The sequence below is a fragment of the Chroicocephalus ridibundus genome, chromosome 3, assembly GCF_963924245.1.
Source record: "Chroicocephalus ridibundus chromosome 3, bChrRid1.1, whole genome shotgun sequence".
NCBI lineage: Eukaryota > Metazoa > Chordata > Aves > Charadriiformes > Laridae > Chroicocephalus > Chroicocephalus ridibundus.
In genome coordinates, this window is record NC_086286.1 from 78,564,331 (window position 1) to 78,773,599 (window position 209,269).

General features: G+C 39.4%; 5 protein-coding genes across 12 annotated transcripts in view; 3 read left to right on the forward strand and 2 right to left on the reverse strand.

The window, feature by feature from the left end:
- GPR6 (G protein-coupled receptor 6) overlaps positions 1 to 1,030 on the reverse strand; it is a 1,517-nt gene extending 487 nt beyond the window's left edge. Inside the window, exon 1 of the mRNA XM_063331101.1 lies at positions 1 to 1,030. This exon is cut by the window's left edge and continues 487 nt beyond it. Within this exon, the coding sequence (XP_063187171.1) occupies positions 1 to 877 (877 nt within the window). The 5' untranslated portion in view covers positions 878 to 1,030.
- Positions 1,031 to 28,451: 27,421 nt separating this feature from the next.
- FIG4 (FIG4 phosphoinositide 5-phosphatase) lies at positions 28,452 to 101,220 on the reverse strand. Its single transcript, XM_063329807.1, has 23 exons — positions 101,065 to 101,220; positions 89,894 to 89,992; positions 88,738 to 88,861; positions 85,552 to 85,708; positions 84,160 to 84,210; positions 82,324 to 82,472; positions 79,358 to 79,486; positions 77,724 to 77,824; positions 77,139 to 77,301; positions 76,402 to 76,499; positions 73,996 to 74,129; positions 71,889 to 72,005; positions 70,338 to 70,383; positions 68,543 to 68,691; positions 64,524 to 64,690; positions 58,382 to 58,520; positions 55,488 to 55,546; positions 54,759 to 54,906; positions 53,789 to 53,872; positions 50,795 to 50,990; positions 47,308 to 47,390; positions 42,828 to 42,917; positions 28,452 to 30,628 (listed from the first exon to the last, which is right to left on the reverse strand). The coding sequence occupies exons 1-23, from the start codon at positions 101,128 to 101,130 to the stop codon at positions 30,451 to 30,453; spliced, it is 2,727 nt and encodes a 908-aa protein (XP_063185877.1). The 5' UTR covers positions 101,131 to 101,220; the 3' UTR covers positions 28,452 to 30,450.
- Positions 101,221 to 101,376: 156 nt separating this feature from the next.
- AK9 (adenylate kinase 9) lies at positions 101,377 to 176,022 on the forward strand. 6 transcript variants are annotated; one of them, XM_063329806.1, is made up of 38 exons: positions 101,377 to 101,702; positions 102,927 to 103,056; positions 105,436 to 105,499; positions 107,896 to 107,948; positions 108,033 to 108,129; positions 111,996 to 112,108; positions 114,892 to 115,062; positions 115,766 to 115,891; positions 118,191 to 118,265; positions 119,709 to 119,807; positions 121,727 to 121,866; positions 121,951 to 122,131; positions 122,559 to 122,703; positions 124,840 to 124,959; positions 126,565 to 126,698; positions 127,386 to 127,542; positions 131,487 to 131,592; positions 132,013 to 132,077; positions 137,469 to 137,570; positions 145,709 to 145,915; positions 146,865 to 146,989; positions 147,975 to 148,187; positions 148,803 to 149,069; positions 152,696 to 152,814; positions 154,472 to 154,691; positions 156,892 to 156,954; positions 157,752 to 157,955; positions 160,215 to 160,433; positions 163,226 to 163,439; positions 165,483 to 165,684; positions 166,849 to 166,995; positions 168,575 to 168,795; positions 170,008 to 170,204; positions 170,740 to 170,909; positions 171,627 to 171,725; positions 171,807 to 171,909; positions 172,478 to 172,592; positions 175,733 to 176,022. In XM_063329806.1, the coding sequence occupies exons 2-38, from the start codon at positions 102,940 to 102,942 to the stop codon at positions 175,933 to 175,935; spliced, it is 5,373 nt and encodes a 1,790-aa protein (XP_063185876.1). In that variant the 5' UTR covers positions 101,377 to 101,702; positions 102,927 to 102,939; the 3' UTR covers positions 175,936 to 176,022. The 6 variants fall into 6 exon arrangements, 2 of the variants coding, with proteins under 2 accessions (XP_063185876.1, XP_063185875.1); XR_010070373.1 differs by having other exon boundaries at positions 126,574 to 126,698; positions 171,807 to 172,592; XR_010070374.1 differs by lacking the exons at positions 101,377 to 101,702; positions 102,927 to 103,056 and adding an exon at positions 104,813 to 104,854 and having other exon boundaries at positions 171,807 to 172,592.
- Positions 176,023 to 176,177: 155 nt separating this feature from the next.
- ZBTB24 (zinc finger and BTB domain containing 24) lies at positions 176,178 to 188,417 on the forward strand. Of its 2 annotated transcripts, XM_063329808.1 has the most exons (7): positions 176,178 to 176,237; positions 178,896 to 179,895; positions 180,317 to 180,484; positions 180,639 to 180,722; positions 181,415 to 181,498; positions 183,752 to 183,833; positions 184,745 to 188,417. In XM_063329808.1, the coding sequence occupies exons 2-7, from the start codon at positions 178,923 to 178,925 to the stop codon at positions 185,556 to 185,558; spliced, it is 2,205 nt and encodes a 734-aa protein (XP_063185878.1). In that variant the 5' UTR covers positions 176,178 to 176,237; positions 178,896 to 178,922; the 3' UTR covers positions 185,559 to 188,417. The 2 variants fall into 2 exon arrangements, 1 of the variants encoding a protein (XP_063185878.1); XR_010070377.1 differs by lacking the exon at positions 184,745 to 188,417 and having other exon boundaries at positions 181,352 to 181,498; positions 183,752 to 183,816.
- Positions 188,418 to 190,931: 2,514 nt separating this feature from the next.
- On the forward strand, positions 190,932 to 201,160 carry PPIL6 (peptidylprolyl isomerase like 6). Of its 2 annotated transcripts, XM_063331102.1 has the most exons (8): positions 190,932 to 191,063; positions 192,376 to 192,471; positions 192,918 to 193,106; positions 194,377 to 194,439; positions 194,607 to 194,754; positions 196,090 to 196,146; positions 199,390 to 199,525; positions 200,932 to 201,160. In XM_063331102.1, the coding sequence occupies exons 1-8, from the start codon at positions 190,977 to 190,979 to the stop codon at positions 201,041 to 201,043; spliced, it is 888 nt and encodes a 295-aa protein (XP_063187172.1). In that variant the 5' UTR covers positions 190,932 to 190,976; the 3' UTR covers positions 201,044 to 201,160. The 2 variants fall into 2 exon arrangements, with proteins under 2 accessions (XP_063187172.1, XP_063187173.1); XM_063331103.1 differs by lacking the exon at positions 192,376 to 192,471 and having other exon boundaries at positions 190,963 to 191,063.
- Positions 201,161 to 209,269: the final 8,109 nt, after the last annotated feature.

Genomic DNA, 209,269 nt, shown 5'->3' on the forward strand with positions numbered 1-209,269 from the left:
AGTTGTAGGTAGCGGGTAGAAGCGTGGCGTACGTGTACACGGACGGGTAGTCGGGATCCCCCACTACACAGTAGATGGCAAAAGGCAGCCAGCTGGCTCCGAAAGTCCCGAGGATTATAGCGAGGGTAGAGACTCCCTTTTTGGTGGCCACATAGTGGGAAGCAGTCAGAAAGTGCTGCTGGAGAGCTATCTGATGGGCATGCCTGCAAACGATCTTGCAGATCTCGATGTAGAGATGGAGCATGATGAGGAAAATGACAAAGAAAGAGGCGGACAGCAGCGTCACATTGCTCTTGGTCAAGGGTCTGACGACGCTGCAGGTGGCACGGTCATGGAGGCAGTTCCAGCCCAGGACGGGCAGCAGCCCCAGACAGAGGGAGACCCCCCAGGCACCCGCCAGCATGGTATGGATGCAGAGCACCGTCCTCTCCGAGTAGTAGGTGAGGGCATTGTAAAGGGAGAGGTAGCGATCGACCGTGATGGCCAGCAAGCTACTCACGGAGGCGGCGAAGGAGGCGACGAGGAAGCCCACCGTCAGCAGGCTGACCGTCTCAGAGCGGATCACGTACTGGAAAACGAAGTTGAGGATGAGGCCGAGGCCGGCCAGGAGGTCGGCGGTGGCCAGGCTGCCCACCAGCACGAACATGGGGGTGCGCAGGGCGGGCGAGTAGCAGATGATGGCCACCACCAGGGCGTTCTCGCAGGCGATGGCGGTGCCGGAGACGCAGAGCATCACATCCCAGGGGTTGAGGGCGGAGGGCGCGGGGGGCCGCGACGACAGCTCCAGCGAGGCGTTGCCGCCGCTGCCGCTGCCGCTGCCAGCCGGCAGCCGGTGGGCGGCCGCTGCGCTGTGGTTCAGCGCCGCCGGTGCGTCCATGGCCGCCCGGTCCGGCGCGGCGGCGGAGCGGGGGCAGAGGCGGCGCGCGGGGGCGGCGGGGCGGCGGGGCGCGCATCGCCGCGCCCGCCCCTGCGCTGTCTCTGGTGCTGAACCCGCGGAAGTTTCCCGCCGGTCCGGACACCACCCCCTCCGCCCCCCGCCTCTCCAACGGTTGCCCCGCCCCTCTGACGTCACAAGGGGGGGAGGGGCTGGCACGGACGCGGAGCACCGAGGGGTGTTCGTTCGCTCCGGGAGCGGAGAAGGTGGGAGCGAAACTGCCGCCCGGGACGAGCTCTCCCTCCCCGCCGTCCCCCGGCTCCCTCCTGCCCCTGCGACTTTTCCTCGCGCTGGGCAATAGGTTTTTCTCCGCCTCGAGGGACACCCGAACCCCTTTTTGGGGGGAAGATGGCAAGTTTTGTGTTCGTACAGCACTTGCCGTAATGGCTCTGAAGCCGCCGGGGGGCTTCGTACGCCACCGAATGTAAACGTTTCCAAACAGCGCTGTGAATTGCTGTGGAAAAGCCCCCTTCACGCTTATCCTCCCCGAACGACGTAGACTCTAGGGTTAACAAGCTGTTTGCCAGTGCAAGCATCCGCATGATTTCTTGAGGTCCCCCCAGAATATTTCCTGAGGTCCCCCAAAGTGTTAAGGTCAAACCAGAGAAGACACGATTGCATGGGCATAAAAATTACCAGCTTTCTCTTCGTCTCACCCGTTGCACCTCGCAAAGAACCAGCAGCCACTGTTATTTTCCCCTCTAAAGCACACAAAACGAAGCAGCAAAGGACACCTGCCTTGTGCCAATTGCCACCAAACCCAGTGCCAAATGGATGCAGGCAGCTGGCAGTTTCCATCTGCAGCAAACGTGGCTCCCCTGGCACTGAGGGGACAAGCCAAAAGGTGCTCTCCCCAGCCTGGGAGAGCGTTTGTGCTGTAACTGCTGATCAAAAGAATGTGGAAATAAATTGACCTCTTGGTTATGGCAACAGTGTGCAAACCATTTAGACGCAATTTTGAAAAACTCATTAGAAGAAAATGTGTTTAGTGTCTTGGGCAGTCCAAATGAAGATGGCACACAGGTGGCGCCATGGTGAAAAGTGGGCACATTCAAAGGGAATTAGAGTGTCAGCATCCATCACATCGATCCCCATCTCTGTCCTCCCGCAGGCTAAACACTATCAAGACAAGCTGCAGACACCTTGTATCTCTGTAAACAACCAAAGCTATTTCTTCTGAGGATTTCTGAAACATGAAGCTCAAAACAGTTTAATTTGGAAGGGGCCCATGGAGGTCACGTCTGGGGCACCTCTTTGGTCCCATCACTGGCTCAGAGCAGGGGCAGCATCAACTGTGCAAAGGTTTTCCTTGGGGTCTCGTTCAGTCAAGTCTGAATATCTCCAAGGAATGAGATTGTACAGCCTCTCCAGACAACCTGTGCCTCAACTGTGAAGATTTTTCCCTTTTATCTAGTGGGACTTTCCTTCACTGCAACTTGTGCCCGCAGCCCTTGTCCAGTGTGGCATCCCGCTGCTGTACATTCTCCCATGCCTATGCAGGCATTACACCACCATTTAAAGCTGCAGCAAAACCACTTGCAAGAAGGTCTAAGAGGGTTTGCAAGTCTGCATGGCTCAAGCACTTGGTCAGGTACCCCACTATTGTTCAGAAAATGCCGTGTTATCATCTCATTCCCTTTGCCAAGTGGAGAACAGGCTGGGTATGGTCAACCTTCACTTGGATTAAGATTAAGATTAAGACTGAGACCACAAGAATCCCAGTGCAGAAACGGGTGCTGCGGAGCAAAGCAAAAGAAGGCAAGGTAAAATCCAAGGTAAAGTAAAATTTTCGATTTGCCCAGAGGAAATCCCCCAATCTAGCCCCCAAACAGAGGTGACTTATTTCAACACTAATTAGAATGGCTGTGACAGAACAATTTATTCCAAACATTTTTCAAAATGGATTAAAAATGGTGCCATTCAAACGTAGCAAGTCGGGTTTATAAACAGGAACCAGTTGGGCTCCACAATGAAACCGTAAGATATGCAGTATTTTTGTGTCATCCATAAAGCATAGAGGGAAACATGTACCTTATCTGCTTTTCAGTAATGAGATGTGGTACGGAAGGTCTCAATTGTGGGTGACTTGCCACATCTTTGACCAACCTGTTACCTCTGGGAAACAAGTGTGTGGCAGGTCTTTTCTATAATAGCATGTATATCGCAAGGTAGTGGATGCTTTTTAAATTCTGGATATAGGTCATTTTAAACCTCTATGTTCTCGAATACTTTTTCCTTAACTGAAAACATTGAGAGCCCATGCTATCAAGGGAGAAGTCATTTCACATGTGGTGAAACCTTGTGAGAGCATTAAGATCTCAGAGTAAGACGTAAGAAGAGTTTTCGACCTATGAGCCAGCCCAGCCTCACAGCCCTTGCCTGTCGTCACCCATTTCACTCAGGGAAAGAATTGTTCAAGCATTGCAGTGTGCCTGTGAAAGGGAGATGCCTGTGTCCAGCTTGACTTTGCTCCTTGTTGTCAGGTGTTTTCTGAGTTCTTCTGGCTGTTTTGTCCCTGTGTTTCTCTGGGCCTTTCCCCTTTCAAGAGGAGGATGCTCTTACAGTCCGCGTCAGGTTCTCACTGAGCGCAGCAAGCGGCGCTGTGCATCTCCCTCATCTCCCTCATCTCCCTCACTGTGCCCAGTAGCAATTGGCAGGGTTAGTGACCAGCTCCCCACTTATTAAAATGGTTACACCTTCTTGGGAACTGTTTATATTTCCAGAGCTATCGTTAAAGACCTTTTATCATCTCAGTACATCTTCTTGCATCAGTCATCCCAACAAAAGGTGAGCCATCTGGATTGCTCTTGATTTTAACCGTTTGAGGGAAAAAGAGGATTCAAAGAGCAGCTAAAGCTGGCATCTGACAGCCACGATCATTTACCACGGCGCCATAAGGAGCAGCGGAGAGAGAAGTCTGGCCAGACCTCCTGCACCGGCACCAAGATGTTTTCACCTTGGTTTCCTAACTGAGACTGAATCCGCAGACCTCACCATAAAAATAAAAAGGCCATAAAAATAAAAAGCTATGCTTCAGCAGCGCACACCTAAGCACAGCGTATGATGTAACTCAGTAATCATCTTAGCGAATTTCTGAAAATTAAGCAGCAACAAAATTAAAAAGTTGCTGAAATAAATGATCTGAAAGCTCTCTGCTTGACTTCTCCATCTGTTCTGAGGGCTGAGCAATATTGTGGTGTAATTTTAATATGTGATTATTTAATTTCGGTTAACTATGGATTATTTTGATAGTTGGTATTCCTTAATGATTAATAAGTAGGCTGAGTAAATGTTAAGTATTATTATATGTGCTTTACATAGCATGAGTTGGAACCAAAAAAAAAGCACTTCAAAATTTATCTTTCCAATAACACGCTGAAAATATTGAGGAGTCATTTTTCTTCTGGCAACATAAAGAAGCCTTAAAATAAAGGCAGGAGGAGGGGAAGAGAGAGGGGGATAACACAGATGGTGAGCTAACCAGCGCTGGCATTTCGGAGATTTCTACACAGCTGGCGTGAAAAGATGTTTTAAACTCTTAGCGTTCCATTTAGGCACCTCTTCAGGTTTGTCATTTTCCTGACTCGGTGAACTCAGCCTCGTCATCTGGTGTCACCGATGACTAGGTCCTCACTAACGATACCTCCCTGGCTGATCCGTCCGATTTACACAGGTGTCCACCTGCAAACAGGCTGTATTGCAAAACCTACTGATGACATAAACCTCAGAGGGGTTCAGGCACCATTTAGAATTTCAGTCGCGTCCTACACAGTCCCGTTTCTCCGCCACACGCTGTGTTTCTCACACGGTCCTTGACTGGGTTTCTTGGTGGAGCGCTCACCGTGCCATCAGTCCCCTTGGGATGAGTGTTCAGCTGCCTGGCCGCTCTGTCCCTCGCACACATACTGTCCAGAAAACAGCCTGCATGTCTGTAAAATCTATTTCACTTGCACCCTGAGGCTATATGGGACCGCAGAAACACATGAACACAACCGCCGTGCTTTTTCTTGGGATGCTTGGGATGAAAATCATGGTTTACTCTGTTGCATTCACAAAGCTGCATTGCGCCAGTGGATTTTATGGGTGCTTTGGAAAGTGGAACTATGTCTTATGTAGTCTCTGAATCACGAGTAGAAAGTGCAGGGACAAACTTTACATAAGCAGGTGCAAATCTGCTTTAAATAGCGCAACAAATACTTATTGTCAGGGATGAATTCAGACTGGACCTTAAGTTGAAAAGTGCAGAGTTTGAGCTATCGTGCATTCCGTTTTCACTGAGAAGAAAATATAAATGCAGGTATGTACGGAAAAACAGACAGAAGCACAGTGAACACTATTTTGAGCTTTCACTTGTGGCTCTCAAAGGACTTTGCAACAATTTAAAGTGAGAGCCTTCCTCCAGCCCTTTTCCTTCGGGGGGTGGGATTCCCACCCAGCCTCCTCTCTCCCTGTCCCATCCCACAGCTTCGGCAGCTGCCAGTTCTGCCTGTGGATGACAGTGGCAGGGTCCCAGGCTATGAGCCCTTCTCCTCCTACCGCTCCCTCTTCAGATGGGATAACTTTTTGATGCAGCTTTGACCGCTTAAGCTTAGTCAGGCAGGGACTCTCCCCTGGGAGGCGCCTCTTCTGAGTGCTCACCACCCAGAGAATTCTTTTTTTTCAGGTGCTTGAGCTTTCCTACCATCTTTTGGTAGGGACCCAGTGACTACGAGAGCAACCTACACATCTGCTTAGCAATCTCCACATCTGTCAGCCCGCTTCCACCAGCCAGCTAGGCTAAGCCAAAGCACCTGGCTTAGCTTCCGAAGGAATAACATTTGCCAGCAACACTTGGATGCTAAATGAGCTCCACATGGGTTTGTAGAGAGTTTGTTAGGAAAGGCACAGTCATTGCTTACCTTTATTAAAAAAGATAGCCTCTGGTCCACTCTGTTTATTTCTAGAGATTAGTGATGAATATACTGAAGCTAAATACACATATTTTGCAATTTTTCCTTCCTTACCCCGCTTGTTCTGTTGATGGAAAGAAATCAGCAGCGGCAAAGGTCATTCATTGTTAGATGTGTCATCAGGTGCAATGGAACAAGGTCTTTTATTGGTTTCATTCTTTTAAACTTTTCCAAAGCACTTCTCCTCAAGTTTTTAAATGGCTTCAAACTAGCCTTTAAATTGTTCAAGGGCTTTTCTGCACATCCAAGTGAGGGAGTCCTGAGTTTACCTAACCAATGTCTTTTTGCGGCTTTGTAAAAACAAGCTGCAAATTTATTTCACTAAAATGTTTGCGTTGTTTCATGTGATCCTATAAGTTGCTGATTAGTTACTACACAGGAGGCCATAGATATATTTTTTTCATTAAAGTTAACAGCGAGTTTGAGAACTTTTCCAGATACTAGAATGCAAACGATAATGCAAATAATACTAGAATGCAAACGACTAAACGATAAGAAAACATAGAATCACAGAATCAGTTAGGTTGGAAAAAACCTTTAAGATCATCAAGTCCAGCCATTAACCTATCACGCCAAGTCCACCAATAAACCATATCCCTAAACGACACATCTACACATCTTTTAAATACCTGCAGGGATGGTGAGTCAACCACTTCCCTGGGCAGCCTGTCCCAATGCTTGAGAACCCTTTCAGTGAAGAAATTTTTCCTAATATCCAATCTAAACCTCCCCTGGCACAACGTGAGGTCATTTCCTCTTGTCCTATTGCCTGTTCCTTGGGAGAAGAGACCGATCCCCACCTCTCTACATCCTCCTTTCAGGTAGTCATAGAGAGCAATAAGGTCTCCCCTCAGCCTCCTCTTCTCCAGGCTAAACAACTCCAGCTCCCTCAGCCTCTCTTCAGAGGACTTGTTCTCCAGACCCCTCACCAGCTTCACTGTTCTTCTTTGGACATGCTCCAGCAACTCAGTGTCCTTCTTGTAGTGAGGGACGTCCTAGACATCAGAGAAGATTGCGTACGAAAAAGACACAGAAGAAAAGACAGGATTTTGTTTGTTAATGGCAAGAAAGCGGGTGAAGAGCTGCTGCAGAGAGGAAGGCTGTACCTTCAGTAGTGGGGCACAGTATGAGGAGAAAGCAAGGTCCCTGCCCACCAGTGGGAATGCTGTCCTGGGGGGCTTGGCCTGGGAATTTGGCATCACAGGCACAAATCCGTACATCCCAGCCAAATGTATTATATGTGAAAGTAGACATTTTCCAGAGACATTAATGACTCAGGTTGAAACCAATACCCTCATTATAATAACGTTGAGTGCTTTACATGTCTTATTTGAGTCTTCCAGATATGAATATAGTTTTGTGTTTCTTTACATGTCAGCTTGGCAACACTTAGCAAAGACATTTCTTCTAAGAGAACAAATTAAAGCAACTTCAAAACAAGCCTGTTATTGCTCAACAGCCTGGGTCTCTGCCAGCAAGAAACAAATTGGTGATTATTTAGCTGTGGCAGTAAAAGAGAATTGTAAATTCTCAGAAAACTTTTTTTTATTTTTTTTCTGGTGGTGTCAGCTTTAATATAAAAGTGAAGGTGGCAAGGTTGAAGTTATTAGCATCGCAGGGTGCCTCCAGGGCAGAGCGGAGGGGCCGGGACGGTTACATCTCCCAAGGCAGCAGCAAAAGCTGGGGAGGATCCAGGGGCAGAGCGACGCTCGGGTGTTGGCAGCAAGCAAAGCCCATGGCTGTCCCGCGGGCACCCAGCCCAGTCCCCTCCTCCTCACCCCATACAGGAGCACACGCTCGGCTTCGCAGCAGCAAGTGCAGGATACTACACCCAGTGGGGTAATAGCCATTTGTCTGGGACCGCCCCCGAAAAGTGTTCGTACTGATGTAGATCACAAATGAGTAGTTTTTCCAGGCAGAAGGAAAATTGCTTAGTCTCTGTATCCCTGCGGAGGGGCCTGTTTCCTGAGGTGAACGCCAGAACGACCTTTTAATATACGCTATCCCGTTTTCACTATTATTTCCAAAGAGTCCTGTGAGATAGCAGAATGGGTTTGAAACACAGTGCTGGAATATAAAGAGCTTTAAATCTGAAATTATGGGTTGAGTCACTAGCTGGAAGTTCAGGAAAAAATGAGGGAGTCTGAAGAGCTGAAGGTAGCAAAGTGCTCTGGGGAGGGAGGCAAGGAGCAAAACGCAGGTCGAGCATCGATACTTTACTCAGCTGTTGATATATGTGCTAATTGGTAGCATCCACTTTTTATCTAATCAAGGAAGTGTGTATATGTGCCATAAAAAATAAAAATCGATTGCTCCCTGCTATGGCCACAAGCACAGTGTCATGGTGTGTAGCGGCTGAGCTGAGCCTTCGGTTCCTCTCCTTGGGAATCCCAGGGTAGGGGTTGAGCCTCCCTAAGAGACTGCTCCCCTTGTGAACATCAGTATTTCAGCCCGGAGAAAATGTAGAAAATATCACTTGCCACCAATAACAATGGCTTTCGGTGTCTAAAAATAGCAAGAAGGCCTTTTTAACCCCGGCTATATTCAGCTAGAGATAATTTGATGGTAAATTATGTTCTGACAAAGAAGAGTTAATCACTGACCTAAAAATTAGCTGTTGCCTAGGTATCCCTGGTCAGGCTCTGTTGACATTTACCTTGTGCAAACAGAATGCAATACCAACCGCTCAGATGTATATTTAGGCCTTTAAAATGGCCGGTTTTCCAAAGTGTAATGCAACGGCTGGGAACGTGAGTTTAACGGTGGAAACCTTGGTGCCCCCCCGCTTCTGTTCACAATATTGTTTCATTCACGTAACTTCTGCATTCGAACTGTTGGTTACCCTTCGAAGCACGCTCCTGGGGGGCTTGCAAGGCAAGGCCCTGTGTCAGAGCCTGGGCAATCTTCAGTAAGATTGTCGTAAGATTGTCATAAGATTGTAAAGAGATTGTAAAGAGATTATAAAGAGAGTGGCAAACCCAACGTGATGGAACATGATTTTGAAAAACAAGTGATAAAGAACGTTTTGCAATGGGTCCAGCAAGTCAGTTACACTTTTCTTTTTTTTTTAGCTGTTGACTTGATTTGATGCTAGGAACCATATTTTTATTAATAACAAATTATTTAAAGGCAGTTGCCCTGCTAAAGGGACAATCGGCCATTTCAATGTTTTTCATGTGCTTCCCTAAGAGCCCCGAACCTTTTCTGAGCACAATGGCTAATACCTACTCAATGTGCCATAGTGGGGACGGTCGGCGCAGGGAAAACTCTTCAAAACAAAGCTGTCCCCACAAATATCCCACAGCAGGCAGGGCGGTGGCCGGTGTCCCCGGCTCCAGCTCAGGCTGCCTGTCTGGGGCTGCTGGCTGGACGTGAGCCGCACCATGCTCAGATTTGGACTAGAAATCAAAAGAAAGGAGAAAAAAGGTCCTTCCACTTAGAGGACTTGTGGTCCTGCTGTGACCATGGAAAGGAAGAAAATGTCCCTGAGGCGACCTGCCCATCTCAGGAGGAGGGCTCTAAGCTGTGCATGCCAGAAAGACAGCCATATGGCCCTGCTGGTGAAGTTATGGGTGAATACCGCGCTCTCTGCTGCGAACAGAGAGGAGGAAGCTGAGATTGCTGCTCTGAGACGCCCCCCAGCCCCTCAGCGCGGGGGTGGTGGTGGTGGTGAGGGCAGAGGTTTCCTTACCACCAGACCATTTGGACCACAATGCCTCCAAAACAGTGCCCATCGGTGGCGGGGGGATGGTTGCGTGCACATCTGCCATCCACCATAGGGACACTGATTTGAGAGCACCGATAGCCCAGGAGCAAACCCCACCTGGCGTGGAGGAGCGTGACTTTGGGACCCTTAGCCACCCTGCAAGCCTCTGCTCCTCAGGTGGGTTTCGGGGCTTGGGGTTTTTTTTCTCCCCCAACCCAATGAATCACTGAGAGGCGTTGAAAGGGCAGATGCTTTGTGCTGCCTCCTCCTGCCAGCCCACCGCTCCTCTCCTTGGGAAGCAGCCCCAGGTGCAGGCTGGCATGCCAGGTGGGGCTTGCTAATATTAGGTGTGAAGATTGGTTCGTTTGCAAGTTAGGAAAAGATCGCCGGTTCCCCATTTGCACCTGTGGGCTTCAGGCACTCCAGTCTGATTTTTTCCTGGTCTGCTTTGAAAAAGGAAATGTGTTAGAAGATCAGCCCAAAGATCTGCTCCGACGTCGGCCTTGTCACTTACCTCTGCAGCACACGCTTGATGCAGTAGTAAGTGTGTGTTCCCATAGCAACGGGAGGAATTAATTATATGATATTATTAGGCCTTATTTATATGCGCACACACACACCTGCACATTGTGCACCCACACATGGAGAAAAAGAAAATGCGCAAGTCCTACTCTTCAAGAAGATCCCTATGAGAAGTCAGTCCTGTAGATGAGGTTCGCAATGACCACAAGATCCTGATTTTCACCTTACAGGTGGAAAACCAAAAGCCGACCTGCCAGCCAAAACAAATTCAGCAGCACAGACCTACGGCAAGGGGGTCCAACCCCATGGCAGCGCTATGGCTGGGAGGGGGAACCCCATCATCTGGAGGCTGGAGGTCCCCCCGTCTCGTTGCCCTCCCCACATGCCACCTCTCGCCGTGCAGGTGGTGCCAGGCAGGAGGCAAAGCCCCACTCTGCCTGCGCTGCCCACGCAGGAGTGGATTAGCAGTGACATTTCTGTCCCGTCCGAGCCCCCTTTGCGCTGCGGGAGGACGTTGCGCACTGAGCTTCACAGTGTCTTGTCTACTCCATCCCAGTGCCGGTGGCTTTGGGGCAACCTTTGTACCATCAAACACGAGACAGAGATTTCCATAAGCTCTGAAGCACTTCTTGACTGTTGCCCTCCTGCTCCTCGCAGTTACACATTAGCCAAATAAAATTCAGGTAGAGCCTAGTCTCTCTTTTCATGTTAAACCACTGGTACTGTACCTCAGACTATCTCACAAAGAGCTATTCGTTGATGGTAAGAACACCACCGTTTATTCTCAGATACCATTCCCTGAGCAAATTGTTCAGTAACTTTGGTATTGGAACTAAATTGTTCAGAAAACCTTGTTGTGAATTCTTCATGGGAGTCAAGAGATACAAAAAAGCAGCTTACTTGGTAAGAGTTTTCAAAAAATTATGTTCCCCTATCTTTTTGACATTTAAAATGCTAATGTGGCTTTGCTTATATTTATTGTCTAAGGGTGTACAAATGTTTATTTTAAAATGTCCAAAGGGTCAGAGTTCATCTCTAGGTAAAGACATTTTGTAGACCATCAAGACAACTTTCTAAATTAGTTGTCACTCTCAAGGTGAAAAGATTTATCTGAAAGTATTCCAGTACAATTTGAGAGATGAGCCACTCCTGCATTCCCACACATCCCCGTGCCGTGCCCAGCTGCTGCCCTGCTATGGGAGCAGGGGAAGGTTTCAGGGCTGGCTTGAAAAAGACGTGAAGCTCATTTTCAGGGGAGCATCCCTTCGTGTGTTCGCAATGACCTCCTTGTTGCTGGTTTGGAGTTGATGTGCAGTGCCAAAATCAAGCACAAGCTTTTTGTGTGTGTGCGTGCGTGTGTGTGTGTGTGTCACTGATAGACTACGAATGGTGTTTTCTTCATTGGTTATCTCTCAGCTTTCTCCAATAATATTCACAGTTAAAGAACTTTTTTTTTTAATCTACCCAAGTAATGATCTAACTGATCTAATCTCTAGTAGTGGGGATATGCACCTCTATTATGTATCTGAACATTATCAGAGGTGCCGGTCCAACGATGCTCTCACGGGTTGCATCAGATGTCTCCATTTCTAACCTCCCCATTTGCTCCTTTCCTTTCTTGTGCAGCACCAGGGACCTTTAAAAAATCCTGGAAGTGAACAGCTGAGCGACTGGAGAGGAAAGCACAGTTACTGGGCAAGGGGAGGAATGTGATGCAAAGGTGACCAGCACAGAAAAATCTTCTACTTCCTCGGGGACTCGGGCTTTTCACCCCTTGGACCTCCTCAAATGCAGGAGCTGCTCCTCGGCAGCCTGTTGCGGATGGACAAACAGTGCCAGAAGTGCACCTGTACACAGGGATTTCATCCTTCGCTCACGCCGCATTGCTTTTGTACCAACCAGAGGAGCCTGCGCTGTGCTGCCCCTGCATTTTCAAGGAATTGCCTGAAATCCCTGTACAGGGATGACTTGATCTCCATCCCGGCAGAAGCGAGCTGAAAGACAGCAAACCCCCACAGCCAGCAGCTGTTGGTAGGGCAGAGGCAGGTGGATGATAAAAATTACAGCTATAGAGAGAAATGCAGTGAGTGGGATGACAAGAGAAGGTGGGGAGGGTGTCGCAGGGCACGTGCCCTTTGCAAGCCTCTGGCCCAGTGGCTGAGATTTGGCACAAACAGGTCTGGGATTTTATTTGCAGGACGTAGTCTCATGGACTGAAGGGAGCACGGGTTTTTCCCAGGTGGGAGTTGATTTTGCGTTGAAATATGTCTAGGTAGGTCCTTTCTCTGGATCACAGCCCCATGTCCGTGCACGCGCAACAGAGCTGAATGCCTGCGGCTCACGGGGAGCCTCAGTGCCCAGCGGCAGCAATGGCTGATACCAAGAGAGATCTTAAATAAAGGGCGTTTAACTGCAGGACTGGGCATTTCAGCGGACAAGACGCGACCTGGGAGGCTATAGACCCTGGCAAATGGCACTAACAAGCCCCAAATCCCTCGGCACTGGGCTAAGCAGGGACAGGCAGGGCTGGGGGCTGTGCCGGTCCTGGCGGGAGCAAGCAGGCTGCAGCCCTCGTGGCCTCAAGATGAATCAGAACAAGAAGGAACAGCTCGCTCCTGCCCACGGCAAACAAAAGGCTGAGAAGAAAATGTGTTGAGAAGCTTTGCAGCTCAAGAAATCCAGATTATTCCTGATCATTTGGGGATTGTGGGGAAGGAAGGAGAGATGTGGGATGAATTTGAACACCCAAAGGACTTCATAAAATAACTCTGCGCCGTACCAGCAGGATCCCACACAGGTACCATTGCCTTAATCATACTGTGGCTGGTGTGGAGTCTCAGTCTCTGAACCATTTAGGGGTTTAAAACTTCAACCCCAAGAAGCATTAATAAACCATTTGTCCCCGGTGAGTGGAAATAACGATTGTATATTTTTAAACACAGAAGCAGACACGGGATCATCAGTCCTGTGGGTCTGCACCATGGATGCCAGCTATCCAAGCAGCAGCACAAAGGCACGGGGAGCAGAGATTTGGGGATGTAGCTATCCCAGGGCAGCTTTTCAGGGGGCTTGTGCCTTGCTGCATGACACGGTGCCCGAGTAGGGCAGCACAGGCTGCAGCGGGAGGAGGGAGCTGCAAATCCTCGCTCAACAGCACATGAGAAAAAGCAGCGTGTCCCAGCCACTGCTGCTACACCCTTCTCTTGGGAGAGCAGGGAGTCGAGATGCTGAGGCACAAAAGATGGAACCATCTTCATCAAAGCCGCCAATATAAATTTGCCTTTATTTCGGTCCCTTCCCCAACCTGCTGTTACCGCTTTTGTCCTGACTAAATGGAGACTTCATACTTGGAATTCATCCATGCTCCGAAAATATCTGGATACAGAGAGAAAAGCACTGGATGAGTCACCAAAAATCCAAGCTGAAGAGTTTAAGAATGCATTTTAATTATGTTTAGCATCAATTTAATGCTGCCTACAATGCCTTTCATTACAGAGTCATTTATTTTTAGCACCAAAATGCAGAAAAATATGCTTTCCTTTATTTTGGAGTACTTGACTTTAGCATATGCAAGATTCAAAAGGGAGACCCAACTGTAACCATCATAGAATTGTTGAGGTTGGAAGGGACCTTTAAGATCATCGAGTCCAACCTTTAGCCTACCCTGACAAGAGCCATGTCCCTCAGTGCCCCATCTACCCTTTTTTTAAACACCTCCAGAGATGGTGAATCCACCACCTCCCTGGGCAGCCTATTCCAATGTTTAATAACCCTTTCAGTGAAAAAATGTCTCCTAACATGATACAGTTTATAATATTATTATTCCCCAAAATCAGTTGGGTCTTGCAAAGTCACAGGTGGGACACCTGAAAACCTCGAACAATTACTTTGAAGAGTAATGGGAAAGGACGGCAAGGGTTGAGGACGTCAGTGCTCAGAAATGAACTTGGTTCCTCATGCTGCTGAATACAAGGCAGCGCACAGCGAAAAGGCAAAGCTGCTGAGTTTCAAAAAGCTGTTTGCCGGTCACTTTTAAAAAACAACTCTGGTCATGCCTATTTCTAAAAATCTACTTTTGAACCTGATGGCTTAGCAAATAATCGTCTCATATCAAATTTTCCTTTCAAAGCCTTAATGCTGGAACATGCAGTGCTGATATGGCTGAATATAAGCACTTAAATAAAGGTTATTATTTCCAGGACTGTGGAAAAAAAATATGCAGCAATAGGGCAGCTGTGTTCAAAAGATGCTGAATAAACTTATTAAATGCTGATTCTGGTCAGCTGTTCCCCTTTATTATGTTGCTACAAGCCCATGAATCTCTCCTTGCTCCAATGGTGCTGACAGCACCTTCCTTGATGGTCCTTCAGGGGCAACCATACCCCGTTCCCGGGGGTGCCAGTCCACCCCATTCTCTGCTTACAGTACCAGGACGGTGCTACAAGCACCCAGTGTCAAGACCCATTTACGTAGTCAGCTCAGAGAAATCAGAATTTTGTGGTCTAGCCTCTCACTTTAATGCAGGTGGTTTTACCCCCTGTTAGGAAATTTAAAAAAAAAAAAGTCCTGATACTGTCCTCTTGTGTGTTCACTGAAGCCAGAAGCAGCTGCAGGGGGGTTTCAATGCTCCTGTCATTTCAAGCTGTTGCTACACACTGCATTACATTGCATTAAACACCTTTGAGGTCTGCGCATGGTAACTCTCTTGTCTCTTGATCGAGGAAACCATCCCCAGAAATACATGTGTTGGTGTGCAGGGAACCCAACCCATGCCAAACGCAGCCGCTGTGTGCCCTTGACATTTTTTTCTTCTGATGGCCAAATAGTCAAATTCCTTTCTTCCATCTAAACAAGATTCAAGGCAGGGTATGAAGAAAAAGGTATGCCCCACTGGCCTGGTCTTCAGGCCTGTAGTCTGGATCTTCAGGGTTGTGCTGGGTTTTGGACTTCTCTATAGTCATCTTCAAGTTACCTTCAGTCAGTTCATACCGTAGCTCTTTACCTACCCTATGAATAATCTATGAGTGTATACACTGCTTTTAGCCACGGCCACAGTCTGCTAAATATATGCCACAGAGCATCTTACTCCATTGAAATCAATATAATTGCTAGGACATGACCAGCTAATTGCTAGAAGCACAGCCAGCAGGTCGAGGGAGGCGATTCTGCCCCTCTACTCCACGCTGGTGAGACCCCACCTGGAGTCCTGCGTCCAGCTCTGGAGCCCCCAACTTAAGAAGGACACGGACCTGTTGGAATGGGTCCAGAGGAGGGCCACAAAGATGATCAGAGGGCTGGAGCACCTCTGCTATGAGGACAGGCTGGGAGAGTTGGGGCTGTTCAGCCTGGAGAAGAGAAGGCTCCAGAGAGACCTTATTGGAGCCTTTCAGTAGTTAAAGGGGGCTTATAAGAAAGATGGAGACAGACTTTTTAGCAGGGCCTGTTGCGATAGGACCAGGGGTAATGGTTTTAAACTAAAAGAGGGTAAATTTAGACTAGATATAAGGAAGAATTTTTTTACAATGAGGGTGGTGAGACACTGGAACAGGTTGCCCAGAGAGGTGGTAGTTGCCCCAACCCTGGAAACATTCAAGGTCAGGTTGGACGGGGCTCTGAGCAACCTGGTCTAAGTGAAGATGTCCCTGCAGGGCGTTTGGACTAGATGACCTTTAAAGGTCCCTTCCAACCCAAACTATTCTATGATTCTGTGATGTAAAGATGGTCGAAGGAGGATAAAGGTGATAGAAGTCACCCTTCAAGGTGTTCCATTGCCTGTCGGTTGGTTTGGCTTCATTCTCTCCCCTCCCTTGGATTTTTTTAAGTAGTTATGGCTGAAGGGCATAGTTGAACTCCTTCCCTCCCAGCGCCGTGCCTGGCAGAGAGGAGAGGGAGAGGCTCAGCCCAGCAAGCTGCCAAGTGCTCTGGCCCTCCATCGGCAAAGCACTTAAGCACATGCTTGTCTGTAAGTATTTAAGCAGGGCCATTGACAGAAAGCCCATAGTACGGAGCCCTCAGGATCCTAATCAAGGCTAAACGACACGTGTGGGATCTTAAAATACCTTTTTTTTTCTTCCCAACAATGGTGAAATACTTGCCCAAATGAAGAAACAATACTGTCCTATTAAAAGGCTGCTCATCTGGCTCCTCTCCTAGGTGTACTAGGGCGAACAATACGGCTTATCTAGCTTGGGTGGTTATTATATAAACATATGATATTATATGATAGAATATATATAATGTATATAATATGATATGATATATATGATATATTTTATATATATAAAGGGTGGGCCATATCTTTATAGCAGACAGTAATATGCATTGAAGGGAGGGCATGAGAACAACAGCTCTGATTTTCTGGCTGCTCTGCCATGAAAAGCTTCAGCCCAAAGAGTGAAGCTCAGCAAAGGCATAGCAACCAAAACCAGGGTTCTGGACATGGTCAGGGAAGCGCAGTGGATACCACCGCCACCTATGCTGCCCCTGAGAAGCAAAGCTGGAAGCGCAACCACAATCTGAGGTGCACGTGCCTCTAAGTGTTCCATAAATGCGCACGATTCCTGGGATACATTTCAGAGGAAAATGCACAGGGGCTGTGACGGGTTGCATGGTCTGGTAATTATTATGCCTGTGTGCACCATGTGTGATGTATGATGGATAATGTGTTACAGATTCTGCAGGATAAACACTCTAAACTAGGCGTATTTTCAGCTCAAAATAAGTGAAGGGTAAGCCAAACCACTCAAAATTCAAACCAAATGTAAGTCAGTGCTTTCCTATTGAGTAACCTTAAAAAATAAATATCATTAACTCTTGATGATTCATCCTTAACCTGCACTATTTCATCCTGGGTTTTACTGACATTTTCCGCAATGGCCTTTGTCTGGTTGTGGCTAGGTCAGCAATGCCTGTACTCCTTGAAATTATTTGTTAACCTATTGACCAGACCTTATCTTCTCTGTGATTTTGAAGTCACTAGAAGTCAATTTATCTAAGCAGATGGGCCTTCAGTGGTAACGGAACTCCAGTTCAGAAAAACATACCTCCTCTTTTCCTGAAGTTAAGTGATTTTGTTCTCAGATCAATGTGTGGTTTATTGAACTCTCTGCTCTGAGAGCAAGTTAAGTTCCTTATTGCTTAAGCAGAAAGTTCTTTCATGCCTGGTCAGACTGAGCCCCAACTCATTCGACTCAAAAAATACAGTGTTCCTGTAGCGTTAGTTAATGGTTGGGTGGGAAGAAATAAGAAATTTCTCTTGCAAATCCATGCTGGATTCTCCATCAATCTAAATACACAAGCCATCAGCAATGGCCACCTAAACTACCTAACTATGAGCCCAAGACCATGCTACTGGTCTCCTTTCCCTGTGCCCTCTTACAGCCCAGATACATCGGTGTGCCCCAACTTCTGCAAGCCCCAGGCCAGGGATGCAAGGGGCCACCATCAGTTGGTGGAGATGTAGAGAACAGAACAGCAGGGAGATGTTAGGACAAAAGACTGTAAATATGTGAGTGAAAGCAAGTGGGTCATCAACACCAGGCAGATGAGAGGAAGCTGTGGTGAAAAGAGGATGGGGAGAATGATTACAGCACATTCCCACCAGCACCTGAAATAAACACAGGATTCCCTGGACTTGGTGCCCCTATGCCAGGGAATACCAGGGAAACATCTGATTTCATGTTCTCCTTGCAGTTAGTTGGTGCAGAAGGTCACATCTGGCAGTGCTGTTGGTTGCTCTGTGGTCTGAAGTGGTAAAGGCTGAGGCCGTGAATCCACTGACTAAATCTTGGCCATGGACCACCTGAACTGTCAAAATTGCACTGTTGGAAAGTCAACAAAATTGTCAATTGAGGGACAACATGAGCAAAAGCACAGAACAAGAGCAGAGGTGTTTGTTAGCAGGAGAAGCAGCAGGTGGGACTTTGGCCCATGTATAACACCACCCACCTCCTGGCACTTGCAGGTCCCTAAGCAGTAACCCAAGGCAGGCAGACGATGTGAACCTCCTTATACATACCTGAAGTAGCCCCATAACATACACAGAGTCTTTTATGTGGTGGGGAGTGAGCTGGGGGTTTGGGATGGCCACAAACACTGTAAAATGCTGTTCACTTAGCGCTTATCTCAAGCAGCATTGTTACAGGTTGGATGCTGTGGCACATCCCAACCATCACCATGAAAGGCAGCTTCTAGAGAGCTCCCTTGTGCGTGTCTGTGGTGCAGGATCCATGTTTGATACCAGGAGACATTCCTTACTTATTTTTCTAGATCATTTACAGCATCTTTGTACAATGTGTTATCACTTACCTAGACTCCTTCTATTCCATATGCCAAAATATTTACAAAAGTGATTTTATCCATCCCTGCGAATTAGCCAGCACCAGCACTGGGAACCAGAGAGAAGATCCCCAAGTCCTACCCCAGAACCATTGCCGGACCACATCATGTCCGACAGGAATCCCAGCTCAATAAAACCGACATTAAAGTCTCCATGTTGCTTACTGGCACTAAAAAGAAAATATTATCCAAACATCTAAGAGGTGCTAGAACACATGGTACCAACACATAAGCAATGGTGCAGGCTTCGTTTCACTGCCCGAGGAATGTGGTGCCTGCAGGCACAGCACCGGGACTCCGGGCAATTGCTTTTGCTTCCTTCTGGTTCCCACACTGGCTTTCTTCCCTGCCTACATCCCCACCTAGAAATGATGGCTTCGGTATCTAGCTGCTACGCTCTGCCCACAGGTGAGTGTAGCAAAGAAACTGTTGTTAGATGGGGAGGTAGGAAGAATCATAGAATCATAGGGTTGGAAGGGACCTCCGGAGATCATCTAGTCCAACGCCCCTGCCAGAGCAGGGTCGCCCAGAGCAAGTTGCACAGGAACGCATCCAGGCGGGTTTGGAATGTCTCCAGAGATGGAGACTCCACCACCTCTCTGGGCAGCCTGTTCCAGTGCTCTGCCACCCTCAAAGGAAAGAAGTTCCTCCTCATGTTTAGGTGGAACTTCCTCTGCTCAAGTTTGTGCCCGTTACCTTTTGTCCTGTCGCTGGGCACCACTGAAAAGACCCTGGCCCCATCCTCCTGACACCCACCCTTTAAGTATTTATAAGTGTTGGTAAGATCCCCCCTCGGTCATCTTTTTTCCAGACTGAAGAGACCCAAATCCCTCAGCCTTTCTTCATAAGAGAGGTGTTCCAGTCCCCTGATCATCTTCGTGGCCCTTTGCTGCACCCTTTCCAGCAGTTCCCTGTCCTTCTTGAACCAGGGAGCCCAGAACTGGACACAGTGCTCCAGATGCGGCCTCACCAAGACAGAGGAGAGGGGGAGGAAGACCTCCCTCCACCTGCTGGCCACACTCTTCTTGATGCACCCCAGGATGCCATTGGCCTTCTTGGCCACGAGGGCACATTGCTGGCTCATGGTCATCCTGTTGTCCACCAGGACTCCCAGGTCTCTTTCAGCCGAGCTGCTCTCCAGCAGGTCAGCCCCCAACCTGTACTGGTGCATGGGGTTGTTCCTCCCCAGGTGCAGCACCCCACACTTGCCCTTATTGAATTTCATAACAAGGGCAAGAGAGGAAGAACAAGATGGGAAAGCGAAGCGCGCAGAGAGCAATTACCAGAGAGACCAGAGCCTGGACAGGGAAGAGGCCGCTTCTTTTACAAAGACATTTCTGAGGGAAATGGGTTTTGTTGGTTGCATTTTCTAGAGTACTGAGTAAATGAAAGACAGAATTCACAGTGTATTCTTTCAGTTATTCTTGCCTAACACAGGCTGAAAAATCAATGCTGTTACAGCTGACAAAAGACACTATAGTCCGGGGAATCTTCAGGGTGTCACTGAAGATGCCCCTGGTTACACCATCACCTCGCTGCTGTTAAATGCGGTGCTGCTGGACAACGTGAGAAAAATACTGTGTGTATACAGTATGGCATAGTTCTATCTGTGTACCACAGGTTTTAGAAAGTTTTTATGGTCACATTTTAGACCTGATGCTATTCCCGCTGAATACAAAGCACTATTCCCACAAAGCTCCATGTGAGAAAGACTTGGCACTAGATATCAACGGCCTTAAAAATGAGTTCTTACTGATGAAGCAGAGACAAAGTTATGTGTACGCTTTCCTTCTGCCATCCTGTTTCCAGAGTTGAAACTCCACCGTAGTCTTCGTAGCTGAAGCAAAAAGCACCTCCTGTCACGTTGGTGTCATTTGAAATGAAGGATGCTCTGCGCAGACTGAAGCGAGAGCAACAGCTTTTAGGCACGTTAAAGCGAGTAGCAAATCTCCAAAAGCCACTTGAGGTTATTGGAAGACTATCTGAGACGGAGCCCGTGGCGGAGCGTGGCATGCCAGGAACAAACCGCTGCAAAAGAGAGGAGGGAAAAGGGAGTAAGAGGGAGGGAAAAGAGAGGAAGGGAGCGTGAGTGCGAGGAAGCTTACCGGCCGTGCTGGCAAAAGGCAGCCTGTCAGCAGAGAGGATGTTTACAGTCTTGAAGTTTGGATTCCAAGAGCAAAAGCCTGGCATGAGTCCGCACTCCGGCCCCTCAAAGCAGGGGAAGGCAGAGAACACAAACCCCTGGGACCGGCTCTCGGCATAGAAGAGAACTGGAGACTTCCTACTTGTGCTCCTGGCTGTAGATTTGTTGAGTTACAAACCGGTCAACGTGCAAAATGACCCAAAGCCAAGTGCAAATGCATGCTCTAAAATCACAGCACTTACAAGGAAAGCACTGGCAAATCTTTTTTTTTTTTTTTGCCAGTAAAAAAGGAAGTGAGAAATAGAGAAATATTCATTACATCAAAGTACATTAATTTCTTTATAGGGGTGCTTGTGATTGCTCCCTAATTAGAAGCTGAAAAGCACCCTATGCTTATGAAGAATGCATGCATATCCTTCCCAGAGTCATAGCACTTACATTGAAGATAAACATTTTTCGGAGGATTTACAGACTGATCCAATAATCAGCTCAAGTTAAATGGTTCCTTTGAGAAAATTCATTGGGTACCAAACACTTTGTACTACTGACAGTGTTTTAATGATATTTTTATTTTGTACTGGAAAACTTATCCTCTAACAAAAAATAAAGCCCTTTAGCTTCAGGGGATTCTGTGGAAAATGCAACGGTCTTTCAAAATGCCTCCCGCTGTGACGGGAACACAAGCCAGCCCGCGCTGGCCCGGCGCCGTTGCCTGTGCCCAAGTGTTGACGTACAGCTGCGCAGAGACCCAGCGATGCTCAGCCCGAAACACATTCGAGCAGTTGAGAAGGACGGATGGGATCTGGGAACGTTTTCCATCTTCTGCAGGAGCGGACCGGCGGGACCACCTGCCTGTGCATGGGGGTGAAGAGCTGTCAGAGATTTCAGGTGGTGGCAGGAGCTTTTGATGAAGTTCAAGGGGGAAAAGAGACATTTTGCTTTTATGTCTTCTCAGGCTTTTTCTGAATAACCTTTTCTCTTACGAGGATGTAATGAAGTGTCCCTAGAAGGGTATTTCAGGACTGCACCCTCAGCACTCGCTGCAATTTCAGCCCATGACAACCTGTTGAGAGCACGGAAAGGGTGTTAACTGCCTTCATCAACTGCAGCCTCTATTTCTACAGGCACAGCTCACAGCCTCTGAGCCTCTGATGAGGAAAATAAAAAATTAAACAGAAGGAAAATATTAGGGGATAGATATAACCAGAGACATCTAGTTCCAAGTCTGCCCAAATCTTGCAGTCCAGAAACAACAATGAAGAAGCAAACTAACGCCTCAAGGAAGAATAAGCAGGAAACACACCCTTGAGTAGACTTCCCAGCTTCAATCTTCAACTACAGAGCTGGAAAGGCGAAGGGCAGTTTTGTGATTGCTTTCGAGCAGGAATCGTGGCCCTGTGCTCAGCCCCATGATACTCGAGATGTGCAGAAGGACTTCTAAAATCAGCAACGGCAAAGATATGTAGAATGAAAGCAGTAAAAAAAAGATGTCTAAGTAAGTTGGATGTTGTAAGTAAAAAAATGTAAATGGCCCCTCTGGGAAACAACTAAACCAATGTAGTATTTGTGCTACCACAGTATACTCTGCAGCCAACATTTAATAAATGGGAGGATGGAGGAGATGAGTGGTGATGATTAAAACAGACCAGCAGATTCAGTGATCTGTTGGACACGTTCAATATTGAACATCCAAAAACGGGATACATGACGTCAGGTGGTGTTTATATTGGCAGGTAAGTGAAGATTCCCAGTTGTGACCAGTTACTTCTGACCGAAAAAAAGCAGGTATCCTTGTCTTCAGGCTGTGGACCCTTTCCTGTGCTTAGGGCAGAGTGATGCTCCCCCAGGCCGAGTGTGTGGCTTTTGCTCAGCAGGCTGCAGTGCCAACTAATTCTATCCAAACCCAGCCTTCGAAGGCAAAGCATTTAATGAGTGGGAAGTGGATGGGTCTGCGGACTCTCTAATGGTGTAAATGTTACTGGAAAAGCCATTCCTTAACATAACGTTTGTCAGAGATCCAAGCCAAGGCAGCAGATGGAGAATATGCTGGCAGCAGGCAGGGGAGAAGCAGAGGTAAGCTTTGCGAGTCTCAGAGGAGTCAGGGAGAGCTGGTCCCTGGATGAGGCTCCAGACATGGGTAGAGAAGTGACCACAACCCATCAGCAGTGGAGACGCAGACAAGTCCTGTTTTGGTCAAAGCCACTGATGACTGACAAGCTCTGTCTGCTGACCCCAAGCAGCTTGTTCTCTGCACTGGCTGGTGATAGATCAGAAGTCCCATGTACTCCTCACAACATGGAGTAGACCTGAAGTGGCATATGCCCATATTTTAGTGAAGCATTGTACCAGAGGTGTGTCTGGCTGGAGTGGTTGAGCCAGAGGTTAAAGCCATAAAATCATTTTGTAAGGGACCCGTTGTCAACTATGATGTTATAGCTCTGGTCCCTTATCTCACAACTCTGCCAGGTTTTATAAAGGCTACCAAGGGACTTGTCTAATTTTAGTTTTTTAAATGCAGGTGTCTTGGCTAAGCCAGTTGTGTAGGTTCCTCCGAGGCGGCACAATGGGGAGCAATAAGCACCTGCAGAGGGGTAGCTCATCCTATCCTAAGACAGGTGAGCTGACTCACCTCTGGAAGCACTCCTCTCTGTTTACAGCCTACCTGGCTCTGATGCCACTGCCATCAGGTAAGATGGACTTTAATCAGGTGGTCCTACAGACCAACCTACATCTCCAGAGAGGTGCTCTATGGGTTTCATGCAACACCCAGCAAGATGGGCCCGCTAGGTCAAAATCTGATCACCTACACAGTGTGTCCAGTACACAGCCCCCTCTCCTACGACACCCCTTAAGCAGAGAGCAGAGTAGACGAGCCCGAGGCCTCGGTGGTAGCCCTGTGCTGCACCGCTTGGTTACAACAGCACGTCCCGAGGCCATTGCACAGGACCAGCTGGAGACACTTGTTAATGAGAACGCCGCTACACCGAGAATGACAAATGTGACCTTTGGAAATTCAAATTAGGCTTGGCACATGTATCTTCCAAATGACTGCTGTGACTCCCGTCAGGGTTCATGTGGATATGGGGTATGTCTCAACTGCAGGCTCGCTGCTTGTTTTACACGTGCTGCGACCCAGCCTCCTCCCCACCACGGCAGCACAAGCCCTTCGCTCCACATGTCTCTGTGCGTGTTGGACCCATGCTCACACGCTCAGCTGGGGCTCTGCGACACGGTGTGCTCCGGCTTTGTAATACCAACCTACACACTTGCCTGACAACGTGAAAGCAAACGAGGTGCGTGTGCCCAGGCTCATGCACGGCTCTTCTGCAGTTCCTAGCAACTAAATTACGGCCTTCTCACCAATCTACTCTTCCCTGCACATCAGCTTCACTGTTCAAATACAACCCACTGAGGTCCAAGCCTCTGTTTTCACTCAGACAACTCTAGCTCTTCCCTTGTTTGCCTTTTTCCCTTTCCTTTTCCCCTTGCCTCACTGAGATGCATCCTAGTTCTGCTCCCTAGTGTTAAGTCCACCATAAGGGACTGCGGTTTACAGGGAGAGAAGGGAGAGCAAAAGGAAAAATACCTAAAAAGCTCACTTAGGCTGTGCTGTGGAAAGGTTAGGAGAGTTTTGGGGAAAAAGGATTCTCTACCAGAGGATAGGTCTAACTCCTCCTTAAAATCCTGCCTCCGTTAGGAGAAGTTTCACTGAATTGTCCCTCTCTTGCTGAGCAGGGAGTTCATGATCCTACAAAACGTCTTTGTAATCTGGGGAGGAGGAAAACAAAACTTCTCAAAATAGAGTGCAGAGCCTTAAGCCCAGCATCAGGCTTCACAGCCAGGACTTGTGACCATCTGAGTCTATTATCCAGTAGTTTGATCAGGGAAAAAACTGGGAAGAGAGTGGCACAGAACATTTATCGTTATTACGGGAGAAGTCGTTACAGGATTTCTGAGCTGTGGAGAATGTTTGAACTTCAGTGGGATTTTGAGCACCAGCACTTCTGCAAAACCAGCTCAACACACGCTGTTGATAACTACGTCTGGATGCCCGAATTTTGAAAGAAATGTTGGCAGCAGACACAAGCTAGTGCCACCTCTGCGAACCTGACACAGCATGAGCTCATGTCACCTGTCACCTTACTGGCGTGCGTTAGTGCTGGAGGGTGTGCGGGGGGGTGATGATTGAATTCCACTTTGCACAGGAAGTTCTGTGTCACAGAAAAAAAATGGCTCCTGATGCAGCGTTAAAGTAATGTGTTGCTTATCTTCGGAAGAATAAATAACACAGCCTGTAAGCGGCTTTTTCTTATATCTTAGAGACGCTTTAACCCTATTCAATCAAGATATCTGAGAAACAATAGCACATGCTTTAAGGAATGGATGCAGATAAATATTTTCTGGAAGCACTCAGATGAAAGTCACCAGAGGCTGATTTTAAGCATGTGAAGCTGCTTTTCAAACTGAGCTTTTACTCACACAAGTCAACGCGTACCACCCATCCTCCCCAAAGCCAACAAAAGGCATTCTAAGTATATTCCAGGATTAAGAGAGTGGGTATAATTAGGCAATAACATAATCAGCATTCGTTATCTTCCTTCTTTGAGAAACAACGGAACCCTCCCCCATGTAACCACAAGGGCTGTCACGTTTTGCGTGTGCGTGGGGTGCCCCCTGTGTGTCCCCTGTGTCCCCCGCCCGGGGGGGTTCTGGGGCAGAGCAGAGCCTGTGCTTGAGCTTAACCCTGCGGCACGGCTCATGCCGGTTCGAGCACGGGTGACAGCCACAGGGGATACGAGTCCCATCCCTCTGCATGTCCCAGCCCAGTGCTAATGCCGAGGAAGAGGCACCGGGAGGGAACAGAGGCATCAGAACCCCTACGGGACCCGAGCCAGGCTTGTCACTGCAAAAATCTCTCTCTCACTGGGCACGCCAGTGAACTTTGACACGTGCCAACACTATCTAATTCAAACGGGCTGGATCCACTTTCTTGTGAGTATGAGCAAAAAACCTGCCTCCCTCCCCCTTGGACAACTCCAGGCAGCAGGTTGCAGAGTGCTGTCATAGCAAGACTAGAGACAATCAGAGGGGACCACTTTAAATGCTCTCTTACTTTCTTAATCAGAGCGGCACTTGGCTTTCTCTAGAGGAAAAGATTTTTAAGTGATGTCTACAATTTGTTCAAGCACTAACATCCTGTACCCAAGCAAAGCACTTCTCAAGAATACGTTACCAAGACACAGAGAACCCAAGAGAGACAATACACGCGTCTGTCGCCACCGCAGGAGGCAGGGAATTGGGCAGGGCCGAGGATGGCACAGCCTGCATTGAAAAAGGAGGGCTATGGGTTGCCAAAGAAAGCATTAAGGTTTTTCAAGAAAAGGATAAAATTTCCTTCAGGAAGTGAAACCTCCAAAAGGATATGGATATAGTGGGCCAACTGCAACTTGTGGCACAGCTCTGGCTAGAAGAAAGGATTCTGAACCACAGGTGGTGAAGAAAGGGGAAGGGAAATCAAACAAACTACCACAAAATCAGAGGAAAAAGAAGGGAGACAGAATAACAAAAGATAATCATTACCGAAAAAAAGAGTACCTGAGCTGTTAGGGAATAGAAAATAACAGTGCTCTCTCAAGGCCTAGTGTTTCTGAGAGGACTTGGAGGCTGTGATGGGCACGCTATAGCGTACGTGCTGCATGCTAAAAATGGGAAGACGATCACAAATGCATATTCTGCAGCTACTGTAATATCTAAAAACCACACCGGGCTTTACTGCCAGCAGCATAGCTACACCTAGAATGGGAAAATGCAAATGAACCATCAAAGATGGGTCATTACATGCTGCTTGCCCGTCCTACCTTTATTACGCTCTCTCTTTATTCTTCACAGATTAATACATTCAAAAGAATGGAATTTATATATATTAAAACCCTGGGTCGGATGTGGCAAAAAGCATGAATTGCTCCTCCAGAAATATATAGTTATGTTGAACATTGTTTTTCGTGCCTTTTCACAGTACTCTCTCACTTGACTCTAATAGATTAGCAGCTGTACTAGTTTTCTTTGTAGCATACAGATTTAAGAACTCCAGTAGGGAACTGACGCTTACCAATATTTGCAAGGGTTGCAATTTCAATGTATGAGATTTTTTTTTCCATTAATAACATCTTGCATGTAACACATTGCACTAGATCCACATTACTTTTAAATCACCACCAGAAGTGACAACTTGAATTAGATTTTCTAACTATACAGAAGACAGAGGGAGGCATTTGGGAGCCAAGCACATTGTATTTTTTCCCTACCAGGCTCCAGGTGATCAATCTGATCCAATCTATGCAAGAAAATGGAACAATACTTTATACATAACTTAACACTCATGCAACTATTGAAGTATGCACTGTATTTGTATGTGTAATTATTCAGGCGGCACCGATAGGGTGAAAATCCTACGGAGAAGGAAATGATCTCCCAAGTGAAATGGGTATTTCCTCTTACTGTAAAACATGAGTATTTGACAGGCCACCTTCTTTGGAGTTTATACAAGTGAAGGCTGGCCTGAGGCTGTGAAAGCCAGCAGAACCTCCCTGGGATCCTGTGCAAAAATCTCAAAAACTCAACACCAAAACAAAGAGCTGCCACAAATGTCATCCCTGAAGTACGTACAGCGCTCTCACTTTCTCCTCTCTGGTAGCTGCAGCTGCGTGCACATCAAAAGGATCCTATTTCAGGGTCACATCTGAGTCTTTCTGGAAAGGAATGAGAGGGAGAGAACAAAAAGTCAGTGGGTTTTGCAGGTGGAAGCAAAACTCACAAGGACGGCAAACTACCAAAGAAAGTGTTGGGGAATGACTGCTCCGAAGAGGAGAAGTATCAATCTGAAGAGGCTCATAGAACAGAGCTTAAGCTGTTGGACTGGCATCAAAGAACCACTGGCTCAGAAATGATGGAGACCTAACCTGATGTCCGTGCCTCCGTGAACCCACAAGAAACGGACCCAAAGTCGATATTCTCCAGATGTACATTTTAGCATTGTATTTCAGTGTAACCTTCAAACACGCTGAAACAAACTAAATATATTTTGGAGGAAAACCAACACATTTCTCATAAATGTTTTATTTGTCCATATAGCTTAATCATTAGCACTTAAGAGTCAAAAAGAGCACCATGTTAGTCTTCAGAGCCAACATGGACCATTCTTTTTGTGTTTATACTTATTTTACACACTTTTTCCTCAGCTTCTGAAAGGGAAATACAGGCATTTATTCTGAACTTCTGGCACAATTGAGAACTGAAGCATATTATCACAAGAAAAGAATCAAATAGGTAGATACAGAGGCAGCATCTCTGGAGCTGAACTTGTTATATGGGTGATGAGAGTATTTTCTTTTTAAAGTAACCATTTACATACATTAGGCAGTGGATCAATTCAGCCTGTTGAAAGGTTATCACTCAGGCAGTGCTAAGCTGGAGTCTTGGTTTGTGTGTTATTTTTTTTTTTAAACAAACCTAGTAAACAGTTGACTTTAGCACCCCGAGTTATTCTTAGCAGCTGTTAAGAGTACACTGATGGTAGATCATAGAAGCTATCACCCGAATATTAATACTCAAGCACGTGAAGTAATGCACATGGCTTAAATCCCCATAAGCGGCTAGGAGAAACGAGCAGCAGTCACACACACTAAGATTCAAGGGGACACCACGACAGGACTGTCATGGCACACATTTACAGAGACACTGAAAAGCCTGGCATTATACTACAGAGAATGGACCAAGATATCATTCATCTCTCAAAACTTTGTAAAAATGAAACCCTTTAATCCTCTTTTCCTGAGGACTCCGAATTGCTGAAGTGTGCACGTATTTTCTCTTAGAGCTGTGAAATTATTACAGTTTCATATTTTGCAACATTAGACCTTGAAAAAGAAAGCATCACCTTCTGCCTTATCCATGGTTACGTGGTACGCTTTCAAGAGCAACTTCTATGTATGACCAGTATCCATGAAAAACAAAAGGATTGTGACAGTCTAGAAAACAAGCTTTGAAATAGTTTAAGTGCAGCAAGAAAAGCATGCATTTGCCTTATTAGAATAAGGACTCCAGCTCTACATTTTTCCAAAGCAAGCATTTATTCCTTCAAATTATTTTTCATATTACACAAAAGAATTCAGTACACTTTTTTCCAGAGAAAAAAAAACATCACAGTTGCAATGAAGTATTATCTAAAGTGACAATTCGTTCTTGCATCTCCTAAAATACATTCCTTTCTCTCAAAACAGGATTAATCAATTAAAAAAAAAAAAAGAGATTGGTCACCAAAATTTTTTAGTAGCTTGAGGTACCATGTTCTCTCACTGTGTACAAGTCACTCCCTGAAACAACATACTTTTATCACAAGAAACTTCTGTCTTTTCCCTTTACCCACTGCATCTTTTCTCTCATTGAATTACTGATGAAAATGCAACTTACTGGATAAAATATGCAAACATATTCAGAATATGTTTGCAGCATGCAGACAAGAATCTGGGGTAGCTGCCCGCAAGCAATTTACTAGGAATACAAACATGTTCTCAACATCTAGCACATGAAGCTGGCTGACATTCCTAAAAGAGTTATTTAGTTATTCCAGAAAATCCCCAAATATGGTCTGTACAAGCTTACAGAATAATGTGATTTGTCAAGGATGCTGCTGACACTGTCAGTACATTTCAAGGCAAAGGGCTAGAAAGCAGTGTTGGGAATTTGGGAATTTTAGCTTGCAATAGCAAATAATAGGGGTTTCAATCCGTCCCCTCCCCTTTTTTTTTTAATTTGAGAAATGTTTTAATAACAAGCCCAAATTAAACAACCTATTTTCAGATACCTGCTGCCTCTCCACTTCTTACCTAGCACTGGGCATGATATTCTTGCCTAACCCATATACTGCTTCCTCTTGCATGACCACCCCAGCTGATCCAGTCCCTAACCCTCACTCACCCATACTGGTATCTTGGGAGGCTGTAGGCTTGAACCTGAAAGCATCTCGCAGGAGCACAAATACGGGGATGGAAAGAGCATGCTGCAAAAAGGGTAACGCCTGTCATACAGAAAAACGACAGGAGGGTTTTGTGCCCTCTAAGAATTTAAACTGAGTAAAGCGGAGCTCATTCCTTCATTTGCAGAGTCAGTCAGTAAGCAGTTCGCCTCAGATTCCTACTAGAAGCCCATGATAATTAGTCACAAGCCATTTTCACCCTGCATGTGGCACAGATTCTGTAACTACTAGCACCAGTGAGATTAGTTTTGACACAAATTAGGGTTACAAAGTTTGTTAGTCTAGAAGCAAATTTTTATTTTGAAATAAGCCACACATTTTCCACTTTTGTTTAAGAAAGCAGTAAATTACAAGCAGTCATTTTAGCACTCGGTTTGCTAAAAATGTCAAGAAATATCAGAAAACATTCTGTTGTAAAAAAGATTGTTTGCTGTCATGGAACAAAGAGGAAGAAAAGTATTATCTTCTGATTTGTATGTACAAATCACTTCAACTTTACTAGCAAACATAACAAAGTAAGAAATTAATAAAAAAAGCCTAAAGATGCAGTATTTTCTTTCCCATAAATTGCTACTTACTCTTCAGTGACTGTAGGTGCTCTGAATAATCACTTAAGATACACTTTCTCTTTCAGCCGAAGAGCAGATATTAAATCACTTTTTTCCTGTAAAGCACTATACTGTAAATGTATAATAGTAAAGCATAATAAATAGAAATGTTAGATAATAAATTTATTACTGCAAAATACCAAACTAGTTTTCCTTTCTAAAATTATTTTTATGACCTATCAGTGCAGTAGACTTGTCAGGAAAATCCAGCTTGTGTTTACAGGTATCTGTTTCGAATGTACTCTCTGTACATGAGGAAGTCATCTTTTCCCAGTGGTTGCATGTTTCCTCTTCCAGCCTGAATGTGTGCATGAAAAATCTCTATTGATTTCCTATCGGCTCTTGGAGGCTGGACTTCATAAATATTGTCTTGAGAAAAGGAGGAGATGGGTATTCTGGGAAAAAAAAAAACAAACAACAAAACAATGAAACACAGAATATTTGGAATTTTAGGTAAAAATTTTCCACAGAGATAGGAGTATTTCTTTTCCTTCATATATATATATATATATATATATATATATATATATATATATATATATATATATATATATATATCAGTCAATGAAAGGGAAACTTCCCACTAGATAATTCATTTACCTAGATTTTTATCACTACTGCAGACCTGATCAGACCCAGCTTTCCAAGTAGGGTAATTAGGTAAGTTGTCACTAATCACATTACAGAATACTTTCTCACTTCCCTCCAGACTCTGTCCTCATTTCTTCATCCTCCCTCACATCTGCTACCGTCAGTAAGTACCCAAGCTGAAAAAGATCTGTGCCATGCATTATAGCCGGTAACAGGAAAACTTTGAGCTATCCACTTAGTGGTAATTATGACAAGCAAGTTATCATACTCTGAAACAACATATAGAAAGGATTTATCAGATAAGAATTTTCTATCTGATTACTGGGAAACACCCAACTTACTACCAGCAAAGAGCACTCTGTACACTGGTACAGCTCATATTTTATGAAAATGTTTTTTTAAATAGCTGTGTACCATAAATGCTGTCTTTGTATCCTAATATTTAAATGTACTCATCTTATGAGAAAAAGATGTAGTTTGGAAGTTTACGAGAACCTGAGAATGTCAGACCTTTGCTAAGCACTATTGTAAATCACGCTCCCTCATAAAGTAGAAACTGGCCTTTTAACTGCAACTCGTGAAAACTGCATAGCCAACAGGTCAAGTAAAGCGATTGTTTCCCTCTGTTCAGGGCTTGAGCTACCACATGTGGAGAACTGTGCCCACTCTTGGGCTCTTCAGTACAAGACAGACAAGGAAGTACTTGGATGAATCCAGCAAGGGTCACCGAGATTATTAGAGAGCTGGAACACATGGCATAAGAAGAGAGGCTGCAAGTGTTGGGTTTGTCCAGCCCAGAGAAGAGAAGCTAAGGGGGACCTTATTGCTTTCAACAGCTACCTAACGAGAGGGTATGGATAGTGAAAAGCCAGACTCTTCCTGGAGTGCGTGATTAAAAGACAAATTTCAAAAATGGAATACATATTGCAACATGGGACATTCTGATTAGGTACAAGGGAACTTTTTTGCACCGTGAGGGTGGTTTACCACTGGAACGGGTTGCTCAGAGAGGCTGTGGAACCTCCCTCCTTAAGGATAATCAAAATGCAAGGGTATGTGGCCATGACCAGCCTCATCTAATTTGGTCCTCCTCTGAGCAGGGGGCTGGATCAGATGACCGCCACGGTCCTTTCTAATTTATAATATTCTACAGTTCTAAGCCAAACACTTCAGTAGTAATGTCTTCTCCACAAACAATTGCAAGATAGCAACAGAACTATTTATACACAATACATAATAAATTAATAAACACTAGAAGTATCGTGTAGTAAATCACTTCAATTTTAAAGCACTTTAGCTATTGTGAAAGCTGTATTCAGAAATACACTATGTACATTTCCCAGCAGTATTTTAGTAATTTATTTATAAAATACTCCCAGAGCGGAACAGTATAGATGTTTAACCTGTGTAATAGCAGATCATTTTGGATTCCACAACAGAATATTCAATGACTAACACATTGCCATCTGAAGGTAACTTATGCATTAACTTCTCCTTTTGTCGATACAGTTTGATTTAGAGGAAATCAAAGTTTGAAATGAACTCCAAGGAAAAACGATCTGACAGAGCTATGATTATCTAGACCAGTGGATGCAATGCACCTATAAACGCTAAACAGGAAAAATAAATTCCTTCTCAATTACAAAAAAAAAGAAAAGACATCCATGTTTCAAAGAACTCTCTAAATCATCAGTGTCATACATTTTTAGTTCCTGTTTCAGCTGGAAAAGCTAATTTCCTTTCTAGCTAGCTACTAAAATACTGCTGCTTTACAAATACTTCATATAAACAAAGCTGCCCAAGTATTCAGTACAACACAAAGATCTGAATTCTAGAGACTCACTTTCCTACCACCACGTACACCGAACGCTTCTCTAAATCTCAGATCTTTCTTTCCAGGTTGAACCAAAATTTCATGGGGCCAATGAGCCTGTCTCATGGAGTAGCTACCAGCAATTTTTAAGGACAGATTATTAAAATAGAACAGGTACTTTGCAATCCCTTCTCCAGTATACCCTCCTGTATTTGAGCAACCAGGATTTATGATCTACCTTGGGCAAAATTTGAAACCAGACTACTGTTTCATGAAAAGTCATTTCCACAGGTTTTCACTGTTTCTTCTAGGATTTGACACTCACAGAATCCTGTGGGAATAAATTCCGTTACTTGTGTCTGATGTGACATTCCTGTCATTTGTTATCACGAGCCTGGTTGCTTGTAATTCTTACATTGGGAGAAATGTAAGAATTGCCTCCTCATCATCATTATCATACAACCAAGCGTATTTCATCTCTCTTCATACACTAGGTTTTTTTTGATAAGCCTTGTCACCTTCCTATTTATGCAGAGTTCCAAGGTCTTCTCCGTCCTCCTCGATAATGCAGTGAGGACCAAAACTGCATTTAATACCTGGGATATTTTTTTTAACTAGCTTTTCATTTGCCATCTACTGTTTTAGCTACCGAAGACAAATTTTCTAAATACTTTACATAATAGCATCTTGAAAGAGTAGCCAGCATCAGTGCCTAAAAACCAGTCAGAATGCTATTGTTAAATATTGTATAAGCATATGCACATATTTTTGCGCTCAAAAATTCTCAGGTAAGAAATTACAGCAGCAACTTACTGTCAAAGCTCACTATTTCCAAAAGCAATCATCGACCAGCCCAAATGCAATGAAGATTTCATAGACAGATACTAGCATCATTGCCATATTCCACAGAAGCCACAGTTATGACTCACTATCTGGGTGCTCTTCAAGAGATGAGAAGTTATTTTTGTGTGTATAAACTCCTCTTTTAAAGGGAAAAAACAAGGAACGATGCCTTTGAAGAACTGGAACACTCAAACGATGTCAGAGCCCTTCTATAAATGAAACGCAGTAATAATCTTTTAGTTGCATTATGAGCATAAACTAATGTTTGTCACTGTTTGTAAATCAGGATCTCTATTAAAACGCAAAAAAAACTTGCGCCCTTATTTTGTAGCCTTTTATTTTATTAAAATACGATAGATTTTGGATGTTTCATCACGTGATGGTTTGTCAGTTTCATAAAATGACTGCAACGTGTTATGTAATATAGTACGCCTAATATTCCACTATAGCTGGAATATTGTATAAAAAGATTTCCATCTTAAAGTCATATTTTTCCATTTTACACAACAATAAATTCAGTTGATTATACTTTGACTGCAATGACAGAATTACTTACAGAGGTATACTATTGAATTTGAGACAACAAAATCACTGGTCACCCACAGAGTTTGGCTGCATCCTTAAAACTAAGTTACATTTTACGAGGCTGTAGACAGAATTTGCTAGGTTATGTCATAGAAACATTCGACCGTTCTAGAATTAGAGAAAAAAGTAAAGCTAAAGAGTTTGCAAAAAAGTGAAGCCTTACCGCATAGAATACATTTTTAATTTTCCTTATTTTAGATTGTATGACAATTCCTGTTTAGGCTTCTTAGTCATAGAATTCTGTGGCACTACACTGGAAAGTAAACAAATACTAAAAAATGTGAGCAAGTTACCTGCCTGTATAATTAGGATAAAATTTCTAAAATGCTTACCATTTTTATACTTTTCTTAAACAAAACAAAACTCTTATTTCTAAAGAGTTGAAACCCTTCTGAAGAGTCCAACCTCTGCTATTATGCTCTCACCAAATCAGTGTTTTATTTTACTTTTTGTTGGTAAACTGTATGACTAATACTATGGAAATTCTACCATATTTAACCTTTTCTTTCTATTTTTTTTTTTCCCAACAGAGTGAGAGTTTCTTCTCTTTATAACTATCATACTCTTCTCGTTTATTATAAAACATTAAGCTGGGTGTTTGCAGAACTGGTACCGAACCTTAGACTATCTAAATTTATATCAAGATGCTTTAACAGTAGATTGCTTTTCAAAGCACCCACATCTTCTGCAGATACTTATTTATTGAGTTTTAAGCACTCAAGCTGGGACTCTAGCAATGGCATTCGACACTAGCACACTGTATTAATTTACCAATGTCACTAACAGCAAAAGACGTCACTTATTCAAATGTAGCTGGCCTGTCTAGTCCACTAGCAAGTGAACAATTAAGTAAAAAAAAAAAAAAAGAAAAGAAAAGCCATAGCACTAATTTGATGCCTTCTCTATTTATTGATTTGTTTCTAAAGACATGACATTTCTGAAGCACTAATGAGTCAAAAGTAATTTCCGTAGGCACAACGGAAACCGGACAGCAAAGCGTATTTAATTTTGAGCGTTTAGTAACTAAATCTCAATTTTCCACCTACTTGCTTCAACATGATAAAAATATATTGAAAGAACCGCATGTTCGCGCATGCCAGTTTTGATTAATAACCCTGTATTAAGATGTAACTATTTGTAAAGTGCTTGTATTATCCAGTCATTTAATTAAAGTAATTTCTCTAACGCTATTCATGTAAAAATCTAATCCTCTTAATAAGTTGAGTATCTTACAATACAGTCATGAAGGAGAGCCCATTATTTATGACTTAGCTATCAGATCTCCCTAGAGACCTGTAGCTCTAGGGCTTTACAGTGAAAATTACATAGATAGGAACATAAACACTATGTCATGAAAGACAGCACCCTTGACATGCAAAGTAGAGTTATTTTCATCCCACTTGTGAACAGGCTTCACGGTGTTATGGTTTCACCAAGAGTACCATTCCCTCTGCAGAAAAAGAGGACACAGCTAAAATCTTCAGTTACAACAAAGATGTTCCACACTTTGAAGGAAAAGTGTGTGGTGATCCGCTTAGCTCTCAGAAATAATAGCAGTCACTAGAAAGCCACCACATTTGTTTCAACACTGATTAGCTCTCCTCAAGTGTCTAAAGTATATCTAAAGGAGACAAAACGTACTCTGGTGCCTCCTTTCAATCCTAAGCAAATATATCTGACCTACAAAACCATGGCAAGTCCAGAGTTTTTGTTTGGGTCGTCCATCCCCACTAAATGATACCCCTTTAAATTACTTGCTGTGCTCTTGAAAGAGCCTTCAGCAGAATTTTCCTTCTGTATCTTACAGAGGCGACGAGCAGCAAAACCTGGACTGTATCCAGGTCCCACAGCAATCACCTGAAACTCCACCGGCATGTACAGTTTCAAAGGTCAAAGAAAGAAGAGACTCGCTTTACACAAGTATACATCTAAATGAGCATTTTACAATCCAAATTAGAAGCCGCTTCTCTACAGTGCGGACAGAGGGAATATGAGCGAAGGTCAGAACATCTGATACAGAAAGGTGATCTCCGAGGAAAGATAAATCTTAAGTAGGGATAATTTATGCTGACCACAAACTAATTCAAAATTTAAAGATTGAACACAGAAAGGAACCTAGGGGTAGTACAGGACAAAACACAAGTACCAAAAGAGCTCTCACACACACACAAAAGAGGAATATTGTGTTTCTTTTTGGAAAGGAAAAGCTTAGACTTACTTTTTCAAACAGGATTATTTGAGGAAGACAGTTGTGTTAAATGGATGAACAGAAATTTATCACTTTACACAGAAGACAATGGGACAGGCTGAAGAAGGGTCCTGAGAATTTTCATTAACAAGTCTAAAAGTGGATGAGCTAAGGTTGCATATAGTTTAGTACTTCCTGGTTTTTGCTAGAGACTGCTAATACTACAAAATCCCAAATTCAACAAAACCATAATATATAATGTAGAAATAGCTAGATTTCCTGTCATATTTCACAGGAATTCGTTACAGTCGCATTTTTAGAGGATATGACTTCAATGCTGCTGACATTAGGATCAAAATGAGACTTCACAGGCAAAAGTGAGAAACACCAGCTCACTAACCCCAAAATAAAATTAAAAAAAAAAACAAAACAACAAGTTTCAAGCCACCAAACTTCTGAAGCATTTTAACAGCGATCACTGTAGTAAAGGATGCAATAGCTCTTTATTTAAAATTTGGAAAAAGGCAAATTTAATAACAGAACATATTTCAACACATTAAAAAACAGGATCTAAGACCAGTTATAAAACTCAAAATGTGGTTTTTTTTCTAGTCTTGTGAGACTATTGCATTATCTTTTTAATACATGACACACAGAAATGCTAAACCAGGCGGACAGCAGATACAGACAAATTAAATTTTTATGTATGTTGCAGTGACAAGAAGGTCCCCATCAAGTCAGAATTGTACTGAACTATTGTTTTATAGCTCAAAGTGTTTTTTCAGGTAAAAAAAAGGCCTTTTTTAAAAAAGGGTTTTCAGAGACAATGGCTAAATTTCATCACAACAGACATTTCATTGTGAAGGTATGCATGCCACTATTACAGGCTTTTTTTTTTTTTTTTTACATCAATGGATGGCATGAAACTTGACATGTAAACTTTTGTTCAGGATTCAGTGTAGATAGGGAGGAAATGTGGAGGATGCAGAGGTCAAGTGTGAACATTTATGTAGTTAAAAATGCATTTATGGTTTTTAATTTCAAACAGACATAAATAAATGAAAATTATGATCTAAATCAGTATGAGGCGGATGAATGCTAACAGTTTTGTAATATGGAGTATCTCAGTTGACAACTCTACCAAAAAATGCTAGGCACATAAGCTTTTTAATCTGAAAAGCTCAGAGCTCAATATTGACAGACCAGATGAATGGGAAAAAGATAATTTTTCTACATACACATGGAGCTGAAGCACAAGGAGTTCAAACCATTTTCCCAAGATCCCTGGAAAAAGTGCATGCTCTGCTCCCCAATCTGTCAAAAGGGTGCTATGCAAGATGACTGAGCCAATCTAACAAGTTGCCACCAACCACATAAGAAAGTGCTGCTGAGTTTGACCCTATGGATCTGCCTCTCTAGTGCTGGCCCCGCTGACAACCGGGACTTTCACTGGTCTAAATAATCTCATTAATCTAACAGGAAACTATTTGCTTTTTTTTGCTGAATTAGTTTTCTGCAGAGTGATAAACTGAACTGATTTATGGAGCAGTGTAACAAGTAGCAAAGCTTGCACAAATAACTGAAAAAGTACAAGATAAAGAAGGAAGGAAAGAGCAGGACCTCCCCCTTTTGGTGGCAATGAGCTGTTCAGAATTGGCTCAGCTCTTTTGTTAATTCTTCCATCAAATCCAGTCATGCTGTTACTATAATACCAAACCATTCCACCTGTCAAACTTCAGTAGAGCATTTTATAAACCATCACAACATGGACTTACTTATTTCCTTCAGTCCCCAGCCAGCTCTCTTCTGGAGAGCTCTACAACTCTGATCACACTATTGCTTTTCCCCAGACCCTTCCCAGAAGTATTCTTTTTGAGATGTGTGACTAAAAATGAACAGAGCATTCAAGCCCAAAATGACAAAATGATTCCTTTCACGTGGTGTTGATTCCTGATACTCTTTTGTCTTTTCTAGACAACATGAAGTACCAAGTACTTTCAGGGAAAATGCACACAATGACTTTAAAACCACTTCCCCAGAATATAAAATGAAGATACTCTCAATAACAGTCAGCTTAGTCGCTACTACTATTTAGAGATTTTGCATGTGTTTAATGTAAAAAATAAATATACTTAACACTCTAAACATACTTTATTCATTTACTTCTGCCTTTCAACATAATGAACCCCCCCAAGAACTCTTCTGATGTGAATACACAGTAAGATGACAAGTTCAATACTAACCTTTACTTTAGTATGGTTATAAATAAGTGATAATGCCATGTTTACAAATATAAAGCAATTGTTTATCTAATCCTCCAGGAAATAGACCTTATACTAACAGCCATATGGAAGTATTGAATGAACAAGAGAATTGCTCTAAACTGAGGTAACAGCTTTCAAACGTAACTAGGGTTGTAAAACACTTCATTAAAATTTGAAAATGTACTGTTCTATTTTTACTTTTACATTTTAAAGTGGTGTCATAGATTACAAATACTTCAGCAGAGCATTTAATTAACATAAATGGAAAACACAGGGTGCTTCACCTCACTGAAATGCGCTTCATTACTTTTATTTTGGTGAGAAAATAACGTATATAATGTGCATGTACACGGAAAAAAAACAGTAAAAGCAGCACACATCCTACTTGTACATAGATGATAACTTGTAGATTGCTAGTTGCCACTCAATTTTGATCACTACTTGGATGATCAGCAGAGTCTGGGTAGTCTTGATTTAAAAAAAAATAAAAATAAAGATTACACATTTAACACCAAGGGAACTTTTGAAAACATAGACTATATGACTTATCTCTTAAGACGGGGCATGTTTTTTAAATATTTAAAGAGAAGATAGCCCTGGACCATGCTGCAGGTATCACTCACTAATTTGTTCTCCTGCTTGAGCATCATCAGTGCCCCGCAAAATCGAACTGGAGAGTAGCACCACTGTATGAATTAAAGTTGTTTCACAAGCACTGTCGCTATATTGCATAGGCCACAACGGGCACAGGCACAGCACTCATCAAGAAGTGGTGCAGTGAATCAGAACACTCAATTCCCTGTTTGGGAGGCAATCACATTTCTCATAGTCCTAGATGCAAGAAGTACATTCGGAAAGTGATTCAGAGTGTATTTTTCCACAGTATTATTTATACCACACCACAATGAGTACTAGGGAACTAGGAACAGGTGCACTGCATCAGCCAACAGGAATTATACTACAGTACTCAAAGTCTTTCTTCACATACACAATAACAGATCATACTAAAAGTAGTTAAGCTCTGTCTAGCTCCATTTAGCTCTAACTAAAATTCTACCTTTTTTTTCGTTCACAGAATTTCTATGAACAAAGAGAGGAACTTCAATATCCTTCCACATTCTTCACTCCTCTTCAGTATTATTTCACTGCATCACTGTAGTCCCTGTTCAAGCATCCATTTTTTGCTTCTAAGCTATACTTACAGTTTCTAAATTTAGGCCAGAAGCTTCTCTTCAGTATTTCTACAACGTATATTTGGGTTCATAAATATCACTGAAGTGACATTGTAAAAATAGGAAATATTTCTTTTCATATTGGATTTATGTATTTGACAAAAAAGGCCACAAGGTTTAAGGTTGTGAGGTGTTTTGGTTTGGGTTTGTTTTATTTTTTTTTTTTTTTTTTTTTAAGATCAAAAAAGTATATAAAAAAAAAGATTTTCTTGAAAAGTGTGGAAATAACAGCAACTAACCTAAGCCTAAATTATATCTCACTGCTGATGAGAAACCAAAGTTTTAGATTGAGTACTTCACTTTACTATGAAAAGGACTGGGGTTTAATTGCATTTGTATCTAGAAGGAACTACTGGAGAATCAAATTTGCCAGATTGTTTTCAATTTAAAATGCACCTAACATCAAATTAATACAAGTTACCATAAATTTTCAATTTCTTCAAGTGCCCCTTGAGAAACAAGGAAATACACAGTCCAACAAGTGCAAGATGTGCCTCAGCTGCTCTTACTGAAAACTCTCTCAACCTAATCTTGAGTATTGTATGTTCATGCTATTTTATCTCTAAAAAGTTAGTATATTCTCCAAGGAAATTCCTGATTCAGAGCAGTATTTCAAACTCAGTAAGAGAACGCTTCTTTGTTTCAACATCGAACAACATGCCTTTAAAGAATGGCTACATTTATGAGTTTTCTTGAAAGAATAATCTGTCATCGTCCAAACAGTTTCTAAACATTTTTTAAAAGTTGCAGAACAAAAGCTGAAGAAAATTTTTAAGCTGTATAAAGATATATTTTCAGAAAAAAAGTTACTGACTATAAGATACCGTTTCCTCTCAGATCTGCACAGAAGAGCACATTTGGTAGAACTGGTAGGGAAAGATGATCTACGTGACTTCAAAAGGAAGAGTGACAGGAGGCACAGATTTGTGTGCTCTATGACTTTTACACTTGTGCTATTCAAAAAACACATGGAAATTACACTTGGGAAAGGAGAAAAATGAACATCTGACTACCCAAAACCCATCGGAATTATGTGTATAGTCTCTCTTTAATGTGTTAATTTTGCAGCAGCGTAGCATGGGGAATAATTTACTCTACTTTAAGGGGGCAAGAAACGAACTATTATCTCCTATACTATCAAACATGCTGAGAGATTTTGCAAAAAGGAATCGCCTTTGTTCATAGCAAAAATATTCCTATTATTATAAAACAATTTCTTAATAACCATTTCCCTTCAAAACATTCAGGGTTGTTCCTTCATATTTAAAAACCGTAAACTATAGCCACATTTACCTACAAAGTGTAAGCTTATCAATGACGAACCATGCGCAGTGGTATCACCACTTTAAATGTATATAATGCCAAATATCAAATATTAGGTAGTATTGTCTCATACACAATTTTAAATCTGCTTCATGTTATCCTGCTCCCTCAGTGCCACTGAGACATCCCCAGGTTCTATCCTTACTTGGGTAAATGCTATATTCAAGGTTCCCTCACTTCATCAGCACAGAGGGGGTAGACGAGAGGCAGTGCAGGAAACAAAGCTGAGGGTTAAGAGATCACGTACCCCAGAGATAAAAGTAAATAAAAACCTACCTTGATAAAACTTTAAGCTGCCTACAGTATATAAGATGATGTCAACTGGGAAGTTAGGACTTGATCATCTAAATTCTAAGACTTGCTTCAATAATACTATGACATTTGGATAATATCATGACCCTTTTTTTATACTACTACTACTAAGAAAAGATTCACATGATCTGGCCTATCACTAGAGGCCATTCTTGTACAGCAATAATCAATCCATAATCACACACAGTTAAATTCCTTATTTCATTATAAATTAAATATGTGCACCTATTGTCATTTTAACATTAGAGTTATTTTTCATATTAATGGAAACTTACTCCATTCACAACAGAATACATAGAAGTTATTCCACATGGCAGATGTCCCTGGGGAGCAATCCTCCTAGAGTCCCAGGGACACAACTGGCTTTGTTGAATATGGCTCCCATACTTAACTCTTAGGATTAAAGTATTCAAGAAGTACTTCATTGACAAGAAGCATTTGGAGCTTGACCTTCCCTTACAACCTACCATCATCTCCTTACCTGTTTGGAACAAGATGCAAAAGTTATCTATAGTAACAAACAAACTGTTTAAAAAATTGCCTCCTCAGCTCAAAGCATCACTGACAAATGCATACAACCAGTATGTAACAAAGACCAGACAACCAAAAAAACCCAGGGAGATACTTCTGAGGAAAATGTATCAGACTTTAATTGTTACAAAACATGTATGTAAGATTCAATATGTTCTCTTCTTCAGTTAAAACACTGCATGCTGATTAAAGCTAGGCTAGATCCTCTGACTTCAGTAACACAGATGGACATCAAGTGCACAAAACAAAGCAGGAATCAATTCCCACTTTACCCTACTCTCTCCAACACTCACCAGAAAAACAAAAATAAAAAAATGTCCTGCTTGACCTCTCCAAACTCCTCAAATGTCCACTAAAACAAATATAGCACACTTGTAGCCTTCTCAGAACAACTAAATTCAGATAACTGCACACTACAGACTGAATTGCAACTTTGAATGTTTTTTAACGAAGAATATGCAAGTCAACCAATCCTTTTCAAACTACCTCTTTCAAAAGTAATCACTCAGTAGCTGAGTACCAAGTAAACTCAGTAGCTTCAGCACTTTGTGTTGTGATAACTCAGCATTGCTAAGAATTTTGAATCTTGGCACTAAAAAAACAAACCCACCAAAAACCAAACCAAAACACCCCCAAAACCACAAATCAAAAACAAACAAGCAAAAAAAAAAACCTAAAAAAATAGCCCCAACCCCCCAAAACCCCAACAAACAAAAAACCACAAAAAATACACTTTAAGTTACAAGGGTGAAGTAGGAACCCAATTCTTCTGCTATGCATTGAATCCCCTTATGCACTAAATGCAACAGAAGTATGACTCAAACAATTTAACATCAAATTTACCTGATGATTTTTCAGGCCTAATGACAAAAGTAAAAACAGGCTAAAGGGAAAAAGAACAAGAATACTTACAAATTTATAACCTTATCGAAGTGGTGTTTTGAGCAAAATTGCTGGCTGCTCTTGTCTTGTTTATGCTGACTCTGTCCCAGCTGAACAAACCTGTGAAAAGCAATAGACAGAAGAATAAATCAAAGAAATAAAAGAACTAACCCAAAAAAATTCATCATATGAAAGAAAATGGCACCAAAAAATGAGTCTTTAGGTCATGTTATATAAGTCACCAATCACGATCTACCTGCCTGGTAAGTAAGAGGGATTTCTAAAACGTTACAGTGAGTGTATGTGAGAACTCAGCAGCTCCTTTCAGCTTGAAAAAGATTTGCCTGTTAATTGGTGTCACCTAGTATGTCGTGGGATAGAAACAGGCCTCCGCTCCTACGAAACTGGCAGCCCGCTACAGTCAACTTCCTATGTCTTTTTCAAAGCAATCAGTCAGATGAATAGCCTATGGGAAAAGTCAGCACAAGAGATAGAAAGTCTCTCAAGTTTCAGATTTAAGTCAGTCCTCAGCCAAATTCAATCTAGTTTATTCAGCTGAAATGCTGTTTGTCCAGATCGCTTATTTACAAGCAAAACCTTTTAGACGAGTTCCCCCATCTCCAAATATTTGCTGGAAGACACTGAAGATGGAAAATACTCTTATGGCTTTTTTTCTTGGCAATGAATTGGAGCAAAATTAAAAAAAAAAAATAGTTAATCACTGATCTTATTCACTCAATCTAAGAGGAAAAGTCAGAGGGTTTCAATACATGTATATGCAGTTCAATTTGTTCACTCTCCAAACATCTGAAAACAGAAGTAAGTGTTAGTTATGATTTAACACTTTAATTTTCTGAGGCAGGGGGGGTTTCTTAATAGTTAGCTTCCATTTAGCTTAAAAACAGTCCTATTTGTGTATTTCAGAAATATTTACTACATTTTAACAGGGGACAACTAACAGTGCAAAAGCAATCACATGGAAGAGTGTACAAAATACAAAGGAACAATACATTCCTAAACAACTTATTGTGGCTTTTCTTTCTGCTCCATTCAGATTCTATACTGCAGAAACAAAAGCCTCAGAAACATGCAACATCACTTTGGATGCGAAGGAACAAATACTTACGTTTCTAAATAAGAGAATTATAAGTGGAAATTAAGATAATTAAAATCTAGTACAGGAGCTTGCTATTGAAACAAGCTTAAAAAAACAAATCAAGCTAAACTAAAGGTGTAAGTATTTTTATTAATTGCTTCAAATTATCCAATATTCTGAAACAAACAAGGCCTAAATTAACACAAGCAAGTTACCAGACATCAATAAGATACCATGCACAGTTTATCTGCAGTACATATCCTTAAATTATTTGAGGAACCTCCTTGTCCCTTCCAATCTCAACCAAACTGCGCTTCTGTGATTTCTATTTTGATGAGAATTAACATAAGTTACCCCCAGCCATCAGTGAAAATGGGCTGAACAGATTCAAATTACTTTTCATTTGCATAGAGACTTAATATAGATCAGTTGACGTAAAGTAATTTAACCTGAGGCATTTTAAATCTATGAGTGCCTGATGCTAATAAAGAAAAAAATACATAACATGTCCAATGATGTCAAGTAGAGTCATGACCATATATCTCCATTTCCCTTATTACAATAATAGAAAAAGACTTAAGTGAGAACTGTAATCATACTGTGAAATAAATTGCTGCTATTTTCAAGCGATGTACATTGTAATGAAGGACGTCAGTACAATCTATACTTTCCACATAAATCAGCACATCAGACCATAAATAGCACTACGTCTTGATAACTAAAAGAGGTAAGGAATTTATAATTGTTATATTTTTAAAACCTGCATTGCTTGAGGGAAATTAAATAAATGCAAGCTTTTTTTTGTCCTGAAAAGGATATGAATAGGGACCTTCAAAGCCCCCATGGAGTTTACAGTGCTACTGTAACAATAGACTGAATGGTAGGTCAGCCTAAGAAATTGTAAAATGGGAAGTAGTTCCAATTCTGGATGTTACCACAGAGTTGCTCATCTGCACAAAGTGACTTGTAGTAGACACCAGCTCACACTGTGCCATTTCCAGAACAATAACTATCCGGTGTACCAAAGGGTAATTGTCAAATTGGCATCCATTTTCTAGAGGTTAACATAAAGAACCAAAATTAGAGGCACAGGTGAAGTCAAAAATTTCAGAAATAATGAGAAACATCCTCCTCAACCCTTGTCAAGTGTACTATCTTCAAATTACTCAGCATGTAGGAAATAGGTAGAAATAGGAATTTCAAAGAACCAAAGAGTGCAAGAGAAGTAGCTACTCCTAAAGAAAAAAATAATAGAAAAAACCTGTTAAATAAAAAGGAAAAAAATAAAGCTTTGAGAGGATTAATGAACTAAGTCAGGATTAATCATCACATATCAACAAATGAGAATGTATCATAGTGAATTAAAACTTCCCTCACATTGAAGAGGTTTCAAGTATAACTGCTATTACATATTAGAAAATCAAAAAAATGCACACAAGCCCATTTCAATGCATGCCTCACAGGTATTCACTTCGACATACACAGTGTTTTTCTGAAATGACGTATAGTTTTCTTAAGCCCCTTTTCCCAAACTCCATTAATTCCACATTCTAAGTAGGTGTTTGAAACATTAGTTTATTAAGCTAATGTAATTGATTTGCACTCCTGGTGTCTTGGATAAGCAGTTGCTCTCTTGGCAACAGCACTGTAAGTCTTCAAAACTAAGACGGTCTTCAATTTGGATCTAAATTTCTCCAACTGATCTCCAGTACTGAATTCCCATTATTCTGTCTAGTTTTCAAAGAAAAAGACTGCAGTTTAGGAAAGAATCTTCTCCATCAGGGAGTTATGTAACTTTTCAGTTCAGTTCTAGTTCATCTATAACTGAAATTATTCTAGTTCAGTTTTGGTTTGAGTCAAGAAATTAATTTGAACCTTTTGAAATTTTGTGATTCAAGAAAAAAAAGATTTGAACCAGGTTCTTTTTGGCTCCAGTGTTATTGTGTGATATTGAGGAGAGAATTTGAGAACAATAGCATAAGTGCGTGTTTTTTCACAATGGCAACACGTAGTAGCTAGTGCTCTGTGTGGGGTTACGGCAATTCAGAAACGGCATTCCCAATACAACGGAGTCACTGCCTTTCGTTGGAGAAGCATACTATTAATTTGCTGTTCGCTCTTGGGGAGCTGGTAGTTCATGGCTCCTGTGGAGCAGTGACCACTGTCTGGTACAGGATAAAGAACAAGTTATCCTTGAATAGAAGCAGAAGCTTTCGTGTAGTCAATACTGGGAGGCGATAGCTTGATGCTTGCCCACCAAACTCCTACCTCCGGCTGCTCACGATGAGGCAGCAGCTCCAGGCTCCTGAGGAGAGCCTGCCGGCGCTGTGCAGCACGCTGCCTCACATTGCAGCGGTTTACCTCAAAGTGCAGGAGCTGAGTGAGAATTTGCTGGACCACCCAAGGAGCGGTAGTTTGTCTTGCACCATGCTCTGACTTACTCATTTCCTGTACGTATGGTTTGAATGCACAAAACCATTTATTAAGAACAAGTGGCAGTACGATGCTGTTCTACATGCAGCATAGAAGAGCACATTATTACACATCCTGCATTTAGTGCTGTGCATACAGACACACACACAAACCCGCACACCACGTACATTTGCATGTCATTATTTCATGAAACTCTGATAACGGCAAGGGCCAAACTGACTTCTCCCTCTCCTGAAACTTAAAAGTACAAATATGTGTCACTTAGATATCCATGCTTCTACAGCGTGAGGTATTCTGACCTCTTTGCTCAGCTTTTCTCCTCATAGTCTATACCAGACTTAGCAATGGTCTCCCTGTCTCCCTATCAAACCCACAATTTTTTTATTTCAAGCTCAAAAGACCAAGATGTTTCAAGAAAAAGGCTGAACAGTATTCCGAAAAATAATTGTCCTTGAACGCCAAAAGCCACACAACTATTTAAATTTGAGTAAAAGGTAACAGTTAACACGTACCTCTACAAGACATTATGTTAAAAAAAGACTTCTGTTGTTTTGTATGCATTTTTACAGAAGAGGCTATTTCACTTATGACTGATTTGAATTAGCGTAATTAGCATAATTCAACATTTGAAAAATGCAAAAAACACAGATTACATAGCTTAAAACCATGAAACCACTCCTAGTACGGAATTTGCTTATTCATTTCTAGGACTATAGTAAGCGACAGGTATTTCTGCTGATGCATCTTTCATTCGATTTAAGTTCTAAATTTTGCATTGAGACATCTGCATAACTTCCACTGAAACCAGAGCTGACAGAGACTTCCAAAACCAGTTTGATTTAGAAACCAGAATAGCATATATAACCAAATATCTCTAAGATTTATAATTTAAATAAACTTAATCAAAGGCAGCACTTTGACAAGCTGTATTTAACTAGCTCCAATTATCTTTTACTGATTACCACTGGAAATTTATCTCACCTAGCATATATTGCAAGATCATCTTCTGAAGGAACATCTGAAAGATTGACTCCATACACATCTTTTGTCGATTGCACTACATTCTGGAACATAAGAAGAAAGATTCAGACCGAGGATACAGTAACATCCAAGGAAAAGTTTGCTTTTAAGCAAGGAATTCTAAACTTGAAAATAATTTCTAAAGAGCAGGCAAAACCAACCAAGTTTGTCATATACATAGTAATTTTAGCTTGCGCATGTTGGTTTTTTTTAAACTAAAAAATAATTTATTAAAAACATTCTTCAAGACATTTGTTCAACAAGGAAAGAATTCTTGAAACACAATGTCAGATAAAACAACATATTAGGATAATAAATTATATTTATAGGACATATAATGATGTAGGTATTAAATTCTGTTCTGTGTTCAAATTTAATATAGAATAAATCATACTCGTCCCACATTTGCTCTCACATTTCCTGCTGTCAATTCTGAAATAATTACAAACTTCAGGTTGAACAAAACTATTTTTATTTTATACATTACACAATCATGTCAGTCAACTATAACAAGGAGCTAATGCACATGCAATACTTCACGAACTGTGTCTAATGATTCAGTGTTAAACTGAGGGCGTTTACTGACGAGACACACGTGACTGCAAGTCAGTCAACTATAAAAATAGTTTTCTTTTAGTTCAAAAAGATCCAAAGTCAAAGAAGAACTTCGGAAAGATATGTCCTGACCAGAAGTATAAAAGCACTTTATTGTTAACTTCTGAGAGATGTGAATAGAAAGGACATAGCAGTTGGGGTTCCACCCTACCCGGCCCCATAATCGCACAATTTTTCTCTACTCTACCATTGCTGATGTAAAAAATACCAAAATTCAAATCCCTCACCAAATATCCTTGTTTAGCTAACAGAGACATAAAATAGAATATTTGTAAGCTTAGGCTTTTAAATGCATTCTTCCTTAAAGTTTCTTTTTTAAGTTAAGCTTAACTTGAAAAAGAAAAAAAAAGTGTCTGAAACATTTCTATGGTTTACCTGTTCTAGAAAGTAGACGTTTATTTAATCAACCGGACAACTGGATATAGTATCACCTTTTCCAGTCATAGTTCTTTTGTTTCTTGTTACATTATTCAGTTTCGCCATCAAGTTTTTAAACCCTCCATTACAGGTTTTCTTTTTAAACTTTTACTACATGTGTAGACACAACAAATAATTGCCATTTCCAGAGAAATAATTCCAAAACATTTATTGAAAAGCCTGTATTTGATGCTCTGCTTTTTCCTGGTAATGGAAAAATAACACTTCACAAGCTAAATGAAGATCAGCTGGTGAGCATGTTAAAATCTGATGTCTAACACAGTCCTTAAGACTACTGATTTTTATGTTTGCTTTCTGAACAGAATGTTTCCATAAACATCATACCCTCAAAAATAATGTATTTAAGAGAAGCTTTGTACTTTTGAAGAGAATAAACAAATTTGCAATGGTAGGCAGACATTAACGACAACCCAAGTTAATTGCTAACGTAGTAATTCAGCATAACCGAACAGGTAATTCTTTTCAGCACTTTTAATTTTAATAAGCAATGACACAAATTAACAACGCAAATTATGACTAAAATCCAATGCATGAAAAGGTGCTAATAAAATGGAAAATACTTCACGTGCATTACTAAAAGAATCAGAATAGCTCGCCCAATTGTAAGTCTTCAAAGTCAATACGATCTTAAACCATATTTTCTGTTACGTGCATCTTTCATTTAAGCATCTTAAAAATCTTAAAAAGATATCTTTGGTCTGAGTATTGAAGTGTGTTCAATACACAGACAGGAAAACTGAAGTGAGGTAACTTGTGCAACGGTAAGAATCAAGAATAAAATTTCAGGTTGGATTTCTGTTATTAACCCTGTAGAAGCAATCTGTGTTGCTGGAAAACAGGTACTCTTATTCAGAGATAATGGAAACTTTTCAGATAAAACATCGTGCATAAGCAGAAATAAATGCACTTGTACTGACATAACAATCTGAATTGTCCAAAATTAATACCTTTGATTGTCCAAAATAAATAACTTCATAGTTATTTTATTGAAAATGCTTCATTTAGGTTAGGAAGAAGACAGTGCTGTATAGAAGGCTGAAAATCCATTATCTGAGAACAAACAACCCTAGGCTAAAGAATAAATGTAATGAAAATTTGAATTGTAGCAGAAAAAAGAGACAGTTCTATTCTCTGTTGCCTATTAGGCACTATATTTTATACTGACTAAGGTCATAGATACTGAAGTTTCTTCAGAAGTGATAACATGTACAAGCACAACACTGTAACCATCTAAATTAGCTGTGACTAAAAAAAAAACCCAAACAAACCAACCCCCCAAACCAACATAATTATTTTGCAAATTTGTATAATCTCCATTAGCATATCCTTTTGCTAAGACATTTTCAGTGGTACCCAAAATGGATATCTACAAGAAAGAATTTGAAGACATGTTACATGAATTAATAAAATAGATATTTCCATAATACTTCATACAAATTAATATTTTCATTAAATTAGCACCGAAGGGATTCGAACAGAATTAGAGTTATGCTAGCAAAAAAGATAAGTAGCACACAACTGAGAATACACATTCTTTTAATATGACTGTGCTTTCACGATTTCACTATTATCCTGCCATTATCTTCAATCTTAGTAGCAGTAACAGCCTAGAACCAACGTGACAAAATTATCATCCACGTTTTTTGAGTTAGTTTACTTTCTTTTTTTTTTTTTTTTTTTGAAATGTCAGACCATACAATTATGAAACAGCAATTTAAAAATCTTCACGTAAATCAGGTTGGAATTTAGCCAGACTGAACATTAATTTACAGTTATATCCACAGTGGTAATCATTCAGAAGGAACAGATTTCTAATTGAAAGAGGTGGTGCTCAGGACCTCAGAGCTATACATGTCTTTCATGTGGCTTGCTCCAGATATTAGCTCCCATGGACTAAATGTTGATTAGGTAAGTAGATCAGGTACATTCCTGGAGAAGCACCCAGGAATGCGGGATTTAGTTTCATCCAAACGGAATCCCATTTGTATGCTGCAAGACCACATCATGATGCAAGCCAGAACATGGTAAGGACCAATGATCAGAAGTGCACTACTGCTCTGAATTAGCACACTAACATATATGTATTTTATGGTTAATATTATGGACTACACCTGACCAGAGTACCTTTCAAATGCCATAGGTTTCCAACAGTATTTTTCATTTCTTGAAAATGTTATTTTTCTGTTGTATTTCACTATTACATGACAAGAATAATAGCAAAGTTTTACCATCAGTTTTGCTAATATCTACACAAAGAAAATACGTTGGATGCTCTTTTCGCTTAATTTCTCAGTGCTTTACTTCTGACTGTTCCATAACATTTACTGGTTCTTTTAAGGAAATGTAAATTTTAAGTCCACGATTAGCCTTCTTGCCTACCACAGTCATTTCTTACCTCTGTGATTTTTGTATTATCTCCTGTATCAGTAACCTTTACTGGAGTTGAACGCTGAGAAACTGCACCTTCATCTTCTTTGTCTGTCCCAGAATCATCTTCAGAACTACTTGAAACTGCTTCCTCACTTGGGGGTGGTGGAGCACTAGCAGCTGTTTTGCGCTGCAGCACGGTTTCTTCTCTATTACTTTTGTTCCTATTATGAAAGGCAATGTGTATTTATGAAATCAGCAAGATATTAACAACAAGTATTTAAAATTCCTAATTTTTATTACAATCTTACTGAGAAAAATGAATTCTATCATCTGGAACAACTTATTACTCATCTTTTTAATCCCCCAATTGATTTACTGTTCATCAACCTCTTCTTATTCCAGAGCAGCTCACAGGATTAATGCCAGCTTTTCTCAACCAATTCTCTGACTCGTTACTTAAATCCCTCCCCCAGAGGGACTGACTGATGAAAAGGAATAAAAATTAATTGAGGCATATCATCTTTGGTTTTGATCTGGGAAAAAGTTTCACTTTCTGATTAACATTATCCACTCCACTTTCTTATTCTTGGGCCCCAAAATGTTAATCATAATGTCACTTTTTTCCCTTCCTTTTCCGTACCTCTCCCCTCAATTTAGTTCTTTAATCATCAACATCTCCTTATGCAGCATCTTTGTATTTCTTACTCTATAAATTCTAGTCAATATAAAGGGGTGCTTTAATTGTAAAAATTCTTCAAGATACAGCATCTGTATTTTCATAGGCTAGCAGCGGGTTTAGCCATACAAGCTCTGAAAGGTATACGTTACTTTACCCATCAGAAATTGTACCATCCTTACATCCTCTGTACCCTTTCCTGCTGGCCACAGAAGGGTATGTGGTTGCAGTTTCCCCTCAGACACTGTCACAATCTTTCAGGGACTCTGAAGGAAGAGGGACTGGAAGGCAGGCAATGAATATGTTTATAGGCAAATCAGTTCTGGAAACAGGGAAGCAACATCTCCTTGCTGAGGTGACTGTCTGTACATACACTGACACTGTGTGTGACCTACCCTGAAGGAAGGCCCTAGAGGAAGACAGCAGCATGCTAAGAGGTTTTGACAACAGCATGTTGTTTGGTGCAAATGCTATTTTGAGTTGCAGCTCTAGTGTTCTCATCAGCAAAGGCATGGAGGTCACCAGTGTCACTTGAGGTCTAGCGGAGCACACCATGACTATCACAGAGAGTTCTGCCTTTTACAGTCAAACTCATACAGCAATTTATCCCTGTGGCGAATTAGCTAACCTTTACATGTTTTAGGTACACATATAAACAAGCAGGAGAGTCCTCCCAAAGGTTCTTGATGTGAGAGCATACCCCACCCTCAAGGACATTAATATAGCAGAAGAATTCTTACAGCTGTAACAAACGCCTTAAGGGAAAAACAATAAAGGTAAGTTTAATTTCCAACCCAGCAGAAACTGACGTGTCCTTAGAAATTTACAGTAAGTTATGAAGACATACTGCATTCTTTTTAGAGAAAATTAGAGTTATCTTCCCTACTTTTCTAAATGAGGTGAAGGTTAAAAGAAAAGCAGTCCTTTCTGAAAGGTGAAGTATAGAGCAAGTAGCCAAACTCTGATATGAATGATATCCCCACCCCTGACACATACTTAGAAGAAAGCCACGATCTAATTGTCCTAGGGGACCAGAACACTTATAGACGAGAACAGATCACCAAATCCTCCAGAAATGTCATAGAGGTCAAAAGATGATGACAAATGTGCAAGGCAAAGATACCACCTCTACCACGGGCTAAATACAGGGAAGGTGACTGAAGACACCTTTTACCCCACTACACAGCCAAAGCATGGGAAGCCTTATGAGCAATATCCAGGGAGTCCTGGAACATGGCTTTGATCCAGCTGATCTCTTAGCAAGCCCTAAAAGTCACTTGCTTGAAGCAAAGTGCTGGAGAAAAATGTGTAACAGTCAAGGATTTAATGAAATGTCTGGACAGAAATTAGTTAATCCAAAATCTGACATTATACCACAGTGGAAGAATAAAGCTTATCCTCAAAGGTACCCATAAACTCACAATTCTTAGCAGAGGTAAACTGTATAACTGCTGAACAGTCTTTCTGCTTATTCCCAGGGAACATCCGTAGCATGAAATCAGGTTCTACTAGCGATAAGCATAGTCTACTCTCAACATTTATTGACAGTGAGTCCCCCAGGGTCAAGGCCCAATGGATGTTATTTATGAGACAGTCAAATTTTGTAGCTTTTAACAAAATGGCAAGTTTTCAGAAGAACTCATAACGTTGTAACAGCACAGGTTTAGTCATTACTGACAATTTTTTTCCTTAATATGTGGTATCAAAGAGAGAATGAAGTGGTTCAGAAGAAGAGTCCCCATAGGCCTTGTGTGATAAAGCAGACCAAAGACAACAATGGAATAAATGAAGTAACAAAGCAAGTCCGGGGTGCAAAAACAGATAATTTGTCCCAATGACTGAATTGTTTTATATAATTTCATCTATAAATATTTCTAATAACATTATTTATCAAAAACTATGCTCAGATTGGATTTATTGCTGTTTCAGGATATGTTTTATTTATTCAAAATTTATTCATTTATTTTTAAAAAGACAACAATAATATATGCATTCCTGTCATCTCCAATGGAGAAGACAGTTGCCACTGGTACAAAGAAATGATCAAATTTTAACAACCTCTGTATCTTTATTCTAGATAAAATTTTCTCATGTGTGTCACTTAGAGGAGTAGAAGAAAACAGAAAAGATTAAACAAGTCTGAATAAAGAATTCACAGTGTTAAATAAAAATCACAAATTAGATATGATTTTCAAAGTGTACAATTCCACAGTATAACACCAATGATTTTTTTTCCCTATGTAACAGAGAATATACTACATAGGCATACACACAGAGTTTATATATTTGCATTACAATTTCACTATTATTAAACCAGAACAAAATTTAATATTTCAGACTTACCCCAACACTGATTTTCCAGTTTCTTCGGGTTTACGAACAGTAAACGGACTTGGATCAATCCCCACATTCTTAGGCATAAAATCTCTGTCAAAATAGAAAGGAAAAACTGTTCATAAGCAATGTTCAATACATAAAATTTTTAAATATTATGGAAGAATCACCTCTAACATCTACCTTACAATTAAAAAAAAATCATCATAAAAAGAAATATCAAGTTCTAACTTCATCATTACAAGTTAAAGTCATGTAAAGATAAATACCAAAGTATTTAAAAAGCTTTCAATTGCATTATTTAGTTGCATAACACAGCTGCAAACATTACTACTTGCCGAGAAGCCTAGAGCAATGTGCTCCATTCCTGTGCTGAAGAAGCACTGTAACACAGCTGCATTGTTTTCAAAATGCTGCCAACACTCATATTGGGTCAAAAAGCTACATGAAACATAATCTGCCTGGAAGTCTTTAGCTAAAGTGTGATTAAAGATTATGCCTACAATATCCAGCTGATTGCTGCCAAAAAAAAAACAAAATAAAAAAAATTGTCTGGCCAGCTGTGAGAACCTGATGAACTGAAGAAAACAACTGTAACACAAAAGCAGAATAATCAGAAAACAATTGTTTTGAAGGTAGCCTCTGTGATCTAATGAGTCCACAGAGAAAAGCCCACTTCACAGACTTCAAGTGCCCAAACTTTTGACACCCCATAATGGAAAATAATTGGAAATTTAAGTGCTATCTTAACCGATTTTTTTTTTAGAGTTGCATTTCCGTTTTAGTATTGTGATTTAGTTTCTAGAACTAAATTTAGTTGCTAAATTTGAAGCTTAAAAAAACCCCAAACCCCCAAAACCAACACCCCATAAAACCTACAGTGTTACACAGATTTAATGAAATAAGTCAAATGTAACTTTAATTCACACTAAATCAACTTCCAGTTAAGGATTTATAGTCCCAGAAGATCCCAATATACCGTGTAGAATTGGTCATTGCCAAGCAGAAAGTCTCATCAAAACTGCTCAACTCATATGGCCGGAAAAACTCATTGTGGATATCAATTTCCTCTTCATACTTGTGGAACTTCTTCACTGTCAACTTGTGCCTGTTTTCAGCACATGTCACTGGGGAAAATAAGAAAATAATCTTTTTACTAACAGATAGTGACTCTGCAAAAATCTAAACAAACACTAGCCTGCTTACCTAGGCACCCTACCAGGCATTTTTCTACAGCCATACCCCCTCTAAGATAAGAAAATAAGATATGAAGAAGATGATGCACTACACATCTTTAATAAATATGCATTATCAATCACCTTTGATTTCCCTTCATGACGACAATTCCTAATAAAACATGCTCCACAGTGTCCCAGAGAAATAAGACACACTAGCTATAACCTGTCATCTGCAACAGGACTGTAACCACCAGCATAGAGTATAAATGTATGTCAATAGGCAAGGGGAAAAAAAACAAAAAGTGTGCCCTGGCACATAAACATATGGAGGTCAGGTTTCATCAAATTAGGTGTCTCTTGCATCCTGCAGTTGAAAAATCATAGCTCATTGCGGCAGGAAAGTATTTCGTAATCATTATGGAAACTTTTTTTTTTTCCAGATTTGGGATCTAAAACAGTTAAAAAGCATTTATGACTAAAACTTCTTTTTCAAGATACTCTGTAAGATAAGGAGCAAATATAAATCCTACCTTCATCAAAAGGAAGAGGTAAATGCTTTAGCACACCTGTGGTCCACCAGTAAGTATAGCTGTACAGGAAAAACAGACACACAATTGCTACTGATCTTGTATCCAGTATCATGATTTGGTCTTGTATCCAGTCTAAATGTTTGCCCATAACGGTTACCCAACGATACAGTGTCACTTTACTAAATATTTCTTTATAATTCATTTGTGGAAGAAAGTAAAGAATTATCCTTGGATCTAAGATTTCAACAGGCCCCTACCCTACTACTTGGCTCTCAGGACACGAAAATTAAACATGTGAAGCTCAATACAGGTATGGAGGGAGGAGTGGGTTTTTTTTCCATTAAATAAAACACATTTCAGGTGCTGACCTCTACAGCACTGAAAATTAAGGTCTTAGTATGTATAGAAGGTATTTATGTTTTTCTCTTGTTCTGGTCTAAAAAAAAACCAAAACAAAACAAAAAACCACCAAAACCCCCCGTCAAGCCCCACCCAGCACTTGTTATTCAGCACTTGTTATTCCTATTCAAATTTAGGAAAAGGGTATGAAGATATGAAGGTCAATGATAATAAAATCACAATATTGTCAAAGCAGTTGAATTCCGCACATAGAAATACATTTTGATGTGACAGCTAAGGACAGATGTCCTAAGTCTGAGAACTGTATGTTGGCATAGCTAACAGCAAAAACCAGGCTCTGCTGGAAGCTTACTCAGGATTTCCGAAAAACAACAAAAAGAAGTTAAGCAACATTCATTAAATAAAGCATGTTTTATCTTTCATTCATGTTTACATATTTTTATTTTCCCTTCTCAAATATACTTTAATTTCTTCTCTAAATTGTTCTGATAGTTCCTTCTATTTCATTACTTGGGATGAAAAGACATTTATCTGCATTGATTTTTATTTCAAATATGTGTGTATTCACAACACTGTAAGGGCTGTAATCAGAGCATTAACGCGGTTATCTCCTACTCATGTCTACGTAGCCATCTGGAGCAGAAACAATGAGTGTATTTCCATGCCCAGGGTTAGACTTGTTAGTGGGATTTAGCAAACGGTGCAGAACAGGCAGGGCAACATACTTCAGTTCCAAAAACCGTGTATGTCCTAAACAAAAAGGACAAAGTTGTGCCTGACATTCACATCTCTTCCTGAAGTATTGTATCAGGCCATGTTAGCAAGCCATTTTCTCCAGTGCCTTCAGAAACTGTGCAGACACAGTTTTGCTGCATGCATAAATGATATTAATTCTGCAGCAACAGAAAGTCTCCTTTTCCATATTTACTGTCCTTTCCTGTGAATCACAAATTACATAAAAGTATATATGAAACTCATTATGAAATCTCTTCTTTCTGATGGAGAGGTAAATAGAATATAGGAAAAGCACAGACAGTCAAAAGACGTTTCAATTACAGGAAACATCTTCCTTCTCTTCCTATATCCTTGATTATATTATGAGTTTTCATTATTTCCTTTGCTGCTCTGCCCAAGGAATCCAAAAGAGGCACTGCACAGAGAGGCAGGAAGAAGTTATACCAAGAACTTGTCCAATAGTTTGGTACAATCAAAAAAATACTTAGAAGATTTTTTTTCACCTAACTACTTATTACATGGAGGTGTCATGTTGTTCACATGAGAAAACATCTTGGTTGTATATTATAAGTGCTCAGAAGAAATTCTGGCCAGAATGAAAGGTAAAACTAATTAACAAATAAATGAAGATAACCAACATATTTTTTTAAAATGTTCCATCTCATTTGAGGACAGTATCTGTGACAAGAGACAGTTGTTTAACAGGGTAACAGATGAAAAGGAGACCAAGACATTTGTATATTTGCCATGTATCAGCTGAATTAATTTTTGACATACAATAATGTTCAGAATCAGCAGGCAAGAAAATTGATGTTGCCTGTTTCACGTGTGTCTGAAATAGCACTTGGTTGTACGGCTGATATGGGCTAGCATTAAGAGAAGTCTCAGGAGACAAAAAAAAGGACTGAAATTTAGAAACAGTCCTATCACATGCCAGCTGCCGTGACGGGTTAATGGAATAAAGAGCCAACAGGGACTGAATACACTGCTTAAACACTTGCAAGTTTTCCCCAGACAAAAATCTACATGCAGATATTCAGATCTACCATTTGTGATACAGAGCCTTAAGACTCACAGAACGAACAAAGATACAAACAGTGAAATTCCTAAAAGATATCATTTACTTAACAAGTCTAGTACTGCTGTTATTATTAATTTTTTTTTCTGGGGGGTGTGGAGGGGTTTAACACAGTATTTATAATCCTTAACAAGCTCATTCCACATTGTGAAGCACTCTGAAATTACTTTAAAGTTTTTATGCTTTAGCTCTATTATTTCTATATATTACTGTGCAACTACAATGGAATGCAAATGAAGCCTAGACATGGCTGAAAGGAAAGCAGAAAACCATGGGCTTCTTGGTATGTACAGCTGCAGACTAAGCACACAAAAAATAAACAAATGTTATTCTCATCACCTAATCTCAAATTCAACACTTAATAAATCTGACCATCAAAAATACAACTGTACGCTGCTTAATGAGACAGCAGTAACTGTACTTCAGTAAAATAGTGAAGCATTTCACACTGCAAGCTTCTTTCTTAGAACAACAGGAAAATAACATACTAAAGCAAATCCCTCAAAACAACACTATGCAACATTTTTGATAATCTCTTGAAGGTTTTGGGTTGGGTTTTTTTGGTTTTTGGGTTTTTTTCAAGTTTTTGTAAAAACTTAAAAAACAATAAGCAAGTTTTTGACAGGCTGGCAAAATTATTTGGTTAACAGTATGCATGCATTTAAATTTATTAGAGCAATACCAAACAAAATACCAAAAAATAAAAATAACAGCAAAATACCTTCGCCTGGTCTGTGACAGACTGAGAGTGTTCTTGTGATGCAAATAAAAATCAGTGGGAAGTTCCCAGAGATGAGGTTTTCCTTCTGTAGGCTTGAAAACTCCCAGAAAGAGATTGATAGAATCTTGCCTGTCCGCATCTGTTAGACAAGAGGTTACATTACGCTTAGCGCCAGGAACATCGCAGAGCCCAAACCCATTCAGACTTGTCATGTTTGCTCCTCACGGACGGAGCGTGTATGTCCTACGACTTCTACAGGGCCCTCTGGGCTTCAACCACCGTCACGAAACTTCATTTAGCCCTGACCTTCTGCCACATTGCAGCACGCATTGGGCTGGTACCAGCGCTGCCTCTTTCCTTGGCTTCTCTCACCAAGGAGCCGAGGCAGAAACTCTGCTTAGAGGCTTTGCAGAATCAGATCTCATGCTGCAGCTTGGTCTCCCACCTCTGCATATATGTGTATGCATGAAGCACGTGTATGTATTTATGCATGTGCCAGGGAATCTGACATATCATGATGAATTTACTGCAGTCTAAACAACAGGAGAATGATGTACCCACACAATACACAAGTTTCCCACATGACACACAAATTATGAATTCTTTAGGTTTTTCTAGCCAAAATGTAATCAGTAAAATGATTAAACTTCACAAACATCTTCCAGTAATTTGGACTTTTTTTCCTATTTGCTCACATCATCAATTTCTCTTGCCATAATCTAAGCCTCACCAAACCAAATAAGGCAATTGCTAAAATCCAGTAGTTACATACCCCTGCAGATGAAGCACAAAAAGAAATGTTGTTGTTCACTCACATCTTTAAAAACTCTCCTGCTACCTATCTGCAGATAGGATGAGTTACAACAGATATGAAGAAAAGCTGGAGTCAGATGAGGGCTTTGGGATAGTGAACCGTGATAAAGAGGGCTTTGCAAGCAAAGCCACAGGGGCAGAGGAAGGATCTTCAGATATGGGGGAATATGTGGAGAACTGAGCTCTCTTTGTGCCCTGAGGAATTAGCATGTGGAAGGCTCTCGTCTCTACTCGTTTGCACTTCAGTAATCATCAGACAAGGAATAGTTCGGACTAGTTCAATAGATAGCGTTACTCCTTCAGTTCTCTCCACATTCCAAAAAGAGTATTGTGAGAGTTGAGCGTCCCTTTAGCAACACACTGCATCAAAAAAGTCAAACTGAAGTCTCAGTACACCAGAAAGCAGGTAAAAAAACAGGCAGAATCCACAAAGCGGTGACATGACAGCAAGGACAAAGTTGGTTCCTGGCCACCACCCAAGTTTCAGTCAATACCTCCTTCTCCCCAGAATTCAAGTGTCTCTTCCCTCCGTGCAACATCTATTTTTTACAGGGAATCAAGACACACAAGCAGCTGACAAATGAAGTACTGTGTAGAAATTTGGTGACAACAGGATTACAGAAAAGTATGGCACTTTACAGAAGCGTGCCTAAGTGGAGGCCAATATTTGGAAGTGGGATCTTCTGTATAAACATTCACGTGGTGTAACAGGGCAAGGCACCAAGAAAACGGAAAGAAAGGGGAAACCTCTTGATGTTGCGTGACTCCCCTTCCCTACTTAGAGGCCTTTCATCTGGAACCTGCCTTTTTTCTTCCTTTTCTATCCACTCGTACTCCCTCTAGATATTTACTGTCCCTTCAGAGCACTCTTACAAAAAGATATATTATTTTTTACCCTCTTTCTTGCTCCTCACCTTCACAATTTTCTTACGAGGATCAACATATAAACACTAACTCTTCTACACAGTAATACTCAAAAGCATGTGTAGGTCCTTATGGTTTGCAGGCCATATTGTTTCTGCAAAATAGTGTCACAGTTTAACCAAGACATAAGGAGAGAATGAGAAAGGCCAGAAACAGTGCAAGAAAGCTACACAAAACTCAGTAAAAAGGTCTGAAAAAAGAAACACCAAAAAAACCCTTGTTGAGGACACTGAGAATTAAAAAGAAAGGAAAAGTCACAAGCAATAACATGTATTCTTTCTTCGTGGTAAGTTATTTAGTTAGTGGTTTAACAAAAGTATTGAACAAAACCCAAGAAAGCTCTCTAAGCATAGAAACTGGTGGAGCCCTAAAGACAAAATTAGTTAACATGAACAAATAGGTTAAAATTGGTGGCAATTTCTGAAAGTTAAAGGCAGAGATCAGCCTCCTTTGTTCGTTTTCCATTGTTTCGCCTGCCAGGAACAGAAGGTATACTGAAATTGTTAATTAAATAATTGTAAAACAATTAGATTAAAACCAGATAATTCAGTTAACAAACTGTCACTACATATATGACAGATGCTAAAATGAAATTAAATGAAATGTGTTGTATGACAAACAGCTGGAATTTAAACTCATACTAACTGAATTAACCAATTCACTGCCTGAAACAGTCTATAGCAGCAGTTCATTAAAATATTCTTACCTTTCTTCCACAGCAAAAAAATGACTGCTGTTAAATGTGACCTCGCAAAGAGACTCCAACTCTCTTTACATTTATTGTTTCAGTTGTGCAGTGGTGTTTTAAACTTAACAGAAATACAGCACATTTATTAGAAAATTTCTTTCTACTGTCTTACTTCTCAACTCATAATTTGAAAGTAGGTAAAAAAACATATTACAGATTCTTGGTGCATAAGTCTTCAAGCAGGCACAAACACACACAAGCGACTGGGGAAGCAGATCGTTAACTTCAATCCTCCCCTCACCTTACTTTAAGGGTTGAACAATTTTATGACTTAATTTTGAACAAAAATAATGAAAACTTTTGTCTTTCTTTGAAACACGGGCCAGAGAAAACGGGATATTAAGCTTTTCAGATCAATTTTCTTAGCTAGATAGAAAAATCTCTCTTTTCAAAAATAAATAAGAATATCAATGCATTGTGGAGCGCAGACAAAACAGCAAAGAGGTTTTCTCTCTTCATTGTTAGCACTGAATGTTATTATTGTGTACAAGCAAGTAGAAAGACTGCACTGATTTTTCAAAAGATACTGCAATGTACGTGTATACTAGCACATTTTTGAGACCATTTGAGAAAACAGGAACTGAAAGGGCCATTTAATTGAATTAGCCTACAATAATCTACTGCTTTCAATCTGAGTTTGCAACTGCACTACATGACAAATTACTAAATCATGAGAGATTCAACACAATTGGGACTATACCATCCCATGACTAAAAGGTTATAGTAATTAAGTTTACTTTCATACAACACTAAAAGGTAGTTTACTACGCCCAGTCCTGTTTGTGGATAAATAGATTATTCCAGATTCCAGAAGCTTATTATGCATGTTGCAACTCTAACACTGAAGTTTGCAATGTTACATTACTTTCTAAAAGGCATAAAAGCTAGAAAAATATTATTTGGAATACGATTTTCTAATTTCACTGATAATCACAAATGAAAGAAAAATGTTAGAATTCAACTAATCAGAATGCCTGTCAGAGAGGGCATTGAAGGAACACTTAATTCTTATCTGGATGATGTTGTTCTTTTCTGGTACAATTCGTTTGCTTACAACCAGGGTACTTCGAACAGTTGACTTCTCAAACTACACTGCACCCTCTACTTTTTTCAAATGCTAGAATTAAAAATATGCATGAACAAATTTTTTTACCTAAACCTGTAAGGTTTTTTCAAGTTACTGTAAAATTAATTGCCTTGTATTTCTATGTGGAAACCTTGGTTTTCTTCTAAGTTTTAGTTACTAACTTGATCCTGAGAACATTTTTTTAATTCTTCACTCTTCGATTACCTAGGTAACATATTACAAGTTTATAGGTACAGAAAATCTATAGAAAAGCTAAGCCACTTATCATGAACTAGGGTGAAACTGCATTCAAAGTTATCTCTCCTACAAGTCCAAGTCTTATCTACTGGATCAGTATCTCCAGGCAAGTCACTTAACCGATACATGTCCTACTTCTTCTCATCTGTACAACTTAATTAGTAGTGATTATCCTAAGAGCTTTGAGGTCAACAGATGAAACCATTTTCTTAAAAGTATAAATTCTTTTTAGAATCATGTATTTTTTATGACTGACAAACAGAACAAGTGTGGCTAAGTGATTTATTTATCAGGCACTGTTAGAAGGCCACTTGTAATCTTGTTCTGAATCTGATATACAGTATGACTTCAAGCAAATCACTAAAATTTTCTGTGTCTGCTTACTATGGGTACACAAAATTCATACACATTAAAAGAAGTTTCTCAGATCATAAACACAAGGCAATGCTGGCTCGTGAACTGGCTAGCCCTCACGTTTTTATTTGTATTTTAAACACTATGTGATGGGTAGTAACAATAAGTACAGCATAGCAAGTCAGAATCTTGTTCTAAAAATGCTTCCTTTATCTCTGCTTTCTGAGAAAACATCAAGAATAAAATGATCTCTCTCAAAGTGCCACATTAACAGCCTTGCAGATGCCACGTTTAAATTTCACTGAAATGAATCTTTTAAAATTTCATACTAAAAATGCTGTAAATACAACATTGAACGCTATATTTCAACAACGTCGTCTTCAAACATGAGGAATGCATAAAGCACCAAAAATGTTTGGCTCAAATGGGATTAAATACCAAAACCATACGTAAACTGGGGAAAGCGTGCAGCACCTTTATGAAAGTTTCATTTTTCCTATTGACTTCAGTAAATACTAACATTTGTTCGTGTACTCAACTACCAGTTCGCCTAGGTGACAAGACGGCCTTTTTTCAGTCAGTGTTCTTTCTTCTTTTTGTAAGATCTTTTTCAGAACAAATTATTTTATTACTCAAACACGTGCATATCTGGACTAGCCTTGCGAGCAGACCACATCTCCAAATGTGGATGTGGAACTTTGCTCAAGCTTCCACCTAACCTAAGTGGCTGGCATAACAGTGAACAGCTTCAGAGATTGGTTCCATCCCGTACTTATTGGTACAGGTGATACTGCAAGCATGCTGCCTTTTAGTCCGAGGAATTGATGAAGCCATACCTTATTGCCACTGCAAACAATGAGACCATATCACCGAAATAAACAGGTTCTCCATTTCTCATTTAATTTGGGCAAATATGATACTCAAATTACATTAATTACATTCAGAAACAGTACTTTAAATGCTGCGCTCTCACATCTTGTTACATACACAGAATTGTCACTAACAAAAGCAGCAACTTCAGCCAAAGAAACCAGAGATGATTTAAGTATTTCTAGCCAGTGTCCAACTCTCCGTTTTAAAATTTACATACGTTTCTAAATAATCGCTGTCTACTAGAAAAAAAAAAAAAAAGCAACTTCCCTCCCTGGCTATGCAGCTTTTGTGAAAAAGAGTCATAGAGAACTGGCAAAGTATTTAGAACACAGCAGCACTCACTGTTTCTCAGCCTGACATGTGGTAGACTGTCCTTTGATGATTCTTTTAGATCTTTCTCATGACTTCTAAAAACACTACGCATTTTTTTTTCAGTTATTTTGCATAAGGTATGGCTCAGCATTTTTCAATAAGATTTTTTCTTAGCAATGCTGTCCAGGAGAAGTAGAACAGTATCAGTGATTGATACAAGCTAGTGAAGGAGTAAGCTAATATTTTACAACTTTTTTCCTCAAAGAATAGCTTGTTTACTTGGTGTGCCTTTCTTTTTAGATTAAATTTTGTCTTTTCTAGCACAGTTAGTAGCTTCTATTCATGCAAGACAATTACATGCATCAGAACTTGCTTTTTGTTTGAAGTCCTCAGGAACACCACAAGAAATACTCCACTTGAAGCCTTCTACTTGGATTTGCCAGTTTCCTTCTATTTGTTGAAGCCATTCTATCCATCTTTTTAACGGCTCTATTACAGCTACCTGTGTCTCTATTGATCTACAAATGTCACTGGAAATTTCAGCGTTACATGTGTACATTTTCTAAACACTTCTTACATCAGTTCACTAACTTTTATCAAATGAGGCCTGCACAGGATATGAGATAAACACTTCATCAGATCAGAATACTCATTTGATATCCACCAGATTTTACTGGATTATTTGGAAATTATCGTATCTCTGACATAAAATCATAGTACTGATTATTGAAGCATCACAAGTAAGATGTTTTTCAAATAATGGCTTAAAAGAAAGCACTTAAAACTAAATTTACCTGAGAAAGCATTACTATAGTATCTTGAGAGTGTTTGCATAATATCTTTGGAATGCTGAGTCCACGGAGCTATCTTTCTATAGGTTTTTACTCTGTGGACAAGCTGAGAACCTCCGTATTGCAGAGAAAGCGTGTCTCCATGATCTTCATATAATTCTTCAAATAATCTGAAGAAAAAGAAAAATGTGACAACTATGAAACTGCTAAAAAGAGGTTTTAAGGAAAAAAAAAGTATTATAATAACAAAGTCTCTGTTTAACGAGCAGTATGTTTTCTTCTCCTAAGTACTTCTCACAGTTAGAAAAACAAGTATTTCATTAAAACATGCTATTAACTTACAAGCACTAAAATTTAAAGCTATGTCTCTATTCTTTAGTCAGATAAATAGTGGAAATTTTATTCAAATACAATAATCACTAAGAAGGATTAGATTGTAAGATTTTAATTGATTTGTAATATATCAGAATGCATTCACACTACCGAATATGCACTTCTGCAGATTCGGGGAGATTAACATGTCGTACTAGCGTGCAGGGAGAACAGAAACCATATACCTTCACAAACTAAGATATTTTAAATACACTAAATGGGATAGAACATGTCAATATCTCAAGGCTATGTTTTCTGTCAAGTCCACGGGGAATGAAGCTAACATCAACATATCTTTCAAAAAGTCTCCCTAGTTATGACAATGATGGACCAAAAGTACAAAGAGAATAAACATGACTTCTAAGAAGTATGAAGGGCAGTCAGATATCATTAGCTGGGACTGGAAAAACATGATCAGCATCAAGTAGTTGTCAGTAGACTCCAAATTAAGAACAGTCCAAATAACAAAAATTATCAAGAAGCACCCCATCAACGGCAAAACCAAGACAACGGTCTCAGAAAACATGGCTACCCTAAGGAGATGACATCCAGTCCAAAAGATAACAGATTGAAAAGTGCTTCTCAGAAATGGGGACTATGGCCTTGCTGCAGCAAGGCAATGGATGATGTCTTGCTAAGAGACTGAAAGTGTAGTTAAGAGGCAAAAAAACAAAATAGAAGAAATCAAAACCCAAAAAACAACCAACCACTAAACCTGTGGAAATGTACTTCACATCAGTATATCAAGACACGATAACTCAGGCATCTGCATGTGATACACTGTAATAACGGAGAAGTGGAGTGGAGAGGAAGGCAGAAACAAATAAAACAGCACAACAGCAGCAACACCACAATCACCATAAAAAAAACCAACAAAAGCATTCCTTTAAGAAAGTTTCCAATAAAGGGATAGTGCTGCATAAGTAACCCAGCAACCATCTGACTGAAGTCCTCCTCAAAAGGTTCTATATGACGAACACTTATCTGAGCAGCAAATCTATTTCTGTAAAGACAAAGTGGCATCCAGCAAATCTTCTGCCCATGGTCAAGTATGAAAAGCTCCATTAGAACGACAGAGCTGCTTATTAACTTAAAAAAAACGACAAACAAACAAAAAAACCCCAAAAAAACCCAAAAAACAATACCACAAAACCACCACCAAACCAAACAAAACGAAAACCCCCAAACCACTTGCCTCCACACAAATTGTTAAGAGCTCATGATGCCATGGATGAGAATCTTCTGTTTGTTTCTTCGGTTTTACTGTGTTGTAGTTGTTTTGAAACAAGGGGAAAGACAGTAAGTAAATCCTGGTCAACTAAAAGCTAGAAAACCAGTTGAAGAAAACAACTGGTAGGTAAAAGGATGATACCTCTCAGAAATTTTCCAGTAAACCATGGGGGATAGATTAACAGAGTTGCAATGACCCTGCAATAAAGGTTCAGAGAAAGCAGACAACATTAAATTCATTAAGGATGTTGATCCACTTGATTTGGAAAGGACTTGTAGAATTAAATTATCCTTCCACAGCCCCAAAATACTAAGCCTGCAGTCAAAGACAGACTAGTCTTCTGTAGAGAAAAAAGTAGTTAACTACATATGATGAAATGAGCTGCTAGGGGACACTTTGTCTAGGAAACTTCCTAGATAGGACAATAATTACACTAAAGGAATCACTAAGAAATATAGCTCGCAGAAATGGCCCTGTGTGGCAAAGTCATTAAGAAGATTAATCTTGCTAGACACAAAATTGGACTGATCAAGATGCATGGTTTTTTCATCCTTCAGAATGGCCCAGTGAAATTACATACTGACTTCAGAAATCTATTTCAATAGAAATTCTGGACTGTAGCCAGCAGTGAGACCATATGAGAAAAATCAGAAGTATAGGAAGGACGGTCAAAGAACGTGATGAAGAAAAGTTAGTATTTCAGACACATTAGCTAAATTACGGAATACAGACGGCTACAGGTTACCCTTTTGGCCAACTAGAAGAGCGTAAATGAAGAGGCAGAGTATGCAGGAAGCAGATATTAGGTGTGAGACAATGCAGGAGGTCAAAGTGAGAGACCACACAATGGAGAGAAAGTACAACACATGCCTGTCTTCAGATTTTGTTGCACTTTGAAGCAGGATTTTTTAATTATTCTGAATTCAGTAATTCAGAAACAAGTCTTAGCAGATGACAAAACCAGTTTCAGCCAGGCATACAATCTAGTGCAATAGAGAAGAAAAAAAATAAATAAAATGCGGCCAGATAAAAGTAACCTCTTAAGCCAGACTAATAGCTGCATTTCAGAGAGATAATGACAAATAAAGTATCAGGAAAATAAGAGACAAAGCAACTACTATAATCTTAATAGATGATGGTAAGAGATGGAAATTTGTGTGGTTGGGGCATAGAGGGAAGAGGGGGACGGAAGAAGGGACAGGAAATATGGAACACTTGCAGCAGGAAGGAACAGAGGAAATTTGGGAGGGTAGAGGAAGGGCAAAGGTGGTGAAGCTTAAGGAAAGATAGCAAAATGCAGCCTGATGTGCTGAAATGAGTGGTAGCTGTAGAGGACACTACAGAGAACAGAGATAAGCGACTTGTCCATCTCCTGATCCCCTCTAGTTAGCATCCAACAGTCCTGATTGCCAAATCCCCAGGGGGCTGCACAGCAACTGGTATTTAAAGCAGCAGATGCTTATTCCCAGAGGTAAGCATCCATCACCTAGCAGCCGGGACATGGTGGAGGAGAGGCACTGCTAGCGCACTAAGCGCACTGCTAGCGCATCCACCTTCTAAAACTAATAAACTACTAGTCAAAAGCAGCAATGAAGTCATGAGTTTCACAGTCACAACAGGTATAAGGAATAAAAACAAATCAACTCAAGGACTCTTACATTAATTTCTGAAGCATATTCACAAGTTAGGTAGCTTAGGTCCCCCTGACCCTCAGAGCATTTCAATTTAAATGCTGGGTTTTCTTAAATGGTTTGAGGATGCTTGAATAAGTATTGCTGATACTTGGTTCGAGAGAACAACTTTGCTGAAAACTTTTCTTCAATAAATCAAAAAGAACAAAATTATTCCAAGGGAAAAAGTAGGAAATAGCAAGGTAAGATGTACTTCTACACAAATATCGGTTTGGCATTCTCCATAAAAGCATGCATTTGTTTCAGGATTTTTTGGGTTGTTTCTTTTGTTTGTTTGGTTTCATGTTGGTTTTTGCGGGGGGAAGGTGGAGAGGGGATGGGGTGTTCTTGTGGGTTTTTTGGGGTTTTTTTTTGGTTTGTTTTTTTTTTTTTCCCATTTTGCTTCAAGCAAGTGAAGTAAGTGTAAGAGACTGGGGCAGGTTTTTTGTTACATTTAAAACGGAAACTCTTTGCTTTAAGTTTAGGCATACAAGTAGAATGAAGTCAAGCAGTTATCTTGCAAGAAGCCTGATTAACATACTTTTCCAGAAGAGCATGTTTTCAGCATGACTGAATTTTCTCAAGAAAATTTCAAGTATGGATGATTTTTGAAACATGCACACATAAACATTTTTAAATCATTCCAAAAGAAAGAATTGCACTCTTCTACATAGACATATTTTTTCCTAAAAACCTTGACACTTTATTAAAAAAATAAAAATATTACACACTTTATTAATATATCTTACCTAACAGCATCCGTATCAAATTGTAAATTAGGTTTATCAATCAATCCCAATGAATAGAGTTGGTATGCCAAAGCACATTTTCCCACCATAAACTGGGCTGTGTTAGTGCGATCCAAACAGTCCACACAATTGGTTCGGAGAACTCCGGTCTGGTAAAGCAATCCAAATGAGACTTTTCTTAAACAACAAATTACTACACTCATAATTATTACTTTTTTCCCCTACTGGCCCAAGACTTGTCAAATCTCAAATACTGAATTTTATATCAGTTCACAAAAATTTAAGCAAAGACATTTTTAAAAAACATTAAAAAGCAATTTATCTCTAGCGAGGTACATTAGACTGCTGCAAGCCCTACTTTCAAAATATTGTGGCTTCTAGCATCACACAAACCGCAATCTCCTTCAACTTACAAACAGCCCTAAAGATTTAACTTAAAAAGAAAGACTGTGTTATTTCAGTAAAGAAGGTCTTATTTTCAACTATGTTGTAACTACTGCAAAAAATAAAGAACGCTTTCAGCCTGCTGTGGTTCTACTGTGATGGTGCTTTTATTTTAAGCTTTCCATATCTGGAGTAACACACGTGAACATTTTGTTGAAGATCTCCATCATGCACACATTCTTTTATGCTGCTTGCATCACCATTTTTCAATTCTGTAATGCACATGGGAAGTTTTTTTACAATATGAACAGCTGCAAGAATCATATTTTAATATAGCAGCATGGGGGATTCTTCTGCTCAAATACATGAGCATATACTCATACTTCAGACTACATACAAGCTAGCTGGCTAAACTTTTATTATCTTAAAAAAGAAGCATTTTTTGGGTGCGAAGCACAAGATATCTATTCCAAGACAAGAAGAACTGTGATCCAAATGCTTACATAGTATGCCTATGGTGACTACCTCATATAATTAAGTGGAAAGATAGAAAAAATAATTATACCCCTAATACAGTTAAACCTGTAAGACTAATATTAAAAAAAATTAGCTAGCGTTGATATGTTTTAAAATAAAACAGATCAAAATCTGTCTACTCTGCTGTTTATCTGCCCTCAAGAAACATATCCCAGTGATCAGCTAGTAAAGGAATGGTCACATGCTTTCCAACTTACATGAACCACAAAATTGAACGGCAAGTCAAAAGCAACTAATGCTTCTTAAGAATACACCGTGTCCCAAGCATGCAATCATAACATTCAAGTATTACTTGAATGTTATATTCAAGTTACTCTATAGTCCAGTCAGGACTTTTCTGACGTTAAAGAATGCAGTGTTTCAGTTGTATTTTCTTTTTAGTGATGGAAATTACAACAAAGTACAGAATAGTCAGCAGTGGTGAAAATTCTTTTAATAACCCATTTTCACGTGTATGAATATGTCACCAGACTTAAGCATGTTTACTCCACATCTCTTCTATCTAACATTGTATTATGCTGTTCGTTAAAATGCTGTTGCCGTTAGCTGTAGTGCGACTGGTGCTGCTACACTGGTAGCACTACAGACTAAGTAGCAGTAGAAAGTAGTTTAAAATATGAGCATTTCTCAGACTACCTCCAGCAAAAATACAGTTTCAACAGCATAAGGTTTTGCGGTACCACCTAAGAACCTTAAGCCCTATTTCCCAGTTGGGTTTCTGGGATGGACCGCAATAATGCTGTTACTATAAACATTAATTTAAAAGCAATCTGTGAATCACCAATTGGATATTTAAGCGAAATGGTTCACTGGTCCTTTGGGAGAGCTGATCTACATCACTGTAACTATGAATTAGTAAAGTATATTTTAGTACCTGCAAGCGACCAGTGGAAACAACATAACCTCCCAGTTCGTTCCACCTGAAAGGGAAACAAAACAGAATTACTTACAAATCTTTAAAAAAGCAAAAAACAGATCATACCATGTATTGATCTGCTCAGTGAAAAAGGGTGACAATTAAAAACCTGACACAAAGCAAATCTGATATCCCTGAATAGCAAAAAGCAGTGAAAGCTCTATGCAATAGTAAGATTTTGTATTTAAACTGCATTTCAAAAAAAATCTAGCCTAAAGCAGAAATATTCTAAAGCCATACAAAATATTTCCTTTGCTCTCCATAAAACAGAGTTAGAGCAACAGAAGTGTTGCTAGATCGGCTCTTGAGTACACAAAAATTGCAGCAGGTACAATGCCAATGGCTGGAAGGTAGAGCCATAACATACACTGTAGCACAAGCTGGTTGATTTAAGTCTTGCCCTCATACTGATTTCTAGACATACACGCTGAATACATACACACACATTGTCCAGGCCTTGCAATTCTATACAGGCCTTAGCTGTACCCCCGAGCTAGAGAACGTGAAGTTAATGACATTTTGAGGCAGAGGAGCCATTATGCTTGGTGCAAGTAACCACTGAACTACTGAATATTTTCAAGTTAGTAGAGTGACCCAGCCTGACCGGAGCACTGCTATGGCAAGCCTATATCTACATTCGAGACTCACGGGACTATCTCTACAGAACACAGCATTACATGGATGTATTGGATCTTGTTCGTGCTAGATTGCAGTGGCCACATTTGCTGCACTGCATGGCAGAAACAAGCTCTAAGAGAGCCTACGAAAGTTTTAGTTCAGACTGTTTCTAAATGAAGATAAGCTAAAAAGACAAGGATGCTCTTAAAGTAAAATAGGAATGCCCATTTGGGTAGTGATGAATTAGGTCCCTAATGTGAAAACTTGAATCAAAAACTTACTGAACTTTTAACGTGGAAGTTATTTTTACTTCTGGATTTTCAGGACTGATAGAATTCAGCTGAATAAATAACTGTACTTCAGCAGCAGTCTAAGCAAATACAGTTTTTATTTAAAAAAAAAATTTAAATTTTGTATGCATGAATACCATAAAATCCACTGGAAGACACCGGACTCTGTAACATTTAGATCATAGTTATCTTATTAGTATGCCTGAAAAGAAGCCACTTATTAAATTCCAGATGATGTTTGCTTTGTTAAATTTATCCCCAAATTTAGAATTACTTTGGTTAAAGTGAAAAAAAACTCCAAAACTTTATATAAATACACATGGCACAAATTACAAGTAACAAATAACGGTTTCAAGTAAGAATTCATTATAAGTAGAACAGCAGCAGCATGATTGTACTCTCTATAGATTTTTCACTGTATTAGTATTTCTTAGAACATGCTTCTGACTGCAATCCTTTTAGCTATAACTTCGTAACTAATTCTGTTTTTTCATATTAGTTTAAGCCTTAAAATAAGAAATAATGTATTAGACGTAGAAATTCCAGTCAACTTTCCAAGGAATAGATATTGTTCATTATGCATCGATTAAATTACACATACTTTTCATCTGGCCGCAAGATACTGCAGTAGGAATCAGGTCGATTTACAAAAAATCCAGTCTTCTTTACTACACTTTCTGCAATCACATTGAGTCTATCAAGAACATTGCAAAGTTTGCTGAGGAGAGAAAATAAACAAACCACACGGTCAAGATACATTAATGATAACAAATTTTCACTGCTTGGAAAGTCTTTTAATAACAAAAATGATTTAAAGGAAGACTCACATCACAGTTTCATTTATCCAACAGTAATTATGTCTATTGTTTTCTTAGATTTTACAGACTTGGGAAACAGACACTGATGGTATCCCAGCAATTTTGTTTATTTATTAATAAAACATACTCCATAAACTAGAAGTGAAAGACTTCAAAAATCTAAAATTCCTTGACTTTTATATCACATTAATTTTCCTCTACCAAACTTTGTGATTCACAAAATAAGAATGAGGCAGAAAAGGATATACAATTATGCTAAATCATACTCCTTCGTTTTGTTTGCAAGGTGCTGTTTTGTTCAGTAACATTTGTTTCTGTGGGTGGCCTTCACAATGTCCTGCATCTCCTGTTCAGATCAGGGCACCCATCCGTTCATTGTTGGGGACTTTAACTTCCATTTACTCATAATTTTACTCTCAAAAGATTTCACTACAGTGTTTACATTTCAACTAACAAAAACAATTATCTATTTTTTAAAGATTGCTTATACTGAGATGGAAGCAGTATTTTGGAACATTTCCACTGGTACTACTTTCCAGCAAACTTACTTCAAAACTACATGTTAAAGCAAACACGTTCTCAGTATTCCTGAAACTGTCAATTCCTTAGACAGACATATATATTATCTTCCAATCTCAAATATCTCTTGCTTGCATAAATAATTAATCTTGTTCAAGGTCATCAGGTATCCTTTTTATTTCTGTATTAAGGTGGGTATGTATATAAATACACCTCGAGTTTACAGCAAAAAGGGGAATCCTTTTATCACCTAGTATCATTTCCCACATAGGGCAGACGACTAAACTTCATCAGCCTCACTCCACATGAAACCCAAGAACTTGTATCTAGCATATCTTCTGAAAGGAAATCTAGCCTTATTTTAAGACTTGCTATTTAATCATAACACAAACAACTGCATATACACCTAGCTGTACACAATACCATTTTAGAATAAAAACACAGCGTGAAACCATGTCAAATTTTAAAGTAACAGTTTCATACCCACATGACCAACTGCATCAGCCAACCTGTAATCTCAAACAGTGAATAAGGATTGTTTTCCAAAGCTTTTTTCATAAAATTTTAATCAACAAACATTAATTATGTTCCTGCCCTTTGATCTAAACCAGGTTTTCCATTGTTACTGACATAGTAACAGATACCTGAAAGGTGATCCAACAATTCTTACCATTCTTCTAGAATTTTCGGCATTATAAAATACAGTAGACATACGCAGGTCAGAGAACTTCACAACCAAGTTGTGTGTTACTTAAGAATAGCAAACTATACCTATAGATTTAAAATGTTGGTGTCTTGTAAATATTTCTACGTTTAGGAAAACATTCAACCTTTTCACATGTAGTAGTACAGCATTCTATTGTCCAAAATTACAGAATAAAAAGTTACAGAACACATTTGCCTTTCTAAGATACATGCTTCTAATAATCTAATTGTTTTATAACATTGAAATTAATGCCCTCATTTCCTTTTGGAAGAGGAAATGAAAAAGACAGATTGATATGAAACCCCTTGTTTTCCAAAATTTTCTAACTCAATACATTCAATGACTGAAATGTAAAACCTGACAAAATGCAGTATTTTGACTAATTCAAAATAAAACTGAATGTTGATAGGGGTTTTTGTGGCCTTTCTCTAAAATTTTCCTTTGCAGAGAATTTCAAAGTTTTCAGGTCTTGCTCCACTTTGGTAAGAAACCAAAGAAAACATTAAAAATCCTTCAAAAAGCTGAGGTTTTATTCTGTCCGTAAATCTTAATAAAATTCTCTCATCATTCCTAATCTACATTCAACTGAAAAGAAAGATACTCAGTAGCATGCAGTTATTTGTACTGTGGCTAAGAGCGCTATTACAAAGAAGGATCTTTTCTACCTTTTAGTGTATTTGGCCATATCCCAGGGTATGTATATAATTGCATGCTCTGGGGGTAAAAACTGGTTGAGATATGTCACAGCAGCAACAAGTTCTTCACTAAGAATCCGTTCATGCTTTCTTTTTTCACGTTCCTTTAGCAAGAAGAAAAGGAAGGTAACATTACAATTTTTGTTAACAAATCTATGTAACCTGTATACATGTACATATAAGAGAAATTAAACGTGGAAGCCCTAACAACAGCAGGCAGAACTTCGTAACTAGTACAAATAAATTAAGAATGGAAGAGACAGAAAAATCTAAATGTTCTGGGTTTTTAATAATTGATCTATATTAATAGCAAAAGTTACCCATCTCAACTGTGAATAATCATTGTCTGAAAAATGGAATTCCATAAAAGCAAAGAAGAGCATAAGGAAACTGCCCAGGGAAGTGGCTGAATCGACACTCCTGGAGGTATTTAAAAGACCACTAGACGTGGTGCTTAGGGACATGGTTTAGTGGTGGTTTTGTCAGTGTTAGATTGATGGTTGGACTCTATATCACAGAGTCCCTTCCAACCTAGATGATTCTATGAAACAAAGTGCTAATATGGAGGAAATGGACAAAGACAAAAGAGAAAGAAAAACACAGGCAAAAAGGAAAATGTCTCATTCAATTCTGGGATACAAGAGGACCCAGGCAAATTTTTCTCCATTACTGACAGGAGATGCGGAACAGCAGCTTCCATCTCCTAGCCTTGCAATAATTTAAAAAAAATTTGAATTATCTTGACATTCTCTGAATATACAATACGTTTTGGCACTCTATGCCAAAACATGTATGGCTTTCCTCTCAACTTCATCCAAACTAAAACCCGTTCTGAACTTACGTTACAGAAACTGCTTTAAATATGTAATAGCAGTCACAAATAAACAACCCCAAAGGAAGCCTAATACATTCAGTACTAGTTAACAAGTTTCTAGGATAAAGGAGGTCATAGATTTATGTTTTATCAACACTTACGAAATCAAATAATAAAAGGACTGGAGATAGAAGCACTTAGCATTTGTGTAAAAGCAACCGCAACATCCAAACAAAGGTGTTCAGGTTCGGGGGCTCCGCCCCCTGGCAACTTTATTAATTTTTTGATTTTATTTTTGTTTTTAAGTGGTACATGAAGTCAGAAAGGAACATGAACTTTAGCATCTTAATATTGAGCATCTACAGAGATGGAAAGAAAGAGATGCATTTTAAGCCACCATATCAAAAGCCCTGTGAATAAAAGCATATAATAATTCATGTGTCAAGGTCATGTGAGCCCAGACTCACAGTATAACAATGGCTTTTGAAAGCTATGGCTGCAGGAGATAAATTCATTTTCTTGTCAACAAATGCCATCCCAAGTTGATTCCACAGACTATTGGAGAGTCTAAAAAGCACTCCTATACAGGAAAGCTTCTAGAAATAGAAAACAGGTTATATAGTTGCCATTTATTACAACTTAAGAGTTTTAAAAGCCTTCCTTTTATATTTTCCCTATTTTTTATAATAGGAACAGATCCTACATGCACATAAAAGATCCTTTTTTTCTACTGAATACAGTTCAACAACATGATAAATTAAGTATTTTTTTAAAGACAAAAAAGGACTAAGAGACGATTCAAGCAAAACAAATCAATATATTAAACTCAAATATGCAAATAGACACCACCGCAGAAAACATCTGGATCAGAACAGAAAAAAAAAAAACAAAACAAAAATCTGCAACACAAATACAAGATGTAATAACCAAAGTTACAGTGCCACCCAGAATACAGGCTTTGTACCACAGCCTCTCACACAGCAGTGAACTGAACTACTGCAGCGATCATGAAGCTCCCCCCGTTAGTCCAGCCCTGCTGCCAACGGCACTGCCCATTAGCTACATCAGATGCTTCAGTTCCCTCTCCCACTCATACTTCCATGACTCTACCAAACCAAGCAAACAACAGAAGATAAGTCTTTATCTTCAATATTTCAATTGTAATATTTCAAATAACTCGGTCATCCGCCTCAAGAAGCCTACAAACTTCACTTTGCACGGAATTGCACATATTTTAGCATTTTTTAGTGCTAAATTAAATTTAGTGGTTAATTTATTTGGACTTACTCACATCTAAGGGGTAATAACAAAAACCTGAAAAAAAAACAACAAAAGGATGCTAGAAGTCTATCAACATGGAAGACTTCTTTTTTTGAAGGGCTGTTGTGGAAGCAGTTAGGGAGTTACACACTATTCCATGAAGGATGAGATTTATGGAGAAAATACATAATTTACAAGGTAGTATTAGTTCACAGGACAACCAAAATTACACAGAGACTGTACAGAAATAAGCATCATATCAAAAAGTAGAAAACACATAAAACACATTCAAAATATTGTACCTTCACAAGATTCAAAATAATAATGGGAGAGCCAAATCTCTGAAGCATTTGGTCAAAGTGAAGAGCAGCAACATGCGCAAAAGGATCTGCTTGGTCCACTGCAACAAATACATATATTCAGGACTCTATTAAGCAAGCTGTAGTCACTTAAATCATTTTCCCTTAAAAATACTCTTCACAAAATACATACTAATTCTGCAACAGTTATGATACAATTACATGGTCTCTCCTCTTCTCATGCAAAAGCTGTTAAAAAAATCTTCCCTTTTCCAAACTGGAAGTGACTTAACCAAAACTTTCATGCGATGCTTACAAAGTGAAATTATTCTGGCCCCATTAAACTTAGCCCAGATGCTTTCCACCATTTTCAACAGGTTCAAAATTGTATCCACAATACTAAGATAAAAGCAACTAACTTTGTATACAACATAATAAGCACAAAGAAAGCGGACACCTTCAAACAGAAGTTCTTTGTATTCCATTTCTGAATGTGAAGTCTAAGATGGAGATTTTTTTCTATTCCATTTCATCAAATGCAGCTTTTTATATGGTTGAATGTTTGTATGCCATCATGTTTATCATGAAGAACGCTGGTTTACCTTAAATTATGACTTCTCCAAAACCAAATGCATAGGCAATTTGTTCATTTTTGCAAATTTAGTTTTCACTTATGCTTGCAGGTATTGCTTTAGGACAGCGCCAACCACAAACTATCACAAAGAATAATTTGTACATACACGTTATGGGTGGCTTAGGCATCATAGTTGAAATATCTTGAGACCAGTACAGAGGGACAGATCCTCGAACCTGAACATAGGAAGAATAACTTCCTGCAGAAAATGACATAACTGAAGCATCATAAAGTATTTGTTCGGTTTCCACTTCATTAGCAACATCTCCCTAAAACAAACAGAAATACACACCATGTAGACATGACACTTCAGAGCTGCATGCATTACAGAGAACTGATCATTACAAACAGGGTACAATTAAACTGTAAAACACCAAATCATTGTAGTGAGAACACCATGAAGCTTAAATTCCCATTTGTCTCCCTAAATGTATATTATTAGATTATTTTTTTCCTCTATTTAGGAAATAACATTATCTCTAAGCGTAAGAAAAAGAACTGCTGGTTAAGACTTATTATTTTAAAAACAGCTTTATTATCTGAATTAAAAATGTAATGATAGCTGTGATAACATTACCTAATAGCATAATTTACAACGAAAGCCCTAACAACCTTCGAAAACATTTCAGTTCTCCAGTCAGTCAAGCTTAAGCTTACATACTGTTGGAGGGGCAGGGGGGAACCCCTTTACCTCGCAGTTTGCTCCTCGTTTCAGAAAACGTGTTCCAGCAAATTTGCTTGATCTTCTGGCTATCAGAGTGACATATATAGGCCGACCATATATTAACAGTTCTTGAAAGAGAAGTTAAGGTTTACATGTCACATGCGATTTTTCGTTCGCTTACTTCATGCAAGCAAAAATGAATTCTAAAAAAGGTGTATGAAGGTGAAACATCTGGTTTACTAAAGTCTCCTTAACAGAGATGAGTATCACTTCCAAATTTCTATTGCAGCTGGAAGAAAGCATTGCCCTTTTCAACAATCATTTTGAAAAACTTTAAAAAGGGAATCTGCGCTACAATACATCAATTACTTTTCACAACATTTGTAGGAGAAGTATTTCTATTTTATGAAGTGACAATGGAGGTGAAATAGGTACAGAATTCACCCTGGGCCGCAAATACTGCTTTTGTGAATACTAGGATTAAAGCCTGGGAGCTTCTATTTTCAGATCAGGTATATTAGTCACCCTAATTGTTTGGAAAAGTAGATACACTTGCAGCTACTTAAGTAACATCAAGTGAAAGCTAGAAGCACACAGCTATGGATGCTGTGGTGGCTGTCTTTCAGGCTTTTTATTTTTCATTAAAACCAAAAAAAGACAGAATAAGATGTCTAGCGTGACTATCACTGCTTCCTTAGCAGAAGGGAGACACAGGAAAGAGGGAAGAAGACATTTTCTCATCAAATACCTAAAGCAAAGACTGTTGTCACTCACAAAGCAGCTGCAGGCATAATGCTGGTGGTCAGATCCACAGCTACCTTTGATTAAGAAAGACCCCAGATGAAGTAGTGGGATATAAAAACAGATCTAGCTTTCCGTCTAGGGACCTAGCCAATGACCAGCACCCTTACAATCACGAAAAAAACAAAATCAAATTTTGCAAAGACACCGCTAACCTCAACTTCATAATTGTATTTGCTTCCCCAGATATTTTTCTGACAGGCTTTTGAACTAACATGATACTGATGATGATTAAAATATAGTGTCTCTGTAATATACTAAATTCTTATCAATTAAGATGTTGAGATGGCATTTATGTGATATGTATTTGGTATTTTTCTCTTCCCTACTACAATGTACACAGACCCATTTACCCATTTTAAAGAATATATAGTCAGGAAAAAAGATTTTCAGATGTTCTAGTGTTTACTTAATTCTCTTCACACAGCAGGCATAAAGTTCTATCATCATCTGCAACAGAAACAGAATTTTTGCAAATCTCAGTTACTAAAAAGATGTTTTAAAGGAGATTTGTAAGAGAACATGCCTATGTCAGCAATTCAGTTCCGTTTAGCTTTTTTCCCCTTCCTCAAATATCAGTGAAAAATACAACTGAGCCTTAAAATCCTCTCAAGCACTTTATTACCAAACCCCATGCTTACAACCAGTGCCTCACTGAGAATGCAGTCTACATGTCAGGACCCTGTAATAAGAAAATAACCAATTTCCTGTTTAGCCATAAACCCTAGAAAAGTAATACAGATGAAAAATTCTAAAATTGAAAGGTATTTACATGACAAGGAAATAATTCAATGTATTTCATACCTTCAGACTTTTTAAGAGTCGATAAACTAACATTCATTACAACACTAAAAGGATACTCGACTGCCCACAGAATCCGTGAATAATATACAGCAGCCAGTCACGATGAACAGTATTTTTTACTGCCTCCAGAAGTTTGCCATTCCACACATACTTTTCGTAAGGCTTACTGCAAACCCCAAATACACCTAGGAAGTTGTTACAATAAAAATGCATTAGCAATTAAGAAACAAATTCACCTGTATTGAACTGTTTTAAAATCCAGGTCACTGGACCTTTATTTTGATTTTCCCTCAACTGCAGCTCAGCTTATCATTTACTCGCATCCTTGTGGTTTACTAAACACAGATAACTTGAGGCACGTGCTAAAGTTCAGCATTTACAAAGATTTCCAATTTTTCTATGATTGCCACTCACTAATATTTGAGTGCTTTCATGCAGAAATTTCCAGTATTTCCAGTACTGAAAAGAGATCTCTGCATGGTAGCAACAGGGAATTTGATAACACAGGAAATAAATCAAGTAATGAATTACAGTTAAGGCAAAAACACTCTCATAGTAGGACTTCATAAGCTTTTCAGCTCTACATCACGTCTGGAGTTACCTATTAGGCTCTGGAAGATCATGCATAGCCCTGGCCCCCTTTACAAAAAGCATTCTCACATAATTTAGCCTGATTTTCTTAATTTGCAGTGACACCAAGAAATGCAGCCATTGTTGACCTGCAAATTAAAATTCAATTTCTGATCTATCTGGAACCTAAGCCTTTTTCTGTTTCAAAAACCAGGACCATGATGACAACTGGCACTAAAAGGTGGTGAAGGGAACTGAATAAGCCTGAAGCTTAAAGAGAAGGAATAGGACAAGAACTTTATTAGCCATATTTTTTTGTCTAGGTTTTTCAAATACAGCTTCTGGCAGGATGAGTTATATTGTCGCAGTATGTATGTCAATTATAGCAGCCAAATGTTCTTCTGGGAGAAAAAGATGAGCCCTCCCAACAGACCTAGTCACCCAACTTAGCACAAGCCCAGGGAAGATCAATGCTTTTGGTGAAGGAGTGTATATATTCAGTGGAACCTGGCCACAAACCCTTGATCAGCTCTTTCTCATTTCTAATAGTATTACTTTAGTGATAATTTGTTCTTGAATGACAGGCAGCTATTTCTTACATATATTCTATCATATGAACAGATATGTTGCTGATATCTACTGGAAATGGAGTTGCGTATGCTATCAGCATGTGCTGATGGGGTCAAGGTTATGGCATCTTTATCTGCCAATGTTTTCGTGAAGAGGTGGAAGCCACGATGCCATTTTAGGGATTCCTGAGGGATCTTACAAGTAAGAGCCTTTGCAGAGGGGGAATTCTTGTTCCCTCCACTCTTTACAGTCATTTCTGATACCCTGATATATACGACCCTGTTACTAATACCTTTTTCAGGCATGGGGGTGGGTGGAAACTTGGGAGGGGTGGTCTCTTTCCTTTAAAAGAAAATACATTATTTGATTATTTTTCAAATTTTCCATAGGATTTAGGGCATACTGGATACACAGCACTATTTTTTACTTTTAAACTTTTAAATGACAATACACTAGATGTTTACAACTATTTAACACAGTAAGTTCTCGTATCAAAGATGATTAGATATTTACCTAACATTCATTATGATTTTTTGAGTTGTAGTCAGTGTAAGTCTATTCTAGGGTGTCAAAAATGAACAGGTGGACAGTGTACAAGTTTGTCTTGCATAAATTTGGGTTGGGGGTCGTTTTGGACATTTCAATATTTTAATTATATGCTTGTCAGACCTTCAGAGGCCCCTCTGGAGACGCAGAAAGCAGGACTAACAAATTCCTTCTTCAGTGCCTCAGAAGATTCACTTTGGGTTAGAAGAGATAGCATGAACTGCATGACTCACCTTCTATGTCAAAGAACCAAATTTACTTTAGGATAGCTACTATATTTTGTGTGCAACAGAGGTTACACAGCAGGTGACTACAAATATGGGTGGTAATGCAGAGAGGCTTTATAACCAATACAAGCACAGATCCAGGCTCTATGTTGCATCTAAGCTGGCTTTCACATCAAGTTGATAGTGTTAAACAAAATAGTAGCAAACTTCCTCTACCCTATTGTTTTCTTACCAGTGATGTATTTAAAAGGCATGGTGTTCTATTACTACCTAAGAAGCTTAGTCGTAGCTCCACAGCTGTTTAAGACCACTTTTACAGCAATGTATTCATTATGAATCAAAGGCAGCACTGTTATTGCTAACATTTCATGATTAAACAAGTGGTGTCACATGTACAATAATAAAAAGTAAAAAAAAATAAAATTTCATTTTTGTCAAGCATTCAGATAATTAGTACAAGTCACAGGGCAATGAAACATTAAAAAAACAACATCAACAGAATGAAATCCAATATTAAGAATTTCAGGGGAATTAATTATTTTTTTTTTTTTTGAAGGGCGAAGCAAAAGTTTTCCTGGCTGGCTGGTCAACTTCACACTCTTATGAACATGTTAGAGCCAAAGTGAAGGCTGTAGTTTTCAACTAAAATCAATAATTTTTCTTAGACTTCCTGATAGAGCTTACTACATCAAGTTGATACTAATTTCATACAATTCCTCTGCCGTTAATATTTTCCAATATGAAACAAAAAAGATTTATTAATACTTAATTAGCTATTACTTCCCACTCTCTTTGTAATTCACTCATATTTGGAGTTTTACAAGTCAGTTGAAGAATCAATTAATGAAAAATGTCAGCATGCTCAATTATCTCCTTGAGTTGCAATTTAAATTAACAAAACAATGATGAATCACCTCTAGAAATTGCATTGTTCAAATTCAAATGTCTGTAATTGACACTTTATGTAATCTTTTATTAACTCACAACTGTTATGAGACTACTGATCAATAGAGAAGACCCAAGCGTTTCTCAGAAGTAAACTGAAATAGAACATATTCTAAATGTACTCATGACCAACAACATTAGCTTAGTTAGGCATATTGGCTTACCACTTCCACCCTGTGTTGAAAGTCCTTCATCTTCAAATATATCAAAACTCTCTTGTCGGGTCTGAGTTGTTTCAGTTCTTAATGTCTCAAGTGGCATTCTCAGGACAGTAAGATTATACTGAAGGGAGTGAGACAGATCATAGCTGTAACTGATAGACAGTTATCGCTTATTAATAATTGCAGATGCACAGGACTGTTCTGAAAGCCTTTACTCTCCATCTGTACTTATATTTAACACAGTACTACTTTATCCATTAAAAAAAAAAAAAGACTTCTAAACAACATACACAGATTCTGAATCTATAATGGCAAATGATACAAATGATTTCCAAAAGATGCTTTACAAACATAGAAATTGTTTACAGTACAATAGCTGAAAAGTCCATATACATAGACAACCTCATTTTTCTGAGGTTTAATTGCTACTCTCTGATTCAAATGTTTTCCTATAACTAACTCCTAATTCTGTTCAGAATTTATATGAAAACCATGCAGAAAAATATGCTATGATTTCAGCCAAGAACAATTTAAATTAAGCTGATGTGTTTATCAGAGAGTCTATAAGAACCTTCTTTCCCCTCTGTGCACAATCACAGAAGCAGTATACATTCATCATCTCCAAGCAGAAAAAAAAAAACTTGAAAGTTGTACAATGTTGGGGCTGGGAGACAAAGCATGGAAGAAAAACATGGATTTTATACTGTGAAAAAGCCTTTCCATGCAAAACCACAAAGCAGACATGAAACTTTGGTAGGTTTCGTCTTCACAGATACAGTCGTGACAAAAAGCTTTTATTTTCCAAGAGGGAGTGTGTTCTAGACTGATATACCTTTTGGTACTTGCAAGAGGGTTTTTTTATTTTGTCTTGGGTTTTTTTTTAAGTCTTAAAGTCTTCTAACTACTACTGCCAAGTTTATCACTACATTTCCCCCATTTTTCTGCTGTCCCAAAAATCTCATGTGTAATAGTAGCTGGGACACAGAAGCTTGGCTCAGGTACGGCATTTATGAAGCAGTAAGCAAGAAAACTAGTAATGCCTAGAATCATAGAATGGTTTGGGTTGGAAGGGACCTTAAAGATCATCTAGTTCCAACCCCCCTGCCATGGGCAGGGACACCTCCCACTAGACCAGGCTGCTCAAAGCCCCATCCAACCTGGTCCTGAACACTTCCAGGGATGGGGCATCCACAACTTCCCTGGGGAATCTGTCTCTCCACCCTCACAGTAAGGAATTTGTTTCTAATATCTAATCTAAATCTACCCTCTTTTGGTTTAAAAATGTTACCCCTCATCCTATCACTACGCACCCTGATAAAGAGTCCCTCCCCATCTTTCCTGTAGGCCCCCTTTAAGTACTGGAAGGCTGCTGTAAGGTGTCCCCAGAGAAGGCCCTACAAAATATGCATCCCACACAGGGTATATCTTAGATAAGTACCTATTTCTGTATCTTTGTTTCTGAAATGAAACAAAGCTTTATTTCTGGAAAATAAGATCAAGAAAGAAAAACAGACAGGACATGCAAACCCCCTGAAATATACTACTTTCCCAAAGAAAAAAGTTCTGCATAATCCCACAAAGGTGAACAGTCAGTGGAAACAGTCATTTCAGTGTCTACCTTCTACCACGTCACTAATATTTCTACAGTTTTTCAACTTCATGGAGACTGCATTCCTAATCAATTTGTTGGAGAAAGTAGGTTCAAAAGACACAGATGAAAATGGACAAGCAGTGTGATCACATCTTGTTTCCCCAGAACACCAACCAAAAGCAGAATCTTAAAGGAAGTGTAAGTATACAATTTTATAACAGAAAATGGAATTAGTAGCAAATACTTACCTAAAATAGAAGTTGCTAGAAAGGTCCACATTTTGAAAGATTCTCAGATACCTAGCAAAATAATTCAATTTAAAAGGAAAGTTATTCCTTTAACCAGACAGACCCCAAGAAGTCATTCAGAGGATCTCAGAAATTAAACTATATATTAATCTTGACTCCTGCCATAAGTTCTCTAGCTATCTTACTGTAATAGTTTGGGTAAGTAATTCCACTAGAATGTCAGCATCTGGATTAAATACATCAAATAGCCTTTTTTGTTCATCCAGCATCTAATCATATAAATATTGTTTCGTTAGGTAGTTGTAGATACAGTTATAGTTCTATTTTCCAGATATGTGGGTCAAATTCTCTAGGACTTCCACAAGTAAACTCTCAACAGTACTATACAATAATTAAATGTTTTCAAAGTTATTCTCCAATAAATGAAAAAGAAAAGAAATACCTACTTCAACGTGTCATACACTTGCAAATTCTCAGAAGAAGCCATAATGCTGTCTATGAAAGATAAGATGGCTAACACGATAAATATATATATAGGTGTAGCCCAAACCATGTAATGTGGTCTGCTGCATTCTACGAGGGGAGACTGAGGTTTATGATCAGTCATATCTTAAAGTGAAAATGTTTTTAATAGCTACCATTGGCTTGATTTTTTACTTGACATCAGTTTATCAAAATCCAACACAACTTTTAGACTATTCACACTTGGTACAGACTGAAAAGCAGTTTACTGATATAATTTGCCAGGTATTTCAAAGAAGTAGTTACCCAACTGTGAAAAAAACACCACCAAGATGTACTTGTACATTACATGCAAAATTCCCTGCTGATCAAAGGCCCAAATGTCTGTCTTTGAAAAGAAGTCACAGAAAGGAAAAAAAGAAGCTAAACTTACCAGTGGGTCAGTTTATCACCCTTTACAACACCCACATTCACAAGATGAGAATCACTAAATTAAATAATCTACTCAGCACTTCTTGAAGGGCACAAAACCTGTCTTCGGGTGAGATTAACATGATGCTAGAGCTACTAACAAAAGAACAGTACCCCAAATAATATAAACCAGTATTAGCATTACTTTGCTCTTGGGGGATCAATGTTTCTATTGGATGCTTCCTGGTGCACATTTGGTAGGATATAGCTTTAACATGTAGGTGACATGGAGATGCGGACAAAAGCTCTGAAAGACTGTAACAGCTGTATTTACCCTCCAGGTTAGAGGCCACAGAACTTGCGGCCCACTCGCCTTTCTTCCATGCTAATTTATCAACTAAGATAAAATGGCCTGAATGACACACATATTAACAGAAGGAATTCTATAGCCGAAATTTCTAGTTCTCTATTGCTTAGAAAATACTCAAAAAGTACACACTGTTTACCACCATTACTTACCTGGCTTCATCAGGATGAGTGACTCTTACAGAGTCATTAGGAATGTAGATCATATTCGTATCTTCTATTTTATATATTGCATGACCTCCAATATCTGCCATTTTTCTTCTTTTTGTTATTAACACAATGTAATAGCCTTCTAAAAACCTGACAAAACCTGTTAAAACAGCATTCAAATGCTATTAGTTGGATGTTTGCATTGATTTGATCAAACGTATTTTGAAAAAACGGAATCAGAATTGTTTCAAGACCTTACAGAATTTTTCTTTGCTCTTAATGTTGCATGTATAATGTGCATATATATACACATACAAAAATATACATATACATAGACACAGAGTCTTACAATTCACTCCCAGTAAGCATTAATCAACGAAGCACATAGTTGAGGGTTTTTTTCCCCTTCCACTGGGCATATTTTTAATATTAGGTAGCAGAGTTAAGATGCTGAAAATTCAGAATAAGTTGCTGCCTAAAGATACTTGTATTTGCTTTTTATAGGACTCTCGTTCAGAGCAAGGCATACCCTAGTTACTTCAGACACCAAAAGGTGAATTTCCCAGGGCAAGGAGGAATCCCAGTCCCCAGTTTTCTTTTCAGGTTTATGTATTCTATACTGGGGAGGGGCACAGAACAGCAAAAGGAGTTGAGGGTACTACAACACCTTTGAGCTCTCTCTCCTTAACAGCAGAGAATTAAATTCCCTGTCTACAGCAGCATCCCCCTCAGACTAGCCATTCAAAGCATCAAGGGTAATCCTTTCTTTCTACTTCCTCTCTCAGGTACCAACACTTGACCCTGCAGAAGTGCAGAGGGCTAAAGAGGTGAAATGGGCAGTGTCTGGCTTTATTGCCTATACAAAGGCGGCTTCTGAAGCCTCCAACCCCCATTCCTTAACACTACAGGACATAACCATGCCTCTTCACTGACTTCTTTATTTGGATGTCTCTATTACATATCATTAGGAAAAAGTGTAACAAACCGTTAAATACAATACAAATGTATAAATTAAAATTAAAAATAGGAATAGGTAACCACCCCGAACCCAAATTTGTTTCTAATACGGTATAGGCAGTGATACAGCAGTACTAAGTTTTAATAACCAACAAATTACCTGAGTTAGCTCTTGAAGGTAGCAGCTTTGTGGGTTGCTACTAGTAAAGAGCCTGAAACTCAGTCACTGCTGCATTGTCTACAAATATATTAACTGGGGGGAAAAACGCCTCACAATTCACATTTTTCCTTGTATTTATATTCAGTTCTTTTAGCTTTGCATTATAAATTAAAGAAGGATGAGCAAAACACACATTTTCCTCTCTGTCACTGCTGGAGGCTGCAATGTGATCGAATGAACTGCAATTCTTTTCTTCTGCCTTATTAGCCCCCCTTGGAAAAATACTCTCACCTGAACAAGGACAGGAGACCCTGCTGACAATAAGTAACAGTCTTTCATTTGAAGCAGCCAGACTATTGACATTCAGTTGTTAAATAGCAGTCAAAGCTCTTCCTGTATCCTCCAGGTACCGAAGTCACTTACATGAACAGTCTCTATCCTTTGAATTTAACCAAATGTTACACCAAAGTCTGATAAGAAACCCAGCTCTTTCCCTTGGCCTGGTTCTCTCCATTTAAAAGCAACTTCTACTTTCAAACACTATGCAATGAATCACAACTTAGCCTATCAGCACCTCCATTTTGAGTGCACCGAATGCACTGTCTCTGGTTAATGAAATAACCAGAGAACAGAAGAAAGCTGTCCTTTCCAGTTCTACAAAAATTCGCCCTGTCCTTCTGACCTGATCCAGGAGGCAGAAAAAATGACCAGTTTTTACATTCCCTCAAATTACCTGTGCATACAGATATGATTAGATAGAATCAAGACGGAAGACATCTAAAGTATATACTTTAAAAGTGCAAGGTAATCTGAAGATCAGTAAGAGAGCATGTTACTTCTAAAAAAAGAATAATCTAGAAATAGTACACCATCTCTGATAACCAATACATTTGTCCAGCTACACAATAGAAACTATCCTGTCATGAGGAGTACATACAAACAAACGTACAATTGGGATGCAAAATTTTCATTGAACACAACCACTTTCCAACCCCATATATTATTGCATATTTAGACAGTGAGCACTGATGGCTTGTGCAAAACAAGACAATGCTGCAAGACTGTCATAAGTTTCTTTAGGTTTACCTATGTTATTAATACTCTTAAATTAATAAGGAACATAAACATCATCCTAGGATTTTCTGAAAAATGGATCCATTGATAAGTTCCAAAATGCTTCATGGGCAAAAAGAATATAGAAGCAAGTTTGCTTAATCTGCCACTTTAGATTAGAATACTAATAATATTTTTCTTACGTTTGGGTTGTTATGCAAAATTCAGGAGCATCTTTTAAAGTAATTGCATTCTCCACCTCCCCTGCAGCTTTGGATTTAGATGTTCAGGTATATATTGATGCAAATAAAGCACAAAGTATGCTTGGGGGCTGTCAGAGCACGCACAGAGCACACATTACTTTGGAGACATCACCCATCAATATATCAACCTCAGTATCTGACAATAGGGAGGAAAGTAGTGACTTTCAGACGAAGTTAGAAGCTATTAAATCCTTGAAACAATTCTCTACGATTATGGACAGCTGATCAACATTCAGTTGACCTACTAGTCAGTTATACTTGTTCAAACATAAAATAGAAATATTTAAGTATGTCACTGCAAAATGTTAACCAAAAAGAAAATTAAGTCATCTTTCTGAATAGAGTTAATGAAGAAATAAAACCTAACAAAGGATGTCAACTTTTGTTTTCTTTTAAAAAAGCATTCTATAGGCTCTGGAATTCAGGAGGCCATGTTCCACGTGATTTGTATCCTACAATCAGTTGAGTTTGGCGAGATCTTTAGCCAAGCTTCTACAATTTGGCTATTTCCTAGATCTCTCCCTTAATGACAAAGAAGAAACCAGTTACAGCACAATTCTCCCCCCTGTACTGGCCACCTGTTTTCAAAAAATACGTAGAAACTTATTTATCTTTGAGAATGAAATTTATCAATCATCTTCAGCTTTAAAAAAATATAATAAAATCCAGGGGAGACATAAAGATACACAGTGCAACACAGCAAGCCTTACCTCCTTAAGAAAGAAAAGATTTTATAAAATCAAATGACACGCTTACCTACTACACCAAAAGCAGAGACAGCTCGAGATAATCCAGAAGAGCCCTTCTGCCCGATCTTCGTTCTGTTTCCCAGGTCTAAACGGCCAAGAAGTTCCCTCACCTCTTGTTGTGTATACACATGCTTTAAAATAAAAATTCATTTAAGTTGGTAGTTAAATGTTATTTTGTGTCAGAGAACAGCAGAATTTACTTAATATACAATAAATCAAACATCTGCTCTATATCCTCTGTCTCCTGTTTCAGACCTACCAACAAGCACAAGTTTTTTCATGCACAGAGTTCACTATTCTCTGCAACAGAAACAGTCGTCATCACATGTGAATTCAAATTTTTCTAAATTTTAAGTGTTAAGATTTAAAACCATAAACTTCATGGAAAGGAATTAAGTCTTCTTCTATTGTGTCCATTAAAACCCTTGTTGCTGCTGTTTATGTTGCTTCAGATATGATGTATCAGAAACACTAAAAATTTGGCTAGATAGTAATTAAATGTATTTTGCACTTAGAACAGCATAGCTGAACATAAGAAAACCATTGGGAGCATATATGTAATAAACTGAAACACTTGGGAAAATTTCATTAAAGCAAACATGCTGTTTGGAGATCTCGTGGCCACTCCCATACCATAACTAGTCATTACCATGCTAATACCGTCTGCATCTGAGATACGAGGAGAGTCAGGATTGAACAGCCTGCAGAAGAGAAAGCTCAGAGGGGATCAATATGTATAAATACCTGGTAGAAGGGAACAAAGAAAGTCTGAGGCAGACTCTTCTCAGTGGTATCCAGTCAAAGGACAAGAGGCAATGGGCACAAACTGAAATACGGGAAATTGCATTTGAACACAAGAAAAAGCTTTTTCACTGTGAGGATGGCTGAACACTGGAACAGGTTACCCAGAGACATCTCCATCCATAACCAAAATGCAACTGGGCATGGCCTTGAGCAACCTGATCTAGTTGGCATTGCTCTGAGCACAGGTGTAGCACTAGACAATCTCCAGAGATCCCCTCCAACCTTAATTGTTATATGACTCCATGAGTCTGTAGCATACCTTTGCTGAAACAGATTAAATCTGTAATATTTAAATTACGCTCAATATAGTCAGTATTATTTGGAATAACTGAAAAAAACCTAAATAGACAGGCACTCACCTTATCATCAATTATAACCAAATCCTTTGGTTCAGTGCGATCTATTTTCAAAACACGATATTTGGTTTCTGCAGGATTACTTCCAACAAGAAAGTACCGCTACATTAAAAAAAAAAAAAAAAAAAAGACTACTGTACAAGATAAAGCAACCAAAGGCCATTGTAACATAAGACATCAACAATGCCATTTCTATAGTTTTTAGACTAGATACATTTCAATTAACATCAAATATCTAATATTCCATATGGATTGTTAATAAACTGGTTTAGACATCAGTACCTTAGGTAGTTACGTTTGTATACAATCAACCTTTACAACTTAAAAGACCTCATTCTCTCCACTATACAAGGAGGAAAAATTTTAAAAAATTAAGGAAAGATGAAAACCTGTTTAGAGAGGAAAAAATTCAACTTACACTAGGTACTGCACAACTATGTCCTGCTCCAGCCATTACTATCTTCCTATTTGCTATGCCAAATTTAGCAGAAGGTTATATACACGAGTTAGTAACTTTTCATGATCTAAAACTACTGTTGCTATATTGTAGTTCAATGCTATTTCTGCCAACTAGTCTTGTGTATTGCAAGTTTTCTTCATTTTTTATTTATATTTGCTATGATAAGCTTCTCACCAATGTTCTTCCACAACACTCAAGTTTAAAGTGACCAGCTATGCTGGTTAAAAGTACTGGGTTTTTTTTTAAAAAAAGACTAGCTTTATTTCTCATTTAAAATATCAAAGAAAGACCACAGATAAACAAATGTGTCCATTTCTCATTTAAGGGTATCAAACTATAAATGAATTTTTACATTTAGAGGAATTAACAGTTAGTACAGGTTGCAGGACTGACTTGCTATAAGTAGCTCTCATTTTACTAATTCATTTAATCAGTGTGGTGCTACCACACAGCAAGGTGTAACTCATTAATAATGCTCAGCCTAGTGGGAAAGCATGGCAAATTCATATGGATCTATGCAGCCAGCTCTTAACTTGAAAAGTCACATGGATTTAAGATGTGCGAGAGGAAATCAATAATAACATTCACACAAAACTCAGAATTTCATAATTTATACCAATGAGATGTTAAGAAACATCTTTAGTGTCAAAATATTTAGGGTGATAGAAGAACTTAAAGCCCACTTCGGCTTCCTTGGAATCATAAAAACATCTAGATAGTCAGTAAGCTCTAAGAAAGAAAATAAAATACTTAACTTTAAGAGCTATAAAAGGAAACACCACTAACTCCCAGCTCCACCTTGTACACTACCATCACAGTGTTTACTGAGTGGCAAGTTTTGCTGTTTACTCTTAAATAATAGTAAAGAAGGGCCTTCAAAGTCATATGCCATCGCGACACTCTCTCACTGAAGCCTTTGAGGCAGTATTTTGGCACAGAAAACTGTTCCCTACTGGCTTTTTTAGCAGGGATGGACAGCTGTGCACAGCCCAGGCTCCCCCGCCTGCACCCCTCAGAGTAACCTCTGCAGCAGATCCCTTAGTGCCAAGATCTGCGCTTCCCAGGAGGGAAATCATAACAACAGGGAGTGGGTCGGAGCACCTGTGTGGCACTGAGGTAGAGGATGGAGCTCTTCTGCTGGTATCACCCACCAGCATGAAACACCAAACCACTAAGACAGTCACTTGCTTAGCCCATGCTATCATACCACCTTTTTCTTCATGCAGTAGAAAGTGAATGGGCAGAGGGAAATATCATACTCACTTGTAATACACAGATGATAAGTTAGTTTGCATTTTAAGAGTGCTGCTTCTCTATTTTTAGAAAATTGTTAATTACTTAGAGATAAACAATTTTAAGTAGTCCATAATACTGCAATACAGCTCAGTGATCTCACCCCGTGTCCAGCTCATTAAATGAGCGTAATTTCTTCCCAAAGTGACACTTACGGTTACCAACAAATCATCCTGAATAAAAATAGATCAGTACAATTTTAAGATGCTTGTCCAAAGAGCAGTTTGGACCAAAGACCACGTTTAAAATTCGAACATGATACACAAGGGGGTAGGGGGGAAGAGAAAGAGAGACGGATATAGAGTTGCAAACGGTGCTACTAAAGAAGTTCAGCTGGATACTTCTCCATTTCCATTTTAATAGACCTATAGAACATAAGGAAGTGCTACGAGGAATGTATCACCCACATCACCTTGGCATCTGCTATAGTGAGTTATGCACAGCTACAGTGACAGCTTTAAGGAGCAGCAGAGATAGATGATTCAATGAGAAGTAATTGTATCTGCAGACTATGATAGCAACCACCATAATGAATGGTACTTAACAAGTTCTCTTTGAAGTCCTTTAAGGACTAATTTTTGGGGGTTTGTTTTAAATTAGAAAGCTGGGCTGTCTAATGTATTAAGGAAGGTCAGTTGAAAATAGCATCAAAACCCAGCATCAATGGACCTAAAGAAGCCACCTTCTTAGAAAGCCAGGCAATGGGAAATCTCTCTTTAGCCAACGGGAATCTTACCCACTGCATGTTAGAGGACAGTCTTGTGGAAGTAATAAAGGATACATCTGCAATAACTTTTGAATTTGGACTAGTCCTCAAAAATAGGAACACAAAATTAGACTTCTGCTTGGGAAGTTTTCAGGACTGGCTAACAATCAACAACCCCAGAATTACTCTAAAACCAGCATGATATGCCAGCTCATATTCAACCTTCAAGATCTGAAATGAAAACAAAGATGGTATGAAAACTAACAATGCAAAGATTAAACAAAAGAAGAAGACATTTCAGCATTAGCTGCTTTTGCTACCTAATTTATGCATCTGATGAATAAATAAGTCTGTCTTACTGGATGATATGGAGCACAAATAAAACCACGTCAGTGACACACACAACAATTTAATCATACAGATACTAGGAAAGAATAAAGAAAAATACCAAATCAACACAACACTGAGCATGTAACATCAAATAAATTAATTTCTGAGGTTGTAATATAATTGCAAAATTAATCAAAGTTAAAATGCACCGTACTGTTTACAACTATTTTGATTAACAGAAATCATTACAGTAAAAGAAATGAGAATCCACAGGTAAGCTACAGAAACCGTTCCAGGAGTTTCTATCCTTATTCTCCTATTGTGTTTATGAATAAGTTGAGCTGAATAAACTGAAGCATTTTCCAACTGTCTCAAGCAATTCCGCTCCATAGCAAAGCCACTGCATTTAGATAAATGGACAACCTTGACCAACAAAGTACTCTCTGAACAGAACAGTACACAAGGAGAAACGGTACAGACTTCCTCGCACTGCCAAAGTCCTTCAGCCACCACCTGAGATGAAACACGCTGTTTCCAGGTTTAGTCTGCCCTTGGCCTCGCTGAAACTTGTTAACAAGTACACTTTACCAACCGTGGCAGTGCACCACGCAGGTACTTGTCTATGAGATCTGGACTGAAGCTTAATTTATCACACAATTATCACTAAGCAACCACAAGATAGGAAAAATCATTAGTCACTTCCACCTGGGACTGAGTTTTAACCAAGGCAATCTAATTGAAAGTCTTTACACCCTCTTTTATCAATCTTTTGATTCAGTCAAATGAATAAAAATACCTTCTTCTAAAAGGAGTATAAACAAAATAAAAAACTTCTTACTGCAAATTGCTGTTCATAATGGCAGGATAATAGCAAAACAAAGTTCTGAAATCAAACGTTTTGCCCACAATTATTTTTTTTCCCTTTAAGAAGATTACTTCTTAGAACTCCTGGTCTAAAACTATGATTTGCTTCTTTGTATAGACTAATTATCATTAAGAAACGTTAGCACTGTAAAGAATTTATTTCACTCATCAGTTAAAAAGCAACATACAACTTAATAAGCAGAAAAAAAAACAAACGTGAAAATACACTAAAAGTCACTTGAAAAGCATGGCACTCCAGTAATACGGCCAATTTTTAAACCTGCAAATAGCATAAAGAAAACACCTGAGAACTTACACAAAATGCCTGCCAAAGGTACCCACTGAGCCCATGGATACGTCCAAAACCATAAAGCCCTAAGGAAGTGTGGTGGGTTGACCTTAGGCAGGTGTCAGCCCCCCACCCAGCCGCTCTCTCGCTCCCCTCCTCAACAGGACAGGCGGAGAAGTTAAGATGGAAAAGGTGATGGGTCAAGGTAAGGACAGGGAGATTGCCTAACATTTACCACCACAGGCGAAAGGAACTTGACCTGGGGAAAATTGAAGTAATTTACTGACAACTAAAATAGGTTCTGAGAGTGATAAGGATAAATTAGAACACCTCTCCCCCCTGCCCCCGCCCTCCCTTCTTCCCAGGCACAGCTTCACTCCCGACTCCTCTACCTTCGCCCTGCCCCGAGCAGCGCAGGAGGGTGGGAAACGGCGGCGTTGCGGTCAGTTCCTAACAGTCCTCTCTGCTGCTCCTTCCTTCCACCTCACACTTTTCGCTGCTCCAGTGAGGGTCCTCCCCACAAGCTGCTGCTCCTTCGGGAAATATCTCCCTGCTCCAAGCATGGGTCCCTGCTCTGGCGCTTGCACCACCTCCTCCTTCACTGACCTTGGTCTCTGCAAGGCCCTTTCTCTCACATTTTTTCCTCACTCCTCTCTCTCGCAGCTGTCCCATACCATTTTTGGGGTTTTTTTTTTAACTCTTTCTCAATTACATTATTACAGAGGTGTCGCCATCTTGGCTGGGGCTGGCTGGAACCGGCCCGGGGCAGCCCCGGCCTCTCCTCACAGAGGCCACCCTGCAGCCCCCCAGCACCTGCACCCAACACAGGAAGGTATTTAGCTGCCAGTCACACTTTAGTTTCTTTAGTCAGGCTAAAGAAACACACTGGGTTGCCAGATGAGAAACCTTCATGCAGATCGGCACGCTGTTATCTCTCTGCTTTAATTTATGCTTAACTGGGCAGCGCGACGGTAGCTGTCACCCGCCATCAAACCTCCACCCTCCTTCACAACAGGCATAAAGTTATGCAAGGAAAAGCTTCTTTCTCAAACCTTTTGTGGTAGTTTTAATATACACTGCATTGGATTGTAGATCAGAAACCTTCAAGGCATAAACAAGACACTAAATGGGGTTAAAAAAGGTATAGGTTCAGCCTTTTTCTCTACTACACCAATGATGGGGAGAAAAATAGTTACACCTAGATGTAAGGTACACCAAAAACTCTACTATATTCTTTCTTTCTATAGAACCTACAGCTATTCAGGGACTATCTGTCTTTCATCTCTCACAGAAACTGGCAGAATGACATGAAGAAAGGAAGAGATGATAAGGGGCGAAGAGAGGTACCTGAAAATAGCAACAATTCAGTTGGCCTGCTGTCTGCTTCCCGTAATCTGTTGAAACTCTTCAGAAGAAGCTCTTTCAAGAGGAGAAATTTTCATAACACACCCTGCCAAGCACCACTCTCAGGACATGTAGGAATGGCTACCCCACTCTGCATCCTACAGCCACAGCATTCGGTAATTCCCTTTTGTCCCAGGGCAACCAAAGCTTTTTTGTCCCAAACAGGACTTTGGTCTTGCTGCTGCACTGAGAGGTTCCTCAGGATTCTCCCTTCTAATTTTCAGCTAAATCTATTAATCACCAATCTATACATTTTCCTTTAGCCAACCAAATATTTCTCTCCTCTTTAACATCTATTCTGCTGGAATGCTGTCAGAAACAAAAGTAACTGGATGCCTTTTCAGCACTCCCAACAGACTAAAGAAATCTTGCTGTCCCTTTGCTCCTCCCAAGACATCTCTAGCTTGTATGTTGCCTCACTAGACCTTCACCGGACCTGTTCCTGGTTCAATTCTTATTTCTTAAATGAATATGGACAGAAAGTGTACACAATACACCTTACAAGGTGTCATTATAGAGATCCGTTAGTATTTCTCATTAATGACCACACCACAAAAGACCACATCTGCCTTTTTCAGAGTTGTACTTCAGCAGCAGCTCAAACTCCCACCCCGTCTTTAGATAAAACACGCAGATCCCCCTCCTCCTCTACTACTTCTGAACTGATAAACTCTCAACAAACTTTTATTGGTGTGTAATCTATCCTAAGGTGCATGAAATTTCATACTATACCAGTCTATGCCAAATTATTTATCTACTCCTAAGGGTCATCATAATTTCTTGCTATCTTGTGCTCTGATCATCCTAATCATTGGCAATATTTCAAAACTGTAATCAGAGCTGGCCCACATTTGGGGCTAATAACATTACTGAAAATACTGAAGTATATCAGTCCTAAACCTATTACTTGAAAAAAGAAAAATCAACCCTATGAAATGATTCCTTATTCCCTTCACACTAAATTCTCTAGTAACCTCCCTTCCTCCATTAGCACAGCCAGAGATTTTCCTTGTGGCACTGCACTTTCATAGAAGATTTAGTTTAAATACATAAGGCCATCTGATTTGCAGATGAAGATGTGCAAAACAGCCAGGTTAATCTGATAGCACCTTTGTAAGTCCAGACTGCATTTTATGTCATTTACCTCGATTTTCAATTACTTTCCTATAGAAAATTATGTACAGGACTTCAGAATGGATTAAATATTCCATATGTGGTGTTCTAGTCACAGCACCATCCTTGACTTGAACAACTTGAAAACATTTACCATCATTCCACTGTTTATATGCCTATGTCTTCAAATTCACATGCTCAATATATTTAATTTTATTGCTACACCAACACTGATTGTTCCCTTTTTCAGAATCTTATTCTTGTTACTCATTTTATATTCACCTCTCATTCAGTACATTTATAGTCATAAAGTAAATTCTTACTTTAAACAAGGAAAAATACTCATTTAGTTCTAGGGCCATAACAAACTTCATTTTAAAAACAAAAAAACAGAAATAGAAAATACCTATTTTTCTTCATCCTTCTGTTACATTTAATTACAGCAATTTGTGATCTTTTATCCACAAACCCCTCATCACCATTCCATCCAGAAAAGTGGATTCAAAACTATATCTCTCTCCTGCAGATCTAGTGACTATATGATGACACCCAGGACAACACAGCACAAAAGAAATAAAACATATGTCACCAAAACAACTTAGGGAGACGTTAAAGGCACACCTTTCACATGCAGCGTGGTGCTACCACTTTTGTACTTTATTTCTGTTCTGCCTGAATAGTATATACCCTTCAAAACTTGTGGTGTTCTCATAACTGCTATTCCACCAAGGACCTGCCGTACTCATAACCAGCCTCAGATCCCACATACACCAGTGGATTAAGTTTCTCTATTTTATTGACCATGTATCTGGAAGTATATCAAGATATTTAAGACAGAAACAGTACTTTCCTGAGTTTCACAAAACTCATTCTCTTGTCCCAACTCCATCCTTTGCTTCATCATGACATTGTTGTTCCTGGAACGTCATTACAGAGGGAGCACGACAGTCAGCCAACAGGGGCTGTCTTCTGCTAATGAAACTATTCCAGAGAGACGAAATTGCACCAGCCACTTCTAGCTCAAAAATTATGATACTTAATAGTTGTCCAGTAAATTGTTCGCTACTTTCATAATTTTTAAAACATGTCAGATAACCATCTATATAAATCAGTGCACTTCATAATTCAGTAAAAATTCCGTAGCTTTTTCTGTGACATCATCTTCCACATTAAAGTTTCTCCAATTTGACCACAGACTCACTTCAGCGTTAGCATTGTTAGTATAAAAACATTCAAATTATTTTTAGAAGAAATTAAATTTAAAATAAAAGACCCAAACCCACATAGTTTTCCCTGGTGAAAAGGACAGAAACATCTACAGGTGATTATGCTAGTCACATTTCTTAATAAGCTTGTGCAAGTCATTTGGATACTGTGAAGATGGAGACTGTAGAAGAACCTGATTAGAATAAAATGATATTAATTAAGCCTCATAATATCCTGAAAGATAGGCAACTGATATGCCTTTATAGAGATGGCACAAATTGACTTGTTCAGTGTCACATCACCTCAGGGGAATGCTAATTTCCAATGAACTAACCTACAGCTTTCAGGTGGGCTTCATCTGGGGAAAATACAAAAGTTCCATCTTCTCCTGAAGAAGAAAGGAAAATATCTTTTGTTTCTTATTAGTCATATTGCTGAAATATCTTTACTGCCCTCTGGCGTGCATTTCAGCAGTAAATACACTCATAAAATGAAAGATAATTGGCATTTATCTGAATACAACTGTTTCAGTTCATTTTTCTGACTGCTTCTAAACAAGCCTTCAACTTCACAGGACAAACAGGAGATACAATTCACATCTCCGTAGTGTTTACTGACCCAAAGCATCAGTTTTAAAGGCAGGTCTCAGCAACCACCCTAAATATAAACGTTAATAGGAAATACAGAATTCTGCTCTGTTGCTTCAATTGACACGGTGAATTCAGTTCTCCTCGTCTCTAGTCTTTCTTGTTTGAGTCAAATAATGCTACCAAAGCCTTTCCTGTTTGACTTAAATAATGCTACTGTATTCTTAACTCAAAAAAAAAAAAAATCAACCAAAAAACCTCCCTAACCATTTCCACTTTCTCATCCATTTTGTCTCTTCCTCCCTTAACACAGAGAGGTTTTTACAGGAATAAGCACTATGATCAGTGTAAACTCCAGTGTTTCTCCCACTGCTGATAACTCAAGTCATCCTTTCTTTGCCCACTCAAGGCCTCAAACAAGGATCCTTAGGATACAGTTCCATGTTACCCCACATCTGATATAACTCCTGGTCCCACATGCTTACACTGTATCTAGGAAGCGCATGGCCTTAGGGAAATCGTAAGAGTAACCTAAACCAGGAGAAAGCTACTCAATTTTATGTCTGGGTGATGCTTCCGTCATATCTCTGACTAACTCTCACAGCAGGTGGCCACATGATTGTGAGATTTTATGCAAAGGAGGCTGCGTGAGGGGTACCTCGGGGAGAAGAAGTGGGAATTTTTGTCAGCAGCTCAACGTGACACTGAATCAGCTGTAACCACAATTTCCCTCTAAAATTCTCTGTGACCTGATCAAGTCTGAAGACCAGTTTTGGGCTCCCCAGTACAAGACAGACATCGACATAGCAGAGTGAGTCCAGCAGAGAGCTACAGAGATGATCAGGAGGACAGAGCACATGATGCACTGGGAGAGACCAAGAGAACTGGGTTTGTTCATCCTTCAGAAAGCTTTGGAAGGACCTTACTGCTGTCTAAAACTATCTAATGAGAAGGTGTAGATAAGACAAAGGCAAACTCTCCTGAGGGGTGAACAGTGGATGGACAAGATGCAACAGACACAAGTTGAAACATGCAAAATTGCAACTTAATATAAGGAATTTCTTCCCCACCCACCCCTCCCCTGTGGTTTGTTTTTTTATTAAACTATGAGGGTGGTCAAGCAGTAGAACATGTTGTCTGCAGAGGCTGCAGAATCTCCATACTCGGAGATATTCAAAACCCATCTGGGACACAGCCTTGACATCATGCTTTTGTTGAAGCTGCTTTGAACAGAGGGCTGGACTAGACAATCTCCAGAAGTCGCTTCCAACCTACATGCATCTGTGACTTCATGAAGTACATCAACCCTTTTCAAATAATTACTCCAAAATGACTCCTATAGCGTTTTTCCTTTGGAAAAAAAGGACTAGAATTTAACTTTCAAAACTCAAAGGACTGCAACTCGCAGTAGCACAGCATACTTTTTTATTTTTTAATGAGAATATATAACATTCAGGGAAAGCATTCCATTTACAACCCCCACAAGAAGTGACTGAATTAACTGCTTTGAAACACCGTTACACAAGATTTCGAGTGGCAGGTGCGGATCCACAAGCCACTGCCTCTCATGGCTGACCAAAGCCCTTCTGCCTCCTGGAGTGCCCAGGACAGCTGGATCTGACCCTCACTGGAGTTCTGAAGACAGCAAAGCGTTCAGGCAAGCCTGCCCATTCGGGCAGATGCTGCCAGCTGTCGCCAACCAGATGTGAAAGACTGTGGTTCCTGAATTAACAGGATCGACTGGAGAGGCCTGAAGAATCATGGCTAGCTGACAAAACCCCAAAGCGCAACATTGTCTCTGTAAATGGGCAGGTCATCTCTCAGCAACTGAGCCTTAAAGCTCAGGGAAAATTAAGCCAGATATCCATGTGTGCCCATCACAAAAAGCCAAATCTCAGCTATCTGAAAAGCGGCACGGGTTGCAAGCCAAGAACAACTACACTCAGTAATCCAGGACCTGATTCACGAATCATACTTTCCCATACAGCAAGAATTTAGTTGAAAATAAAACAACAGTGTTTTCCAGCAATACTGAGAAAGACGCGTTAAGGCAGCCATCAAAATTCCTTGAAGCATAGGTGAAAACAAGTAACATCCTGGAAAAAAAAATCTCAGTTTTTCCACTTACTGGTACCAATAATTCTGCATGCTTTAATTTGCCAATTTGGTGTGTTTTCAAGAGGGTACAGTGACTTCAGCGTAAAAACTATCTTTCTGTTATCACTGCAGGTAACACTTGACCCTAGAACTGGAGCTAATTGTTGCGCTTAAAGCCGTGGTTCCTAAATCTATCCAAAACTACCTCCAGTGAAAAAACAACATACTACAAAACAAGAGAGACTACACAGAGACATTTGACGGGGAGCTAAAGGATGATAAAGTCAGTGGTATCACCTCAGGTTATTTACACCAAGAATCGGACTCTGACTCACACGCTCATCACATGGCTAACGAAGCAATTACCACTCCAGCCTCCAACCCCCTTTGCCCACGGCGGAGTGCTGTCAACAGCACAGCCCTCGGGATTCTGCACCAGAATATCCAGGAATGCTAAAAATCAAGTTTACTGCCAGAGGTCAGACTGAAAACTCTGGCGGTTGCTCCACATGAGCGCTGAAATGTCTCAGAAAAAGTAAACAGACAGGGCACGGGTGGTAAGCACTTCAGCCATCCTCTTTAAATTCTTAACCAAAAATCTTAAATCTTTAATTCTGGACAGCTTCGGCTGCCCAGTTTTAATTCGCCCCGGCAGGAGTCAGCCCGGCTGAGCGGGAACGAGCCGGTCGCTGAGCCAACACCACCAGCACCGGCAGCGCTGCGGGGCCTAAACGCCCCGGCCTCACGGCCGGCAGCGCCCGCTGCCGCCGGGCGGGGCCCTCCCGGCCCCCTGGGAGCGGCGGTGGCGGGGCAGACGCTACTTACAGCCCTGGTCTCGTACAGCACCAGCTTCTGCACGGAGCTGATCATGGGGGCGGCGGCCGCCGGCATGGCGGCGGAGCAGGGCTCGGGCCTTGCCCAGGCCCCAAGGCACGGAGAGGGCGGGAGGGGCGGGGGGGGCTGCCGGCCAGCAGCCGAGGGAGGGAAAAGCCGAGCTCCCGCCGAGACGGGGGGGAAGGGGAGACGCGACGAGACCGAAGACCAACCCCAACCACCCGCTGCGGGGACAGGTGGAAGCCGGAAGTGGCGGCACGCCACTGCGCAGGCGCGCCCATGGAGACGGGAGAGAAAGCGCCTGCGCCGCCGCCCGCCGGGGCGCCGCCCCACGCGTGGTCCCCCGGGCAGCGCGGCTGCCGGCGCGGAGGGGGCGGGGGCGGGGGCGGGCCGCCGGGGCAGGCGAGGCGGGGTCCGCTGCTCCCGGCGGGCCCCGCTGGCTGAGGGGGTCAGCACCAGGAACAGCTCCGAAGCCCCCTGCCCCTCCCCGCCTTCACCGTCTTCCCGAGGGGGCGGGGCGAAAGGGAGGGGGCGGGGCCCTTCTGTTGCCCTGGTTACCGGGGTACACAGGCCGGTGGCGGCGGCCGTTGTGCCCTCGCTCCTCCCCGTCCCCCCGCACTTCGCTCGACGTAAGTGACACCCCCTCCCCACCGCCTCCCGCCCCGTCCCCGAGGGGAGCCGGCTGTGGGGGGGGAAACAAGGGGGAATCGTCCGGGCGCCGCCGGGCAGGGGCCTGCTGATGCGGCCCGGGGGGGAAACAAGGCCCCGCCAGGCATTTAGTCGGGGGGAGGGAGTCCGGTTTGTTTGTTTGGTTCGGTTGGGGTGGTTATTGTAATTAGGAAACGTCCCCTTAATTGTCAAGGTCTGGGAAGGAGTGAAACTGCCGGGAATGCCAGGTGAAGTTCAGTCAGTGAGTTTCCCTGAGAGAAACAGAAGGTTGGTCTGTGTGTGGCATGTTTTTAAATATTAAAATACTCTCACTATCGGTCGGAGGTCTTATTCTGGAAGTGTCAGAATGTTTCAGTTTGGTGTTTCAAAGCAATTTTTTTCAGATTTTCATCCTGAAGTAAGATTTTTTAATTTAAAAATGCCTGGGGGCGGGTTTGAAACTTAAGTAGCCCTCTAAAGAAAGCAAGGTTTTGTTTTGCCCTCTTCAAACCATGCTTCATCATGCTCCTTACATTCTTAGGCTCCGTTTGTTTGAAAGGCCCACCCAAATTTTGGTCCAGTTTACCTTAATGAGAGGCTTGTTTGTGTGTCACTCTGTTGCATAGCGCTGGATGTGGCATCTCTTGCAGTGCTGGAAGAGCTGGGGTTTATGAGAGGATTACAGAACAGATCATGAACCATGATTTAATTCTGCAAAACCTTATTCATGTACCTAGCTGTGGGCACAGCAAGTAGTTCCTCTGACCACGATGGGGCTCTTCTGTGTCTGAAGCTCACAAGCAAAGGTCTGAGCAGGGCCATCGTCCATTTCAGGGATTTTCAGAGAGAAGTTACAACCTTGTAGTAATTGGAACAGGAAGGAAAAGGAAATGAAACAACTACATGCTGTTCAAAAAAGAGCATCAGACAGTTTGAGAATCAGGAAGAAGTCACCATCAACAACCATGTAATTGCAGCTGGAGATCAGGGGTGGTTCTGACAATCCCTTACTTTTCAGAAGTGACTCTTCTCTTAGTAATGGGTGCATTGTGTTTGTTCACTAAATGCTTTTTCTTCTTATAACAGCTTTTGTTACAAAGCAGTTTGCCTTGTATCACGTCATTGTTCAGTTCCACTTTTAAGTATGTGTCATTTTACACATATGTAAGTTACTGTATTTTATAACAAGTTTTTTTTCCTCCCAGTCTCAGTTAATATATGGCTTCACAAGAGGAAAAAACACCTCAGCCCTTTGCAGACATCTTCAATGAAGATGAAGCTGAAAAATCCTTTCTGTTATCCAAGCCCACTTGCTTAATTATCCTTGGAAAGCCAGTAAGATCTCTGATAGAAGGTTTTTTTTCAGATATTCTGCTAACAATTTTACTTTCCCTTTCAAAACATTAGTTTAGTAACAGTGCCAAAAAGATCAAATACCTACTTCTTTATCTTTTCCACTTTGCAGATCCTGCAGAGTGTGGTAAAGATTCTGGTCTCATTTAAGGAGGCTAATTTTTGGCCTGAGTGACCATTCAATTACAAGTAGAAGTATTACTGTAATTTAAAGTCACATGTTGCTCAAAACCTTTCTTCTCTTTTCACATCAGCAACTGGATTGTTTTTATGTTATTTCAGTATTCTAACTTTAAAAAAAAAAGTCAGGTTAAAGACATAAATAGGCATAAAAGAACCTTCAGGTTTATGTACTGACTTACAGACATGCAATGAGGTGTTAAGTATTTAAATGAACTTTGATGTAATTATATGTCATATGTTTGGGAATAACTGAAGTCTGCCAAGCTGTCCTGAGAGGGAGATCTGTGTTGTATTTTAACTATAATTCAAGGTCTCTCTTTTTCTCAAATAATTTGTGGCCTACTTTACTTAGGAAAATTTGATGTTTTGTAATCACAGACTTCTCAGATTTCTTTTTCCCAAATGTAGGAGGCTCTACAGGTGTTTTTACATTAGTGCCTTAGTTTGCTGAAGGGGGTTCTTTTTGGTGCAAGTTTGCCTTATGTCTATGCTGAATCTGGTATGCACTTAAACATGCTACTGGTGCCCTGAAAAGCTGCAATGAAAGTGTGAACACAAGGTCCTTTAGCAGCTTGCCCTCTGCATTTGTGTGTGATTCTGTTAGGTACCACAACAGAGCCTGAAATGACTGCATGGAAATCCGCTTCACGCTGCCTAGCAGGTAGAGAGATAAATGGTGCACACCTAGAACTGGCAACCAAACTTCAATGCTAGTTTACCCAGCAAATCACGCCCCAAATCAATGCCATAGTGCAAAGATACAGCTACGTTTCCTTTCTTCAAAGACTTTCGCCAGGCTGGAAGGCTTCCAGTCCCTTGTGTTTGCACAGGTCTGCATTCCTTTCTTACTCCTTGGGTCCAGTTGCTGGGTAATGCTTGGCTGCAAATATTTACATCTGACCAAAATGAGAAAGGAGGTAGGGTGGTGTTCTGCATGGGGATCAAACATCACAGTGAGACTGTATAAGGTGATAGCCAACAAGTGTGCCTTATGGTCAGCATGAGACTTGAAAGAGTGCTCAGTAGAAATCTACAGTGGACTGTCTCACCTAGTTTTAAACAAATGCCAAATTTCTAACTTTACATTAAAAAGGTGACTTTACATTTTTATAGACCAAACCATCATAAAATAGTCATTGAAAGACAATGCAAAAAACATACAAGAAATTTAAATTCTTATCTGAAATCACTGCCTTTAGTAGATGCTTGATATTAATGCACTTTTTAAAAAAGGGTTGAAATTGCACAGTCCAGGCCAGAGGACAGGGAATTAAATATTCTATTTTTATGATAATATCTTTTATTGATATGTCTGATGCATGTCTGAGCATCTATCTTAAATAAGATACATTTTTTAAACTAAAAGCATAGTGCCATTTAAAGCAAAATGAAATCCATATATCCTCATCACATCTATAAGATGTAAGATATGACTAGGCTGGAGTGTTTGCAGATACACTGTTAACTGGGAGTGTGATTTACTTGTGTTTTTTACTATTTCTTTAATCACAAAATTTATCTAGGGCAAACAGACTGTCAAAAAAGGTCTTCTTGTATGGCCTTGGAAAAAAGGGCATAATCCCAAGGGTGGAAGATGGTAAGTTTTGCAAAATCCCATTCAGGTAGCTGTATTATTAGAGGCCTCATTACTCTTGGTTTTGTTGGTTCCTCAGGAGTCATGTAAGTGATAAATATTTTGTCAGTATATAAACCATATTTGTTGACTAACAAGGGAAGTTTTTACATATTCATTGTTTTAGTAAAAGCATACTATCCCTACAGCTGAACAAGTTTGCATCATAATTTGCTTTAAGACTGAAGATAATAAATTTTAGTCCTAAAGAGTTTCTCATATGAATTTATGCGCAAATGATAGCTGAGTTTTACGTAGAATTTAGATAGAGTTACTCAGAAACAAAGTCAGTGTAATTATTTTTGAAATAATAAACTGCAAAGGATAGTAACAGTATATTAGTAATCCTATGCTGTATAAAATAGAGGACGGTATTAAAAAGAGTGTTTGTGTTTGCCCAGTGCGTAGCTCAGAGGCTCTAATCCTGATCCTGGTAGCTTTTAATTGTTTTTATCACATGAAAATATATTCTTTATTGTGTAATATGTTTTGGTTTTTTTTCCTTCTGCCTGTTTTTCTTTTAAATGTGTGTGTTTCATTTTAAGGGTTCTGGAAAGAAAACCTTAGCTAGAAAACTAGCACAAATATGGAAATGCATTTTAATAGAAGGTAAGCATACGCTATATTTGGAACATTGCATTGGCTTCACAATGACTTTTGGTTTAGAATACTGATAAGAGCCAAGTAACCATTTTGCCAGAAATACAAATGCTGAAATACAGCCTTTTAGTTAGAAAGAGGCTTAGAAAATCACTTTTTTTTGTCTCCAGAAGGAGATATAGGTAACAGATAATAATCAAGTTCTTTCCCCAATCCTGTAAGGTGATTCATGTGACCCTTCTTGTTCACATGGAGGCAAGTCATTCAACTCCAGAGAGCACAGAGAGTTTCCAACACAGACCATGAAAAAATAGAAGGATCCTTGTGTTTGGGCAGTGCCTAATACAAGGCAGGGGGGGATGTACTCCAGGAAACAGAAGCATAGCTTTTGTGTCAGTTTAAGTAAGAATGGAAGGAATGGGAGCCGGCACTTTAAATTTCTAAAACAAAAACATCTGATGGCTTATTTCAGAAGATATAGTTAATTTCTCCCACCATGCATTTTCCAGAATACAAGATATTATTTCATTTTCTAAGCTATCGAGCTCCATTTCTGACAGTCCCTCTCAGCAAAGATTTTTGAAGATCTGTGGAGTAAAACCTTTTGCTTACAACGTTACCAACACATTGCCGGAGATTTTTTTTTTTTTCATTTTGAGGCATCTCAGTGAGAAAGTAGGTTCCTACTAAAAATAATTAAGTCTCTGGCAGTTTTATTTTCTACTAATTTTGTCAGCAGTAATGAAAAACATTAAAAAATCTGTAATTTTTTTAAAGCCCTGGTAATATTTTTTGTATCTGTGACATTATATTCACAAATCTTGATTCATTCACTTAAGTTTTATGAGAAAAAAACCTTTTCCACTAAATTTGTCCTACCAGTTTGAAGGCTAATATAACCTTTTTAAGTAGAAGAAAAGAAAGCACATAATAACCTTCACGATGAAGAAATTTCTTGGGTGCCTCTTTGGGGACACCAAATTATAAATCTTATTTTACAGTAGATATGTGTACAGTTGTTCTGATTATGAACTAACTCTTTATATATTGATTTTCATTACATTTTTTCTTTAAAAAGTGCCCTGTAGTATTTTTTATTGTTCTAATAAAAGCCCTCTAGTGGACAGTGTAACACTTCACATCCCTGTGAATACACAGGCTTATTTATCAAATGAAGTATCTTTATCTTGTTTTGAAGATTTGGAATTATAGTATGGTAAAATTCAGCTTAAATAAAGTGCTTTTTTGCCTTATGTAAATATAGACTTTTTAATTCATAGGATTGTCTACCAAAAAGTAATACATGGTCCAAAACATAGATCAGACCAAAATTGGCAGGCACCTTAGGAATGTACTGAAGGCAATCCACACTGTTTGAATGCATTTAAATCATTAGTGACAAACGTCTATCAAATCTAGGCATTCTGTCTCTGTAACACAGTCTTTTCCATTAGAAAGTTTTTCGTAATGACTGATGTAAATCTCACTTACTGAATTTTTATGCCTCATTTCTAGTAGATTCAGAATTATTCTTTTCTTCTTTTTCTCATGGTATTTCTTTTATCTTCTTTTGTGTACTGTATCCACTCATGTGTACACACAAACATATTTCCTCAACTTTTGCTAATAGTTTTTTTTTTTCATTTTCCACATCAAAAAGAAAGAAACAAAGAAATTCAACATACAAAAACATGAATAATATAGCTCAGGAAGGATCTCCGGAGGTCATTGAGTCCAACCTTCCACTCAAAGCAGGCTCCACTAGAGAAGGTTGCTTAGGGCTGTGTCCAGTTGAGTCTGGAATATCTCCAAGGATGGAGACTCCACCAGCTCTCTGGGCAACACCTTCCAATGTTTGACCACCTTCATGATGAAAAATTGCTTCCTAATTACCCCATTGGAATTTCTCATGTTCCTACTTGTGTCTGTTGCTTCCTGTCCTATCTGTGCTTCTGTGAAGACAGTGGTTCTATCTTTGTGCCTTCCCATCAAGTAGTTAGACAGCAATAAGAGCTGTCATGTTTTCTCCGGGCTGAACTAGGCCAGTTCTTTTGGCTTCTCTTAATATGTTCAACACTTTTAATCGTCTTGGTTCCTCCACTCACTTGTACTCACTTCAATGTCTGTCCTGCACTGTGTTATTTATTTAAAAAATAATCAAAGTCAGAGAATAATTACATAGGAAAGGTGTTCACAGACTTTTTAATTCGACAAAATACTTTCTATCCATTTAGCCTGGCCCTAAATACAATGGCTGTTCATTCAAAAATAGTCTGGTTGCTTGGAGCACACATACGTATTTGTGTGTGTGTGTGTGAATGTATGTATCTCTGCATGTACATGTCTGTATAGAAACTATTTTTTTAAATTATGTTAATTTTATTCTATCTGATGTGCTTTCTCAGCTTTGGAAGTGATTCAAACAAATATTCAGGAAGAAACAGAATACGGGCTTAAGGTAAAGGTCTAATCTTCTATTGAGTTTTGTCACATTCTTAACAAATATAGATTATGTAAGACTATGTTTTGCATTTTACCTTAGTGTCAAGAATTGCTTTTTAAAGGTCAAAGTATTTCTGAAGAACTGGTTACAGAAATGATTCTAAAGAAGATTGAGTCACCAGAAGTTGCTCATTATGGTAAGTGTATTTACTGCCTAAACTTCTTAGAATGAGCTAGCTTTAATTTTGACACACTTTGCGTCCATTACTGCTCAAATATAATTAATTTGTATTAGAAGGTACCATCCTTTCTTGTGCTGCTCAGGTTGTGGAATACCTGTAAACTGAGAGTGTATTTAGGGATTCATTTACCAATATGAGAGATCAGAAAGTGTCATACCAATCCTATGTTGTGGTTTTTTTGGGAAAATGAATTTGCCCCAAATTTTAGGTGTTGCTATGACTCTCATTTGACAATATTATCTGGTTAGAAAAGTGTTAGGATTTAAAATACAGGTATTTTTTTTGCTTGAATACTTCTATAACAACAACAACAAAAACCCACTAGCAAAAATATTTTTAAAATTTTAAATAATTAAAAAGAAGGAAAACAGACTATTTAAAATGCAAAGTATTATGGTTTGGGATTTTGTTTTGTTTGTCTTACAACATTGTTTATTCCCATTGCATTTTGTCACCGAGAGTAAGGTAGATGAGAATAGTATTGGCAGTGGTAATAATTCTTCCTTTTGAGGAAAGATTATGTTATTTGAGGCATTTAAAACTAGTGCCGCAGACCTTGCTAGAGTCTGAACCTGCTTTCCCAAAGAGAAAAACAAATATACTGCTAAGTAGAAAGAAAGAAAAAGAAAATGTTTTTTTTCTTTTTCTGGTGATGACTTTTATTTGAAATTTACATTATAGGAGAGAGACAGGTATAGTGCTAAGAAAATGTTAAGTTTTTACTGCTCTGAAAAGTAGCACACTTCTATAAGATTTCAGTTGCAATGCTTTTTATTCCTTCTCTAGTCCAAGACTCAACAGTTTTGCAAAAGATGCAGCCTTACCTGGTGAGGCTTTTAGAACAGTAGGCAAAAGACAGAGAAACAGGGAAGAAATAAAAAAAAAAAGAGGAGACTATGAGGAAACAAAAACTCGAGGGAAGAAGTAGCAAAAGAAATGCCACTCTCTTAATCCCTATGTCAGGACTTCAACAAAAGCCTGAAGAGATGTCTGTGTCATCTGAGTTCCCTCCCCTCTTTGTGTTAGTCTGATGATGAATGCCCAAGAAGTGTGTATCACAGAGGACCACAGAGATCCTAGAGACTGTAAACATGACTATAAAGTTGATAAAAGTTTGGTTCTTGTAGCCAAGCCATTTTCTGTATTACAGATACCCCAAAATAGCAAGGAATAGAATAACCTACACCCTCAGTATTTTTCCTACCAGCTAGAACTTATCTCCAAACCAGCTTTTGTTAAGTATTTTCTAGTTCTAATCACTTTTCATTTAGCAACTATTATCTTAATGTAATCCTTGGAAAGCTTAAGTAGGCTTTCAACAGGAACTAATCAGTCAATTCGCTATAAATTATTCATTAACGATTTTAGAAACAGAGTTGTGTGAGAGGCTGAGGTTTTAACTTCTAACGTTTATTTTTAACATTGTAAAATACAAGTTTCTAAACAGTACACACAATGAGGAATTCTTTTCAATTATATTCTTCAACCTAAATACTAAACACATATTATGTTGGAGAATGATGTGTCAGAGTGACTCAGAAATGCCAACGCCAATGATAATATTTAAAATTGTCACTAAAACCAGATTTTATTTTTTACTTCTGAAGGAGATAAAATATGAAGCTTCTAAGCTATTTCTTGACATACACTGTGTCTTTTTTTAAAATAACATAGGCACTGAAAAATAGCAAGCATTACTTGGTTTTTAGGGTACTGTAGGTAAGAAAATACAGAATTATAACTTTTACATACCTGATAGGCTTGCTAATTTTTTTTTTTTTAATAAAACAAGAAAACAACCAGAAGTTCATGTCATGTTAACCTAAATAATATTTGCAAAGGAAAAATCTATGCTATTATCACAGGGGAAAACTGCTCAATTAGCATGATTTAAATCAAATCAGGACCAAAGTTTTTATTGATTTATTAATGGCAAGTAATTAACTGACAAGCCACAGCACTAGGCACTTGCCAAATGTTAATAAACACCTAAAAATTTCTAAACACCCTCCTAAAACTAATTCCAAAGAGTATACTCAAACTTGCATCCTCTCTCAAAGATGGGTGGAAGCTAAAAGTACACATTCCCTTTTCTGAGAATGCATGTTCACCTATTTAAGCACATTTTCTGTTGGAAATGTGGGTGCGCTGGCTCTGTCTGTGTGTGCCATTTCCTACAGTCTACTAATCCACACACCAGTGAGGAAGCTCCTCAGGAGGTCACACACACACTCAAGGTGTGGGTCAATATGTGTTTAACCCTGTTCTGTCAGTCTAGTAGTTGAAATGCAGGTTACTCGCAGCACCCAACAGAGAGGCTGCTCTGTCAGGCCTAGACAGAAGGTTGTAGAAGGTTTGTACATCAAACCTCTTTTGGCTGCTGTTCTTTTACCTTGTTCTTACTCTAAGGTCAGTTTCCCCAGTAACAAATTTTAATGCTTCTTTTCAAGATGGCTCCTTCTCTCCTCAAAAACTTCTTGGTAATCCCTTGGTTACTATTTGATCTGGTTGATGGTAGGTAAACTTCATCATTCTTGGTCTCCTCACAACGTTATCAGTCTGGGGGCAAATATCTTCTCAGAGAACAGTTTGGGATAATCTTTCCCCATGTTACGCTCCCATTCCTCCCGCCTCAGCTGTTGTTATCTGGGGTGTCTTGATAAGCAGAGGCTGTGGAGACTCCCCACATCTCACTACCTGTTAGAATTCTCTGAAGGTATCAACAACTTGGAATACAGGATTTTAATTTCCTAGAGGAAGAACTATCCACTATGCTCTCACTTGCTTGTCCTCTGCTATAAATTTTGCATCTATAGATAGTAGCTTCCCCCAGGAAGGAGGAGTCTTCAGTCCTAATACCTCTTGCAAAGACTGCTGCTGTTTTTGTGCTGCATTGACTTGCATTTAAATGTTATCACATAAAATTCTAGCATTTGAAGCCACACCATTTCTCTAAGGGAATATTCTCATTATTAGCCTCAAAAAAATCCACTTGATTCTTGTTTAGTCTCACATTCTGTCCTCATTATTGAGTTCCTTGCTGTACAGTAGTTCTTTACTGCTCTGCATGCAGCCATTAGTACTCTCCTAAGAACACGAAGCCACAAGTTCATCAGTTGAGCTGAGCACTCTAATTCTAGGGAAAAGGTATTATTACAACCGTGCTTGGCGTACATAGTTGGTGTCTGTCTGCCAAAGGGAACTCAGCATTGTGAATCCTGAGTGAATGGATGCTTACCAAGCTAAGTGCCTCAGTTTGCATACTGTGTGCATAGTGCCTCCTTTTGAGAGGATTTAATATCCAGGAGCACTACGTATCCCAGAGAGTTGTTCAAGCTCCTTTTATTGTCCATAGAAGTGAAGACCTTTGAAGATTGTATAAAAAGCGTAGACTCCTAGTTTAAATGCTTTGTATCGTAGAGTGGCTAGTTTTTGCAATGCCTTTTGCAATGCCTTTAAAGCGTATTAGTGGCAAAAATGGTCACTAAAAGCTTGTTACTTTTTAGTCACTACAATGTCTGAACTAGGGACGTGAAACAGGTTGTATGAGTATGATCTTTAATGTCTACATGTTTCTTATATTTCTTAACTGAGTTAACAAACTTTGAGAGTCCTATATCAAGTTGAAAACAACACACTTTTTTGTCTGTATTTCATCTGAAGTAGACATGGGTGCACATTTTTTTTAATAGTGAAATGTCATGTACTTGGTTTAAAATTGTGCCAGTAAATAGATGTATTGTTTAAAGCAGATGAGTATAACTACTCCTATATTTGAAATAACCTTCTAAAAGATATATTTCATAAAATGTGTTTGGCAGGTTATGTTCTCAGTGGATTTCCTTCTCTCTCAGAGGAATACATGACTGTTTCACAGCAAATAGAGAAAATAAAGAATCTGAAATTAAAACCGGATCTCCTGATTAACATTAAGGTAACATCACCTTCAGTAACTTGCTAGTCATTTTTCTAATTATTAGTAGACTCGTATGCTGCATAAGTCAAAAGGTAATATTTTCCCTTGTGCATTTGAGTATAGTATTTATTTATTAAGGAAAAAAAATTTCTTCTCTTTTGTATTGGAATGGAATTACACTAGTTCGTTCCATTATAAGCATCACCCATCTCCTAAAACTTCAGTAGCAGTTGCAGTCTTTGCACCTCTACCAATTAGAAGATAAAAGTTTTCATGAAAAGAAAACTTTGAACGACATGATTTTTAGGGGATTTTGGATACAGGTACATCTGCCATTCATGTATTTCAGGAAGAAACTTTTTACATATGGAAGTTAGAAAGCAAATTGTTTTATTTTTTACTCACTAATTGTGAAACTGCTTCTTAGTTATTATTAATTCATCTAATTTACAAAACTCAATTTCTTCATGAGTAGTAATGTGACGTAACAGATACTTTACAAAAGTGACTCTGATATAACCAGAGAAACATAAATCATTGTTAGTGTAGGATTAAGAGGACTTTCTCAATGTAACTTAAAATAATGGACAACTTGGATATGTCCATATTAGTAAATAAAACAAGGCAAGGCTGCCAACTTGTTTGGCAGAACACAGCTAACCTGTCTTGTGAGTCAGAATGGGGTGGCCGTGTCCAGAGTGCCCACTGGGAAAGGCCCTAGGCCTGTGCCATTTTCCAGATTGTGCACAGCTATTATTCAGCAGGGAGAATACTAGCTAGCCCACACCAAATTTTGCCAGACTGCATGCAGACCAAGTAACAGTATGTATAATCACGAACAAGGGTTCAGGCCCTTCCTCTTGCAAAGTTGTGTTATCAACAACTAGATTATTTCCATCTTTTACTCTGAAAGTGCAGAATGAGCTGCCAAGGCAACGCTGAATAATCAGCTTCTGGTGTTGTGCTCCGTTCTCATTGGTATTTTGATTCTAGTTGTCATATCTATGTGGTTTGTCAGATGCTAAGTTCTGTGCATGGACCTAGTCTATCACTTTGCCAGATTTAAGTCCATGTTTGCTTTATTGACAAGGTTCTTCACATTCCATACTTTTGAGATTTAGTTTGTTTGACCATGCATAATGAACATTTGTGAATATCTAGTTCTAACCTTTTTTTCTTTGCTCATGGAAAGATCTTAAAACATCAGAGAAACATATTTTTGTGCTACTTTTAAGGCAGCTTTGATTTTTTCAGCTACAGAAAGTCAATCTTTGTGTTAATACCAGGTAGTGAGAAATCCCAGTTCTTGAGAATATATGTTGTATAGTTTCATGTGCAACGGTGCAAATAGAAGAGGGATACTAACTACACTAGAAAGAAAACTAAGTTCTTGACTTCATGTAGTTCCTCTGGCAAGAAAACTGAGACTGAATGCTCATTAAAAATCCTTGCCCCAAAGTCAAATGAATAATTTTGCCTTTGATTTCAGTGGGTTCAAGCTGTTTTCACAGATATGTCAGAATTTTAACCATTTTTAGTATATCAAAAAGAAAGGAAGAAGGGAGATTTTAGATAACTCTGGGAATAATGAAATATTGCTATTAGTAGACCAATTTAGAGAAATTTTGTGTCTCCAAGAAAAAGGACAGAAGATGCACCTTTCAAAAAAGAACCATATCTGGTCAAATTTCTCCTTCCCTATTTCAAAATGTGCTATGTCATATAGCAGTCATGTCATCTGTATGACTCACTGTAGAATTATAGAAATATACTGAAATATTTTAATACTTCAAGGGATACCTCAGCAAATCAGTGTAGTGTGCCTATTGCTAGCAATCTGATTTCAAAAGATCTATATTTTCTGTAGAAATCAATTTTCCATTTCTGTAACAATTTGACCTTAACAACTACAATATTTTCTTGTTATCTTAGGTCTTTCATACATGTTTGAAGGGTAGGTGATAGTGATTAGGAAAGGAAGAATGATTATTTATTTTCTGTTGTGCCCCACCCCCAATTCCATAGTAGAATTTTAAGATCCTCATCTTGAGATCTGTTGGAGATCAAGTACAATTTAGGACAGGTCAGATAGAAGCTTTATTAACTTCGATCATAGTGAGCAAACGTTCAGACAGCATCTCCCCCTCGGATCCCCTGTTCATGTTTAGTTAGGAATGTTTTAGTTAGTTAGGATAAACTTCTTAGGCAGACCTCTCAAATCTTAAATTTTAATAATTTTACCACCAAAGACCACATCCAGATTTATCTGTGTTTAATGTTAAACTAAATTTGTGTCAGCAGAGCTTTTTATGGAAAAACCATTGGTTACTTTTCCAGAGCTCCAAACTGCTGGCCTCTCAGAGCTCTACTATTACCCAAAAGCATAGTGCCGTTATGTCAGAGGCACCTAGTAAAATTGACTTAATCTTGCTCAAGTCCTAACCACTTTGGCATTAATTGCAAGAGCAATCACAAGCCTGTATGCAAACTACTTTTATCCATAAACTACACCTACACTTGTTATACCACAAGGTATAACTTGCATGATAAAATGTGCTCAAGTAGTGGCTACACTGCTGATATGGAATGTAAAATGCTGATAGGGAAAAGCTATGCAAGTCTTTCTTTAATATTTGCTGCTTTTGAAAATTTTGTGTTGACTCAGAACGTTGGTGGAGAAGTTTTATATGAATCCAAATATTTGTCCAACAGATTCCTACTCCACATTCTGCAGTATCTGGAAAGTAATATTATTATAGCAATACAATACACGTGATTTCCTTATAATTATTCCCTGCTAGTGTTCAGACTATGATTTATGCCAAAGAATATCCGGACAAAGGCAACACCCTGATTCAGGGCACGTATATCAGAGGAACCAGTGGGATCCTAACATTATGGAAAAGCATAAGAAAGAGAAAGATCAGCATGAAGAAGAGAATGAAGAAGAAGAAGAGCAGGAAGAAGAAGAGGTAAATATTGCTAATTTCTAAGCAGTGCAAGTATTATAATGTACTCTAGACAAAGAACAAATTCCGATATTCTAAAATATCACCATACTACATTATGAATTAATTTCGCTGACTGCTAATCTTCATTCAGTTTCTGTTCTGCTTTACGAGATGGTGGATAATACTTAATTGGTGGGTTTAAATGACAGGAAATGGTGATTATTGTATAGCTTAACCTGGATACAGTCTCTAACTCAGAAGTCACTGAACTGTTTCTTGCTATAAGTTAAACGGGTGTATCAGGATAAAAATGACTCTATATTGTCTGTTTCTTGGCCTAAGAAAATAAGAGTTCTTAATTTTTGTTTATTGTAGCAAGTTTTACTAGTACTTGCAGCATACTTGCGTGTTTTCTGGGTTTGGTGTTAAGCTACTACAACAGGATTTTCTTTTCTTTCATGAAGGTATTAATTTTGAATACAGGTTGAATTGTTCTCATTTATAATGCTGTCCAGAAACTTATCAATGTAAGTTCTAGGCATGTTCCTCTCAGTTTGCAGAAACCACACTTCATCAGGATAGGATCATGGTCAGCAATCACTGGGTTAATACTCATTGCAGTACTCTGGAAAACTACTTTATTTACCTTTGAGTAGAGTTAAGTATTAGTTTACTACATTAGTTTATTTCTGTATCTTGAAATGTTTAACTTTTCATTCTGCAGATTGCAGAAGATCCACTTAAGATGTTAGAATTTTTGCATCAATTAGTGCAGAGGCCTGAAGATGTTCTTGAAAATGCTGAGGAAAGAGTTGGAATGTATAAGGATATAATGCTTCCTCATTTAGAAGTAAGAAAAAGCTAAATATTATGATTACGCATAACAAAAGATTGTTTAAAATACCTTGAGCTATTTTTTGCCTTTTTTTTTTTGTTTGAGATTTATTGTATGCAGGTGGGAACAAGGCATGCTACAGCATAACCCCAAGTTCTGAAATTCATACTGAAATCAATGATACAAAGTTGTCATCTGTAGGTGTTTTTTCTACTCTAGAGTCGAGATAAAGTAATTGACTTTGAGTTTAAGAGTCAAAGTCGACCACCCAGAGAGGTGGTGGGGGCCCCATCCCTGGAGACATTCAAGGCCAGGCTTGATGAGGCTCTGAGCAATGTGATCTAGTTAAAGATGTCCCTGCTTACTGCAGGGGGGCTGGACTAGGTGACCTTTAAAGGTCCCTTCCAGCCCAACACATTCTATGATTCTATGAAACCATACCTGCCACCACAGGCACATCCTTAACCTGGGAGGTGAAGTATTTGAAGAGCCCAGTGTGCCGTCACTATTACTAGAGTCCATTCTAGCATGCAATCCCTCATCTGCTGCATTGCCTGCAGATTTATATACCAAATAATTAGCCCATCAGTTTGCTTTATTACCTATTTAATTTCTGCAGCTGTGACATTGTTTTTTTCTTTCCTTGTTGTATTCAGGAAAGTTGGATTTACTATGTATATTCCCCCTCTGCCCCGCTTCCCTCCCCCCCCCCAAAAAACAATAAAACCCCCAAGAACAGGTCCAAAGCAATAATTCATTCTTTTCTGTTTTCTTTTTCTTTAATCTCCTGGTACAAGCAACTGGAAAAGCCTCGTGTTTGCTGTGCAATTGACAATTGCTGTTTATTCATGCCCTTCGATTTCCCTATGGATTAAGTAAACCTATAGATAAAATTGCGTAAAACTGGTATAATGTTCTTTTCTAGAAAAACAAGTTTGTCACTGCTGTGACGGGGAACGCAGAAAATGTGATATCTTTAATCATTATACAATCTCACACGGATTTCTCTTAAGCAAACTAACGGAAAGGTGTTTAGATTAAATTACTTTAGGATGTACACCAAACTTCAACACTTTCAACATTAGTTAGTAGGTCTTACTTAGGCTTCACTAATGATGAATGTATTAGTGAACGTATTTAGTGGTCCACTAATCCAATAAAAGAACATAGGGGCCTGTCATTGGCCCAGGTAGAGGTTCAGATGATGAAATTGGAAAAAAAAAAGCTTATAAGATGTGCAGTTTGCACTGAACTGGGATAGGTAGATAGAAAGAACTTTGGAGAACAGACTTTGATTTATTGATAAGTTGTTAGGATGAAATTGAGTAGAATAAGTGTGAAATATTACAGTTAGGGAGGAAATGTAATGAATAACATGAAATAATTGGCTAGACCTCAGTACTGCAGACCGTCTGCAATCTGTGGGGTTTTAGTTCATCGTAAACTGAGTCAATAAATGTGCTACCATTGTACAAAAGCAAATATTATGGATGTACTAATAAGACCACTGTATATAAGAGAAACACAAACTATTATCTTCTCTGCAGAAGAGTATTAGAAAGAAGTAATTAGTTATCTATTTCTGCCAAAGACAGGACAAATAATTTAATTTATAGTATAGAAGACTTAGACTAGATTCAAGGAAATGAACTCTGACCATAAGTGTAGTGAAGAACTGGAACAGATTACCTAGAAAGCTGTGAAGTCACCTTCACTAGGCTTTTTCGGGGTTGGGGTTAGACCAACATCTGTCAGGAACACAGTGAATGTTCTCAATGCTCAGCCAGAGTCATTAACAATGGACATGGGATGTCTATTTTAGTCTAATTTCTTATTTACTAATGGGAAAACTGAAAGTAAGAAAAATCAAATACGTTGTTCAAATTTTATGGAAACAGAGTCGGGACCAAAATGAGAAGACTGGTCTCATGGCTGGTGTTTCCAAGAAATCTGTTAATTGACATTGTCACCATTTTCCAGCAGCGAATTAAGGTAGTTCGACAATTAGAAGTTGTAATTCATACACAAAGTCTTACTATATCTAGATACTGTGTAGCTGTCTTGCATTTGAGCTAGGATATTTAATCTTTTTTCTGAACCGATTGTAACTCCAGTTTTGGAATTCTCTCTGTATTATCCATCACCAAATAAAAGTTTCCCTCCAGAAGATTCTATGTCATCAGTACAATGAATCTTAGTTTTGATGAAGTCCACAGGAGTCCAGCCTTTGATATGTATAGGAACAGAATGAGCTTCAATGTCATTATCTGGTTAACTATACTCAATTGATGAGTATGTCTTTGTTCTTAAACAGGACTTGATGGCTGAACAGGATTGTCAATATCTTATGGAACTGGATGGAAATCAGCAACCAGATGATCTCTTTATAGTAAGCAATGCACTAACTTAGTTAACCTCCACTAGAAAATAATTTCTCCATTCTGTAGATTGTTTTCTGTATTAAGGTGTTGGCAAAATTTTCAGTTGTGTATAAAACTAATTTAATTACTATTAGAAAACATGACCTTTGAAATGCTTGCTTTTGTTGCTCTGTTAAAACAATTATAAGATTCACTGCACTGCCCCCAGGCTTACATATATGTTACATATTTTCAGGCAGGCTACAAACTCTTGTATTGTATCCATCTGGTTTTAGCTCTTTATTTTGTGTATTAGTGTAAAATATCATTATTAACACAAAAACTTAAAACATTTTCGGTATTATATATTTACAGAATTGGCTTATTTTGTGCCGATGTCTAAAATAATGGCAGAAATTTTATGAACTTTGTTATTGTTTTACAGTGTAATTGCAGACACTTCATTCTTTCAACAATTCTACTGAGTGCTTTTGTCTAGATTTTTAGCTCATAACATAGCAACTCATTCTCCCTATTAAAAACTGCAATGATAAAATTTGAAGGTAAATAATCTTATCCTGTGCCTCAGAAATAAGAGTTGCTTCAAATCAGAACCTAAACTATGGGGTTGAAAATGAAGTGAGAGATTGTCTTTGACAATGTAGGAAGTGAGCTGCTTCTGCAGTTTCCCCTCTGTTTGAAACAAATTGAATCAATTACAATTCTGTAAGTATTATTTCAATTTATGCTTAACTTTACTACCAAGAGTAGTCCTATGGGGAAAAAACCCCGCATTAATTTTGCAGAGTTGGAGCATAACATTTCCTCATTTACAATCTGTTTGTGAACATTGCAACAGAAAATTTATAGTAAAGGCAATCAAGTTTTGTAATGATTCCCACCATTTTACCTACAAGTGAGGCAAAAACCTATTATGAAACTAGTGCAAACAACAAAATTTGCTTTTTCATTTAAAGTACGCTTGCATTCAATCAAGATTACATTCAGGAAATACTTCAATTAAATTTAATATCAATTGATTCTCATTGGCAGACATCTGGTTTAAGTATCTTTTGAAATAAATTACCCAAAGCTGTATTACTTCCGAGCATGCATAATCTCATTTCCTAAAGAGATTTTCCTCATTTTTAGATTGGAGCTCTTCTGAATAGTTCCAGTGTTTTGTGGGAAAGAATCCTTCACAGCCTATTCCTTTAGAAGCCTTGGGATTCACAACATAATGAGGACATATCAAGACTGTGGTTCAGCATTTTCCACTGCCTGTACCTACCAAATAGCTTGTTAAAACTCAGCTCAATAACTAGCTTGACTCCAAGCTAGAAACTGGGCCTTAATGTATATGTAACTATTATATAAATAATAACTTACAATTTCATAAATACTTTGGGGGTCCTTTCAGATCACAAAACCGGTTCCGATTAGTACTAAGTCAAGAATTATTTTCTCTTCAGTCAGTGGTAGTTCGACTTCAATCTCTGGGTGTTCGAAATGCAGCTCCTATAATTAGACTTCAAAGCCAGCAAGAAGAAATGCTGGAGGGACTGGAAAATGTAAGTGTGCTTTTCTAAAATGTGATTGACTGTAATAATGATAAAAATATTTTTTATTTTCTGCTGTAAGCTTATAACACCTTTGTTTCACAGCAACCAGATTGTTTTACCATGCAATAAGGGCATTTTTTGAGCCTTGATTTTCTAGAAATGTGAATTTAAGATAATTCTGGGACTGAAATCCACTTAAAAGTGTTAGAAAAGAAAAAAGGTCTGTCATAAAAAAAAAAAGGTGATTATAATAACATTTTGAACAAAATGTTTGTTTTAGCAATAGAGGAAGAATGAATTCGTTCTAAGAAAAGAAACTTTAGCCCAAGGAGAACAACCTCAGCAGCCGACTCTTAGCTCAGTCTTTATTCTTTTCCTGAATGAGAAAGAGCATGCTAATACAAATTCAGCAACATCCTACATAGCTGAAATCACATACATTGTATTTTCTGTAATGAATTAGAACATGACAAGTTAGTGCTGAATTTTTCTGAATCGTGACGATTGTAATTTCTGTCCCTTAAAACTGAAAAACAGAAGTCTTTGCATAAATGTCTTCACCTATGTTCCCTTGCAGTCATCTTTCCTATTTCTTAAACAAAACTTTGAATATATTAATGGTACTGTAACTGGGAGACCCCGCTACACATTTTCAGATAAACACCCCTCCCTTCACTTTTCTCTTTTCTTAGTCCCTGACAAATTCACGAGTGAAGGACTTCCTGTGACAGAGGTCATCTATATTTATTAGGTAGTCAATTCGTGTGTTTGTGTTAGTATATGTGCAAGCTTTTAGCATCCACAGTATCTGGGGCAAGGAGTTTTGCAGCTTAACTGGGCATTATATACAGAATTGCTTCCCTTTGTGTTGAACCTGCCACCTTTTAGCTCCGTGTCTTCTGGTTGTTGATATGCAAAAGTCAGTAAATAGTTTTGTTCTCTGTATCTGCCCTTTAATAGCTCATGATTTCAGACTTCTGTCCTGTTCTTATGCAGCTATCTTGTTCCTGGACTGAAGAGTTCCAGTCTACTTAATCTTATTTGTTCTTGCATGAAAATCTTTTTCTGTGATTGATCAATCATATTACCTTTTTCTGATTTTCTTTCTAATTCTACTGCGTACTTTTTGAGATTAGGGTAGCAGAATGCACTAGCTGTAAAGATGACGGCAGGATTTATACAATAAAAAAATAAACCTTTATCTTCTATTCTCTCTTTGCTAAACATTCCTAACATTCAGGTTGGTTTTCTGACTGGTCTTGGGCATTGACCAGATGTTTTCATGGAAGCATGTATTGTAATTCCAAGGTCCGTTACTGAGTAGTGACAGTCAATGGCAACTCATCATTTTCTGTATAAAACTGCTGTTTTAATGCCTGCCTTCCTAGATTCAGTTCTTCAGAGCCAGCATTTGTCTGTACTATTCTGAATATTTTAGAGTCACCACAAACTTCAAGATTCACTCACTATTCACCTTCTGTAAAAGGTCTAATAAACTTACTCCTATCACATGACATTTCTGCATGCCTAAAAGAGATATTTTGGCCTTGCTATTCCCCTACACAGACCGTGGTCCTTTCTTCACCCCCTTTAGAAGAAATCTTGGCCATTTTCTGTCGTCTTCAATAAATGGCTGATTTGTACCTCATTATCATTTTAGAGTTCTGAAAATAATAAATGAAGCCTACAGGAACTATTCTAAGTACTATTTTTATTAAATAAAATTGAAAAACTAAATAGTTTCTCCTTAAAGTTGTCCTACAATTCAGAAATATGTAATTTCTAAAACATATTCTAAAAAGCATGATGTGGGTTTCTTTCTAGGTTTGCTTATTTTCCAACAAAATATTTCAAAAAAGGCTAAGAACAAGGCACATGTATCTTCCTACAAATATTACATTTGCTGTTATTGCTGTTTTAATAAACAGGATGAACTTCTCCGGGTTCTGTCATCTTACAAACTAATAGCACACAGATATCGATGGCGTAGAAGCAAGTGGGGGCAAGCATGTCCTGTGGCCCTAAAGGAAGGTGATATTGTAATGGGAAACCCAGACTTGGCTGTCAGGTTAGCAGAATTTGACACTTTTTGTTTTTATTTCCATTTTATAAGATAACTGTCTGTATCTGTCAGCTTCTCTTCTGTTTTAAGTTTTCTAGGTAAAATGTATGTACTGTCATCCCCAGAAGCATTGAAAACGTTTATGTTGAATCCACGGCCTTACCTGTTGCCACCAATGCCACTTCCTCCTTGTAAAGTACTAGTATTTGGTCCTCCATTCTCTGGAAGAACAACTCTTTGTAACCTAATTGCACACAAATATAAAGGAAAGGTAGGTTTACAAATTTCTTATGTAACAAGGGTATCATCTGAGGCTTGGGAATCAGTTAAGCACATTCTTATTCTTGTTCTGTTATTAACATACACATTACAGAGGAAACATAGTAATGTAGTGAAATTCATTTGTATAAAAGTAGCTAAATTTCAAAAATATGTTTATTTACCCTCTTATGTAAGGTGAATATTTATGTGTCAGTTATTTGCCTTAGCACAAGAATATTTTGAATAACTTTGGTACCTAAGGTAATGAAATGTAAATGCAAATTCAAAATTATTTTTAAAACCCCTGGACTTGAATTATATGTAAATTTCTCTGAAATTTGCAGAGCTTTTCCAAATTCATTTCATGGTATAGAAGTCGGATCAGATGCTATATTTCTCTTCTGTGATATTTTAATTTTTTCAAATCATTTCACTAGGTTCTTGATATGGCCAAACTCATTCAACCCCATATGGAAGAAATAAGAGAAGAAAACATTGAGCAAGTGCGAAGAGATACAGTAGAAAAGGCTATAACAGCAGTGAAAAATAGGTTGGAATTAGAAAAACAGTCAAGCGAATCAGGTGAATAAGGTGTTCTGTGGTCTTTGAAGCTATCTTATTTAACTGAAGCAATTGGTGTCACTTCAACTTACAAAATACTAGAGAAGTTATTATGGTTGTTGTGCATTAAATATGAATTAAAAGAACATGCAGTGAAGGGAATAGCTGAGTAGAATCCAGTATTTTTGATATTATATATAAATCCTCTGAAGTTGAGGGCTCTATGTAAGAGTTTTCTGAGCTATTTTTGAAAGAAGAAATTGGTTCTGATTGATACTGGTTGGAAGCTTTCCGTTTGAATGACTTTCTCACAAGTTAAATCTCTGTAAAATTGAAATTTTCTTCAAGAAAGCAGTTCGTCAGATAGGCTGATATGAATCCATAACGTACAGATTTTCCACTTTGGAGCAGCCTTCCGAGTATACTGTCTCAGGTGGCACATTCACAAGACTCTCCAGCTCAGGTCACATTTAGACTTCTTAAGCTGCGCAGGTTTTTGCAGTTTGATATATTCAGAAAATATTTTGAAAAGGTGAAAATAACATATTCTTTTAATATCTGTTAAACAAAATTTGGATTTTCTTGTTGCAGGAAATTTTGTGGTTTTTTTCAAAATTATTTCTTTTGACATGAAAATTTTCCATTGAATTGGACCTGCTCTTTCTAATTACCTGTAGTTACGGTTCAAATGGACAATCAGGCCTTATTCCACTAAGTAAGGAACCACCGTATTCGACTTACTCATGGGTAGACACATATCTAACAAGAAGTCAGAATATTCCTCTGGTGCTGCAAGACACAGAAGCTGACAGTGATACAAAAACCATCGGTGTTGCAGTAAGAATAATGGTGAACTATGACACCAAAATTAAAACCATTAAACAGTGTTATGTTCTAGAGTCCTGGCTTTGCAAATACTTTTGAGGATAGGTATGTGAAATTATATTAGGATTAATAAGAACTTAATCCTAATTAATAACCTTGGAGAGCTCAAGCAATTTTATTGCAAAACACAATTACAAATAGATGAAGGATGTAAATTGTCAGAGAAAATAAGAAAGCTTCAGAAGGGGAAATTAAATATTTTTGGAAGCTTGAATCTAGATCTAGGTAACTATCCCAGAAAGTATTTCCTATTCCTAACAAAATTATTTAGTTAATTACCTAGTAAATTCTGCCTTTTGAGAGAATTAGAGAGAATCACTAAAAATTACGCAGAAGACTTTTAGTCCGTTTAATTAGGTAAATGACCCCCTGACTGTCCTGAGTGCTCCCAAGTCCAGTTCAGGGATAGACAGTGATGCTACAAAACTCCACTGAAGTCTGCAGAGTTTCTGTTTACTGTCAGAGTAGGTCAGGAGATTGAAGCAGTTGGTGCTGAGGACTCAATATCCATGTCATGCATGGAGGACTTTCAGACTAGCTGTATTGTGATCTCACGGGCTGAACGCTTAATGGTTTCAGCATAGTAAATGTGCATCTGGAAGGAATCAATTAGTTTGCGTGTTCCAAGACTGCTTTGCCATATGTACCAAGGCATGGGAAGGATCAGGAGATTCACTTAAAACATACTCTTATGACTCAAACTAAAAAGGTAACATATACACACTCAGATGGTCTCAGTTTGTTGATGTGCTTACATGACATCCAGCTCAAACATTATTCTGTTTGAGGCAGGGGAAATAGGGGAGGGTATTAAATCTGTTGAACTGAAGAAGTGTTCAGGACCTGGTCTAGTGGGAGGTGTCCCTGCCCACGGCAGGGGGGTTGGAACAAAATGATCTTTAAGGTCCTTTCCAACCCAAACCACTCTATGACTCTATGATGTGTGTATTTTTAAACTTTTTTCTGTCTTTTGTCGTATTTCTGATCTCTTTTCTTTTAAGGGGAGAAACAGGCATATAAAAACTAGTACTGCTAGAGCACCATTTGTTTCTGACAGGCTGATGGGTACTAGTCTTGTCTTCACTAGGGCTGGAAAAGTGCTTGTGATTCCTAGGAGGCACTGGAGGATTCCATAGACTGGGAGGCTGCAGATGAAGAGCGGGCTGACATGTAGCTTGTTTAGTCAGATGGATTTTGTGGTGAAGTATTTGTATAAAAGGCTTTCCTACTGATCTAGTTTTCTGTGAAAATAATATGATTTCGTAACTATAGGAGATTTGCAAGAACATAGTAGTGTCAAAGAAGCAGATGATTCCGAAGAAGCCACTAAATCTGGAGAGGGAATAAACTTGGAAGAGGGGATTACAATAAAACCTGCCATCACCTCAGAAGGTAAAGAGTAAATCTTAGCTATTTTAAGCATGTCATTCCATGCCTTCAGCATGTCTTGCAAATTAAAAATTGAAAGGTAATATTTTTTTCCCTCGTTTGTAGGACTATTTTAATTTTTTTCCTTGTTGCTAATACTATTGTTTCAAGAAAACTAAAATGAAATGGTGCATTTTGTCATTGAAAGATATTGACCCATTAATACCACATTAGTGCTCAGGGGAAAAAACTCACACTGACCTTTGTAGGAGCTAAGCATTTTGAGGAAAAGTTTGGTATTTTCATTTACTTATCTTTTTATGTCATAAGATTGCTTCAGAAATTTTTAATTCATAAGGAGAATAAGTGTTAATTCACACACAAACAAAAAAAAAAATAAGCAAAGAGAGGACCTGAATTCAGGAGTGGGAGTTTTTGCCACTTGAATATAAGAAACTTGAAAGCATGCTAAGTTTTAATTAATCTGTTGAAATATGCTTAAACAAATGAAATATGTTTGTAAGCATGACATGGTTTACAAACAGTAGTATTTTCTTCATACAGAACAGACTGACATTTCATCTCAACTAAGGAAGACCAATTAATGGACATTAATGAAATATATTCATAAGGATCTAAATGGAAATTAAATAAACATGGATTGTGAGAAATTTACAAATTTCTTTGTCTTTTTAAAGAAAACATTTTGTTCCTTCAATTATATTCTTCCTTTAATTTATGACATACAGCAAAAGATATTGAAGAGAGCACTAAAGAAAGATCTATTTCTTGAACTGGAGAAGTAGAATACAGTATCTTAAGATATAATAACTGTAAAGTCTCTTTGCTTTTGGGTTTGGGTTGGATTGAGTTTTTTTGTAGAATGGAAACACTTAGTAAGATATTGTCCCTTTCCTAGGGAGATTGTAACTTGGCAAAAATAACCTGATAACATGTAAATTTGTGCATGTAAAAATTATCAATGCAATCAGTGAAAAATCTTGGCATAATTACAGAAAGTATGGCATTTTTTCCAAATTATACTCTTCACATAGTAGATATTGTAGTTGCTTAAAACAGTCCTTCACCAAATTTTATCAAATTAGTATGTAAACTGTGAAATAACTCTGAGTGTTCCTTAAAAATTTTTTAAACAATTGCAGTCATTGCATCAGCAATTAACAACAAAATATGGATCCAATATGAAAGTTTTATGCATCTTAGGGAATGCAGGCTTCTTGACTGTTGACAATACACTGTCTGGGTCTATGATTTGTATTGATTTTTAAATTAATCTGGTTAACCTTTTGATTTAGGAATCAAAGAGAAATTCTCAGGTGCTGCAGGTGCCTGTTTGTTCTAGTACACAAACGTAATTCCATTCATATCAAAATAATATTTCACTTAGTGGTAGAAAATACTGTACAGTTAAGAAGTACCCTCTAGAACTGCATTCAGAAGAACTGGTATTTGATTCTTTCTCAGCATGATTGTGTAATATTGCTTAAAATGACTGCTGCACTGTTACTATGAAGTGGCTGTATCTAATTGCCTAACAGTTATTCCTCACCAGAGGAAATCAGTGTTTCAGAATTTTGTGAAGTGCTTTAAAAAAATCTATATTGTTAGGAATATCAGAGATAACTGCTGACCACCCAGAAGTTCAAGCGATGGTAGAAGAAGCCATAAAAAGTGCATCAGTCTCAGAAGTTACACCGTCACCTGAAATATATGCTGAAGTACTGGAGAGAGCTATTGCAGAGGTAAAACAAGTGCTATGTAGCAAAGCACTTTTTTTGTAAGAGCAACCTGTAACACTTTATACATTATCAATAGATATTCTAAATGTTTCTGTTTGAACGATCAGTTTAGTTTATATCACATAGTTTGAAAGCTGACATAGGATTGAGGAGAGACTGAGCAAGATCATGAAAAACAAATCTATTGAGGACTACTACATATATATATATATATATATATATAAAAATTATTTCTGTTTTGCAAAGTACCTGGGCTGCAAATTGTTAAAGGCTGGGAGTATTATCTGAGGAAAATATCACTGTATGCTTGCCCTATTCTTATACTCTTAGTCACTATTAAAGAGCTCAACACCAGATACAAGTGTTTGAAAAGAATTGTATATGAAGGTTTATCCAAGAATCTTGAATTGTTTTAAATTTGTTCACTGGTTTGTAACTATTGAAACTGGAATCCAAATTCTTTATAGGCAAACTTAAAAAAACACTGGCACATTAATCTCTTTTTGTTCAAAATGTTTTTATTTCATTCAGACATATAAAGTTATAAATGTCTTACTTTGTATTGACCTGAAATGACAATAGGGAAAAATCATAACATTTAGAAAATCATTTTGTATTGTGCAGTCTTTTTGAACAGCTCACAGACTATCTTAGTCTTTTTGTGTTACTGAACCTGACATTTTATAACAGCTTATGAAGAAGAACAAAGACAGATTTCCTGGTGCTCCAGAAAAAGGAGGATGGGTAGTGGATAATTACCCTCTGTCAGTAGATCACTGGTCAGCTTTATCAGAAAAAGGACTTTTACCTGACACTGTTGTCTGTCTGAAGGATACAGAAAAAGATGGTTAGTAAATGCAGACTAATGAAACTTAGTCTTTTCTTTTTTTCCGTGTTGATATCTGTATATAAAGCACACTTATACAAAAAACTAGTAGTTATGTCCCATTTATAAAGTTTCAGGGGTCTAGAGAAGGAAGAATCCAGTGAATCAACAAAGGTAGCCCAAATTTCTTACAATTTGGATTAAGGGAATTACACAGAATTGAAAAAAGGAATACATTACAAAAGCAGTAAAGAAAATACCTCCAATTTATAATCCTATTTTCAATTTCCTCCTATTTACAATCAGCAGTAAATACCACTGGACTCTTGCAGTTCAGATTTTTGTACTCTGTGTCTGACTGGCCACCAGCTTGCGATGTGGCCCTCAGTCAAATTTCCCTGCCTGCCTGTCGTTGCTTTGCCCACTTGCAAAATCAGGTTATAGATATGAACTTTCTCTGCTTGAGAGAAAAGGGGGGGAGAAATACCTGTATGCAGGTGTATTCTGTTCCCCATCCTGGGATCAAAAAAAAGTTGAGCAACTTCTTACCCAGATCGATACAATTGTTTAGTAGCATGAATTCAGGGAAGGGATTTTTACTTTATTGTTTCAGGCAGGAAGGAAGGTTGGTACCCGGCATGAAAAACTGAACAGATTCATACACTGTTAAATGCTTTGCCTGCCAGATGATGACTTAATGGATTATGCCTGCTTGATTCATACCACACCGCAAGTTTTGTTGACCTGTGGCAATGTTTGATCATTACCTGTTCAACCTAGTCCATTATCAAAAGGTCTTTCAGTAGTAGAAACTTCCCTTCAAGAAAGGAATGATGGGTCTATTCACACTTAGTTCAAGAAAGCTCAGTAACTGCCCCATATTGGAATCAGTTCAGAGAGCTCTTCAAACCCTTGTCCCTGAATAAAAAAATCAACGGAAGCAAATCGAGGTTACATAGTTTACTTAGAACAGATTTCTTATTTTAAAAAAAAAGCTTTTCAGAAGCATGTCATCTGATCAGCTAATCATCCTCGCAACTCAACTACAGTACCTAAGTATCTAAAGTACTTAGTCACGTAACTTTGTGAAATTTTGTAACACCTTAAACATCTTAATTAAAAGTCTTTTAGCGTGGCTGAAACTCATATACAGACTACATACAGACTGAACATTTCTGTGAGAAAGTTCTAGATTCAGTGTTTGTCGGAAAATCATATTTGCTGTTGCTATCATTCAAGAAGACCTCACCTCAGATAATTCCAGAAAGACCTTAAGGACAAATTGCATTTCCATGTCTCATCTTTGCTTCCCAGACATTTCAAGCATATTGAAATGTTCGTGAACCTAGTTTGTGGGACACAATGCCTTGTCCTTTCTTACAACCACAAAAAGCACCTTATCCCTGCAGTTGGCACGCAGCAACGTAATGTTAATATAGTGTACTAAATAACAAAGAGCAGAGGTCAAGCTCTAGCCTTTTCTGCAGGGAGAGGATTGAGGTGAGAGAGATGCTTTCAGAATTATGTTAACTTTCTCTTCACTTCTCAGAATTTAACAAATTAGTGAATTAATTGGATAAAAGAAAAGGTTGTCTCGTTGTCCCTGAAAGGCTTTCTTTTAGATCAGACACTTTGGCAATAGATAATTCTTCATGGGAACCATGTTGAAAATTGGTCAATAGTAACTGCCCCATTTTTTTCTTTTGAGAAGGGGAAAACTTGAGAGTCCATAGCAGAGGTGTTTAAATGAAGATCTCTCTAGGGCTTTCAAATTATGTGCTTCCTTCCTGCAATGTACACCTTTCTACCGTTCCCACCAGTTCTCAAAACCTAGCTCCGAATTACTTGTTGTAATATGAAAAATCTCTTTTATACTCTTGATAGCCATCTCTTCTGCGTAATCACCTTCTGTTTCTCTAGTCTGATAGATGGCAGATTCTTTAAAGCGTAAGTGTAAGGCTTTCCTAGAAGTTAGAGAGGTTCTTCGTAAAACTTAGATTTTGTGCTCACAACCCTGACAGTACCTTTGTTTGAACTAACACTGTTATAGTCTTCATATCACATAGCAAAAAAAGACTGCTTTCTTAATTACAACCCATTTGGCCCCATATATAAGTAGATTTCAGTCTTGGAAGGAAATGTATTTGAGACGATAATGAGTCTATACCCTAATTTTATCCCTGGAGCTGTATCAGGCTTTCATATGAATCAATGACTGTTTTTCTTCAAAATTTCATTCACTGGTGGGAGGAAATGAATTAACATACTTTAAATGATAATGCATATATTTTTACTGTCTTAGCTTGAAACAAGTCATGTGCAAATTGAATACAAGTCATAGTATTTGTAGCCTATCATAATAAATCAAAGTGAAATATAATACTTAACAGACTTCCAGTTGCACTAAAACAGGACAGTGCAAGAACATTTTTCTTTCAACCCGAACCGGCTGAGCTACCTACAAACCTGTTCCATTAGCATGCTAGCTTATTTCTGGTTAATACCAGTAGCAGATACTCTCAGGTCAGCCACTTAGGACTTTGCTAATTTCTTATCCATTATTCTAAAGGCTTATAGGTCACTTGCTCAATTTAATCAAGTAATATTTAAATCCTTCATCAGATGAAACAATATTGAATTCTGTAAGTGAGGAACACATGTGCTGGTACCCAAGGAAGAAAGAATGGTTAGTTACAGTACAATCATTGTGATTCTACTGGACATTGTGCATATGCTAATTCTGCAATTAAAGCTGCTTCGGTTCAGATCAATGTCATTTGGACTCTGAATAATGAAGGAAATTAATGCTCTTTGGCATTGCTGCTTTTCATAATACTGTGAGAAAACACAAAGATGGGAAAGTGCGCGCCTGGGACACCAGGCAAAGCCACTGAAAACTCTCACAACTTTTTTGCATAAGAATACCCAGGCAGAATTATCTAAAGATGAGTTTACCAAGTACATTTTAAAAAACTTCCTTCACTCACCCTCCCTTTTGCAAAAACACATTTAATTGAAAGCATTGGTTTGAAATATAAACAATTCACACAAAATGATCATCTGCTTCAAATCAACACCAAAGTTCCTGACAATTAAGTAACATGTTTCTCACAATTCAGCATTTTATGTCAGTTGATGATAGTGATCATGTGAGATATGGGAAGAACAAGTATGAGTAAAGTGAGGTGAAAGAGACAAGATCATAATGTCTGCTATAAAATTTGGCTAAAAGTGTAGCTTTTTGCTTATGGATATGTTTCCTTGAATTTAGCTATTTTGTTTCCTTTTTTTTTTTTTTTCATTTGGGCAATTGTGTTTACTCTTTATTTGATACCCACTAATTTCTGTTGCTTAAATAATAACGTAGTTGTGGAGTATACATTTTCACAGCATTTTGAGTCATTACTTTGTAAGCTATTCCTTGAACTAGTCTAAACTGGCATAACTCCACTGATGGAAATGGGTTTCAGCCACGCAGCCACATATCATAAATCTATTTGCCAAGTAAATTAATCAGTAAAGTTCCTAGTAGGAACAGCATATTCTTCATTTCTGTCAACCAGCTGTAGTAGTATAGGTATGTACATTCTTTATATTTTTATTTTAACGTTTTTAATTTATTTCTTCATAGCTTTCTTCATACACATACAAAAAAAAAACCAGAGTAATGCATGATATACAGAAATATAAGACAAATCCTTTCAGTGTTGTGTCCCCTTATAGCCTTCATCATAACCTTCCCATATCCCAGACTCAGTTTATTAGGTGCTTGAAATTGAAAACAAAGCTCTAAAACCTTAGAAAGCAACAGTATAATAACATTTCAGTGGTATATATGCCTTTTCTTGGCTTTAAAAAGAAGTAGGAAAGTTGTCTATGATTTATTCAATAATTTTCCTCACTCAAATAACTTTAGTTTTATACAGATGCGTAGAACTCATTACTGTTGTGTAATTGTACTGCAGGAGCCTGTATACTACACAGAACATACTTAGCAAATAGGGATGAAATTAATTCTAAGATTTTGAAAAGACTAACAGATGAAGCATTAGAAAAGCAAGAAGAATCAAGGTAAAGTATTCTAAATATCTGAACGTATAAAATAAGCACAAGAAAATTCTAGCCTTACTTTGTGTTGAAGGTATCAGTGCATTTATCAACACAAATGTACTAAAAAAGTACACTAAGACTAGTTGCGATGTATAGGAAATAATCCAGTATGTGTTAACTTTGAGGAATGTCTCATTTAGATCAGTAAATATGGTAGCAGAAGATTCTTTTGCTAAATGCATTTTCATTAGCCTTTCATTAGTCCAGCCTTTTGATGCAATGAGACAATAACATTTTAGATGATAAAATATATTTGATTTTTGTTTTGAAGTTATATTCCAATTCCCAACAGTATATTTCCACATCTTTGCTTTACATTTAATATATCTGCAACTTGCAGTATTTATACAAGTCTTAAGATGAATAATCTTTTACTTACAGAAGAAAAATGCAAGAAATACTGACGTCAGAGGAAGAGCAATCTCTAGAGGCTGCGGAGGAGAGAAGTGAGTGTATAATTTGACTTCTACTTTACCTAACTATGTGTTTCAAATCATTTAGCAATTTGGGTTTTATGCAGATTTTACAATTTTAATTTCCTTTTTACATACAGCATCTAGAAAAATGACTTTATATTACTATCTTTGCTTCCTTCACTGATTCAGGCACCCATTTCTATGTGTCATTCTTAATGGACATTACAGAAGAGAGATGTGTATTAAATCAGCCAGTACAGTTTTGGTTTTCAATAAATCCAAAGGACAGGACTTTGTATCTCCTCTAGAAAGTTTTCTAAGTGGGTTATTAACTGTATTGAAACTTCCTACTCATCAAAAAATCTTTATCCCCTCACAAGTTAGGAAACATTGTTGGAACTTAGCCAACAGCTAGTAAGAAAATCACAAAACTGTCTGATTTTCTGCTCTTCCTCCAGAAGCTCAGCCTGAAGCAATTGAAGGGGATTGGAAATTATTTCAGGAGTGGCTCTCTCATCATGTATTAAGAATTGCTGAATCTGGTAGCAACATACATTATAAATTGCTGAATCCAATAGCCCGTTAGAGGTGAGGCTGCAGCAGCTCCATGTCTCCAGACCCATTCAGTAATGTATGAGAGCATGTAGTCCCATTTTTTCTTTCATCCTCTTCTTACTCTTCTGTCCATGCTTGTTCCTCATCAGTCCACTTTGATCCCTTCTTCTTCTTGCCTGTGGTCCTTCTCAGAAATGCCTCATAATATTATAAATCTCTCACAATCCCAAACTGCTTTTCCTGGCAGATCCCTTAATGAATCTCATACCCTGTAGGTAGTAATGCCCCTCAGCCAGGGACAGCTTCTCTCATTGACTCATTTCAATAGATCTCACACACAGACAATGCCTTCATCGTCCTCTTTTAAATGACCCTGAGGTGAGACAAGTCAAGGTTATATTTGTTCTGATTAGGTTATTGGGGTTCCTCCACCTGTCATTGTTCCTCTCCTCCTTTGTGCTTATGGAGATTAGCCTTTAATAACATAACCTCATAAAAGAAAAAGGGGAATTATATGTATTACATGAGGTTTCTCCTCTAATAACGCTATTAACAAAATATTTTGAGTAAAGACTTTCTTACTTTGCTTCTTTATATATTGACAGAACCACATAGTATTTTTGTTCAGCCACTCTTTATTTCCTGTAAAGATTCTACTTTTATATCAGAATTGTGCTATGATTTGCTTCCAGCAAGGAAAATACAATTGTCCTGGGCAAAAGTGAATAATCGGTGAGGAGAGAGACTTTAGGGGCAGGCCAACTGTCACAAATAGGCTGGATTTTTGCAACTCAGACAATTCTGTCAGTTAGGTTGAGATTTAGAATTAATTCCAGTTATTTTCAATGGTTTTAAACCTCAACAGTCAAAAAAGTTTCAAGGTTGTACTTTCCTCTTTACCTTCTTTCATCACTGTCTACTTTCTTAGAAGGATGTTGCTGTCTGATTTGGATCTGTTGTCAAGATGAAGTACCATGCACAGGTATCTGTATCTACATTAAGAACTAGGTTGGGTACTTTATTTTCTTCCTCTATTAAGGGATCTCAAGGTTTCTCCATCATAGCCTAAATTATCAGCTGAAGCCTGGAGCTGAAATTAAAAATTGAAGTACGCGAATTCTCACTTTTTTTTTTCTCTCTCAACAGTGGGAGCCTAGACTGCCATTACTGTCTTCCTTTCAAACATAACATACTGGTTTCTGTAGAAAAATATTATGACCAATCTTAAGTTCTGTGTTGTCGATGTGCCTTACATATGCTTTCTTTCATTATCCAGTCTGGCATTTATTTTAATTATATATAGCAAGGACTAAGTCCTAAAGGTAGCGTAAGACAGAATATGATAACATGCTTTTGATTTTTAATTAGGTTACATTTCACCTACTCTCTGAAAACAATACTCTAGCTTTGTAGAGTTCTTTAAATTGCATATAAACAAAAAAAATTCTACATTATAACTTTTTATAGTTTCTAATAAAACATATAGCTCTTCTCCAAAGTGAATGAGTTCTAAAGTATTAAATATAAAGGGTTCTACACAGATACTCTCTCTATCTCAAACAAAGTTCATCTTAGTTTTGAATATCTAACTCATTTTGATCTGAGTACATCAAAACAACAATTACTAATGATGGAAGTAATATATCATATACACACTTGTGCTCTTAACACGTGATAAGTCCTTGTTCAGAGAAAATCATGTTTTCCTACACCTACATTTGATTTCAGTAATCAAATACTGACTCACCAAAACAGTTCAGTCATGCTGCTCTTAGCCTGACATCTGTTTTATTTCACATGTACTGCCATCAGCACATTGACTGCAGCTTTTCTCCCATGTGACATGTCCTTACAAAAATACAAGTGAATTATATGTTCACACTTCTGAGGGTTTTTATATAGCAGTTATAGGTATAAAAATGAAAAATCGAAAGAATACTCCAGCGCCCCAATCATGCTCTTTTGATGTCTCATATAAATAAATGTGCATTTCAATAATTGCAATTTTTGTAACCTCAGTGGGACACTGAAGTAACTGGAATTGCTTCAGGACTGAACATATTCAAATTTATAACATCGTTTGTGCTTAAAAGGAAAAAATGGTTCCAGTAATGAGCAAGGTACTTACATGTGTCTTAATGAGAGTGAAAGTAAATGGAGAAGGAGAATTTGGGTAAATTTAACAAATTTATTTAAAAGAGTCAGAAAGTTCAATGCTGAAAATGTCTGTTGAATGTACACAAAACAATTTATGTGGTAAGTCTTGCTTGTAATGTCTAGCTGAAAATTATAGCCCCACATCTTTTTTCATGTCCCTTGGTGCAATTATTCTGAGTTTAAATTATTTTCAGTAATTTCTTACTGTATTTAAGCATTTTTGCAGCAGCTTTGCATAAGTATGGATTTATTTATACTAGGAGACAGATATAAGACTTCATGAGAATATATTTCAGACGTTGTAGTAGCTTCAGGTAGATCTGTGGGTTCATTCCAATCTTCCTGAGGTAAAACTTGGCATATTTCTTTCTTGCCGTGTTTCAGCAATAAATTATCGCATACAATTGACCTTATCCACTGAAACAGTAGTCATGGTTTAAGACTTTCTTTTCTGTACTTTATTTGTCAGCCCTGCTTTTCTGCCAGAGGTTACCCCCTTCCTATAGCAGACTCACCTGGAGCACACGTACGCCTGTGCCTCAGTCGCCGTAGCTCAGGGTGGTGTGTCAGAACAACCCCATCTTCACTGATGTCTCTTCTGCTACTTTTGCTATTTGGGCAGAAGCTCTTGCAAGCAATCAATAGGTAGCTGTAGCTGATAATTCCTGCTGTCGCCTCCTGTGCTTGTTCTTCACAGCTGTTAATATCAATATTTGTTATAAACTCTTTAATACTGTTCCCAGCCCCCTCCTTTCTCATACTACAGGTGGTGGAGCATTGAATCAATACCCATCTCTCTAGCTTTTATTTTATGTTCTTGCCTTTTTATTCTTGTCATTGTGTTAAATTCAGTAAGATATTTTAAACAACAACAAAAAGTAAATAGAATAATAATTAAACCTGTACATGTTACGACATTTCCTCTTTAGTCTTTGAAGAAAAATGCTTATTAGAATCAATTGTAATTATAACATTTACCAGGCAGTTGATGTGTGCTCAGTCCTACAGCCTCTAAATATATTTCCTTTGTTTTTCTTGACTGGCTTGCATACTGGTTTGGTTTTTATCTGCCTCTAACTGGAAAGTTTTCTGTGAGAGAGTTTGAACAAGGACAGTTTCTTAATCTGCAGACAAGGGATAGCAAATTACTTGTACGACAAACTTCAAAGCAAGCTGTAGTGATATTACCTTCACAGTTTTTTCAGTCTTTGAGCAAAGTTGCATGATCTTAAAAGCCACTTTCTGCCCTCCTTCATAAGCCAGATACGATAATTACACTTTAATAACTGTAATCACAGCATTTAGGCAGAGAAATTGCAAAATTTGAAACAGAAAGGTTATAAACAACTTTCTCAATTACATCCCAAATACCTTCAGTTGTTAAATTCTTGCTATATCTCATTCAGAGAAATAAAGGCTAAGCGGTATTGGTGTAGTACAGCTATGCGTTCCTTTGCAGAAGAAAAAGAACAAAAGCCTATGATTAGAGCTATCACCCTCTCTGAAATCTCTTGGCACTTTCTGAACATCTATAAGAAAAAAGACATCTTCTTAATTTACTTTGTTTAATGGCTGTGCATCTGTCTTCCTTGACCCTCTCCAGCACCAGTCTTGTAAATGAAATCTCTGAAGTGTTTGGACACCCTGTAAAAATTTAGACATACTTCTGTGCCACAGCTATTTCCCTTGAAGTTTCTAGGACTGTCTGTGATGAAGTTATGTATGCATGTGAGAATTTGCGTGTTGACAGCCTTAACAAAGTGTCTTCCATTTTGCACATACTTTTCTGCATGTCATTTTCCTCTTTGTGTATATTATGGACTCTTGATTTATTTATTAGAGAATGTCAAAACTCATTTTTGCTTGACTGCATTCCTGTATATAACAAAAGGAAATAAGGGACTAGAATAAGTGAAGAATTTTCTCAATTTGACACGTGCTAAAGGTTGTGGGGTTTTGTGTGCTAACCATATAAGAAGATGCTTGTTTATAAGATGAAGTTTCCTGATTCTGCATAAATCAGAAATTCAATGTTTCCAACCTGTTTTTCATTATGTTTGTGGTTTCTTTGCCAAAAAAAGAGATGTACATGAAAACAAATGCCGTAATTTCAGATTTTAAAATATATTCTTGTTTAATATGATTTGAGTTTTGGGTAATCATAACATGTTGAGATGTACTAGTGGTGTTTTATTACTCTAACAATGGTATAAGGACATAAGCAAAATAAGGCTTCTAGGAAAAAGTTACATTCTTTATTGAACAACTGATACAGTTGGAAAAATTATACCAGCCTTTAGGTGCACAAGCCCTTCTTCACGTCAGAAGCACTTCTGCCCAACTGGAGCTGTTCTGTAGAACGCCAAGTGTGCTCTTACAAGGTCTTGTTTTTGAGCATAGTTTGAGCTCAGGACACACAGATTATAACAAATGAAAAATATTCTTACATAAAAGCCCTGAAATAAAGTACTTCTCCATTTTATTCACAGTCATGTGGCATCTGATAGATGGTCTGCCTTTCCCCACAGATCAGGTTGCTGATTTCAAAATGTTTTGGTCAGTGAGCATTAAAGTAACTAACTCCTTATTTGCAGGTGATCAAATATAAATGTTGCAGTGTGATCCAAAAAATATCTTGATTTCTATAGTGCCTTCATCAACCCTCAATGGGTTTGTTAAAGTTACTAATGGTTTTATTTCTGCCAACAGAATTTGAGGACAATGATGAGCAGCTTCCACCTGAAACTGAACAAATGCCCGACAAACAGTCCAGTGACTCTGCGGGTTATGAAGAAGAATCTAAACCTCCAGGTTGGCCTTGTAGCACATATAATCTCTCTTACTTGCTAGTATCAAGAATTGTATGTCTTCCTTTTCTGCAATATTTTTATATTGCAGAATATTTTTAATTTTATATTATATTTTATTGTGTTTGAAAATTGGCTGTAAACATCATTCCTTATCTTAACCGTTTTTCTTTTAAAGACATTTATAATTGAATAGTCAGGTTCAAGTTATTTAAACACTTATAGATGCAATTAAAGAAATGTTGTAATTTCTTTTTAAAAATAACGCACCAGGTATTTGCACTTTGAGAAACAACAAAGCAACAAAATTGCACTATTACCCCTACTGCCTATATACCAAGTTAATAAATGTGTACATGTATGTGGAAATAACAGATAAAGTGAGTGTTGCTGAAATTCTAGGTTGACATAGCTTCTTGTATTCATAAATCCATGAGCACTCTCTACAGGATGAAGTGATAAGGAAGGGAAATCAGAGGAAAAAACTTTAGAAAGTCAGTCTCACGGAATGTGACACCGCCCCCCCCCCCCGCAAAAAAAAGAAAAAGTAGAAAGAAGAAAATACCAGGAAAAAATGGGGGAAAATACCCCCAGGAAATAATCAAATTGCAGCATTCACAAACACCTGCATGTGCTTGTATTCTACAGACCAATTTTAAATTAATAATATATCCATAATAATCAGAAATTACTAGTCCATTCCCTGTGGCAAGGGATCTTGGGAAAAATAGGAATGGTTGAATTTTAACTTTGGACGTGAATGATCAAAATATGTCCTGTATTTTCCTTAGTCATCCATTGTCCTACTAACAGCTTGTCAGATTTCACATCGAGTCATGTTTTCTTCGTGTCAGTATAAGTTAAAATTCTGCAGCACGTGGAACTCCATAGAACCATAAGCTAACGAAAATATATATGAAATCCTATAGTAGCCTTTTCTCAAAAAACACTTTGAAGGCAACTCATCTTTAATGGAGATGGTCTGCTTTAGTTTATAAAATGTACATTTTAGCTTTTATCTGCTAGAATTTTTAGAATATGTTAAAGTCCAAAAAAGAAATAAATCCAACATCCAACATTTTATTTTAAATAGCAAGTTGTTAAATATACACATTTTTGTGCATTAGGAAGAATCATCTCAATCTGTAAAGTGAACTGCTTTTTTTTTCTGAACACCATAAGTCAGTACCCACAATATAAGTTTGTCTACTAAGTACATTTCACTATAATATGCTGAAAATTATTTGGCAGCATATATTTATAAATGAGTAATGAAAAGTCTGTATAAACATTCTACATGGTCTGTTTCAAAAAGACAAATGAAAATATGCTCATAATGAAATGCATATCAGTTCCGAGGAGTGGAAGTGTCACTGTTATCCTACATTTTGCCTTTCTGTTTATTTTGATAGTTAAGCCCTAATGAAGAAGACATGCTGGCTTCTGGTGTCTCTGGCTCAGCTTTGGCAGGGTTTGAGAGGGGAGGAAAGAAGCATTTTTTCATCTTTTTTGTTGCTGAATATGGACAGAGGGCAGAACAAGTCATATCTAATACTAGCAGAACACTGGGAAAAAAGATATTAAAGCCTTTCCTTCCCCAGCAACTCACTCGGAGAACGTGGGGGCAGAAAGCCTTTGAGGATTGTTTGTCTCTATGGTAACTATGCTCAGTAAAAGCAAAGAAGACACAGAGCAAAAGAACATGAGAGATTGCCATATAGGCATTCCCCGTGAAAGCTCCAGATTTAGGGCTGGGGAGGATTGTTTCCTACCACCTCTGTGACAAGGAAAAGAAATTAAGAACAGCACTGCTAGATAGGCAGCCACCTCCTCTGAAGGAAATTTGTTTGCATTTTTAGATCCATTTGTTTTTGAACCGTTACTGTCTTTTCAAGTGTTTTTCTTGACTATGTTTCTTATTTCTTTAAAAATATCTTCTCACTGTAAATCACCTCTGCAAGCAAAATTATTATAACTTATAAGTAATAGCAAAGGTACAGCTGCTTAACTTTAAAGTATTTTCAGTATTTTTGATCCCTGAGACCCATTTTGAAACAAACCAAATGCCAGGGAGGCAAGATTTTTGTCATAATGAGGTTCAAATACCTGAACCAAAACCAAATAATGTTTGGGTTGTCCAGTTTTGGGGTTGTCCCTTTTTCCTAGGAACGTAATCCTTTTTTTCTTTTGTTACTTTTCCCCTCTTTCCAGCAGAAAGTTTCTCCAGGTCACTTAGGCCTGTGTAATCTATTTTAAAACTCCCTAAGTATGCAATAATTGCTGCTCGATAAGTTTCCTTAAGCAAGAAAACTCTCAGATAGAGGTAATCTAGAGGTGTCAAGAGTAGAGGATCAAAGCTGGAACACATGCTGGTCCCTCATTTGCTAAATACAACCTATCAGGAAAGGTGTAACAGGAATTGTTTTTCTGAGATTAAGGTTCATACAAGAAGCACTCTATTGTGTTACCGTGTTCAATATTCTGTCTCAGATGATGTCAAATATTCATTTAACTCCATTATCCTGCCTGTGTATTTCCAAAGTTTCATGACCTACTCAGAACTGAGAGGTTTTTAAAAGGCAGGACTATAAAAGACCATCTATTGAAGGCTAGATCCAGACAGGCCACATTACCATCATCCATAGGTTATTGCTTTGAATAGGGCTGTGGTTCACAAGGCAGCACATGTGATTTCTACAGCAAGAATGTGTCAGCGGTAACACGTGCAAAAAGCAGCTCGCATTACCTAGTTATTAATGTATCCTTTGCTTATTTTCTTAAAATCTGTGTTCCTAATGGAATCATCATTACATACTGCATTAGAGCTGCCCAAAGTTAAGCAGCTGGCTACATCTCTGTCTCATTTGGAATACATCACTGCAGAATGCAACAGAATTAATTGTGGCATTTACACAACATCTTTTAATGTACATAGAAAGGAAGGTATTTTCATCTTCATATTTAGAATCACGGCAAGAGACAGAAACGTCATTGCAGGGGATAAATGATGTAATGATGTATACAGAATGAATGTGTAGTTTAGTAAAATGCAAATGTTTATAAACATTAATTATAAAAATTAATTTCTAATTCAAGGCCAGACTATTTGAAATCTGCAAGGTGTTTCTGCTTAATGATATGCCCTTTTGCACTTCTGATTTACGTTTAGACTAGTCATCGTTCAGAGGGAAGGTTAGGCACTGAGGTGTCAGTCTAATAGTTGTGTTTTTCAAAGCTGTAAAAAGAAGAGGGAAAATGCATTTAGTATTCTTTGTTATAAAAGATCGCAAAAATACTTGCCAAATGCTTATTTATTAACCTATTAGTTAAAAGTGGCTCAATTAAAATAAAGTTTTGCAGTTCATCCTGGGGACAGCATGTCAGGACACTGTGAGGGCCAACTGGTCCCAAGCGAACAGGGAGCTGGGACCAGAGTGTGGTAACATGGTCATCAGGACAGGGCCTGGCAGCCAGAGACCATCCCACTCCCCCAGGCAGAAGCAGAGCAGCTCCAGCCCTGGGCATCGGGCATGTCCATGGGGACAGGGGCAAGCAGAGGCCAGGCTGGGATGTTGGCCCATGGGTGGGCCCGGCTCAGCAAAGCCCATGGCCAGCCAGAGCTGTGGGGAGCTGGAGACTGGCCATGCTGTGGCATTGCTGGGGCAGGGGCTGGCACCCCAGAGGGGCTGACATGGGGTCCTGGGCCATGGGCAGGTTAGGGGAGTCCCAGGGGCCTGGGCAGGGACAGCCAGACTCGGGGGTCCCCTCAGGTCCCTGAGCCAGAATATGAATTGCCATAGAGGGAGTGATTTATTTCAAATCTCAGTTTATCATGTATATATAGTAGAAGTAAATGGAGGTATTGAAAGAATGAAAGTTTCAGTCTCATAAGTGGAAGAATAAAATTCTTAAAAGCACCTAAGTATCTCAAAATTTACTGTATTTCTAGAGGACTACACATTAAGACCCAGAACCATAAGGAGATGTAGACATTGCAGTGCCCCAAACAGCCATACTAAGTACCTGGCTTCATGTATGGAATTAGGGGGTGTAGAAATAAGCACAACAAGTAGGAAACTAGCAAGGGGACAACCTTAGTGAGCCATGAAGAAATGTCAAAAGGAGGCATGTATTTGAAACCCTGCATCTTTTTTAATTTGTCCGATGACAAAAGAATGGGAGTCCCTAACCCTAGCTCTTTGGCATTTAACTCGCTGGAGGCAGGGCACTGGCTTGCTTTCTTCTAGAAGACAATAGATGGTGGCACTGACCTTTGATTTAATAGCTTCAGAGGTAGCTTAGTCATCCAAGTCAGAACAATTTGTTTGATGCGTTCCTTGTCCTGCAGGTGTTCACGTATCCCAGCTCCTATTGACACTTCCAGGTGATGCTTTAGTTGGTAGCATGTTAGACAAAAGTTAGGCAGCATCTCTACTCTGACCATTATGTTTAGTCCTGTTTCCTGCCGAATCTTACTGGTACCTAATCACTGAAATCCACCTACACTGTACTTAGTAACAGCATTTTTTGATCTGACTCTTTTGGAAAATTAAATGTGGCCTTTGTGGATTTCTTCAACAATCCAGAAGAGAAGATTGAGAGACATTCACTGCTGGGAGGAAATACTCATTTTCTTATAGAAAACAATTGTAACAGGGCAGTCTAACTCTTCATAAGCCAGAAAAATTGTTTGGATTTTTCAGTTTGGGGCAAACTCAAAATGAATGTTACAGTGCTGGAATTTCACATAGTGAGAGCGCTGTCCTGCTTAATGCCAGGGAGTAACCATAAAACACTGGTTTTTTTAATGTTTTGGGGTTTCGTATTTTTAAGAAAATGCTCAAAGCTTTTAACATACAAGGCATTAAGTAAGGCTTTCATTTTTAGTAATACCTCTCCTTTTTATGTGTAGGATGTTACATAAGGAAAACTAGTAGTAATGGCCCTTTTTTGTAAAAATCAGTAAAAGTTCATTGGAATAGGCTGAACCTGTTGTTGCTTGTGTTAAAATCTGTTCCTGCTATTTCAAACTCAAAACAAGACAGAAGCAAGAAGAGGAGGGGAAAATTATAGCAAAATAGAAAATTGCTCCATCCGCTGTTCAGGTGCTTTCTTGCAGCTTCATTTCTGGCAAGAGACAAACACAGCGTACACTGTAAGTCCCAGCAAACTTACGGTAATAAGTCACACCATTTAAGTCATTGCTCTCAACAGCTTTTCTGTGTTAGCTGAAGGCACTGATGTCAGACTTATTAAACCGAACACAAAAGAAAAATGATAAGAAAAAGAAGAAAATCAGGGTTGGAAATTATATGAGTGCAGGGAATGGGAATAGCAGCAACACCACCACATTGCTGCTGCCAGAGACTGTCCATGATTTACTAAGGACAAGGTGGTGATGGTGTCATCTAGACATCTCTGTATCTTCTAGCTGAGACAGAACTTTGTCCAGGACTTTCAGGGACTAACAATGTCTAAATGGATATTAATTGCAACCCTAGGAACCTATGAGTATCTTTCTTCTTTTCTGTTTATGTGTCAATATCAAGTTTTTAATTCAATATCTGCTGTCAATATCAAGTTTTTCATTCCCTCTGGCTTTTTCAGCAAAACGGATGGTGGTGGAAGCAGCTATCCCTTTGTTATTTTGCTTACCAAGTATAACAATACATTTGATGTGGTTTTGTCATGTTTACGATGAGTAGTATCTGTGAACTTCTTATTTATGTTAATGCATTCATTCAATCTCTAACTTGTGTATGCTTTTAATGAGACAGTGTTAAGAGACAGGCTTGGACTTCTCTGATCTTAATTGACACTACAAATTTCTGCACAAGGTACTTTAAGAGATTAATGTCTTTTCTTTCCCTTACTCATTAAACAAGTTATTGTATGCAGACATGGCTTCATTAAAGCCAAAATTTTTCTGAGAGTTCAAGTATCCACAGAAGGAAGCCATGATATACTTTTTTAAAAATTTTCATTTGTTTATTCGTTCGTATTTGTATTACTATTATTTTCATAATTTATATACTCCTTGTCTTGGAGTGCATTGACTGGCAGATGGGATTTACATCCACAGTTTTTACCCTTGTATAACTGTGGATGATTTCCAGCCAGAGAGAAAAGCGTTACACTTTTGCGTCTCATTGTTGGTACTTCTGAGAATTACTCCACGCACCCATACATTGGTATTGCTTCATAGCGCCAGTATTTGGGTCATAGGCATAACATGCCTTTGTCTGCAAACACAAGCATATTCTTGAGATCCGTGTAAGTGTATACCTGAGAAAGTGCAGAGGGAAGAGCACGCAAAGTCATGCTCCAAGAATATGGTAAACCAAGGCTGCTGCTACTTGCAGGTGCTGTGCCAATAGTGTAAGAAAAGTTGTTCCTGAGAATCCCGTGAATGACACAGTGACTTTCAAGTATGATGCAACTCCTCTATTTTTTGGGAGGACCTTCAGCCTTCAACACCTGCATGTTCTCCCTACACTCTGTAGGATAAATAGAAGCGATATCCATTTCTTCCAAGACAATGCATTACCACAGTAATTTTAGCATGCTGATCCATTTCACTGGCAAGAGCCAAAATGTCTCAACAGATAACTTATTCTAAATGGGAATTCTTAGTATTTGAAAACAATTTTTAAGATTGGAGAAGTATAAATAGATGTTTCAAGTATTATTTTGTTTGGAGCTTTTAAAGTTATTATCAATGAGGAGAAAAATAACTTTTCTTTTAAATTGGCACCAATTCTCTTGTGATATTCGGTATATTTTTAATGCATATACAGTGCATAATTTATGCCATTATCTGCTGTAAATTTTTCATTACACACGTATAACCAAATTGTCTCTGAATACGGAACAGATAACCTCTTCAGTAATTTCTGTACTTTTATAACAATACACAATTGGAAAGATGCATTCATAACTCTTAAGAGGCCTGCTTTAGTGGTTAAATCATACAAATGGACTTGAAAGTCAGAATAAATTAATTCCCTCTTTCAATTCTGTTGCTGACTTGATTGTGAAATGGAAGTATTCGAGTTCTCTGAACAAACAGATCTAAATTTCAAGCTGTTTAACACCCATAGTTTCTGTTTCATATAACTGGCAAAAGTGTGTTCAGCATCTCTGCAAAGATTAAGAATCCCCATTACAGATCACTTTTAAAAGGTGGATCATAATCTCTGTGTACCTACCTTGCCTCATTTGTTAGTTATGGTTAGAGGCATCAGATGTAATTTTAGAACTCTTATATTGCATGGTTTAGTGTTTTAGCTCACTGCTTTGCCTTCATCAATTTAGGATTTCAGTCTTAGCCATCTCCCGTATCCTTGATATTTACACTGAAGTGGACTTCTCTGTTTAGTCCCTTCTTTTTCCCTTTTCCCTCAAATCTTCTCTTTTCTCTGCAATTTTGCCATGTTGGTCGTTATATATCTGTGTGCCTTTGTTTGAGTAAATGAAGGTTTAATTCATTATATTGAGATCTTATGCCGAAGAGGAAAAACACCTAGTAGTATGCATTATATTGCTATTCATGTAAGGAGAACATACTCCACTTGAAAAAGAACAAATACCTAACACGCAACCTGAACACTCCACAACAGCTTCAGTAACTGAACCTGAACCAGGTCAGAACATGAAGTTGCTTCTTTGCATGGTGTGCTAATCTTTATTTCTTCCTACACTCTTTATTTCTTCCTATACTGGCATGTTCCATATGAGGCACAGCCATATGGATAGCCTGTCAAAAACTGTTCATTGTTAAATCATAATTCTTAATATATATTCCGTATATTTCTTTGCAGAAAGAGTCATTATATTTATTTGTGTGCCAATTAAAATAACTGTATGCAAATTTAGTTAAGTAATTTGACCGTGTTTATTTTCCTGGAGAAGCATCAGTATATCCTATATCAGCATAATGAATTTGGCATTTTCAAAGTGTCTCTGTAAACTAGTAATATAATAATTCATAATTTGGGGGGGAAGGGAGGGAGGAAGCAGCATTAAAAAAAATGCCACCGTATTTGGGGAAAATAAAAGTAATGCTAAAAGCATAATGATAATTTTTTAATGCAAAAACATTTTAGAGAAGCATTGCCTTCTATATACTATTTGATTTTTCAGAAGTCATACTGCCTGAGTTTTCAGAGGATGATTTTCCAAATATACCAGAAATGGAAATAATTAAAAGGAAGATTGAGTTTTTCATGCATGACTGGCAAACAGTGGAGTCAGAAATCAAGCAGTCATCTCTAGCTCAGGTTGTTGTTTTAGAGATTGCTGAGCAAACTCCAGAAAGTCTGCTTAATCAAACCGTGCTGATTATGGAAAGTAAGTAATACTGTTTATGTGATTCACACTTAACTTACCAAAAGGGATTTTGGAGAGCTTGTATGATGAATATATTGGAGGGGCAGGTTATACTCAGTTCTGTATTACTCACATGAAGTGGGAACAAGACATGCTGTGTTCTGTGGGTGAGCTGAAAAGCACACCAGCGGCCTTTAAGACATAGGAAGAGTGAGGAATATATATGTTCGAAAAATATATAGATGGCTATAGAAATATGTACATAATAGCTCCCTAAACATTCTGACAGCGCATTTCCCCAGTTACTTGCTCTATCTGTTCCTGTCAGGATACTGGTTTGAGAAACTGACAGATAACGTAAGTTTCACTAATGTACAATTATCATTGAAGTCAATGAGACTTTCAGGGTGTGTAAAATAATCTAATCTACGCACCTGCATAGACGGTGTTTCAAGACTGGAATTTTATAGTATTGATATTTTTTACCTTTCTTCACTTTTGTACTCAAATCTCTAACAATTCTGAGTACTGGATAAATAATATTGATACTACATTTTTCCTATTATTACTACAATGCAAGTGTTTATTAACCAAAACATTTATTGTGCTAACTTTATAATCAAATAAAATTTGACTGATGATTTTCCCCAATGAACAATAGGAAAAAAACTGTTGCAAACATTAATGGCACTGTCTGTGTGTGTTTGTATAATACTTTTGTACTAGAAATTCCCATTGAAAATCCCAATTTACTTCAACCAAAAAACAACCAGTAGAATTTCCATTTTTTGGAGGAAGCAATATATTAATTCCTACATCCAGGGAGAACATTTTATTCTATGAGTAGGAGAAGTGCAATATACAGTTGGCATGATTTGCTTTCACATATGTGCTTACATTTATGGACAAAGGGAATATATTCTGGCATAGCCAAATTAAAAATATTTTAAAAAAATTTTAACCTTTTCAGAATCTTTTAAATATCATGGTTGGGAATTATCTGCTGAAGACTTAGATGAGGAAGCAGAAGATCTGGCTGCTGAAGGGGACGATGAAGAAGAAGAAGTTGAAGAAGAGGAAAATGAAGATGAAGAAGTAAGCATGCTGGCTTTGTCTGTTTATGCTTTTGTTTTAACTCATTTATTTTCAGTTTGAACATAACCCCAGAGAAGTCAGATTTTGCACCTGATTTAGTGTGATGCAGTTTTAGCCTTCTGACAGAATAAATATCAGCATATGCTTCAAGAACACTTTCATTGTATTCCTGTGTTCTGGCTGATAGTAGTTTTACTCCAGCAAGAAGCATAAATACCCCATGCTAATAGAGAGAATGAATGTAGTTAGTTTTGCAAGATGGCAAAGAGGAGTTTTATTAGAGAAACAACCGTGAACTTTGATTTCTGTCAACTAACAATGATTCTGTGAGCCATCACAGAAACATCAGAAGATGCAGAGTCCTAATGTGCAATCCTCTGTTTCATCTCAGCTACTGATAATTTTCAAACACCCACTGTAATGAAATTAAAGTTCTAGCTTCACCTTTCTTTTATTTTCATCCTATATTGGAAAATACCCATCCCCAAATTTAACAGTACAACATATCCATATACTCTACTGGAGCAGTTTTAAATAGATTTTTTAGAAATTAATTTTATTGGATAAGTAATCTGACTTCATAATACCAGTTCACATTGCCTTTTCTGAAAAAGTCTACTTCTGCATATTTAAAAGCAACAAAAGTGAGTTTCAAGAGCACAGCAGGAAAAGATTTTATCATAGATACTTCTAACTTAATTTTGATCTTCAACAGCTAACTATGATATCATTTCAAATTTAAAATGGTCATTCTTTTCTCAATAATTGTCTCACTAGCCTGGACAGTTTGTTCTCTGACTCTGAATCTGAAAAGTGTGTATTTTCATAGACTTATATTCAGTTTACAAACTATCTTGAGAATACTGTTCTCATTCAATGCTCGGTTGATGTATTTGGCATTACTTAATCTGGTCTACTTGATCTACTTAATCTAAGAGAACTACTGAATTAAAATAGTTTTTGAAATTTTTCATATTATTTTCAGGATGAAGAAAAAACTAAGGAAAAGAAAAGGCACATGGGAGACACAAAACACTTTTGTCCTGTCAGTCTGAAAGAGAGCTTTGTCCTTCACCCAGGACTCAATGAACATGCAGCTAAATATCAAGAAAAGATTTATTATTTTTCAACTTCTGAGTACAAAGATAAATTTTTGATGAACCCTGAGGAGTATGTTGCTCACAATGAACCAATACAAGTAAGAATCTTCAAAATTGTTTAAAGCAGATAGTAACAGATTAAAATCACTATTTTCCATTCCCATTTATAACTGTTTATTATTGCTGATTTTTTTTCTAGGTAACGATAAATATATAATGCAAATCCTTGAAACAAATAAAACACATTGCTTCCCTAGTGACTTTTTAGTGTACATTTAAATTAGCACATTGAATTAATGATGCAAATAAAGCAGAAAAGAGAGGCAGATTATAAGGGTTTATAATAATCATAAGATGTGATTAACAAATCACAAATATTGGGGTTTTTTTTTACTATCTTCAAGTCTTTTTTTTAAGTGAAAAAAGGGTAAGAGAAGGGAAGATTTACCAGAGTTGTCTAATGAGGTTTGATTTTTACCTACTGTCATTAACTGCCACAGTGCATTTGTTCAGTATTTCCAGAGAGCAGGTAGTCTGTTTGGAGAGCAGGTGGTCTGTTTGGAACAGCAGTATAAGGCCTGGAAAAATTAAAATGCAAAATGATGTGACTGCTTTTGATGCAATTTTTACAATGATATTTTGGAAGTGAAAAACAGTAGAGGGTGCACTGTAGACTCCAAATTGTTACAAAATATTCCAATTTTTTCCTATAGGCTCCTCCTTTACGGGTGTGCTTACTTGGGACTCATGGAGCAGGTAAAACTACTTGTGCACGACAGATAGCAGACAAATTAGGCATTTTCCATATTCAGTTCGAAGAATATCTACAGGAATTGATCTTACCCAAAACTAAAGAGAAAATTGGGCCCGATTATGATGAAGAACCTGAAGAAGATAACAGTAGAATGCCAATTCTATCACAGGAACTGGACGACTTCTCTCAGATCATGACTAATGTTGAGACTGAAAAAAGCAAACAGGTAATAATCTGATCTTTTTAATGTTCATACACAAAATAACCATTTTCAGACTGGAATAGCAATTTCCTACAAAATTTTAGCTTGATAAAAATCACTTATGTTAAATTATTTACTAGATGAAATGCAGAAACAATAGTTCTTGACATTTTCTTATGAATGCCACAAACGTTCTTTAAAACATTTCCAAAAATTACATATAGGTTTTTTCTAAACAGTGGAGATAGATGCTAAATGGGGCAAAGGAAGACAAACTGAGGGGAAAAAAATGAAGGTCAGAATAATAACAGGAAGGTATGGTTTCCTTCAAGTATTTATAATATACAGGTTCAGCCTGCTGCATGTGCTCCAGTTGCTCAGGAGTTTAGAAATGTTCACCAGCAGTGCTCTCTGCACTCTCTTGGGGCAAAAGAATAGAAAGCCTCAACCAGCCCTTCAGTGTGACCATACCTTGTCAAAAAATCAGAAATATTTCAGTGTTCATAACAGGGTAAACTAGTATTTATTTAATACAGTAGGGTTTGTAATCTGGATTGTAATGTTGTCTTTGCCTATTGGCAGCAGAGTTTCAAACCAGAAAAACCTCTTAGGTAGCATACAATATGCCTTGTAGTTAAAAAACTGTTTAAAATAGCTGGGTATTCGTGATTCTGGTAAAATAATTGAATGATAGTTGTCAGAAAATTAGTTCTTTTTCTTAATCAGATTGAATACTGGTTGAAGATTGTTATAAATATACATTCTAATACTTGTCTCTTACAGGGTGCAATTTCCCTGAACAATAAATATTTACATAAATGTTTATCAGGAAAGAGTGATTTGTTTTACTAGACAATAACATATCACGGAAAGCAGACAAGATTTCAATGCAAATGAATTCTTCTTTAGACAGCAGTGGATATGATAAAAGCCTTTATTGTGTGGGGAAATCTCAACACACAGCTGCACAGCACATAAAACTTTCAAATAATGCATAGTACAAAGACATTGAAAATCTACCTCCTAGGCAGTACAAATAAGAGTTTATCCAACTCTCTAGGCTTCAGGAAGAAAGAAGTTTCTGCATCACATTCTAAGAGCCTTTTGTGTGTGTGTGTGTGTGTGCTCCTGATACCTGCTGTGTTCCTTCAAGTTACTAGGCATCAAAGACCTTCAAAGACTTCCTTCTACAGGATTTAAGGAAGCACGCAGGAGGGGAAGCAGGCTACAGAGGAGTGTAAACAACATCCATGCACAGTATTAGGAAGATGAGCACTCAATCGAAGTTGAAACTAGTGAGGGATCTGAAGGGTAGCGACAAGAATTTCTACAGGAACAACAGCAGTAACAGGAAGACCTGGAAAATATGAGTCTGCCACTGAGTGGGGCAAGTGACCTTTTGAGGAAAGACACTGAAAAGGCTGAGATGCTCAATGCCTTCTCTACCTTGGCCTTTACAAGTACAGTCTAGTCTCTGTCCTCTGTGCCTAATAGGAAAACATGGGTGAAATGTGGTACTATTACTCACAGCAGAATAGTATCATATTTGGGATCATTTATGTAATCTGGACATATACGAATCAATGGAGTGCATTCAAAGGTGCTGAGGAAACTGCCAGTGGTGCATTCAAGGCCACTCTCTATTGTCTTGAAAAGCAAGGGAGGTCCCTGATAACTGGAAGGTAGTGTTTCTGATGAAATAATACAAAAGCAGGTAACATTGGAAGCAGATTCTTCAACACAGATAGAGTACAGATCAAAATCATGGATGTCAGAAAAAAAATTCAGGTTTTCAGCAGTTAAATCTAACAGGAGGTTCTTTTGGCAAGTCATTTTACAACTTGGTCATCACAGCCAAAATATGGCAAGTGTTCCTGGCACCAATGGTTATGGCTGGCTCTCTCAGCTTTATTTTTTTGGCATCAATACATGTCTTACACTAAGGCACTTCTGTTAGTATTTTTTCCTCATCACCTTCTTATCTGCTGGTAAACAATCATCTTCTTCCACATTAGTATTTTTTTCTCACACTTCTTGGAAAGCGCTTTATCTGATGGCATGACTGCAGAGCTGAGGCGACCACAGTTCAGTTTAGAAACCCATTCACTGGTCCATGCGCAAAACTCTAAAGGATCGTTTTGCAAGGTTGTGGACTTGCTAAGCATTTCTCTGAGTATGACTGCCACCAGACTCTCCAACTATTGTGTTTTTCACTGACCCACTACCTCCCTGAAATAATTTCATTTCATTTCATTTCATTTCATTTCATTTCATTTCATTTCATTTCATTTGTATCATCCTCTTTCACTTTGGCACAAGATACTACAAGTGTATCTATCAAAGCTTAAGGTAAAAGTCAGCTATAACATTCAAAGCAAAAATACTAAAGGCAAACAAAACATATCATAGAGCCTGGTAAGTTTAGCAAAAAGATGCCACCCTGGTTGGTTTCGTATGTGTCAACAAAAGCCTTCCCAGCACCGACAGGTCTGTGAAGCAACCTTCTCCTTTGAACCACTGCTCCGCGGAGTGTTCTCTTTTCTGTACCCAGATATGTTTGATAGCCACTGACATTTAAAAAACACACTCTTTTGGTAGTGTATATCTAGTCTTTTTAAACAAATGTAGATGAGTTTTTACAAATGAGACATTTATAAGGTATGGCAAAAAAAAGTCTTGAATTCTTTAAAGGATACCAGATACATTTCTCTTACAAACTTTGCCATTCTATTTTCAGGAAAAAAACCTAATCACCTAACTAGAAAATAATATTTTCTTTTGTGAATATTACCATGAAAAATAAACACAGCAGGTCAGGAACTGTGATAGTTTCTGAATTCTAATGTTGTCTTTTATTTGGTATACTTGTAAAAACATGTATTTTGATATTATGACTGAGGTAAACTAATCCAGAATCACCAATCTATACCCTCTTTTCATTCTTTTTTACTGCAGTTTGTGTCAGGAAGCCATTTAATGAGAAGTGCATCTGCAGCCGTATCAATCTCACAGTGTTACATATTCTGAAAAAACAGTTTTTCACAAGAACTTAACAGCTAGATTTGGTATTTGAATGTTCTGAATTGACTGGTCATAAATACTACTACTGCTCTGCAGAACAATGCTATTGTTCTGATTTCTGGTCATGTGGCTATACCAAGTAACCTTCCATATCTTTCTTTGACAACTTTCTTTAGCTTACGTCCAAAGATAAAAAGTTGCTTTTAAAAAGTAAAAAAACATTCTGATGTAGAGCAGATAGTCTTCCAGCATGAGAACATGGATAACTAAGTGGAAAACTTCCTGTGGGCAATTAGGAGAAACTGTGATCATTTCCATTTCTATTTCTCTGAATTGAGCGTACATATAATTAAATACTTAATAATTATATTTGGATTTAGGTTTCATTAGAAGTCAAACAGCGGTAATTGCCCCAACTCTAGGGAATTAGCCAACCGCACACATGGAAAATATCCCAAAATGTGTAATGTAGTACAGTGAAATGTGGTAAATGAGTTTACTTTGTTTCTGCTGGCTTAAATCAAATGAAGGCAGTACCTCACTTACTCAAAAGTAAACAAATGTGTCAGGTAGATCTTTCTCTTGATTTTTTTTTCCTTTTTTTTTTGGTGGATTTTCTTTCTATAAAGGAAGTGGAGTTAACTGATGAGGAAGAAGCAATCAAAGCAAATCTAATGGATAATGAGGCACTGCCTCCAGAAGTCCTTGATAACATTGTTCTTGACTGGTGGAAGAAAGAGCCATTCCGGTAATTGTAATTAGATCCTCTTTCTTTAATTACTCTTAGCGAGTATATAATTGATTGTGTTCACAATTACAAATAACTAGTGCAGAGATTATTTCAATGCTCTTGTACTTCTGTTCTTACCTACCTCTCCGTCTTGGTTTTGTTGCTCTGTTTTGATTGATATTTTGACAGTAATATGTCTTATGCACCCTACACAGGGCTGGACAAAAGTACTTAGTGCACTTGAATTGGATTAAATCTCCTGAGTAGCTGGGTAGTTTTTGTGGGCGTACAAGATAGATATGTAAATCAACCTTTTATTGTCATGTAATTAATAAACATGGAGAGCTGGAATCCAGCTGTAACTATTGGTTTCCATGTATTGTAAAGGTTGTGTAGAAAGCAAAGGCAAAGTATCAATGGTCTCCAAAATAGCACAGAATCAGATTATTTTGTGCATTCATCACAATCTGTACTCCAGTGGTGTATGCACAACAGACTTCCTTTCACATCAGAAAGTACATCCATAACACTGTGATAAATGTGGATTATTGTTGCAGAAAAATATGAGATCATCAACTTCTAGAAAGCAGGCTGGCTTTTTAGGATGTAATTTCAGCAGGAAAAATCCCTTTTTTTTTTTCATGTCCTGTCTCTTCCATCCATTTCCATCCAGATCACAGCTGCTGGCAACTGGACCATTAGGTTTCAATTCCTAACAGTATAAGAAATGTCTTAAAAAGAATAAACAAGATCCCCAGATAATCTTTTGTCCTGTCAGCCCACAGATCGGGGACAACGTTCCCTTAATGGTGTAAAAATACGGAGATCAGTTTTAGGAAAAAAAATGCACCGAGACAAAAAATTACCCAGCATTACACAAAATGTTGTGATATTATATTATATATATGTTCAGTTTCATCAGGGACTGTATAGCAGAAGAGAACCTTCATCAAGATATATATCATGGTACCCTTCCCCCAGCTTTTTCCCCCAGCATCCAGGACCACCTGTTCTTCCATCTGCTCCCGCTCCTTCTAGCTTTTTTGGTTTTCTGCAGTTTTACAATGTATCCTATTAGGGTCTACAGAGAAATATTAACTTCTTATTAACACAGCATTCAGCGTTACAGAACTACTCATCTAATTGGAGATTGTAAGAGCTCCAACAATCCATAGAGTATTCCAGACATAGCTGACCTGTTTTAAATATCTGCAGGAAGGGAGATGTAGGTCATGCTGAGTGGCAAAATTCTCATCCTATACTAGAGAAGAAACTGTCAGGCCTTTCTGAAAAAAAGAATTTTCAGGCGACAAGCTTTCTATTGCAGATGTTACCAAAATAATATTTGGGGCACCTTCTATTTTTTTGAAAGTGGCTAAGAAGTACTGGTTTTAGAGTCACACACGCAATACTGAGGAGACAATTTTTTTTTTTAAGTTTTTTTAAAAGAATAATCTCTGTACATTAAAACCTCGGAAGAAATAAATTTGCTAGTACATCAATAAAACACACAGTGAAGTAGCAGTTTTACACTGTCAAAAGATAATACCTGAAAGTATACTTTTAAGATATACATTCAATAAGGGAGATTAATTTTTTTTTTCAATTTATTGCATTTTCACTGTGTTGCACTTTAAACCATTGTGTAATGATAAATATCTTATTTTCCAATTAGGTCCACAGGATTTATACTGGATGGTTTCCCTCGTAATTTACATGAAGCCCAGTATTTGTCAGAACGAGGACTCTGTCCTGATGTTGCGGTTTATATTCAAGTAGAAGAAAGTGACATTCTTGACCGTCTTTTTCCTCCACGTCTGAAAAAGTGGAAAGAAAGACAGTATAAAAGAATGGAAAATAAAAAGAAACTGAAAGACCTGAAAGCAGAATTAAGGGTAAGTTTTCAGTCCTGTCTACTTTTTTGTAAATTCAGCAGCACAGGTCTGAACGCAGATTCTAAAACTCCCAAAGCAGTGAATAGCACACAAAGGAACAGATATGGGAGCCAGGAAACACAGTCCCACACATTTACAGCATTCCCAGATTAACCGTAGGAACCAAAAAGAATTTAGGGCGCCTTTCCTCCTCTGTTAAATTACTTCGTGCAGGAGTTTAGGTATCTCACAGCCCAGGAAAAGTGTCTGACAAAATGCCAGACATCTGGAAAGTCCTGGACAAAAGGCAACTAGATGGAGATAGTGACTATTGTCATAAAAAATCAAATACACAGCTCAAGCGTGGTATTGCTGTTGCATTCCAGTTTCCCTGAGCATGGCCTGTTGAGTTGATCTGCATCTCCCATCGGTTGACTTCATAGGTACTGTATGATGTATGTGTCTATGTTTCCAACTGTGATACTCTGCACAGAAATGTAAGAGCGTTAAGCCACATTCTCAGTGCTGTTGCAGCTGCACACTCTCCCGTTTGAACGAAGCTGTACCTACTACTCAACAGGTTACAAGTTCCTTGAAGTAACCTGAAACCTCCATGCAGACATTTACAATCAGCACAAGCAACATATTCAAGGTTCCTAACTTTCTATAAAAGTGAGATAAAGTACTTCACCTGTACTGTCAGAAAAGGTCTGAGCATAAGTTACTACAGAGCAGCTGACACACAGGAAGTTAGTACAACAGAATTTGGGTCACGGCTCATACAATACCAGTGTTTTCTGAACTGCTTGTGCCAGAGGTTGGCTCTGAGAATGCATATTATCTAGGAGAGTTAAAAGTATTTTTTCAATTTAGTCCTTCCCGATGCAGGTTGGAAATCTTTCTGGAAAAGGTGCATTCTAGTGACCAGCCTACACTGCTGTGCTAAGCTCACCCTGTAAGCAGTAAGCACTCTGACGATTCAAGTGTCAAATACCTGTGCTATGGATCCTAGGTTCCAAACTTCTAATGAAGTGTAGGAATCAGTATCACTCCTGATGCCAAACAAAAATAACAGGTTCCTATTTAAAACACACACACGAAACAGTGATACAAAGTGATAAAGGCATTAGGAAGTAAGGAAAGATCAGAATCAGGACTTCCTGAGTAGGAGTAATTTTCTATTTTCACTTATGTGTATTGCAATATAGTTTTTAGTTACACATTGAGTATATTTCTATAGCATTCCGTTGGTGAGCAGGTTGGATGGTGCTGTGAGAATGCAGCATTGATGCGTGTACTGTTATCCCTTCTTTTGTTACTAAAGCTGGAAGACATACAGAGAGTCTGGGAAAAGCAGACAGACCAGTTGAACGCTACCCTAGAGTTTCCTTCTCTACTGAAGGAAGCTGGCAACAGGATACTGAGAGCAATGAGTACACCTGCAGCGCTGTGTCATTCTGGAACAGCAGAGTTTAGTCACAAGAGTAGAGAAAGTCTGTGCAGAGGTTCTTGATGCTCTGCTTAGAATCCTCTGGTGTTCAGGCCACTTTGCTTGTAAATAACACGGATTTCTAAAATTGCACCGTTGCCTGTGTGTTGATGTACTCAGTTTTTCTGATCTCAGTTCAGGTGACAGCATTACAGTGTGCAAGCAGCAATAGCAGGTTGAATCCCTATCAGTCCCACTGGCCTTAAGTAGAACACTTCTGCATATTACTTCTGCGTTAGGATTTAGCCATCAGGTATTTGACATGTAGCTACTTGGTACATATGGGGGACTGTATTTCAAATGCTTATAACTTGGTCAAAATTGGACAGTTTTAAACAGGCACAGGGAACAGCACACATTTAATACTATGCTCAGTCACCCCTTTGCCAAATGGCAAAACCACCTATAAGTCTAGAAACTCTGTGGCTTACCAATAAAAATATTACAATATTTTCAGTGTGATCAGAATCACAGTTCCCCCCCCCCCTCAATCTCAGAAGCTGCAAAGTTAGTTTCACTAAAATTTACTTACATGTTCACCTGGTAGAGAACTATATATAGTCTGCAAAATTTGAAGCTGCACAGATAGTATTTTTTAACATTAGAAGCAACTAGAAACAGAGTTTTAAGGTGGAAAGAGCAACATTAATTCTAGGTCACATTACCAATACTCAGAGGAGAGCTTTTAATAGCAAATATCATTGTTGTCTTACATCTTTTTTTCACTAACAGGATGAGAGGATTGCTAGAAGAAGGGAAGAACTTTTAGCAGAACGAAAACAAAAGAAACAGGAGGTAAGAAAACAAGCTAATAAAAATATTTTAAATAGAAGTATTTGCATTCATATCTTAGAAATTTCTAGAGCTTTTAGTCACAGAGTTTTCAGGGCAATGCAGAATAGTAGAAATGTGATAGACTGTCAGAAACGTCTACTTTCAAAAGTAATTTGACATGATGTTTAAATTGTTTTAGAAACTATGAGTTTTAGACTCATGAACACTAAAAACAATTTTAAAAGAATTCTCAATATGCGCTCCAATTCAGCAAAATACTTACAAATGTGTTTTATGTATCTGATTTGTAAGCGTAAGAGTAGCCCCACTAGTTGCAATTAGACGTGTGTTTTAAGTGTCCCGTCAAATCCATGGTTAACCCAGAATAGGATTGTACCAGGATTTCTGCCCAAACTCAATTACACAGTATATTTATAAATGCATTATTGTACTACTTGACTGCTCATGAAATTGTGCCAACTCCTCTTTCAGCTAAGAAGCTTGTTTATAACAAAGTCCTGCCAAACTACAATATGAAAAACATACTCCTCTTATCAAAACTGCAGTGTAGCATTTCAGTTTTTTAAGCACTCTTGGAACTGGTACAATGCTTCACTGTATGCACTGTGCAATACCTCTGTATTTTCTTCTGAATTTCTACTAGAATTTACTAGATCTTCGCTATTTATAAAGGATACCCCAAAATGAAGCTGTGTTGAATTAATGATTTTTCTAATTAAAAGAGACAAGAATTCCATATGTTCCTTCAAAACGTCTGTGTCATAGACAAGAAACAACAAAATACTTTACCTTTATAGGCTTTAGCAAATAAGGAGCATTATGAAGCTATGGAGGAGGAAGATGAGAATGAAAATGAAGATTTTGAAGCTATACTTGAAGATGAGTTTGTAGAAGAAGAAGAAGAGGCTGAAGAAGAACAGGAGATCGATGCTGTTGACCGCATAAAAAATGAAATTGCAGAAAAGTTTGATTTAGAAATAGATGGTTTACAAGGTGTAGAGGTACCTAATCCACTGCTTAAGTCGTTAAATTATATAATTGCATGATGCAAGAAGAGTTTTCAGGTTTATTTTAGTCATCAAATTCAACAGTTATAGTGCATAAACAATTGTGCTGCTGTACTCGTGATCTAAATACGTGAGCAAGATGAAGGCCGTACTGAGAAGGTATATTCTTTAAAAAGTATATCATTTATGAGACTAATATTGTGTGGAAAAAACAAAGGAAACTTTTGGGTAGACCTACCCAATCTTGCTTGGAGTCCTTATTTCCTTTTTGATAGGTCAGTTGATGCAGGCAACCAAACTAGAAAGTCATAAATATATAAACAGTGTTTCAAAATCATTTTAAGTTCTTATTAGACAACTCTAATTTTTTTTATACAGTTCTTAGTAATGTATTTTTCTTGAAATTACCTATGCAGTTACCTGTGGTGAGGTAACCATCTGATCTAGTTAAAGATGTCCCTGCTTACTGCAGGGGGGTTGGACTGGATGACCTTTAAAGGTCCCTTCCAACCCAACACATTCTATGATTCTATGACCTGATTTTAGATATCTGCATCATTAATGCCCACATCTAAGGCAGTAAGGCCTTAGATGTGGCCATTTGTTTACTATAAACTAAGTGTTTTACTTCAGGAGGAAACAATTTAGAAGAAACTCTATTCACTGACTAGAGAGAAAGTTTACAGAAGTAGATAGCCAAGACATAGATGTAAGATTTGCAAAATTAATCCAACCTTTACCAACACCATAAGTGTGACTGATTCAAGGTTCACTGTATTTTAATAGTTAATGGATTAAATGTCAGATGAATCAATAATAAGCTCCTAACATTCTTTGCAATACAAGGAAGCATAAGCTGTGTGGGAAATACTGTTTTGTGTTCAGAGATTCACCTTTACGTTAATTTTGGAAGAAGACAAATTGAAAATACATTCAACTTTCAAAAGTGACCGTAAAATGTCATAATTTTATTGAACTATTCAGTGCATACAATCATGTATTGCAGTGATAATCACAAAAATAATTTTAAGGGTTCTGAATGAAGCTTGTTTCTAATTTCACCTTTCTGAGTACAAACTGAATTTGCAAAATAGAATTGGAAAGAATTCAGGATAAGGCCCACGAGAGACAATAAACAAGAAATCCCAATAACAGCTTTAGCTCTTTATGTGAGCAATACAACGTTTCAAGTTAAAGCTAGTGAACTACTACAGTTCTTGAAGGATTTTTCCCGCTGTCATTAGGGAGCATATAGTTTGTTACATTAGTAAACTGATGAAAAATTTTATCAGAAAAGGAACAACCAATTAAGAGAGTCAGCAACTTGTGTTTCTCTCAAGAAGTACATAAATCTCAGTGACAAGAGAGGTGACTAGTGTTTTAAGAGTTCATTATTATATTGAGTTCTGCTTATGACGGTAAGTGGAAAGATCCAAGACTGTGGATTTATATAGATACTATATGTAAGTTGAGGAATTACACAGAAGTAGTATCGTATAATAGAATTACATATTGGCACTAGATACTACTAATATCCCCTAGTTACAGCTTACTGGGTATTTTTCCCGTTGTTTTTTTTTTAATTCCAACAACATTTATGCCTTTATAAATAACTTTGAATAACTTATTATTTCTGATTCATCATTCGAGACTCTTCTTTATTGTTCTCTGATTCTTTAATTGTTGCTCCTCTTTGACATTATGGAATCTTGGTCTTTTTATGGAAAACTAAATGGTGACATTGAAACCCACTAACACTTGTAAAAGTATCAGGTTGCTAGCAAAAAATTCTGTAGAAAATTGATTGGTTTTATATTTTAGTTGAATAAGCTGGGGAATAATAAGTCACCAGAGAGCAGCAATATTTTTAGAGAGTAACTAAATAAGCCATGCTAAATTGTTTGGAGTAGGGAAAAAATGATATGATTCTTTTTTAATGGAAGATACTTCGCAAGCTTTAGTTTTGTCATAGTAGATTCCTCGAAGTTAACTGTCACGTTGTCCTTTTTTCCTTTTTTTTTTTTTTTTTTTAAAATAGTGTGATACTTAATATAGGCTTATAGGCTGGGTAATTTAAACTTCAGTGGGCAGGAAGGGCAATTCTCATCTCGAATCAAATTTTGCTCATTTACGGTGACTGAGAACATGCTCAAGAAATCCTTGATAGTTCATGGAAAATCTTGCTGTCAGGCATTACTAAAAACCTGATCATGCTTATGATTCTAATATTTCATTATGTTTTCATTATACCAGGAAGAACTTGAAAAATTGTTAATTCCACAAATCAAGATCAATGGAGGACGGAAGCCTCACATCGTACGCTACCAAATATATAGCAAGCTGAATTCTCTAATGGAAAATCGTGAAAGCATTTTCGAGAAATGTTACCCGATAAGTTTGCCACTGGCACAAAAGATGCTAGTCTTCTCCTATAAATTTCCAAGTTCTTTTGGTCAGTGGGATCCAATCAAGGTAATGTTCTTAAATAGATGAAGAATATTTTCAAGAAATAATACTTTTAAAAAATATATTTCACATAAAAAATATTACCTGACAGTAGCAACTAATTACTGAAATATTTAATGAAAACGACATCACTGAATGAAAACTACACCACCGAATATGCACAAAATACAGCAGGTGTTGATAATAAAAGGTGGTTGTCTTTCAGAGTTGCAAATAAATAAAGGCTGATAGGCATTTAGTAAAATCTTTTACATTAGCATTAGCAACATAATTAAATACCACTGAATCAGAAAGAAATGCCGAATTCTTAATGATCTGCAAAACACAGGACAACAGAGGTGGTCTTAAAGCCTTCCAGAAGCAGCAAAAACAAAGTGAAAGGATTTGGGGTTTGAACTTGTAAGAAGCCACACAGGTGGCCACCAACCCTAGCAATGGCAAAAAAAGTGAAACAACAAATGTTAAATGCATGTAATCCATCAGCAATAATTCTCTGTTGTCAAAATTTGCAAATTTTGAAGAGCAACAAATCTAATTCCATAATATTTTACTGGATCTGGAAATCTGGAAAGTCGAGGTCAGAAAGTACCTGTGTCCATCCCCCAAAGTGGGCTGATACAGTTTTATAGGTAGCAAGTGAAATGTTAGCAGGTAAATTTATTTTTTTAATGCTAGAAATAAAAGCAGGTTGGACTGTGAGCAAATCAGAAATAAAAATGAGGATTTATTTAAAAAAAACCAAACCAGTGAAAAAGATACAGAAAACAGGAAGTTCCTGAAGCAAACATACTTGGGCCTTCATTTTACTATGCTAATTAATCAAGTAACTTGTATTCCCTTTTGTATAGGCATCATGTTGTGCCTTCACCTGTTCCAGATCGTGTTTATCTTTCTTTCACCTTCGCAATCAGAACTGTATACAGATCAGCTCTTATTGCAGCTTAATATAATCAAAATACTTACTTAAAGTGGTTTAGGATCAGAATTGCCTTCTCCATGACTGCATCAAACTGGCATCTAATAATCTAGGGATATATTAATAGAAGTAGATATTTCTTTTCTGTCATTTCCAATTACTGAACACCAGCTTATATGTGAAATTCTTATTAGTCCCTACATATTGGACCTTGCACTTTGTTCTGTTAAATTTCACTACATTTTTGTCATTCCATTTCTCCGATTCATCCACTGATGCTGTATAATGTTTTTTTACCGACCAAAAAGCAAGATTCAGTTAGAAGAAAGAAGTCATAGAAAGCTATTAGATAAAAATCAGAGTGGTGTGCTGGCAGTGGAAATGTACGTGCTGACAATAATGAATGGGAAATAGGATCATTTTGATGGTATTTTAGGATATAATAGAAATTATGAAATTGATTAAGGACCAGAGGGTTTTTTGGTAGAAATGTAGATAAAGTACACACCAATTACTTTTAGATTAAACTGGGGGGAAGTAGTTATGCAACTGATTAGATAAGCAGAGAATAAAAATTATGAGCTCAGGGAGGAACAGGAGCAGATATACAGTAGAACAGACTCCTGATATCTTATAAATTCAGCGCAAGGACCCTGAAATGCCTTAATGCAGGAATAGGAACCTAAGAACCAGAGAAGGGTCTGGCAAGGTAATGCCACGCAGTAGAACACTCTCATCTCTTGCTGTAACAACCAGATCAATTTATCTGTATATTTACTGACTCCTTCAAAGAATACTAATATATTTGTGAGGTATGATTTCCCTCTACAAGAAGCCAAGTTGGCTCTTCCCCATTATTCCGTATGTATGCCTGTAACTACTGTTTTTTTTTCCTTAATATATTTCATTTTGCTCAATACGGGGTCAGGTTTACTGGATTATGTTTGCCAGGATCTATCCTGGAGGCCTTTTCAAATAACGATCACTTTTTTCTACCTTTTTTTGTGGAAGGCAGGCCAACATAAGCAATAGGTTATACACTAGTCAGTAATAATTTCACTTCTGAGACATTTTAGAACTGTAAGGTGAATGCCATCTGATCTTGGCAATTTTTTTCTCCAGATATCATCAGTTTGTTCTAAAATATATTGACACTTTAAGGCAGTTCCTCCAAGAAGGGCTGCAACAGGGACATGACTAAGTTCCTCCATAGTGAACAGTGGTACAAGGAATTCATTTAGCTTTTCTGCAACGACCATTTCTTCCGCTAGTGCTCCTCTTAAATCCCAGTGATCCACCAACACTACAGACTTTCTAGCGGGCTGTCTGACGTGTTTGAAAAGATTTCATCAGCAGTGTGTGTATTTTACCAAAAGCTTTTTTGGCTTGCCTTGTTGTGGTTTTACACTTCAACACAACGTAAGTATTGATATTCTTTTCTGTTTTTTTCATTTGTACATGACTTCTGCTGAATACAATATTCTCAGTATATCTTCTATATGTCAGGCAGAGAACTGGTTTTAATTCCCAGAGGAATAAAATTATTTTCTTTATTCTTTGAAAATTAAAAAAAGTATTGTTATACTCTGACTACACTCTCTTGATGGACAGAAAGTGCTACGGTACCACCTACTGGAAACAGTGAATATTCTTTCTCTCTCGAATGTTTACTTCATTTTTTTGTACAAGAATTGCATATGTATGGAAGTTCTCAGACTTGTCAATATATTATGTCCATATGTATGAATCTCAGAATGCTTTGATGGTTTGTTTCACACAGTTGGTACTCCTCTACCTGCCTATAAAGCCACTTGTGTATCATGCAGGGAGAGGAGGCTTTGTCAAAGCTCATGAACTGTTTTCCATTTTATATGTGCTACAGCTAAGTGAAGGAGATGTAATCAAGCCACAACAAAGCCATGAAAACACAGTCTTTCCTGTAATCCATCGACAATATATTTATTTCTTTTCAAGTAAAGAAAATAAAGAAACATTTATGAAAAATCCCTTCAAATATATTCGTCAGCCAAAACCTAAACCAGCTGTGCCAGTTAAGATTGCAATAGTGGGACCTCCAAAATCTGGAAAGACTACAGGTAGGAGCCAGTATTATCTATAAAGCAAAACCTTGTCTAATGACTGAAGCTGTATCTGTCATTACTGCTATTTAGAAATCATAAACCAGTAATATTGCTGATCTTCCTGCTTTTCTTGCTGGGCACAGAATCCTTTAGTGACCTTCTCTAGTGTCTCATTTTACAGTCAGATGTTTATGCACTGTTGTTGCGTGAAAAGGGGCCAAGCGGTTTTGGCAGAAGATAAACCCCCTTGCGTTCTAACACTCCTCACCGAGGTGGGAGGCTAGGTGCGGCTAGGTTTAAATTCTGAGTGATGCCCAATTCAGCGCTATCAGTCCAATCACGTTAATATGTATTAAACTGTTACGATTTGGATACACTAATAGTGGACTGCACCTTCAGTCTAGTCGTGCTCATGAACTAGCACGGCCACTCTTGAGTCTTTGGTCGCGTTCAGTGAGAAAGCAAAACGACTAGCTACTTAAATAGTGCAGTTTATTTAAACAACAGATGTACAGGTTCTTTAGGATTGCTGGTGATAAATCCACTGTCTGCAAAGCACGTGCAAATAAAGATATTGTTAAGTATGCAAAACGTGCGACAAAATTATAAACGATACAGCCTGGCTATAAATGTAGGGTAGAGATTCTCTAGAGAAATTTCTAAGTCCCCAAGAAAGCGCTCGGTATAATCGAAGTCTTACCCAAAGGCGTCCCTATGAGGGGGAAGAAAGGCTCAGCCTGTCGATTGACCCCGGAAATCAGCGATGGAATTCTGTGCAATGGTGCCTTCCCTGGCATCCCCTGTCTCTTGGGCTAGTTTTATACTATCTTTTTATCTTCAAAGTGGAGTTTGAGTGACTTTAGTCATACGTACTTTTATTATGATTAATGTATTCAAGGAGGAGTGTTCACACCTCGGGGGCGGATAGTCTCCGGGATGGAGGTGTGTTTTGGTACATTGTGGTGAGCAAAGTTCGCACAAAGGACAGCATTTCATCAACATTTGACGAAATGTTGGCTCGGGTAGCGTGTAGGCCGCTTATCGGTTCCGTGGTACCATCTCGTCCCCATATCTGCTATTCGTCACAAGGGAAGGCCACAGAACAAGCGTGTTCCGTTCCATCCCTCGTGTAGTTTCGCAAACAACCTTGTACAGGGAATCACAGATGTTGCATTCTTCACGTGCCAGCTGGGGCTGTATTCTACCTCAGAAGCCTCTTGATTTTATGACTTTCCTTAATGTGTGAACAATGCTGTATTTTTGTATTCTTGGCCAATTTAGTAATTATTCCACAACTGTCCATCTGAATTTTATCCCAGCTTCTTAAGAAGCTAGTGATCTGGACTATTTATACCCCCTGTACTGTTTATGATTATTTTCTAATTGTTTCTTATTTCTTTCAGTCAATATGATCTAATGTAAAATGAAGAAATATTCCTAGGATCAAGGACCAGAACGCAAAACTCCACATTCCCCAGTCTGTTTCCAAACTTCTAGATTAAAACCCCAAGATTTTAATCTTTCTCCCCTCTCCTTCTTCCTCCATGAGTCTTCCAATCCACACATCTCTGCCTTTAACTGGATGAGGAGAAAATTCAGGAAAAAATTACACCATAGCTTCATGATTAGAATAGGGTGTTAGAAAAAGAAGACATGGATTCAAATTATCTCATGTTAAGGAGGAAATTTTAAGCGTATTTCCCATTTTCTGGATAAATGCTCTAACTGCTAGGTGGTTCTGTAAAAGAGGCAGCAGTGCAAGCGTATTTTCTAAGATATTTTGTAATAATATTGACTATTGCAGCTGAGGTTTGTGTTGAATTGAATGTTGTTAGTGCACTGGGCATGCTCTGCACATATGCAAAGGTTTGGGCGCTTTAGGGGCCTAAGCAGGGTTAGGTACCCACTGACCCGGGTTACGCATTGGAAATGACCCAGGCAATGAGCCGAGCAGTTAGCTTCTAAGACTTGGGACCTAAGACTGAGGACTTTACCAGACTGCTGGGTTGTGATGTTGCTTATGTAAAAGTTGTGTGTTGAAATCAAAATGTTTTGCAGTTGCCAAGAAATTTGCAAGTGTATATGGATTACTGCGCCTGAGTATGGGAGATGCCATACGGCTAGTGTTAAACCATCAGCCAGAGAGTGAGCTGGCACTGAAGTTAAAGTGGCATCTTCACAAAGGACTGACTGTACCTGATGAACTGGCTGTCCAGGCTCTAGATGTGTCTCTGATGAATCACGTGTGTCATACCACTGGGTAAGAGTCTCGTTTGGGTTTCAGGGTATTTTTCAAGACGTGCCAGTCCCTTCATAAGCAGTGATTCCCATGTTATCACTGTAAAACAATTTCACTACAACGCATCAGTGGTTTATGCATTAAGAAAATAGTGTATACAAAATGATATTCCTCACGTGACTCCAGGAAACCAGACTGAAGCCTAATTTTCTGCAATTTTCAAGTAAGTATATTTCAGTAAATCCAAGTAAACTGCTTTATGAAAGCTACCTTTTTTCAGTCAGTAAGCCAATATTTTCTATTATCCTTTGAGAACTACCATTTTATGTCTCTCATATCAACTCCAGTACCTACTGGGACACATCGGATTCTCTTTGGTCATGCAGACTGGTTCAGTACTCATGGGTTTTTCTGGTTTTGTTAACAACTGAAGTTATTGAGGAGGAACTGAAAACAGTGAGTCTTTCCATCTCATTCATATGTGATCCTGATTTCCTAGGCTCTTTCTCCACCGCTGAAACATCTTCTAAACTGGGCAGACTACAAAAGATTCATGATTATGATTTCCTGACATTCATCTCGTCTCCAAAAAAGAACTGTTAGAGAGAAAGGCAATTCTGGAATAATCTCTGAAAATTATTTGAGCTTGAGATCGGAATTCTTTCAACTTTTCTTTCAAGTTAAATACCAGAATATTGTCTCAATATATTTTGCCCCAGTATTGCCTAATACATGAAAAGCTTTTCTTCTTCAGTATGATTTAAAAAACTCTTCAAGTACTGTAAATCATTTTACTTTTCACTTTGAAAACTACTCCTCCCAATCCATATGGACATTTTCCATAGTTAAAATTATGTTTCTGAATGACTGATGTGTCAGAATTTTAAAGTTCACCATTTTTCTGAGTCAGATCCATCCACTTACATTCCTATACCTTTTGCCCTTCGTGTATTTCCTTTACTCTTTACTATTTGTTATTCTATCTACTTGATTTTTATTTTTTTTTAATTTGATTGTAAATTCTTAGGAGTGAAGGCTGTGTCTATCAAGTCAGTGCGGCGACAACTTCATGGCATGGCTGCAGGCTTTTGTCTCTATTGAGAATCTACTAGAAATATATGTAGTCTTAATGGTTAATTAGAACCTGACTTCTTAGGAAAACTGTCTGTTTCTGTTTGTATGCAGAGTTGTAATTGATGGATATCCTGTATCAAGAAAACAAGTAAACCTCTTGGAATCAGCTAGGATAATTCCACTGAAAATCTTTGAATTAGAAATGGATGCAAAGGAAGTGTTCAGAAGAGCACTGTTGGACAAGGAAAGCACGAATAGGTAGTGATGCTCCCTGATAGCTGCATTTTTATCCACACAATATTGTAATTTCTCTGTTTATGTGTCTCAGTGCTGTACCCAGAGAGGCTGTACCTAAGCTGGTGCCTAACCCCATCTGTCTCCGAACTCCACATATGAAAAGACACGGGCACCAGTCCCTCCACATTGATTTCCATAGGCCAGAAACTGAGACATAAGGAATTTGGGGCATGCTCCGGCCAGATCCCCCGACTGCATGACGGAGGTCGCAGATGTGCAATGCTGTCCACCCACTCCTTACCTTAATTGGTTTTCATGAAACTGTACCTCAGAAATGTTACTAGTTCACTCTGCTGCTGAAGGTTATTATTAATCAATTCAGTTATTATCATCATAAGGCAAATGATACTTCATCTAATAAGCTCTCTTTTAAGTCTTGAGTTCTTTTTAGAAGACGGAAACAATGTATATTTTAATAATGTATACAATTCATGAGTTACTCATCTAAACCTTTCAATTCAGCTCACTCCTTTGTTTTTCTAAGGAGATAAATATTCTGTTTAAAGAGCTGTTAGTTGTTTTTGAGGAAGAGCAGTAAGTACTTTATAAATGAACAGAGAATTAAAAAGAACAGAACATTCACCTTAAAATCAAATTGTATAAGAAGCTGGTTCTCATTAGAGGAAGTGTTTCTAAGAAGTTCCAGATAGCTTAGAGCATTACTGCATGTCTCTTTCATTTTGTCTCTTTCTTTTTATCAAGTGATCAGTACAATGCTTAATTGTTTACTGAAAGCCTAAAGACAATTTGCATTGCAAAAAATTAAATTAATGCTGTCCTTTTGAAAGCATTTACTTTAAACTTTTCATTTTAAATACCAAACTAATTGCATTTCATAGGCTTAAATACAAATCAAATGTGCAATATCAGATATTTCTGAAAGGTACACCTTACAGAGAAATTAATCCTATCGAAACAGAAGTTCATCTTTTTTTGTCATGATTTAAATTAAGAACAAGAACAGGAAATGCTTCTATGTTCTAGTCAAAATATCTCTTCTGGTCTTGCATAATATTTTTAGAGGTCAGACGGATTATTTTCATTTATGTATATGTACATATGACAGACAGTTTTCAAAATATATCCAAGGATTATGGCTATATCTTGATTTCTAACAACAGCATTATTCAAAAATAAGCCTGTTTTTCAATAAATGATTGATTTCCATTTTTAAAGTCTCATAGCGTTTTGTCTAGGGTACCATTTAAGGGTGTATTGGTAGGGTGTGTGTCAGGTAATATGTGCTGATATATTCCACATCCTTTACAAAATTACTGAGTTGTATTTGAGACATAAATAGCAAAATTTTTGTTCTTTGTTTCTGAACATAACTGTCTGATCATAAGTATGCTGTTTTTCATATGTAACTGGTAATACTCTTAATAAGAAAGTTGTGTTTCTCAAATATGTTCTACAGTTTCAAGTAAGCAGAATTTTGTAAAAAGGACTTGGTGAGCGCTATCATTTACACCTGAAATTCAATGAAATGATCTAATCTTCAGACTCATATTAAACCAGTGTTATTTTTCACTGTTTTCAGACCTCCCTACCCTGAGCATGACAGCTCACAGATTCTAGCTATTAAAAATTCCTTCTATAAACAACACATTGATGCAATTAGGACTTACTATAAGAAGGAGCATCAGAACTGGTGTGTGATTGATGCCTTTCGAAGCAAGTGGTGGATGTGGAACAAAGTACTGCAGGAAGTTCAAGTGGCTGTTAAAGAAATCCAGATATACCTGGAAAGAATAAGAGAAGGTAAAAGAGAACCAAAGTTTCTCAGAATAATACTTGTTTCTTTAAGAAGCTACAATGTAATGAGTGCTTTTCAACTTCAACTTGTTTTGGATGAAGCAAGTTTTGGGCACGTACATCCCCTCAAATTCTTCAGTCTCATCTGGAGAGACCTTGAAGAGATCTCTTGAAGAGACCAAAGACAAAACCAACTACAGGACAGTCTGAGGCCATCCTCCAAAGAACAGCGTAGCAGAATACAGCTGAAAGAAGTCAGAGGTGTCATGGTCCATGGCAGGTTCCTCAGCATTGGGTGATAAATCACAAAGGATACCCCAAAGTATACAAGGGGAACTATGACTTGCAGCTTCACTTAAGTGTCAGTGGAGGAAGAAGGAAGGAGGGGGAAAACGTTAAGTTTAAGTTCAGAATTAAGGTTAAATATCCCATCTGAGTTAACTTCGGTGCTGTGGGAGGAAAACCACTTTAGTCTAAAGTGGCAGAGTTCCCACTTGAATTTTTGTGTCAGCATTGGTCAGGATTAAATATGCCTTTTAAACATGGCTGTACAGTTTAACTAGAATTCCTCTGAAGGGCAAACAGACTTCCTTATCTTATATCCACCTTTTGGTTTTAACTTTTACAGCTCTGTGGCTGCACCCTTCTTAAAAATTGCAGTCATAAGCGAAAAAACCCACAAACATTTAAGTTTTTCACATCAAGCTTGAAAAGCAAAAATTTTAAATCGTTTAGGTTTTATTTGACATTTTATTCAAAATTTTTAATATATTTCATCCGTACAGATTGCCAAATTTGCAAGACAGGGATGAATAAATGGGAGGCTTTCATCACGTGTTGTACTCTTTTTCAACACTGTAAATAAAATAATAGCTGAAATGTTCCTTAGCAACATGGAGTAAAACAATAAATCATAAATATAACTGTCCCAGTGAAAACAGACTAGTAAGTTAAGCATACAGAATATCCTACAACATTAATAATGATTATATTTCTTAAGTGCTAGAAAAATTTTATTAAAATTAATTGGTAAAATGGGTTGCAACTTCACTTTAATATCAATCTATAAAATATGCTATTTTAATTCTCACTACTTCATATCATTTTCACATGATGAATTATAACATCTTCTAAACTGTAACATTTCTGCATAGAAATGTTTGATGTTTCTATGTCTTTCATTAATAAAACATTATCTTTAATTGCTTTTATTAACAGGAAAAGCAGCTGGCATTGCTGATTTATGCATCACTCCCGAGGAGCTGCAGTATCGGCTGGGGGAGTTTGGACAGTACTGTCCCGTCAGCCTTGCAGAAAAGGGTGAACTGGTTGACTGCTCTGTAACGTCGTCGTTGCAGTTTGCTGCAGAATTTCGAGGACACTATTACAAAATGGCTTCACAGGAAGAACTGGACGTAAGTGTCAAAAAGCAGGTCAGGAGAGGATTACGGGAAGAGGGAACATTGTTGGCTAGGATTCTTTGACTCCATGCAGAAACAGTCAATACGTAATCTGAATTAGACTAGTGTTGTTAGTCTTCAAGCTTTTGTTCTGTATACTTCTGCTATCAAACATCAAGGCAAACAGAATGCAACAGAGAGTCCGTTCAAACCAAAGCTCCTCTTTCAAATTGTCATAGATCAAACATTCATTTTAAAGCAACCATTCCCTCCTTTCTCCATCTGTTTTGGGGAGACTGGGGGTAGAGAGTGGCTAATGATAGCGATGGATAGTGACGGATGGTGGGCGGATAGTGATGACTTCAAGTGAGAGTGGGCTGGAAAACAAATGACTTATCCAAGAGCAGCAGCAGCGCCAGCACACTAAGAGAGGTGTTGTAGAAGGAGCAAGCACCTAACATGTGTGAGCCAGTCCTCTGGAGTCTGACTAACGGTTTTACAGTCCTTCTTTCATTAAAAAAAAAAAAAAAATTAATTTCTTTTTCCACAGAAATTCTTGAGCAGACCAGAGGTTTATGTGCCACCACTGGCACCTCACCCTCTCCCACTCCCAGATATGCTACCAAAGAAACTGACTGCGGCAGAAGTGAAGGCCTTATTCCCTATAAGTGCTGAAATGCAGGGATACTGTCCAGTCACTTACCTAGATGGAAAACAGAGGTACATCACTGCAGTTTTCATAATGTGCATTACAGACTATGTGTCCTATATTAACCATTAATGAGGAAATACGTTGAAAGTACTTCTTAACAGTGTTCAGAATTTGGACAGGAAAAGCTATTACAATTCTCTATATCGTGCCTATGGCTTTGGACATCAATGTAAACCTTTTGAAACACATACGGCTACAAGTTCTACAAGGATCTGCGTTGGCTTACTGTCTGTTGTGATGAAGACTGCTCAGATATAGTTTGAATTTTCTCTATCGTAAGCCTTCAAAAGCTCAAACAATTCTCTCAAAACCTTAGTGATGCAAAACTAGCTTTTACAATTTTTATAAGAGATCCATAAGGCTCCACCATAAAGTCCCATTGATTTCCTCAGCGTGCAGGAATTTCTCATCGAGGTAAACCCGTAGTAGTCAATTCTATGCTGTCCCTTCTTAATCTCCTGAACAACTACAATTGGCATTTTAACTAGAGGAGCTCTAAAGAAGCCCCTTAATAAGCAGATTTTGAGGCAGAGACTCTCTCGGGTTTTGAGCCTTGTAACTGTCAGCCATGCGGTGGAAACTTGGATGATCCTATTGCTACTTTTTTGCAGGTCTTATTCTTGCTAAATTACCAGCAGCCTCCCAGTAGCTCATGAATTTACACCACACAAATGATGTTTTACATTTCTTGTGAATCAATGGTCTTTCTTGCTCTGTCTCTTCAGATACGAAGCTTTGGTGTCTGGCAACATTCAGTATGCAGCAAAATATCGAGATAAGCTATATATTTTTGAAAGTGAAGAAAAGCTTCTGAAGTTTATGAGGTGAATATACCAACTGCATTTTAATCTTTAATCATGTCATGGTTTACATATCTTGAAAGCACTTACTTTTTGTCTTGTTAGGTTACCAGAGAAGTACTGGAATCTGAAGCTTCCATGTAAACTCCCTCCGATAAAGGAGCCAATGCTGCTCACTGCACTTCCGTTAGCTGGATACCTTGAACAGGCCAGTTTTTGCTTTTCTATTTCAGTGTGTGACTTTGCAATGTATAGTATATCCCACTCAGTTTATTTCATTTTTAATGCGTGTCTTATGGGATTATATTAATGGGTCTTAATGGGATTATATTAAATTGAAAATTGTGTACTTGCAACTAAAAGGAATTTTTTAAAAGCTTTAAAATAATAGGTATTTGTAGCATTAATGGAAAAAATATAAGTAAGACCATCAGAGGGGAATAATAAACTACAATATTATATGATGGATTTTCTGACTCTTTTGTTTATCAGATCTTGTAAGATTACATTTTGCTTTGGTGTTTAACACCATGATAGACACAAGCTTATCTGGAATCATTTAAGGATAATTGGTTACATTCTGAGGCATGAATATGAAATAAAAAAAAATTATTCATGGTCACTTCCCCCCCCATTTTATACTATTTGTTAACTTCTACAATTCAATAGCTTAGGTATCATCCATCCTATATTGTTAGATTTGCAGGATCACCCTTTGAATATATTTTTGTTCTTGATTTCTGTAATGGTTTTATAAAACTGTTTTCTTTCTTTAGGGAGTAGCAACTTCTCTAATAAAAGCTCTGCATGAAGTAGGCTGCTTAAAGCCAAAGTTTCCATTCCTAAGTGTAAAAAAAACTGCTCTGCTGTTTGTCGCCTGCCATTTAAAAGGTAGAGTATAAAATAATATGCTATAAAAATAATGAATTATATAAATGCAGTAAATCATCTGCTACAACACTGATAACCCAGTTGTGTAGTTTTCTTACGTCCAACTTGGGAAAATACTATTATATAATGATTTAAGTACACACTGCCAAGTTTCTTGGAAAAGGAGGACCACGGAAGGAAAATAAGGTTAACAGGATAGGTAGACAGGTAAGTGATCTCTCACAAATCATGAGACTTAAATGACATTTTATCACCAACAACCTGATGGCCTTGAAAACATTTCTAACAAGCACTGATGGGGTTTTTAAATAGAAAGTAAAATTTTGTAATCTAGGTGGTTCTACATTTAAAACTAGTCATAGACAATCTGAATTGTCTTAAAAATTGACTAAAATTACTATAATAAAAGGCTGCTGAAATACTATCCGAGAAACAGCTTAGGTATCTGAATGCTTGCCTTTTTTTCAGCAGTATCAGGTGGTCAAATAAAACTTAACAACAAACCTTGCCTTGCAGATAACTTGAAGACAACTTTCTGATCATACACATCTCCAACAACACACAGCTAAACATGTAAAGGAGAGGTCTAATTGTTTTGAAAAACAGCTGAAGTACACATAGAACACCTATAATTTTCAAGAAAAGCCCTTCTTTTGCATGGGCTCAGTACCGATACACACTAAAGTACTAAAGAATAGATATCCATGCAAGATTGAATTATATTTTTAAGTTTTTAGCGCAATGAAATGTTATTTATCAGTCTGCTTATTTGTGAAATTATCTGTGAAGATCCCAGTAGTAATGTGATTTAGAGTATCCATATGTTGATTACTTTTAACAACTTCTTTTTATTTAACTGACAGTCTAATCAACCACCTTACTTTTCCACAACAAACAGTCCAAAATTAAAAATAGGTGGTTTGTACTCAGCCCACAACATAATGATAACTTAAAACCTCTCATGGAGCTACCAGAGGTTAGGACTACTCCTTCACTGAGGAAAGTGCTCAAGCACAAAAGCTCAAGCTTTGTCTCCTGCATTCATATCTGCTATTTTTTAGAAATTTTGTTTGTTTGGGGGTTTTTTTGCAGTCTAAGATAGCAGTTGCAGCTAATAATCTTTAATAGTTTGCAATCGGCATAAATAGTGCCAACGTTCAAGATTTCAACAGCCTAGTTTGTAGCTCTGCTGTAGCTTTGGTCTGGTTTCCAGTACTGCTGGAGATTTCTGGAGCAAGACTGCCACTTCTTCAACCCACCAGTTTTGCCTTTTGTAAGCCAACTTGTTCAGTGGGTGAACTTTACCTTGCCTTTTGTTATTTTGAATCTTTACTTATTCTTTTACATAATGGCAATCTTTATTATTTGTCTGAAGTTCTTCACATCCTGTGTTTCCTCATGCAGTTTCCAGAGCCGTCCAGAATTTTCTTGGACTATCACAGGTTTTTGATAGCATAGCTTTGTTAAGGAAGACCACTGAACAGTGTAGGTGCACCATAAACCCCTGTATAAATGTACAGTTCTTAAGCCAGCAAAACTGCTTTTATACTGTAGTTTGTTTCATGCACAAAGACTGTTTTCATTCTATTGTTAGCACAGCTTTGCAAACGTAACAATGTCCACACTAGGAATGCTTTGCTATATATTGCATCATTAAATCATTATTAGCACTGGATGATGAACTGCAAAGGTTATGCAAGTGCACAAATCTCTTCTCCTCATGCAGTGACAAACAGGTTGACCATAGGAATCCAGGAAAACCAGTTATCTTCTTCTAATACAGGGCAGAACTGCTTCCAACTTTAAGATACAGCATTCAAGTACACAGAAAAAACTCCTTTGCAAATACAGCGTTATTTATTATTGTGTGTCTCTTCAGAGTAGCCACACTGTCCTTGATCAAAAACTTGTTCGAAGTGCTTCAAGTTGTGGTCGCCTGGAAATTTTTTACATCCTATTTCTGTCTGAAGTAAGACTTTCTCATCTTCAACATATGTCACACTCTAATCTCACATTTAAATAGGGGACAAGAAACAATAGTTTAGTTGCTCCTGCAGCTTTTTCTAACAATACTGGATTGCATTCAGTATCCAAGAAGAGAAGGTAAGGGCGATCAATCATAAATGCTGAGAGATTTACTCCTGGAAAAAAGAGCAGGAAACCATACATCACTAGAGTGATTTAGTGCCCTTCAAACTTGACTCCTGTAAGAGCTCTACGTACAGCTATACTTGAAAAATCACTCAGAAGCTGTTAAACGCAGTTGTCTACAATTTAAAGCTAGTGGGCTGAAGTGTCTCATGGCACAGTTCCTTCATGCTATCCAGATTTTGTAATGAAAGTACCATTTACAGGGAAAAAAATGGTTATGATTTGGCTGTCTTAAATCACTCCTTCCCCTTTGCCTCAGTGTAACAATTAAAATAATAAAGAATACTCTGAGGATTGGCACTCAATACTAATGTATGCCAAAAGATGGCTTAGGGCAGAGAGGCAAGAAAGAAAAGAAACAATACTATCTTCACTGTAAAGTTCTTGGCCCTGATCTTTCCTTCCTCCTCTGAAATAGCAGTCAGCTCTTGATTTTTTATGGGCAAAGCACAGGTCACAGCACAGTTGTGCCAGGGACGCAGCGCCCCATGCCAGCCATGCTGTGCCCGGACTGTCCCCAGCAGCGCCAGTTCAGGGTACGTGCTGCACCACCCACGTCGGCCATTGCCTCGTGGCTTGAGGGATGGCAAGCTGATGGTGGCTGAGCATGCATTTTGTTATTTCTTCACGAACGCCTTGATCTTTCAGAGTATTGTTACCCTCCGGGACCTGGGAACTTCTGAAACACCAGACTTTTGATTTGTTGTTGGTTTGATGCCAATGGGCACAGCCCCGGGCACTGTTATCTGGATGGATGCCCCATCCTAGAAGTGTTCGAGGCCAGGCTGGATGGGGCTTTGAGCAGCCTGGTCTAGTGGGAGGTGTCCCTGCCCATGGCAGGGGGGTTGGAACAAGATGATCTTTTAAAGTCCCTTCCAACCCAAACTATTCCATGATTCTATGATCTGTACCACAGATAAAAACATTTCACAGTTTCCGTGACGCCATTCCACAAAGCTGACACTAAGACACGGCTCCGCTTCTTGCAGGCCACAATCCCCGGAGTCCGGCGCCGGCACGGCAGGCCTACCAGAGGAAGCTGGGGCACTTCATGGAGCAATGCCGCCTCCTCCCCTACCTGGCGGCAGCCATGGCTGGACCCTACCGGCAGCCGGGACTGAGGCCCCCCGGCTTCGACGGCCGGCTGCGGGCTTTCCTCTCCCTCAAGGGCGCCAGCCCCGGCCTGCCATAGCGCAGGCCGCAGGTTCTCCTTCACCCTCCCGGTGTGTACTTTCCATCATCCTGCCGCGGCGTGGCCGCTGAACGACGCCGCCCTCCCTAGAACCAGTTTTTCTCGGGCACGAAATATTAAAATTAAAATCTTTTGTCTGAAGTCGGGCCTCGTTTGACACTCGCTGGGGCGGCCCACGCGTGAGGGGCGGAGGGAAAGGCTGCCGCCGCGCCGCGCTCGACGTCAGGACGCAAGGCGCGCGGCCTGCCGCCCGGGCCGGAAGCGCGGCGGCGGTTGCGCAGGGGGGGCCTGGCGGCGGAGCGGTGAGTGCCGGGCGCCGCCGGGAGACACCCCCCCCCCCCCCCGTCCATCCCCCCCAGTACCCCTCTCGCCGGCGGCAGCCGCGCTGGGGGAGTCCGGGCCGGCGGCTCACCTCAGGCCGGGCAGCCCCCGGCAACGCCGAGTTGGGCCGCTGCCTCCGCCGGCACCGCCTCGCCCCACTGAGGGGGCGAGCGGCTTTCCCCGGGACGGGGGTGTGGGGGGCAAAGCCTGCGGGGGCGAGCTACGGAGCGCGGGGCTGGAGCGCGGGGCTTCAGCGTGGCGCTGCAGGGGCGGCCGGGCGGGCGGCCGGCGGGGAGGTCGCGGTGCCGCCAGTCCCCCGCGCCGGGGGCCGCTTCGTGCCCGCCCGCAACGGGGCCTGCCCTCCCTGCTCGGCCGTGCTGTGGTAGTCGTGGTCAGCCCCCCAAAACGCCGGTGTTGCTCCTGAGCCCCTCCACGGCTCATCAGCAGGTGAACTGAGCGTGTCCGAGCACGCTGCGGGCAGCACGGGTGCATTCCCCTGACACCCAGGCTTATGCTAGAGTTAGTGGGCTTTCTTCGGTGAGCACGCTGATCGGGATTTTGCAGTCAAAAATCGTCATCGAACACCAAAGTCCTTCATGTGGTCAAAACCCACAAAACACCTACTGCCCTGTCTGGTCTTAGGGAGTGCCTGCAGGCAGAGTCGGCAGCAGCTCTTCAGAGGTTCCTGTCGTCCCCTGTTAAGGCAGGGTGGTGTCAGATCTGAGCAGGGTGGTGTCAGATCTGAAGCCGTGCTGCAGGGTGCCCCAGTAACATCAGGCAGGCATCCTCCAGAAAGTAAGGTTCCCAGATACACCACTTGGCTCCGGCATGAACTGTTTGGTAGCTGAATGGGGCTAAAGATGGCCATCTCCCTAGCATTTAGGTATCTGAAGTCTGTGTTGTTCCATACAGCATTCCGTCAGTAATCAGAACTGTTGCGCTCACTGATTGCTGTTTAAATACATGCTTGTATTTAAAATGACAGCTTTATATTTTAAGATGGCAGTTTAAACTGTTTCACGTTTGGCTCAGCTGATCCTCTTGAAATGGACATTTTTGGCTCATCCCTTGCGTAGTATTATTTGGTGCATTCTTCTGAAATTGCTGCATTATTTTTTTTTATTAGTTTTTTCTGCATTTTTACAATTAAAGGAGCTTGGCAAGCCACGTGGGTGTTTAATAGCATAGTTGACCCTATTTTAGACAGAGCTCTTAGAAAAAGCTGCTGCTGTTCAGCTTTTATTGCCCGCCTCCATAGCCTGAGGTTTAGCAAGTAAGTGTTCTGAAAGAGAAATTTTCAGAAGGATAGAAATGGATAAAAGAAGGTATCCTGGTATGGTATGGAATGGTATGGAATAAGGGGTGGAATGTCCTGGTTTGAGGTAAAACAGAACCAATTTTCTGATCTGTAATTTTACTTTTTAGCTGGGCCTCTTCTAACTGACCCAAGTCTGAAATTAACAGCATATTGTTCAGAAACTGTTCACTCCCAGAGTGATAAGACCTGATTGTACCAAGGAACGGTATGCACAGAGGCTCTTGCTTAGACTTATTGCTATAACAACCAAGGTCAGCTCGCTTCGCTGTTTGCCCCATTAGAGGGTTGGAAGCGGAGAAGCGTAGAGGGGTCCCACCTGCAGGGAGGAGCAGACGGGACAGGTGACCCAAAACTGACCAACAGGGTATTCCATCCCATCTGCATCACGCTCAGTTTAAAAGCTGAGGGATCAAAGGGGCAAGGCTGCTCTGGCCCGTTTTTCCTTCAGTGGCCGACGTCTGAGGAGGACCCTGTCTGTTTGTCTGCCTTTGATCCCTGACTCTAGTTCCGGAATTCAGCTCCTGTCCATCGCTGACTCCAGTCTGGGACTTTCCCTGTGTCTGCTGGTGACGCGATCATCATCCTGGGAGCTGGATGTGGTTTTGTATATATTGTATACTTTTTGTTCTTTAATTTTTATTATTCTATTATTATTTACTATTTTCTTATTTCTATTTTCATTAAAGTAGTTTAGTTCTTTTTTCTAAACTCGTAAATCTCCTTATCTCTTCTTCTCTTCTCTGAGGAGAGAGGCGGGGGAAGGCCATCTATCATTCTGCTTGGCCAATCCAGCCAAAACCATGACAAAAGGAATGGAGTCCTGCTACACTGATGCCAGTGAAGTTTTGTCATTGGTTGCAGGAATTCATAGCCTTGGCCCTGAATAATCTGAAATGTGGCATCTGCAGGGATGAAGCTGCAGCTGACCTTTTTTTTAACTATTGTTTGTTTCCACTTAGGAGTTGTGAACAAAGACTTCTTTTTGTCTGATTGTTTTGGTGGTGAAAGGGGTTTTCAGAAGGGGTAGCCATTTTTTTAGATGCTATGCAGTTCACAGTACATCAGAGATAAACAAGTGAAATAATATGCAGTAGTTCTGATCTGGGAAGAAATTATTTGTATTCATTTCTTAGGATTTAAAAACACTTAGTGAAGAAAATCTGTGTCAGCATTAGTGGTGATTTTTTAAAGAAAGTTCAGAGGCCTCAGAATTGTTTCACAAACTATTGAACTCTGTTGCCTAGTAAAGCAAATGATATTTGGTGTCTTATAATGCAGATTTATACAACATTTCTTAATTAAAGCTATTCTGTTCCTGTAGGCACCTCCTTTCATATGCGCAGTAAAAATGGCAGAAATGGCTCCCGAAGCTTCTGAGAAACTGGTTGTCATCCACTCCAAAGCTCACAAAGATACCATTCTAGCTAATTTTGAAGAACAAAGGAAAAAGGATTTTCTTTGTGACATTACCCTAATAGTGGAGAATGTGCAGTTCAGAGCCCATAAAGCTTTGCTTGCTGCCAGCAGTGAATACTTCTCAATGATGTTTGTAGATGAGGGTGAAATAGGGCAGTCGATTTACATGTTGGAGGGAATGGTTGCAGACACCTTTGGAGCGCTGCTAGAATTTATCTACACTGGTTGCCTCCGTGCCAGTGAAAAAAACACAGAACAAATTCTGGCTACTGCGCAACTGCTGAAAGTGACTGACTTGGTTTGGGCCTGCACAGACTATCAGGCCAGCCGTAGCCCAAGTAATGCGTTACCAGCTCCAGCTAACAGTGGAGCCTCTGTAGCCATTATTGCAAGCGACAAGAAAAATGAAGATCCACCAAAGCGAAAACGAGGGCGACCGAGGAAAGTCAAGAATGTCCAAGAAGAAAAATCAGCGGCAAATTCTGCCGAAGATGTGCAGCTGAGAGAGAACAACTCCATGCAAAATAAGCAAAATTTTTTGAAAAAAGACACTGCAGAAGAAGAAACAGTTGTCAGCGAACAGGGTCCAGCGAGGAAAGATACAGAAGAAACCGAACCTGCTTGTGGCTCAGAAGCTGCAGTCGACTTGTCAGCTGAGAAAGATGAGAATTACGATCCCAAATCTGAAGGAATACAGAGCACTCAGAGCCGTTACAGCAAACGCAGAATAAGGAGATCAATCAAACTAAAAGATTATAAACTTCTCGGTGATGAGGATGAAAAAGGACTGGCAAAGAGAACTGATGGCAAAAGAAAACGTGCAGGTTCTGAAGCTCGCTGTAAAGACTGTGGCAAAGTATTTAAATATAATCACTTCTTAGCTATTCATCAGCGGAGTCATACAGGTAGGCATTAAGAGACTGCTGCTTTTGGGTTAGGGTTGAGTGACTTGTTGCTAAATGCGACCTAGTTGTTGAGATGTGGACTGTTGTCTACAGGCAGAACTGTCCGAAATAGCATGCTGAGCCAAATTGTGGCGTGTCTCCTGTGTTCGCTGTTTTATTCTTGTCAGCAGATCTCGTTAGCCTTTATGTCTTACCTTGATTGCAGTTTAGTTAATCATTTCTCCGTTTAAAAGTTGAATTATGTGGCGATACTTAAAGAATTGTTTTATTGCTATGGGAAGCTTGTCTCTTAATTCTGGTTATCACTACTCAAAAAACATTTTTTAGTAGCTACTACATTGCAGTCCATCTCGCTTTCAGCTTAGAATATCTACTGAGAAATAATGCATCTGTACTTAGAAATGTAATGTTTTGCTTCTAGGGGAGCGCCCTTTTAAGTGCAGCGAGTGTGGCAAAGGCTTTTCCCAGAAGCATTCTCTTCAAGTCCATGAGCGGATGCACACTGGAGAAAGGCCGTACACATGCACCATCTGCAGTAAGGCTCTGACAACAAAGCATTCTCTTCTGGAGCATATGAGCCTGCATACAGGTAAATATTTTAGGGCACACATAACCTCTCTCCCCCAAGAATTTGCCTTTCTTAGAAAAGGTATTTCTGCTCTCTTTCGTGTGTGCTGGTTTATTTATTTCCTTATGCTTGCTTTGAATGTGGCTTACATTTTAATAAGTGATTTTTTTTACAGGGCAGAAGGCTTTTACATGCGATCAGTGTGGAAAATACTTCAGCCAAAAGAGGCAGCTCAAGAGCCACTATCGAGTACACACAGGTATAACAAGTCTGGGTCGAAGAGCTGGCTTACAGGCCATGCTGATTTGTCCTCCTAAAGATTGGCTAAGGCTGAAAATTCTTCTTCAGCGATGTATTTAGTCTCTGCTACCCTGATGCGTGGTATCTTGATATAACAACGAATAGGGTGAAAAAGACAAAATGGTGTATAATAAATGGAATGTTTAGAAAAACAGTTAATCGAGAAGGACTCTTATGATGATTAAAAATTAGTTACGCTGTATTTGACATGCAACTTGATTATTTTAGCCCTGCTGTCTGTGTTACATAGAAACTAGGAATTGTGTAAACAATTGTGTCTGTTGCCTGTTGTGCAAGTTGTCTTGTAGTTTCCCACTACTACTACTTTGGACTAGTAACGGCAAACAAGCTTTAAGAAGTGTCCTCACTTCTGGAGCAGGATGGAGATTAAGCTATGGATACAGGAAGTGATGGAAAAACTCAGAAATTACAAAGCTTCAAGAGTTTTGGGGGGAGCAAGTGTCAGTCCCCTCTTTTCCCATGATAATATTAAATAGAGAAATAGGAGTGTGACAATTAACATAGGGAGGAGGCAGTGATTCACCTTTTGTTTTATCTCTATATTATATCAAAGTGGTTATTTTACAGGAAAGTGCTTTAACAAAGATCACTGAAGAGATACACTGACACTTTTTTTATTATTGCGACAAGGCCGTTCACTGCCGGAATGTAACCAGTGTCGTCGCAAATTCATGGATGCAGCTCAGTTAAAGAAACATCTAAGAACACATACAGGTAATGTTGTCCATCATGTTTGGGTTTTTTGGTTTTATTTTTCCTTGAAGTAATACAGACAAAACAGTGCTAGGCAAATGGCACTTGCCTCTGTGGGATGAACTTCTGCTCTACTTGTACATAATGATGCCTGTATTGCTAATGAAGGGATTTGGCATCAAGAATCAGGAGCACAAAAAAGTTTGTATTACAACAGTGCAGAAGCGGTGCCTATTATAGGAAAAGCTTTTTTTTCCCCCATTCTTACAAAGCCTGCTGCAGAAAATGCCAGTTAGCTCTCCTGTGGTAAAATCCTGGACTGGGAATTCAGTTTATCAGGAGAGGCGCATCCAGCATGCATGGGGCTTGGAGTGAGCTAAGTAGTAACAGAAGGCGTATGTCCTAAATGGACATGTCCTAAATGCACAGACAGGGCACCCCTGTCTGTGAGGGGTAGGTGCTTACGAAAAATGCTGCTGAGCAGAAAAATAATTATTTCCATTTGCCTTTTTATTATGCTGTAATAAACCAGATGTTGGCAGGAGATGGGCTGGGGGGGATGACTTAATGCAAGTGCATCAGAGGGTGTTTTAAGAGATTTAGAGGGCAAGGGGATACTCGAATGGCTGGATAGCAGGCATAAAAATGTTGATCTAACATCTTGTGATAACAAGGCATAAGCTTCTTAAAATAGGTTTTCTTTGAAGGGTAAGTTCATAAGATCACTTGTAAATGTTTTTTTCTTTTAAAATAGCTGTAAACAGTTGTGGTTATTTCTTCCCCAAACCAAATTATTCTTAAGTATGTTGCCTGCGGTTGTAGTAAAGTATGCACAAGATCAAGTAATGTATCTCATTCATTTCCTTCTCTTCCTCAGTGCAAATAACACGGCTTTAAATTCCCTGGGATAGGATGAGGTCAGAACTTGTGCCTTTGGGAGCTTTTGGTGTATCCAGAATAGCGTTAACTTGTGATACTTATAAATACTGCATTTTCTATTGAGGAGAACATATTGTTTGTTGACGCACATAACAGTTTTATTTCTGAAGCTGATACAGCTCTATAATTGTAGTGGGAAATGAGAAGAGGAAGCATAGTAGCAAGGTAAATTGCAAAAGTAGATTAATTAAGATGAGTTCTAGCAGAAACTGGCTTGCAATATATTTTGCTTCCAGAAAATACAGGCCAGATACCAGTATTAACGATGTAGAAATAGCAACTGATCTGTCCCATCTCAAAAGCAAAGAGTAAAATTCTAAGGAATTTGGGAACAGATGTTAACATTGATATGACTGCTTTGGCAGAAGAATCTCATGAGAGTACAGTCTGCTTAGGAAGTTGCCCCTGTTTTCAGTAGGAGGCTGGGACTAGCAGATGAGAGATCCCTTCTGACAGATGTTTCTTGTTCTCTCATGCTTTGCCCCTGCCCTCCAAAGCCACATGCAAGCTGCTAAGCGTTGCAGTTCTCTACTAAATGTGATAGAAAGAATGGACTTCCTTGGAAACCGGCTGCTGCCCCATCCCCGGTTTTAGCATGCTTGGATGGTGTGAAGTACCACAGTGGGATCTGAATTCTCGTGTCTAGTGTCTTTAAGAAAGTTCAGTGTGATAAGGATGTATTATGGTCTGAATTAGGATTTGCTTTTGTTGGGTAGTATCTGTTTCTTGTTAACCTTTTTGTTGCTTAATTTGGCTTCTCTGCTTCTGCTCAATTAGACAACAAGAATTCCAAATGCAGTAAAAAAACCGAAACCCAGAATTTATTCAACCCACCATAATTTAATTTTTTTCTGACTGGTGTTCCTAGGATGTCATAGGTTTAGGATGATGGAGCCTTATAGGAAGACAGCCAGCTGGTTAAGATAATGGACTCACTTTTCATGTTTGGAAATCCAGGCTTACTCATCTGCAGGGTGTTGCATGTCAGCCTAACATTAATGCCTGCTAGTTCAGGGTCAGCCTTTTTCAAACTTGTCTGTTCCGTGTGGAACACCTGCATCTGTGTCGTAGGTATGTTTTTTGTTGCTGTGAGGGTTTGGGTCACCTAATTCTTTATCTTCAAAGGGGAGAGAAACATCAGAGATGTACATTTAAAATACTACACCGTCATTGAACTAGTGAGTGTATTCAATTTCAGATATCTGTCCTGACCCATGAAAGAAGCATGAGGCTTTGACATTACACGCTTGATACTGTGTATGGTAAAATATAAAATGTTTAATATATTGATGGGAAGTGCTATATAAAAAGTAACCTCAACTTTCTTTTTGATAGGTGAGAAGCCCTTCACTTGTGAAATTTGTGGCAAATCATTTACAGCTAAAAGTTCTCTTCAGACCCACATTAGAATTCACAGGTAGAGTATGTCTAATTAGAAGTTACATTTTTAAAAAATGTAATGAAAAACTGATACCTGTATGTAGTGCTTGTTCAATTATAGAATGGTTAGGGCTTGTTTGCATTTTGAATGGGTGGTTAAAGATTGATATTTTTGTTTAATCTATTTTAAAGAAATAATTGGTAGTGGAAAGTACCGCACTGTTAAATACTAGTGTGCCAAGACATGGTAAGATTCCTCTTTTGTGTATTGTCTCTATTTAATGGCAATATACTTACTGCTATATTATTTACGTGAAAACTACCATGAATTTTTGGTTGACAGCAGAACAGTAGCCATGGTGTAACAATGTTACTGGAGCATTGTCCTGTCTCCCTATACTCTATCATGTCTCTTTAATAGCATTAGTTATCTTTTACCCATGTCAGCATGATGTATTGCATAAAGATGTGTAAGATTTTGAAATCATTGGAGAACTGTTGTGGGCCTTATGTAAAAGAAAACATTTCCAGTAAAATTTCTCATCCCTTTGAGTTGGGCAGCAAGTTAGGATTTGGACACTTCTTTTTGGTTTAAAGCCCATGCTCTTAATAAACATTCTTTAAACGGCCAGTGCTTGCAGTTGTGCAAAGTTGTTGCATTCTTGTTGAGGTCTATCAGCATAGAATTTGTACCTCTGGTATTATGACAGGAGGGCGGTTATGTTATCTCTGTAGCTCTTGAGTATGTACTAATGAAAGTACAGTTTGTGAAGTCAAATAGAAATAATTAGGAAGTCAAATAGAGAACATTTTAAACATCACTGTTATTAAGTGCTTACAATTTAGGAAAGCAGAATAATAATTTCAGTTTTTTATTCTATAATAAGTTGCAGTAAACATCACTATCAAAATGAGTGTTTTAATGAGATCAAATGCACTCTTTTGCAGAGGAGAAAAGCCATATTCTTGTAGTATATGTGGAAAATCCTTCTCCGATTCCAGTGCTAAGAGAAGACACTGTATCTTACACACAGGCAAAAAGCCTTTCTCCTGCCCGGAATGTAGTTTGCAGTTTGCTCGTCTGGACAACCTGAAGTCTCATTTGAAAATTCATAGCAAGGAAAAGCAGTTTCAGGAAGCCAGCGTTGCTCCGAGCACCAACACTAATTCAGAAGAAGTGAGAAACATTCTTCAGCTGCAGCAGTATCAACTTGCCACCTCTGGAGGGCAGGAAATTCAACTACTGGTTACAGATGCAGTACATAATATAAACTTCATGCCTAGTCATAATCAAGGCATTAGTATTGTTACTGCAGAAAATGCCCCAAGTATGACGACAGATCAGGCTGCTAACCTCACGCTGCTCGCTCAGCCACCACAGCAGCTGCAAAACTTGTTGCTTTCAGCTCAGCAGGAGCAAGCGGAACAAATCCAAAGTATCGATATGATTGCAAACCAAATAGAGACTGCTCCACCTGAACAAATGCATGTCATCACTCTTTCTAAGGAAGCACTAGAACATCTCCACGCTCATCAAGGACAAAATGAAGAAATCCACTTAGCAGCATCTTCCCATCCAGCTCAGCACGTGCAGTTGACTCAGGAATCAAGTCAGCAGTCTCACTCTAGCCAAGATACCGTCCCTTCCCATCAAATCAGTGAAGAACAGAATCAAAGCGTACCTGTTTCTGAATCCCATCGGCAGCCTCTGTCAGTAAATGAGTCATCTCATGAGCATCCTATTCAAGGACAGGCTTTCTGAAATGCTTGTTTGTCATCAGAGAGCTAGGCTATAGTATGCTTCTCACCCAGGCAGTGATTACATGTATCATACTCTTTTTTCTGCAGCATAATCTCTCTGAGGATGCATTTCTTGGTGATTTTTGATGGGTGGCTTTCAGTTTTCTTAGCCTTATTTATTTTAGACTTTTTTTTAATTTTTCCAGATTGGTATTTCTCTACCACTTAGTCCATACCTCACAAGCGATTAACCTGGTTTTTTGTGCCTCATACACATCCATGCCTATTGAGGAGATATTTGGCCCCTTATTTGCATTTCTGTGTGACTCTCCAGAGGAGCGTACCTTGCTGGTAGAAGAACAGTGTTTAAGATGTCTGCTGATCAGAAAGTACAACTTTTCTGATGAAGTCAACGTTACCTGAACTACTGTCAAGCTTAAGAAAACTGGTACTTTTTGCAAAGCTAACACCATATGTCTTATGTTTAATGATCTTTCTCTCTGCAGGTTAACGTGTAATTTTCTATGTGATCATTCCCTGAAGTGCATTTTGATTTATTGACTACCAAATTTGTTTGTTTTGGGTTGAAATTATTGCAGCTTTTGACTGGCCCTGGATCTCCCCTTCTGTTTGCTGTATGCTATACAAGTTTTGCTCCTTGTAAGTGGTTAAGCCGTTGCACTTGAATAGTGGCAAGGAGATGCGGTGGTTACTCTGGACAACTGAAAAGCCCAAATTCTGCTCTGTTAGTTCTACCGCTCACTCCCTGTGTGACTGTGGTCAAGGTAACTGACCTCTGTGCCTTAGTTTCATCATCTAGTAAGTGGGGATAGCGTTCACACGCTCTGCCAAGCACTTTGAAGAGCTCTTGATGTTGAAGGCACTGTCTACTGAAGTGCAAAATTCTCTTCCTGACAGGACTCAGTCTAAGCTTCAGAGCCAGTGTGTATTTAAAGTGTTATTTTTTGTACTTTGGAGAGCAGAATGTAATGTTACTTTTAATATATGTAAAAGCTGGTAATTGTTTTTGTGGGGACTTGAACAATGAATAGAATCACTTCAGAGCATAATGAGCTATATAAATGGGGCATATTGCGTTGCAGTTGGACAGCTATTTTTGCTGACTAGATTAGATGTGTACAGATTGTTTTCAATGACTGACTGACTGACTGCTAACACAAAAGATTTGACATCTTAATAAAATGCCATGCCAGAATACGTGCTTTGCATTTTCAAGTTTGGCTACTGGTAACATCTCACATAGTATACCAGTGTGTTAAAATCCAGATGCAATGCCATTGGTACTTAAAGCAATGTGCTCAATCATCACTTCAGTTTTAAAATGCCATACTTGTGATTTATGTTGATACTTTATGTTTTAACAAATGAAAAATGTAAAAGGGAATCAGCAGGTGAATTTAAAAGCAAAGCAAAAGATCTTTGTACATGCTTGGCTTATATGACTGCCCAGAGAGAGTCACTGGCATAAAAGCCTAGTGCATAGAATGATAGAATAATTTAAGGTGGAAGGGACTTCCGGAGGCCAGCTGGTCCATCACCTTCCTCAAAGCAGGTGCGCCTAGATCACGTCACTGTTGTCTGGTTGAGTTTTGAATGATTCCAGGGATGGATATCCACAACCTCTCTAGGCCACCAGTTCCAGTGTTTGACCATATTTGCGGTGAAAACAAGTTTCCTGTATTTAATTGGAATTTCCCGTGTTCTGGTTTGTGTCCACTGCCTCTCGTCCTACCGCTGCACCTTCAAGAAGTGTCTGTCTCTGTCTTCTTTACACTATGCCATTAGGTAATTGAAGACAGCAGTAAGGTCCTCCCAAAGCCTTCTCCTCTTAAGGCCTGAACAAACCCAGCTCTCTCAGCCTTTTCCATCATGTGCTCCAGCTCTTTAATCACCTTGGCATCCTTCTGCTGCCATCAGACAAGTGTGTCAATTCTGTCTTGTTCTGGGGAGCCCAAATTCTGGATGACGTTCCTTGTTTGGGTCCAGACTACTCAGCTGGCTCAGCTGAGTTCGGGCGAGTGTCTTCATTTTGTCAAAGTACTAGATCAGTTTTTATATAAACGGATCATGAAAAGGGTAGACAGTGGGAGTAAACCAATGCAAAGAAAATATCCCACAGCAAAACTCTAGTTAGGCTTTTCATGTTTCCTTTTTTCCTCTTGGAATGGAAAATTACAGTTTGTGTACTTCTGCCACCAAAAAGAACCATCATATTCTCCAGTTGTACTTCAGAAACTTGAAGTCTTGATGCTGCAAGAACAGATGAAAAAATACAAGTGAAGCTTGTTACGACATCTGTGAAAATCTTACTGATTAATTGTATAAATTTAAGTTAATGATAAATATTATGGAGGTTTCATCCTAACAGCTTCGATTTTCTCTAAAATACTGTAATGTGCAGTCATAATACTGTCTGGTCATAAGTTTACAGGAGCTTGCACCGAGTCCTCCTGTGCCACATACTTATGAATCCTGAAATGTTTAATAGCTGGTTACAAGCTAAATCCTAAGACTACCAGTAAAATAATACTAACCTCTTTTTTTGAACCTTGATTTGTTCGTTATGAAGTTCTTGCAGGATTAAATATGGTGCTGCAGTTATGCTTGAGCCACTATCGCGTAGTGATTGCTTGATGCTTTCGCTGTAAGTAAAAAGAATGATGTTTTGGGGTTTGGATTTTCCTTATGCTTTTCTACCAAATTACCAATGAAGGAACAAGCTTCTGAGAATAGCACAGCAGTGATTCATCTTCCACTTGCGTTCCTTAAGCTGTCAGCACACATTGTAGCTTGCACTTGAGAGGCTCGCGTGGTTTCTCATACCACAAATGTTGCTTTTTTGACACCATTTGCTTCCTTCCTAGTGAATGCATTTCTATTAAAGATGAAAAAAAGATCCCTCTTCTGTGTGTGCATTTTTAAGGCTGCAACTGAAGCCTGGGATTGCTTTGAATTTGAAAGGAAAGCCCTTCAGCTTTGCTGTTTAGTCCAGCTGCCACCAAGAACCATTTGGCAAAAAAAATGCATGCCTGAAAAACGGTTTCAAAGCAGTTCTCTAAATATCTTTGCTCCTTAGCCAGTAAACACCTTAACTTCTCATTTTCTCACATAGAGTAATCTGCTTAGCAAATCCATCTCGCTGCTCGCTATGTTAAAATGAGATTAGGGTTTTGGACATAAAAGCAGGAAAAGAAGTAGACTACAGAAAGATCCATTTCTGTGAGCAATTAACACCACTGTGTGTTTCTTCTACTCCATTTGTAAGTTACCCGGTGTAGTTGAACTCTAAGAGGATTTTACTATTCCTTTTTTGAATGCAGGTTTATGAAGTTTTGGCTTTTTCTGAAGATTTTGGCTGATCCTTCAGGGGAACGTTGAAGCAAATTCCTGAGGGGTGGAGCAAACAGGCGGTGTTAAGCGGGTATTTGAGTGTTGTGTGTATACTTAGTTTGCGTGCCAGTTACATTCACGGTTTAGCTGCAAGTAGCATTTCTTGACCTCGGCAATCTAAAGTTCAAGAGAGTTTGCTGTTCTGCGCGTGGAAGCCCCGACGCTGGCAGTGTGCATTAGACCAGCGGGCCTTCAGTCCAGCGTCTTGGTTTTGACAAACGAATGTCAGAATATTTCACGAGCTGTAAAAGCGAATTATCCTGGAAGGAAAAGCTTCAGCCCAGCACGCGTTACTTTGCAAGGGCTTTTTTTTTAACTTGTTTTATGCTCTCTTTTCTGCTCAGAGGGCCTTAAAAAGCACTAGTAGGTGTTTTACAGCAATTACTTCTTAGCATCTAGGTGGAAGAAGAGATGACTACCTGGCCACAAACTCTTTCAAACTGAATGTATATTCACAGGTTAAAGTTAGGAGTGTTGAGCCTGGCATCGATCTTGCCAGTCACTCAGGAAAGAGTTTGGCTTGCATCTCTTTATTTGTAAAACACTTGTTTTACTCTCTTAGCTGGTTAGTCATCGAGATCAAGCTCATGGCTGGTGTTTGCTAAGACCTATCCTAATGTGCTGGTTTGGGGGTTTTTTTTAATGCTTTCCCACTTCACCTTAAATGAAAGCTAGCATGGGATACGTTCCTAATCATTGACCCGATGCCCACGGGAGTGTAGCAGCCTGGTACATTTTCTGTCTGCCCACGTCTTCCATTCCTGCAGCAGACGGACTGTCTCACTGACCGGGCAAGTGCCCGCATCCCGGAGAAGCTGGGTCCGACTCGGGAGTGGCAGGGAGGAGACCGGTTTGCAAAGCAGGTGTGCCCTGGAGTCTGGGCAGCAGTCCTGGCTGCTTCCTGGATACCCTTGTCTTCCCCTGGTCAGAAGTCCGTCTGTGCAGGCTTTTTCCCAACCCTGATGCTATTTCAGAGTGTATTCTCTTTAAGAGTGGGGAAGGAACTGGCAACGCTGTATTTGCCATAGCTATGGTTTCAGGACCTCTTTTATCTATTCACTTGAGGCATTAAAGAGTCTGCTTCTTGCAGACCTGGAGTCCTGTGAGCTGCGACAGTCCTGTATGCTCCATCCCTTTCCAGATCCTCCATAAAACATGGTGAACAATGAATGGTTTTCTACACCAGATGGACCGCTGTTCATCTCGGGCCCAAGCGATTCTTCCGAATGGAAAAAACCATCCAGGCGTATTCTAGGTGAACCAGGATCTCACTGTAGTATGCTTAGTGCTCATTTCTGTGCGGCATGAGCCAAAAGGGCAGGAAGCTGCTGCCGTGGCACAAAGCTTTGCTGTGGGAGCCGCGACCCCTCTGGAAGTGTCCCCTTGATGTGCCCAGGCTGCCAGCGGGAACGATGTCCCAGCAGCACCCAGCGAATGCAGCTGCGGGAAGGAGTTTCCACATTCAAAAGGAGATGCAGACTTCTTGCAGGGTGTAATTAAGCTGTAAATCTCATTGTCACGGGATTTTGCAGGTGCTGGATTTGTCTGAAAAGCAAAGATGTTCACATGAAAAACAGCCACCATGGGGAATTAAACAAAAAGCTACCAGGAAATCCTTGAGCAGAGGCTCACCGGAGGCTGGGAGAGTAATGGGGAAGCACAGCTCTCATGTTTGCTTGTTCTTACCACTTTTTGCTGGGCATCTGCTATTAGCCACCGTTGGCAACAGGATCTTCATCCTCTCTTTTAAATGATCCCATACTGGTGGCATCCGCCATGAGCTCTGCAAAGAGTCCTTTTCAGTCCTCTGCCCTGCCACACGCTTTCCATGTAACCTTGTTTTTCCTTCCTTCAAGGGAAAAGAGAAATCAGTGCATTTCCCACCGTCCGACGTGGTTGAAACCCGGTTACATTACGCTTGGGAAGTTCTTAGAAATGCAGAAGGGGGGGTGGGGGGAATGTTGGTGTCCAGTGTTGCCATGGAGCCGGGCTCTGTTGACAGACTGGGACTCGTGGTGGCTAGGGTGCCATGGGCCCACAGCGGGTGCCGGTAGCGCTGATGGTGGTGGGGCTGCTCCGCGACCCAGCTTTCCACGTGGCCAAGTGCGCAGCAGAGGTAACCCCTGGGCTTCAACCCCAGCGCTGGGTGGGGAGCAGCGGGGAGCGGTGTGGGCTGGAAGTAAATAAGCAGGGGAATGCCTGCACCCGGCAGTGGCTCTTAGGAGGAAAATATTCAGATTTTCAGGTTTCTGCTCTTCTTTGGTGCTGCCAGGCGCAGGCATCGAGCTTTTATGGGCTCCGAGCTGATCAGGGCCGGGGGGGTGTCTCCACTGCAGCATCCTCACCTCCTTGTTCCTACACCTCCAAGAAATGTTATGGCTGTGTGATGCTGTATAAGATTTCAGGCACACCGAAGCTCTGCCCGGCTTGCTCGGCAGCTTATGGCAAGTCCCTTAATGTAGCTCTGTTGGTGCAAATGAGAAAGCAAAAAGCTGCAAGCCTCACGGGGTGTCGTGGACTTTTCACGAGGAGCTCAGCCGTGCGGTGGATGGGGAGCAGGCAGCCCAGCGTGGGGTGGCACAAGGCTGACCTGCACGCCCCCCCTGCCCCTAAGAGTTTATCTGCCAGCCTTGTTTCCCAGCACTGCTTACAGCTAATGAAGCTCTGCAGCAGCCTAATCAGCAGCCCTAAGGACAAGCCAAGCCGATAGCTGCAGGAGGGGGGTGCCTCTTGGCTTTTTCCCTTTTTTTTTTTTCCGGCCACCATCCCAACAACAGCAAAAGGGACTCTGAGCTGAACAGAAAGTCACTTCTTTGCTTTACGCCTTTTGAGGCCAGCGGGGCTGGCTTTAAGCCACAGCTTGTGACGCTCGTGTGCCACAGCCCACATGGAGCTGAGGTGAAACTGATGGGCAGCGGCGTCCCGTGTCTAAATAGCGGTGTGCTCCTCCTGAGGCAACGGCACAAGCAACAGGGACGGGAAACTTTCCCCTCGCAGCCTTCACCGAGGCGCTCGCTTGCCCCAAGGCCCTGAGCCCAGTCTCCTGGGACAGTAGAGGACCGTGACTCCCTACGTGTGCAAAATGCATGCAAAAACGCTGTTGATGCTCAGCAGCATCTCTGAATGTCTCACTGCTTATCTCATGGCGGGGGAGTGCCAGCACAATTCAATAATATTTGTGAAGCAGCCCTTCATGTAAAGGAAGACACCCACTACATCCGCAAACAGGGATTTAGAGCTATTTGAGGGTACTCCTGCAAGCGTCAGGAATTACATCGGAGGCATGAGGGGTGTAGTGCAATAACTGCATTAGAACGTGGCTTAGGTTATAGTTGATCAGGGAAATACAAGCTGTGATAGGATATGGAGGAGGGGGTGGGTATTAAACTTCTCGTAAGTAATTTTTTTTCCTTACCTTGAAAATCTAGGCTCTGAAGCTGAAGTTTCCAAGGAAGTTTGCAGATCCTGTAATACAGCCTTTAGTAGAATTTGCATGGCATGAATATTTAGTGGAGAAAAAGAAGGTAACTCTCGCTTTCTCGGGTTGTTTCAGACACAAGTCTTCTCCCCGGGGCTGCAGCACCTCCCAGGTCGGTGCCATCCGCAGGTTTCGGAAGTGAGCTTTTCCACCCCGATTTCTTTAATGTCCTCAGAGACCTCGAGGCAGGATGGAGCTCTCCGGGAGCTTTTCCTATTCAGTCTGAGCTGCCCCTAAGGTGACACCCAGGTGACTGTTGTCACGATAATGTCCCCTAGCAGAGGGATTCGGACCTTCAGAGCACGTAACTGTGTGCAGCATCAACACGCCTCCCTGAAAGCTGCTGCCCAACCCCTTCCCGTTGGTGGGATTTGTGGTTTGAAAAGTAGGAAAAGCATAAAAATATCACAGGCATGATGGATTGTTACTGATTGCTTCTTCACTAAATATGTAAATAATCCCTGGAGGCTTTGTTTTCTTTCTGAAATGCAGGAGCTGAGAGGTGAGGTGTGGGCGTATGCCTCCTCGGTGATGTGCTTCGTTGATGGCCAGCTGTTGGGGGACGAGAAGAAGCTGCTCAAGTGGTCTTACTGTGAGTGGGACTATCGTGACTTTAAGCCCAAGGCACTTTACCAAGCGATTGCTGAGGATTTCTACAGCAAATACCTGAAAAACAGCCAGGCAAGTAGCACTGTTTTACGAGAAGAGTACAAGGTCTGTAAGCGGCTGGAAAGGCTGTCAGGTGAGAGGCCTTTGCTTTCTACAACTACCTGAAAGGAGGCTGTAGAGAGGTGGGGGTTGGTCTCTTCTCCCAAGGAACAGGCAATAGGACAAGAGGAAATGGCCTCAAGTTGCACCAGGGGAGGTTTAGACTGGATATTAGGAAAATGTCTTCACCGAAAGGGTTCTCAAGCATTGGGACAGGCTGCCCAGGGAAGTGGTTGAGGCACCATCCCTGGAGGTATTTAAAAGACGGGTAGACGTAGTGCTTAGAGATATGGTTTAGTGATGGATTTGTCAGAGTTAGGTTGATGGTTGGATGTGATGATCTTAAAGGTCTTTTCCAACCAAAACGACTCTATGATTCTATGGAAGGGCAGATACCATGAGGAGGAAGGAGAGCAAGAACAGCAGAGGCAGTTCCTTGGTTTCTGCCCTGTGATGGCAGAATCACAGCTGGGGATGGAGTGGCCGGTGGGGAGCATCCCCTGCCAAGGATGGCAGAGCCTCTGCGCCTCTCAGTAGCCAGGAAGGGGCAAACATTAGCCCGGATGCCTGACACATACTAACTGCTTCAGGTATGAAGAGAGTTCATTGCCAACCATGCTCTGACGGTGCTGCTTCAAAAGCCCAAACCTCCCATCCCTTGGGTGTCAAAATTCTTGGGTACCCTTATTCTTGGGTACCAAAAGCCCAACTGCCAAAGGTCTCTGTTCCCAGCCAAGATCCCCTGAAACGCTGTGGTGGCAGGAGGTGTGATGCTGCTGGCGCCGGCACAGTATTGAGACCAGAGAAAAATATAATGTCATCCTAAAATGGCTATCGTAGAAGATACAGCGTTGATGGTATGCAGATTTGACGCTGGCTGGGAAGAGAGAAATGTCCATTTTGGCAGGGTGGCTGGTATTCCTATGGATTCATTTACTCCTGCCTGTATGGTACGGGCTGCAGCAGGCACGTAAACAAATGCAAGGGGAAGAAGCAGGCCCTGCCCAGTAGTTCGCTTTAACACACTGTTAGGGTTATTTCTGCCCAGAATGAAGTTCAGCATCCTCTACTCTCTTGTTTATTTAAACAAAATAGTAGGGATGCTGTTCTGCAGTGTCAATTCTGTGGACATTTTCTGAGCCCATTTGCGCCGGGCAGCTGGACACTGGCCTGCGTTAAGAAGCGAGCGCAGGACGGAGAGCTGGCATTTCCCTCACTGCATTTGTTCTTCTGCTTTAAACAGCACGTGTTTGTGTACCTGGAGATAGCCATTGAGGAACAGCCCGTCGGGAGGCTGCTCTTTGAGGTACGTTACGGAAGAGAAAAGCAAAAGCGAGGAAAAAGCGTACCCAGCTCAATGGCTTCACCTGCTGAAGGAGGGTGACAGAAATCTGCCCAGTGGATGTCAGCTAGGAATTTCACACGTTGTCAGCTAGGAATTTCACACGTGTTTTCCTCTTCTCGCTTTTGCAGCTCTTTTCGGACGCGTGTCCCAGGACCTGTGAGAATTTCCGCGCCCTGTGCGTCGGAGGAGCAAAGTCTCTCCGCGACGGCCGAGAGCTCACCTACAAAAACTCCCTTTTTCATCGTCTCGTGAAAAACGGGTGGATTCAAGGAGGAGGTGGGTTTCCAGGTGTCCTGAGTAAATCCGAAGTGGGGGTGGGATGATCTGCATGAGTAACAGCCTTCATCCACAGAGATGTAGCTGAACTGCATGACACAGCTAATCTCTGCAGGACAAGTTCTCAATTAATATATATATAAAAACCAGAAAACTTTTTCTCTTTTAGCCTTCTCACTTTCTAAACATAGGAAAAGTTTGGATAATTTGTTCTTTTGATTATCCAAGACCTTTTCAAAAGAATTTAGGAAATTAATTTAAAGCAATAACTCTTTTTCATGAAGTTCTTTGGTAAGTAATTAGGAAACTAATTGGAAACAGGAAAACACTAAGAATAGCCATAGAAAACATATTACTTGTTTTATGGAGAGAGAAATTTACAGAAGCATTTAGCCAAGCGTCAAAGCCCTTCCAAACGTGCTGATGAGTTGTCTGAACGCCGGTGCTTTGCCTGGAGTTCGGCACTGATGAGAAAGACACTATGAACGATGATGGGTCACGCAGTTTGCCCGACATCCCCAGGGAAGTCAGATAGTTAGGTGTATCAGAAGGCATTTCCTTCATTACTTCCTTTTGGTCTATCACCTGTCTTATCTATTTCTATTTCTTACCTACATTTGCCTTGCCTGCTCCACACTTAAATCCATTTTAAGTTTATACTGTGAAGATACACTTCCTCCTTTCCATGAATAACTATGCAGGTATCTATGTAGTCCACAAAAGCAACCTAAAATTACAAGCTTGCTAATGTAGAGGACTAATCATAACCTGATTGGTGTAAGACAATGTCTAAATTAATTAACAAAACTAGACTTCTTTAAAAATATAAATTAAAAAATAGATGCATCAGGCTTCTTTAGTGTCTCACCCATCAGAAATCTGATTCAATAGGAGTTTCTCTCTTATCAAATCTCTTTTCTTAGACAAGTTAGTGGTCTGAACTCACCATAATACCACAGCTGCATTTTCATCCTTCCTTCTTCTAAGTCTGCTCCCTCCGACAGATGTCCTTCTCCAGAATGCCCCTTCCTCGGTTGGTCGCTGCCACCGCAGGAGCTCTCCCAGCAGGAGATGCTGGACCTTCTCAGAGGGGCAGTGACTAAATGTGCCGCGTGAAATAGTTCTCCACAGAGAGACCGTCTCTTGGGATGGAAGCAGAGCTCTTCCCAAAGGTCTGATAAAATTTTGGTAGTAAAATAGAAAGATGGATGCAGTTGTTCCCCAAGGTTGACACTCAACCCACGTCTCTGACTTTGGCTGAGCTGCTCACTGACAGCCCCCAATAACGCCTGTGATAAACCTGGTCTGTGATGGTTACTTTTATCTACCCTGCAGATATCATAACTGGAAATGGAGACGAAGGAGAGTCAATTTATGGTCCCACCTTTGAAGGTATGGTTCTTCAGCTATCTTACTGCACAAATGGCAAATTTCTGCAAAAATCAAGTTGTTTACCTGATCTTATTCATGGAATAACCTGGGAATTTCCTTTCATCTCCGTAAAGCAAAACGGTTTGCTTTTCAGTCAGAATTATTATCCACTTGCATTAGCACGAGTGGACTGCTTTAGCAAGGTCACTTTTTGGTCTGCCACCTTGGCCCCCTCCTCTGATGTCCCCTGCCCAAGGCTCAGCTCCACCAGCCCCTTCTCCCTGCCTGAATGAGGGTCACCTGCTCGCCAACTTCAAACTGCCAACACTCACCTTTGTGGAACAGACCTTAGGAATGTAGAAGTAGATTCGCTACAGATCTCTAGGCACCCGATACTATGCCTTTAAATGTTTAAATGCATTTAAAGAAATGGAAGTAAGATGGCTTTAACTCTAGATTTCCTGGACCTCGGGCAGCTTTTCAGGCTTGGGGACACCACAAGCATCGCTGCCAGCGGTTACGTGAGTCTGCGGATGTAAGGGGAGCTACTTCTCAATCTCACATAAAACTGTGAAAGTCAAGAAATGACAAACGTGAGCTAAGTTTAACAAAAAATGTTCCCCCATACTGGTATAAAGTAATAAAATGTAAAGAGAAAAAGAGCATTATAACATGCAATATTTAAGAAAAACAACTCACATAATTGACATAGACGTTTGGGATCTTCTGTTTAGATTAAATGCTACCCATAAAGATGTTTTATGACAGTTAAAGCACTTTTGAAACTGATTTATGGTCCCTTATATAAAAGCTTTCCCACTGCCAATGGCGCAAACGAGATGACATTTGAGCTGTCTGGGCAGCAGCCAACCGTGAGATCAGAAATGCCAAGTGTAGCTGAAAACTTCCCTTCCCAAGAGGCTGGAGAGCCCACTTGTGAGGAAAAGCCGTTCTCACCTGGAGGCCCCAGGACGGACGGAGCAAAACCCCAGGACAGCTGGAGGCAGGTCACTAGCCCGCTCTGCCTGGCCGAATCGCAGTGCTGGTGGGCAAGAAAGCTGCTGGAAGTGGAAGCCCGGGGTGTGGGATTTAAGGCAGTAAATGCTACACCCTGCCTAGAGTGGGCAGGAAGGGGCAAAAGTCACTTCTTTGATGCTGGAGCTCCTGAAATAGCAGCACGGCTGGACTCTCAGGACACGCACATCTCAGAAAGAACATAAGCTGGTATCGGACAAAACTAGGGCTGGTTGTTAAATTGTTTGCAAGGCGGGCGTTACCGAGGATTCAAAAGCTTGTGAATCCTCTTTTCCAGCAATGCTGCCCGTTAGATTTGTGCGAGCGCACATCTCGCACCCTTCGCACTTTCTGTTTGGGTAGAAATCCTCCATAGAGGAGTCTGGGGGTGCGAGGCATCTCTGCATCCAGGAGAGCTGTGGCCCCACGTGCGCTGCCCGGGCTGTGGCACAAAGCCCCAAGCCAGCGCACAGCATTTTGCTCATGGCTCCATCCTCTTCCTCCAGGCAGAGCTTGTGCTTTCCCTGCACTACCCAGAAAAGAAGCTGCCATGTCATATGGGAAGGTGACAATGCGTCAAAAATCACTCAAGTAATTTTAAGGTGGATTTAATTTGGAATCTGTCAACCTTGAAAGTGTCCCTGGAAGAGTTTTATTACCCATACTGCACATACTCCACATGTTGATGTATTAAAGGAGAGGATTTCTAATTCTTCCCCTCCCCCTTTTTAATTAGAAGTTGCTTTTCATCCATGAGAAAGGTGTTCACTTGGGTATGCCTTTATATTTGAAGGCTTAGATTGCTCTCCCAGTACTTCCCGCCAAACTATTTCACACTGAGGGCAGAGGACAAATATCTTCGATATCTGGAAAGGGTGAGAGATGCCTCTGTCAGCCAGTAATGTTCCGGGAGATTCTGTGCTTGGCACGTGTCCGGGCACTGCAACGCTTGCTGAAATTAATGGGATGCAACCGCATTTTACTGTAATGAGCTGAAAGGACTGAGGTAATTACAGAGAATCACTCGGATTGGGAGCGTCATGTCATAGGACAAAGCATCCTATGCCAAAATTAGTCTGCTGAAGTCATTTTGCAAACCACAAGGCAGCGGTCAGGGAGTAACTGTTCAGTTAAAATTTAATTACCTTTTTTATGAATCGGTTTCTGAGAAGGGCTCTCAAATAGGGTAAAAGGAATTAAAAAAAAGTTATAGAAAACAATAAAATCTAAATATTTCTAAAGTTTCCTTCAAGCTTGTTGAGAGCTCCGTGGGGCTCTTGACTATTCAGTGTGATAAGGCCAGAGATGGGTGATGGAGGGGGTCAGGACCAGTGGACTCCCTGCTCCCCAACTCATAGCCAGGCTCCGCTCCCCAGAGCAGAAGGAATCAAGTCCTTGCCATCATTCCCAAACCTGAGCATGCCTAATGCCTATCCTTCCCCAGTCATCCCTCTGGAGAGCCACTTCTCTCCCTCACCAGTCCTTCCTCAGCTGACACTGAGGATCCTCTTCACCTCCTCATGGCTCTTGCTCCCATTGTCGGCCTCCTCTCCTCACCCCGGAACAAAGCTTCTGCTCTGGGAGCACCCCGGCCTCCTGAGCTAAATATCTGCTCTCCATTGATTCAGCTCTGTCATTTTATTCGGCTAAAGAAGTCTCCTGCTCGCCCCCCGATGTGAGTTGCCGAGCATCCCACCCCAGCCAGGCATGTCCTGCTGTCACAGCCCCGACTGTGCTCGTGGGGGATCTTCTCCTCTTCATCACAGGCAGCAGCATGAGGGAGGCAGAGCAGAGGCTGTGCTTGGAGCACCCGCTTTGTCTCCCGCCTTCCTTGTCCACACAGTGGGAATAATCCCAAGTCGCCACAGAGAAATGCTGTGCTAAGTGCCCCAAGCTCCTCCGGCAAGAGGCATTACAGACCAACAACAGGGAGCCAGAGGCATCATTGTTGTGGCTGTAATACTCAGAAATACCTAGAGTGCTCTTTTGTGGATATTTTTTCATTAGCTTCCTCACTGGCTCAAGCACTAGGGAGTAGTGGGAAGCTCTTTCTAGGAAGGTCATTGACTCAAACCAGACTTTGCTCACATGATACTTGATGAGACCTTCGGGGGAACAGGAGAAGGAAAAGGGAGAGGGGGGAAGGAGGAAAGGGGAGCTTGTGGGAGCTGCAGGGGGGAGCTGTGTGGTGAATAGCAGCAAAAGGAGCAACACAAACTGCAGCCTTTCATCCCCAAACCCTTTCCCTAGATGAAAGCTTCTCCGTCCGTCACAAGGGAAGAGGGGTCCTCGGGATGGCCAACAAGGGCCGGCACAGCAACGGCTCGCAGTTCTACATCACCCTCCATCCAGCTCCCTACCTGGACAAAAAATACGTGGCTTTCGGGTAGGTACACACAAGCTTGCATGGGAGGTCACCCTGGCCCCGCAGGATGATGCCCAGGATGAAGCATCCATGAAATCCCTACGGCAGCTGCCTCTGGCCAGGGGGAGGATGGACAAGATAGATTTGAAGTACCTAATGACACCCATCCCTCCCTTTCTCTGCCCTGGCCTGCCTTGCTCAAGCTGTAAAACCCTATGGCAAAGCTGCGCCGGAGCCTCTCCGGGATGATGGCTACAAACTGATGGCTGCATGGCTCGGTGCCAGCCGAAGGGGGGCACTGACGGGCAGGGGGGTGTTGAGCAAAGCCTTCGGGCTCTGCTCTGCCCTCACAAGCTGAACAAATTTGTTTTAGCAAACGCGTGCTGAGAGTTTGTTCTCAGTAGGTCAATGTGTATGGCTGGTCCTGTTAAGACTTCTAGGTTTTCAGGAATATAACAACATTATTGCTCTGAGCAGTTTGCTTGATATAAGAGAGTAAAATATATATGTATTGACACAGAACAAGAAATCCACAGCGCCGATTCCATGTAATCACATCATGGAGAAAGACGGCATTTTTAAAGGAAGCAAAAAGCACAACTGTGTAACCTACAGAGAACAAACCAAAAGTGATTGCTGGCTGGCAGCTTTCACCTCCAGTTTCTGCCTTGCCACCAGCTCTGTGCAATCTGAAAGATGTGGGATCCATGATCTTCTAGCCAGGCCCTCCTAAATCTGAGTGGGAGTTTAATTCTGAGGAAGCAAAAAGCAGCCATAGTATACAACAAGGACAGCCGGGCACTTTCCAGCTCTGCTCTGCTCAGTCCTGACATCCCCACTTGGTACCACTGTGCTGGATGGGATGGGGTGGAGTGGGATGGGATTCGGTATGAAGCTTTCCAGAGCACTGCTGGCATCCATCGCCGTGCCGGTGCCTGCAGGAGACACAGCTCGTGCTCCCGCAGCGTGGGAGCCAGATAGGCTGAAAACCATCCAGACTGCAAAATGTTGGACTGTTTCCAGGACTCAGATTGGCATTGTGAAGGAAGGGAACGAAAGATGTTTCTCATGGAGTCACTTCTAATACTGTCACTACTGACAGCGTGTCTCTTGACTTCTTTCTCCTCAAAAGTAATGGCCATTTGTAGCCAGGGCACACGGTACAATGCTTATTTCTTTAAATAAATGTAGCTGCATAAAGCCATAGTATTTTCACCTCTACTAAAATGCCAACAAGAGGCTACTTAATCAAGGACTGGTGGCATTTGCAACTCCACTGCAAAGAACAGCTTTTTAAAGAGCAGAGTGGGTGCAGCCTGTCGGTAGGAAACCAGTGCCTGCGTTTCCTACGGCCCTGAACAAGCCGGAGGCTGTGGAGCTGGCTCCGGAGGGAGACGGATCATATGTGCACTTTCTCCACCCCATAGGCAACTGATCGAGGGCACGGAGGTCCTCCAGAAACTGGAAGTTGTACCTACATATAATGAAAGACCTACAGTATCCTGCAAAATTATTAACTGTGGGACGTTCAAGCCGTGATCACCGGCTGGTTTTCCTGCCCGCTGTAAGTTAGAGCATTGTTTTCTGCTCAGCTTTTTAAACACCTTGATGGCTTTCACTTAAGGCAAAAATAAAAGCACTTCTTGCACACAAGAATGGCTTGTAAACGTTCTTTTGGCTTAAAAAAAATGTTCATAAGCTGTTAAAAAGAACTTTTACAGGAGCATAGAAAAAGACTTGTGAACATATCTCAGTCCCAGTCTACAGTTTATGGGAAATGCTGTTACTATGATTATATAGTTGAAAAACAGATATGATAAAATGCACTTATGGCTGAAGCACAGATGGACAGATGGATACACACCTACAGAGATAAAGCCAGCTATTCCTGGCTACATTCTGCCTCTACCACAAGTTCCACAGCACAATTGTCCTGCCAGGTTTGCCCCATATATAATCTGCATATGGTAACTCAGACATCTTGGAAGAAAGGAGAAAAAAACTGTTTGCAGGACTGCGGCCTCTCTGAATGCCATACATTTGATCCCACACTGACTGCTACAAACTAAAAGTAATGCCCTGGAAATTAGGTTGGGCTGCATCAGGCCAAAAGCAGGAAATGGTAGAGCAGGCATAAGCTTTAAGTAATTATTTTTGGCAGATGGTCTCAAATAACAAAAATGTGACTATTGCCACTAAAACAGAGAAAAATATTGTTTATAAAGTTACTGCAAACCAGGAAATTTTAAGGTTACGTGCAGATGCAAATATATAATAAACAGTGATTGCTAGTGTCAGAGATTTCTTACGTGCAAGATCTCTCTGATGGGTCCAGAGGAGGGCCACGAAGATGATCAGAGGGCTGGTGCACATCTCCTATGAGGACAGGCTGAGAGAGTTGGGGTTGTTCAGCCTGGAGAAGAGAAGGCTCCGGAGAGACCTTATAGCAGCCTTCCAGTGTCTGGAGGTGGCCTGCAAGAAAGCTGGGGAGGGACTTTTTACAAGGGCATGTAGCAATAGGACAAGGCATAATGGCTTCAAACTGGAAAAGGGTAGATTTAGATTAGCTATTAGGAAGAAACTCTTTACTGTGAGGGTGGTGGGGCACTGGAACAGGTTGCCCAGGGAAGCTGTGGATGCCCCATCCCTGGAAGTGTTCAAGGCCAGGCTGGATGGGGCTTTGAGCAGCCTGGTCTAGTGGGAGGTGTCCCTGCCCATGGCAGAGGGGTTGGAACTAGATGATCTTTAAGGTCCCTTCCAACCCAAACCATTCTGTGATTCTGTAACTCTATGTACAGTGCAGAGCTTAGGCACGGACGGCTTCAGCACAGGATGGCAGGTAAGCCTTAAGAGAAATGAAGATGTGTGGAAAATCAAGACGCAGACTGGAAAGAGAGGCCATATCCATGTGCATTGGAAGTTCACAGGAAAGAGCATTCATTTGTCAGGCTTGGATGCAGATACAAGGCCAAACCAGCACTGCGCTGACAGGGCTACATGGGCACCGTCGGTGTTTACAAACAGCTCTCGCCTCTGTTTCCAGCGCTGGGAAGAGCTGTGCTGAGCGACCTTTGTTCCTGGGCTCACCGTATGAGCCGCTAAACCCCCCAAACCCCGCCACAGTAAGATGGGAAAGGCTGAATTAGAGAAGTATTAGGAGAGACCTAATTTTGTCTGAGCTTAAGCCCATGGATTTCATGAAAAGGAACAATCTTTACGTTTATTTGCTAAATGGGAGTGAATTTAACAAAACAGCAAATGTTTAACTGAATGCCAGAAGAGGGCACAGACTTAAGAGTAATCTCCACATGCTCTGAATGAGTACAGGGATCGTCTTAATTTTAGCAAGGGGATTAAGTTTTTTCTTTAGTTATGGTACAAAACAAAAAGATTCTTTAATCTAAAATATCTGCATATGTCTGTAGCTAGCTAAGGAGCCTTTAACACATTTTCTCCTTTTATTTTCTAAAGCACTTTGCAATCTATACCGAGACTGCTATATAGGAACTAAGTCTTCTGTAGGAACATTTCAAATCAATTAAAAAGCCTAAAGAATAATTATTTTCACTTCATACTTCTGTGCCAAAAATGAAAATATGGTGGTGTATTTTCTTCATAAAATAATACACTTCCTGACAAATTACTTTTCATAAGTAATGGAGACTATTGCTATGAAAAGATATGGCTTCAAAACTCAGTACTGGGACAGAGGTTTGTGGCTCTTATTTCTTGCTGGGATTTTAAATTGTATTCAAACATTTAAACATAAAAGTCGGAAAAGTAATTTTAGTTCTGCAGGTTCTAGAGGACAATGCTAAAGACCAATTAATTGATTTTTTTATTTGCTGTTGGCTTGGTCGGCCATGGCAGGTCTGCTCTGTAGCATAGCTGCACCTTGATGTCCCCAGTGTCCCCATGAGGGACCAAGCCAGAGCACAGTGTGTGCTTTGAGTCCAAACGACCTGATCCGAGCAGCGGTCAGAGCCCAGGAACTCATGCTCTGGCAACGGGCAGTGTTCAGGATCCCTCAGGGCAGACAAATGCCTGATCATGTTAAGTATCAGAAAGCTGACCCTGTGCCAAGTCACAGACCTGCTAACGAGTGTCATGGCTGGATGTATGACATACGGGGTGTTGTACGCTTGGGATCCAGGAGAGCCAGGAGGGTAACTGGGCAGGGGACAATTGGCTGAAGTTAACGCCACATGGAAAATGTTATAACGAGAAGAGGAGAGTACAACCAGGAAATATTTTGAATTTCAGGCATAATGATCCTTCAGGCAAGCCACAATTACTGTATTTGCATTGGTCACGACAGGACATTCTGCCAGAAAAAAATGTGGTTAAATCTTTCATCCGGTATTCAGGAGGTCACCTAAAAGAAAGAGCGTGTCTTTCAACCCTAGTTCCCCAGTGCCTGCAAGTTGGATATACTTAAGGAGCCCAAGGTGATGAACAAGAAACAGGAAAGGAAGAATAGTCTTAACCTCAATCCAAAATTATGTTTTGTGCCTTATTTTCTTTTGTAACCTACATCTCTGATCAAGTCACTAGGAATGCATTGCTTCTTCTGAGAGAGCCAGACCCAAGAAGTGGTGTGCGCAAGCATCCAGAGGACACGCAAGCCCAGAGGCAAGCAAGCCATGGGTTATCCAAAAGTCCAGGAAATTCAGGGGCAGACGGGGAGGTGAAGACGTCCATTGCCAACTGCTGGTTTTGGAGAAGGTCCCTTCCCAGCAACCATACACAAAAACTCCCTTCTATAAAGGGCAGATGGCAGCATCCCGAGTCCTGAGAAAACTATTATCTTACCAGATTACACAGTGTTTTATTTATGTAATGTGTCACTGTTGTAGAAAAAATCGGTCTCTCTCAAGTTTTGCTTTATTAGTTTTATGCTGAGCTTCTTACTTCAGCAAAACATTCTCTTAGGAACTGCTGTAAACGAAAAGGGATGAAAGAGGCCCTCAGACTACATACAAAGATATTTTCTTCATACAGGTGTATGTGTTAAAAGGATAGTGTGCTAATACACCATGGGCAGTAGGCTCCGTTACCCCTTCAAGCACTGAGCAGATAAAAGTTGGAGCGTGGAGTCATTAACTACAATGTCGTTTACCTAGCCTGAGGTCAGAGGGTTTCTGAATCTAACCCAAGAAGGCTTCTAAGGTCAACAGAAATTGTGAGGTGACCCCTCACCTATGTAGGTACTCCACACTGATCTGGGGAAGCCATGGGATCTCTGAAGGATCTCTGTTTATTTTAATTGTATCAGGTGGGCCTTAAATAACATATTTCATCTTCCTACAGACCAACCTCACTTGCCTTTTTAGAGCATCCTGGCTATAGCACTCTCCTATTGTCCTTTGTATAATTACTGCCTTGGATACACTTACTAAAATACTGTTGACCCCCAGCTGAAAGTCAGAGACAAAAGAGTTCCTGCCACCAATTCCAGAGAGAAAACCAGTACTCCGAAGGACTGGGTTTGGAAGAACTTTACTGAAAATATCAACTATGCAGTATATCCAATAGATCAGAATGATGTGATGCAGCTACTGCATGAAGAAAATGGGTAAGTGGAATGATTTTACAAACTTAATAGGAAGAATCTTGATATTTGTGAGCGGCCAAGCCAACAACAAATGAAAAATCAATTAATTGATCTTTTAGCATTGTCCTCTGTAACCTGCAGAACTAAAAATACTATTCTATCTTTAAACATCTGAATACAACTTAAAATCCGTGCAAGAAATATGAGCTGCTAACCTCCGTCCCAATACCGAATATCCAATTCTGATAAGGTTTAGGATGTTAAACACTAATGGGTGGTCAGCTCGACAGAGCTCAGTCATGCCCGTGCCTCAGATGCTGTGAGGGGAGAAGCACTAGTCCGCTTACCAGGGTGCAACAAGAGCCGAAGGCCGGATCAGTGGTCCCCAAGGCCAGGCACAGGCAGGGGCTGTTGCCACCCCCAGGGTTGCAGCTCAGGCAAAGGCCAGATGCAACAGCCTCAGCCCAAAAGCATCTCCCAAGAAAAAGCTGGGGAGCCCCCACTGAGGTTCCTTCTCTTGAAAATCTTCCAAGCTGGCCAAGGCATCTTTTACCAGCCAGCCTTGAGCACAGAGCTAAACTCCTGGGAGCAGGGGGCGTGCTCCGGCCCTGCCACCAGCCAGAGCCCACTGCTGTATTACACCATCACCAACAGAAACATGCACATTACAAATACAGTAAATGGATGCATTGCTGCAGGAAGACTCCATCTAAACATCAGCCTTATTTTAATTTGGTTACCTGAACCAGCCTGACCTTGTTCTGTGGTTGGTCCCAGCTGCACAGGTGAAATGCTTATTCCTTCCATCCCATCTCACCTCTCCCTATTGCCTTCCTCTCTTCTTCTCAAGACATCTTTCTTTGGCTTGCCTTAGGCTAAAAGCATTGGCCTGTACCACTATCTCTAAAAGAGCTAAGAAAAATCTCCTAGCATTATTATATCCTCACCACCACTCTGCATATATATATTTTTACCTGTTCCTTATGTTAAAAGCAGCCTTTCCACCCCACCTGGTGGGGCTGAGCACAAGCCTGTACCACAGCATGCGTGAGGGGCACCAGACGCAGCTCCACCACAGGCAGGTGCCAATGTCCTCACCCAGAATTTCTGCTGGGGACAAACACCGGGCACCTGCCATGACACTTAGATATCACACAGCATGGCATGCACAACCCCGTATTTGCCTTGGGGCTGTATCCAGCCCTGATCAGACACAGCGGGATTTACTGTCATACCCATCTGACAATGCAAGGATCAACCAAGGTTATGAAGCTCTGAGCACGGGAATTGATGTGTTATTTCTGAACTATTCCAAAGGTGGTGAATGGCACCAGAATCCAATAATGCATCATTATGTAATGGTATGAAATACCCTAAAACCTCTTTGGATGGTGTATTTCCCTTGTTAAGGGAATACACCAAGTAATACAGAAGTAAATACACCACTGTGTATTTACTTCTCTTTTCATGCAGGCGAAATGACAATTTGGAAATGAGCACAAATGTTTACAAACTGAACCAAATATATGTTCCCTTTAGCTTATCTACTAAATTATTTTTTTCATTTATTGCTACCATCCCAAACTGCAGTACTCTCCTCTGGAACCTCTTCAAAAGCCCCGTTATCATGTCTTGCCCAGCATCAATTGATACAACACAATCTGCTGCAAATCCTAGGCATTTACTAGTTGAAATGTGCTTCCCTAAAAAGGACATCTGCAGAGCCTCAGGTTTTACCCATTTTTGCCACGGACTTTACATAAATTTCCAGTAATGCAGTGCTGGAAATTCCTTATAGATTCAAAACAGAGGTAAATGCCTTACTAACCACTAAGTATATAACAGCGCAATGAAAAACGAATAGAGTGATGAATGTGATATTTTGAATCCAACAACAACAACCCAGACTGCTATGATCCTGCTGACTGTATGCTACAACAAAGTCCCGAGATGCTGACTTTAAGAAAAAAACAGACAAACCACATTTATCATTCACTTGGATTCTCACCAGCCCCCAGGATTATGACAGGCATGTTTTCACTTGCTTGTGGAGACGAGCTGTAGCTGTAATTCTTGCCCTGCTGCTAATCTTAGTTTTGTTTTATTATCTACTTCATTTTCTCACAGTTTTTCCATATATACACACACCGATTAGAGTCTTGTCTTTTGTCATCACATTTAACATATGTCCTATTTGTTTTCCTTCTCAAAAGGAGAGATTTTTAGCATGCAGTCCTCATGAAATGCAGATTGCAGCAACCATGACACTTCATGCGTCCAGCACATCAACCGAACTGCCACTGCATCCTTCATAAAACACTATGATAACTGCTGGAGATGTATTTAATATCATAACTCACAAGAATGGCAAAAAGGAAAACCAGAGTTCAAATAATGCTAGATATCTAGTGAAATTACAAGCAATCCTGTGAATCAAGCCCTGAACCCCGTAGAAGTTCCTTGTCCCAAAAGGAGATAAAAATCTCTGCAGGCATGGCCAGGAGGCATGAGCGGAAGCCATAGGAAACTCCCATATTCAATGCTCACTGCAGTTTCAGTTATGTTGCAAAACGTATTTATGCCGCTCCTCAATTTATTTTACATGCTGCTGCTTATTCAAAGTTAGGACAGAAACACAGCATTTTACTAATGAATGTGAAAATTATTTCTTCTCATTAAAAGGCCAGCAACTTTAATCATACTGCAGGAAGAACTGTTTTGCACTAACACTCCTGTAAAAAGTACATGCATAATGAAAGATAACTAAAGTGAGCGAGTGACTTCAGTTACTTTATCACTTTTCAGAACTAGATTCAGATGTCGCTGACATTTACATCCAGCAAAACACACTGGGTCATTTCACTGCAACTGCTACAAGGTTCCTGTTCATATCACAAAATTTATTTCCTGCTGTTTTCTTTGCAGCCTCTTTTTTTTTATTTTCACTCCAAGACTCCTTTGCAGGAAGGCAAAGCATTAGCCACCTTGTCCATAGCAGAAGCACCACAATATATGATGGTACAGATGCTAGTCAGAAAAATCTATACCCAAATTACATATTACCAACAGTCCTACAGAGCTTTCAAGAGCTCACACAGTAATCACGATAGGTAGCTTGCCTTAAAGTTTCTGTTGTTGTATTGGTCTCTTGGCTCTTAGCAATAAAATACCTTCAGGAAAGAAAGTAAAATGGAAGATTAAGCTAGAGATTTATTTGGCAGTTTCCTCTTTACTGCCCAAGCCCAGCTCACGCTTAGGAGAAACAGGGGAGAATTTTCCAATTATAACTCATCTGTCCTTTCATTCTGATGGTGCCTTTCTCGAATCAGGACCATAGTAAAATTTGCTTTATAGCTCTAGCTTGGCTTTTTTTGATTATAAGCATGAATGTTTGCCTTGGTTTCCCAACATTTGCCTGTGTTGGCATTGCACAAAACGTTGAGGCAGATTTACACAAACTTTTATTTGTAGAGTCCACAGTTGATGGTACACATTGACTCAAGTTGCCTCAGGGAAAAACAAAGGACAGACACACAGAAGGTGACTCTCCTCTGTGACGAGAGCCCCAAACATCCTTCTCCAGGTGCTCTCTACAGCATGAGCAGAGGTGACAAGAGTGAAGACGGAAGTTACAATTTTTACTATGCTTCCTCTCTAGTACTACAGACATTTATTTTATCATGGACTTCCAGGGTGTCGTTCCCACCTGCGATGGCACCACCACTGACTGGAGCACAGTGCAACAACAACATGTAACTGCTGGATGCTGTTAAGCTTCACATGTGATTGTTATTGACTAATATTTATTTTAACTACTACTATGCACTATCTGCTAAGCTTTTTCTGGGTAGAAAAGGGGTAGGGGCAGAAGAGATGAACTGCACACCCGTGAAAATCGCTCCGAGAGAAATCCACCACAAAAAAACGGCACTGGAGTTGGCAGGGGCACAAGAGCTGGCGCCGTGAGGGCAGGGTAACAAGGCGGCAGCCGCTCTGCCTCGGTAACTTCAGGCAAAGTCGCAGCAGCTCAGACGACTCGCAGCTCCGAATCGAGTAGGCGGCCCCCGGCGGCCCCCCGCAGCCCCCCAGTCAGGAGAGGACAGGCCTGGGCAACACGGAGGATCGCCAACCCCTCCCGCCGCCCCACGCTGGAACAGCCACAGAGCACAGGCCGGCCCTCCCTGGGCCGCTAGTGTCTGCCGGCTGGGCGG

Bases quoted from the DNA above. Each gene is read 5' to 3' on its own strand.
- PPIL6 (XM_063331102.1), top strand. From the start codon at position 190,977: ATGGGCCCACAGCGGGTGCCGGTAGCGCTGATGGTGGTGGGGCTGCTC. The intron at 194,755-196,089 runs GTGGGTTTCCAG...TCTACCCTGCAG, and splicing joins CGGGTGGATTCAAGGAGGAG to ATATCATAACTGGAAATGGA. The intron at 199,526-200,931 runs GTAGGTACACAC...TCCACCCCATAG, and splicing joins AAAAAATACGTGGCTTTCGG to GCAACTGATCGAGGGCACGG.
- AK9 (XM_063329806.1), top strand. From the start codon at position 102,940: ATGGCTTCACAAGAGGAAAAAACACCTCAGCCCTTTGCAGACATCTTC. The intron at 115,892-118,190 runs GTAAGAAAAAGC...GTTCTTAAACAG, and splicing joins TAATGCTTCCTCATTTAGAA to GACTTGATGGCTGAACAGGA. The intron at 122,132-122,558 runs GTAGGTTTACAA...TCATTTCACTAG, and splicing joins CACACAAATATAAAGGAAAG to GTTCTTGATATGGCCAAACT.
- ZBTB24 (XM_063329808.1), top strand. From the start codon at position 178,923: ATGGCAGAAATGGCTCCCGAAGCTTCTGAGAAACTGGTTGTCATCCAC. The intron at 179,896-180,316 runs GTAGGCATTAAG...TTTTGCTTCTAG, and splicing joins TCATCAGCGGAGTCATACAG to GGGAGCGCCCTTTTAAGTGC. The intron at 180,723-181,414 runs GTATAACAAGTC...TATTGCGACAAG, and splicing joins CCACTATCGAGTACACACAG to GCCGTTCACTGCCGGAATGT.
- FIG4 (XM_063329807.1), bottom strand. From the start codon at position 101,130: ATGCCGGCGGCCGCCGCCCCCATGATCAGCTCCGTGCAGAAGCTGGTG. The intron at 74,130-76,401 runs GTACAATATTTT...TTCTTGCTAAAG, and splicing joins TTATTTTGAATCTTGTGAAG to GAACGTGAAAAAAGAAAGCA. The intron at 42,918-47,307 runs GTGAGATAAATT...TGCTTTTCACAG, and splicing joins GATCTTGCAATATATGCTAG to GTTTGTTCAGCTGGGACAGA.